The sequence below is a fragment of the Lonchura striata genome, chromosome 7, assembly GCF_050655825.1.
Source record: "Lonchura striata isolate lonStrDom1 chromosome 7, ASM5065582v1, whole genome shotgun sequence".
Lineage (NCBI taxonomy): Eukaryota > Metazoa > Chordata > Aves > Passeriformes > Estrildidae > Lonchura > Lonchura striata.
Genome location: NC_140709.1, coordinates 1 through 240,141, shown reverse-complemented (window position 1 = coordinate 240,141; position 240,141 = coordinate 1). Strand labels below are relative to the sequence as shown.

At 50.6% G+C, this 240,141-nt stretch overlaps 2 protein-coding genes, 12 long non-coding RNA genes and 5 pseudogenes across 24 annotated transcripts; 14 read left to right on the top strand and 5 right to left on the bottom strand.

Moving 5' to 3' along the window:
- Window positions 1–7,662: 7,662 nt before the first annotated feature.
- On the bottom strand, window positions 7,663–11,081 carry LOC146766852 (uncharacterized; annotated as a pseudogene).
- A 6,836-nt stretch (window positions 11,082–17,917) lies between these two features.
- Window positions 17,918–26,684, top strand: LOC146766851 (uncharacterized). Its single transcript, XR_014956659.1, has 2 exons — window positions 17,918–23,891; window positions 24,324–26,684. It is a non-coding gene; the product is annotated as an uncharacterized LOC146766851 (long non-coding RNA).
- Window positions 26,685–28,151: 1,467 nt separating this feature from the next.
- On the top strand, window positions 28,152–36,903 carry LOC146766850 (uncharacterized). Its single transcript, XR_014956658.1, has 2 exons — window positions 28,152–32,865; window positions 33,826–36,903. It is a non-coding gene; the product is annotated as an uncharacterized LOC146766850 (long non-coding RNA).
- A 5,854-nt stretch (window positions 36,904–42,757) lies between these two features.
- Window positions 42,758–45,291, top strand: LOC146766849 (uncharacterized). The gene is made up of 2 exons (XR_014956657.1): window positions 42,758–43,068; window positions 44,029–45,291. It is a non-coding gene; the product is annotated as an uncharacterized LOC146766849 (long non-coding RNA).
- Window positions 45,292–48,536: 3,245 nt separating this feature from the next.
- LOC144246684 (uncharacterized) lies at window positions 48,537–55,516 on the top strand. The gene is made up of 2 exons (XR_014956656.1): window positions 48,537–54,538; window positions 54,971–55,516. It is a non-coding gene; the product is annotated as an uncharacterized LOC144246684 (long non-coding RNA).
- A 7,670-nt stretch (window positions 55,517–63,186) lies between these two features.
- Window positions 63,187–67,535, top strand: LOC146766848 (uncharacterized). The gene is made up of 2 exons (XR_014956655.1): window positions 63,187–63,497; window positions 64,458–67,535. It is a non-coding gene; the product is annotated as an uncharacterized LOC146766848 (long non-coding RNA).
- Window positions 67,536–70,803: 3,268 nt separating this feature from the next.
- Window positions 70,804–75,944, top strand: LOC144246675 (uncharacterized). Its single transcript, XR_014956654.1, has 2 exons — window positions 70,804–74,966; window positions 75,399–75,944. It is a non-coding gene; the product is annotated as an uncharacterized LOC144246675 (long non-coding RNA).
- A 3,180-nt stretch (window positions 75,945–79,124) lies between these two features.
- On the top strand, window positions 79,125–87,967 carry LOC144246673 (uncharacterized). Its single transcript, XR_014956653.1, has 2 exons — window positions 79,125–85,174; window positions 85,607–87,967. It is a non-coding gene; the product is annotated as an uncharacterized LOC144246673 (long non-coding RNA).
- Window positions 87,968–93,775: 5,808 nt separating this feature from the next.
- On the top strand, window positions 93,776–98,171 carry LOC144246682 (uncharacterized). Its single transcript, XR_014956652.1, has 2 exons — window positions 93,776–95,378; window positions 95,811–98,171. It is a non-coding gene; the product is annotated as an uncharacterized LOC144246682 (long non-coding RNA).
- A 1,415-nt stretch (window positions 98,172–99,586) lies between these two features.
- On the bottom strand, window positions 99,587–103,006 carry LOC146766847 (uncharacterized; annotated as a pseudogene).
- Window positions 103,007–104,007: 1,001 nt separating this feature from the next.
- On the top strand, window positions 104,008–108,374 carry LOC146766846 (uncharacterized). The gene is made up of 2 exons (XR_014956651.1): window positions 104,008–105,581; window positions 106,014–108,374. It is a non-coding gene; the product is annotated as an uncharacterized LOC146766846 (long non-coding RNA).
- Window positions 108,375–109,789: 1,415 nt separating this feature from the next.
- On the bottom strand, window positions 109,790–113,209 carry LOC146766845 (uncharacterized; annotated as a pseudogene).
- An 8,641-nt stretch (window positions 113,210–121,850) lies between these two features.
- Window positions 121,851–123,416, bottom strand: LOC146766844 (uncharacterized; annotated as a pseudogene).
- Window positions 123,417–124,389: 973 nt separating this feature from the next.
- Window positions 124,390–128,785, top strand: LOC146766843 (uncharacterized). Its single transcript, XR_014956650.1, has 2 exons — window positions 124,390–125,992; window positions 126,425–128,785. It is a non-coding gene; the product is annotated as an uncharacterized LOC146766843 (long non-coding RNA).
- Window positions 128,786–130,200: 1,415 nt separating this feature from the next.
- Window positions 130,201–133,620, bottom strand: LOC146766842 (uncharacterized; annotated as a pseudogene).
- Window positions 133,621–134,621: 1,001 nt separating this feature from the next.
- On the top strand, window positions 134,622–138,988 carry LOC144246676 (uncharacterized). The gene is made up of 2 exons (XR_013340339.2): window positions 134,622–136,195; window positions 136,628–138,988. It is a non-coding gene; the product is annotated as an uncharacterized LOC144246676 (long non-coding RNA).
- Window positions 138,989–150,578: 11,590 nt separating this feature from the next.
- LOC144246674 (nucleolar pre-ribosomal-associated protein 1-like) lies at window positions 150,579–156,526 on the top strand. Its single transcript, XM_085584747.1, has 4 exons — window positions 150,579–150,762; window positions 154,098–154,268; window positions 155,216–155,518; window positions 155,953–156,526. The coding sequence occupies exons 2-3, from the start codon at window positions 154,109–154,111 to the stop codon at window positions 155,425–155,427; spliced, it is 372 nt and encodes a 123-aa protein (XP_085440873.1). The 5' UTR covers window positions 150,579–150,762; window positions 154,098–154,108; the 3' UTR covers window positions 155,428–155,518; window positions 155,953–156,526.
- Window positions 156,527–159,850: 3,324 nt separating this feature from the next.
- LOC146766841 (uncharacterized) lies at window positions 159,851–164,312 on the top strand. Its single transcript, XR_014956649.1, has 6 exons — window positions 159,851–163,008; window positions 163,535–163,598; window positions 163,677–163,718; window positions 163,805–163,971; window positions 164,055–164,127; window positions 164,205–164,312. It is a non-coding gene; the product is annotated as an uncharacterized LOC146766841 (long non-coding RNA).
- A 39-nt stretch (window positions 164,313–164,351) lies between these two features.
- LOC146766840 (uncharacterized) lies at window positions 164,352–231,022 on the top strand. 11 transcript variants are annotated; one of them, XM_085584746.1, is made up of 31 exons: window positions 164,352–164,378; window positions 164,837–164,900; window positions 164,979–165,020; window positions 165,107–165,273; window positions 165,357–165,429; window positions 165,507–165,612; window positions 166,139–166,202; window positions 166,281–166,322; window positions 166,409–166,575; window positions 166,659–166,731; window positions 166,809–166,914; window positions 167,441–167,536; window positions 167,615–167,656; window positions 167,743–167,909; window positions 167,993–168,065; window positions 168,143–168,248; window positions 168,773–168,836; window positions 168,915–168,956; window positions 169,043–169,209; window positions 171,897–171,969; window positions 221,325–221,938; window positions 222,017–222,058; window positions 222,165–222,330; window positions 222,414–223,564; window positions 223,650–224,811; window positions 224,895–224,967; window positions 225,045–225,669; window positions 225,748–225,789; window positions 225,877–226,043; window positions 226,129–226,957; window positions 229,883–231,022. In XM_085584746.1, the coding sequence occupies exons 27-30, from the start codon at window positions 225,662–225,664 to the stop codon at window positions 226,215–226,217; spliced, it is 306 nt and encodes a 101-aa protein (XP_085440872.1). In that variant the 5' UTR covers window positions 164,352–164,378; window positions 164,837–164,900; window positions 164,979–165,020; window positions 165,107–165,273; window positions 165,357–165,429; window positions 165,507–165,612; window positions 166,139–166,202; window positions 166,281–166,322; window positions 166,409–166,575; window positions 166,659–166,731; window positions 166,809–166,914; window positions 167,441–167,536; window positions 167,615–167,656; window positions 167,743–167,909; window positions 167,993–168,065; window positions 168,143–168,248; window positions 168,773–168,836; window positions 168,915–168,956; window positions 169,043–169,209; window positions 171,897–171,969; window positions 221,325–221,938; window positions 222,017–222,058; window positions 222,165–222,330; window positions 222,414–223,564; window positions 223,650–224,811; window positions 224,895–224,967; window positions 225,045–225,661; the 3' UTR covers window positions 226,218–226,957; window positions 229,883–231,022. The 11 variants fall into 11 exon arrangements, 1 of the variants encoding a protein (XP_085440872.1); XR_014956640.1 differs by having other exon boundaries at window positions 165,361–165,429; window positions 225,045–226,043; XR_014956639.1 differs by having other exon boundaries at window positions 166,663–166,731; window positions 225,045–226,043.
- The last annotated feature ends 9,119 nt before the right edge of the window (window positions 231,023–240,141 follow it).

Here is a 240,141-nt window from a genome sequence, read left to right as displayed (position 1 = left end):
CGTTCTTTTCCGCGCGGGATATTTTGGGGCATTTGCTACCGAGGATGTTCCGGAGGGGACGGCGCCCGTTCTTTTTGCCGCCTGCCCCGCCCGCGGCCCCGAGGCGAGCGGCGGCCCCCGGCGGTGGCGGGCGGCAGTGCTGCCGCCTTGTGGACAGAGGTGGGTACTACAGACACAGCCCGCGGGCGCCATCTTGGGAGTGGCTTGGCGCGGACTCGGCTTGACCTTCTCAAGAGGGTGCAAAAACGAGGACAAGAAAGTCGAGGACCCGTGTCTGTTTTCCACACTGCCTGAATTGCCCGCACCGCCGGCGCCCCCTAGGGGATTTTCCGCGGCAGTTCTGGTGCCGTGCACACGGGCTGTGGGGTCAGCAGCACCGCGAGCCTGCGGGATTTTGGCACGAGCCGACAGGCATCGGCAAAACGCCTGTCTCCGTCAAGGTCCTCACGGGCCGCCATCTTGCGAGTGCTTGTCGCGCACTCTCTTGACAAGTGCTGCCGCCTTGTGGACAGAGGGTGGTACTGCAGCCCCCCAGCCAGCGCCCGGCAAAACCACCGAGACGGGGCGGGAGCGAGCGGCGAGTGGGGCGGTGTCTGTGAGTGAGGGGAGGGCTGAAGGCGGCTCAGCGGCGGCGAGGATGGCGGCGAGGGCAGCCCGGTGGGGCCGGTGCCGGCGGGCGGCGGAGGCGCGGTCGCAGCGCTCCCGGGCCGCGGCCGAGCGGCATCGGAGCAGGGCTGCGCCGCCTTTCCCGGCCCCGCGCCCCTCTCCAGACGCCGGGAGCGGCCGCGTGCCGGAAAATGCCGCCGGGGCGGCGGAGCGGGGCCCTGGCTCTGCCCGCCCCTCCTGCCGCCCTCCTTGGAATGGTTCGAGGCGTTATGGGTTTATTGAGGTAGGAATAATTATTTTGTTGTTGTTAATTTAATGTGGGGTTTTTTTTATTTGTTTGTTTTTGTCGTTTGATGTATTTGGTTTGTAGAGCAGGAACTGCAGACAGAATCCTGCAGAAGTAATATGGAATTTGTCCTCCCAAAACCCACCCGGCTTCAAACCACTTTCAGCACGTGGTCTTCCTTAGCAGCACATGGTTCCCCCATGCTTGAGAGGCGCTGCACTCTACTTTTCTCTCCACCTTTGCTGACAGATCCTGCTGAAGGCTGAGGACAAAGCCCTACCGCTACACGGACAAAGCAGCAGACCTGGTTCGGGAAGCCAGCGTGCTCCAGGTTGCTACAGGACTCTGATCAAACATCAGCATCCCCGTCTCTCACATTGATGGTATGTGGTAACCCCTTAAGAACAGAACTCCACGGCTTGGGGCTACCTTTTCTAACCCTAAGCAACAAACTGGGGATGGATAACTCTAGAGATCCTGTTATGTAAGGATCTCCAGGATTCAGCCCTCCATGTGTCCTTGGAATCAGCAGAGTTTCCACTTTACTCCCAGACGTAATTTTTGATGTGGTTGTGCCACTTTAACAGTATTTGAAATCTCTCTTCGTGTTCTTGCAGCAGCATTATTGAACTACAATGGAAATGTAGTCCTGCCTGAAGCTGTTCACAGAATCGTGGAATCCCAGAAGGGTTTGGATGGGAAGGCACCTTTTTTTAAAGCTCATCCCGTTCCACCCCCTGCCATGGGCAGGGACACCTTCCACCATGCCAGGGTGCTCTAAGCCCTGTCCAGCCTGGCCTTGGACACTTCCATGGATCCGGGGGCAGCCACAGCTTCTCTGGGCAACCTGTGCTGGACAGCAGCTTTGAAAGGCAGAATGAAGTACAGCTGTGATTTTTGTGCTGCCCCCAACATTGTATTGCCTGGCAAATGTGCCTTTGAATTTTTTTTTTTTTTTTTTTTTAAGGTTTTCTTGTTTGTTTTGTTTGCTTTCGTTTTTTTTTTTTTTGTTGTTGTTGTTGTTTTGTTTTTGGGTTTTTTTGGGAACTAAAAAGATACCTTGTGTTCCTGGAATGTTGCATTCTACCTCTGTTGTTTTCCCAGTTAGTCTGGATCCTCTGCTTACATTTTTTCCTTCACTTATTAGATGTCGTGGATATGCTGGCTGTTCTGATGGAGGGCAGTGATGGCTTAGATGAGGAAATTGTGTTCTCTTTAAATGAAGGCGTGATTATCCAGACATTTCCCTTCAGTGCTGTTGTCCCTGCTGCATTAGCAGCCAGGAATATGCTGTTGCTTCAGTCTGAAAACGGAACAGGTACAGTTTTTTTTTTTTATGTTTTATGTGTCGTTTCTAGCAGTGGAGTGAAAGTGGCATCATTTCTACTCTCTTGTAATAATTTTTTACCGTTTATAATTTTTTACCTTGAGGCATGTTATTACCTTCCCTGCAAGCAGAAGGAGGTGCAGATTGATGGTGTTTTGTGCTCAAGAGGGGCATTGAAGCTCTGTAGGTGCTTCTGCCCTAATTCCCTGACCCTGAAGAGAAGGGACACTGTCCCTGCATGGACAGTCTTGGTCTGGAAGTAGTTGGCCTCAGTAACACAGCGTTTTAAGGGCAGAGCATGGCGATCAGGAGAGGAAGGTGTTTCCCGTGCCTGTGGGCAGCTCTTCCCGAGATCAGGGAGAGGGGACTGCCTTGTTAAGTAGGAAATGGATGCGTTTCCCAAGGAAAACTTCAGAAATTAAGCTCCAGGGGCAAATACTGCGAGGTTCTACTACCTCCTTGAGGACAGCGTTAAAACCACAGGGGCATCAGCAGGGCTTGGAACAGGACTGGCCAACCGCAGAGCACCTCACGAAGCCCTCTCTGTGTATGTGGCAGTCGAGTAGCACCTGGGGGGTGCTGAAAGTCCCAGTTCTGACAGAAAATTCTGTTTAACTTGTACACGTTGGCTGGGTGTATCCCCCCAGTACAGCTCGGTTCTTCTCTGAGGCGGTGCCTGGCAGGGTGTCTCCCTGTAAAGAGACGGGCGTGTTTTTGGCACAAGACAGCGAAGGTGGATTGTTTGCTTCAGCAGGAGCTGATGATGTCTGGAGGGTTTTTCAGGTACCTCTGCAGTCAGGAGCACGTGTCTAGGTCACTGCGAACACTTTTTGATCTCGTTCAGTTCTTTTCTGCGTGAGGCTCTGTGGGCTGCTGGCAAGGCCCAAAGTAAGGAAGGTTGCCCCAGTGTCCGTGCTCATGTCAATAGTTTAATTTATTTGGCTTTTCTAGGAGCAGATGTCGTGGAGGACTTTGTTGCTGTTTTCACTGGCCTCCTGCACTCTCCGAGAGAGCCCCTTTCTCCCTGCTTGACGTTCCAGCTCTGTGACAAAGCTGCTAAGTATCCTCAGCTCTACCAGTTTAACCGATACTATAGACTCTGGATGCCCAAGTAGTCCCAGGAACCTGTGGTATGGAATACCTGAAGTCACTGAATTCTTGAGCCAGTATTCCTATAAAATCCTCACAGTTGACAGAGGTTACATTTCCATCAGGAACAGCGTTTTTATTGAGGAGGTAATTCTGCATCCTTGTTGATCGTGCTGGGGACACACGTTTGCTCCAGGGCTTTTCTCTGATGACACAAGAGGTCTCTGTGGTGTTTGGGAGGCGATACCAGGCCTCAGGGCTCATACAGAGACTCCTCAGCAGGCACAGCAGAGCCTGGTGTGCGCTGTGGCCTCTGTTTACAGTGCCCGGAGTTCCCCCGGGTGGGTGGAGGATCACAGGCCCCTGGGCTGGGTTTGGTGAGTTTTTCTCAGTTCAGCAGTGTGAACACTCCAGATACCCCTGGGGACACTACTGGACAGCTCTGTTCTAGCAGGACTGCACGCCTGTGCTCCCAGAGCTTCAGTTCAGAGCTCATCTCAAACCAAAGGTGGCTGAAGAGACTTTTGTTTCATACTCATCACTGTTTTTCTCTTACGCTTTTTGTTTCGCTTTAAACAGTTTGAAAACCACAAGGAGGTCAGGCAAGAGCCTTCTGTGGCACCGGATTCTGTATTTGCTACTTTGCTGAAGGGAGCCTGGGAGAGAGGAAGCAGTACCTTCCTGGAAGATGGTGTTCAGACAAAGTGGAGAGACTTGGCTTCCCGGCTCCCCCCACCTGAGCAGCTTTTGTTGGGAGTAAAGCACGTGCTGCTGTACCTTAAACCTACAGTGGAGAACTTCAGCAGATAATACTGTAGTGATGCTTGGTTTACTTTATGGCACAAGTTACAAATTACTCAGCTGCTAAAACTTAGGTTCCAGTGCTGTAGCTCTTTTTCCTCGACTCGCCTCCGAGGGTACGCAGCACCATACAAAACTGCACCTAATTTGTAAACAAATGTCAGTTGTTCTGATTATTGAAGCTGGGCTTTATTCAGTTGTGTGTGCTGTGGCCAGGTCCTTTGTACAAATAGTATACGGAGGGTGGGGAAACCAGAACTGCACATTCCTTGTGATATGTATGGGATTTTGGGGGGGGTTAAATGAAAAGGAGATGCAAAATGAGGGAATTGCTTTTAGATGTAACTATTCTTGTCCTAAAGGAGCCATCAGCTCTGTCCCGAGAGTTGAGTTACAAGTGTGTGTTGAAAGAGCCGCAAGCCTTTAGGGGCTGCAATTTGTGTGCCCTGGAATGAGGTGCCCTGAGGAAATGTGTGAGCCGGAGGGAGCCGAGCTGTGGGAGTGGGCGAATGGAGGCGGGTGCGGGCGGGAATAGCCGAGCGTGGCCGAAAGTGGCCGGGAGGGCCCGTGGAGGCGAGTGGAGCCGAGCTGCGCCGAAGAGGCGAGTGGGGCCGAATGCGGTCGGAAATAGCCGAGCTTAGCCGAAAGTAACCGAAGCTGGCCGAGGAGCCGAGCGTAGCCGAGCGGCTCCGAGTACAGCCGAGGCGAGCCGAGCTTTGCCGAAGAGGCTAATCGAGCCGAATGCGGCTGGTAATAGCCGAGCGTGGCCCAAAGTAGCCGAAGCTGGCCGAGGAGCCGAGTCCAGCCGAACCGAGCCGAGCTCGGCCGAGCGCAGCAGCCCGGGCAGGGCGGGGCGCCGGGGCGGAGCCGGGGCGCTGGGAGGATCCCCTCCTGTCCCTCTCTCTACCGCTCCATCCTCCTCCCCGTATTCCCCTCAGTTACCTCTCTTTCCCCCGTTTCCGTGTCCCCCCCCAAACTCGGCTCCTTCCTGTCCTGTCCCTGCCCTGCTCCTCCGTTCCATTCCCCCTCTCTCCCTCCTCTGTTCACCGTCCCTCTTCCTCCCCTGCCGGCCTTTCCCTTCCCCGCCCGCTTTCCTCCGCAGCCCGTCCTCCCTCCCCGACCTTTCGCATGCCCCGCTCTCCCTCCTCTCTTCCCGTCGCCCCTTCGCTTCTTTCCCCCGCAGCCGCGGGGCTCGGGGCGCCGGAGAATAAAGCCCCGAGGGCCGGAGCCCGGCGCCCCCCGGGCCTTGCGGGAGTCCCCGCACGGGGCCGGAGCTCTCGGCGGATCCCCCGCGCCGCTCGGACCCCGCCCCGGCGCTGCCGGACCTGCGGCTCCGCCGGCATCGCGCTGCGAGCGGCCCCCGCTCTGTGCCGTGCCGGCCGTGCCGCGTCCCCGCCGCCTCTGCCGCTCCCTCTTTCTGCCCCTGGCCCGCGACAGCGAGGCGGGGCAGGAGCTTCGAGCCTTCTGGGGGCTGCCCCCCCTTCCTTGTTGCGGCGGAGTCCCTTTCTGGGGGGATGGACGCGTGGGAAGGGCTGGAAGGGAGTGCTGGGCTGCTGTCCGGGGCAGTTGGACTCGTCCTGTGCCTTCTTCGGGAGTCAGGGTTAGGGGCTGAAGACTCGGGGCTCTGATGTCATTTGGGGCACCCCAAGGTCGCTAGGAGAGGGACGCACACTGCGGTGGGGGAGCGGGTGGGTGGCAGATGAGAGGGGGGGTCACGCTGGGTGCCGTCCCGCAGAGGGACCCAAAGCTACCCCAAAATTCCCAGGGAGGGGTGTGTGTAGAATACTAAAACCTGGCAAGTGTTTCGTTTTCACAGGTATTGGTAAAGAATAGGAAGCTATGGCTAAACTAATTTGAAAAGAAGCCCTCTCTCGATCCACTCATTTGTACCCAGGAATGTAGGAAACTCTGACTGTGGATGGGCAGTAGTTTTGAAAATCATGCCGTAGCCTTTTTCTCTAGGAACGAACCAAGCGAGTGCCCTGAAACCAGCGGAGCAGCTGCAGGGGCTAAATGGAACAGAAAGGGCTCCCCGGCACCTTTTGCCTCCGTTCTCTGCCATTCCTCAAAACGTGTCGCAGCCCCGGAAGAGGCGTTTGTCATTCCAGCCTGCCAAAATAAAGACCTGTAAAATCCTAGCTCTGCCTTTTGTTTAACGTGTTCTTACTTTCTATTTATGTCATCACAGAAAGCAAGGAAAGAAGAAATGTGACTGGTTCCCACTATTGCTCCATGCAGGCATTTTTAAAGGCTTCTGTACTTCTATCCTCTTTTTCCACTCCAAGCTTCATTTTTCCCCTCCTTTTTCGAGGTCTGCTGCTTTGGGTGTCCCAAGGAGGGCTGGGTTCCTCAGCAGGGGTCTTAGGAGTTGGTGCTGATTCTGCTTTTCCACAGATATATCAAAGTGTGCTACCAAAGTGACTATTTTCTCCAGGGGAAAGCTTTCTCTCAATGACCATCAATGCATGTATGTGTTTTAATCGTGTAACCAGATGGATTAAGAAAAGCTGACACCCGTAGCAGATTTCTGTTGGATCTGTGTCTGTGAGAAGTGCGCTGTGTGCTGGAGAGGGAGAGACGCTGTTGGAGAGTGGCAACAGCGGCAGGTGTGAGCTGTTAGGATGATGGGGGCTCAGAGCAGCCCCAGGTGTGAGCTGTGAGGATGATGAGGAGGGGGCGGCTCCTCCGGGGGCTGATTTAGGGGGTTTTCCTCACATCGCTTTTGCACGGAGCTGCTGGAGGAGAGGAGTTTATGGGGGGCTCCCGGGGCTGTCTCCTGGAAGGACGGTGAGTGCTTCGGACGGGGTCTGGGGGATCACCTGGATATGCACTTGGAGACGTGGAGCATTGCTCAAAGGAGGAGCCGAGGGACAAACCCTTGTGCCGAGAAGCAGTAGCCAAACAGGTGAGCCGGTGCGCCTTTGTAGTGGGGGCTTTTGTCCTTTCCCTTTGAAATTTCGTCATCCTGAGGTTGAAATGGAGGGGTCAGTCCTGTGGTCCCGCCTTTTAAGAGGTTTGGATTGAGGTAAAATTCTCCCTTTTACCATTATTTGAGGCAGGCCCCTTGTTTTCTGCTCTTCTAGGGGACGCAATTGAAGGGGGGGAGCGCACGTTTCTGTGCCCTCGTTGGGGTGAGGTGAGCGCCGGAGCGTGGCGTCACTGTCGGGCCTTCAGAGGAAGGGAGCTGCAGCCGTGGCAGCGCTGGCAGGGCGGGGATCGCGCTGTGCCGCTGCATTCGGGGCGCTTCTTCTGCCCCCGGCCCGGCAGCGAAGGGTCCGGCGCGGAGCCCTGGCGGCAGTGCCGGGGCTGGCCGGGGCGGAAGGGGAGCTGGGCGCGGCTGGGCTGCCGCGGGCCCGCCGGAGCCGCGCCGGTGCGAGCCGTGCGGAGCCGAGCGGAGCTTTGGCCGGGCCGGCGGGCGGGGGAGGCGGCGCGGGCGGCGCGCCGGTGCCGGCCGGTGCCGCCGCTCCGGGCGCGGGGCTCGGGCGCCGCCGGGGCCCCCCGGGCCCGGTGCCGGCCCCGCCGGGCCGGGGGCAGCGGGCGGGGGTCTGCCGGCGCGGCGCCGCCTCTGCCTGCCGGAGGATCCGCTTTCCTGCCGGAGCCGCGCTGCGCCCGGGGCCGGGAGCGCGGCTCCGCATCTTCCAGCCTCCCTCGCTGCGGTGGTTTTGAGGAATTTATGGGATCCTTTTCTTTTGTTCGTAGTTGCTGTAGGAGAAGGGCCATGGTGTTACTTTTTGGTTGTTACGGTTCTTGCTTCAGGTGCGCATGACAAGGGGGTTTTTTTTGATTGAGTGTTGTTGGATTTCTTTTTGATCCGTTCTTATGTTTCTAAAGAATGTGTTCTTAAAGGTTTACAATGGTTTTTATGGGTCGTAGCATGAAGTAGACGTTAGGTTTTTAATTCGTTTGTGAAGGCTTTTATTAGCATGAGCATATGTAGTGTTTGTTTTGGTGGGTTTGAGGTAGTGTCCTGTAGTTAATCAGTGAGGTTTTTTTTAATATTGATTATTGCATTCTTGTTTATTATGTTATAGGGGTTTTATGCATTTGGCATATTTGATTGCCGTGTATGTTTTATTGTTGCAGAGAGTTCGGGAGTTATTAAAATTGTTACATTTCTCTTTTGGCGACGTGTTTATTTCTAGGTGGTATTTGTGTTTTGATGGTTTGAGGCATAATGGGTTTATTGAGTTAGGAATAATTATTTTGTTGTTGTTAATATATATATATTTTTTTTTTTAGTTTGATGTATTTGGTTGTTGTTTTTTTATTAGTTTTATTTTTGGGAACATGGGTATATCTATGGTGGGTCTTTATGCGCAGTTATTTTATCTGGGTGGTGAATTTTTTTTCCTTCGTGGTTTCGATTTTTTAATATCTGTAATTATTTGGTGGGTTTTTTTAGTTCATTTTATAGAGCATTGGGTTCTCTTTATGAGTTAGTGTAGTGGTAGAGTTTTGGTTATTTTTTTTAGAAACGTTCGGGGTCTGTTGTATGATTTGCAGTATAGTAAGTTAGTTGGGTTTTTTTTTTTTTCATTTTAGTGGTTTTTGTGATTTGCTGTGTGGATTTCTATAGGTTGTTTTAAATGTTTGTTTCATTTTTGTGATGTGATAAGAACTGTTAGTGAAAGGAGTGTAGTGTGGGTTTTTCTGCTGGTAGTTGGTTGGCTGGTGGAGCCTTTCTGAATTTTTTGGATGGTATTGGTGGGAATTTGATGCTGTTTGTTTTGGCATTTTATTTTTAGGAATTGGATTATAACTGCAAAGTTTTAACTATAACTCTAATGAAACAAAAGAAATGCATAAATATGAAAATGGAATATAAACCTTCAATTTTAAATATAAACGGAATACATATAAATAAAACATGTAACATAAATAATGTTATCCATTACTATTAGGTATTATATTGTTTGATATAGAGTATTTTATATGTATATATAAATACATATAAATAGAGATTATAAATACAAGCAAAATAACCATATAGAGTTGTATAATTAATTCGTGTGGATATATAAATATAAAAATTACAAAATAATAGAAATCAATGCAGTACATAATGCATATTTTACAGTATATGTGTTATTATAACACATTATATGTCATAAATATTATATATCAAAATATAGTACCTCAATATATTGTGATAGAAGATATAAGTACTATTAAAAATAAAATATAGAAATATTTAAATATCGTTTAAAATAAAGGGGATTTTTATTTTCTATTTGGTAGTAGGTAGGGGTTTTATTACAAAAATTATAAATATAAATAAAATAAAATTAGAAATCTATGTGTAGAAATATATCCTAAATACATTAAGATCTATATAAAAATTCAGTGGTAAGTAAATATAAGTATTAGCAGTATGTACGAAATAGAGTTTAAATAATAATTTATCTATCTTGCTACCTTATAATATATATAATATATATTTATAAATACATCAGTGTAAAGTAGAAATACAAATGTGACTATAATGATGAAAAATTATATGAATAATCAAGTATTGCTTATAGACAGAGCTTTTTTTTTTAAATTTGGTTAGAGACAGGGCTTTAATAGAAAAAATATGAATATACATTTTATTTTGATATCGTTCTAAATATGGAAATATATATTCAATGTATACAGATATATATAAAAATATAAAAAAATAAAAATAAGTATTAGGAAGAGATAGGCTATAAATAACATCATACATCAATCTACATTTAAAATGTAAATTTGAATATAAATGCAAAAAATAGAGATAAATGTAAACGGAGCTTAAATAATGGGATTTTTTTAAAGATTTTGACTTGGATGGAGGCAGGGGTTTATTTTAAGCAATATAAACCTTCTAGAAATCTAAATCTAACTATAGAAATATATAAGCAATATATTAAGATATGTACTAAAATAGAATAAAATATAATAGAAATAAATGTAAGAAATTATAAAAATTCAGTTATACATCAATATACATTATAAATCCGAATGTGAATATAAATATGAAAAATATAAAAATAAAATACATTGAAATGCAGTTTAAAAGAAAAGGTTTTTTCTTTTGGTTCTTGTTGGGTTAGAGGCAAGGGGGTTTTTTTTGTTGGCGTTCTTTTCCGCGCGGGATATTTTGGGGCATTTGCTACCGAGGATGTTCCGGAGGGGACGGCGCCCGTTCTTTTTGCCGCCTGCCCCGCCCGCGGCCCCGAGGCGAGCGGCGGCCCCCGGCGGTGGCGGGCGGCAGTGCTGCCGCCTTGTGGACAGAGGTGGGTACTACAGACACAGCCCGCGGGCGCCATCTTGGGAGTGGCTTGGCGCGGACTCGGCTTGACCTTCTCAAGAGGGTGCAAAAACGAGGACAAGAAAGTCGAGGACCCGTGTCTGTTTTCCACACTGCCTGAATTGCCCGCACCGCCGGCGCCCCCCTAGGGGATTTTCCGCGGCAGTTCTGGTGCCGTGCACACGGGCTGTGGGGTCAGCAGCACCGCGAGCCTGCGGGATTTTGGCACGAGCCGACAGGCATCGGCAAAACGCCTGTCTCCGTCAAGGTCCTCACGGGCCGCCATCTTGCGAGTGCTTGTCGCGCACTCTCTTGACAAGTGCTGCCGCCTTGTGGACAGAGGGTGGTACTGCAGCCCCCCAGCCAGCGCCCGGCAAAACCACCGAGACGGGGCGGGAGCGAGCGGCGAGTGGGGCGGTGTCTGTGAGTGAGGGGAGGGCTGAAGGCGGCTCAGCGGCGGCGAGGATGGCGGCGAGGGCAGCCCGGTGGGGCCGGTGCCGGCGGGCGGCGGAGGCGCGGTCGCAGCGCTCCCGGGCCGCGGCCGAGCGGCATCGGAGCAGGGCTGCGCCGCCTTTCCCGGCCCCGCGCCCCTCTCCAGACGCCGGGAGCGGCCGCGTGCCGGAAAATGCCGCCGGGGCGGCGGAGCGGGGCCCTGGCTCTGCCCGCCCCTCCTGCCGCCCTCCTTGGAATGGTTCGAGGCGTTATGGGTTTATTGAGGTAGGAATAATTATTTTGTTGTTGTTAATTTAATGTGGGGTTTTTTTTATTTGTTTGTTTTTGTCGTTTGATGTATTTGGTTTGTAGAGCAGGAACTGCAGACAGAATCCTGCAGAAGTAATATGGAATTTGTCCTCCCAAAACCCACCCGGCTTCAAACCACTTTCAGCACGTGGTCTTCCTTAGCAGCACATGGTTCCCCCATGCTTGAGAGGCGCTGCACTCTACTTTTCTCTCCACCTTTGCTGACAGATCCTGCTGAAGGCTGAGGACAAAGCCCTACCGCTACACGGACAAAGCAGCAGACCTGGTTCGGGAAGCCAGCGTGCTCCAGGTTGCTACAGGACTCTGATCAAACATCAGCATCCCCGTCTCTCACATTGATGGTATGTGGTAACCCCTTAAGAACAGAACTCCACGACTTGGGGCTACCTTTTCTAACCCTAAGCAACAAACTGGGGATGGATAACTCTAGAGATCCTGTTATGTAAGGATCTCCAGGATTCAGCCCTCCATGTGTCCTTGGAATCAGCAGAGTTTCCACTTTACTCCCAGACGTAATTTTTGATGTGGTTGTGCCACTTTAACAGTATTTGAAATCTCTCTTCGTGTTCTTGCAGCAGCATTATTGAACTACAATGGAAATGTAGTCCTGCCTGAAGCTGTTCACAGAATCGTGGAATCCCAGAAGGGTTTGGATGGGAAGGCACCTTTTTTTAAAGCTCATCCCGTTCCACCCCCTGCCATGGGCAGGGACACCTTCCACCATGCCAGGGTGCTCTAAGCCCTGTCCAGCCTGGCCTTGGACACTTCCATGGATCCGGGGGCAGCCACAGCTTCTCTGGGCAACCTGTGCTGGACAGCAGCTTTGAAAGGCAGAATGAAGTACAGCTGTGATTTTTGTGCTGCCCCCAACATTGTATTGCCTGGCAAATGTGCCTTTGAATTTTTTTTTTTTTTTTTTTTTAAGGTTTTCTTGTTTGTTTTGTTTGCTTTCGGTTTTTTTTTTGTTGTTGTTGTTTTGTTTTTGGGTTTTTTTGGGAACTAAAAAGATACCTTGTGTTCCTGGAATGTTGCATTCTACCTCTGTTGTTTTCCCAGTTAGTCTGGATCCTCTGCTTACATTTTTTCCTTCACTTATTAGATGTCGTGGATATGCTGGCTGTTCTGATGGAGGGCAGTGATGGCTTAGATGAGGAAATTGTGTTCTCTTTAAATGAAGGCGTGATTATCCAGACATTTCCCTTCAGTGCTGTTGTTGTCCCTGCTGCATTAGCAGCCAGGAATATGCTGTTGCTTCAGTCTGAAAACGGAACAGGTACAGTTTTTTTTTTTTATGTTTTATGTGTCGTTTCTAGCAGTGGAGTGAAAGTGGCATCATTTCTACTCTCTTGTAATAATTTTTTACCGTTTATAATTTTTTACCTTGAGGCATGTTATTACCTTCCCTGCAAGCAGAAGGAGGTGCAGATTGATGGTGTTTTGTGCTCAAGAGGGGCATTGAAGCTCTGTAGGTGCTTCTGCCCTAATTCCCTGACCCTGAAGAGAAGGGACACTGTCCCTGCATGGACAGTCTTGGTCTGGAAGTAGTTGGCCTCAGTAACACAGCGTTTTAAGGGCAGAGCATGGCGATCAGGAGAGGAAGGTGTTTCCCGTGCCTGTGGGCAGCTCTTCCCGAGATCAGGGAGAGGGGACTGCCTTGTTAAGTAGGAAATGGATGCGTTTCCCAAGGAAAACTTCAGAAATTAAGCTCCAGGGGCAAATACTGCGAGGTTCTACTACCTCCTTGAGGACAGCGTTAAAACCACAGGGGCATCAGCAGGGCTTGGAACAGGACTGGCCAACCGCAGAGCACCTCACGAAGCCCTCTCTGTGTATGTGGCAGTCGAGTAGCACCTGGGGGGTGCTGAAAGTCCCAGTTCTGACAGAAAATTCTGTTTAACTTGTACACGTTGGCTGGGTGTATCCCCCCAGTACAGCTCGGTTCTTCTCTGAGGCGGTGCCTGGCAGGGTGTCTCCCTGTAAAGAGACGGGCGTGTTTTTGGCACAAGACAGCGAAGGTGGATTGTTTGCTTCAGCAGGAGCTGATGATGTCTGGAGGGTTTTTCAGGTACCTCTGCAGTCAGGAGCACGTGTCTAGGTCACTGCGAACACTTTTTGATCTCGTTCAGTTCTTTTCTGCGTGAGGCTCTGTGGGCTGCTGGCAAGGCCCAAAGTAAGGAAGGTTGCCCCAGTGTCCGTGCTCATGTCAATAGTTTAATTTATTTGGCTTTTCTAGGAGCAGATGTCGTGGAGGACTTTGTTGCTGTTTTCACTGGCCTCCTGCACTCTCCGAGAGAGCCCCTTTCTCCCTGCTTGACGTTCCAGCTCTGTGACAAAGCTGCTAAGTATCCTCAGCTCTACCAGTTTAACCGATACTATAGACTCTGGATGCCCAAGTAGTCCCAGGAACCTGTGGTATGGAATACCTGAAGTCACTGAATTCTTGAGCCAGTATTCCTATAAAATCCTCACAGTTGACAGAGGTTACATTTCCATCAGGAACAGCGTTTTTATTGAGGAGGTAATTCTGCATCCTTGTTGATCGTGCTGGGGACACACGTTTGCTCCAGGGCTTTTCTCTGATGACACAAGAGGTCTCTGTGGTGTTTGGGAGGCGATACCAGGCCTCAGGGCTCATACAGAGACTCCTCAGCAGGCACAGCAGAGCCTGGTGTGCGCTGTGGCCTCTGTTTACAGCGCCCGGAGTTCCCCCGGGTGGGTGGAGGATCACAGGCCCCTGGGCTGGGTTTGGTGAGTTTTTCTCAGTTCAGCAGTGTGAACACTCCAGATACCCCTGGGGACACTACTGGACAGCTCTGTTCTAGCAGGACTGCACGCCTGTGCTCCCAGAGCTTCAGTTCAGAGCTCATCTCAAACCAAAGGTGGCTGAAGAGACTTTTGTTTCATACTCATCACTGTTTTTCTCTTACGCTTTTTGTTTCGCTTTAAACAGTTTGAAAACCACAAGGAGGTCAGGCAAGAGCCTTCTGTGGCACCGGATTCTGTATTTGCTACTTTGCTGAAGGGAGCCCGGGAGAGAGGAAGCAGTACCTTCCTGGAAGATGGTGTTCAGACAAAGTGGAGAGACTTGGCTTCCCGGCTCCCCCCACCTGAGCAGCTTTTGTTGGGAGTAAAGCACGTGCTGCTGTACCTTAAACCTACAGTGGAGAAACCTACAGTGGAGAACTTCAGCAGATAATACTGTAGTGATGCTTGGTTTACTTTATGGCACAAGTTACAAATGACTCAGCTGCTAAAACTTAGGTTCCAGTGCTGTAGCTCTTTTTCCCCGACTCGCCTCCGAGGGTACGCAGCACCATACAAAACTGCACCTAATTTGTAAACAAATGTCAGTTGTTCTGATTATTGAAGCTGGGCTTTATTCAGTTGTGTGTGCTGTGGCCAGGTCCTTTGTACAAATAGTATACGGAGGGTGGGGAAACCAGAACTGCACATTCCTTGTGATATGTATGGGATTTTGGGGGGGGTTAAATGAAAAGGAGATGCAAAATGAGGGAATTGCTTTTAGATGTAACTATTCTTGTCCTAAAGGAGCCATCAGCTCTGTCCCGAGAGTTGAGTTACAAGTGTGTGTTGAAAGAGCCGCAAGCCTTTAGGGGCTGCAATTTGTGTGCCCTGGAATGAGGTGCCCTGAGGAAATGTGTGAGCCGGAGGGAGCCGAGCTGTGGGAGTGGGCGAATGGAGGCGGGTGCGGGCGGGAATAGCCGAGCGTGGCCGAAAGTGGCCGGGAGGGCCCGTGGAGGCGAGTGGAGCCGAGCTGCGCCGAAGAGGCGAGTGGGGCCGAATGCGGTCGGAAATAGCCGAGCTTAGCCGAAAGTAACCGAAGCTGGCCGAGGAGCCGAGCGTAGCCGAGCGGCTCCGAGTACAGCCGAGGCGAGCCGAGCTTTGCCGAAGAGGCTAATCGAGCCGAATGCGGCTGGTAATAGCCGAGCGTGGCCCAAAGTAGCCGAAGCTGGCCGAGGAGCCGAGTCCAGCCGAACCGAGCCGAGCTCGGCCGAGCGCAGCAGCCCGGGCAGGGCGGGGCGCCGGGGCGGAGCCGGGGCGCTGGGAGGATCCCCTCCTGTCCCTCTCTCTACCGCTCCATCCTCCTCCCCGTATTCCCCTCAGTTACCTCTCTTTCCCCCGTTTCCGTGTCCCCCCCCAAACTCGGCTCCTTCCTGTCCTGTCCCTGCCCTGCTCCTCCGTTCCATTCCCCCTCTCTCCCTCCTCTGTTCACCGTCCCTCTTCCTCCCCTGCCGGCCTTTCCCTTCCCCGCCCGCTTTCCTCCGCAGCCCGTCCTCCCTCCCCGACCTTTCGCATGCCCCGCTCTCCCTCCTCTCTTCCCGTCGCCCCTTCGCTTCTTTCCCCCGCAGCCGCGGGGCTCGGGGCGCCGGAGAATAAAGCCCCGAGGGCCGGAGCCCGGCGCCCCCCGGGCCTTGCGGGAGTCCCCGCACGGGGCCGGAGGCTCTCGGCGGATCCCCCGCGCCGCTCGGACCCCGCCCCGGCGCTGCCGGACCTGCGGCTCCGCCGGCATCGCGCTGCGAGCGGCCCCCGCTCTGTGCCGTGCCGGCCGTGCCGCGTCCCCGCCGCCTCTGCCGCTCCCTCTTTCTGCCCCTGGCCCGCGACAGCGAGGCGGGGCAGGAGCTTCGAGCCTTCTGGGGGCTGCCCCCCCTTCCTTGTTGCGGCGGAGTCCCTTTCTGGGGGGATGGACGCGTGGGAAGGGCTGGAAGGGAGTGCTGGGCTGCTGTCCGGGGCAGTTGGACTCGTCCTGTGCCTTCTTCGGGAGTCAGGGTTAGGGGCTGAAGACTCGGGGCTCTGATGTCATTTGGGGCACCCCAAGGTCGCTAGGAGAGGGACGCACACTGCGGTGGGGGAGCGGGTGGGTGGCAGATGAGAGGGGGGGTCACGCTGGGTGCCGTCCCGCAGAGGGACCCAAAGCTACCCCAAAATTCCCAGGGAGGGGTGTGTGTAGAATACTAAAACCTGGCAAGTGTTTCGTTTTCACAGGTATTGGTAAAGAATAGGAAGCTATGGCTAAACTAATTTGAAAAGAAGCCCTCTCTCGATCCACTCATTTGTACCCAGGAATGTAGGAAACTCTGACTGTGGATGGGCAGTAGTTTTGAAAATCATGCCGTAGCCTTTTTCTCTAGGAACGAACCAAGCGAGTGCCCTGAAACCAGCGGAGCAGCTGCAGGGGCTAAATGGAACAGAAAGGGCTCCCCGGCACCTTTTGCCTCCGTTCTCTGCCATTCCTCAAAACGTGTCGCAGCCCCGGAAGAGGCGTTTGTCATTCCAGCCTGCCAAAATAAAGACCTGTAAAATCCTAGCTCTGCCTTTTGTTTAACGTGTTCTTACTTTCTATTTATGTCATCACAGAAAGCAAGGAAAGAAGAAATGTGACTGGTTCCCACTATTGCTCCATGCAGGCATTTTTAAAGGCTTCTGTACTTCTATCCTCTTTTTCCACTCCAAGCTTCATTTTTCCCCTCCTTTTTCGAGGTCTGCTGCTTTGGGTGTCCCAAGGAGGGCTGGGTTCCTCAGCAGGGGTCTTAGGAGTTGGTGCTGATTCTGCTTTTCCACAGATATATCAAAGTGTGCTACCAAAGTGACTATTTTCTCCAGGGGAAAGCTTTCTCTCAATGACCATCAATGCATGTATGTGTTTTAATCGTGTAACCAGATGGATTAAGAAAAGCTGACACCCGTAGCAGATTTCTGTTGGATCTGTGTCTGTGAGAAGTGCGCTGTGTGCTGGAGAGGGAGAGACGCTGTTGGAGAGTGGCAACAGCGGCAGGTGTGAGCTGTTAGGATGATGGGGGCTCAGAGCAGCCCCAGGTGTGAGCTGTGAGGATGATGAGGAGGGGGCGGCTCCTCCGGGGGCTGATTTAGGGGGTTTTCCTCACATCGCTTTTGCACGGAGCTGCTGGAGGAGAGGAGTTTATGGGGGGCTCCCGGGGCTGTCTCCTGGAAGGACGGTGAGTGCTTCGGACGGGGTCTGGGGGATCACCTGGATATGCACTTGGAGACGTGGAGCATTGCTCAAAGGAGGAGCCGAGGGACAAACCCTTGTGCCGAGAAGCAGTAGCCAAACAGGTGAGCCGGTGCGCCTTTGTAGTGGGGGCTTTTGTCCTTTCCCTTTGAAATTTCGTCATCCTGAGGTTGAAATGGAGGGGTCAGTCCTGTGGTCCCGCCTTTTAAGAGGTTTGGATTGAGGTAAAATTCTCCCTTTTACCATTATTTGAGGCAGGCCCCTTGTTTTCTGCTCTTCTAGGGGACGCAATTGAAGGGGGGGAGCGCACGTTTCTGTGCCCTCGTTGGGGTGAGGTGAGCGCCGGAGCGTGGCGTCACTGTCGGGCCTTCAGAGGAAGGGAGCTGCAGCCGTGGCAGCGCTGGCAGGGCGGGGATCGCGCTGTGCCGCTGCATTCGGGGCGCTTCTTCTGCCCCCGGCCCGGCAGCGAAGGGTCCGGCGCGGAGCCCTGGCGGCAGTGCCGGGGCTGGCCGGGGCGGAAGGGGAGCTGGGCGCGGCTGGGCTGCCGCGGGCCCGCCGGAGCCGCGCCGGTGCGAGCCGTGCGGAGCCGAGCGGAGCTTTGGCCGGGCCGGCGGGCGGGGGAGGCGGCGCGGGCGGCGCGCCGGTGCCGGCCGGTGCCGCCGCTCCGGGCGCGGGGCTCGGGCGCCGCCGGGGCCCCCCGGGCCCGGTGCCGGCCCCGCCGGGCCGGGGGCAGCGGGCGGGGGTCTGCCGGCGCGGCGCCGCCTCTGCCTGCCTGAGGATCCGCTTTCCTGCCGGAGCCGCGCTGCGCCCGGGGCCGGGAGCGCGGCTCCGCATCTTCCAGCCTCCCTCGCTGCGGTGGTTTTGAGGAATTTATGGGATCCTTTTCTTTTGTTCGTAGTTGCTGTAGGAGAAGGGCCATGGTGTTACTTTTTGGTTGTTACGGTTCTTGCTTCAGGTGCGCATGACAAGGGGGTTTTTTTTGATTGAGTGTTGTTGGATTTCTTTTTGATCCGTTCTTATGTTTCTAAAGAATGTGTTCTTAAAGGTTTACAATGGTTTTTATGGGTCGTAGCATGAAGTAGACGTTAGGTTTTTAATTCGTTTGTGAAGGCTTTTATTAGCATGAGCATATGTAGTGTTTGTTTTGGTGGGTTTGAGGTAGTGTCCTGTAGTTAATCAGTGAGGTTTTTTTTAATATTGATTATTGCATTCTTGTTTATTATGTTATAGGGGTTTTATGCATTTGGCATATTTGATTGCCGTGTATGTTTTATTGTTGCAGAGAGTTCGGGAGTTATTAAAATTGTTACATTTCTCTTTTGGCGACGTGTTTATTTCTAGGTGGTATTTGTGTTTTGATGGTTTGAGGCATAATGGGTTTATTGAGTTAGGAATAATTATTTTGTTGTTGTTAATATATATATATATTTTTTTTTTAGTTTGATGTATTTGGTTGTTGTTTTTTTATTAGTTTTATTTTTGGGAACATGGGTATATCTATGGTGGGTCTTTATGCGCAGTTATTTTATCTGGGTGGTGAATTTTTTTTCCTTCGTGGTTTCGATTTTTTAATATCTGTAATTATTTGGTGGGTTTTTTTAGTTCATTTTATAGAGCATTGGGTTCTCTTTATGAGTTAGTGTAGTGGTAGAGTTTTGGTTATTTTTTTTAGAAACGTTCGGGGTCTGTTGTATGATTTGCAGTATAGTAAGTTAGTTGGGTTTTTTTTTTTTTCATTTTAGTGGTTTTTGTGATTTGCTGTGTGGATTTCTATAGGTTATTTTAAATGTTTGTTTCATTTTTGTGATGTGATAAGAACTGTTAGTGAAAGGAGTGTAGTGTGGGTTTTTCTGCTGGTAGTTGGTTGGCTGGTGGAGCCTTTCTGAATTTTTTGGATGGTATTGGTGGGAATTTGATGCTGTTTGTTTTGGCATTTTATTTTTAGGAATTGGATTATAACTGCAAAGTTTTAACTATAACTCTAATGAAACAAAAGAAATGTATAAATATGAAAATGGAATATAAACCTTCAATTTTAAATATAAACGGAATACATATAAATAAAACATGTAACATAAATAATGTTATCCATTACTATTAGGTATTATATTGTTTGATATAGAGTATTTTATATGTATATATAAATACATATAAATAGAGATTATAAATACAAGCAAAATAACCATATAGAGTTGTATAATTAATTCGTGTGGATATATAAATATAAAAATTACAAAATAATAGAAATCAATGCAGTACATAATGCATATTTTACAGTATATGTGTTATTATAACACATTATATGTCATAAATATTATATATCAAAATATAGTACCTCAATATATTGTGATAGAAGATATAAGTACTATTAAAAATAAAATATAGAAATATTTAAATATCGTTTAAAATAAAGGGGATTTTTATTTTCTATTTGGTAGTAGGTAGGGGTTTTATTACAAAAATTATAAATATAAATAAAATAAAATTAGAAATCTATGTGTAGAAATATATCCTAAATACATTAAGATCTATATAAAAATTCAGTGGTAAGTAAATATAAGTATTAGCAGTATGTACGAAATAGAGTTTAAATAATATTTTATCTATCTTGCTACCTTATAATATATATAATATATATTTATAAATACATCAGTGTAAAGTAGAAATACAAATGTGACTATAATGATGAAAAATTATATGAATAATCAAGTATTGCTTATAGACAGAGCTTTTTTTTTTAAATTTGGTTAGAGACAGGGCTTTAATAGAAAAAATATGAATATACATTTTATTTTGATATCGTTCTAAATATGGAAATATATATTCAATGTATACAGATATATATAAAAATATAAAAAAATAAAAATAAGTATTAGGAAGAGATAGGCTATAAATAACATCATACATCAATCTACATTTAAAATGTAAATTTGAATATAAATGCAAAAAATAGAGATAAATGTAAACGGAGCTTAAATAATGGGATTTTTTTAAAGATTTTGACTTGGATGGAGGCAGGGGTTTATTTTAAGCAATATAAACCTTCTAGAAATCTAAATCTAACTATAGAAATATATAAGCAATACATTAAGATATGTACTAAAATAGAATAAAATATAATAGAAATAAATGTAAGAAATTATAAAAATTCAGTTATACATCAATATACATTATAAATCCGAATGTGAATATAAATATGAAAAATATAAAAATAAAATACATTGAAATGCAGTTTAAAAGAAAAGGTTTTTTCTTTTGGTTCTTGTTGGGTTAGAGGCAAGGGGTTTTTTTTTGTTGGCGTTCTTTTCCGCGCGGGATATTTTGGGGCATTTGCTACCGAGGATGTTCCGGAGGGGACGGCGCCCGTTCTTTTTGCCGCCTGCCCCGCCCGCGGCCCCGAGGCGAGCGGCGGCCCCCGGCGGTGGCGGGCGGCAGTGCTGCCGCCTTGTGGACAGAGGTGGGTACTACAGACACAGCCCGCGGGCGCCATCTTGGGAGTGGCTTGGCGCGGACTCGGCTTGACCTTCTCAAGAGGGTGCAAAAACGAGGACAAGAAAGTCGAGGACCCGTGTCTGTTTTCCACACTGCCTGAATTGCCCGCACCGCCGGCGCCCCCCTAGGGGATTTTCCGCGGCAGTTCTGGTGCCGTGCACACGGGCTGTGGGGTCAGCAGCACCGCGAGCCTGCGGGATTTTGGCACGAGCCGACAGGCATCGGCAAAACGCCTGTCTCCGTCAAGGTCCTCACGGGCCGCCATCTTGCGAGTGCTTGTCGCGCACTCTCTTGACAAGTGCTGCCGCCTTGTGGACAGAGGGTGGTACTGCAGCCCCCCAGCCAGCGCCCGGCAAAACCACCGAGACGGGGCGGGAGCGAGCGGCGAGTGGGGCGGTGTCTGTGAGTGAGGGGAGGGCTGAAGGCGGCTCAGCGGCGGCGAGGATGGCGGCGAGGGCAGCCCGGTGGGGCCGGTGCCGGCGGGCGGCGGAGGCGCGGTCGCAGCGCTCCCGGGCCGCGGCCGAGCGGCATCGGAGCAGGGCTGCGCCGCCTTTCCCGGCCCCGCGCCCCTCTCCAGACGCCGGGAGCGGCCGCGTGCCGGAAAATGCCGCCGGGGCGGCGGAGCGGGGCCCTGGCTCTGCCCGCCCCTCCTGCCGCCCTCCTTGGAATGGTTCGAGGCGTTATGGGTTTATTGAGGTAGGAATAATTATTTTGTTGTTGTTAATTTAATGTGGGTTTTTTTTTATTTGTTTGTTTTTGTCGTTTGATGTATTTGGTTTGTAGAGCAGGAACTGCAGACAGAATCCTGCAGAAGTAATATGGAATTTGTCCTCCCAAAACCCACCCGGCTTCAAACCACTTTCAGCACGTGGTCTTCCTTAGCAGCACATGGTTCCCCCATGCTTGAGAGGCGCTGCACTCTACTTTTCTCTCCACCTTTGCTGACAGATCCTGCTGAAGGCTGAGGACAAAGCCCTACCGCTACACGGACAAAGCAGCAGACCTGGTTCGGGAAGCCAGCGTGCTCCAGGTTGCTACAGGACTCTGATCAAACATCAGCATCCCCGTCTCTCACATTGATGGTATGTGGTAACCCCTTAAGAACAGAACTCCACGACTTGGGGCTACCTTTTCTAACCCTAAGCAACAAACTGGGGATGGATAACTCTAGAGATCCTGTTATGTAAGGATCTCCAGGATTCAGCCCTCCATGTGTCCTTGGAATCAGCAGAGTTTCCACTTTACTCCCAGACGTAATTTTTGATGTGGTTGTGCCACTTTAACAGTATTTGAAATCTCTCTTCGTGTTCTTGCAGCAGCATTATTGAACTACAATGGAAATGTAGTCCTGCCTGAAGCTGTTCACAGAATCGTGGAATCCCAGAAGGGTTTGGATGGGAAGGCACCTTTTTTTAAAGCTCATCCCGTTCCACCCCCTGCCATGGGCAGGGACACCTTCCACCATGCCAGGGTGCTCTAAGCCCTGTCCAGCCTGGCCTTGGACACTTCCATGGATCCGGGGGCAGCCACAGCTTCTCTGGGCAACCTGTGCTGGACAGCAGCTTTGAAAGGCAGAATGAAGTACAGCTGTGATTTTTGTGCTGCCCCCAACATTGTATTGCCTGGCAAATGTGCCTTTGAATTTTTTTTTTTTTTTTTTTTTAAGGTTTTCTTGTTTGTTTTGTTTGCTTTCGTTTTTTTTTTTTTTTTTTTTTTTGTTGTTGTTGTTTTGTTTTTGGGTTTTTTTGGGAACTAAAAAGATACCTTGTGTTCCTGGAATGTTGCATTCTACCTCTGTTGTTTTCCCAGTTAGTCTGGATCCTCTGCTTACATTTTTTCCTTCACTTATTAGATGTCGTGGATATGCTGGCTGTTCTGATGGAGGGCAGTGATGGCTTAGATGAGGAAATTGTGTTCTCTTTAAATGAAGGCGTGATTATCCAGACATTTCCCTTCAGTGCTGTTGTCCCTGCTGCATTAGCAGCCAGGAATATGCTGTTGCTTCAGTCTGAAAACGGAACAGGTACAGTTTTTTTTTTTTATGTTTTATGTGTCGTTTCTAGCAGTGGAGTGAAAGTGGCATCATTTCTACTCTCTTGTAATAATTTTTTACCGTTTATAATTTTTTACCTTGAGGCATGTTATTACCTTCCCTGCAAGCAGAAGGAGGTGCAGATTGATGGTGTTTTGTGCTCAAGAGGGGCATTGAAGCTCTGTAGGTGCTTCTGCCCTAATTCCCTGACCCTGAAGAGAAGGGACACTGTCCCTGCATGGACAGTCTTGGTCTGGAAGTAGTTGGCCTCAGTAACACAGCGTTTTAAGGGCAGAGCATGGCGATCAGGAGAGGAAGGTGTTTCCCGTGCCTGTGGGCAGCTCTTCCCGAGATCAGGGAGAGGGGACTGCCTTGTTAAGTAGGAAATGGATGCGTTTCCCAAGGAAAACTTCAGAAATTAAGCTCCAGGGGCAAATACTGCGAGGTTCTACTACCTCCTTGAGGACAGCGTTAAAACCACAGGGGCATCAGCAGGGCTTGGAACAGGACTGGCCAACCGCAGAGCACCTCACGAAGCCCTCTCTGTGTATGTGGCAGTCGAGTAGCACCTGGGGGGTGCTGAAAGTCCCAGTTCTGACAGAAAATTCTGTTTAACTTGTACACGTTGGCTGGGTGTATCCCCCCAGTACAGCTCGGTTCTTCTCTGAGGCGGTGCCTGGCAGGGTGTCTCCCTGTAAAGAGACGGGCGTGTTTTTGGCACAAGACAGCGAAGGTGGACTGTTTGCTTCAGCAGGAGCTGATGATGTCTGGAGGGTTTTTCAGGTACCTCTGCAGTCAGGAGCACGTGTCTAGGTCACTGCGAACACTTTTTGATCTCGTTCAGTTCTTTTCTGCGTGAGGCTCTGTGGGCTGCTGGCAAGGCCCAAAGTAAGGAAGGTTGCCCCAGTGTCCGTGCTCATGTCAATAGTTTAATTTATTTGGCTTTTCTAGGAGCAGATGTCGTGGAGGACTTTGTTGCTGTTTTCACTGGCCTCCTGCACTCTCCGAGAGAGCCCCTTTCTCCCTGCTTGACGTTCCAGCTCTGTGACAAAGCTGCTAAGTATCCTCAGCTCTACCAGTTTAACCGATACTATAGACTCTGGATGCCCAAGTAGTCCCAGGAACCTGTGGTATGGAATACCTGAAGTCACTGAATTCTTGAGCCAGTATTCCTATAAAATCCTCACAGTTGACAGAGGTTACATTTCCATCAGGAACAGCGTTTTTATTGAGGAGGTAATTCTGCATCCTTGTTGATCGTGCTGGGGACACACGTTTGCTCCAGGGCTTTTCTCTGATGACACAAGAGGTCTCGGTGGTGTTTGGGAGGCGATACCAGGCCTCAGGGCTCATACAGAGACTCCTCAGCAGGCACAGCAGAGCCTGGTGTGCGCTGTGGCCTCTGTTTACAGTGCCCGGAGTTCCCCCGGGTGGGTGGAGGATCACAGGCCCCTGGGCTGGGTTTGGTGAGTTTTTCTCAGTTCAGCAGTGTGAACACTCCAGATACCCCTGGGGACACTACTGGACAGCTCTGTTCTAGCAGGACTGCACGCCTGTGCTCCCAGAGCTTCAGTTCAGAGCTCATCTCAAACCAAAGGTGGCTGAAGAGACTTTTGTTTCATACTCATCACTGTTTTTCTCTTACGCTTTTTGTTTCGCTTTAAACAGTTTGAAAACCACAAGGAGGTCAGGCAAGAGCCTTCTGTGGCACCGGATTCTGTATTTGCTACTTTGCTGAAGGGAGCCTGGGAGAGAGGAAGCAGTACCTTCCTGGAAGATGGTGTTCAGACAAAGTGGAGAGACTTGGCTTCCCGGCTCCCCCCACCTGAGCAGCTTTTGTTGGGAGTAAAGCACGTGCTGCTGTACCTTAAACCTACAGTGGAGAACTTCAGCAGATAATACTGTAGTGATGCTTGGTTTACTTTATGGCACAAGTTACAAATGACTCAGCTGCTAAAACTTAGGTTCCAGTGCTGTAGCTCTTTTTCCTCGACTCGCCTCCGAGGGTACGCAGCACCATACAAAACTGCACCTAATTTGTAAACAAATGTCAGTTGTTCTGATTATTGAAGCTGGGCTTTATTCAGTTGTGTGTGCTGTGGCCAGGTCCTTTGTACAAATAGTATACGGAGGGTGGGGAAACCAGAACTGCACATTCCTTGTGATATGTATGGGATTTTGGGGGGGGTTAAATGAAAAGGAGATGCAAAATGAGGGAATTGCTTTTAGATGTAACTATTCTTGTCCTAAAGGAGCCATCAGCTCTGTCCCGAGAGTTGAGTTACAAGTGTGTGTTGAAAGAGCCGCAAGCCTTTAGGGGCTGCAATTTGTGTGCCCTGGAATGAGGTGCCCTGAGGAAATGTGTGAGCCGGAGGGAGCCGAGCTGTGGGAGTGGGCGAATGGAGGCGGGTGCGGGCGGGAATAGCCGAGCGTGGCCGAAAGTGGCCGGGAGGGCCCGTGGAGGCGAGTGGAGCCGAGCTGCGCCGAAGAGGCGAGTGGGGCCGAATGCGGTCGGAAATAGCCGAGCTTAGCCGAAAGTAACCGAAGCTGGCCGAGGAGCCGAGCGTAGCCGAGCGGCTCCGAGTACAGCCGAGGCGAGCCGAGCTTTGCCGAAGAGGCTAATCGAGCCGAATGCGGCTGGTAATAGCCGAGCGTGGCCCAAAGTAGCCGAAGCTGGCCGAGGAGCCGAGTCCAGCCGAACCGAGCCGAGCTCGGCCGAGCGCAGCAGCCCGGGCAGGGCGGGGCGCCGGGGCGGAGCCGGGGCGCTGGGAGGATCCCCTCCTGTCCCTCTCTCTACCGCTCCATCCTCCTCCCCGTATTCCCCTCAGTTACCTCTCTTTCCCCCGTTTCCGTGTCCCCCCCCCAACTCGGCTCCTTCCTGTCCTGTCCCTGCCCTGCTCCTCCGTTCCATTCCCCCTCTCTCCCTCCTCTGTTCACCGTCCCTCTTCCTCCCCTGCCGGCCTTTCCCTTCCCCGCCCGCTTTCCTCCGCAGCCCGTCCTCCCTCCCCGACCTTTCGCATGCCCCGCTCTCCCTCCTCTCTTCCCGTCGCCCCTTCGCTTCTTTCCCCCGCAGCCGCGGGGCTCGGGGCGCCGGAGAATAAAGCCCCGAGGGCCGGAGCCCGGCGCCCCCCGGGCCTTGCGGGAGTCCCCGCACGGGGCCGGAGGCTCTCGGCGGATCCCCCGCGCCGCTCGGACCCCGCCCCGGCGCTGCCGGACCTGCGGCTCCGCCGGCATCGCGCTGCGAGCGGCCCCCGCTCTGTGCCGTGCCGGCCGTGCCGCGTCCCCGCCGCCTCTGCCGCTCCCTCTTTCTGGCCCTGGCCCGCGACAGCGAGGCGGGGCAGGAGCTTCGAGCCTTCTGGGGGCTGCCCCCCCTTCCTTGTTGCGGCGGAGTCCCTTTCTGGGGGGATGGACGCGTGGGAAGGGCTGGAAGGGAGTGCTGGGCTGCTGTCCGGGGCAGTTGGACTCGTCCTGTGCCTTCTTCGGGAGTCAGGGTTAGGGGCTGAAGACTCGGGGCTCTGATGTCATTTGGGGCACCCCAAGGTCGCTAGGAGAGGGACGCACACTGCGGTGGGGGAGCGGGTGGGTGGCAGATGAGAGGGGGGGTCACGCTGGGTGCCGTCCCGCAGAGGGACCCAAAGCTACCCCAAAATTCCCAGGGAGGGGTGTGTGTAGAATACTAAAACCTGGCAAGTGTTTCGTTTTCACAGGTATTGGTAAAGAATAGGAAGCTATGGCTAAACTAATTTGAAAAGAAGCCCTCTCTCGATCCACTCATTTGTACCCAGGAATGTAGGAAACTCTGACTGTGGATGGGCAGTAGTTTTGAAAATCATGCCGTAGCCTTTTTCTCTAGGAACGAACCAAGCGAGTGCCCTGAAACCAGCGGAGCAGCTGCAGGGGCTAAATGGAACAGAAAGGGCTCCCCGGCACCTTTTGCCTCCGTTCTCTGCCATTCCTCAAAACGTGTCGCAGCCCCGGAAGAGGCGTTTGTCATTCCAGCCTGCCAAAATAAAGACCTGTAAAATCCTAGCTCTGCCTTTTGTTTAACGTGTTCTTACTTTCTATTTATGTCATCACAGAAAGCAAGGAAAGAAGAAATGTGACTGGTTCCCACTATTGCTCCATGCAGGCATTTTTAAAGGCTTCTGTACTTCTATCCTCTTTTTCCACTCCAAGCTTCATTTTTCCCCTCCTTTTTCGAGGTCTGCTGCTTTGGGTGTCCCAAGGAGGGCTGGGTTCCTCAGCAGGGGTCTTAGGAGTTGGTGCTGATTCTGCTTTTCCACAGATATATCAAAGTGTGCTACCAAAGTGACTATTTTCTCCAGGGGAAAGCTTTCTCTCAATGACCATCAATGCATGTATGTGTTTTAATCGTGTAACCAGATGGATTAAGAAAAGCTGACACCCGTAGCAGATTTCTGTTGGATCTGTGTCTGTGAGAAGTGCGCTGTGTGCTGGAGAGGGAGAGACGCTGTTGGAGAGTGGCAACAGCGGCAGGTGTGAGCTGTTAGGATGATGGGGGCTCAGAGCAGCCCCAGGTGTGAGCTGTGAGGATGATGAGGAGGGGGCGGCTCCTCCGGGGGCTGATTTAGGGGGTTTTCCTCACATCGCTTTTGCACGGAGCTGCTGGAGAAGAGGAGTTTATGGGGGGCTCCCGGGGCTGTCTCCTGGAAGGACGGTGAGTGCTTCGGACGGGGTCTGGGGGATCACCTGGATATGCACTTGGAGACGTGGAGCATTGCTCAAAGGAGGAGCCGAGGGACAAACCCTTGTGCCGAGAAGCAGTAGCCAAACAGGTGAGCCGGTGCGCCTTTGTAGTGGGGGCTTTTGTCCTTTCCCTTTGAAATTTCGTCATCCTGAGGTTGAAATGGAGGGGTCAGTCCTGTGGTCCCGCCTTTTAAGAGGTTTGGATTGAGGTAAAATTCTCCCTTTTACCATTATTTGAGGCAGGCCCCTTGTTTTCTGCTCTTCTAGGGGACGCAATTGAAGGGGGGGAGCGCACGTTTCTGTGCCCTCGTTGGGGTGAGGTGAGCGCCGGAGCGTGGCGTCACTGTCGGGCCTTCAGAGGAAGGGAGCTGCAGCCGTGGCAGCGCTGGCAGGGCGGGGATCGCGCTGTGCCGCTGCATTCGGGGCGCTTCTTCTGCCCCCGGCCCGGCAGCGAAGGGTCCGGCGCGGAGCCCTGGCGGCAGTGCCGGGGCTGGCCGGGGCGGAAGGGGAGCTGGGCGCGGCTGGGCTGCCGCGGGCCCGCCGGAGCCGCGCCGGTGCGAGCCGTGCGGAGCCGAGCGGAGCTTTGGCCGGGCCGGCGGGCGGGGGAGGCGGCGCGGGCGGCGCGCCGGTGCCGGCCGGTGCCGCCGCTCCGGGCGCGGGGCTCGGGCGCCGCCGGGGCCCCCCGGGCCCGGTGCCGGCCCCGCCGGGCCGGGGGCAGCGGGCGGGGGTCTGCCGGCGCGGCGCCGCCTCTGCCTGCCGGAGGATCCGCTTTCCTGCCGGAGCCGCGCTGCGCCCGGGGCCGGGAGCGCGGCTCCGCATCTTCCAGCCTCCCTCGCTGCGCTGCTTTTGAGGAATTTATGGGATCCTTTTCTTTTGTTCGTAGTTGCTGTAGGAGAAGGGCCATGGTGTTACTTTTTGGTTGTTACGGTTCTTGCTTCAGGTGCGCATGACAAGGGGGTTTTTTTTGATTGAGTGTTGTTGGATTTCTTTTTGATCCGTTCTTATGTTTCTAAAGAATGTGTTCTTAAAGGTTTACAATGGTTTTTATGGGTCGTAGCATGAAGTAGACGTTAGGTTTTTAATTCGTTTGTGAAGGCTTTTATTAGCATGAGCATATGTAGTGTTTGTTTTGGTGGGTTTGAGGTAGTGTCCTGTAGTTAATCAGTGAGGTTTTTTTTATATTGATTATTGCATTCTTGTTTATTATGTTATAGGGGTTTTATGCATTTGGCATATTTGATTGCCGTGTATGTTTTATTGTTGCAGAGAGTTCGGGAGTTATTAAAATTGTTACATTTCTCTTTTGGCGACGTGTTTATTTCTAGGTGGTATTTGTGTTTTGATGGTTTGAGGCATAATGGGTTTATTGAGTTAGGAATAATTATTTTGTTGTTGTTAATATATATATATATTTTTTTTTTAGTTTGATGTATTTGGTTGTTGTTTTTTTATTAGTTTTATTTTTGGGAACATGGGTATATCTATGGTGGGTCTTTATGCGCAGTTATTTTATCTGGGTGGTGAATTTTTTTTCCTTCGTGGTTTCGATTTTTTAATATCTGTAATTATTTGGTGGGTTTTTTTAGTTCATTTTATAGAGCATTGGGTTCTCTTTATGAGTTAGTGTAGTGGTAGAGTTTTGGTTATTTTTTTTAGAAACGTTCGGGGTCTGTTGTATGATTTGCAGTATAGTAAGTTAGTTGGGTTTTTTTTTTTTTCATTTTAGTGGTTTTTGTGATTTGCTGTGTGGATTTCTATAGGTTGTTTTAAATGTTTGTTTCATTTTTGTGATGTGATAAGAACTGTTAGTGAAAGGAGTGTAGTGTGGGTTTTTCTGCTGGTAGTTGGTTGGCTGGTGGAGCCTTTCTGAATTTTTTGGATGGTATTGGTGGGAATTTGATGCTGTTTGTTTTGGCATTTTATTTTTAGGAATTGGATTATAACTGCAAAGTTTTAACTATAACTCTAATGAAACAAAAGAAATGCATAAATATGAAAATGGAATATAAACCTTCAATTTTAAATATAAACGGAATACATATAAATAAAACATGTAACATAAATAATGTTATCCATTACTATTAGGTATTATATTGTTTGATATAGAGTATTTTATATGTATATATAAATACATATAAATAGAGATTATAAATACAAGCAAAATAACCATATAGAGTTGTATAATTAATTCGTGTGGATATATAAATATAAAAATTACAAAATAATAGAAATCAATGCAGTACATAATGCATATTTTACAGTATATGTGTTATTATAACACATTATATGTCATAAATATTATATATCAAAATATAGTACCTCAATATATTGTGATAGAAGATATAAGTACTATTAAAAATAAAATATAGAAATATTTAAATATCGTTTAAAATAAAGGGGATTTTTATTTTCTATTTGGTAGTAGGTAGGGGTTTTATTACAAAAATTATAAATATAAATAAAATAAAATTAGAAATCTATGTGTAGAAATATATCCTAAATACATTAAGATCTATATAAAAATTCAGTGGTAAGTAAATATAAGTATTAGCAGTATGTACGAAATAGAGTTTAAATAATATTTTATCTATCTTGCTACCTTATAATATATATAATATATATTTATAAATACATCAGTGTAAAGTAGAAATACAAATGTGACTATAATGATGAAAAATTATATGAATAATCAAGTATTGCTTATAGACAGAGCTTTTTTTTTTAAATTTGGTTAGAGACAGGGCTTTAATAGAAAAAATATGAATATACATTTTATTTTGATATCGTTCTAAATATGGAAATATATATTCAATGTATACAGATATATATAAAAATATAAAAAAATAAAAATAAGTATTAGGAAGAGATAGGCTATAAATAACATCATACATCAATCTACATTTAAAATGTAAATTTGAATATAAATGCAAAAAATAGAGATAAATGTAAACGGAGCTTAAATAATGGGATTTTTTTAAAGATTTTGACTTGGATGGAGGCAGGGGTTTATTTTAAGCAATATAAACCTTCTAGAAATCTAAATCCAACTATAGAAATATATAAGCAATACATTAAGATATGTACTAAAATAGAATAAAATATAATAGAAATAAATGTAAGAAATTATAAAAATTCAGTTATACATCAATATACATTATAAATCCGAATGTGAATATAAATATGAAAAATATAAAAATAAAATACATTGAAATGCAGTTTAAAAGAAAAGGTTTTTTCTTTTGGTTCTTGTTGGGTTAGAGGCAAGGGGTTTTTTTTTGTTGGCGTTCTTTTCCGCGCGGGATATTTTGGGGCATTTGCTACCGAGGATGTTCCGGAGGGGACGGCGCCCGTTCTTTTTGCCGCCTGCCCCGCCCGCGGCCCCGAGGCGAGCGGCGGCCCCCGGCGGTGGCGGGCGGCAGTGCTGCCGCCTTGTGGACAGAGGTGGGTACTACAGACACAGCCCGCGGGCGCCATCTTGGGAGTGGCTTGGCGCGGACTCGGCTTGACCTTCTCAAGAGGGTGCAAAAACGAGGACAAGAAAGTCGAGGACCCGTGTCTGTTTTCCACACTGCCTGAATTGCCCGCACCGCCGGCGCCCCCCTAGGGGATTTTCCGCGGCAGTTCTGGTGCCGTGCACACGGGCTGTGGGGTCAGCAGCACCGCGAGCCTGCGGGATTTTGGCACGAGCCGACAGGCATCGGCAAAACGCCTGTCTCCGTCAAGGTCCTCACGGGCCGCCATCTTGCGAGTGCTTGTCGCGCACTCTCTTGACAAGTGCTGCCGCCTTGTGGACAGAGGGTGGTACTGCAGCCCCCCAGCCAGCGCCCGGCAAAACCACCGAGACGGGGCGGGAGCGAGCGGCGAGTGGGGCGGTGTCTGTGAGTGAGGGGAGGGCTGAAGGCGGCTCAGCGGCGGCGAGGATGGCGGCGAGGGCAGCCCGGTGGGGCCGGTGCCGGCGGGCGGCGGAGGCGCGGTCGCAGCGCTCCCGGGCCGCGGCCGAGCGGCATCGGAGCAGGGCTGCGCCGCCTTTCCCGGCCCCGCGCCCCTCTCCAGACGCCGGGAGCGGCCGCGTGCCGGAAAATGCCGCCGGGGCGGCGGAGCGGGGCCCTGGCTCTGCCCGCCCCTCCTGCCGCCCTCCTTGGAATGGTTCGAGGCGTTATGGGTTTATTGAGGTAGGAATAATTATTTTGTTGTTGTTAATTTAATGTGGGTTTTTTTTTATTTGTTTGTTTTTGTCGTTTGATGTATTTGGTTTGTAGAGCAGGAACTGCAGACAGAATCCTGCAGAAGTAATATGGAATTTGTCCTCCCAAAACCCACCCGGCTTCAAACCACTTTCAGCACGTGGTCTTCCTTAGCAGCACATGGTTCCCCCATGCTTGAGAGGCGCTGCACTCTACTTTTCTCTCCACCTTTGCTGACAGATCCTGCTGAAGGCTGAGGACAAAGCCCTACCGCTACACGGACAAAGCAGCAGACCTGGTTCGGGAAGCCAGCGTGCTCCAGGTTGCTACAGGACTCTGATCAAACATCAGCATCCCCGTCTCTCACATTGATGGTATGTGGTAACCCCTTAAGAACAGAACTCCACGGCTTGGGGCTACCTTTTCTAACCCTAAGCAACAAACTGGGGATGGATAACTCTAGAGATCCTGTTATGTAAGGATCTCCAGGATTCAGCCCTCCATGTGTCCTTGGAATCAGCAGAGTTTCCACTTTACTCCCAGACGTAATTTTTGATGTGGTTGTGCCACTTTAACAGTATTTGAAATCTCTCTTCGTGTTCTTGCAGCAGCATTATTGAACTACAATGGAAATGTAGTCCTGCCTGAAGCTGTTCACAGAATCGTGGAATCCCAGAAGGGTTTGGATGGGAAGGCACCTTTTTTTAAAGCTCATCCCGTTCCACCCCCTGCCATGGGCAGGGACACCTTCCACCATGCCAGGGTGCTCTAAGCCCTGTCCAGCCTGGCCTTGGACACTTCCATGGATCCGGGGGCAGCCACAGCTTCTCTGGGCAACCTGTGCTGGACAGCAGCTTTGAAAGGCAGAATGAAGTACAGCTGTGATTTTTGTGCTGCCCCCAACATTGTATTGCCTGGCAAATGTGCCTTTGAATTTTTTTTTTTTTTTTTTTTTTTAAGGTTTTCTTGTTTGTTTTGTTTGCTTTCGTTTTTTTTTTTTTTTTTTTTTTTTTTTTTTTGTTGTTTTGTTTTTGGGTTTTTTTGGGAACTAAAAAGATACCTTGTGTTCCTGGAATGTTGCATTCTACCTCTGTTGTTTTCCCAGTTAGTCTGGATCCTCTGCTTACATTTTTTCCTTCACTTATTAGATGTCGTGGATATGCTGGCTGTTCTGATGGAGGGCAGTGATGGCTTAGATGAGGAAATTGTGTTCTCTTTAAATGAAGGCGTGATTATCCAGACATTTCCCTTCAGTGCTGTTGTCCCTGCTGCATTAGCAGCCAGGAATATGCTGTTGCTTCAGTCTGAAAACGGAACAGGTACAGTTTTTTTTTTTTATGTTTTATGTGTCGTTTCTAGCAGTGGAGTGAAAGTGGCATCATTTCTACTCTCTTGTAATAATTTTTTACCGTTTATAATTTTTTACCTTGAGGCATGTTATTACCTTCCCTGCAAGCAGAAGGAGGTGCAGATTGATGGTGTTTTGTGCTCAAGAGGGGCATTGAAGCTCTGTAGGTGCTTCTGCCCTAATTCCCTGACCCTGAAGAGAAGGGACACTGTCCCTGCATGGACAGTCTTGGTCTGGAAGTAGTTGGCCTCAGTAACACAGCGTTTTAAGGGCAGAGCATGGCGATCAGGAGAGGAAGGTGTTTCCCGTGCCTGTGGGCAGCTCTTCCCGAGATCAGGGAGAGGGGACTGCCTTGTTAAGTAGGAAATGGATGCGTTTCCCAAGGAAAACTTCAGAAATTAAGCTCCAGGGGCAAATACTGCGAGGTTCTACTACCTCCTTGAGGACAGCGTTAAAACCACAGGGGCATCAGCAGGGCTTGGAACAGGACTGGCCAACCGCAGAGCACCTCACGAAGCCCTCTCTGTGTATGTGGCAGTCGAGTAGCACCTGGGGGGTGCTGAAAGTCCCAGTTCTGACAGAAAATTCTGTTTAACTTGTACACGTTGGCTGGGTGTATCCCCCCAGTACAGCTCGGTTCTTCTCTGAGGCGGTGCCTGGCAGGGTGTCTCCCTGTAAAGAGACGGGCGTGTTTTTGGCACAAGACAGCGAAGGTGGATTGTTTGCTTCAGCAGGAGCTGATGATGTCTGGAGGGTTTTTCAGGTACCTCTGCAGTCAGGAGCACGTGTCTAGGTCACTGCGAACACTTTTTGATCTCGTTCAGTTCTTTTCTGCGTGAGGCTCTGTGGGCTGCTGGCAAGGCCCAAAGTAAGGAAGGTTGCCCCAGTGTCCGTGCTCATGTCAATAGTTTAATTTATTTGGCTTTTCTAGGAGCAGATGTCGTGGAGGACTTTGTTGCTGTTTTCACTGGCCTCCTGCACTCTCCGAGAGAGCCCCTTTCTCCCTGCTTGACGTTCCAGCTCTGTGACAAAGCTGCTAAGTATCCTCAGCTCTACCAGTTTAACCGATACTATAGACTCTGGATGCCCAAGTAGTCCCAGGAACCTGTGGTATGGAATACCTGAAGTCACTGAATTCTTGAGCCAGTATTCCTATAAAATCCTCACAGTTGACAGAGGTTACATTTCCATCAGGAACAGCGTTTTTATTGAGGAGGTAATTCTGCATCCTTGTTGATCGTGCTGGGGACACACGTTTGCTCCAGGGCTTTTCTCTGATGACACAAGAGGTCTCTGTGGTGTTTGGGAGGCGATACCAGGCCTCAGGGCTCATACAGAGACTCCTCAGCAGGCACAGCAGAGCCTGGTGTGCGCTGTGGCCTCTGTTTACAGTGCCCGGAGTTCCCCCGGGTGGGTGGAGGATCACAGGCCCCTGGGCTGGGTTTGGTGAGTTTTTCTCAGTTCAGCAGTGTGAACACTCCAGATACCCCTGGGGACACTACTGGACAGCTCTGTTCTAGCAGGACTGCACGCCTGTGCTCCCAGAGCTTCAGTTCAGAGCTCATCTCAAACCAAAGGTGGCTGAAGAGACTTTTGTTTCATACTCATCACTGTTTTTCTCTTACGCTTTTTGTTTCGCTTTAAACAGTTTGAAAACCACAAGGAGGTCAGGCAAGAGCCTTCTGTGGCACCGGATTCTGTATTTGCTACTTTGCTGAAGGGAGCCTGGGAGAGAGGAAGCAGTACCTTCCTGGAAGATGGTGTTCAGACAAAGTGGAGAGACTTGGCTTCCCGGCTCCCCCCACCTGAGCAGCTTTTGTTGGGAGTAAAGCACGTGCTGCTGTACCTTAAACCTACAGTGGAGAACTTCAGCAGATAATACTGTAGTGATGCTTGGTTTACTTTATGGCACAAGTTACAAATGACTCAGCTGCTAAAACTTAGGTTCCAGTGCTGTAGCTCTTTTTCCTCGACTCGCCTCCGAGGGTACGCAGCACCATACAAAACTGCACCTAATTTGTAAACAAATGTCAGTTGTTCTGATTATTGAAGCTGGGCTTTATTCAGTTGTGTGTGCTGTGGCCAGGTCCTTTGTACAAATAGTATACGGAGGGTGGGGAAACCAGAACTGCACATTCCTTGTGATATGTATGGGATTTTGGGGGGGGTTAAATGAAAAGGAGATGCAAAATGAGGGAATTGCTTTTAGATGTAACTATTCTTGTCCTAAAGGAGCCATCAGCTCTGTCCCGAGAGTTGAGTTACAAGTGTGTGTTGAAAGAGCCGCAAGCCTTTAGGGGCTGCAATTTGTGTGCCCTGGAATGAGGTGCCCTGAGGAAATGTGTGAGCCGGAGGGAGCCGAGCTGTGGGAGTGGGCGAATGGAGGCGGGTGCGGGCGGGAATAGCCGAGCGTGGCCGAAAGTGGCCGGGAGGGCCCGTGGAGGCGAGTGGAGCCGAGCTGCGCCGAAGAGGCGAGTGGGGCCGAATGCGGTCGGAAATAGCCGAGCTTAGCCGAAAGTAACCGAAGCTGGCCGAGGAGCCGAGCGTAGCCGAGCGGCTCCGAGTACAGCCGAGGCGAGCCGAGCTTTGCCGAAGAGGCTAATCGAGCCGAATGCGGCTGGTAATAGCCGAGCGTGGCCCAAAGTAGCCGAAGCTGGCCGAGGAGCCGAGTCCAGCCGAACCGAGCCGAGCTCGGCCGAGCGCAGCAGCCCGGGCAGGGCGGGGCGCCGGGGCGGAGCCGGGGCGCTGGGAGGATCCCCTCCTGTCCCTCTCTCTACCGCTCCATCCTCCTCCCCGTATTTCCCTCAGTTACCTCTCTTTCCCCCGTTTCCGTGTCCCCCCCCAAACTCGGCTCCTTCCTGTCCTGTCCCTGCCCTGCTCCTCCGTTCCATTCCCCCTCTCTCCCTCCTCTGTTCACCGTCCCTCTTCCTCCCCTGCCGGCCTTTCCCTTCCCCGCCCGCTTTCCTCCGCAGCCCGTCCTCCCTCCCCGACCTTTCGCATGCCCCGCTCTCCCTCCTCTCTTCCCGTCGCCCCTTCGCTTCTTTCCCCCGCAGCCGCGGGGCTCGGGGCGCCGGAGAATAAAGCCCCGAGGGCCGGAGCCCGGCGCCCCCCGGGCCTTGCGGGAGTCCCCGCACGGGGCCGGAGGCTCTCGGCGGATCCCCCGCGCCGCTCGGACCCCGCCCCGGCGCTGCCGGACCTGCGGCTCCGCCGGCATCGCGCTGCGAGCGGCCCCCGCTCTGTGCCGTGCCGGCCGTGCCGCGTCCCCGCCGCCTCTGCCGCTCCCTCTTTCTGGCCCTGGCCCGCGACAGCGAGGCGGGGCAGGAGCTTCGAGCCTTCTGGGGGCTGCCCCCCCTTCCTTGTTGCGGCGGAGTCCCTTTCTGGGGGGATGGACGCGTGGGAAGGGCTGGAAGGGAGTGCTGGGCTGCTGTCCGGGGCAGTTGGACTCGTCCTGTGCCTTCTTCGGGAGTCAGGGTTAGGGGCTGAAGACTCGGGGCTCTGATGTCATTTGGGGCACCCCAAGGTCGCTAGGAGAGGGACGCACACTGCGGTGGGGGAGCGGGTGGGTGGCAGATGAGAGGGGGGGTCACGCTGGGTGCCGTCCCGCAGAGGGACCCAAAGCTACCCCAAAATTCCCAGGGAGGGGTGTGTGTAGAATACTAAAACCTGGCAAGTGTTTCGTTTTCACAGGTATTGGTAAAGAATAGGAAGCTATGGCTAAACTAATTTGAAAAGAAGCCCTCTCTCGATCCACTCATTTGTACCCAGGAATGTAGGAAACTCTGACTGTGGATGGGCAGTAGTTTTGAAAATCATGCCGTAGCCTTTTTCTCTAGGAACGAACCAAGCGAGTGCCCTGAAACCAGCGGAGCAGCTGCAGGGGCTAAATGGAACAGAAAGGGCTCCCCGGCACCTTTTGCCTCCGTTCTCTGCCATTCCTCAAAACGTGTCGCAGCCCCGGAAGAGGCGTTTGTCATTCCAGCCTGCCAAAATAAAGACCTGTAAAATCCTAGCTCTGCCTTTTGTTTAACGTGTTCTTACTTTCTATTTATGTCATCACAGAAAGCAAGGAAAGAAGAAATGTGACTGGTTCCCACTATTGCTCCATGCAGGCATTTTTAAAGGCTTCTGTACTTCTATCCTCTTTTTCCACTCCAAGCTTCATTTTTCCCCTCCTTTTTCGAGGTCTGCTGCTTTGGGTGTCCCAAGGAGGGCTGGGTTCCTCAGCAGGGGTCTTAGGAGTTGGTGCTGATTCTGCTTTTCCACAGATATATCAAAGTGTGCTACCAAAGTGACTATTTTCTCCAGGGGAAAGCTTTCTCTCAATGACCATCAATGCATGTATGTGTTTTAATCGTGTAACCAGATGGATTAAGAAAAGCTGACACCCGTAGCAGATTTCTGTTGGATCTGTGTCTGTGAGAAGTGCGCTGTGTGCTGGAGAGGGAGAGACGCTGTTGGAGAGTGGCAACAGCGGCAGGTGTGAGCTGTTAGGATGATGGGGGCTCAGAGCAGCCCCAGGTGTGAGCTGTGAGGATGATGAGGAGGGGGCGGCTCCTCCGGGGGCTGATTTAGGGGGTTTTCCTCACATCGCTTTTGCACGGAGCTGCTGGAGAAGAGGAGTTTATGGGGGGCTCCCGGGGCTGTCTCCTGGAAGGACGGTGAGTGCTTCGGACGGGGTCTGGGGGATCACCTGGATATGCACTTGGAGACGTGGAGCATTGCTCAAAGGAGGAGCCGAGGGACAAACCCTTGTGCCGAGAAGCAGTAGCCAAACAGGTGAGCCGGTGCGCCTTTGTAGTGGGGGCTTTTGTCCTTTCCCTTTGAAATTTCGTCATCCTGAGGTTGAAATGGAGGGGTCAGTCCTGTGGTCCCGCCTTTTAAGAGGTTTGGATTGAGGTAAAATTCTCCCTTTTACCATTATTTGAGGCAGGCCCCTTGTTTTCTGCTCTTCTAGGGGACGCAATTGAAGGGGGGGAGCGCACGTTTCTGTGCCCTCGTTGGGGTGAGGTGAGCGCCGGAGCGTGGCGTCACTGTCGGGCCTTCAGAGGAAGGGAGCTGCAGCCGTGGCAGCGCTGGCAGGGCGGGGATCGCGCTGTGCCGCTGCATTCGGGGCGCTTCTTCTGCCCCCGGCCCGGCAGCGAAGGGTCCGGCGCGGAGCCCTGGCGGCAGTGCCGGGGCTGGCCGGGGCGGAAGGGGAGCTGGGCGCGGCTGGGCTGCCGCGGGCCCGCCGGAGCCGCGCCGGTGCGAGCCGTGCGGAGCCGAGCGGAGCTTTGGCCGGGCCGGCGGGCGGGGGAGGCGGCGCGGGCGGCGCGCCGGTGCCGGCCGGTGCCGCCGCTCCGGGCGCGGGGCTCGGGCGCCGCCGGGGCCCCCCGGGCCCGGTGCCGGCCCCGCCGGGCCGGGGGCAGCGGGCGGGGGTCTGCCGGCGCGGCGCCGCCTCTGCCTGCCGGAGGATCCGCTTTCCTGCCGGAGCCGCGCTGCGCCCGGGGCCGGGAGCGCGGCTCCGCATCTTCCAGCCTCCCTCGCTGCGGTGGTTTTGAGGAATTTATGGGATCCTTTTCTTTTGTTCGTAGTTGCTGTAGGAGAAGGGCCATGGTGTTACTTTTTGGTTGTTACGGTTCTTGCTTCAGGTGCGCATGACAAGGGGGTTTTTTTTGATTGAGTGTTGTTGGATTTCTTTTTGATCCGTTCTTATGTTTCTAAAGAATGTGTTCTTAAAGGTTTACAATGGTTTTTATGGGTCGTAGCATGAAGTAGACGTTAGGTTTTTAATTCGTTTGTGAAGGCTTTTATTAGCATGAGCATATGTAGTGTTTGTTTTGGTGGGTTTGAGGTAGTGTCCTGTAGTTAATCAGTGAGGTTTTTTTTAATATTGATTATTGCATTCTTGTTTATTATGTTATAGGGGTTTTATGCATTTGGCATATTTGATTGCCGTGTATGTTTTATTGTTGCAGAGAGTTCGGGAGTTATTAAAATTGTTACATTTCTCTTTTGGCGACGTGTTTATTTCTAGGTGGTATTTGTGTTTTGATGGTTTGAGGCATAATGGGTTTATTGAGTTAGGAATAATTATTTTGTTGTTGTTAATATATATATATATTTTTTTTTTAGTTTGATGTATTTGGCTGTTGTTTTTTTATTAGTTTTATTTTTGGGAACATGGGTATATCTATGGTGGGTCTTTATGCGCAGTTATTTTATCTGGGTGGTGAATTTTTTTTCCTTCGTGGTTTCGATTTTTTAATATCTGTAATTATTTGGTGGGTTTTTTTAGTTCATTTTATAGAGCATTGGGTTCTCTTTATGAGTTAGTGTAGTGGTAGAGTTTTGGTTATTTTTTTTAGAAACGTTCGGGGTCTGTTGTATGATTTGCAGTATAGTAAGTTAGTTGGGTTTTTTTTTTTTCATTTTAGTGGTTTTTGTGATTTGCTGTGTGGATTTCTATAGGTTGTTTTAAATGTTTGTTTCATTTTTGTGATGTGATAAGAACTGTTAGTGAAAGGAGTGTAGTGTGGGTTTTTTTGCTGGTAGTTGGTTGGCTGGTGGAGCCTTTCTGAATTTTTTGGATGGTATTGGTGGGAATTTGATGCTGTTTGTTTTGGCATTTTATTTTTAGGAATTGGATTATAACTGCAAAGTTTTAACTATAACTCTAATGAAACAAAAGAAATGCATAAATATGAAAATGGAATATAAACCTTCAATTTTAAATATAAACGGAATACATATAAATAAAACATGTAACATAAATAATGTTATCCATTACTATTAGGTATTATATTGTTTGATATAGAGTATTTTATATGTATATATAAATACATATAAATAGAGATTATAAATACAAGCAAAATAACCATATAGAGTTGTATAATTAATTCGTGTGGATATATAAATATAAAAATTACAAAATAATAGAAATCAATGCAGTACATAATGCATATTTTACAGTATATGTGTTATTATAACACATTATATGTCATAAATATTATATATCAAAATATAGTACCTCAATATATTGTGATAGAAGATATAAGTACTATTAAAAATAAAATATAGAAATATTTAAATATCGTTTAAAATAAAGGGGATTTTTATTTTCTATTTGGTAGTAGGTAGGGGTTTTATTACAAAAATTATAAATATAAATAAAATAAAATTAGAAATCTATGTGTAGAAATATATCCTAAATACATTAAGATCTATATAAAAATTCAGTGGTAAGTAAATATAAGTATTAGCAGTATGTACGAAATAGAGTTTAAATAATAATTTATCTATCTTGCTACCTTATAATATATATAATATATATTTATAAATACATCAGTGTAAAGTAGAAATACAAATGTGACTATAATGATGAAAAATTATATGAATAATCAAGTATTGCTTATAGACAGAGCTTTTTTTTTTAAATTTGGTTAGAGACAGGGCTTTAATAGAAAAAATATGAATATACATTTTATTTTGATATCGTTCTAAATATGGAAATATATATTCGATGTATACAGATATATATAAAAATATAAAAAAATAAAAATAAGTATTAGGAAGAGATAGGCTATAAATAACATCATACATCAATCTACATTTAAAATGTAAATTTGAATATAAATGCAAAAAATAGAGATAAATGTAAACGGAGCTTAAATAATGGGATTTTTTTAAAGATTTTGACTTGGATGGAGGCAGGGGTTTATTTTAAGCAATATAAACCTTCTAGAAATCTAAATCTAACTATAGAAATATATAAGCAATACATTAAGATATGTACTAAAATAGAATAAAATATAATAGAAATAAATGTAAGAAATTATAAAAATTCAGTTATACATCAATATACATTATAAATCCGAATGTGAATATAAATATGAAAAATATAAAAATAAAATACATTGAAATGCAGTTTAAAAGAAAAGGTTTTTTCTTTTGGTTCTTGTTGGGTTAGAGGCAAGGGTTTTTTTTTTGTTGGCGTTCTTTTCCGCGCGGGATATTTTGGGGCATTTGCTACCGAGGATGTTCCGGAGGGGACGGCGCCCGTTCTTTTTGCCGCCTGCCCCGCCCGCGGCCCCGAGGCGAGCGGCGGCCCCCGGCGGTGGCGGGCGGCAGTGCTGCCGCCTTGTGGACAGAGGTGGGTACTACAGACACAGCCCGCGGGCGCCATCTTGGGAGTGGCTTGGCGCGGACTCGGCTTGACCTTCTCAAGAGGGTGCAAAAACGAGGACAAGAAAGTCGAGGACCCGTGTCTGTTTTCCACACTGCCTGAATTGCCCGCACCGCCGGCGCCCCCCTAGGGGATTTTCCGCGGCAGTTCTGGTGCCGTGCACACGGGCTGTGGGGTCAGCAGCACCGCGAGCCTGCGGGATTTTGGCACGAGCCGACAGGCATCGGCAAAACGCCTGTCTCCGTCAAGGTCCTCACGGGCCGCCATCTTGCGAGTGCTTGTCGCGCACTCTCTTGACAAGTGCTGCCGCCTTGTGGACAGAGGGTGGTACTGCAGCCCCCCAGCCAGCGCCCGGCAAAACCACCGAGACGGGGCGGGAGCGAGCGGCGAGTGGGGCGGTGTCTGTGAGTGAGGGGAGGGCTGAAGGCGGCTCAGCGGCGGCGAGGATGGCGGCGAGGGCAGCCCGGTGGGGCCGGTGCCGGCGGGCGGCGGAGGCGCGGTCGCAGCGCTCCCGGGCCGCGGCCGAGCGGCATCGGAGCAGGGCTGCGCCGCCTTTCCCGGCCCCGCGCCCCTCTCCAGACGCCGGGAGCGGCCGCGTGCCGGAAAATGCCGCCGGGGCGGCGGAGCGGGGCCCTGGCTCTGCCCGCCCCTCCTGCCGCCCTCCTTGGAATGGTTCGAGGCGTTATGGGTTTATTGAGGTAGGAATAATTATTTTGTTGTTGTTAATTTAATGTGGGTTTTTTTTTATTTGTTTGTTTTTGTCGTTTGATGTATTTGGTTTGTAGAGCAGGAACTGCAGACAGAATCCTGCAGAAGTAATATGGAATTTGTCCTCCCAAAACCCACCCGGCTTCAAACCACTTTCAGCACGTGGTCTTCCTTAGCAGCACATGGTTCCCCCATGCTTGAGAGGCGCTGCACTCTACTTTTCTCTCCACCTTTGCTGACAGATCCTGCTGAAGGCTGAGGACAAAGCCCTACCGCTACACGGACAAAGCAGCAGACCTGGTTCGGGAAGCCAGCGTGCTCCAGGTTGCTACAGGACTCTGATCAAACATCAGCATCCCCGTCTCTCACATTGATGGTATGTGGTAACCCCTTAAGAACAGAACTCCACGGCTTGGGGCTACCTTTTCTAACCCTAAGCAACAAACTGGGGATGGATAACTCTAGAGATCCTGTTATGTAAGGATCTCCAGGATTCAGCCCTCCATGTGTCCTTGGAATCAGCAGAGTTTCCACTTTACTCCCAGACGTAATTTTTGATGTGGTTGTGCCACTTTAACAGTATTTGAAATCTCTCTTCGTGTTCTTGCAGCAGCATTATTGAACTACAATGGAAATGTAGTCCTGCCTGAAGCTGTTCACAGAATCGTGGAATCCCAGAAGGGTTTGGATGGGAAGGCACCTTTTTTTAAAGCTCATCCCGTTCCACCCCCTGCCATGGGCAGGGACACCTTCCACCATGCCAGGGTGCTCTAAGCCCTGTCCAGCCTGGCCTTGGACACTTCCATGGATCCGGGGGCAGCCACAGCTTCTCTGGGCAACCTGTGCTGGACAGCAGCTTTGAAAGGCAGAATGAAGTACAGCTGTGATTTTTGTGCTGCCCCCAACATTGTATTGCCTGGCAAATGTGCCTTTGAATTTTTTTTTTTTTTTTAAGGTTTTCTTGTTTGTTTTGTTTGTTTTCGGTTTGTTTTTTTTTTTGTTGTTGTTGTTTTGTTTTTGGGTTTTTTTGGGAACTAAAAAGATACCTTGTGTTCCTGGAATGTTGCATTCTACCTCTGTTGTTTTCCCAGTTAGTCTGGATCCTCTGCTTACATTTTTTCCTTCACTTATTAGATGTCGTGGATATGCTGGCTGTTCTGATGGAGGGCAGTGATGGCTTAGATGAGGAAATTGTGTTCTCTTTAAATGAAGGCGTGATTATCCAGACATTTCCCTTCAGTGCTGTTGTCCCTGCTGCATTAGCAGCCAGGAATATGCTGTTGCTTCAGTCTGAAAACGGAACAGGTACAGTTTTTTTTTTTTATGTTTTATGTGTCGTTTCTAGCAGTGGAGTGAAAGTGGCATCATTTCTACTCTCTTGTAATAATTTTTTACCGTTTATAATTTTTTACCTTGAGGCATGTTATTACCTTCCCTGCAAGCAGAAGGAGGTGCAGATTGATGGTGTTTTGTGCTCAAGAGGGGCATTGAAGCTCTGTAGGTGCTTCTGCCCTAATTCCCTGACCCTGAAGAGAAGGGACACTGTCCCTGCATGGACAGTCTTGGTCTGGAAGTAGTTGGCCTCAGTAACACAGCGTTTTAAGGGCAGAGCATGGCGATCAGGAGAGGAAGGTGTTTCCCGTGCCTGTGGGCAGCTCTTCCCGAGATCAGGGAGAGGGGACTGCCTTGTTAAGTAGGAAATGGATGCGTTTCCCAAGGAAAACTTCAGAAATTAAGCTCCAGGGGCAAATACTGCGAGGTTCTACTACCTCCTTGAGGACAGCGTTAAAACCACAGGGGCATCAGCAGGGCTTGGAACAGGACTGGCCAACCGCAGAGCACCTCACGAAGCCCTCTCTGTGTATGTGGCAGTCGAGTAGCACCTGGGGGGTGCTGAAAGTCCCAGTTCTGACAGAAAATTCTGTTTAACTTGTACACGTTGGCTGGGTGTATCCCCCCAGTACAGCTCGGTTCTTCTCTGAGGCGGTGCCTGGCAGGGTGTCTCCCTGTAAAGAGACGGGCGTGTTTTTGGCACAAGACAGCGAAGGTGGATTGTTTGCTTCAGCAGGAGCTGATGATGTCTGGAGGGTTTTTCAGGTACCTCTGCAGTCAGGAGCACGTGTCTAGGTCACTGCGAACACTTTTTGATCTCGTTCAGTTCTTTTCTGCGTGAGGCTCTGTGGGCTGCTGGCAAGGCCCAAAGTAAGGAAGGTTGCCCCAGTGTCCGTGCTCATGTCAATAGTTTAATTTATTTGGCTTTTCTAGGAGCAGATGTCGTGGAGGACTTTGTTGCTGTTTTCACTGGCCTCCTGCACTCTCCGAGAGAGCCCCTTTCTCCCTGCTTGACGTTCCAGCTCTGTGACAAAGCTGCTAAGTATCCTCAGCTCTACCAGTTTAACCGATACTATAGACTCTGGATGCCCAAGTAGTCCCAGGAACCTGTGGTATGGAATACCTGAAGTCACTGAATTCTTGAGCCAGTATTCCTATAAAATCCTCACAGTTGACAGAGGTTACATTTCCATCAGGAACAGCGTTTTTATTGAGGAGGTAATTCTGCATCCTTGTTGATCGTGCTGGGGACACACGTTTGCTCCAGGGCTTTTCTCTGATGACACAAGAGGTCTCTGTGGTGTTTGGGAGGCGATACCAGGCCTCAGGGCTCATACAGAGACTCCTCAGCAGGCACAGCAGAGCCTGGTGTGCGCTGTGGCCTCTGTTTACAGTGCCCGGAGTTCCCCCGGGTGGGTGGAGGATCACAGGCCCCTGGGCTGGGTTTGGTGAGTTTTTCTCAGTTCAGCAGTGTGAACACTCCAGATACCCCTGGGGACACTACTGGACAGCTCTGTTCTAGCAGGACTGCACGCCTGTGCTCCCAGAGCTTCAGTTCAGAGCTCATCTCAAACCAAAGGTGGCTGAAGAGACTTTTGTTTCATACTCATCACTGTTTTTCTCTTACGCTTTTTGTTTCGCTTTAAACAGTTTGAAAACCACAAGGAGGTCAGGCAAGAGCCTTCTGTGGCACCGGATTCTGTATTTGCTACTTTGCTGAAGGGAGCCTGGGAGAGAGGAAGCAGTACCTTCCTGGAAGATGGTGTTCAGACAAAGTGGAGAGACTTGGCTTCCCGGCTCCCCCCACCTGAGCAGCTTTTGTTGGGAGTAAAGCACGTGCTGCTGTACCTTAAACCTACAGTGGAGAACTTCAGCAGATAATACTGTAGTGATGCTTGGTTTACTTTATGGCACAAGTTACAAATGACTCAGCTGCTAAAACTTAGGTTCCAGTGCTGTAGCTCTTTTTCCTCGACTCGCCTCCGAGGGTACGCAGCACCATACAAAACTGCACCTAATTTGTAAACAAATGTCAGTTGTTCTGATTATTGAAGCTGGGCTTTATTCAGTTGTGTGTGCTGTGGCCAGGTCCTTTGTACAAATAGTATACGGAGGGTGGGGAAACCAGAACTGCACATTCCTTGTGATATGTATGGGATTTTGGGGGGGGTTAAATGAAAAGGAGATGCAAAATGAGGGAATTGCTTTTAGATGTAACTATTCTTGTCCTAAAGGAGCCATCAGCTCTGTCCCGAGAGTTGAGTTACAAGTGTGTGTTGAAAGAGCCGCAAGCCTTTAGGGGCTGCAATTTGTGTGCCCTGGAATGAGGTGCCCTGAGGAAATGTGTGAGCCGGAGGGAGCCGAGCTGTGGGAGTGGGCGAATGGAGGCGGGTGCGGGCGGGAATAGCCGAGCGTGGCCGAAAGTGGCCGGGAGGGCCCGTGGAGGCGAGTGGAGCCGAGCTGCGCCGAAGAGGCGAGTGGGGCCGAATGCGGTCGGAAATAGCCGAGCTTAGCCGAAAGTAACCGAAGCTGGCCGAGGAGCCGAGCGTAGCCGAGCGGCTCCGAGTACAGCCGAGGCGAGCCGAGCTTTGCCGAAGAGGCTAATCGAGCCGAATGCGGCTGGTAATAGCCGAGCGTGGCCCAAAGTAGCCGAAGCTGGCCGAGGAGCCGAGTCCAGCCGAACCGAGCCGAGCTCGGCCGAGCGCAGCAGCCCGGGCAGGGCGGGGCGCCGGGGCGGAGCCGGGGCGCTGGGAGGATCCCCTCCTGTCCCTCTCTCTACCGCTCCATCCTCCTCCCCGTATTCCCCTCAGTTACCTCTCTTTCCCCCGTTTCCGTGTCCCCCCCCAAACTCGGCTCCTTCCTGTCCTGTCCCTGCCCTGCTCCTCCGTTCCATTCCCCCTCTCTCCCTCCTCTGTTCACCGTCCCTCTTCCTCCCCTGCCGGCCTTTCCCTTCCCCGCCCGCTTTCCTCCGCAGCCCGTCCTCCCTCCCCGACCTTTCGCATGCCCCGCTCTCCCTCCTCTCTTCCCGTCGCCCCTTCGCTTCTTTCCCCCGCAGCCGCGGGGCTCGGGGCGCCGGAGAATAAAGCCCCGAGGGCCGGAGCCCGGCGCCCCCCGGGCCTTGCGGGAGTCCCCGCACGGGGCCGGAGGCTCTCGGCGGATCCCCCGCGCCGCTCGGACCCCGCCCCGGCGCTGCCGGACCTGCGGCTCCGCCGGCATCGCGCTGCGAGCGGCCCCCGCTCTGTGCCGTGCCGGCCGTGCCGCGTCCCCGCCGCCTCTGCCGCTCCCTCTTTCTGGCCCTGGCCCGCGACAGCGAGGCGGGGCAGGAGCTTCGAGCCTTCTGGGGGCTGTCCCCCCTTCCTTGTTGCGGCGGAGTCCCTTTCTGGGGGGATGGACGCGTGGGAAGGGCTGGAAGGGAGTGCTGGGCTGCTGTCCGGGGCAGTTGGACTCGTCCTGTGCCTTCTTCGGGAGTCAGGGTTAGGGGCTGAAGACTCGGGGCTCTGATGTCATTTGGGGCACCCCAAGGTCGCTAGGAGAGGGACGCACACTGCGGTGGGGGAGCGGGTGGGTGGCAGATGAGAGGGGGGGTCACGCTGGGTGCCGTCCCGCAGAGGGACCCAAAGCTACCCCAAAATTCCCAGGGAGGGGTGTGTGTAGAATACTAAAACCTGGCAAGTGTTTCGTTTTCACAGGTATTGGTAAAGAATAGGAAGCTATGGCTAAACTAATTTGAAAAGAAGCCCTCTCTCGATCCACTCATTTGTACCCAGGAATGTAGGAAACTCTGACTGTGGATGGGCAGTAGTTTTGAAAATCATGCCGTAGCCTTTTTCTCTAGGAACGAACCAAGCGAGTGCCCTGAAACCAGCGGAGCAGCTGCAGGGGCTAAATGGAACAGAAAGGGCTCCCCGGCACCTTTTGCCTCCGTTCTCTGCCATTCCTCAAAACGTGTCGCAGCCCCGGAAGAGGCGTTTGTCATTCCAGCCTGCCAAAATAAAGACCTGTAAAATCCTAGCTCTGCCTTTTGTTTAACGTGTTCTTACTTTCTATTTATGTCATCACAGAAAGCAAGGAAAGAAGAAATGTGACTGGTTCCCACTATTGCTCCATGCAGGCATTTTTAAAGGCTTCTGTACTTCTATCCTCTTTTCCCACTCCAAGCTTCATTTTTCCCCTCCTTTTTCGAGGTCTGCTGCTTTGGGTGTCCCAAGGAGGGCTGGGTTCCTCAGCAGGGGTCTTAGGAGTTGGTGCTGATTCTGCTTTTCCACAGATATATCAAAGTGTGCTACCAAAGTGACTATTTTCTCCAGGGGAAAGCTTTCTCTCAATGACCATCAATGCATGTATGTGTTTTAATCGTGTAACCAGATGGATTAAGAAAAGCTGACACCCGTAGCAGATTTCTGTTGGATCTGTGTCTGTGAGAAGTGCACTGTGTGCTGGAGAGGGAGAGACGCTGTTGGAGAGTGGCAACAGCGGCAGGTGTAAGCTGTTAGGATGATGGGGGCTCAGAGCAGCCCCAGGTGTGAGCTGTGAGGATGATGAGGAGGGGGCGGCTCCTCCGGGGGCTGATTTAGGGGGTTTTCCTCACATCGCTTTTGCACGGAGCTGCTGGAGAAGAGGAGTTTATGGGGGGCTCCCGGGGCTGTCTCCTGGAAGGACGGTGAGTGCTTCGGACGGGGTCTGGGGGATCACCTGGATATGCACTTGGAGACGTGGAGCATTGCTCAAAGGAGGAGCCGAGGGACAAACCCTTGTGCCGAGAAGCAGTAGCCAAACAGGTGAGCCGGTGCGCCTTTGTAGTGGGGGCTTTTGTCCTTTCCCTTTGAAATTTCGTCATCCTGAGGTTGAAATGGAGGGGTCAGTCCTGTGGTCCCGCCTTTTAAGAGGTTTGGATTGAGGTAAAATTCTCCCTTTTACCATTATTTGAGGCAGGCCCCTTGTTTTCTGCTCTTCTAGGGGACGCAATTGAAGGGGGGGAGCGCACGTTTCTGTGCCCTCGTTGGGGTGAGGTGAGCGCCGGAGCGTGGCGTCACTGTCGGGCCTTCAGAGGAAGGGAGCTGCAGCCGTGGCAGCGCTGGCAGGGCGGGGATCGCGCTGTGCCGCTGCATTCGGGGCGCTTCTTCTGCCCCCGGCCCGGCAGCGAAGGGTCCGGCGCGGAGCCCTGGCGGCAGTGCCGGGGCTGGCCGGGGCGGAAGGGGAGCTGGGCGCGGCTGGGCTGCCGCGGGCCCGCCGGAGCCGCGCCGGTGCGAGCCGTGCGGAGCCGAGCGGAGCTTTGGCCGGGCCGGCGGGCGGGGGAGGCGGCGCGGGCGGCGCGCCGGTGCCGGCCGGTGCCGCCGCTCCGGGCGCGGGGCTCGGGCGCCGCCGGGGCCCCCCGGGCCCGGTGCCGGCCCCGCCGGGCCGGGGGCAGCGGGCGGGGGTCTGCTGGCGCGGCGCCGCCTCTGCCTGCCGGAGGATCCGCTTTCCTGCCGGAGCCGCGCTGCGCCCGGGGCCGGGAGCGCGGCTCCGCATCTTCCAGCCTCCCTCGCTGCGGTGGTTTTGAGGAATTTATGGGATCCTTTTCTTTTGTTCGTAGTTGCTGTAGGAGAAGGGCCATGGTGTTACTTTTTGGTTGTTACGGTTCTTGCTTCAGGTGCGCATGACAAGGGGGTTTTTTTTGATTGAGTGTTGTTGGATTTCTTTTTGATCCGTTCTTATGTTTCTAAAGAATGTGTTCTTAAAGGTTTACAATGGTTTTTATGGGTCGTAGCATGAAGTAGACGTTAGGTTTTTAATTCGTTTGTGAAGGCTTTTATTAGCATGAGCATATGTAGTGTTTGTTTTGGTGGGTTTGAGGTAGTGTCCTGTAGTTAATCAGTGAGGTTTTTTTTAATATTGATTATTGCATTCTTGTTTATTATGTTATAGGGGTTTTATGCATTTGGCATATTTGATTGCCGTGTATGTTTTATTGTTGCAGAGAGTTCGGGAGTTATTAAAATTGTTACATTTCTCTTTTGGCGACGTGTTTATTTCTAGGTGGTATTTGTGTTTTGATGGTTTGAGGCATAATGGGTTTATTGAGTTAGGAATAATTATTTTGTTGTTGTTAATATATATATATTTTTTTTTTTAGTTTGATGTATTTGGCTGTTGTTTTTTTATTAGTTTTATTTTTGGGAACATGGGTATATCTATGGTGGGTCTTTATGCGCAGTTATTTTATCTGGGTGGTGAATTTTTTTTCCTTCGTGGTTTCGATTTTTTAATATCTGTAATTATTTGGTGGGTTTTTTTAGTTCATTTTATAGAGCATTGGGTTCTCTTTATGAGTTAGTGTAGTGGTAGAGTTTTGGTTATTTTTTTTAGAAACGTTCGGGGTCTGTTGTATGATTTGCAGTATAGTAAGTTAGTTGGGTTTTTTTTTTTTTCATTTTAGTGGTTTTTGTGATTTGCTGTGTGGATTTCTATAGGTTGTTTTAAATGTTTGTTTCATTTTTGTGATGTGATAAGAACTGTTAGTGAAAGGAGTGTAGTGTGGGTTTTTTTGCTGGTAGTTGGTTGGCTGGTGGAGCCTTTCTGAATTTTTTGGATGGTATTGGTGGGAATTTGATGCTGTTTGTTTTGGCATTTTATTTTTAGGAATTGGATTATAACTGCAAAGTTTTAACTATAACTCTAATGAAACAAAAGAAATGCATAAATATGAAAATGGAATATAAACCTTCAATTTTAAATATAAACGGAATACATATAAATAAAACATGTAACATAAATAATGTTATCCATTACTATTAGGTATTATATTGTTTGATATAGAGTATTTTATATGTATATATAAATACATATAAATAGAGATTATAAATACAAGCAAAATAACCATATAGAGTTGTATAATTAATTCGTGTGGATATATAAATATAAAAATTACAAAATAATAGAAATCAATGCAGTACATAATGCATATTTTACAGTATATGTGTTATTATAACACATTATATGTCATAAATATTATATATCAAAATATAGTACCTCAATATATTGTGATAGAAGATATAAGTACTATTAAAAATAAAATATAGAAATATTTAAATATCGTTTAAAATAAAGGGGATTTTTATTTTCTATTTGGTAGTAGGTAGGGGTTTTATTACAAAAATTATAAATATAAATAAAATAAAATTAGAAATCTATGTGTAGAAATATATCCTAAATACATTAAGATCTATATAAAAATTCAGTGGTAAGTAAATATAAGTATTAGCAGTATGTACGAAATAGAGTTTAAATAATAATTTATCTATCTTGCTACCTTATAATATATATAATATATATTTATAAATACATCAGTGTAAAGTAGAAATACAAATGTGACTATAATGATGAAAAATTATATGAATAATCAAGTATTGCTTATAGACAGAGCTTTTTTTTTTAAAATTTGGTTAGAGACAGGGCTTTAATAGAAAAAATATGAATATACATTTTATTTTGATATCGTTCTAAATATGGAAATATATATTCGATGTATACAGATATATATAAAAATATAAAAAAATAAAAATAAGTATTAGGAAGAGATAGGCTATAAATAACATCATACATCAATCTACATTTAAAATGTAAATTTGAATATAAATGCAAAAAATAGAGATAAATGTAAACGGAGCTTAAATAATGGGATTTTTTTAAAGATTTTGACTTGGATGGAGGCAGGGGTTTATTTTAAGCAATATAAACCTTCTAGAAATCTAAATCTAACTATAGAAATATATAAGCAATACATTAAGATATGTACTAAAATAGAATAAAATATAATAGAAATAAATGTAAGAAATTATAAAAATTCAGTTATACATCAATATACATTATAAATCCGAATGTGAATATAAATATGAAAAATATAAAAATAAAATACATTGAAATGCAGTTTAAAAGAAAAGGTTTTTTCTTTTGGTTCTTGTTGGGTTAGAGGCAAGGGGTTTTTTTTTGTTGGCGTTCTTTTCCGCGCGGGATATTTTGGGGCATTTGCTACCGAGGATGTTCCGGAGGGGACGGCGCCCGTTCTTTTTGCCGCCTGCCCCGCCCGCGGCCCCGAGGCGAGCGGCGGCCCCCGGCGGTGGCGGGCGGCAGTGCTGCCGCCTTGTGGACAGAGGTGGGTACTACAGACACAGCCCGCGGGCGCCATCTTGGGAGTGGCTTGGCGCGGACTCGGCTTGACCTTCTCAAGAGGGTGCAAAAACGAGGACAAGAAAGTCGAGGACCCGTGTCTGTTTTCCACACTGCCTGAATTGCCCGCACCGCCGGCGCCCCCCTAGGGGATTTTCCGCGGCAGTTCTGGTGCCGTGCACACGGGCTGTGGGGTCAGCAGCACCGCGAGCCTGCGGGATTTTGGCACGAGCCGACAGGCATCGGCAAAACGCCTGTCTCCGTCAAGGTCCTCACGGGCCGCCATCTTGCGAGTGCTTGTCGCGCACTCTCTTGACAAGTGCTGCCGCCTTGTGGACAGAGGGTGGTACTGCAGCCCCCCAGCCAGCGCCCGGCAAAACCACCGAGACGGGGCGGGAGCGAGCGGCGAGTGGGGCGGTGTCTGTGAGTGAGGGGAGGGCTGAAGGCGGCTCAGCGGCGGCGAGGATGGCGGCGAGGGCAGCCCGGTGGGGCCGGTGCCGGCGGGCGGCGGAGGCGCGGTCGCAGCGCTCCCGGGCCGCGGCCGAGCGGCATCGGAGCAGGGCTGCGCCGCCTTTCCCGGCCCCGCGCCCCTCTCCAGACGCCGGGAGCGGCCGCGTGCCGGAAAATGCCGCCGGGGCGGCGGAGCGGGGCCCTGGCTCTGCCCGCCCCTCCTGCCGCCCTCCTTGGAATGGTTCGAGGCGTTATGGGTTTATTGAGGTAGGAATAATTATTTTGTTGTTGTTAATTTAATGTGGGTTTTTTTTTATTTGTTTGTTTTTGTCGTTTGATGTATTTGGTTTGTAGAGCAGGAACTGCAGACAGAATCCTGCAGAAGTAATATGGAATTTGTCCTCCCAAAACCCACCCGGCTTCAAACCACTTTCAGCACGTGGTCTTCCTTAGCAGCACATGGTTCCCCCATGCTTGAGAGGCGCTGCACTCTACTTTTCTCTCCACCTTTGCTGACAGATCCTGCTGAAGGCTGAGGACAAAGCCCTACCGCTACACGGACAAAGCAGCAGACCTGGTTCGGGAAGCCAGCGTGCTCCAGGTTGCTACAGGACTCTGATCAAACATCAGCATCCCCGTCTCTCACATTGATGGTATGTGGTAACCCCTTAAGAACAGAACTCCACGGCTTGGGGCTACCTTTTCTAACCCTAAGCAACAAACTGGGGATGGATAACTCTAGAGATCCTGTTATGTAAGGATCTCCAGGATTCAGCCCTCCATGTGTCCTTGGAATCAGCAGAGTTTCCACTTTACTCCCAGACGTAATTTTTGATGTGGTTGTGCCACTTTAACAGTATTTGAAATCTCTCTTCGTGTTCTTGCAGCAGCATTATTGAACTACAATGGAAATGTAGTCCTGCCTGAAGCTGTTCACAGAATCGTGGAATCCCAGAAGGGTTTGGATGGGAAGGCACCTTTTTTTAAAGCTCATCCCGTTCCACCCCCTGCCATGGGCAGGGACACCTTCCACCATGCCAGGGTGCTCTAAGCCCTGTCCAGCCTGGCCTTGGACACTTCCATGGATCCGGGGGCAGCCACAGCTTCTCTGGGCAACCTGTGCTGGACAGCAGCTTTGAAAGGCAGAATGAAGTACAGCTGTGATTTTTGTGCTGCCCCCAACATTGTATTGCCTGGCAAATGTGCCTTTGAATTTTTTTTTTTTTTTTTTTTTTTTAAGGTTTTCTTGTTTGTTTTGTTTGCTTTCGGTTTTTGTTTTTTTTTTTTTTTTTTTTTTTTTGTTGTTGTTTTGTTTTTGGGTTTTTTTGGGAACTAAAAAGATACCTTGTGTTCCTGGAATGTTGCATTCTACCTCTGTTGTTTTCCCAGTTAGTCTGGATCCTCTGCTTACATTTTTTCCTTCACTTATTAGATGTCGTGGATATGCTGGCTGTTCTGATGGAGGGCAGTGATGGCTTAGATGAGGAAATTGTGTTCTCTTTAAATGAAGGCGTGATTATCCAGACATTTCCCTTCAGTGCTGTTGTCCCTGCTGCATTAGCAGCCAGGAATATGCTGTTGCTTCAGTCTGAAAACGGAACAGGTACAGTTTTTTTTTTTTATGTTTTATGTGTCGTTTCTAGCAGTGGAGTGAAAGTGGCATCATTTCTACTCTCTTGTAATAATTTTTTACCGTTTATAATTTTTTACCTTGAGGCATGTTATTACCTTCCCTGCAAGCAGAAGGAGGTGCAGATTGATGGTGTTTTGTGCTCAAGAGGGGCATTGAAGCTCTGTAGGTGCTTCTGCCCTAATTCCCTGACCCTGAAGAGAAGGGACACTGTCCCTGCATGGACAGTCTTGGTCTGGAAGTAGTTGGCCTCAGTAACACAGCGTTTTAAGGGCAGAGCATGGCGATCAGGAGAGGAAGGTGTTTCCCGTGCCTGTGGGCAGCTCTTCCCGAGATCAGGGAGAGGGGACTGCCTTGTTAAGTAGGAAATGGATGCGTTTCCCAAGGAAAACTTCAGAAATTAAGCTCCAGGGGCAAATACTGCGAGGTTCTACTACCTCCTTGAGGACAGCGTTAAAACCACAGGGGCATCAGCAGGGCTTGGAACAGGACTGGCCAACCGCAGAGCACCTCACGAAGCCCTCTCTGTGTATGTGGCAGTCGAGTAGCACCTGGGGGGTGCTGAAAGTCCCAGTTCTGACAGAAAATTCTGTTTAACTTGTACACGTTGGCTGGGTGTATCCCCCCAGTACAGCTCGGTTCTTCTCTGAGGCGGTGCCTGGCAGGGTGTCTCCCTGTAAAGAGACGGGCGTGTTTTTGGCACAAGACAGCGAAGGTGGATTGTTTGCTTCAGCAGGAGCTGATGATGTCTGGAGGGTTTTTCAGGTACCTCTGCAGTCAGGAGCACGTGTCTAGGTCACTGCGAACACTTTTTGATCTCGTTCAGTTCTTTTCTGCGTGAGGCTCTGTGGGCTGCTGGCAAGGCCCAAAGTAAGGAAGGTTGCCCCAGTGTCCGTGCTCATGTCAATAGTTTAATTTATTTGGCTTTTCTAGGAGCAGATGTCGTGGAGGACTTTGTTGCTGTTTTCACTGGCCTCCTGCACTCTCCGAGAGAGCCCCTTTCTCCCTGCTTGACGTTCCAGCTCTGTGACAAAGCTGCTAAGTATCCTCAGCTCTACCAGTTTAACCGATACTATAGACTCTGGATGCCCAAGTAGTCCCAGGAACCTGTGGTATGGAATACCTGAAGTCACTGAATTCTTGAGCCAGTATTCCTATAAAATCCTCACAGTTGACAGAGGTTACATTTCCATCAGGAACAGCGTTTTTATTGAGGAGGTAATTCTGCATCCTTGTTGATCGTGCTGGGGACACACGTTTGCTCCAGGGCTTTTCTCTGATGACACAAGAGGTCTCTGTGGTGTTTGGGAGGCGATACCAGGCCTCAGGGCTCATACAGAGACTCCTCAGCAGGCACAGCAGAGCCTGGTGTGCGCTGTGGCCTCTGTTTACAGTGCCCGGAGTTCCCCCGGGTGGGTGGAGGATCACAGGCCCCTGGGCTGGGTTTGGTGAGTTTTTCTCAGTTCAGCAGTGTGAACACTCCAGATACCCCTGGGGACACTACTGGACAGCTCTGTTCTAGCAGGACTGCACGCCTGTGCTCCCAGAGCTTCAGTTCAGAGCTCATCTCAAACCAAAGGTGGCTGAAGAGACTTTTGTTTCATACTCATCACTGTTTTTCTCTTACGCTTTTTGTTTCGCTTTGAACAGTTTGAAAACCACAAGGAGGTCAGGCAAGAGCCTTCTGTGGCACCGGATTCTGTATTTGCTACTTTGCTGAAGGGAGCCTGGGAGAGAGGAAGCAGTACCTTCCTGGAAGATGGTGTTCAGACAAAGTGGAGAGACTTGGCTTCCCGGCTCCCCCCACCTGAGCAGCTTTTGTTGGGAGTAAAGCACGTGCTGCTGTACCTTAAACCTACAGTGGAGAACTTCAGCAGATAATACTGTAGTGATGCTTGGTTTACTTTATGGCACAAGTTACAAATGACTCAGCTGCTAAAACTTAGGTTCCAGTGCTGTAGCTCTTTTTCCTCGACTCGCCTCCGAGGGTACGCAGCACCATACAAAACTGCACCTAATTTGTAAACAAATGTCAGTTGTTCTGATTATTGAAGCTGGGCTTTATTCAGTTGTGTGTGCTGTGGCCAGGTCCTTTGTACAAATAGTATACGGAGGGTGGGGAAACCAGAACTGCACATTCCTTGTGATATGTATGGGATTTTGGGGGGGGTTAAATGAAAAGGAGATGCAAAATGAGGGAATTGCTTTTAGATGTAACTATTCTTGTCCTAAAGGAGCCATCAGCTCTGTCCCGAGAGTTGAGTTACAAGTGTGTGTTGAAAGAGCCGCAAGCCTTTAGGGGCTGCAATTTGTGTGCCCTGGAATGAGGTGCCCTGAGGAAATGTGTGAGCCGGAGGGAGCCGAGCTGTGGGAGTGGGCGAATGGAGGCGGGTGCGGGCGGGAATAGCCGAGCGTGGCCGAAAGTGGCCGGGAGGGCCCGTGGAGGCGAGTGGAGCCGAGCTGCGCCGAAGAGGCGAGTGGGGCCGAATGCGGTCGGAAATAGCCGAGCTTAGCCGAAAGTAACCGAAGCTGGCCGAGGAGCCGAGCGTAGCCGAGCGGCTCCGAGTACAGCCGAGGCGAGCCGAGCTTTGCCGAAGAGGCTAATCGAGCCGAATGCGGCTGGTAATAGCCGAGCGTGGCCCAAAGTAGCCGAAGCTGGCCGAGGAGCCGAGTCCAGCCGAACCGAGCCGAGCTCGGCCGAGCGCAGCAGCCCGGGCAGGGCGGGGCGCCGGGGCGGAGCCGGGGCGCTGGGAGGATCCCCTCCTGTCCCTCTCTCTACCGCTCCATCCTCCTCCCCGTATTCCCCTCAGTTACCTCTCTTTCCCCCGTTTCCGTGTCCCCCCCCAAACTCGGCTCCTTCCTGTCCTGTCCCTGCCCTGCTCCTCCGTTCCATTCCCCCTCTCTCCCTCCTCTGTTCACCGTCCCTCTTCCTCCCCTGCCGGCCTTTCCCTTCCCCGCCCGCTTTCCTCCGCAGCCCGTCCTCCCTCCCCGACCTTTCGCATGCCCCGCTCTCCCTCCTCTCTTCCCGTCGCCCCTTCGCTTCTTTCCCCCGCAGCCGCGGGGCTCGGGGCGCCGGAGAATAAAGCCCCGAGGGCCGGAGCCCGGCGCCCCCCGGGCCTTGCGGGAGTCCCCGCACGGGGCCGGAGGCTCTCGGCGGATCCCCCGCGCCGCTCGGACCCCGCCCCGGCGCTGCCGGACCTGCGGCTCCGCCGGCATCGCGCTGCGAGCGGCCCCCGCTCTGTGCCGTGCCGGCCGTGCCGCGTCCCCGCCGCCTCTGCCGCTCCCTCTTTCTGGCCCTGGCCCGCGACAGCGAGGCGGGGCAGGAGCTTCGAGCCTTCTGGGGGCTGTCCCCCCTTCCTTGTTGCGGCGGAGTCCCTTTCTGGGGGGATGGACGCGTGGGAAGGGCTGGAAGGGAGTGCTGGGCTGCTGTCCGGGGCAGTTGGACTCGTCCTGTGCCTTCTTCGGGAGTCAGGGTTAGGGGCTGAAGACTCGGGGCTCTGATGTCATTTGGGGCACCCCAAGGTCGCTAGGAGAGGGACGCACACTGCGGTGGGGGAGCGGGTGGGTGGCAGATGAGAGGGGGGGTCACGCTGGGTGCCGTCCCGCAGAGGGACCCAAAGCTACCCCAAAATTCCCAGGGAGGGGTGTGTGTAGAATACTAAAACCTGGCAAGTGTTTCGTTTTCACAGGTATTGGTAAAGAATAGGAAGCTATGGCTAAACTAATTTGAAAAGAAGCCCTCTCTCGATCCACTCATTTGTACCCAGGAATGTAGGAAACTCTGACTGTGGATGGGCAGTAGTTTTGAAAATCATGCCGTAGCCTTTTTCTCTAGGAACGAACCAAGCGAGTGCCCTGAAACCAGCGGAGCAGCTGCAGGGGCTAAATGGAACAGAAAGGGCTCCCCGGCACCTTTTGCCTCCGTTCTCTGCCATTCCTCAAAACGTGTCGCAGCCCCGGAAGAGGCGTTTGTCATTCCAGCCTGCCAAAATAAAGACCTGTAAAATCCTAGCTCTGCCTTTTGTTTAACGTGTTCTTACTTTCTATTTATGTCATCACAGAAAGCAAGGAAAGAAGAAATGTGACTGGTTCCCACTATTGCTCCATGCAGGCATTTTTAAAGGCTTCTGTACTTCTATCCTCTTTTCCCACTCCAAGCTTCATTTTTCCCCTCCTTTTTCGAGGTCTGCTGCTTTGGGTGTCCCAAGGAGGGCTGGGTTCCTCAGCAGGGGTCTTAGGAGTTGGTGCTGATTCTGCTTTTCCACAGATATATCAAAGTGTGCTACCAAAGTGACTATTTTCTCCAGGGGAAAGCTTTCTCTCAATGACCATCAATGCATGTATGTGTTTTAATCGTGTAACCAGATGGATTAAGAAAAGCTGACACCCGTAGCAGATTTCTGTTGGATCTGTGTCTGTGAGAAGTGCACTGTGTGCTGGAGAGGGAGAGACGCTGTTGGAGAGTGGCAACAGCGGCAGGTGTAAGCTGTTAGGATGATGGGGGCTCAGAGCAGCCCCAGGTGTGAGCTGTGAGGATGATGAGGAGGGGGCGGCTCCTCCGGGGGCTGATTTAGGGGGTTTTCCTCACATCGCTTTTGCACGGAGCTGCTGGAGAAGAGGAGTTTATGGGGGGCTCCCGGGGCTGTCTCCTGGAAGGACGGTGAGTGCTTCGGACGGGGTCTGGGGGATCACCTGGATATGCACTTGGAGACGTGGAGCATTGCTCAAAGGAGGAGCCGAGGGACAAACCCTTGTGCCGAGAAGCAGTAGCCAAACAGGTGAGCCGGTGCGCCTTTGTAGTGGGGGCTTTTGTCCTTTCCCTTTGAAATTTCGTCATCCTGAGGTTGAAATGGAGGGGTCAGTCCTGTGGTCCCGCCTTTTAAGAGGTTTGGATTGAGGTAAAATTCTCCCTTTTACCATTATTTGAGGCAGGCCCCTTGTTTTCTGCTCTTCTAGGGGACGCAATTGAAGGGGGGGAGCGCACGTTTCTGTGCCCTCGTTGGGGTGAGGTGAGCGCCGGAGCGTGGCGTCACTGTCGGGCCTTCAGAGGAAGGGAGCTGCAGCCGTGGCAGCGCTGGCAGGGCGGGGATCGCGCTGTGCCGCTGCATTCGGGGCGCTTCTTCTGCCCCCGGCCCGGCAGCGAAGGGTCCGGCGCGGAGCCCTGGCGGCAGTGCCGGGGCTGGCCGGGGCGGAAGGGGAGCTGGGCGCGGCTGGGCTGCCGCGGGCCCGCCGGAGCCGCGCCGGTGCGAGCCGTGCGGAGCCGAGCGGAGCTTTGGCCGGGCCGGCGGGCGGGGGAGGCGGCGCGGGCGGCGCGCCGGTGCCGGCCGGTGCCGCCGCTCCGGGCGCGGGGCTCGGGCGCCGCCGGGGCCCCCCGGGCCCGGTGCCGGCCCCGCCGGGCCGGGGGCAGCGGGCGGGGGTCTGCCGGCGCGGCGCCGCCTCTGCCTGCCGGAGGAGCCGCTTTCCTGCCGGAGCCGCGCTGCGCCCGGGGCCGGGAGCGCGGCTCCGCATCTTCCAGCCTCCCTCGCTGCGGTGGTTTTGAGGAATTTATGGGATCCTTTTCTTTTGTTCGTAGTTGCTGTAGGAGAAGGGCCATGGTGTTACTTTTTGGTTGTTACGGTTCTTGCTTCAGGTGCGCATGACAAGGGGGTTTTTTTTGATTGAGTGTTGTTGGATTTCTTTTTGATCCGTTCTTATGTTTCTAAAGAATGTGTTCTTAAAGGTTTACAATGGTTTTTATGGGTCGTAGCATGAAGTAGACGTTAGGTTTTTAATTCGTTTGTGAAGGCTTTTATTAGCATGAGCATATGTAGTGTTTGTTTTGGTGGGTTTGAGGTAGTGTCCTGTAGTTAATCAGTGAGGTTTTTTTTAATATTGATTATTGCATTCTTGTTTATTATGTTATAGGGGTTTTATGCATTTGGCATATTTGATTGCCGTGTATGTTTTATTGTTGCAGAGAGTTCGGGAGTTATTAAAATTGTTACATTTCTCTTTTGGCGACGTGTTTATTTCTAGGTGGTATTTGTGTTTTGATGGTTTGAGGCATAATGGGTTTATTGAGTTAGGAATAATTATTTTGTTGTTGTTAATATATATATATTTTTTTTTTTAGTTTGATGTATTTGGCTGTTGTTTTTTTATTAGTTTTATTTTTGGGAACATGGGTATATCTATGGTGGGTCTTTATGCGCAGTTATTTTATCTGGGTGGTGAATTTTTTTTCCTTCGTGGTTTCGATTTTTTAATATCTGTAATTATTTGGTGGGTTTTTTTAGTTCATTTTATAGAGCATTGGGTTCTCTTTATGAGTTAGTGTAGTGGTAGAGTTTTGGTTATTTTTTTTAGAAACGTTCGGGGTCTGTTGTATGATTTGCAGTATAGTAAGTTAGTTGGGTTTTTTTTTTTTTCATTTTAGTGGTTTTTGTGATTTGCTGTGTGGATTTCTATAGGTTGTTTTAAATGTTTGTTTCATTTTTGTGATGTGATAAGAACTGTTAGTGAAAGGAGTGTAGTGTGGGTTTTTTTGCTGGTAGTTGGTTGGCTGGTGGAGCCTTTCTGAATTTTTTGGATGGTATTGGTGGGAATTTGATGCTGTTTGTTTTGGCATTTTATTTTTAGGAATTGGATTATAACTGCAAAGTTTTAACTATAACTCTAATGAAACAAAAGAAATGCATAAATATGAAAATGGAATATAAACCTTCAATTTTAAATATAAACGGAATACATATAAATAAAACATGTAACATAAATAATGTTATCCATTACTATTAGGTATTATATTGTTTGATATAGAGTATTTTATATGTATATATAAATACATATAAATAGAGATTATAAATACAAGCAAAATAACCATATAGAGTTGTATAATTAATTCGTGTGGATATATAAATATAAAAATTACAAAATAATAGAAATCAATGCAGTACATAATGCATATTTTACAGTATATGTGTTATTATAACACATTATATGTCATAAATATTATATATCAAAATATAGTACCTCAATATATTGTGATAGAAGATATAAGTACTATTAAAAATAAAATATAGAAATATTTAAATATCGTTTAAAATAAAGGGGATTTTTATTTTCTATTTGGTAGTAGGTAGGGGTTTTATTACAAAAATTATAAATATAAATAAAATAAAATTAGAAATCTATGTGTAGAAATATATCCTAAATACATTAAGATCTATATAAAAATTCAGTGGTAAGTAAATATAAGTATTAGCAGTATGTACGAAATAGAGTTTAAATAATAATTTATCTATCTTGCTACCTTATAATATATATAATATATATTTATAAATACATCAGTGTAAAGTAGAAATACAAATGTGACTATAATGATGAAAAATTATATGAATAATCAAGTATTGCTTATAGACAGAGCTTTTTTTTTTAAAATTTGGTTAGAGACAGGGCTTTAATAGAAAAAATATGAATATACATTTTATTTTGATATCGTTCTAAATATGGAAATATATATTCGATGTATACAGATATATATAAAAATATAAAAAAATAAAAATAAGTATTAGGAAGAGATAGGCTATAAATAACATCATACATCAATCTACATTTAAAATGTAAATTTGAATATAAATGCAAAAAATAGAGATAAATGTAAACGGAGCTTAAATAATGGGATTTTTTTAAAGATTTTGACTTGGATGGAGGCAGGGGTTTATTTTAAGCAATATAAACCTTCTAGAAATCTAAATCTAACTATAGAAATATATAAGCAATACATTAAGATATGTACTAAAATAGAATAAAATATAATAGAAATAAATGTAAGAAATTATAAAAATTCAGTTATACATCAATATACATTATAAATCCGAATGTGAATATAAATATGAAAAATATAAAAATAAAATACATTGAAATGCAGTTTAAAAGAAAAGGTTTTTTCTTTTGGTTCTTGTTGGGTTAGAGGCAAGGGGTTTTTTTTTGTTGGCGTTCTTTTCCGCGCGGGATATTTTGGGGCATTTGCTACCGAGGATGTTCCGGAGGGGACGGCGCCCGTTCTTTTTGCCGCCTGCCCCGCCCGCGGCCCCGAGGCGAGCGGCGGCCCCCGGCGGTGGCGGGCGGCAGTGCTGCCGCCTTGTGGACAGAGGTGGGTACTACAGACACAGCCCGCGGGCGCCATCTTGGGAGTGGCTTGGCGCGGACTCGGCTTGACCTTCTCAAGAGGGTGCAAAAACGAGGACAAGAAAGTCGAGGACCCGTGTCTGTTTTCCACACTGCCTGAATTGCCCGCACCGCCGGCGCCCCCCTAGGGGATTTTCCGCGGCAGTTCTGGTGCCGTGCACACGGGCTGTGGGGTCAGCAGCACCGCGAGCCTGCGGGATTTTGGCACGAGCCGACAGGCATCGGCAAAACGCCTGTCTCCGTCAAGGTCCTCACGGGCCGCCATCTTGCGAGTGCTTGTCGCGCACTCTCTTGACAAGTGCTGCCGCCTTGTGGACAGAGGGTGGTACTGCAGCCCCCCAGCCAGCGCCCGGCAAAACCACCGAGACGGGGCGGGAGCGAGCGGCGAGTGGGGCGGTGTCTGTGAGTGAGGGGAGGGCTGAAGGCGGCTCAGCGGCGGCGAGGATGGCGGCGAGGGCAGCCCGGTGGGGCCGGTGCCGGCGGGCGGCGGAGGCGCGGTCGCAGCGCTCCCGGGCCGCGGCCGAGCGGCATCGGAGCAGGGCTGCGCCGCCTTTCCCGGCCCCGCGCCCCTCTCCAGACGCCGGGAGCGGCCGCGTGCCGGAAAATGCCGCCGGGGCGGCGGAGCGGGGCCCTGGCTCTGCCCGCCCCTCCTGCCGCCCTCCTTGGAATGGTTCGAGGCGTTATGGGTTTATTGAGGTAGGAATAATTATTTTGTTGTTGTTAATTTAATGTGGGTTTTTTTTTATTTGTTTGTTTTTGTCGTTTGATGTATTTGGTTTGTAGAGCAGGAACTGCAGACAGAATCCTGCAGAAGTAATATGGAATTTGTCCTCCCAAAACCCACCCGGCTTCAAACCACTTTCAGCACGTGGTCTTCCTTAGCAGCACATGGTTCCCCCATGCTTGAGAGGCGCTGCACTCTACTTTTCTCTCCACCTTTGCTGACAGATCCTGCTGAAGGCTGAGGACAAAGCCCTACCGCTACACGGACAAAGCAGCAGACCTGGTTCGGGAAGCCAGCGTGCTCCAGGTTGCTACAGGACTCTGATCAAACATCAGCATCCCCGTCTCTCACATTGATGGTATGTGGTAACCCCTTAAGAACAGAACTCCACGGCTTGGGGCTACCTTTTCTAACCCTAAGCAACAAACTGGGGATGGATAACTCTAGAGATCCTGTTATGTAAGGATCTCCAGGATTCAGCCCTCCATGTGTCCTTGGAATCAGCAGAGTTTCCACTTTACTCCCAGACGTAATTTTTGATGTGGTTGTGCCACTTTAACGGTATTTGAAATCTCTCTTCGTGTTCTTGCAGCAGCATTATTGAACTACAATGGAAATGTAGTCCTGCCTGAAGCTGTTCACAGAATCGTGGAATCCCAGAAGGGTTTGGATGGGAAGGCACCTTTTTTTAAAGCTCATCCCGTTCCACCCCCTGCCATGGGCAGGGACACCTTCCACCATGCCAGGGTGCTCTAAGCCCTGTCCAGCCTGGCCTTGGACACTTCCATGGATCCGGGGGCAGCCACAGCTTCTCTGGGCAACCTGTGCTGGACAGCAGCTTTGAAAGGCAGAATGAAGTACAGCTGTGATTTTTGTGCTGCCCCCAACATTGTATTGCCTGGCAAATGTGCCTTTGAATTTTTTTTTTTTTTTTAAGGTTTTCTTGTTTGTTTTGTTTGTTTTCGGTTTGTTTTTTTTTTTGTTGTTGTTGTTTTGTTTTTGGGTTTTTTTGGGAACTAAAAAGATACCTTGTGTTCCTGGAATGTTGCATTCTACCTCTGTTGTTTTCCCAGTTAGTCTGGATCCTCTGCTTACATTTTTTCCTTCACTTATTAGATGTCGTGGATATGCTGGCTGTTCTGATGGAGGGCAGTGATGGCTTAGATGAGGAAATTGTGTTCTCTTTAAATGAAGGCGTGATTATCCAGACATTTCCCTTCAGTGCTGTTGTCCCTGCTGCATTAGCAGCCAGGAATATGCTGTTGCTTCAGTCTGAAAACGGAACAGGTACAGTTTTTTTTTTTTATGTTTTATGTGTCGTTTCTAGCAGTGGAGTGAAAGTGGCATCATTTCTACTCTCTTGTAATAATTTTTTACCGTTTATAATTTTTTACCTTGAGGCATGTTATTACCTTCCCTGCAAGCAGAAGGAGGTGCAGATTGATGGTGTTTTGTGCTCAAGAGGGGCATTGAAGCTCTGTAGGTGCTTCTGCCCTAATTCCCTGACCCTGAAGAGAAGGGACACTGTCCCTGCATGGACAGTCTTGGTCTGGAAGTAGTTGGCCTCAGTAACACAGCGTTTTAAGGGCAGAGCATGGCGATCAGGAGAGGAAGGTGTTTCCCGTGCCTGTGGGCAGCTCTTCCCGAGATCAGGGAGAGGGGACTGCCTTGTTAAGTAGGAAATGGATGCGTTTCCCAAGGAAAACTTCAGAAATTAAGCTCCAGGGGCAAATACTGCGAGGTTCTACTACCTCCTTGAGGACAGCGTTAAAACCACAGGGGCATCAGCAGGGCTTGGAACAGGACTGGCCAACCGCAGAGCACCTCACGAAGCCCTCTCTGTGTATGTGGCAGTCGAGTAGCACCTGGGGGGTGCTGAAAGTCCCAGTTCTGACAGAAAATTCTGTTTAACTTGTACACGTTGGCTGGGTGTATCCCCCCAGTACAGCTCGGTTCTTCTCTGAGGCGGTGCCTGGCAGGGTGTCTCCCTGTAAAGAGACGGGCGTGTTTTTGGCACAAGACAGCGAAGGTGGATTGTTTGCTTCAGCAGGAGCTGATGATGTCTGGAGGGTTTTTCAGGTACCTCTGCAGTCAGGAGCACGTGTCTAGGTCACTGCGAACACTTTTTGATCTCGTTCAGTTCTTTTCTGCGTGAGGCTCTGTGGGCTGCTGGCAAGGCCCAAAGTAAGGAAGGTTGCCCCAGTGTCCGTGCTCATGTCAATAGTTTAATTTATTTGGCTTTTCTAGGAGCAGATGTCGTGGAGGACTTTGTTGCTGTTTTCACTGGCCTCCTGCACTCTCCGAGAGAGCCCCTTTCTCCCTGCTTGACGTTCCAGCTCTGTGACAAAGCTGCTAAGTATCCTCAGCTCTACCAGTTTAACCGATACTATAGACTCTGGATGCCCAAGTAGTCCCAGGAACCTGTGGTATGGAATACCTGAAGTCACTGAATTCTTGAGCCAGTATTCCTATAAAATCCTCACAGTTGACAGAGGTTACATTTCCATCAGGAACAGCGTTTTTATTGAGGAGGTAATTCTGCATCCTTGTTGATCGTGCTGGGGACACACGTTTGCTCCAGGGCTTTTCTCTGATGACACAAGAGGTCTCTGTGGTGTTTGGGAGGCGATACCAGGCCTCAGGGCTCATACAGAGACTCCTCAGCAGGCACAGCAGAGCCTGGTGTGCGCTGTGGCCTCTGTTTACAGTGCCCGGAGTTCCCCCGGGTGGGTGGAGGATCACAGGCCCCTGGGCTGGGTTTGGTGAGTTTTTCTCAGTTCAGCAGTGTGAACACTCCAGATACCCCTGGGGACACTACTGGACAGCTCTGTTCTAGCAGGACTGCACGCCTGTGCTCCCAGAGCTTCAGTTCAGAGCTCATCTCAAACCAAAGGTGGCTGAAGAGACTTTTGTTTCATACTCATCACTGTTTTTCTCTTACGCTTTTTGTTTCGCTTTAAACAGTTTGAAAACCACAAGGAGGTCAGGCAAGAGCCTTCTGTGGCACCGGATTCTGTATTTGCTACTTTGCTGAAGGGAGCCTGGGAGAGAGGAAGCAGTACCTTCCTGGAAGATGGTGTTCAGACAAAGTGGAGAGACTTGGCTTCCCGGCTCCCCCCACCTGAGCAGCTTTTGTTGGGAGTAAAGCACGTGCTGCTGTACCTTAAACCTACAGTGGAGAACTTCAGCAGATAATACTGTAGTGATGCTTGGTTTACTTTATGGCACAAGTTACAAATGACTCAGCTGCTAAAACTTAGGTTCCAGTGCTGTAGCTCTTTTTCCTCGACTCGCCTCCGAGGGTACGCAGCACCATACAAAACTGCACCTAATTTGTAAACAAATGTCAGTTGTTCTGATTATTGAAGCTGGGCTTTATTCAGTTGTGTGTGCTGTGGCCAGGTCCTTTGTACAAATAGTATACGGAGGGTGGGGAAACCAGAACTGCACATTCCTTGTGATATGTATGGGATTTTGGGGGGGGTTAAATGAAAAGGAGATGCAAAATGAGGGAATTGCTTTTAGATGTAACTATTCTTGTCCTAAAGGAGCCATCAGCTCTGTCCCGAGAGTTGAGTTACAAGTGTGTGTTGAAAGAGCCGCAAGCCTTTAGGGGCTGCAATTTGTGTGCCCTGGAATGAGGTGCCCTGAGGAAATGTGTGAGCCGGAGGGAGCCGAGCTGTGGGAGTGGGCGAATGGAGGCGGGTGCGGGCGGGAATAGCCGAGCGTGGCCGAAAGTGGCCGGGAGGGCCCGTGGAGGCGAGTGGAGCCGAGCTGCGCCGAAGAGGCGAGTGGGGCCGAATGCGGTCGGAAATAGCCGAGCTTAGCCGAAAGTAACCGAAGCTGGCCGAGGAGCCGAGCGTAGCCGAGCGGCTCCGAGTACAGCCGAGGCGAGCCGAGCTTTGCCGAAGAGGCTAATCGAGCCGAATGCGGCTGGTAATAGCCGAGCGTGGCCCAAAGTAGCCGAAGCTGGCCGAGGAGCCGAGTCCAGCCGAACCGAGCCGAGCTCGGCCGAGCGCAGCAGCCCGGGCAGGGCGGGGCGCCGGGGCGGAGCCGGGGCGCTGGGAGGATCCCCTCCTGTCCCTCTCTCTACCGCTCCATCCTCCTCCCCGTATTCCCCTCAGTTACCTCTCTTTCCCCCGTTTCCGTGTCCCCCCCCAAACTCGGCTCCTTCCTGTCCTGTCCCTGCCCTGCTCCTCCGTTCCATTCCCCCTCTCTCCCTCCTCTGTTCACCGTCCCTCTTCCTCCCCTGCCGGCCTTTCCCTTCCCCGCCCGCTTTCCTCCGCAGCCCGTCCTCCCTCCCCGACCTTTCGCATGCCCCGCTCTCCCTCCTCTCTTCCCGTCGCCCCTTCGCTTCTTTCCCCCGCAGCCGCGGGGCTCGGGGCGCCGGAGAATAAAGCCCCGAGGGCCGGAGCCCGGCGCCCCCCGGGCCTTGCGGGAGTCCCCGCACGGGGCCGGAGGCTCTCGGCGGATCCCCCGCGCCGCTCGGACCCCGCCCCGGCGCTGCCGGACCTGCGGCTCCGCCGGCATCGCGCTGCGAGCGGCCCCCGCTCTGTGCCGTGCCGGCCGTGCCGCGTCCCCGCCGCCTCTGCCGCTCCCTCTTTCTGGCCCTGGCCCGCGACAGCGAGGCGGGGCAGGAGCTTCGAGCCTTCTGGGGGCTGCCCCCCCTTCCTTGTTGCGGCGGAGTCCCTTTCTGGGGGGATGGACGCGTGGGAAGGGCTGGAAGGGAGTGCTGGGCTGCTGTCCGGGGCAGTTGGACTCGTCCTGTGCCTTCTTCGGGAGTCAGGGTTAGGGGCTGAAGACTCGGGGCTCTGATGTCATTTGGGGCACCCCAAGGTCGCTAGGAGAGGGACGCACACTGCGGTGGGGGAGCGGGTGGGTGGCAGATGAGAGGGGGGGTCACGCTGGGTGCCGTCCCGCAGAGGGACCCAAAGCTACCCCAAAATTCCCAGGGAGGGGTGTGTGTAGAATACTAAAACCTGGCAAGTGTTTCGTTTTCACAGGTATTGGTAAAGAATAGGAAGCTATGGCTAAACTAATTTGAAAAGAAGCCCTCTCTCGATCCACTCATTTGTACCCAGGAATGTAGGAAACTCTGACTGTGGATGGGCAGTAGTTTTGAAAATCATGCCGTAGCCTTTTTCTCTAGGAACGAACCAAGCGAGTGCCCTGAAACCAGCGGAGCAGCTGCAGGGGCTAAATGGAACAGAAAGGGCTCCCCGGCACCTTTTGCCTCCGTTCTCTGCCATTCCTCAAAACGTGTCGCAGCCCCGGAAGAGGCGTTTGTCATTCCAGCCTGCCAAAATAAAGACCTGTAAAATCCTAGCTCTGCCTTTTGTTTAACGTGTTCTTACTTTCTATTTATGTCATCACAGAAAGCAAGGAAAGAAGAAATGTGACTGGTTCCCACTATTGCTCCATGCAGGCATTTTTAAAGGCTTCTGTACTTCTATCCTCTTTTTCCACTCCAAGCTTCATTTTTCCCCTCCTTTTTCGAGGTCTGCTGCTTTGGGTGTCCCAAGGAGGGCTGGGTTCCTCAGCAGGGGTCTTAGGAGTTGGTGCTGATTCTGCTTTTCCACAGATATATCAAAGTGTGCTACCAAAGTGACTATTTTCTCCAGGGGAAAGCTTTCTCTCAATGACCATCAATGCATGTATGTGTTTTAATCGTGTAACCAGATGGATTAAGAAAAGCTGACACCCGTAGCAGATTTCTGTTGGATCTGTGTCTGTGAGAAGTGCGCTGTGTGCTGGAGAGGGAGAGACGCTGTTGGAGAGTGGCAACAGCGGCAGGTGTGAGCTGTTAGGATGATGGGGGCTCAGAGCAGCCCCAGGTGTGAGCTGTGAGGATGATGAGGAGGGGGCGGCTCCTCCGGGGGCTGATTTAGGGGGTTTTCCTCACATCGCTTTTGCACGGAGCTGCTGGAGAAGAGGAGTTTATGGGGGGCTCCCGGGGCTGTCTCCTGGAAGGACGGTGAGTGCTTCGGACGGGGTCTGGGGGATCACCTGGATATGCACTTGGAGACGTGGAGCATTGCTCAAAGGAGGAGCCGAGGGACAAACCCTTGTGCCGAGAAGCAGTAGCCAAACAGGTGAGCCGGTGCGCCTTTGTAGTGGGGGCTTTTGTCCTTTCCCTTTGAAATTTCGTCATCCTGAGGTTGAAATGGAGGGGTCAGTCCTGTGGTCCCGCCTTTTAAGAGGTTTGGATTGAGGTAAAATTCTCCCTTTTACCATTATTTGAGGCAGGCCCCTTGTTTTCTGCTCTTCTAGGGGACGCAATTGAAGGGGGGGAGCGCACGTTTCTGTGCCCTCGTTGGGGTGAGGTGAGCGCCGGAGCGTGGCGTCACTGTCGGGCCTTCAGAGGAAGGGAGCTGCAGCCGTGGCAGCGCTGGCAGGGCGGGGATCGCGCTGTGCCGCTGCATTCGGGGCGCTTCTTCTGCCCCCGGCCCGGCAGCGAAGGGTCCGGCGCGGAGCCCTGGCGGCAGTGCCGGGGCTGGCCGGGGCGGAAGGGGAGCTGGGCGCGGCTGGGCTGCCGCGGGCCCGCCGGAGCCGCGCCGGTGCGAGCCGTGCGGAGCCGAGCGGAGCTTTGGCCGGGCCGGCGGGCGGGGGAGGCGGCGCGGGCGGCGCGCCGGTGCCGGCCGGTGCCGCCGCTCCGGGCGCGGGGCTCGGGCGCCGCCGGGGCCCCCCGGGCCCGGTGCCGGCCCCGCCGGGCCGGGGGCAGCGGGCGGGGGTCTGCCGGCGCGGCGCCGCCTCTGCCTGCCGGAGGATCCGCTTTCCTGCCGGAGCCGCGCTGCGCCCGGGGCCGGGAGCGCGGCTCCGCATCTTCCAGCCTCCCTCGCTGCGGTGGTTTTGAGGAATTTATGGGATCCTTTTCTTTTGTTCGTAGTTGCTGTAGGAGAAGGGCCATGGTGTTACTTTTTGGTTGTTACGGTTCTTGCTTCAGGTGCGCATGACAAGGGGGTTTTTTTTGATTGAGTGTTGTTGGATTTCTTTTTGATCCGTTCTTATGTTTCTAAAGAATGTGTTCTTAAAGGTTTACAATGGTTTTTATGGGTCGTAGCATGAAGTAGACGTTAGGTTTTTAATTCGTTTGTGAAGGCTTTTATTAGCATGAGCATATGTAGTGTTTGTTTTGGTGGGTTTGAGGTAGTGTCCTGTAGTTAATCAGTGAGGTTTTTTTTAATATTGATTATTGCATTCTTGTTTATTATGTTATAGGGGTTTTATGCATTTGGCATATTTGATTGCCGTGTATGTTTTATTGTTGCAGAGAGTTCGGGAGTTATTAAAATTGTTACATTTCTCTTTTGGCGACGTGTTTATTTCTAGGTGGTATTTGTGTTTTGATGGTTTGAGGCATAATGGGTTTATTGAGTTAGGAATAATTATTTTGTTGTTGTTAATATATATATATTTTTTTTTTTTAGTTTGATGTATTTGGCTGTTGTTTTTTTATTAGTTTTATTTTTGGGAACATGGGTATATCTATGGTGGGTCTTTATGCGCAGTTATTTTATCTGGGTGGTGAATTTTTTTTCCTTCGTGGTTTCGATTTTTTAATATCTGTAATTATTTGGTGGGTTTTTTTAGTTCATTTTATAGAGCATTGGGTTCTCTTTATGAGTTAGTGTAGTGGTAGAGTTTTGGTTATTTTTTTTAGAAACGTTCGGGGTCTGTTGTATGATTTGCAGTATAGTAAGTTAGTTGGGTTTTTTTTTTTTTCATTTTAGTGGTTTTTGTGATTTGCTGTGTGGATTTCTATAGGTTGTTTTAAATGTTTGTTTCATTTTTGTGATGTGATAAGAACTGTTAGTGAAAGGAGTGTAGTGTGGGTTTTTTTGCTGGTAGTTGGTTGGCTGGTGGAGCCTTTCTGAATTTTTTGGATGGTATTGGTGGGAATTTGATGCTGTTTGTTTTGGCATTTTATTTTTAGGAATTGGATTATAACTGCAAAGTTTTAACTATAACTCTAATGAAACAAAAGAAATGCATAAATATGAAAATGGAATATAAACCTTCAATTTTAAATATAAACGGAATACATATAAATAAAACATGTAACATAAATAATGTTATCCATTACTATTAGGTATTATATTGTTTGATATAGAGTATTTTATATGTATATATAAATACATATAAATAGAGATTATAAATACAAGCAAAATAACCATATAGAGTTGTATAATTAATTCGTGTGGATATATAAATATAAAAATTACAAAATAATAGAAATCAATGCAGTACATAATGCATATTTTACAGTATATGTGTTATTATAACACATTATATGTCATAAATATTATATATCAAAATATAGTACCTCAATATATTGTGATAGAAGATATAAGTACTATTAAAAATAAAATATAGAAATATTTAAATATCGTTTAAAATAAAGGGGATTTTTATTTTCTATTTGGTAGTAGGTAGGGGTTTTATTACAAAAATTATAAATATAAATAAAATAAAATTAGAAATCTATGTGTAGAAATATATCCTAAATACATTAAGATCTATATAAAAATTCAGTGGTAAGTAAATATAAGTATTAGCAGTATGTACGAAATAGAGTTTAAATAATTATTTATCTATCTTGCTACCTTATAATATATATAATATATATTTATAAATACATCAGTGTAAAGTAGAAATACAAATGTGACTATAATGATGAAAAATTATATGAATAATCAAGTATTGCTTATAGACAGAGCTTTTTTTTTTAAATTTGGTTAGAGACAGGGCTTTAATAGAAAAAATATGAATATACATTTTATTTTGATATCGTTCTAAATATGGAAATATATATTCGATGTATACAGATATATATAAAAATATAAAAAAATAAAAATAAGTATTAGGAAGAGATAGGCTATAAATAACATCATACATCAATCTACATTTAAAATGTAAATTTGAATATAAATGCAAAAAATAGAGATAAATGTAAACGGAGCTTAAATAATGGGATTTTTTTAAAGATTTTGACTTGGATGGAGGCAGGGGTTTATTTTAAGCAATATAAACCTTCTAGAAATCTAAATCTAACTATAGAAATATATAAGCAATACATTAAGATATGTACTAAAATAGAATAAAATATAATAGAAATAAATGTAAGAAATTATAAAAATTCAGTTATACATCAATATACATTATAAATCCGAATGTGAATATAAATATGAAAAATATAAAAATAAAATACATTGAAATGCAGTTTAAAAGAAAAGGTTTTTTCTTTTGGTTCTTGTTGGGTTAGAGGCAAGGGGTTTTTTTTTGTTGGCGTTCTTTTCCGCGCGGGATATTTTGGGGCATTTGCTACCGAGGATGTTCCGGAGGGGACGGCGCCCGTTCTTTTTGCCGCCTGCCCCGCCCGCGGCCCCGAGGCGAGCGGCGGCCCCCGGCGGTGGCGGGCGGCAGTGCTGCCGCCTTGTGGACAGAGGTGGGTACTACAGACACAGCCCGCGGGCGCCATCTTGGGAGTGGCTTGGCGCGGACTCGGCTTGACCTTCTCAAGAGGGTGCAAAAACGAGGACAAGAAAGTCGAGGACCCGTGTCTGTTTTCCACACTGCCTGAATTGCCCGCACCGCCGGCGCCCCCCTAGGGGATTTTCCGCGGCAGTTCTGGTGCCGTGCACACGGGCTGTGGGGTCAGCAGCACCGCGAGCCTGCGGGATTTTGGCACGAGCCGACAGGCATCGGCAAAACGCCTGTCTCCGTCAAGGTCCTCACGGGCCGCCATCTTGCGAGTGCTTGTCGCGCACTCTCTTGACAAGTGCTGCCGCCTTGTGGACAGAGGGTGGTACTGCAGCCCCCCAGCCAGCGCCCGGCAAAACCACCGAGACGGGGCGGGAGCGAGCGGCGAGTGGGGCGGTGTCTGTGAGTGAGGGGAGGGCTGAAGGCGGCTCAGCGGCGGCGAGGATGGCGGCGAGGGCAGCCCGGTGGGGCCGGTGCCGGCGGGCGGCGGAGGCGCGGTCGCAGCGCTCCCGGGCCGCGGCCGAGCGGCATCGGAGCAGGGCTGCGCCGCCTTTCCCGGCCCCGCGCCCCTCTCCAGACGCCGGGAGCGGCCGCGTGCCGGAAAATGCCGCCGGGGCGGCGGAGCGGGGCCCTGGCTCTGCCCGCCCCTCCTGCCGCCCTCCTTGGAATGGTTCGAGGCGTTATGGGTTTATTGAGGTAGGAATAATTATTTTGTTGTTGTTAATTTAATGTGGGTTTTTTTTTATTTGTTTGTTTTTGTCGTTTGATGTATTTGGTTTGTAGAGCAGGAACTGCAGACAGAATCCTGCAGAAGTAATATGGAATTTGTCCTCCCAAAACCCACCCGGCTTCAAACCACTTTCAGCACGTGGTCTTCCTTAGCAGCACATGGTTCCCCCATGCTTGAGAGGCGCTGCACTCTACTTTTCTCTCCACCTTTGCTGACAGATCCTGCTGAAGGCTGAGGACAAAGCCCTACCGCTACACGGACAAAGCAGCAGACCTGGTTCGGGAAGCCAGCGTGCTCCAGGTTGCTACAGGACTCTGATCAAACATCAGCATCCCCGTCTCTCACATTGATGGTATGTGGTAACCCCTTAAGAACAGAACTCCACGGCTTGGGGCTACCTTTTCTAACCCTAAGCAACAAACTGGGGATGGATAACTCTAGAGATCCTGTTATGTAAGGATCTCCAGGATTCAGCCCTCCATGTGTCCTTGGAATCAGCAGAGTTTCCACTTTACTCCCAGACGTAATTTTTGATGTGGTTGTGCCACTTTAACAGTATTTGAAATCTCTCTTCGTGTTCTTGCAGCAGCATTATTGAACTACAATGGAAATGTAGTCCTGCCTGAAGCTGTTCACAGAATCGTGGAATCCCAGAAGGGTTTGGATGGGAAGGCACCTTTTTTTAAAGCTCATCCCGTTCCACCCCCTGCCATGGGCAGGGACACCTTCCACCATGCCAGGGTGCTCTAAGCCCTGTCCAGCCTGGCCTTGGACACTTCCATGGATCCGGGGGCAGCCACAGCTTCTCTGGGCAACCTGTGCTGGACAGCAGCTTTGAAAGGCAGAATGAAGTACAGCTGTGATTTTTGTGCTGCCCCCAACATTGTATTGCCTGGCAAATGTGCCTTTGAATTTTTTTTTTTTTTTTTTTTTTTTAAGGTTTTCTTGTTTGTTTTGTTTGCTTTCGGTTTTTGTTTTTTTTTTTTTTTTTTTTTTTTTTTGTTGTTTTGTTTTTGGGTTTTTTTGGGAACTAAAAAGATACCTTGTGTTCCTGGAATGTTGCATTCTACCTCTGTTGTTTTCCCAGTTAGTCTGGATCCTCTGCTTACATTTTTTCCTTCACTTATTAGATGTCGTGGATATGCTGGCTGTTCTGATGGAGGGCAGTGATGGCTTAGATGAGGAAATTGTGTTCTCTTTAAATGAAGGCGTGATTATCCAGACATTTCCCTTCAGTGCTGTTGTCCCTGCTGCATTAGCAGCCAGGAATATGCTGTTGCTTCAGTCTGAAAACGGAACAGGTACAGTTTTTTTTTTTTATGTTTTATGTGTCGTTTCTAGCAGTGGAGTGAAAGTGGCATCATTTCTACTCTCTTGTAATAATTTTTTACCGTTTATAATTTTTTACCTTGAGGCATGTTATTACCTTCCCTGCAAGCAGAAGGAGGTGCAGATTGATGGTGTTTTGTGCTCAAGAGGGGCATTGAAGCTCTGTAGGTGCTTCTGCCCTAATTCCCTGACCCTGAAGAGAAGGGACACTGTCCCTGCATGGACAGTCTTGGTCTGGAAGTAGTTGGCCTCAGTAACACAGCGTTTTAAGGGCAGAGCATGGCGATCAGGAGAGGAAGGTGTTTCCCGTGCCTGTGGGCAGCTCTTCCCGAGATCAGGGAGAGGGGACTGCCTTGTTAAGTAGGAAATGGATGCGTTTCCCAAGGAAAACTTCAGAAATTAAGCTCCAGGGGCAAATACTGCGAGGTTCTACTACCTCCTTGAGGACAGCGTTAAAACCACAGGGGCATCAGCAGGGCTTGGAACAGGACTGGCCAACCGCAGAGCACCTCACGAAGCCCTCTCTGTGTATGTGGCAGTCGAGTAGCACCTGGGGGGTGCTGAAAGTCCCAGTTCTGACAGAAAATTCTGTTTAACTTGTACACGTTGGCTGGGTGTATCCCCCCAGTACAGCTCGGTTCTTCTCTGAGGCGGTGCCTGGCAGGGTGTCTCCCTGTAAAGAGACGGGCGTGTTTTTGGCACAAGACAGCGAAGGTGGATTGTTTGCTTCAGCAGGAGCTGATGATGTCTGGAGGGTTTTTCAGGTACCTCTGCAGTCAGGAGCACGTGTCTAGGTCACTGCGAACACTTTTTGATCTCGTTCAGTTCTTTTCTGCGTGAGGCTCTGTGGGCTGCTGGCAAGGCCCAAAGTAAGGAAGGTTGCCCCAGTGTCCGTGCTCATGTCAATAGTTTAATTTATTTGGCTTTTCTAGGAGCAGATGTCGTGGAGGACTTTGTTGCTGTTTTCACTGGCCTCCTGCACTCTCCGAGAGAGCCCCTTTCTCCCTGCTTGACGTTCCAGCTCTGTGACAAAGCTGCTAAGTATCCTCAGCTCTACCAGTTTAACCGATACTATAGACTCTGGATGCCCAAGTAGTCCCAGGAACCTGTGGTATGGAATACCTGAAGTCACTGAATTCTTGAGCCAGTATTCCTATAAAATCCTCACAGTTGACAGAGGTTACATTTCCATCAGGAACAGCGTTTTTATTGAGGAGGTAATTCTGCATCCTTGTTGATCGTGCTGGGGACACACGTTTGCTCCAGGGCTTTTCTCTGATGACACAAGAGGTCTCTGTGGTGTTTGGGAGGCGATACCAGGCCTCAGGGCTCATACAGAGACTCCTCAGCAGGCACAGCAGAGCCTGGTGTGCGCTGTGGCCTCTGTTTACAGTGCCCGGAGTTCCCCCGGGTGGGTGGAGGATCACAGGCCCCTGGGCTGGGTTTGGTGAGTTTTTCTCAGTTCAGCAGTGTGAACACTCCAGATACCCCTGGGGACACTACTGGACAGCTCTGTTCTAGCAGGACTGCACGCCTGTGCTCCCAGAGCTTCAGTTCAGAGCTCATCTCAAACCAAAGGTGGCTGAAGAGACTTTTGTTTCATACTCATCACTGTTTTTCTCTTACGCTTTTTGTTTCGCTTTGAACAGTTTGAAAACCACAAGGAGGTCAGGCAAGAGCCTTCTGTGGCACCGGATTCTGTATTTGCTACTTTGCTGAAGGGAGCCTGGGAGAGAGGAAGCAGTACCTTCCTGGAAGATGGTGTTCAGACAAAGTGGAGAGACTTGGCTTCCCGGCTCCCCCCACCTGAGCAGCTTTTGTTGGGAGTAAAGCACGTGCTGCTGTACCTTAAACCTACAGTGGAGAACTTCAGCAGATAATACTGTAGTGATGCTTGGTTTACTTTATGGCACAAGTTACAAATGACTCAGCTGCTAAAACTTAGGTTCCAGTGCTGTAGCTCTTTTTCCTCGACTCGCCTCCGAGGGTACGCAGCACCATACAAAACTGCACCTAATTTGTAAACAAATGTCAGTTGTTCTGATTATTGAAGCTGGGCTTTATTCAGTTGTGTGTGCTGTGGCCAGGTCCTTTGTACAAATAGTATACGGAGGGTGGGGAAACCAGAACTGCACATTCCTTGTGATATGTATGGGATTTTGGGGGGGGTTAAATGAAAAGGAGATGCAAAATGAGGGAATTGCTTTTAGATGTAACTATTCTTGTCCTAAAGGAGCCATCAGCTCTGTCCCGAGAGTTGAGTTACAAGTGTGTGTTGAAAGAGCCGCAAGCCTTTAGGGGCTGCAATTTGTGTGCCCTGGAATGAGGTGCCCTGAGGAAATGTGTGAGCCGGAGGGAGCCGAGCTGTGGGAGTGGGCGAATGGAGGCGGGTGCGGGCGGGAATAGCCGAGCGTGGCCGAAAGTGGCCGGGAGGGCCCGTGGAGGCGAGTGGAGCCGAGCTGCGCCGAAGAGGCGAGTGGGGCCGAATGCGGTCGGAAATAGCCGAGCTTAGCCGAAAGTAACCGAAGCTGGCCGAGGAGCCGAGCGTAGCCGAGCGGCTCCGAGTACAGCCGAGGCGAGCCGAGCTTTGCCGAAGAGGCTAATCGAGCCGAATGCGGCTGGTAATAGCCGAGCGTGGCCCAAAGTAGCCGAAGCTGGCCGAGGAGCCGAGTCCAGCCGAACCGAGCCGAGCTCGGCCGAGCGCAGCAGCCCGGGCAGGGCGGGGCGCCGGGGCGGAGCCGGGGCGCTGGGAGGATCCCCTCCTGTCCCTCTCTCTACCGCTCCATCCTCCTCCCCGTATTCCCCTCAGTTACCTCTCTTTCCCCCGTTTCCGTGTCCCCCCCCAAACTCGGCTCCTTCCTGTCCTGTCCCTGCCCTGCTCCTCCGTTCCATTCCCCCTCTCTCCCTCCTCTGTTCACCGTCCCTCTTCCTCCCCTGCCGGCCTTTCCCTTCCCCGCCCGCTTTCCTCCGCAGCCCGTCCTCCCTCCCCGACCTTTCGCATGCCCCGCTCTCCCTCCTCTCTTCCCGTCGCCCCTTCGCTTCTTTCCCCCGCAGCCGCGGGGCTCGGGGCGCCGGAGAATAAAGCCCCGAGGGCCGGAGCCCGGCGCCCCCCGGGCCTTGCGGGAGTCCCCGCACGGGGCCGGAGGCTCTCGGCGGATCCCCCGCGCCGCTCGGACCCCGCCCCGGCGCTGCCGGACCTGCGGCTCCGCCGGCATCGCGCTGCGAGCGGCCCCCGCTCTGTGCCGTGCCGGCCGTGCCGCGTCCCCGCCGCCTCTGCCGCTCCCTCTTTCTGGCCCTGGCCCGCGACAGCGAGGCGGGGCAGGAGCTTCGAGCCTTCTGGGGGCTGTCCCCCCTTCCTTGTTGCGGCGGAGTCCCTTTCTGGGGGGATGGACGCGTGGGAAGGGCTGGAAGGGAGTGCTGGGCTGCTGTCCGGGGCAGTTGGACTCGTCCTGTGCCTTCTTCGGGAGTCAGGGTTAGGGGCTGAAGACTCGGGGCTCTGATGTCATTTGGGGCACCCCAAGGTCGCTAGGAGAGGGACGCACACTGCGGTGGGGGAGCGGGTGGGTGGCAGATGAGAGGGGGGGTCACGCTGGGTGCCGTCCCGCAGAGGGACCCAAAGCTACCCCAAAATTCCCAGGGAGGGGTGTGTGTAGAATACTAAAACCTGGCAAGTGTTTCGTTTTCACAGGTATTGGTAAAGAATAGGAAGCTATGGCTAAACTAATTTGAAAAGAAGCCCTCTCTCGATCCACTCATTTGTACCCAGGAATGTAGGAAACTCTGACTGTGGATGGGCAGTAGTTTTGAAAATCATGCCGTAGCCTTTTTCTCTAGGAACGAACCAAGCGAGTGCCCTGAAACCAGCGGAGCAGCTGCAGGGGCTAAATGGAACAGAAAGGGCTCCCCGGCACCTTTTGCCTCCGTTCTCTGCCATTCCTCAAAACGTGTCGCAGCCCCGGAAGAGGCGTTTGTCATTCCAGCCTGCCAAAATAAAGACCTGTAAAATCCTAGCTCTGCCTTTTGTTTAACGTGTTCTTACTTTCTATTTATGTCATCACAGAAAGCAAGGAAAGAAGAAATGTGACTGGTTCCCACTATTGCTCCATGCAGGCATTTTTAAAGGCTTCTGTACTTCTATCCTCTTTTCCCACTCCAAGCTTCATTTTTCCCCTCCTTTTTCGAGGTCTGCTGCTTTGGGTGTCCCAAGGAGGGCTGGGTTCCTCAGCAGGGGTCTTAGGAGTTGGTGCTGATTCTGCTTTTCCACAGATATATCAAAGTGTGCTACCAAAGTGACTATTTTCTCCAGGGGAAAGCTTTCTCTCAATGACCATCAATGCATGTATGTGTTTTAATCGTGTAACCAGATGGATTAAGAAAAGCTGACACCCGTAGCAGATTTCTGTTGGATCTGTGTCTGTGAGAAGTGCACTGTGTGCTGGAGAGGGAGAGACGCTGTTGGAGAGTGGCAACAGCGGCAGGTGTAAGCTGTTAGGATGATGGGGGCTCAGAGCAGCCCCAGGTGTGAGCTGTGAGGATGATGAGGAGGGGGCTGATTTAGGGGGTTTTCCTCACATCGCTTTTGCACGGAGCTGCTGGAGAAGAGGAGTTTATGGGGGGCTCCCGGGGCTGTCTCCTGGAAGGACGGTGAGTGCTTCGGACGGGGTCTGGGGGATCACCTGGATATGCACTTGGAGACGTGGAGCATTGCTCAAAGGAGGAGCCGAGGGACAAACCCTTGTGCCGAGAAGCAGTAGCCAAACAGGTGAGCCGGTGCGCCTTTGTAGTGGGGGCTTTTGTCCTTTCCCTTTGAAATTTCGTCATCCTGAGGTTGAAATGGAGGGGTCAGTCCTGTGGTCCCGCCTTTTAAGAGGTTTGGATTGAGGTAAAATTCTCCCTTTTACCATTATTTGAGGCAGGCCCCTTGTTTTCTGCTCTTCTAGGGGACGCAATTGAAGGGGGGGAGCGCACGTTTCTGTGCCCTCGTTGGGGTGAGGTGAGCGCCGGAGCGTGGCGTCACTGTCGGGCCTTCAGAGGAAGGGAGCTGCAGCCGTGGCAGCGCTGGCAGGGCGGGGATCGCGCTGTGCCGCTGCATTCGGGGCGCTTCTTCTGCCCCCGGCCCGGCAGCGAAGGGTCCGGCGCGGAGCCCTGGCGGCAGTGCCGGGGCTGGCCGGGGCGGAAGGGGAGCTGGGCGCGGCTGGGCTGCCGCGGGCCCGCCGGAGCCGCGCCGGTGCGAGCCGTGCGGAGCCGAGCGGAGCTTTGGCCGGGCCGGCGGGCGGGGGAGGCGGCGCGGGCGGCGCGCCGGTGCCGGCCGGTGCCGCCGCTCCGGGCGCGGGGCTCGGGCGCCGCCGGGGCCCCCCGGGCCCGGTGCCGGCCCCGCCGGGCCGGGGGCAGCGGGCGGGGGTCTGCCGGCGCGGCGCCGCCTCTGCCTGCCGGAGGATCCGCTTTCCTGCCGGAGCCGCGCTGCGCCCGGGGCCGGGAGCGCGGCTCCGCATCTTCCAGCCTCCCTCGCTGCGGTGGTTTTGAGGAATTTATGGGATCCTTTTCTTTTGTTCGTAGTTGCTGTAGGAGAAGGGCCATGGTGTTACTTTTTGGTTGTTACGGTTCTTGCTTCAGGTGCGCATGACAAGGGGGTTTTTTTTGATTGAGTGTTGTTGGATTTCTTTTTGATCCGTTCTTATGTTTCTAAAGAATGTGTTCTTAAAGGTTTACAATGGTTTTTATGGGTCGTAGCATGAAGTAGACGTTAGGTTTTTAATTCGTTTGTGAAGGCTTTTATTAGCATGAGCATATGTAGTGTTTGTTTTGGTGGGTTTGAGGTAGTGTCCTGTAGTTAATCAGTGAGGTTTTTTTTAATATTGATTATTGCATTCTTGTTTATTATGTTATAGGGGTTTTATGCATTTGGCATATTTGATTGCCGTGTATGTTTTATTGTTGCAGAGAGTTCGGGAGTTATTAAAATTGTTACATTTCTCTTTTGGCGACGTGTTTATTTCTAGGTGGTATTTGTGTTTTGATGGTTTGAGGCATAATGGGTTTATTGAGTTAGGAATAATTATTTTGTTGTTGTTAATATATATATATTTTTTTTTTAGTTTGATGTATTTGGCTGTTGTTTTTTTATTAGTTTTATTTTTGGGAACATGGGTATATCTATGGTGGGTCTTTATGCGCAGTTATTTTATCTGGGTGGTGAATTTTTTTTCCTTCGTGGTTTCGATTTTTTAATATCTGTAATTATTTGGTGGGTTTTTTTAGTTCATTTTATAGAGCATTGGGTTCTCTTTATGAGTTAGTGTAGTGGTAGAGTTTTGGTTATTTTTTTTAGAAACGTTCGGGGTCTGTTGTATGATTTGCAGTATAGTAAGTTAGTTGGGTTTTTTTTTTTTTCATTTTAGTGGTTTTTGTGATTTGCTGTGTGGATTTCTATAGGTTGTTTTAAATGTTTGTTTCATTTTTGTGATGTGATAAGAACTGTTAGTGAAAGGAGTGTAGTGTGGGTTTTTTTGCTGGTAGTTGGTTGGCTGGTGGAGCCTTTCTGAATTTTTTGGATGGTATTGGTGGGAATTTGATGCTGTTTGTTTTGGCATTTTATTTTTAGGAATTGGATTATAACTGCAAAGTTTTAACTATAACTCTAATGAAACAAAAGAAATGCATAAATATGAAAATGGAATATAAACCTTCAATTTTAAATATAAACGGAATACATATAAATAAAACATGTAACATAAATAATGTTATCCATTACTATTAGGTATTATATTGTTTGATATAGAGTATTTTATATGTATATATAAATACATATAAATAGAGATTATAAATACAAGCAAAATAACCATATAGAGTTGTATAATTAATTCGTGTGGATATATAAATATAAAAATTACAAAATAATAGAAATCAATGCAGTACATAATGCATATTTTACAGTATATGTGTTATTATAACACATTATATGTCATAAATATTATATATCAAAATATAGTACCTCAATATATTGTGATAGAAGATATAAGTACTATTAAAAATAAAATATAGAAATATTTAAATATCGTTTAAAATAAAGGGGATTTTTATTTTCTATTTGGTAGTAGGTAGGGGTTTTATTACAAAAATTATAAATATAAATAAAATAAAATTAGAAATCTATGTGTAGAAATATATCCTAAATACATTAAGATCTATATAAAAATTCAGTGGTAAGTAAATATAAGTATTAGCAGTATGTACGAAATAGAGTTTAAATAATAATTTATCTATCTTGCTACCTTATAATATATATAATATATATTTATAAATACATCAGTGTAAAGTAGAAATACAAATGTGACTATAATGATGAAAAATTATATGAATAATCAAGTATTGCTTATAGACAGAGCTTTTTTTTTTAAAATTTGGTTAGAGACAGGGCTTTAATAGAAAAAATATGAATATACATTTTATTTTGATATCGTTCTAAATATGGAAATATATATTCGATGTATACAGATATATATAAAAATATAAAAAAATAAAAATAAGTATTAGGAAGAGATAGGCTATAAATAACATCATACATCAATCTACATTTAAAATGTAAATTTGAATATAAATGCAAAAAATAGAGATAAATGTAAACGGAGCTTAAATAATGGGATTTTTTTAAAGATTTTGACTTGGATGGAGGCAGGGGTTTATTTTAAGCAATATAAACCTTCTAGAAATCTAAATCTAACTATAGAAATATATAAGCAATACATTAAGATATGTACTAAAATAGAATAAAATATAATAGAAATAAATGTAAGAAATTATAAAAATTCAGTTATACATCAATATACATTATAAATCCGAATGTGAATATAAATATGAAAAATATAAAAATAAAATACATTGAAATGCAGTTTAAAAGAAAAGGTTTTTTCTTTTGGTTCTTGTTGGGTTAGAGGCAAGGGGTTTTTTTTTGTTGGCGTTCTTTTCCGCGCGGGATATTTTGGGGCATTTGCTACCGAGGATGTTCCGGAGGGGACGGCGCCCGTTCTTTTTGCCGCCTGCCCCGCCCGCGGCCCCGAGGCGAGCGGCGGCCCCCGGCGGTGGCGGGCGGCAGTGCTGCCGCCTTGTGGACAGAGGTGGGTACTACAGACACAGCCCGCGGGCGCCATCTTGGGAGTGGCTTGGCGCGGACTCGGCTTGACCTTCTCAAGAGGGTGCAAAAACGAGGACAAGAAAGTCGAGGACCCGTGTCTGTTTTCCACACTGCCTGAATTGCCCGCACCGCCGGCGCCCCCCTAGGGGATTTTCCGCGGCAGTTCTGGTGCCGTGCACACGGGCTGTGGGGTCAGCAGCACCGCGAGCCTGCGGGATTTTGGCACGAGCCGACAGGCATCGGCAAAACGCCTGTCTCCGTCAAGGTCCTCACGGGCCGCCATCTTGCGAGTGCTTGTCGCGCACTCTCTTGACAAGTGCTGCCGCCTTGTGGACAGAGGGTGGTACTGCAGCCCCCCAGCCAGCGCCCGGCAAAACCACCGAGACGGGGCGGGAGCGAGCGGCGAGTGGGGCGGTGTCTGTGAGTGAGGGGAGGGCTGAAGGCGGCTCAGCGGCGGCGAGGATGGCGGCGAGGGCAGCCCGGTGGGGCCGGTGCCGGCGGGCGGCGGAGGCGCGGTCGCAGCGCTCCCGGGCCGCGGCCGAGCGGCATCGGAGCAGGGCTGCGCCGCCTTTCCCGGCCCCGCGCCCCTCTCCAGACGCCGGGAGCGGCCGCGTGCCGGAAAATGCCGCCGGGGCGGCGGAGCGGGGCCCTGGCTCTGCCCGCCCCTCCTGCCGCCCTCCTTGGAATGGTTCGAGGCGTTATGGGTTTATTGAGGTAGGAATAATTATTTTGTTGTTGTTAATTTAATGTGGGTTTTTTTTTATTTGTTTGTTTTTGTCGTTTGATGTATTTGGTTTGTAGAGCAGGAACTGCAGACAGAATCCTGCAGAAGTAATATGGAATTTGTCCTCCCAAAACCCACCCGGCTTCAAACCACTTTCAGCACGTGGTCTTCCTTAGCAGCACATGGTTCCCCCATGCTTGAGAGGCGCTGCACTCTACTTTTCTCTCCACCTTTGCTGACAGATCCTGCTGAAGGCTGAGGACAAAGCCCTACCGCTACACGGACAAAGCAGCAGACCTGGTTCGGGAAGCCAGCGTGCTCCAGGTTGCTACAGGACTCTGATCAAACATCAGCATCCCCGTCTCTCACATTGATGGTATGTGGTAACCCCTTAAGAACAGAACTCCACGGCTTGGGGCTACCTTTTCTAACCCTAAGCAACAAACTGGGGATGGATAACTCTAGAGATCCTGTTATGTAAGGATCTCCAGGATTCAGCCCTCCATGTGTCCTTGGAATCAGCAGAGTTTCCACTTTACTCCCAGACGTAATTTTTGATGTGGTTGTGCCACTTTAACAGTATTTGAAATCTCTCTTCGTGTTCTTGCAGCAGCATTATTGAACTACAATGGAAATGTAGTCCTGCCTGAAGCTGTTCACAGAATCGTGGAATCCCAGAAGGGTTTGGATGGGAAGGCACCTTTTTTTAAAGCTCATCCCGTTCCACCCCCTGCCATGGGCAGGGACACCTTCCACCATGCCAGGGTGCTCTAAGCCCTGTCCAGCCTGGCCTTGGACACTTCCATGGATCCGGGGGCAGCCACAGCTTCTCTGGGCAACCTGTGCTGGACAGCAGCTTTGAAAGGCAGAATGAAGTACAGCTGTGATTTTTGTGCTGCCCCCAACATTGTATTGCCTGGCAAATGTGCCTTTGAATTTTTTTTTTTTTTTTTTTTTTTTAAGGTTTTCTTGTTTGTTTTGTTTGCTTTCGGTTTTTGTTTTTTTTTTTTTTTTTTTTTTTTTTTGTTGTTTTGTTTTTGGGTTTTTTTGGGAACTAAAAAGATACCTTGTGTTCCTGGAATGTTGCATTCTACCTCTGTTGTTTTCCCAGTTAGTCTGGATCCTCTGCTTACATTTTTTCCTTCACTTATTAGATGTCGTGGATATGCTGGCTGTTCTGATGGAGGGCAGTGATGGCTTAGATGAGGAAATTGTGTTCTCTTTAAATGAAGGCGTGATTATCCAGACATTTCCCTTCAGTGCTGTTGTCCCTGCTGCATTAGCAGCCAGGAATATGCTGTTGCTTCAGTCTGAAAACGGAACAGGTACAGTTTTTTTTTTTTATGTTTTATGTGTCGTTTCTAGCAGTGGAGTGAAAGTGGCATCATTTCTACTCTCTTGTAATAATTTTTTACCGTTTATAATTTTTTACCTTGAGGCATGTTATTACCTTCCCTGCAAGCAGAAGGAGGTGCAGATTGATGGTGTTTTGTGCTCAAGAGGGGCATTGAAGCTCTGTAGGTGCTTCTGCCCTAATTCCCTGACCCTGAAGAGAAGGGACACTGTCCCTGCATGGACAGTCTTGGTCTGGAAGTAGTTGGCCTCAGTAACACAGCGTTTTAAGGGCAGAGCATGGCGATCAGGAGAGGAAGGTGTTTCCCGTGCCTGTGGGCAGCTCTTCCCGAGATCAGGGAGAGGGGACTGCCTTGTTAAGTAGGAAATGGATGCGTTTCCCAAGGAAAACTTCAGAAATTAAGCTCCAGGGGCAAATACTGCGAGGTTCTACTACCTCCTTGAGGACAGCGTTAAAACCACAGGGGCATCAGCAGGGCTTGGAACAGGACTGGCCAACCGCAGAGCACCTCACGAAGCCCTCTCTGTGTATGTGGCAGTCGAGTAGCACCTGGGGGGTGCTGAAAGTCCCAGTTCTGACAGAAAATTCTGTTTAACTTGTACACGTTGGCTGGGTGTATCCCCCCAGTACAGCTCGGTTCTTCTCTGAGGCGGTGCCTGGCAGGGTGTCTCCCTGTAAAGAGACGGGCGTGTTTTTGGCACAAGACAGCGAAGGTGGATTGTTTGCTTCAGCAGGAGCTGATGATGTCTGGAGGGTTTTTCAGGTACCTCTGCAGTCAGGAGCACGTGTCTAGGTCACTGCGAACACTTTTTGATCTCGTTCAGTTCTTTTCTGCGTGAGGCTCTGTGGGCTGCTGGCAAGGCCCAAAGTAAGGAAGGTTGCCCCAGTGTCCGTGCTCATGTCAATAGTTTAATTTATTTGGCTTTTCTAGGAGCAGATGTCGTGGAGGACTTTGTTGCTGTTTTCACTGGCCTCCTGCACTCTCCGAGAGAGCCCCTTTCTCCCTGCTTGACGTTCCAGCTCTGTGACAAAGCTGCTAAGTATCCTCAGCTCTACCAGTTTAACCGATACTATAGACTCTGGATGCCCAAGTAGTCCCAGGAACCTGTGGTATGGAATACCTGAAGTCACTGAATTCTTGAGCCAGTATTCCTATAAAATCCTCACAGTTGACAGAGGTTACATTTCCATCAGGAACAGCGTTTTTATTGAGGAGGTAATTCTGCATCCTTGTTGATCGTGCTGGGGACACACGTTTGCTCCAGGGCTTTTCTCTGATGACACAAGAGGTCTCTGTGGTGTTTGGGAGGCGATACCAGGCCTCAGGGCTCATACAGAGACTCCTCAGCAGGCACAGCAGAGCCTGGTGTGCGCTGTGGCCTCTGTTTACAGTGCCCGGAGTTCCCCCGGGTGGGTGGAGGATCACAGGCCCCTGGGCTGGGTTTGGTGAGTTTTTCTCAGTTCAGCAGTGTGAACACTCCAGATACCCCTGGGGACACTACTGGACAGCTCTGTTCTAGCAGGACTGCACGCCTGTGCTCCCAGAGCTTCAGTTCAGAGCTCATCTCAAACCAAAGGTGGCTGAAGAGACTTTTGTTTCATACTCATCACTGTTTTTCTCTTACGCTTTTTGTTTCGCTTTGAACAGTTTGAAAACCACAAGGAGGTCAGGCAAGAGCCTTCTGTGGCACCGGATTCTGTATTTGCTACTTTGCTGAAGGGAGCCTGGGAGAGAGGAAGCAGTACCTTCCTGGAAGATGGTGTTCAGACAAAGTGGAGAGACTTGGCTTCCCGGCTCCCCCCACCTGAGCAGCTTTTGTTGGGAGTAAAGCACGTGCTGCTGTACCTTAAACCTACAGTGGAGAACTTCAGCAGATAATACTGTAGTGATGCTTGGTTTACTTTATGGCACAAGTTACAAATGACTCAGCTGCTAAAACTTAGGTTCCAGTGCTGTAGCTCTTTTTCCTCGACTCGCCTCCGAGGGTACGCAGCACCATACAAAACTGCACCTAATTTGTAAACAAATGTCAGTTGTTCTGATTATTGAAGCTGGGCTTTATTCAGTTGTGTGTGCTGTGGCCAGGTCCTTTGTACAAATAGTATACGGAGGGTGGGGAAACCAGAACTGCACATTCCTTGTGATATGTATGGGATTTTGGGGGGGGTTAAATGAAAAGGAGATGCAAAATGAGGGAATTGCTTTTAGATGTAACTATTCTTGTCCTAAAGGAGCCATCAGCTCTGTCCCGAGAGTTGAGTTACAAGTGTGTGTTGAAAGAGCCGCAAGCCTTTAGGGGCTGCAATTTGTGTGCCCTGGAATGAGGTGCCCTGAGGAAATGTGTGAGCCGGAGGGAGCCGAGCTGTGGGAGTGGGCGAATGGAGGCGGGTGCGGGCGGGAATAGCCGAGCGTGGCCGAAAGTGGCCGGGAGGGCCCGTGGAGGCGAGTGGAGCCGAGCTGCGCCGAAGAGGCGAGTGGGGCCGAATGCGGTCGGAAATAGCCGAGCTTAGCCGAAAGTAACCGAAGCTGGCCGAGGAGCCGAGCGTAGCCGAGCGGCTCCGAGTACAGCCGAGGCGAGCCGAGCTTTGCCGAAGAGGCTAATCGAGCCGAATGCGGCTGGTAATAGCCGAGCGTGGCCCAAAGTAGCCGAAGCTGGCCGAGGAGCCGAGTCCAGCCGAACCGAGCCGAGCTCGGCCGAGCGCAGCAGCCCGGGCAGGGCGGGGCGCCGGGGCGGAGCCGGGGCGCTGGGAGGATCCCCTCCTGTCCCTCTCTCTACCGCTCCATCCTCCTCCCCGTATTCCCCTCAGTTACCTCTCTTTCCCCCGTTTCCGTGTCCCCCCCCAAACTCGGCTCCTTCCTGTCCTGTCCCTGCCCTGCTCCTCCGTTCCATTCCCCCTCTCTCCCTCCTCTGTTCACCGTCCCTCTTCCTCCCCTGCCGGCCTTTCCCTTCCCCGCCCGCTTTCCTCCGCAGCCCGTCCTCCCTCCCCGACCTTTCGCATGCCCCGCTCTCCCTCCTCTCTTCCCGTCGCCCCTTCGCTTCTTTCCCCCGCAGCCGCGGGGCTCGGGGCGCCGGAGAATAAAGCCCCGAGGGCCGGAGCCCGGCGCCCCCCGGGCCTTGCGGGAGTCCCCGCACGGGGCCGGAGGCTCTCGGCGGATCCCCCGCGCCGCTCGGACCCCGCCCCGGCGCTGCCGGACCTGCGGCTCCGCCGGCATCGCGCTGCGAGCGGCCCCCGCTCTGTGCCGTGCCGGCCGTGCCGCGTCCCCGCCGCCTCTGCCGCTCCCTCTTTCTGGCCCTGGCCCGCGACAGCGAGGCGGGGCAGGAGCTTCGAGCCTTCTGGGGGCTGCCCCCCCTTCCTTGTTGCGGCGGAGTCCCTTTCTGGGGGGATGGACGCGTGGGAAGGGCTGGAAGGGAGTGCTGGGCTGCTGTCCGGGGCAGTTGGACTCGTCCTGTGCCTTCTTCGGGAGTCAGGGTTAGGGGCTGAAGACTCGGGGCTCTGATGTCATTTGGGGCACCCCAAGGTCGCTAGGAGAGGGACGCACACTGCGGTGGGGGAGCGGGTGGGTGGCAGATGAGAGGGGGGGTCACGCTGGGTGCCGTCCCGCAGAGGGACCCAAAGCTACCCCAAAATTCCCAGGGAGGGGTGTGTGTAGAATACTAAAACCTGGCAAGTGTTTCGTTTTCACAGGTATTGGTAAAGAATAGGAAGCTATGGCTAAACTAATTTGAAAAGAAGCCCTCTCTCGATCCACTCATTTGTACCCAGGAATGTAGGAAACTCTGACTGTGGATGGGCAGTAGTTTTGAAAATCATGCCGTAGCCTTTTTCTCTAGGAACGAACCAAGCGAGTGCCCTGAAACCAGCGGAGCAGCTGCAGGGGCTAAATGGAACAGAAAGGGCTCCCCGGCACCTTTTGCCTCCGTTCTCTGCCATTCCTCAAAACGTGTCGCAGCCCCGGAAGAGGCGTTTGTCATTCCAGCCTGCCAAAATAAAGACCTGTAAAATCCTAGCTCTGCCTTTTGTTTAACGTGTTCTTACTTTCTATTTATGTCATCACAGAAAGCAAGGAAAGAAGAAATGTGACTGGTTCCCACTATTGCTCCATGCAGGCATTTTTAAAGGCTTCTGTACTTCTATCCTCTTTTTCCACTCCAAGCTTCATTTTTCCCCTCCTTTTTCGAGGTCTGCTGCTTTGGGTGTCCCAAGGAGGGCTGGGTTCCTCAGCAGGGGTCTTAGGAGTTGGTGCTGATTCTGCTTTTCCACAGATATATCAAAGTGTGCTACCAAAGTGACTATTTTCTCCAGGGGAAAGCTTTCTCTCAATGACCATCAATGCATGTATGTGTTTTAATCGTGTAACCAGATGGATTAAGAAAAGCTGACACCCGTAGCAGATTTCTGTTGGATCTGTGTCTGTGAGAAGTGCGCTGTGTGCTGGAGAGGGAGAGACGCTGTTGGAGAGTGGCAACAGCGGCAGGTGTGAGCTGTTAGGATGATGGGGGCTCAGAGCAGCCCCAGGTGTGAGCTGTGAGGATGATGAGGAGGGGGCGGCTCCTCCGGGGGCTGATTTAGGGGGTTTTCCTCACATCGCTTTTGCACGGAGCTGCTGGAGAAGAGGAGTTTATGGGGGGCTCCCGGGGCTGTCTCCTGGAAGGACGGTGAGTGCTTCGGACGGGGTCTGGGGGATCACCTGGATATGCACTTGGAGACGTGGAGCATTGCTCAAAGGAGGAGCCGAGGGACAAACCCTTGTGCCGAGAAGCAGTAGCCAAACAGGTGAGCCGGTGCGCCTTTGTAGTGGGGGCTTTTGTCCTTTCCCTTTGAAATTTCGTCATCCTGAGGTTGAAATGGAGGGGTCAGTCCTGTGGTCCCGCCTTTTAAGAGGTTTGGATTGAGGTAAAATTCTCCCTTTTACCATTATTTGAGGCAGGCCCCTTGTTTTCTGCTCTTCTAGGGGACGCAATTGAAGGGGGGGAGCGCACGTTTCTGTGCCCTCGTTGGGGTGAGGTGAGCGCCGGAGCGTGGCGTCACTGTCGGGCCTTCAGAGGAAGGGAGCTGCAGCCGTGGCAGCGCTGGCAGGGCGGGGATCGCGCTGTGCCGCTGCATTCGGGGCGCTTCTTCTGCCCCCGGCCCGGCAGCGAAGGGTCCGGCGCGGAGCCCTGGCGGCAGTGCCGGGGCTGGCCGGGGCGGAAGGGGAGCTGGGCGCGGCTGGGCTGCCGCGGGCCCGCCGGAGCCGCGCCGGTGCGAGCCGTGCGGAGCCGAGCGGAGCTTTGGCCGGGCCGGCGGGCGGGGGAGGCGGCGCGGGCGGCGCGCCGGTGCCGGCCGGTGCCGCCGCTCCGGGCGCGGGGCTCGGGCGCCGCCGGGGCCCCCCGGGCCCGGTGCCGGCCCCGCCGGGCCGGGGGCAGCGGGCGGGGGTCTGCCGGCGCGGCGCCGCCTCTGCCTGCCGGAGGATCCGCTTTCCTGCCGGAGCCGCGCTGCGCCCGGGGCCGGGAGCGCGGCTCCGCATCTTCCAGCCTCCCTCGCTGCGGTGGTTTTGAGGAATTTATGGGATCCTTTTCTTTTGTTCGTAGTTGCTGTAGGAGAAGGGCCATGGTGTTACTTTTTGGTTGTTACGGTTCTTGCTTCAGGTGCGCATGACAAGGGGGTTTTTTTTGATTGAGTGTTGTTGGATTTCTTTTTGATCCGTTCTTATGTTTCTAAAGAATGTGTTCTTAAAGGTTTACAATGGTTTTTATGGGTCGTAGCATGAAGTAGACGTTAGGTTTTTAATTCGTTTGTGAAGGCTTTTATTAGCATGAGCATATGTAGTGTTTGTTTTGGTGGGTTTGAGGTAGTGTCCTGTAGTTAATCAGTGAGGTTTTTTTTAATATTGATTATTGCATTCTTGTTTATTATGTTATAGGGGTTTTATGCATTTGGCATATTTGATTGCCGTGTATGTTTTATTGTTGCAGAGAGTTCGGGAGTTATTAAAATTGTTACATTTCTCTTTTGGCGACGTGTTTATTTCTAGGTGGTATTTGTGTTTTGATGGTTTGAGGCATAATGGGTTTATTGAGTTAGGAATAATTATTTTGTTGTTGTTAATATATATATATTTTTTTTTTTTAGTTTGATGTATTTGGCTGTTGTTTTTTTATTAGTTTTATTTTTGGGAACATGGGTATATCTATGGTGGGTCTTTATGCGCAGTTATTTTATCTGGGTGGTGAATTTTTTTTCCTTCGTGGTTTCGATTTTTTAATATCTGTAATTATTTGGTGGGTTTTTTTAGTTCATTTTATAGAGCATTGGGTTCTCTTTATGAGTTAGTGTAGTGGTAGAGTTTTGGTTATTTTTTTTAGAAACGTTCGGGGTCTGTTGTATGATTTGCAGTATAGTAAGTTAGTTGGGTTTTTTTTTTTTTCATTTTAGTGGTTTTTGTGATTTGCTGTGTGGATTTCTATAGGTTGTTTTAAATGTTTGTTTCATTTTTGTGATGTGATAAGAACTGTTAGTGAAAGGAGTGTAGTGTGGGTTTTTTTGCTGGTAGTTGGTTGGCTGGTGGAGCCTTTCTGAATTTTTTGGATGGTATTGGTGGGAATTTGATGCTGTTTGTTTTGGCATTTTATTTTTAGGAATTGGATTATAACTGCAAAGTTTTAACTATAACTCTAATGAAACAAAAGAAATGCATAAATATGAAAATGGAATATAAACCTTCAATTTTAAATATAAACGGAATACATATAAATAAAACATGTAACATAAATAATGTTATCCATTACTATTAGGTATTATATTGTTTGATATAGAGTATTTTATATGTATATATAAATACATATAAATAGAGATTATAAATACAAGCAAAATAACCATATAGAGTTGTATAATTAATTCGTGTGGATATATAAATATAAAAATTACAAAATAATAGAAATCAATGCAGTACATAATGCATATTTTACAGTATATGTGTTATTATAACACATTATATGTCATAAATATTATATATCAAAATATAGTACCTCAATATATTGTGATAGAAGATATAAGTACTATTAAAAATAAAATATAGAAATATTTAAATATCGTTTAAAATAAAGGGGATTTTTATTTTCTATTTGGTAGTAGGTAGGGGTTTTATTACAAAAATTATAAATATAAATAAAATAAAATTAGAAATCTATGTGTAGAAATATATCCTAAATACATTAAGATCTATATAAAAATTCAGTGGTAAGTAAATATAAGTATTAGCAGTATGTACGAAATAGAGTTTAAATAATTATTTATCTATCTTGCTACCTTATAATATATATAATATATATTTATAAATACATCAGTGTAAAGTAGAAATACAAATGTGACTATAATGATGAAAAATTATATGAATAATCAAGTATTGCTTATAGACAGAGCTTTTTTTTTTAAATTTGGTTAGAGACAGGGCTTTAATAGAAAAAATATGAATATACATTTTATTTTGATATCGTTCTAAATATGGAAATATATATTCGATGTATACAGATATATATAAAAATATAAAAAAATAAAAATAAGTATTAGGAAGAGATAGGCTATAAATAACATCATACATCAATCTACATTTAAAATGTAAATTTGAATATAAATGCAAAAAATAGAGATAAATGTAAACGGAGCTTAAATAATGGGATTTTTTTAAAGATTTTGACTTGGATGGAGGCAGGGGTTTATTTTAAGCAATATAAACCTTCTAGAAATCTAAATCTAACTATAGAAATATATAAGCAATACATTAAGATATGTACTAAAATAGAATAAAATATAATAGAAATAAATGTAAGAAATTATAAAAATTCAGTTATACATCAATATACATTATAAATCCGAATGTGAATATAAATATGAAAAATATAAAAATAAAATACATTGAAATGCAGTTTAAAAGAAAAGGTTTTTTCTTTTGGTTCTTGTTGGGTTAGAGGCAAGGGGTTTTTTTTTGTTGGCGTTCTTTTCCGCGCGGGATATTTTGGGGCATTTGCTACCGAGGATGTTCCGGAGGGGACGGCGCCCGTTCTTTTTGCCGCCTGCCCCGCCCGCGGCCCCGAGGCGAGCGGCGGCCCCCGGCGGTGGCGGGCGGCAGTGCTGCCGCCTTGTGGACAGAGGTGGGTACTACAGACACAGCCCGCGGGCGCCATCTTGGGAGTGGCTTGGCGCGGACTCGGCTTGACCTTCTCAAGAGGGTGCAAAAACGAGGACAAGAAAGTCGAGGACCCGTGTCTGTTTTCCACACTGCCTGAATTGCCCGCACCGCCGGCGCCCCCCTAGGGGATTTTCCGCGGCAGTTCTGGTGCCGTGCACACGGGCTGTGGGGTCAGCAGCACCGCGAGCCTGCGGGATTTTGGCACGAGCCGACAGGCATCGGCAAAACGCCTGTCTCCGTCAAGGTCCTCACGGGCCGCCATCTTGCGAGTGCTTGTCGCGCACTCTCTTGACAAGTGCTGCCGCCTTGTGGACAGAGGGTGGTACTGCAGCCCCCCAGCCAGCGCCCGGCAAAACCACCGAGACGGGGCGGGAGCGAGCGGCGAGTGGGGCGGTGTCTGTGAGTGAGGGGAGGGCTGAAGGCGGCTCAGCGGCGGCGAGGATGGCGGCGAGGGCAGCCCGGTGGGGCCGGTGCCGGCGGGCGGCGGAGGCGCGGTCGCAGCGCTCCCGGGCCGCGGCCGAGCGGCATCGGAGCAGGGCTGCGCCGCCTTTCCCGGCCCCGCGCCCCTCTCCAGACGCCGGGAGCGGCCGCGTGCCGGAAAATGCCGCCGGGGCGGCGGAGCGGGGCCCTGGCTCTGCCCGCCCCTCCTGCCGCCCTCCTTGGAATGGTTCGAGGCGTTATGGGTTTATTGAGGTAGGAATAATTATTTTGTTGTTGTTAATTTAATGTGGGTTTTTTTTTATTTGTTTGTTTTTGTCGTTTGATGTATTTGGTTTGTAGAGCAGGAACTGCAGACAGAATCCTGCAGAAGTAATATGGAATTTGTCCTCCCAAAACCCACCCGGCTTCAAACCACTTTCAGCACGTGGTCTTCCTTAGCAGCACATGGTTCCCCCATGCTTGAGAGGCGCTGCACTCTACTTTTCTCTCCACCTTTGCTGACAGATCCTGCTGAAGGCTGAGGACAAAGCCCTACCGCTACACGGACAAAGCAGCAGACCTGGTTCGGGAAGCCAGCGTGCTCCAGGTTGCTACAGGACTCTGATCAAACATCAGCATCCCCGTCTCTCACATTGATGGTATGTGGTAACCCCTTAAGAACAGAACTCCACGGCTTGGGGCTACCTTTTCTAACCCTAAGCAACAAACTGGGGATGGATAACTCTAGAGATCCTGTTATGTAAGGATCTCCAGGATTCAGCCCTCCATGTGTCCTTGGAATCAGCAGAGTTTCCACTTTACTCCCAGACGTAATTTTTGATGTGGTTGTGCCACTTTAACAGTATTTGAAATCTCTCTTCGTGTTCTTGCAGCAGCATTATTGAACTACAATGGAAATGTAGTCCTGCCTGAAGCTGTTCACAGAATCGTGGAATCCCAGAAGGGTTTGGATGGGAAGGCACCTTTTTTTAAAGCTCATCCCGTTCCACCCCCTGCCATGGGCAGGGACACCTTCCACCATGCCAGGGTGCTCTAAGCCCTGTCCAGCCTGGCCTTGGACACTTCCATGGATCCGGGGGCAGCCACAGCTTCTCTGGGCAACCTGTGCTGGACAGCAGCTTTGAAAGGCAGAATGAAGTACAGCTGTGATTTTTGTGCTGCCCCCAACATTGTATTGCCTGGCAAATGTGCCTTTGAATTTTTTTTTTTTTTTTAAGGTTTTCTTGTTTGTTTTGTTTGCTTTCGGTTTGTTTTTTTTTTTGTTGTTGTTGTTTTGTTTTTGGGTTTTTTTGGGAACTAAAAAGATACCTTGTGTTCCTGGAATGTTGCATTCTACCTCTGTTGTTTTCCCAGTTAGTCTGGATCCTCTGCTTACATTTTTTCCTTCACTTATTAGATGTCGTGGATATGCTGGCTGTTCTGATGGAGGGCAGTGATGGCTTAGATGAGGAAATTGTGTTCTCTTTAAATGAAGGCGTGATTATCCAGACATTTCCCTTCAGTGCTGTTGTCCCTGCTGCATTAGCAGCCAGGAATATGCTGTTGCTTCAGTCTGAAAACGGAACAGGTACAGTTTTTTTTTTTTATGTTTTATGTGTCGTTTCTAGCAGTGGAGTGAAAGTGGCATCATTTCTACTCTCTTGTAATAATTTTTTACCGTTTATAATTTTTTACCTTGAGGCATGTTATTACCTTCCCTGCAAGCAGAAGGAGGTGCAGATTGATGGTGTTTTGTGCTCAAGAGGGGCATTGAAGCTCTGTAGGTGCTTCTGCCCTAATTCCCTGACCCTGAAGAGAAGGGACACTGTCCCTGCATGGACAGTCTTGGTCTGGAAGTAGTTGGCCTCAGTAACACAGCGTTTTAAGGGCAGAGCATGGCGATCAGGAGAGGAAGGTGTTTCCCGTGCCTGTGGGCAGCTCTTCCCGAGATCAGGGAGAGGGGACTGCCTTGTTAAGTAGGAAATGGATGCGTTTCCCAAGGAAAACTTCAGAAATTAAGCTCCAGGGGCAAATACTGCGAGGTTCTACTACCTCCTTGAGGACAGCGTTAAAACCACAGGGGCATCAGCAGGGCTTGGAACAGGACTGGCCAACCGCAGAGCACCTCACGAAGCCCTCTCTGTGTATGTGGCAGTCGAGTAGCACCTGGGGGGTGCTGAAAGTCCCAGTTCTGACAGAAAATTCTGTTTAACTTGTACACGTTGGCTGGGTGTATCCCCCCAGTACAGCTCGGTTCTTCTCTGAGGCGGTGCCTGGCAGGGTGTCTCCCTGTAAAGAGACGGGCGTGTTTTTGGCACAAGACAGCGAAGGTGGATTGTTTGCTTCAGCAGGAGCTGATGATGTCTGGAGGGTTTTTCAGGTACCTCTGCAGTCAGGAGCACGTGTCTAGGTCACTGCGAACACTTTTTGATCTCGTTCAGTTCTTTTCTGCGTGAGGCTCTGTGGGCTGCTGGCAAGGCCCAAAGTAAGGAAGGTTGCCCCAGTGTCCGTGCTCATGTCAATAGTTTAATTTATTTGGCTTTTCTAGGAGCAGATGTCGTGGAGGACTTTGTTGCTGTTTTCACTGGCCTCCTGCACTCTCCGAGAGAGCCCCTTTCTCCCTGCTTGACGTTCCAGCTCTGTGACAAAGCTGCTAAGTATCCTCAGCTCTACCAGTTTAACCGATACTATAGACTCTGGATGCCCAAGTAGTCCCAGGAACCTGTGGTATGGAATACCTGAAGTCACTGAATTCTTGAGCCAGTATTCCTATAAAATCCTCACAGTTGACAGAGGTTACATTTCCATCAGGAACAGCGTTTTTATTGAGGAGGTAATTCTGCATCCTTGTTGATCGTGCTGGGGACACACGTTTGCTCCAGGGCTTTTCTCTGATGACACAAGAGGTCTCTGTGGTGTTTGGGAGGCGATACCAGGCCTCAGGGCTCATACAGAGACTCCTCAGCAGGCACAGCAGAGCCTGGTGTGCGCTGTGGCCTCTGTTTACAGTGCCCGGAGTTCCCCCGGGTGGGTGGAGGATCACAGGCCCCTGGGCTGGGTTTGGTGAGTTTTTCTCAGTTCAGCAGTGTGAACACTCCAGATACCCCTGGGGACACTACTGGACAGCTCTGTTCTAGCAGGACTGCACGCCTGTGCTCCCAGAGCTTCAGTTCAGAGCTCATCTCAAACCAAAGGTGGCTGAAGAGACTTTTGTTTCATACTCATCACTGTTTTTCTCTTACGCTTTTTGTTTCGCTTTGAACAGTTTGAAAACCACAAGGAGGTCAGGCAAGAGCCTTCTGTGGCACCGGATTCTGTATTTGCTACTTTGCTGAAGGGAGCCTGGGAGAGAGGAAGCAGTACCTTCCTGGAAGATGGTGTTCAGACAAAGTGGAGAGACTTGGCTTCCCGGCTCCCCCCACCTGAGCAGCTTTTGTTGGGAGTAAAGCACGTGCTGCTGTACCTTAAACCTACAGTGGAGAACTTCAGCAGATAATACTGTAGTGATGCTTGGTTTACTTTATGGCACAAGTTACAAATGACTCAGCTGCTAAAACTTAGGTTCCAGTGCTGTAGCTCTTTTTCCTCGACTCGCCTCCGAGGGTACGCAGCACCATACAAAACTGCACCTAATTTGTAAACAAATGTCAGTTGTTCTGATTATTGAAGCTGGGCTTTATTCAGTTGTGTGTGCTGTGGCCAGGTCCTTTGTACAAATAGTATACGGAGGGTGGGGAAACCAGAACTGCACATTCCTTGTGATATGTATGGGATTTTGGGGGGGGTTAAATGAAAAGGAGATGCAAAATGAGGGAATTGCTTTTAGATGTAACTATTCTTGTCCTAAAGGAGCCATCAGCTCTGTCCCGAGAGTTGAGTTACAAGTGTGTGTTGAAAGAGCCGCAAGCCTTTAGGGGCTGCAATTTGTGTGCCCTGGAATGAGGTGCCCTGAGGAAATGTGTGAGCCGGAGGGAGCCGAGCTGTGGGAGTGGGCGAATGGAGGCGGGTGCGGGCGGGAATAGCCGAGCGTGGCCGAAAGTGGCCGGGAGGGCCCGTGGAGGCGAGTGGAGCCGAGCTGCGCCGAAGAGGCGAGTGGGGCCGAATGCGGTCGGAAATAGCCGAGCTTAGCCGAAAGTAACCGAAGCTGGCCGAGGAGCCGAGCGTAGCCGAGCGGCTCCGAGTACAGCCGAGGCGAGCCGAGCTTTGCCGAAGAGGCTAATCGAGCCGAATGCGGCTGGTAATAGCCGAGCGTGGCCCAAAGTAGCCGAAGCTGGCCGAGGAGCCGAGTCCAGCCGAACCGAGCCGAGCTCGGCCGAGCGCAGCAGCCCGGGCAGGGCGGGGCGCCGGGGCGGAGCCGGGGCGCTGGGAGGATCCCCTCCTGTCCCTCTCTCTACCGCTCCATCCTCCTCCCCGTATTCCCCTCAGTTACCTCTCTTTCCCCCGTTTCCGTGTCCCCCCCCAAACTCGGCTCCTTCCTGTCCTGTCCCTGCCCTGCTCCTCCGTTCCATTCCCCCTCTCTCCCTCCTCTGTTCACCGTCCCTCTTCCTCCCCTGCCGGCCTTTCCCTTCCCCGCCCGCTTTCCTCCGCAGCCCGTCCTCCCTCCCCGACCTTTCGCATGCCCCGCTCTCCCTCCTCTCTTCCCGTCGCCCCTTCGCTTCTTTCCCCCGCAGCCGCGGGGCTCGGGGCGCCGGAGAATAAAGCCCCGAGGGCCGGAGCCCGGCGCCCCCCGGGCCTTGCGGGAGTCCCCGCACGGGGCCGGAGGCTCTCGGCGGATCCCCCGCGCCGCTCGGACCCCGCCCCGGCGCTGCCGGACCTGCGGCTCCGCCGGCATCGCGCTGCGAGCGGCCCCCGCTCTGTGCCGTGCCGGCCGTGCCGCGTCCCCGCCGCCTCTGCCGCTCCCTCTTTCTGGCCCTGGCCCGCGACAGCGAGGCGGGGCAGGAGCTTCGAGCCTTCTGGGGGCTGCCCCCCCTTCCTTGTTGCGGCGGAGTCCCTTTCTGGGGGGATGGACGCGTGGGAAGGGCTGGAAGGGAGTGCTGGGCTGCTGTCCGGGGCAGTTGGACTCGTCCTGTGCCTTCTTCGGGAGTCAGGGTTAGGGGCTGAAGACTCGGGGCTCTGATGTCATTTGGGGCACCCCAAGGTCGCTAGGAGAGGGACGCACACTGCGGTGGGGGAGCGGGTGGGTGGCAGATGAGAGGGGGGGTCACGCTGGGTGCCGTCCCGCAGAGGGACCCAAAGCTACCCCAAAATTCCCAGGGAGGGGTGTGTGTAGAATACTAAAACCTGGCAAGTGTTTCGTTTTCACAGGTATTGGTAAAGAATAGGAAGCTATGGCTAAACTAATTTGAAAAGAAGCCCTCTCTCGATCCACTCATTTGTACCCAGGAATGTAGGAAACTCTGACTGTGGATGGGCAGTAGTTTTGAAAATCATGCCCTAGCCTTTTTCTCTAGGAACGAACCAAGCGAGTGCCCTGAAACCAGCGGAGCAGCTGCAGGGGCTAAATGGAACAGAAAGGGCTCCCCGGCACCTTTTGCCTCCGTTCTCTGCCATTCCTCAAAACGTGTCGCAGCCCCGGAAGAGGCGTTTGTCATTCCAGCCTGCCAAAATAAAGACCTGTAAAATCCTAGCTCTGCCTTTTGTTTAACGTGTTCTTACTTTCTATTTATGTCATCACAGAAAGCAAGGAAAGAAGAAATGTGACTGGTTCCCACTATTGCTCCATGCAGGCATTTTTAAAGGCTTCTGTACTTCTATCCTCTTTTTCCACTCCAAGCTTCATTTTTCCCCTCCTTTTTCGAGGTCTGCTGCTTTGGGTGTCCCAAGGAGGGCTGGGTTCCTCAGCAGGGGTCTTAGGAGTTGGTGCTGATTCTGCTTTTCCACAGATATATCAAAGTGTGCTACCAAAGTGACTATTTTCTCCAGGGGAAAGCTTTCTCTCAATGACCATCAATGCATGTATGTGTTTTAATCGTGTAACCAGATGGATTAAGAAAAGCTGACACCCGTAGCAGATTTCTGTTGGATCTGTGTCTGTGAGAAGTGCGCTGTGTGCTGGAGAGGGAGAGACGCTGTTGGAGAGTGGCAACAGCGGCAGGTGTGAGCTGTTAGGATGATGGGGGCTCAGAGCAGCCCCAGGTGTGAGCTGTGAGGATGATGAGGAGGGGGCGGCTCCTCCGGGGGCTGATTTAGGGGGTTTTCCTCACATCGCTTTTGCACGGAGCTGCTGGAGAAGAGGAGTTTATGGGGGGCTCCCGGGGCTGTCTCCTGGAAGGACGGTGAGTGCTTCGGACGGGGTCTGGGGGATCACCTGGATATGCACTTGGAGACGTGGAGCATTGCTCAAAGGAGGAGCCGAGGGACAAACCCTTGTGCCGAGAAGCAGTAGCCAAACAGGTGAGCCGGTGCGCCTTTGTAGTGGGGGCTTTTGTCCTTTCCCTTTGAAATTTCGTCATCCTGAGGTTGAAATGGAGGGGTCAGTCCTGTGGTCCCGCCTTTTAAGAGGTTTGGATTGAGGTAAAATTCTCCCTTTTACCATTATTTGAGGCAGGCCCCTTGTTTTCTGCTCTTCTAGGGGACGCAATTGAAGGGGGGGAGCGCACGTTTCTGTGCCCTCGTTGGGGTGAGGTGAGCGCCGGAGCGTGGCGTCACTGTCGGGCCTTCAGAGGAAGGGAGCTGCAGCCGTGGCAGCGCTGGCAGGGCGGGGATCGCGCTGTGCCGCTGCATTCGGGGCGCTTCTTCTGCCCCCGGCCCGGCAGCGAAGGGTCCGGCGCGGAGCCCTGGCGGCAGTGCCGGGGCTGGCCGGGGCGGAAGGGGAGCTGGGCGCGGCTGGGCTGCCGCGGGCCCGCCGGAGCCGCGCCGGTGCGAGCCGTGCGGAGCCGAGCGGAGCTTTGGCCGGGCCGGCGGGCGGGGGAGGCGGCGCGGGCGGCGCGCCGGTGCCGGCCGGTGCCGCCGCTCCGGGCGCGGGGCTCGGGCGCCGCCGGGGCCCCCCGGGCCCGGTGCCGGCCCCGCCGGGCCGGGGGCAGCGGGCGGGGGTCTGCCGGCGCGGCGCCGCCTCTGCCTGCCGGAGGATCCGCTTTCCTGCCGGAGCCGCGCTGCGCCCGGGGCCGGGAGCGCGGCTCCGCATCTTCCAGCCTCCCTCGCTGCGGTGGTTTTGAGGAATTTATGGGATCCTTTTCTTTTGTTCGTAGTTGCTGTAGGAGAAGGGCCATGGTGTTACTTTTTGGTTGTTACGGTTCTTGCTTCAGGTGCGCATGACAAGGGGGTTTTTTTTGATTGAGTGTTGTTGGATTTCTTTTTGATCCGTTCTTATGTTTCTAAAGAATGTGTTCTTAAAGGTTTACAATGGTTTTTATGGGTCGTAGCATGAAGTAGACGTTAGGTTTTTAATTCGTTTGTGAAGGCTTTTATTAGCATGAGCATATGTAGTGTTTGTTTTGGTGGGTTTGAGGTAGTGTCCTGTAGTTAATCAGTGAGGTTTTTTTTAATATTGATTATTGCATTCTTGTTTATTATGTTATAGGGGTTTTATGCATTTGGCATATTTGATTGCCGTGTATGTTTTATTGTTGCAGAGAGTTCGGGAGTTATTAAAATTGTTACATTTCTCTTTTGGCGACGTGTTTATTTCTAGGTGGTATTTGTGTTTTGATGGTTTGAGGCATAATGGGTTTATTGAGTTAGGAATAATTATTTTGTTGTTGTTAATATATATATATTTTTTTTTTTAGTTTGATGTATTTGGCTGTTGTTTTTTTATTAGTTTTATTTTTGGGAACATGGGTATATCTATGGTGGGTCTTTATGCGCAGTTATTTTATCTGGGTGGTGAATTTTTTTTCCTTCGTGGTTTCGATTTTTTAATATCTGTAATTATTTGGTGGGTTTTTTTAGTTCATTTTATAGAGCATTGGGTTCTCTTTATGAGTTAGTGTAGTGGTAGAGTTTTGGTTATTTTTTTTAGAAACGTTCGGGGTCTGTTGTATGATTTGCAGTATAGTAAGTTAGTTGGGTTTTTTTTTTTTTCATTTTAGTGGTTTTTGTGATTTGCTGTGTGGATTTCTATAGGTTGTTTTAAATGTTTGTTTCATTTTTGTGATGTGATAAGAACTGTTAGTGAAAGGAGTGTAGTGTGGGTTTTTTTGCTGGTAGTTGGTTGGCTGGTGGAGCCTTTCTGAATTTTTTGGATGGTATTGGTGGGAATTTGATGCTGTTTGTTTTGGCATTTTATTTTTAGGAATTGGATTATAACTGCAAAGTTTTAACTATAACTCTAATGAAACAAAAGAAATGCATAAATATGAAAATGGAATATAAACCTTCAATTTTAAATATAAACGGAATACATATAAATAAAACATGTAACATAAATAATGTTATCCATTACTATTAGGTATTATATTGTTTGATATAGAGTATTTTATATGTATATATAAATACATATAAATAGAGATTATAAATACAAGCAAAATAACCATATAGAGTTGTATAATTAATTCGTGTGGATATATAAATATAAAAATTACAAAATAATAGAAATCAATGCAGTACATAATGCATATTTTACAGTATATGTGTTATTATAACACATTATATGTCATAAATATTATATATCAAAATATAGTACCTCAATATATTGTGATAGAAGATATAAGTACTATTAAAAATAAAATATAGAAATATTTAAATATCGTTTAAAATAAAGGGGATTTTTATTTTCTATTTGGTAGTAGGTAGGGGTTTTATTACAAAAATTATAAATATAAATAAAATAAAATTAGAAATCTATGTGTAGAAATATATCCTAAATACATTAAGATCTATATAAAAATTCAGTGGTAAGTAAATATAAGTATTAGCAGTATGTACGAAATAGAGTTTAAATAATAATTTATCTATCTTGCTACCTTATAATATATATAATATATATTTATAAATACATCAGTGTAAAGTAGAAATACAAATGTGACTATAATGATGAAAAATTATATGAATAATCAAGTATTGCTTATAGACAGAGCTTTTTTTTTTAAAATTTGGTTAGAGACAGGGCTTTAATAGAAAAAATATGAATATACATTTTATTTTGATATCGTTCTAAATATGGAAATATATATTCGATGTATACAGATATATATAAAAATATAAAAAAATAAAAATAAGTATTAGGAAGAGATAGGCTATAAATAACATCATACATCAATCTACATTTAAAATGTAAATTTGAATATAAATGCAAAAAATAGAGATAAATGTAAACGGAGCTTAAATAATGGGATTTTTTTAAAGATTTTGACTTGGATGGAGGCAGGGGTTTATTTTAAGCAATATAAACCTTCTAGAAATCTAAATCTAACTATAGAAATATATAAGCAATACATTAAGATATGTACTAAAATAGAATAAAATATAATAGAAATAAATGTAAGAAATTATAAAAATTCAGTTATACATCAATATACATTATAAATCCGAATGTGAATATAAATATGAAAAATATAAAAATAAAATACATTGAAATGCAGTTTAAAAGAAAAGGTTTTTTCTTTTGGTTCTTGTTGGGTTAGAGGCAAGGGGTTTTTTTTTGTTGGCGTTCTTTTCCGCGCGGGATATTTTGGGGCATTTGCTACCGAGGATGTTCCGGAGGGGACGGCGCCCGTTCTTTTTGCCGCCTGCCCCGCCCGCGGCCCCGAGGCGAGCGGCGGCCCCCGGCGGTGGCGGGCGGCAGTGCTGCCGCCTTGTGGACAGAGGTGGGTACTACAGACACAGCCCGCGGGCGCCATCTTGGGAGTGGCTTGGCGCGGACTCGGCTTGACCTTCTCAAGAGGGTGCAAAAACGAGGACAAGAAAGTCGAGGACCCGTGTCTGTTTTCCACACTGCCTGAATTGCCCGCACCGCCGGCGCCCCCCTAGGGGATTTTCCGCGGCAGTTCTGGTGCCGTGCACACGGGCTGTGGGGTCAGCAGCACCGCGAGCCTGCGGGATTTTGGCACGAGCCGACAGGCATCGGCAAAACGCCTGTCTCCGTCAAGGTCCTCACGGGCCGCCATCTTGCGAGTGCTTGTCGCGCACTCTCTTGACAAGTGCTGCCGCCTTGTGGACAGAGGGTGGTACTGCAGCCCCCCAGCCAGCGCCCGGCAAAACCACCGAGACGGGGCGGGAGCGAGCGGCGAGTGGGGCGGTGTCTGTGAGTGAGGGGAGGGCTGAAGGCGGCTCAGCGGCGGCGAGGATGGCGGCGAGGGCAGCCCGGTGGGGCCGGTGCCGGCGGGCGGCGGAGGCGCGGTCGCAGCGCTCCCGGGCCGCGGCCGAGCGGCATCGGAGCAGGGCTGCGCCGCCTTTCCCGGCCCCGCGCCCCTCTCCAGACGCCGGGAGCGGCCGCGTGCCGGAAAATGCCGCCGGGGCGGCGGAGCGGGGCCCTGGCTCTGCCCGCCCCTCCTGCCGCCCTCCTTGGAATGGTTCGAGGCGTTATGGGTTTATTGAGGTAGGAATAATTATTTTGTTGTTGTTAATTTAATGTGGGTTTTTTTTTATTTGTTTGTTTTTGTCGTTTGATGTATTTGGTTTGTAGAGCAGGAACTGCAGACAGAATCCTGCAGAAGTAATATGGAATTTGTCCTCCCAAAACCCACCCGGCTTCAAACCACTTTCAGCACGTGGTCTTCCTTAGCAGCACATGGTTCCCCCATGCTTGAGAGGCGCTGCACTCTACTTTTCTCTCCACCTTTGCTGACAGATCCTGCTGAAGGCTGAGGACAAAGCCCTACCGCTACACGGACAAAGCAGCAGACCTGGTTCGGGAAGCCAGCGTGCTCCAGGTTGCTACAGGACTCTGATCAAACATCAGCATCCCCGTCTCTCACATTGATGGTATGTGGTAACCCCTTAAGAACAGAACTCCACGGCTTGGGGCTACCTTTTCTAACCCTAAGCAACAAACTGGGGATGGATAACTCTAGAGATCCTGTTATGTAAGGATCTCCAGGATTCAGCCCTCCATGTGTCCTTGGAATCAGCAGAGTTTCCACTTTACTCCCAGACGTAATTTTTGATGTGGTTGTGCCACTTTAACAGTATTTGAAATCTCTCTTCGTGTTCTTGCAGCAGCATTATTGAACTACAATGGAAATGTAGTCCTGCCTGAAGCTGTTCACAGAATCGTGGAATCCCAGAAGGGTTTGGATGGGAAGGCACCTTTTTTTAAAGCTCATCCCGTTCCACCCCCTGCCATGGGCAGGGACACCTTCCACCATGCCAGGGTGCTCTAAGCCCTGTCCAGCCTGGCCTTGGACACTTCCATGGATCCGGGGGCAGCCACAGCTTCTCTGGGCAACCTGTGCTGGACAGCAGCTTTGAAAGGCAGAATGAAGTACAGCTGTGATTTTTGTGCTGCCCCCAACATTGTATTGCCTGGCAAATGTGCCTTTGAATTTTTTTTTTTTTTTTAAGGTTTTCTTGTTTGTTTTGTTTGCTTTCGGTTTGTTTTTTTTTTGTTGTTGTTGTTTTGTTTTTGGGTTTTTTTGGGAACTAAAAAGATACCTTGTGTTCCTGGAATGTTGCATTCTACCTCTGTTGTTTTCCCAGTTAGTCTGGATCCTCTGCTTACATTTTTTCCTTCACTTATTAGATGTCGTGGATATGCTGGCTGTTCTGATGGAGGGCAGTGATGGCTTAGATGAGGAAATTGTGTTCTCTTTAAATGAAGGCGTGATTATCCAGACATTTCCCTTCAGTGCTGTTGTCCCTGCTGCATTAGCAGCCAGGAATATGCTGTTGCTTCAGTCTGAAAACGGAACAGGTACAGTTTTTTTTTTTTATGTTTTATGTGTCGTTTCTAGCAGTGGAGTGAAAGTGGCATCATTTCTACTCTCTTGTAATAATTTTTTACCGTTTATAATTTTTTACCTTGAGGCATGTTATTACCTTCCCTGCAAGCAGAAGGAGGTGCAGATTGATGGTGTTTTGTGCTCAAGAGGGGCATTGAAGCTCTGTAGGTGCTTCTGCCCTAATTCCCTGACCCTGAAGAGAAGGGACACTGTCCCTGCATGGACAGTCTTGGTCTGGAAGTAGTTGGCCTCAGTAACACAGCGTTTTAAGGGCAGAGCATGGCGATCAGGAGAGGAAGGTGTTTCCCGTGCCTGTGGGCAGCTCTTCCCGAGATCAGGGAGAGGGGACTGCCTTGTTAAGTAGGAAATGGATGCGTTTCCCAAGGAAAACTTCAGAAATTAAGCTCCAGGGGCAAATACTGCGAGGTTCTACTACCTCCTTGAGGACAGCGTTAAAACCACAGGGGCATCAGCAGGGCTTGGAACAGGACTGGCCAACCGCAGAGCACCTCACGAAGCCCTCTCTGTGTATGTGGCAGTCGAGTAGCACCTGGGGGGTGCTGAAAGTCCCAGTTCTGACAGAAAATTCTGTTTAACTTGTACACGTTGGCTGGGTGTATCCCCCCAGTACAGCTCGGTTCTTCTCTGAGGCGGTGCCTGGCAGGGTGTCTCCCTGTAAAGAGACGGGCGTGTTTTTGGCACAAGACAGCGAAGGTGGATTGTTTGCTTCAGCAGGAGCTGATGATGTCTGGAGGGTTTTTCAGGTACCTCTGCAGTCAGGAGCACGTGTCTAGGTCACTGCGAACACTTTTTGATCTCGTTCAGTTCTTTTCTGCGTGAGGCTCTGTGGGCTGCTGGCAAGGCCCAAAGTAAGGAAGGTTGCCCCAGTGTCCGTGCTCATGTCAATAGTTTAATTTATTTGGCTTTTCTAGGAGCAGATGTCGTGGAGGACTTTGTTGCTGTTTTCACTGGCCTCCTGCACTCTCCGAGAGAGCCCCTTTCTCCCTGCTTGACGTTCCAGCTCTGTGACAAAGCTGCTAAGTATCCTCAGCTCTACCAGTTTAACCGATACTATAGACTCTGGATGCCCAAGTAGTCCCAGGAACCTGTGGTATGGAATACCTGAAGTCACTGAATTCTTGAGCCAGTATTCCTATAAAATCCTCACAGTTGACAGAGGTTACATTTCCATCAGGAACAGCGTTTTTATTGAGGAGGTAATTCTGCATCCTTGTTGATCGTGCTGGGGACACACGTTTGCTCCAGGGCTTTTCTCTGATGACACAAGAGGTCTCTGTGGTGTTTGGGAGGCGATACCAGGCCTCAGGGCTCATACAGAGACTCCTCAGCAGGCACAGCAGAGCCTGGTGTGCGCTGTGGCCTCTGTTTACAGTGCCCGGAGTTCCCCCGGGTGGGTGGAGGATCACAGGCCCCTGGGCTGGGTTTGGTGAGTTTTTCTCAGTTCAGCAGTGTGAACACTCCAGATACCTCTGGGGACACTACTGGACAGCTCTGTTCTAGCAGGACTGCACGCCTGTGCTCCCAGAGCTTCAGTTCAGAGCTCATCTCAAACCAAAGGTGGCTGAAGAGACTTTTGTTTCATACTCATCACTGTTTTTCTCTTACGCTTTTTGTTTCGCTTTAAACAGTTTGAAAACCACAAGGAGGTCAGGCAAGAGCCTTCTGTGGCACCGGATTCTGTATTTGCTACTTTGCTGAAGGGAGCCTGGGAGAGAGGAAGCAGTACCTTCCTGGAAGATGGTGTTCAGACAAAGTGGAGAGACTTGGCTTCCCGGCTCCCCCCACCTGAGCAGCTTTTGTTGGGAGTAAAGCACGTGCTGCTGTACCTTAAACCTACAGTGGAGAACTTCAGCAGATAATACTGTAGTGATGCTTGGTTTACTTTATGGCACAAGTTACAAATGACTCAGCTGCTAAAACTTAGGTTCCAGTGCTGTAGCTCTTTTTCCTCGACTCGCCTCCGAGGGTACGCAGCACCATACAAAACTGCACCTAATTTGTAAACAAATGTCAGTTGTTCTGATTATTGAAGCTGGGCTTTATTCAGTTGTGTGTGCTGTGGCCAGGTCCTTTGTACAAATAGTATACGGAGGGTGGGGAAACCAGAACTGCACATTCCTTGTGATATGTATGGGATTTTGGGGGGGGTTAAATGAAAAGGAGATGCAAAATGAGGGAATTGCTTTTAGATGTAACTATTCTTGTCCTAAAGGAGCCATCAGCTCTGTCCCGAGAGTTGAGTTACAAGTGTGTGTTGAAAGAGCCGCAAGCCTTTAGGGGCTGCAATTTGTGTGCCCTGGAATGAGGTGCCCTGAGGAAATGTGTGAGCCGGAGGGAGCCGAGCTGTGGGAGTGGGCGAATGGAGGCGGGTGCGGGCGGGAATAGCCGAGCGTGGCCGAAAGTGGCCGGGAGGGCCCGTGGAGGCGAGTGGAGCCGAGCTGCGCCGAAGAGGCGAGTGGGGCCGAATGCGGTCGGAAATAGCCGAGCGTGGCCGAAAGTAACCGAAGCTGGCCGAGGAGCCGAGCGTAGCCGAGCGGCTCCGAGTACAGCCGAGGCGAGCCGAGCTTTGCCGAAGAGGCTAATCGAGCCGAATGCGGCTGGTAATAGCCGAGCGTGGCCCAAAGTAGCCGAAGCTGGCCGAGGAGCCGAGTCCAGCCGAACCGAGCCGAGCTCGGCCGAGCGCAGCAGCCCGGGCAGGGCGGGGCGCCGGGGCGGAGCCGGGGCGCTGGGAGGATCCCCTCCTGTCCCTCTCTCTACCGCTCCATCCTCCTCCCCGTATTCCCCTCAGTTACCTCTCTTTCCCCCGTTTCCGTGTCCCCCCCCAAACTCGGCTCCTTCCTGTCCTGTCCCTGCCCTGCTCCTCCGTTCCATTCCCCCTCTCTCCCTCCTCTGTTCACCGTCCCTCTTCCTCCCCTGCCGGCCTTTCCCTTCCCCGCCCGCTTTCCTCCGCAGCCCGTCCTCCCTCCCCGACCTTTCGCATGCCCCGCTCTCCCTCCTCTCTTCCCGTCGCCCCTTCGCTTCTTTCCCCCGCAGCCGCGGGGCTCGGGGCGCCGGAGAATAAAGCCCCGAGGGCCGGAGCCCGGCGCCCCCCGGGCCTTGCGGGAGTCCCCGCACGGGGCCGGAGGCTCTCGGCGGATCCCCCGCGCCGCTCGGACCCCGCCCCGGCGCTGCCGGACCTGCGGCTCCGCCGGCATCGCGCTGCGAGCGGCCCCCGCTCTGTGCCGTGCCGGCCGTGCCGCGTCCCCGCCGCCTCTGCCGCTCCCTCTTTCTGGCCCTGGCCCGCGACAGCGAGGCGGGGCAGGAGCTTCGAGCCTTCTGGGGGCTGCCCCCCCTTCCTTGTTGCGGCGGAGTCCCTTTCTGGGGGGATGGACGCGTGGGAAGGGCTGGAAGGGAGTGCTGGGCTGCTGTCCGGGGCAGTTGGACTCGTCCTGTGCCTTCTTCGGGAGTCAGGGTTAGGGGCTGAAGACTCGGGGCTCTGATGTCATTTGGGGCACCCCAAGGTCGCTAGGAGAGGGACGCACACTGCGGTGGGGGAGCGGGTGGGTGGCAGATGAGAGGGGGGGTCACGCTGGGTGCCGTCCCGCAGAGGGACCCAAAGCTACCCCAAAATTCCCAGGGAGGGGTGTGTGTAGAATACTAAAACCTGGCAAGTGTTTCGTTTTCACAGGTATTGGTAAAGAATAGGAAGCTATGGCTAAACTAATTTGAAAAGAAGCCCTCTCTCGATCCACTCATTTGTACCCAGGAATGTAGGAAACTCTGACTGTGGATGGGCAGTAGTTTTGAAAATCATGCCGTAGCCTTTTTCTCTAGGAACGAACCAAGCGAGTGCCCTGAAACCAGCGGAGCAGCTGCAGGGGCTAAATGGAACAGAAAGGGCTCCCCGGCACCTTTTGCCTCCGTTCTCTGCCATTCCTCAAAACGTGTCGCAGCCCCGGAAGAGGCGTTTGTCATTCCAGCCTGCCAAAATAAAGACCTGTAAAATCCTAGCTCTGCCTTTTGTTTAACGTGTTCTTACTTTCTATTTATGTCATCACAGAAAGCAAGGAAAGAAGAAATGTGACTGGTTCCCACTATTGCTCCATGCAGGCATTTTTAAAGGCTTCTGTACTTCTATCCTCTTTTTCCACTCCAAGCTTCATTTTTCCCCTCCTTTTTCGAGGTCTGCTGCTTTGGGTGTCCCAAGGAGGGCTGGGTTCCTCAGCAGGGGTCTTAGGAGTTGGTGCTGATTCTGCTTTTCCACAGATATATCAAAGTGTGCTACCAAAGTGACTATTTTCTCCAGGGGAAAGCTTTCTCTCAATGACCATCAATGCATGTATGTGTTTTAATCGTGTAACCAGATGGATTAAGAAAAGCTGACACCCGTAGCAGATTTCTGTTGGATCTGTGTCTGTGAGAAGTGCGCTGTGTGCTGGAGAGGGAGAGACGCTGTTGGAGAGTGGCAACAGCGGCAGGTGTGAGCTGTTAGGATGATGGGGGCTCAGAGCAGCCCCAGGTGTGAGCTGTGAGGATGATGAGGAGGGGGCGGCTCCTCCGGGGGCTGATTTAGGGGGTTTTCCTCACATCGCTTTTGCACGGAGCTGCTGGAGAAGAGGAGTTTATGGGGGGCTCCCGGGGCTGTCTCCTGGAAGGACGGTGAGTGCTTCGGACGGGGTCTGGGGGATCACCTGGATATGCACTTGGAGACGTGGAGCATTGCTCAAAGGAGGAGCCGAGGGACAAACCCTTGTGCCGAGAAGCAGTAGCCAAACAGGTGAGCCGGTGCGCCTTTGTAGTGGGGGCTTTTGTCCTTTCCCTTTGAAATTTCGTCATCCTGAGGTTGAAATGGAGGGGTCAGTCCTGTGGTCCCGCCTTTTAAGAGGTTTGGATTGAGGTAAAATTCTCCCTTTTACCATTATTTGAGGCAGGCCCCTTGTTTTCTGCTCTTCTAGGGGACGCAATTGAAGGGGGGGAGCGCACGTTTCTGTGCCCTCGTTGGGGTGAGGTGAGCGCCGGAGCGTGGCGTCACTGTCGGGCCTTCAGAGGAAGGGAGCTGCAGCCGTGGCAGCGCTGGCAGGGCGGGGATCGCGCTGTGCCGCTGCATTCGGGGCGCTTCTTCTGCCCCCGGCCCGGCAGCGAAGGGTCCGGCGCGGAGCCCTGGCGGCAGTGCCGGGGCTGGCCGGGGCGGAAGGGGAGCTGGGCGCGGCTGGGCTGCCGCGGGCCCGCCGGAGCCGCGCCGGTGCGAGCCGTGCGGAGCCGAGCGGAGCTTTGGCCGGGCCGGCGGGCGGGGGAGGCGGCGCGGGCGGCGCGCCGGTGCCGGCCGGTGCCGCCGCTCCGGGCGCGGGGCTCGGGCGCCGCCGGGGCCCCCCGGGCCCGGTGCCGGCCCCGCCGGGCCGGGGGCAGCGGGCGGGGGTCTGCCGGCGCGGCGCCGCCTCTGCCTGCCGGAGGATCCGCTTTCCTGCCGGAGCCGCGCTGCGCCCGGGGCCGGGAGCGCGGCTCCGCATCTTCCAGCCTCCCTCGCTGCGGTGGTTTTGAGGAATTTATGGGATCCTTTTCTTTTGTTCGTAGTTGCTGTAGGAGAAGGGCCATGGTGTTACTTTTTGGTTGTTACGGTTCTTGCTTCAGGTGCGCATGACAAGGGGGTTTTTTTTGATTGAGTGTTGTTGGATTTCTTTTTGATCCGTTCTTATGTTTCTAAAGAATGTGTTCTTAAAGGTTTACAATGGTTTTTATGGGTCGTAGCATGAAGTAGACGTTAGGTTTTTAATTCGTTTGTGAAGGCTTTTATTAGCATGAGCATATGTAGTGTTTGTTTTGGTGGGTTTGAGGTAGTGTCCTGTAGTTAATCAGTGAGGTTTTTTTTAATATTGATTATTGCATTCTTGTTTATTATGTTATAGGGGTTTTATGCATTTGGCATATTTGATTGCCGTGTATGTTTTATTGTTGCAGAGAGTTCGGGAGTTATTAAAATTGTTACATTTCTCTTTTGGCGACGTGTTTATTTCTAGGTGGTATTTGTGTTTTGATGGTTTGAGGCATAATGGGTTTATTGAGTTAGGAATAATTATTTTGTTGTTGTTAATATATATATATTTTTTTTTTTAGTTTGATGTATTTGGCTGTTGTTTTTTTATTAGTTTTATTTTTGGGAACATGGGTATATCTATGGTGGGTCTTTATGCGCAGTTATTTTATCTGGGTGGTGAATTTTTTTTCCTTCGTGGTTTCGATTTTTTAATATCTGTAATTATTTGGTGGGTTTTTTTAGTTCATTTTATAGAGCATTGGGTTCTCTTTATGAGTTAGTGTAGTGGTAGAGTTTTGGTTATTTTTTTTAGAAACGTTCGGGGTCTGTTGTATGATTTGCAGTATAGTAAGTTAGTTGGGTTTTTTTTTTTTTCATTTTAGTGGTTTTTGTGATTTGCTGTGTGGATTTCTATAGGTTGTTTTAAATGTTTGTTTCATTTTTGTGATGTGATAAGAACTGTTAGTGAAAGGAGTGTAGTGTGGGTTTTTTTGCTGGTAGTTGGTTGGCTGGTGGAGCCTTTCTGAATTTTTTGGATGGTATTGGTGGGAATTTGATGCTGTTTGTTTTGGCATTTTATTTTTAGGAATTGGATTATAACTGCAAAGTTTTAACTATAACTCTAATGAAACAAAAGAAATGCATAAATATGAAAATGGAATATAAACCTTCAATTTTAAATATAAACGGAATACATATAAATAAAACATGTAACATAAATAATGTTATCCATTACTATTAGGTATTATATTGTTTGATATAGAGTATTTTATATGTATATATAAATACATATAAATAGAGATTATAAATACAAGCAAAATAACCATATAGAGTTGTATAATTAATTCGTGTGGATATATAAATATAAAAATTACAAAATAATAGAAATCAATGCAGTACATAATGCATATTTTACAGTATATGTGTTATTATAACACATTATATGTCATAAATATTATATATCAAAATATAGTACCTCAATATATTGTGATAGAAGATATAAGTACTATTAAAAATAAAATATAGAAATATTTAAATATCGTTTAAAATAAAGGGGATTTTTATTTTCTATTTGGTAGTAGGTAGGGGTTTTATTACAAAAATTATAAATATAAATAAAATAAAATTAGAAATCTATGTGTAGAAATATATCCTAAATACATTAAGATCTATATAAAAATTCAGTGGTAAGTAAATATAAGTATTAGCAGTATGTACGAAATAGAGTTTAAATAATAATTTATCTATCTTGCTACCTTATAATATATATAATATATATTTATAAATACATCAGTGTAAAGTAGAAATACAAATGTGACTATAATGATGAAAAATTATATGAATAATCAAGTATTGCTTATAGACAGAGCTTTTTTTTTTAAAATTTGGTTAGAGACAGGGCTTTAATAGAAAAAATATGAATATACATTTTATTTTGATATCGTTCTAAATATGGAAATATATATTCGATGTATACAGATATATATAAAAATATAAAAAAATAAAAATAAGTATTAGGAAGAGATAGGCTATAAATAACATCATACATCAATCTACATTTAAAATGTAAATTTGAATATAAATGCAAAAAATAGAGATAAATGTAAACGGAGCTTAAATAATGGGATTTTTTTAAAGATTTTGACTTGGATGGAGGCAGGGGTTTATTTTAAGCAATATAAACCTTCTAGAAATCTAAATCTAACTATAGAAATATATAAGCAATACATTAAGATATGTACTAAAATAGAATAAAATATAATAGAAATAAATGTAAGAAATTATAAAAATTCAGTTATACATCAATATACATTATAAATCCGAATGTGAATATAAATATGAAAAATATAAAAATAAAATACATTGAAATGCAGTTTAAAAGAAAAGGTTTTTTCTTTTGGTTCTTGTTGGGTTAGAGGCAAGGGGTTTTTTTTTGTTGGCGTTCTTTTCCGCGCGGGATATTTTGGGGCATTTGCTACCGAGGATGTTCCGGAGGGGACGGCGCCCGTTCTTTTTGCCGCCTGCCCCGCCCGCGGCCCCGAGGCGAGCGGCGGCCCCCGGCGGTGGCGGGCGGCAGTGCTGCCGCCTTGTGGACAGAGGTGGGTACTACAGACACAGCCCGCGGGCGCCATCTTGGGAGTGGCTTGGCGCGGACTCGGCTTGACCTTCTCAAGAGGGTGCAAAAACGAGGACAAGAAAGTCGAGGACCCGTGTCTGTTTTCCACACTGCCTGAATTGCCCGCACCGCCGGCGCCCCCCTAGGGGATTTTCCGCGGCAGTTCTGGTGCCGTGCACACGGGCTGTGGGGTCAGCAGCACCGCGAGCCTGCGGGATTTTGGCACGAGCCGACAGGCATCGGCAAAACGCCTGTCTCCGTCAAGGTCCTCACGGGCCGCCATCTTGCGAGTGCTTGTCGCGCACTCTCTTGACAAGTGCTGCCGCCTTGTGGACAGAGGGTGGTACTGCAGCCCCCCAGCCAGCGCCCGGCAAAACCACCGAGACGGGGCGGGAGCGAGCGGCGAGTGGGGCGGTGTCTGTGAGTGAGGGGAGGGCTGAAGGCGGCTCAGCGGCGGCGAGGATGGCGGCGAGGGCAGCCCGGTGGGGCCGGTGCCGGCGGGCGGCGGAGGCGCGGTCGCAGCGCTCCCGGGCCGCGGCCGAGCGGCATCGGAGCAGGGCTGCGCCGCCTTTCCCGGCCCCGCGCCCCTCTCCAGACGCCGGGAGCGGCCGCGTGCCGGAAAATGCCGCCGGGGCGGCGGAGCGGGGCCCTGGCTCTGCCCGCCCCTCCTGCCGCCCTCCTTGGAATGGTTCGAGGCGTTATGGGTTTATTGAGGTAGGAATAATTATTTTGTTGTTGTTAATTTAATGTGGGTTTTTTTTTATTTGTTTGTTTTTGTCGTTTGATGTATTTGGTTTGTAGAGCAGGAACTGCAGACAGAATCCTGCAGAAGTAATATGGAATTTGTCCTCCCAAAACCCACCCGGCTTCAAACCACTTTCAGCACGTGGTCTTCCTTAGCAGCACATGGTTCCCCCATGCTTGAGAGGCGCTGCACTCTACTTTTCTCTCCACCTTTGCTGACAGATCCTGCTGAAGGCTGAGGACAAAGCCCTACCGCTACACGGACAAAGCAGCAGACCTGGTTCGGGAAGCCAGCGTGCTCCAGGTTGCTACAGGACTCTGATCAAACATCAGCATCCCCGTCTCTCACATTGATGGTATGTGGTAACCCCTTAAGAACAGAACTCCACGGCTTGGGGCTACCTTTTCTAACCCTAAGCAACAAACTGGGGATGGATAACTCTAGAGATCCTGTTATGTAAGGATCTCCAGGATTCAGCCCTCCATGTGTCCTTGGAATCAGCAGAGTTTCCACTTTACTCCCAGACGTAATTTTTGATGTGGTTGTGCCACTTTAACAGTATTTGAAATCTCTCTTCGTGTTCTTGCAGCAGCATTATTGAACTACAATGGAAATGTAGTCCTGCCTGAAGCTGTTCACAGAATCGTGGAATCCCAGAAGGGTTTGGATGGGAAGGCACCTTTTTTTAAAGCTCATCCCGTTCCACCCCCTGCCATGGGCAGGGACACCTTCCACCATGCCAGGGTGCTCTAAGCCCTGTCCAGCCTGGCCTTGGACACTTCCATGGATCCGGGGGCAGCCACAGCTTCTCTGGGCAACCTGTGCTGGACAGCAGCTTTGAAAGGCAGAATGAAGTACAGCTGTGATTTTTGTGCTGCCCCCAACATTGTATTGCCTGGCAAATGTGCCTTTGAATTTTTTTTTTTTTTTTAAGGTTTTCTTGTTTGTTTTGTTTGCTTTCGGTTTGTTTTTTTTTTTGTTGTTGTTGTTTTGTTTTTGGGTTTTTTTGGGAACTAAAAAGATACCTTGTGTTCCTGGAATGTTGCATTCTACCTCTGTTGTTTTCCCAGTTAGTCTGGATCCTCTGCTTACATTTTTTCCTTCACTTATTAGATGTCGTGGATATGCTGGCTGTTCTGATGGAGGGCAGTGATGGCTTAGATGAGGAAATTGTGTTCTCTTTAAATGAAGGCGTGATTATCCAGACATTTCCCTTCAGTGCTGTTGTCCCTGCTGCATTAGCAGCCAGGAATATGCTGTTGCTTCAGTCTGAAAACGGAACAGGTACAGTTTTTTTTTTTTATGTTTTATGTGTCGTTTCTAGCAGTGGAGTGAAAGTGGCATCATTTCTACTCTCTTGTAATAATTTTTTACCGTTTATAATTTTTTACCTTGAGGCATGTTATTACCTTCCCTGCAAGCAGAAGGAGGTGCAGATTGATGGTGTTTTGTGCTCAAGAGGGGCATTGAAGCTCTGTAGGTGCTTCTGCCCTAATTCCCTGACCCTGAAGAGAAGGGACACTGTCCCTGCATGGACAGTCTTGGTCTGGAAGTAGTTGGCCTCAGTAACACAGCGTTTTAAGGGCAGAGCATGGCGATCAGGAGAGGAAGGTGTTTCCCGTGCCTGTGGGCAGCTCTTCCCGAGATCAGGGAGAGGGGACTGCCTTGTTAAGTAGGAAATGGATGCGTTTCCCAAGGAAAACTTCAGAAATTAAGCTCCAGGGGCAAATACTGCGAGGTTCTACTACCTCCTTGAGGACAGCGTTAAAACCACAGGGGCATCAGCAGGGCTTGGAACAGGACTGGCCAACCGCAGAGCACCTCACGAAGCCCTCTCTGTGTATGTGGCAGTCGAGTAGCACCTGGGGGGTGCTGAAAGTCCCAGTTCTGACAGAAAATTCTGTTTAACTTGTACACGTTGGCTGGGTGTATCCCCCCAGTACAGCTCGGTTCTTCTCTGAGGCGGTGCCTGGCAGGGTGTCTCCCTGTAAAGAGACGGGCGTGTTTTTGGCACAAGACAGCGAAGGTGGATTGTTTGCTTCAGCAGGAGCTGATGATGTCTGGAGGGTTTTTCAGGTACCTCTGCAGTCAGGAGCACGTGTCTAGGTCACTGCGAACACTTTTTGATCTCGTTCAGTTCTTTTCTGCGTGAGGCTCTGTGGGCTGCTGGCAAGGCCCAAAGTAAGGAAGGTTGCCCCAGTGTCCGTGCTCATGTCAATAGTTTAATTTATTTGGCTTTTCTAGGAGCAGATGTCGTGGAGGACTTTGTTGCTGTTTTCACTGGCCTCCTGCACTCTCCGAGAGAGCCCCTTTCTCCCTGCTTGACGTTCCAGCTCTGTGACAAAGCTGCTAAGTATCCTCAGCTCTACCAGTTTAACCGATACTATAGACTCTGGATGCCCAAGTAGTCCCAGGAACCTGTGGTATGGAATACCTGAAGTCACTGAATTCTTGAGCCAGTATTCCTATAAAATCCTCACAGTTGACAGAGGTTACATTTCCATCAGGAACAGCGTTTTTATTGAGGAGGTAATTCTGCATCCTTGTTGATCGTGCTGGGGACACACGTTTGCTCCAGGGCTTTTCTCTGATGACACAAGAGGTCTCTGTGGTGTTTGGGAGGCGATACCAGGCCTCAGGGCTCATACAGAGACTCCTCAGCAGGCACAGCAGAGCCTGGTGTGCGCTGTGGCCTCTGTTTACAGTGCCCGGAGTTCCCCCGGGTGGGTGGAGGATCACAGGCCCCTGGGCTGGGTTTGGTGAGTTTTTCTCAGTTCAGCAGTGTGAACACTCCAGATACCCCTGGGGACACTACTGGACAGCTCTGTTCTAGCAGGACTGCACGCCTGTGCTCCCAGAGCTTCAGTTCAGAGCTCATCTCAAACCAAAGGTGGCTGAAGAGACTTTTGTTTCATACTCATCACTGTTTTTCTCTTACGCTTTTTGTTTCGCTTTAAACAGTTTGAAAACCACAAGGAGGTCAGGCCAAGAGCCTTCTGTGGCACCGGATTCTGTATTTGCTACTTTGCTGAAGGGAGCCTGGGAGAGAGGAAGCAGTACCTTCCTGGAAGATGGTGTTCAGACAAAGTGGAGAGACTTGGCTTCCCGGCTCCCCCCACCTGAGCAGCTTTTGTTGGGAGTAAAGCACGTGCTGCTGTACCTTAAACCTACAGTGGAGAACTTCAGCAGATAATACTGTAGTGATGCTTGGTTTACTTTATGGCACAAGTTACAAATGACTCAGCTGCTAAAACTTAGGTTCCAGTGCTGTAGCTCTTTTTCCTCGACTCGCCTCCGAGGGTACGCAGCACCATACAAAACTGCACCTAATTTGTAAACAAATGTCAGTTGTTCTGATTATTGAAGCTGGGCTTTATTCAGTTGTGTGTGCTGTGGCCAGGTCCTTTGTACAAATAGTATACGGAGGGTGGGGAAACCAGAACTGCACATTCCTTGTGATATGTATGGGATTTTGGGGGGGGTTAAATGAAAAGGAGATGCAAAATGAGGGAATTGCTTTTAGATGTAACTATTCTTGTCCTAAAGGAGCCATCAGCTCTGTCCCGAGAGTTGAGTTACAAGTGTGTGTTGAAAGAGCCGCAAGCCTTTAGGGGCTGCAATTTGTGTGCCCTGGAATGAGGTGCCCTGAGGAAATGTGTGAGCCGGAGGGAGCCGAGCTGTGGGAGTGGGCGAATGGAGGCGGGTGCGGGCGGGAATAGCCGAGCGTGGCCGAAAGTGGCCGGGAGGGCCCGTGGAGGCGAGTGGAGCCGAGCTGCGCCGAAGAGGCGAGTGGGGCCGAATGCGGTCGGAAATAGCCGAGCGTGGCCGAAAGTAACCGAAGCTGGCCGAGGAGCCGAGCGTAGCCGAGCGGCTCCGAGTACAGCCGAGGCGAGCCGAGCTTTGCCGAAGAGGCTAATCGAGCCGAATGCGGCCGGAAATAGCCGAGCGTGGCCCAAAGTAGCCGAAGCTGGCCGAGGAGCCGAGTCCAGCCGAACCGAGCCGAGCTCGGCCGAGCGCAGCAGCCCGGGCAGGGCGGGGCGCCGGGGCGGAGCCGGGGCGCTGGGAGGATCCCCTCCTGTCCCTCTCTCTACCGCTCCATCCTCCTCCCCGTATTCCCCTCAGTTACCTCTCTTTCCCCCGTTTCCGTGTCCCCCCCCCAAACTCGGCTCCTTCCTGTCCTGTCCCTGCCCTGCTCCTCCGTTCCATTCCCCCTCTCTCCCTCCTCTGTTCACCGTCCCTCTTCCTCCCCTGCCGGCCTTTCCCTTCCCCGCCCGCTTTCCTCCGCAGCCCGTCCTCCCTCCCCGACCTTTCGCATGCCCCGCTCTCCCTCCTCTCTTCCCGTCGCCCCTTCGCTTCTTTCCCCCGCAGCCGCGGGGCTCGGGGCGCCGGAGAATAAAGCCCCGAGGGCCGGAGCCCGGCGCCCCCCGGGCCTTGCGGGAGTCCCCGCACGGGGCCGGAGGCTCTCGGCGGATCCCCCGCGCCGCTCGGACCCCGCCCCGGCGCTGCCGGACCTGCGGCTCCGCCGGCATCGCGCTGCGAGCGGCCCCCGCTCCGTGCCGTGCCGGCCGTGCCGCGTCCCCGCCGCCTCTGCCGCTCCCTCTTTCTGCCCCTGGCCCGCGACAGCGAGGCGGGGCAGGAGCTTCGAGCCTTCTGGGGGCTGCCCCCCCCTTCCTTGTTGCGGCGGAGTCCCTTTCTGGGGGGATGGACGCGTGGGAAGGGCTGGAAGGGAGTGCTGGGCTGCTGTCCGGGGCAGTTGGACTCGTCCTGTGCCTTCTTCGGGAGTCAGGGTTAGGGGCTGAAGACTCGGGGCTCTGATGTCATTTGGGGCACCCCAAGGTCGCTAGGAGAGGGACGCACACTGCGGTGGGGGAGCGGGTGGGTGGCAGATGAGAGGGGGGGTCACGCTGGGTGCCGTCCCGCAGAGGGACCCAAAGCTACCCCAAAATTCCCAGGGAGGGGTGTGTGTAGAATACTAAAACCTGGCAAGTGTTTCGTTTTCACAGGTATTGGTAAAGAATAGGAAGCTATGGCTAAACTAATTTGAAAAGAAGCCCTCTCTCGATCCACTCATTTGTACCCAGGAATGTAGGAAACTCTGACTGTGGATGGGCAGTAGTTTTGAAAATCATGCCGTAGCCTTTTTCTCTAGGAACGAACCAAGCGAGTGCCCTGAAACCAGCGGAGCAGCTGCAGGGGCTAAATGGAACAGAAAGGGCTCCCCGGCACCTTTTGCCTCCGTTCTCTGCCATTCCTCAAAACGTGTCGCAGCCCCGGAAGAGGCGTTTGTCATTCCAGCCTGCCAAAATAAAGACCTGTAAAATCCTAGCTCTGCCTTTTGTTTAACGTGTTCTTACTTTCTATTTATGTCATCACAGAAAGCAAGGAAAGAAGAAATGTGACTGGTTCCCACTATTGCTCCATGCAGGCATTTTTAAAGGCTTCTGTACTTCTATCCTCTTTTTCCACTCCAAGCTTCATTTTTCCCCTCCTTTTTCGAGGTCTGCTGCTTTGGGTGTCCCAAGGAGGGCTGGGTTCCTCAGCAGGGGTCTTAGGAGTTGGTGCTGATTCTGCTTTTCCACAGATATATCAAAGTGTGCTACCAAAGTGACTATTTTCTCCAGGGGAAAGCTTTCTCTCAATGACCATCAATGCATGTATGTGTTTTAATCGTGTAACCAGATGGATTAAGAAAAGCTGACACCCGTAGCAGATTTCTGTTGGATCTGTGTCTGTGAGAAGTGCGCTGTGTGCTGGAGAGGGAGAGACGCTGTTGGAGAGTGGCAACAGCGGCAGGTGTGAGCTGTTAGGATGATGGGGGCTCAGAGCAGCCCCAGGTGTGAGCTGTGAGGATGATGAGGAGGGGGCGGCTCCTCCGGGGGCTGATTTAGGGGGTTTTCCTCACATCGCTTTTGCACGGAGCTGCTGGAGAAGAGGAGTTTATGGGGGGCTCCCGGGGCTGTCTCCTGGAAGGACGGTGAGTGCTTCGGACGGGGTCTGGGGGATCACCTGGATATGCACTTGGAGACGTGGAGCATTGCTCAAAGGAGGAGCCGAGGGACAAACCCTTGTGCCGAGAAGCAGTAGCCAAACAGGTGAGCCGGTGCGCCTTTGTAGTGGGGGCTTTTGTCCTTTCCCTTTGAAATTTCGTCATCCTGAGGTTGAAATGGAGGGGTCAGTCCTGTGGTCCCGCCTTTTAAGAGGTTTGGATTGAGGTAAAATTCTCCCTTTTACCATTATTTGAGGCAGGCCCCTTGTTTTCTGCTCTTCTAGGGGACGCAATTGAAGGGGGGGAGCGCACGTTTCTGTGCCCTCGTTGGGGTGAGGTGAGCGCCGGAGCGTGGCGTCACTGTCGGGCCTTCAGAGGAAGGGAGCTGCAGCCGTGGCAGCGCTGGCAGGGCGGGGATCGCGCTGTGCCGCTGCATTCGGGGCGCTTCTTCTGCCCCCGGCCCGGCAGCGAAGGGTCCGGCGCGGAGCCCTGGCGGCAGTGCCGGGGCTGGCCGGGGCGGAAGGGGAGCTGGGCGCGGCTGGGCTGCCGCGGGCCCGCCGGAGCCGCGCCGGTGCGAGCCGTGCGGAGCCGAGCGGAGCTTTGGCCGGGCCGGCGGGCGGGGGAGGCGGCGCGGGCGGCGCGCCGGTGCCGGCCGGTGCCGCCGCTCCGGGCGCGGGGCTCGGGCGCCGCCGGGGCCCCCCGGGCCCGGTGCCGGCCCCGCCGGGCCGGGGGCAGCGGGCGGGGGTCTGCCGGCGCGGCGCCGCCTCTGCCTGCCGGAGGATCCGCTTTCCTGCCGGAGCCGCGCTGCGCCCGGGGCCGGGAGCGCGGCTCCGCATCTTCCAGCCTCCCTCGCTGCGGTGGTTTTGAGGAATTTATGGGATCCTTTTCTTTTGTTCGTAGTTGCTGTAGGAGAAGGGCCATGGTGTTACTTTTTGGTTGTTACGGTTCTTGCTTCAGGTGCGCATGACAAGGGGGTTTTTTTTGATTGAGTGTTGTTGGATTTCTTTTTGATCCGTTCTTATGTTTCTAAAGAATGTGTTCTTAAAGGTTTACAATGGTTTTTATGGGTCGTAGCATGAAGTAGACGTTAGGTTTTTAATTCGTTTGTGAAGGCTTTTATTAGCATGAGCATATGTAGTGTTTGTTTTGGTGGGTTTGAGGTAGTGTCCTGTAGTTAATCAGTGAGGTTTTTTTTAATATTGATTATTGCATTCTTGTTTATTATGTTATAGGGGTTTTATGCATTTGGCATATTTGATTGCCGTGTATGTTTTATTGTTGCAGAGAGTTCGGGAGTTATTAAAATTGTTACATTTCTCTTTTGGCGACGTGTTTATTTCTAGGTGGTATTTGTGTTTTGATGGTTTGAGGCATAATGGGTTTATTGAGTTAGGAATAATTATTTTGTTGTTGTTAATATATATATATTTTTTTTTTTTAGTTTGATGTATTTGGCTGTTGTTTTTTTATTAGTTTTATTTTTGGGAACATGGGTATATCTATGGTGGGTCTTTATGCGCAGTTATTTTATCTGGGTGGTGAATTTTTTTTCCTTCGTGGTTTCGATTTTTTAATATCTGTAATTATTTGGTGGGTTTTTTTAGTTCATTTTATAGAGCATTGGGTTCTCTTTATGAGTTAGTGTAGTGGTAGAGTTTTGGTTATTTTTTTTAGAAACGTTCGGGGTCTGTTGTATGATTTGCAGTATAGTAAGTTAGTTGGGTTTTTTTTTTTTTCATTTTAGTGGTTTTTGTGATTTGCTGTGTGGATTTCTATAGGTTGTTTTAAATGTTTGTTTCATTTTTGTGATGTGATAAGAACTGTTAGTGAAAGGAGTGTAGTGTGGGTTTTTTTGCTGGTAGTTGGTTGGCTGGTGGAGCCTTTCTGAATTTTTTGGATGGTATTGGTGGGAATTTGATGCTGTTTGTTTTGGCATTTTATTTTTAGGAATTGGATTATAACTGCAAAGTTTTAACTATAACTCTAATGAAACAAAAGAAATGCATAAATATGAAAATGGAATATAAACCTTCAATTTTAAATATAAACGGAATACATATAAATAAAACATGTAACATAAATAATGTTATCCATTACTATTAGGTATTATATTGTTTGATATAGAGTATTTTATATGTATATATAAATACATATAAATAGAGATTATAAATACAAGCAAAATAACCATATAGAGTTGTATAATTAATTCGTGTGGATATATAAATATAAAAATTACAAAATAATAGAAATCAATGCAGTACATAATGCATATTTTACAGTATATGTGTTATTATAACACATTATATGTCATAAATATTATATATCAAAATATAGTACCTCAATATATTGTGATAGAAGATATAAGTACTATTAAAAATAAAATATAGAAATATTTAAATATCGTTTAAAATAAAGGGGATTTTTATTTTCTATTTGGTAGTAGGTAGGGGTTTTATTACAAAAATTATAAATATAAATAAAATAAAATTAGAAATCTATGTGTAGAAATATATCCTAAATACATTAAGATCTATATAAAAATTCAGTGGTAAGTAAATATAAGTATTAGCAGTATGTACGAAATAGAGTTTAAATAATTATTTATCTATCTTGCTACCTTATAATATATATAATATATATTTATAAATACATCAGTGTAAAGTAGAAATACAAATGTGACTATAATGATGAAAAATTATATGAATAATCAAGTATTGCTTATAGACAGAGCTTTTTTTTTTAAATTTGGTTAGAGACAGGGCTTTAATAGAAAAAATATGAATATACATTTTATTTTGATATCGTTCTAAATATGGAAATATATATTCGATGTATACAGATATATATAAAAATATAAAAAAATAAAAATAAGTATTAGGAAGAGATAGGCTATAAATAACATCATACATCAATCTACATTTAAAATGTAAATTTGAATATAAATGCAAAAAATAGAGATAAATGTAAACGGAGCTTAAATAATGGGATTTTTTTAAAGATTTTGACTTGGATGGAGGCAGGGGTTTATTTTAAGCAATATAAACCTTCTAGAAATCTAAATCTAACTATAGAAATATATAAGCAATACATTAAGATATGTACTAAAATAGAATAAAATATAATAGAAATAAATGTAAGAAATTATAAAAATTCAGTTATACATCAATATACATTATAAATCCGAATGTGAATATAAATATGAAAAATATAAAAATAAAATACATTGAAATGCAGTTTAAAAGAAAAGGTTTTTTCTTTTGGTTCTTGTTGGGTTAGAGGCAAGGGGTTTTTTTTTGTTGGCGTTCTTTTCCGCGCGGGATATTTTGGGGCATTTGCTACCGAGGATGTTCCGGAGGGGACGGCGCCCGTTCTTTTTGCCGCCTGCCCCGCCCGCGGCCCCGAGGCGAGCGGCGGCCCCCGGCGGTGGCGGGCGGCAGTGCTGCCGCCTTGTGGACAGAGGTGGGTACTACAGACACAGCCCGCGGGCGCCATCTTGGGAGTGGCTTGGCGCGGACTCGGCTTGACCTTCTCAAGAGGGTGCAAAAACGAGGACAAGAAAGTCGAGGACCCGTGTCTGTTTTCCACACTGCCTGAATTGCCCGCACCGCCGGCGCCCCCCTAGGGGATTTTCCGCGGCAGTTCTGGTGCCGTGCACACGGGCTGTGGGGTCAGCAGCACCGCGAGCCTGCGGGATTTTGGCACGAGCCGACAGGCATCGGCAAAACGCCTGTCTCCGTCAAGGTCCTCACGGGCCGCCATCTTGCGAGTGCTTGTCGCGCACTCTCTTGACAAGTGCTGCCGCCTTGTGGACAGAGGGTGGTACTGCAGCCCCCCAGCCAGCGCCCGGCAAAACCACCGAGACGGGGCGGGAGCGAGCGGCGAGTGGGGCGGTGTCTGTGAGTGAGGGGAGGGCTGAAGGCGGCTCAGCGGCGGCGAGGATGGCGGCGAGGGCAGCCCGGTGGGGCCGGTGCCGGCGGGCGGCGGAGGCGCGGTCGCAGCGCTCCCGGGCCGCGGCCGAGCGGCATCGGAGCAGGGCTGCGCCGCCTTTCCCGGCCCCGCGCCCCTCTCCAGACGCCGGGAGCGGCCGCGTGCCGGAAAATGCCGCCGGGGCGGCGGAGCGGGGCCCTGGCTCTGCCCGCCCCTCCTGCCGCCCTCCTTGGAATGGTTCGAGGCGTTATGGGTTTATTGAGGTAGGAATAATTATTTTGTTGTTGTTAATTTAATGTGGGTTTTTTTTTATTTGTTTGTTTTTGTCGTTTGATGTATTTGGTTTGTAGAGCAGGAACTGCAGACAGAATCCTGCAGAAGTAATATGGAATTTGTCCTCCCAAAACCCACCCGGCTTCAAACCACTTTCAGCACGTGGTCTTCCTTAGCAGCACATGGTTCCCCCATGCTTGAGAGGCGCTGCACTCTACTTTTCTCTCCACCTTTGCTGACAGATCCTGCTGAAGGCTGAGGACAAAGCCCTACCGCTACACGGACAAAGCAGCAGACCTGGTTCGGGAAGCCAGCGTGCTCCAGGTTGCTACAGGACTCTGATCAAACATCAGCATCCCCGTCTCTCACATTGATGGTATGTGGTAACCCCTTAAGAACAGAACTCCACGGCTTGGGGCTACCTTTTCTAACCCTAAGCAACAAACTGGGGATGGATAACTCTAGAGATCCTGTTATGTAAGGATCTCCAGGATTCAGCCCTCCATGTGTCCTTGGAATCAGCAGAGTTTCCACTTTACTCCCAGACGTAATTTTTGATGTGGTTGTGCCACTTTAACAGTATTTGAAATCTCTCTTCGTGTTCTTGCAGCAGCATTATTGAACTACAATGGAAATGTAGTCCTGCCTGAAGCTGTTCACAGAATCGTGGAATCCCAGAAGGGTTTGGATGGGAAGGCACCTTTTTTTAAAGCTCATCCCGTTCCACCCCCTGCCATGGGCAGGGACACCTTCCACCATGCCAGGGTGCTCTAAGCCCTGTCCAGCCTGGCCTTGGACACTTCCATGGATCCGGGGGCAGCCACAGCTTCTCTGGGCAACCTGTGCTGGACAGCAGCTTTGAAAGGCAGAATGAAGTACAGCTGTGATTTTTGTGCTGCCCCCAACATTGTATTGCCTGGCAAATGTGCCTTTGAATTTTTTTTTTTTTTTTAAGGTTTTCTTGTTTGTTTTGTTTGCTTTCGGTTTGTTTTTTTTTTTGTTGTTGTTGTTTTGTTTTTGGGTTTTTTTGGGAACTAAAAAGATACCTTGTGTTCCTGGAATGTTGCATTCTACCTCTGTTGTTTTCCCAGTTAGTCTGGATCCTCTGCTTACATTTTTTCCTTCACTTATTAGATGTCGTGGATATGCTGGCTGTTCTGATGGAGGGCAGTGATGGCTTAGATGAGGAAATTGTGTTCTCTTTAAATGAAGGCGTGATTATCCAGACATTTCCCTTCAGTGCTGTTGTCCCTGCTGCATTAGCAGCCAGGAATATGCTGTTGCTTCAGTCTGAAAACGGAACAGGTACAGTTTTTTTTTTTTATGTTTTATGTGTCGTTTCTAGCAGTGGAGTGAAAGTGGCATCATTTCTACTCTCTTGTAATAATTTTTTACCGTTTATAATTTTTTACCTTGAGGCATGTTATTACCTTCCCTGCAAGCAGAAGGAGGTGCAGATTGATGGTGTTTTGTGCTCAAGAGGGGCATTGAAGCTCTGTAGGTGCTTCTGCCCTAATTCCCTGACCCTGAAGAGAAGGGACACTGTCCCTGCATGGACAGTCTTGGTCTGGAAGTAGTTGGCCTCAGTAACACAGCGTTTTAAGGGCAGAGCATGGCGATCAGGAGAGGAAGGTGTTTCCCGTGCCTGTGGGCAGCTCTTCCCGAGATCAGGGAGAGGGGACTGCCTTGTTAAGTAGGAAATGGATGCGTTTCCCAAGGAAAACTTCAGAAATTAAGCTCCAGGGGCAAATACTGCGAGGTTCTACTACCTCCTTGAGGACAGCGTTAAAACCACAGGGGCATCAGCAGGGCTTGGAACAGGACTGGCCAACCGCAGAGCACCTCACGAAGCCCTCTCTGTGTATGTGGCAGTCGAGTAGCACCTGGGGGGTGCTGAAAGTCCCAGTTCTGACAGAAAATTCTGTTTAACTTGTACACGTTGGCTGGGTGTATCCCCCCAGTACAGCTCGGTTCTTCTCTGAGGCGGTGCCTGGCAGGGTGTCTCCCTGTAAAGAGACGGGCGTGTTTTTGGCACAAGACAGCGAAGGTGGATTGTTTGCTTCAGCAGGAGCTGATGATGTCTGGAGGGTTTTTCAGGTACCTCTGCAGTCAGGAGCACGTGTCTAGGTCACTGCGAACACTTTTTGATCTCGTTCAGTTCTTTTCTGCGTGAGGCTCTGTGGGCTGCTGGCAAGGCCCAAAGTAAGGAAGGTTGCCCCAGTGTCCGTGCTCATGTCAATAGTTTAATTTATTTGGCTTTTCTAGGAGCAGATGTCGTGGAGGACTTTGTTGCTGTTTTCACTGGCCTCCTGCACTCTCCGAGAGAGCCCCTTTCTCCCTGCTTGACGTTCCAGCTCTGTGACAAAGCTGCTAAGTATCCTCAGCTCTACCAGTTTAACCGATACTATAGACTCTGGATGCCCAAGTAGTCCCAGGAACCTGTGGTATGGAATACCTGAAGTCACTGAATTCTTGAGCCAGTATTCCTATAAAATCCTCACAGTTGACAGAGGTTACATTTCCATCAGGAACAGCGTTTTTATTGAGGAGGTAATTCTGCATCCTTGTTGATCGTGCTGGGGACACACGTTTGCTCCAGGGCTTTTCTCTGATGACACAAGAGGTCTCTGTGGTGTTTGGGAGGCGATACCAGGCCTCAGGGCTCATACAGAGACTCCTCAGCAGGCACAGCAGAGCCTGGTGTGCGCTGTGGCCTCTGTTTACAGTGCCCGGAGTTCCCCCGGGTGGGTGGAGGATCACAGGCCCCTGGGCTGGGTTTGGTGAGTTTTTCTCAGTTCAGCAGTGTGAACACTCCAGATACCCCTGGGGACACTACTGGACAGCTCTGTTCTAGCAGGACTGCACGCCTGTGCTCCCAGAGCTTCAGTTCAGAGCTCATCTCAAACCAAAGGTGGCTGAAGAGACTTTTGTTTCATACTCATCACTGTTTTTCTCTTACGCTTTTTGTTTCGCTTTGAACAGTTTGAAAACCACAAGGAGGTCAGGCAAGAGCCTTCTGTGGCACCGGATTCTGTATTTGCTACTTTGCTGAAGGGAGCCTGGGAGAGAGGAAGCAGTACCTTCCTGGAAGATGGTGTTCAGACAAAGTGGAGAGACTTGGCTTCCCGGCTCCCCCCACCTGAGCAGCTTTTGTTGGGAGTAAAGCACGTGCTGCTGTACCTTAAACCTACAGTGGAGAACTTCAGCAGATAATACTGTAGTGATGCTTGGTTTACTTTATGGCACAAGTTACAAATGACTCAGCTGCTAAAACTTAGGTTCCAGTGCTGTAGCTCTTTTTCCTCGACTCGCCTCCGAGGGTACGCAGCACCATACAAAACTGCACCTAATTTGTAAACAAATGTCAGTTGTTCTGATTATTGAAGCTGGGCTTTATTCAGTTGTGTGTGCTGTGGCCAGGTCCTTTGTACAAATAGTATACGGAGGGTGGGGAAACCAGAACTGCACATTCCTTGTGATATGTATGGGATTTTGGGGGGGGTTAAATGAAAAGGAGATGCAAAATGAGGGAATTGCTTTTAGATGTAACTATTCTTGTCCTAAAGGAGCCATCAGCTCTGTCCCGAGAGTTGAGTTACAAGTGTGTGTTGAAAGAGCCGCAAGCCTTTAGGGGCTGCAATTTGTGTGCCCTGGAATGAGGTGCCCTGAGGAAATGTGTGAGCCGGAGGGAGCCGAGCTGTGGGAGTGGGCGAATGGAGGCGGGTGCGGGCGGGAATAGCCGAGCGTGGCCGAAAGTGGCCGGGAGGGCCCGTGGAGGCGAGTGGAGCCGAGCTGCGCCGAAGAGGCGAGTGGGGCCGAATGCGGTCGGAAATAGCCGAGCTTAGCCGAAAGTAACCGAAGCTGGCCGAGGAGCCGAGCGTAGCCGAGCGGCTCCGAGTACAGCCGAGGCGAGCCGAGCTTTGCCGAAGAGGCTAATCGAGCCGAATGCGGCTGGTAATAGCCGAGCGTGGCCCAAAGTAGCCGAAGCTGGCCGAGGAGCCGAGTCCAGCCGAACCGAGCCGAGCTCGGCCGAGCGCAGCAGCCCGGGCAGGGCGGGGCGCCGGGGCGGAGCCGGGGCGCTGGGAGGATCCCCTCCTGTCCCTCTCTCTACCGCTCCATCCTCCTCCCCGTATTCCCCTCAGTTACCTCTCTTTCCCCCGTTTCCGTGTCCCCCCCCAAACTCGGCTCCTTCCTGTCCTGTCCCTGCCCTGCTCCTCCGTTCCATTCCCCCTCTCTCCCTCCTCTGTTCACCGTCCCTCTTCCTCCCCTGCCGGCCTTTCCCTTCCCCGCCCGCTTTCCTCCGCAGCCCGTCCTCCCTCCCCGACCTTTCGCATGCCCCGCTCTCCCTCCTCTCTTCCCGTCGCCCCTTCGCTTCTTTCCCCCGCAGCCGCGGGGCTCGGGGCGCCGGAGAATAAAGCCCCGAGGGCCGGAGCCCGGCGCCCCCCGGGCCTTGCGGGAGTCCCCGCACGGGGCCGGAGGCTCTCGGCGGATCCCCCGCGCCGCTCGGACCCCGCCCCGGCGCTGCCGGACCTGCGGCTCCGCCGGCATCGCGCTGCGAGCGGCCCCCGCTCTGTGCCGTGCCGGCCGTGCCGCGTCCCCGCCGCCTCTGCCGCTCCCTCTTTCTGGCCCTGGCCCGCGACAGCGAGGCGGGGCAGGAGCTTCGAGCCTTCTGGGGGCTGCCCCCCCTTCCTTGTTGCGGCGGAGTCCCTTTCTGGGGGGATGGACGCGTGGGAAGGGCTGGAAGGGAGTGCTGGGCTGCTGTCCGGGGCAGTTGGACTCGTCCTGTGCCTTCTTCGGGAGTCAGGGTTAGGGGCTGAAGACTCGGGGCTCTGATGTCATTTGGGGCACCCCAAGGTCGCTAGGAGAGGGACGCACACTGCGGTGGGGGAGCGGGTGGGTGGCAGATGAGAGGGGGGGTCACGCTGGGTGCCGTCCCGCAGAGGGACCCAAAGCTACCCCAAAATTCCCAGGGAGGGGTGTGTGTAGAATACTAAAACCTGGCAAGTGTTTCGTTTTCACAGGTATTGGTAAAGAATAGGAAGCTATGGCTAAACTAATTTGAAAAGAAGCCCTCTCTCGATCCACTCATTTGTACCCAGGAATGTAGGAAACTCTGACTGTGGATGGGCAGTAGTTTTGAAAATCATGCCCTAGCCTTTTTCTCTAGGAACGAACCAAGCGAGTGCCCTGAAACCAGCGGAGCAGCTGCAGGGGCTAAATGGAACAGAAAGGGCTCCCCGGCACCTTTTGCCTCCGTTCTCTGCCATTCCTCAAAACGTGTCGCAGCCCCGGAAGAGGCGTTTGTCATTCCAGCCTGCCAAAATAAAGACCTGTAAAATCCTAGCTCTGCCTTTTGTTTAACGTGTTCTTACTTTCTATTTATGTCATCACAGAAAGCAAGGAAAGAAGAAATGTGACTGGTTCCCACTATTGCTCCATGCAGGCATTTTTAAAGGCTTCTGTACTTCTATCCTCTTTTTCCACTCCAAGCTTCATTTTTCCCCTCCTTTTTCGAGGTCTGCTGCTTTGGGTGTCCCAAGGAGGGCTGGGTTCCTCAGCAGGGGTCTTAGGAGTTGGTGCTGATTCTGCTTTTCCACAGATATATCAAAGTGTGCTACCAAAGTGACTATTTTCTCCAGGGGAAAGCTTTCTCTCAATGACCATCAATGCATGTATGTGTTTTAATCGTGTAACCAGATGGATTAAGAAAAGCTGACACCCGTAGCAGATTTCTGTTGGATCTGTGTCTGTGAGAAGTGCGCTGTGTGCTGGAGAGGGAGAGACGCTGTTGGAGAGTGGCAACAGCGGCAGGTGTGAGCTGTTAGGATGATGGGGGCTCAGAGCAGCCCCAGGTGTGAGCTGTGAGGATGATGAGGAGGGGGCGGCTCCTCCGGGGGCTGATTTAGGGGGTTTTCCTCACATCGCTTTTGCACGGAGCTGCTGGAGAAGAGGAGTTTATGGGGGGCTCCCGGGGCTGTCTCCTGGAAGGACGGTGAGTGCTTCGGACGGGGTCTGGGGGATCACCTGGATATGCACTTGGAGACGTGGAGCATTGCTCAAAGGAGGAGCCGAGGGACAAACCCTTGTGCCGAGAAGCAGTAGCCAAACAGGTGAGCCGGTGCGCCTTTGTAGTGGGGGCTTTTGTCCTTTCCCTTTGAAATTTCGTCATCCTGAGGTTGAAATGGAGGGGTCAGTCCTGTGGTCCCGCCTTTTAAGAGGTTTGGATTGAGGTAAAATTCTCCCTTTTACCATTATTTGAGGCAGGCCCCTTGTTTTCTGCTCTTCTAGGGGACGCAATTGAAGGGGGGGAGCGCACGTTTCTGTGCCCTCGTTGGGGTGAGGTGAGCGCCGGAGCGTGGCGTCACTGTCGGGCCTTCAGAGGAAGGGAGCTGCAGCCGTGGCAGCGCTGGCAGGGCGGGGATCGCGCTGTGCCGCTGCATTCGGGGCGCTTCTTCTGCCCCCGGCCCGGCAGCGAAGGGTCCGGCGCGGAGCCCTGGCGGCAGTGCCGGGGCTGGCCGGGGCGGAAGGGGAGCTGGGCGCGGCTGGGCTGCCGCGGGCCCGCCGGAGCCGCGCCGGTGCGAGCCGTGCGGAGCCGAGCGGAGCTTTGGCCGGGCCGGCGGGCGGGGGAGGCGGCGCGGGCGGCGCGCCGGTGCCGGCCGGTGCCGCCGCTCCGGGCGCGGGGCTCGGGCGCCGCCGGGGCCCCCCGGGCCCGGTGCCGGCCCCGCCGGGCCGGGGGCAGCGGGCGGGGGTCTGCCGGCGCGGCGCCGCCTCTGCCTGCCGGAGGATCCGCTTTCCTGCCGGAGCCGCGCTGCGCCCGGGGCCGGGAGCGCGGCTCCGCATCTTCCAGCCTCCCTCGCTGCGGTGGTTTTGAGGAATTTATGGGATCCTTTTCTTTTGTTCGTAGTTGCTGTAGGAGAAGGGCCATGGTGTTACTTTTTGGTTGTTACGGTTCTTGCTTCAGGTGCGCATGACAAGGGGGTTTTTTTTGATTGAGTGTTGTTGGATTTCTTTTTGATCCGTTCTTATGTTTCTAAAGAATGTGTTCTTAAAGGTTTACAATGGTTTTTATGGGTCGTAGCATGAAGTAGACGTTAGGTTTTTAATTCGTTTGTGAAGGCTTTTATTAGCATGAGCATATGTAGTGTTTGTTTTGGTGGGTTTGAGGTAGTGTCCTGTAGTTAATCAGTGAGGTTTTTTTTAATATTGATTATTGCATTCTTGTTTATTATGTTATAGGGGTTTTATGCATTTGGCATATTTGATTGCCGTGTATGTTTTATTGTTGCAGAGAGTTCGGGAGTTATTAAAATTGTTACATTTCTCTTTTGGCGACGTGTTTATTTCTAGGTGGTATTTGTGTTTTGATGGTTTGAGGCATAATGGGTTTATTGAGTTAGGAATAATTATTTTGTTGTTGTTAATATATATATATTTTTTTTTTTAGTTTGATGTATTTGGCTGTTGTTTTTTTATTAGTTTTATTTTTGGGAACATGGGTATATCTATGGTGGGTCTTTATGCGCAGTTATTTTATCTGGGTGGTGAATTTTTTTTCCTTCGTGGTTTCGATTTTTTAATATCTGTAATTATTTGGTGGGTTTTTTTAGTTCATTTTATAGAGCATTGGGTTCTCTTTATGAGTTAGTGTAGTGGTAGAGTTTTGGTTATTTTTTTTAGAAACGTTCGGGGTCTGTTGTATGATTTGCAGTATAGTAAGTTAGTTGGGTTTTTTTTTTTTTCATTTTAGTGGTTTTTGTGATTTGCTGTGTGGATTTCTATAGGTTGTTTTAAATGTTTGTTTCATTTTTGTGATGTGATAAGAACTGTTAGTGAAAGGAGTGTAGTGTGGGTTTTTTTGCTGGTAGTTGGTTGGCTGGTGGAGCCTTTCTGAATTTTTTGGATGGTATTGGTGGGAATTTGATGCTGTTTGTTTTGGCATTTTATTTTTAGGAATTGGATTATAACTGCAAAGTTTTAACTATAACTCTAATGAAACAAAAGAAATGCATAAATATGAAAATGGAATATAAACCTTCAATTTTAAATATAAACGGAATACATATAAATAAAACATGTAACATAAATAATGTTATCCATTACTATTAGGTATTATATTGTTTGATATAGAGTATTTTATATGTATATATAAATACATATAAATAGAGATTATAAATACAAGCAAAATAACCATATAGAGTTGTATAATTAATTCGTGTGGATATATAAATATAAAAATTACAAAATAATAGAAATCAATGCAGTACATAATGCATATTTTACAGTATATGTGTTATTATAACACATTATATGTCATAAATATTATATATCAAAATATAGTACCTCAATATATTGTGATAGAAGATATAAGTACTATTAAAAATAAAATATAGAAATATTTAAATATCGTTTAAAATAAAGGGGATTTTTATTTTCTATTTGGTAGTAGGTAGGGGTTTTATTACAAAAATTATAAATATAAATAAAATAAAATTAGAAATCTATGTGTAGAAATATATCCTAAATACATTAAGATCTATATAAAAATTCAGTGGTAAGTAAATATAAGTATTAGCAGTATGTACGAAATAGAGTTTAAATAATAATTTATCTATCTTGCTACCTTATAATATATATAATATATATTTATAAATACATCAGTGTAAAGTAGAAATACAAATGTGACTATAATGATGAAAAATTATATGAATAATCAAGTATTGCTTATAGACAGAGCTTTTTTTTTTAAAATTTGGTTAGAGACAGGGCTTTAATAGAAAAAATATGAATATACATTTTATTTTGATATCGTTCTAAATATGGAAATATATATTCGATGTATACAGATATATATAAAAATATAAAAAAATAAAAATAAGTATTAGGAAGAGATAGGCTATAAATAACATCATACATCAATCTACATTTAAAATGTAAATTTGAATATAAATGCAAAAAATAGAGATAAATGTAAACGGAGCTTAAATAATGGGATTTTTTTAAAGATTTTGACTTGGATGGAGGCAGGGGTTTATTTTAAGCAATATAAACCTTCTAGAAATCTAAATCTAACTATAGAAATATATAAGCAATACATTAAGATATGTACTAAAATAGAATAAAATATAATAGAAATAAATGTAAGAAATTATAAAAATTCAGTTATACATCAATATACATTATAAATCCGAATGTGAATATAAATATGAAAAATATAAAAATAAAATACATTGAAATGCAGTTTAAAAGAAAAGGTTTTTTCTTTTGGTTCTTGTTGGGTTAGAGGCAAGGGGTTTTTTTTTGTTGGCGTTCTTTTCCGCGCGGGATATTTTGGGGCATTTGCTACCGAGGATGTTCCGGAGGGGACGGCGCCCGTTCTTTTTGCCGCCTGCCCCGCCCGCGGCCCCGAGGCGAGCGGCGGCCCCCGGCGGTGGCGGGCGGCAGTGCTGCCGCCTTGTGGACAGAGGTGGGTACTACAGACACAGCCCGCGGGCGCCATCTTGGGAGTGGCTTGGCGCGGACTCGGCTTGACCTTCTCAAGAGGGTGCAAAAACGAGGACAAGAAAGTCGAGGACCCGTGTCTGTTTTCCACACTGCCTGAATTGCCCGCACCGCCGGCGCCCCCCTAGGGGATTTTCCGCGGCAGTTCTGGTGCCGTGCACACGGGCTGTGGGGTCAGCAGCACCGCGAGCCTGCGGGATTTTGGCACGAGCCGACAGGCATCGGCAAAACGCCTGTCTCCGTCAAGGTCCTCACGGGCCGCCATCTTGCGAGTGCTTGTCGCGCACTCTCTTGACAAGTGCTGCCGCCTTGTGGACAGAGGGTGGTACTGCAGCCCCCCAGCCAGCGCCCGGCAAAACCACCGAGACGGGGCGGGAGCGAGCGGCGAGTGGGGCGGTGTCTGTGAGTGAGGGGAGGGCTGAAGGCGGCTCAGCGGCGGCGAGGATGGCGGCGAGGGCAGCCCGGTGGGGCCGGTGCCGGCGGGCGGCGGAGGCGCGGTCGCAGCGCTCCCGGGCCGCGGCCGAGCGGCATCGGAGCAGGGCTGCGCCGCCTTTCCCGGCCCCGCGCCCCTCTCCAGACGCCGGGAGCGGCCGCGTGCCGGAAAATGCCGCCGGGGCGGCGGAGCGGGGCCCTGGCTCTGCCCGCCCCTCCTGCCGCCCTCCTTGGAATGGTTCGAGGCGTTATGGGTTTATTGAGGTAGGAATAATTATTTTGTTGTTGTTAATTTAATGTGGGTTTTTTTTTATTTGTTTGTTTTTGTCGTTTGATGTATTTGGTTTGTAGAGCAGGAACTGCAGACAGAATCCTGCAGAAGTAATATGGAATTTGTCCTCCCAAAACCCACCCGGCTTCAAACCACTTTCAGCACGTGGTCTTCCTTAGCAGCACATGGTTCCCCCATGCTTGAGAGGCGCTGCACTCTACTTTTCTCTCCACCTTTGCTGACAGATCCTGCTGAAGGCTGAGGACAAAGCCCTACCGCTACACGGACAAAGCAGCAGACCTGGTTCGGGAAGCCAGCGTGCTCCAGGTTGCTACAGGACTCTGATCAAACATCAGCATCCCCGTCTCTCACATTGATGGTATGTGGTAACCCCTTAAGAACAGAACTCCACGGCTTGGGGCTACCTTTTCTAACCCTAAGCAACAAACTGGGGATGGATAACTCTAGAGATCCTGTTATGTAAGGATCTCCAGGATTCAGCCCTCCATGTGTCCTTGGAATCAGCAGAGTTTCCACTTTACTCCCAGACGTAATTTTTGATGTGGTTGTGCCACTTTAACAGTATTTGAAATCTCTCTTCGTGTTCTTGCAGCAGCATTATTGAACTACAATGGAAATGTAGTCCTGCCTGAAGCTGTTCACAGAATCGTGGAATCCCAGAAGGGTTTGGATGGGAAGGCACCTTTTTTTAAAGCTCATCCCGTTCCACCCCCTGCCATGGGCAGGGACACCTTCCACCATGCCAGGGTGCTCTAAGCCCTGTCCAGCCTGGCCTTGGACACTTCCATGGATCCGGGGGCAGCCACAGCTTCTCTGGGCAACCTGTGCTGGACAGCAGCTTTGAAAGGCAGAATGAAGTACAGCTGTGATTTTTGTGCTGCCCCCAACATTGTATTGCCTGGCAAATGTGCCTTTGAATTTTTTTTTTTTTTTTAAGGTTTTCTTGTTTGTTTTGTTTGCTTTCGGTTTGTTTTTTTTTTGTTGTTGTTGTTTTGTTTTTGGGTTTTTTTGGGAACTAAAAAGATACCTTGTGTTCCTGGAATGTTGCATTCTACCTCTGTTGTTTTCCCAGTTAGTCTGGATCCTCTGCTTACATTTTTTCCTTCACTTATTAGATGTCGTGGATATGCTGGCTGTTCTGATGGAGGGCAGTGATGGCTTAGATGAGGAAATTGTGTTCTCTTTAAATGAAGGCGTGATTATCCAGACATTTCCCTTCAGTGCTGTTGTCCCTGCTGCATTAGCAGCCAGGAATATGCTGTTGCTTCAGTCTGAAAACGGAACAGGTACAGTTTTTTTTTTTTATGTTTTATGTGTCGTTTCTAGCAGTGGAGTGAAAGTGGCATCATTTCTACTCTCTTGTAATAATTTTTTACCGTTTATAATTTTTTACCTTGAGGCATGTTATTACCTTCCCTGCAAGCAGAAGGAGGTGCAGATTGATGGTGTTTTGTGCTCAAGAGGGGCATTGAAGCTCTGTAGGTGCTTCTGCCCTAATTCCCTGACCCTGAAGAGAAGGGACACTGTCCCTGCATGGACAGTCTTGGTCTGGAAGTAGTTGGCCTCAGTAACACAGCGTTTTAAGGGCAGAGCATGGCGATCAGGAGAGGAAGGTGTTTCCCGTGCCTGTGGGCAGCTCTTCCCGAGATCAGGGAGAGGGGACTGCCTTGTTAAGTAGGAAATGGATGCGTTTCCCAAGGAAAACTTCAGAAATTAAGCTCCAGGGGCAAATACTGCGAGGTTCTACTACCTCCTTGAGGACAGCGTTAAAACCACAGGGGCATCAGCAGGGCTTGGAACAGGACTGGCCAACCGCAGAGCACCTCACGAAGCCCTCTCTGTGTATGTGGCAGTCGAGTAGCACCTGGGGGGTGCTGAAAGTCCCAGTTCTGACAGAAAATTCTGTTTAACTTGTACACGTTGGCTGGGTGTATCCCCCCAGTACAGCTCGGTTCTTCTCTGAGGCGGTGCCTGGCAGGGTGTCTCCCTGTAAAGAGACGGGCGTGTTTTTGGCACAAGACAGCGAAGGTGGATTGTTTGCTTCAGCAGGAGCTGATGATGTCTGGAGGGTTTTTCAGGTACCTCTGCAGTCAGGAGCACGTGTCTAGGTCACTGCGAACACTTTTTGATCTCGTTCAGTTCTTTTCTGCGTGAGGCTCTGTGGGCTGCTGGCAAGGCCCAAAGTAAGGAAGGTTGCCCCAGTGTCCGTGCTCATGTCAATAGTTTAATTTATTTGGCTTTTCTAGGAGCAGATGTCGTGGAGGACTTTGTTGCTGTTTTCACTGGCCTCCTGCACTCTCCGAGAGAGCCCCTTTCTCCCTGCTTGACGTTCCAGCTCTGTGACAAAGCTGCTAAGTATCCTCAGCTCTACCAGTTTAACCGATACTATAGACTCTGGATGCCCAAGTAGTCCCAGGAACCTGTGGTATGGAATACCTGAAGTCACTGAATTCTTGAGCCAGTATTCCTATAAAATCCTCACAGTTGACAGAGGTTACATTTCCATCAGGAACAGCGTTTTTATTGAGGAGGTAATTCTGCATCCTTGTTGATCGTGCTGGGGACACACGTTTGCTCCAGGGCTTTTCTCTGATGACACAAGAGGTCTCTGTGGTGTTTGGGAGGCGATACCAGGCCTCAGGGCTCATACAGAGACTCCTCAGCAGGCACAGCAGAGCCTGGTGTGCGCTGTGGCCTCTGTTTACAGTGCCCGGAGTTCCCCCGGGTGGGTGGAGGATCACAGGCCCCTGGGCTGGGTTTGGTGAGTTTTTCTCAGTTCAGCAGTGTGAACACTCCAGATACCTCTGGGGACACTACTGGACAGCTCTGTTCTAGCAGGACTGCACGCCTGTGCTCCCAGAGCTTCAGTTCAGAGCTCATCTCAAACCAAAGGTGGCTGAAGAGACTTTTGTTTCATACTCATCACTGTTTTTCTCTTACGCTTTTTGTTTCACTTTAAACAGTTTGAAAACCACAAGGAGGTCAGGCAAGAGCCTTCTGTGGCACCGGATTCTGTATTTGCTACTTTGCTGAAGGGAGCCTGGGAGAGAGGAAGCAGTACCTTCCTGGAAGATGGTGTTCAGACAAAGTGGAGAGACTTGGCTTCCCGGCTCCCCCCACCTGAGCAGCTTTTGTTGGGAGTAAAGCACGTGCTGCTGTACCTTAAACCTACAGTGGAGAACTTCAGCAGATAATACTGTAGTGATGCTTGGTTTACTTTATGGCACAAGTTACAAATGACTCAGCTGCTAAAACTTAGGTTCCAGTGCTGTAGCTCTTTTTCCTCGACTCGCCTCCGAGGGTACGCAGCACCATACAAAACTGCACCTAATTTGTAAACAAATGTCAGTTGTTCTGATTATTGAAGCTGGGCTTTATTCAGTTGTGTGTGCTGTGGCCAGGTCCTTTGTACAAATAGTATACGGAGGGTGGGGAAACCAGAACTGCACATTCCTTGTGATATGTATGGGATTTTGGGGGGGGTTAAATGAAAAGGAGATGCAAAATGAGGGAATTGCTTTTAGATGTAACTATTCTTGTCCTAAAGGAGCCATCAGCTCTGTCCCGAGAGTTGAGTTACAAGTGTGTGTTGAAAGAGCCGCAAGCCTTTAGGGGCTGCAATTTGTGTGCCCTGGAATGAGGTGCCCTGAGGAAATGTGTGAGCCGGAGGGAGCCGAGCTGTGGGAGTGGGCGAATGGAGGCGGGTGCGGGCGGGAATAGCCGAGCGTGGCCGAAAGTGGCCGGGAGGGCCCGTGGAGGCGAGTGGAGCCGAGCTGCGCCGAAGAGGCGAGTGGGGCCGAATGCGGTCGGAAATAGCCGAGCGTGGCCGAAAGTAACCGAAGCTGGCCGAGGAGCCGAGCGTAGCCGAGCGGCTCCGAGTACAGCCGAGGCGAGCCGAGCTTTGCCGAAGAGGCTAATCGAGCCGAATGCGGCTGGTAATAGCCGAGCGTGGCCCAAAGTAGCCGAAGCTGGCCGAGGAGCCGAGTCCAGCCGAACCGAGCCGAGCTCGGCCGAGCGCAGCAGCCCGGGCAGGGCGGGGCGCCGGGGCGGAGCCGGGGCGCTGGGAGGATCCCCTCCTGTCCCTCTCTCTACCGCTCCATCCTCCTCCCCGTATTCCCCTCAGTTACCTCTCTTTCCCCCGTTTCCGTGTCCCCCCCCAAACTCGGCTCCTTCCTGTCCTGTCCCTGCCCTGCTCCTCCGTTCCATTCCCCCTCTCTCCCTCCTCTGTTCACCGTCCCTCTTCCTCCCCTGCCGGCCTTTCCCTTCCCCGCCCGCTTTCCTCCGCAGCCCGTCCTCCCTCCCCGACCTTTCGCATGCCCCGCTCTCCCTCCTCTCTTCCCGTCGCCCCTTCGCTTCTTTCCCCCGCAGCCGCGGGGCTCGGGGCGCCGGAGAATAAAGCCCCGAGGGCCGGAGCCCGGCGCCCCCCGGGCCTTGCGGGAGTCCCCGCACGGGGCCGGAGGCTCTCGGCGGATCCCCCGCGCCGCTCGGACCCCGCCCCGGCGCTGCCGGACCTGCGGCTCCGCCGGCATCGCGCTGCGAGCGGCCCCCGCTCTGTGCCGTGCCGGCCGTGCCGCGTCCCCGCCGCCTCTGCCGCTCCCTCTTTCTGGCCCTGGCCCGCGACAGCGAGGCGGGGCAGGAGCTTCGAGCCTTCTGGGGGCTGCCCCCCCTTCCTTGTTGCGGCGGAGTCCCTTTCTGGGGGGATGGACGCGTGGGAAGGGCTGGAAGGGAGTGCTGGGCTGCTGTCCGGGGCAGTTGGACTCGTCCTGTGCCTTCTTCGGGAGTCAGGGTTAGGGGCTGAAGACTCGGGGCTCTGATGTCATTTGGGGCACCCCAAGGTCGCTAGGAGAGGGACGCACACTGCGGTGGGGGAGCGGGTGGGTGGCAGATGAGAGGGGGGGTCACGCTGGGTGCCGTCCCGCAGAGGGACCCAAAGCTACCCCAAAATTCCCAGGGAGGGGTGTGTGTAGAATACTAAAACCTGGCAAGTGTTTCGTTTTCACAGGTATTGGTAAAGAATAGGAAGCTATGGCTAAACTAATTTGAAAAGAAGCCCTCTCTCGATCCACTCATTTGTACCCAGGAATGTAGGAAACTCTGACTGTGGATGGGCAGTAGTTTTGAAAATCATGCCGTAGCCTTTTTCTCTAGGAACGAACCAAGCGAGTGCCCTGAAACCAGCGGAGCAGCTGCAGGGGCTAAATGGAACAGAAAGGGCTCCCCGGCACCTTTTGCCTCCGTTCTCTGCCATTCCTCAAAACGTGTCGCAGCCCCGGAAGAGGCGTTTGTCATTCCAGCCTGCCAAAATAAAGACCTGTAAAATCCTAGCTCTGCCTTTTGTTTAACGTGTTCTTACTTTCTATTTATGTCATCACAGAAAGCAAGGAAAGAAGAAATGTGACTGGTTCCCACTATTGCTCCATGCAGGCATTTTTAAAGGCTTCTGTACTTCTATCCTCTTTTTCCACTCCAAGCTTCATTTTTCCCCTCCTTTTTCGAGGTCTGCTGCTTTGGGTGTCCCAAGGAGGGCTGGGTTCCTCAGCAGGGGTCTTAGGAGTTGGTGCTGATTCTGCTTTTCCACAGATATATCAAAGTGTGCTACCAAAGTGACTATTTTCTCCAGGGGAAAGCTTTCTCTCAATGACCATCAATGCATGTATGTGTTTTAATCGTGTAACCAGATGGATTAAGAAAAGCTGACACCCGTAGCAGATTTCTGTTGGATCTGTGTCTGTGAGAAGTGCGCTGTGTGCTGGAGAGGGAGAGACGCTGTTGGAGAGTGGCAACAGCGGCAGGTGTGAGCTGTTAGGATGATGGGGGCTCAGAGCAGCCCCAGGTGTGAGCTGTGAGGATGATGAGGAGGGGGCGGCTCCTCCGGGGGCTGATTTAGGGGGTTTTCCTCACATCGCTTTTGCACGGAGCTGCTGGAGAAGAGGAGTTTATGGGGGGCTCCCGGGGCTGTCTCCTGGAAGGACGGTGAGTGCTTCGGACGGGGTCTGGGGGATCACCTGGATATGCACTTGGAGACGTGGAGCATTGCTCAAAGGAGGAGCCGAGGGACAAACCCTTGTGCCGAGAAGCAGTAGCCAAACAGGTGAGCCGGTGCGCCTTTGTAGTGGGGGCTTTTGTCCTTTCCCTTTGAAATTTCGTCATCCTGAGGTTGAAATGGAGGGGTCAGTCCTGTGGTCCCGCCTTTTAAGAGGTTTGGATTGAGGTAAAATTCTCCCTTTTACCATTATTTGAGGCAGGCCCCTTGTTTTCTGCTCTTCTAGGGGACGCAATTGAAGGGGGGGAGCGCACGTTTCTGTGCCCTCGTTGGGGTGAGGTGAGCGCCGGAGCGTGGCGTCACTGTCGGGCCTTCAGAGGAAGGGAGCTGCAGCCGTGGCAGCGCTGGCAGGGCGGGGATCGCGCTGTGCCGCTGCATTCGGGGCGCTTCTTCTGCCCCCGGCCCGGCAGCGAAGGGTCCGGCGCGGAGCCCTGGCGGCAGTGCCGGGGCTGGCCGGGGCGGAAGGGGAGCTGGGCGCGGCTGGGCTGCCGCGGGCCCGCCGGAGCCGCGCCGGTGCGAGCCGTGCGGAGCCGAGCGGAGCTTTGGCCGGGCCGGCGGGCGGGGGAGGCGGCGCGGGCGGCGCGCCGGTGCCGGCCGGTGCCGCCGCTCCGGGCGCGGGGCTCGGGCGCCGCCGGGGCCCCCCGGGCCCGGTGCCGGCCCCGCCGGGCCGGGGGCAGCGGGCGGGGGTCTGCCGGCGCGGCGCCGCCTCTGCCTGCCGGAGGATCCGCTTTCCTGCCGGAGCCGCGCTGCGCCCGGGGCCGGGAGCGCGGCTCCGCATCTTCCAGCCTCCCTCGCTGCGGTGGTTTTGAGGAATTTATGGGATCCTTTTCTTTTGTTCGTAGTTGCTGTAGGAGAAGGGCCATGGTGTTACTTTTTGGTTGTTACGGTTCTTGCTTCAGGTGCGCATGACAAGGGGGTTTTTTTTGATTGAGTGTTGTTGGATTTCTTTTTGATCCGTTCTTATGTTTCTAAAGAATGTGTTCTTAAAGGTTTACAATGGTTTTTATGGGTCGTAGCATGAAGTAGACGTTAGGTTTTTAATTCGTTTGTGAAGGCTTTTATTAGCATGAGCATATGTAGTGTTTGTTTTGGTGGGTTTGAGGTAGTGTCCTGTAGTTAATCAGTGAGGTTTTTTTTAATATTGATTATTGCATTCTTGTTTATTATGTTATAGGGGTTTTATGCATTTGGCATATTTGATTGCCGTGTATGTTTTATTGTTGCAGAGAGTTCGGGAGTTATTAAAATTGTTACATTTCTCTTTTGGCGACGTGTTTATTTCTAGGTGGTATTTGTGTTTTGATGGTTTGAGGCATAATGGGTTTATTGAGTTAGGAATAATTATTTTGTTGTTGTTAATATATATATATTTTTTTTTTTAGTTTGATGTATTTGGCTGTTGTTTTTTTATTAGTTTTATTTTTGGGAACATGGGTATATCTATGGTGGGTCTTTATGCGCAGTTATTTTATCTGGGTGGTGAATTTTTTTTCCTTCGTGGTTTCGATTTTTTAATATCTGTAATTATTTGGTGGGTTTTTTTAGTTCATTTTATAGAGCATTGGGTTCTCTTTATGAGTTAGTGTAGTGGTAGAGTTTTGGTTATTTTTTTTAGAAACGTTCGGGGTCTGTTGTATGATTTGCAGTATAGTAAGTTAGTTGGGTTTTTTTTTTTTTCATTTTAGTGGTTTTTGTGATTTGCTGTGTGGATTTCTATAGGTTGTTTTAAATGTTTGTTTCATTTTTGTGATGTGATAAGAACTGTTAGTGAAAGGAGTGTAGTGTGGGTTTTTTTGCTGGTAGTTGGTTGGCTGGTGGAGCCTTTCTGAATTTTTTGGATGGTATTGGTGGGAATTTGATGCTGTTTGTTTTGGCATTTTATTTTTAGGAATTGGATTATAACTGCAAAGTTTTAACTATAACTCTAATGAAACAAAAGAAATGCATAAATATGAAAATGGAATATAAACCTTCAATTTTAAATATAAACGGAATACATATAAATAAAACATGTAACATAAATAATGTTATCCATTACTATTAGGTATTATATTGTTTGATATAGAGTATTTTATATGTATATATAAATACATATAAATAGAGATTATAAATACAAGCAAAATAACCATATAGAGTTGTATAATTAATTCGTGTGGATATATAAATATAAAAATTACAAAATAATAGAAATCAATGCAGTACATAATGCATATTTTACAGTATATGTGTTATTATAACACATTATATGTCATAAATATTATATATCAAAATATAGTACCTCAATATATTGTGATAGAAGATATAAGTACTATTAAAAATAAAATATAGAAATATTTAAATATCGTTTAAAATAAAGGGGATTTTTATTTTCTATTTGGTAGTAGGTAGGGGTTTTATTACAAAAATTATAAATATAAATAAAATAAAATTAGAAATCTATGTGTAGAAATATATCCTAAATACATTAAGATCTATATAAAAATTCAGTGGTAAGTAAATATAAGTATTAGCAGTATGTACGAAATAGAGTTTAAATAATAATTTATCTATCTTGCTACCTTATAATATATATAATATATATTTATAAATACATCAGTGTAAAGTAGAAATACAAATGTGACTATAATGATGAAAAATTATATGAATAATCAAGTATTGCTTATAGACAGAGCTTTTTTTTTTAAAATTTGGTTAGAGACAGGGCTTTAATAGAAAAAATATGAATATACATTTTATTTTGATATCGTTCTAAATATGGAAATATATATTCGATGTATACAGATATATATAAAAATATAAAAAAATAAAAATAAGTATTAGGAAGAGATAGGCTATAAATAACATCATACATCAATCTACATTTAAAATGTAAATTTGAATATAAATGCAAAAAATAGAGATAAATGTAAACGGAGCTTAAATAATGGGATTTTTTTAAAGATTTTGACTTGGATGGAGGCAGGGGTTTATTTTAAGCAATATAAACCTTCTAGAAATCTAAATCTAACTATAGAAATATATAAGCAATACATTAAGATATGTACTAAAATAGAATAAAATATAATAGAAATAAATGTAAGAAATTATAAAAATTCAGTTATACATCAATATACATTATAAATCCGAATGTGAATATAAATATGAAAAATATAAAAATAAAATACATTGAAATGCAGTTTAAAAGAAAAGGTTTTTTCTTTTGGTTCTTGTTGGGTTAGAGGCAAGGGGTTTTTTTTTGTTGGCGTTCTTTTCCGCGCGGGATATTTTGGGGCATTTGCTACCGAGGATGTTCCGGAGGGGACGGCGCCCGTTCTTTTTGCCGCCTGCCCCGCCCGCGGCCCCGAGGCGAGCGGCGGCCCCCGGCGGTGGCGGGCGGCAGTGCTGCCGCCTTGTGGACAGAGGTGGGTACTACAGACACAGCCCGCGGGCGCCATCTTGGGAGTGGCTTGGCGCGGACTCGGCTTGACCTTCTCAAGAGGGTGCAAAAACGAGGACAAGAAAGTCGAGGACCCGTGTCTGTTTTCCACACTGCCTGAATTGCCCGCACCGCCGGCGCCCCCCTAGGGGATTTTCCGCGGCAGTTCTGGTGCCGTGCACACGGGCTGTGGGGTCAGCAGCACCGCGAGCCTGCGGGATTTTGGCACGAGCCGACAGGCATCGGCAAAACGCCTGTCTCCGTCAAGGTCCTCACGGGCCGCCATCTTGCGAGTGCTTGTCGCGCACTCTCTTGACAAGTGCTGCCGCCTTGTGGACAGAGGGTGGTACTGCAGCCCCCCAGCCAGCGCCCGGCAAAACCACCGAGACGGGGCGGGAGCGAGCGGCGAGTGGGGCGGTGTCTGTGAGTGAGGGGAGGGCTGAAGGCGGCTCAGCGGCGGCGAGGATGGCGGCGAGGGCAGCCCGGTGGGGCCGGTGCCGGCGGGCGGCGGAGGCGCGGTCGCAGCGCTCCCGGGCCGCGGCCGAGCGGCATCGGAGCAGGGCTGCGCCGCCTTTCCCGGCCCCGCGCCCCTCTCCAGACGCCGGGAGCGGCCGCGTGCCGGAAAATGCCGCCGGGGCGGCGGAGCGGGGCCCTGGCTCTGCCCGCCCCTCCTGCCGCCCTCCTTGGAATGGTTCGAGGCGTTATGGGTTTATTGAGGTAGGAATAATTATTTTGTTGTTGTTAATTTAATGTGGGTTTTTTTTTATTTGTTTGTTTTTGTCGTTTGATGTATTTGGTTTGTAGAGCAGGAACTGCAGACAGAATCCTGCAGAAGTAATATGGAATTTGTCCTCCCAAAACCCACCCGGCTTCAAACCACTTTCAGCACGTGGTCTTCCTTAGCAGCACATGGTTCCCCCATGCTTGAGAGGCGCTGCACTCTACTTTTCTCTCCACCTTTGCTGACAGATCCTGCTGAAGGCTGAGGACAAAGCCCTACCGCTACACGGACAAAGCAGCAGACCTGGTTCGGGAAGCCAGCGTGCTCCAGGTTGCTACAGGACTCTGATCAAACATCAGCATCCCCGTCTCTCACATTGATGGTATGTGGTAACCCCTTAAGAACAGAACTCCACGGCTTGGGGCTACCTTTTCTAACCCTAAGCAACAAACTGGGGATGGATAACTCTAGAGATCCTGTTATGTAAGGATCTCCAGGATTCAGCCCTCCATGTGTCCTTGGAATCAGCAGAGTTTCCACTTTACTCCCAGACGTAATTTTTGATGTGGTTGTGCCACTTTAACAGTATTTGAAATCTCTCTTCGTGTTCTTGCAGCAGCATTATTGAACTACAATGGAAATGTAGTCCTGCCTGAAGCTGTTCACAGAATCGTGGAATCCCAGAAGGGTTTGGATGGGAAGGCACCTTTTTTTAAAGCTCATCCCGTTCCACCCCCTGCCATGGGCAGGGACACCTTCCACCATGCCAGGGTGCTCTAAGCCCTGTCCAGCCTGGCCTTGGACACTTCCATGGATCCGGGGGCAGCCACAGCTTCTCTGGGCAACCTGTGCTGGACAGCAGCTTTGAAAGGCAGAATGAAGTACAGCTGTGATTTTTGTGCTGCCCCCAACATTGTATTGCCTGGCAAATGTGCCTTTGAATTTTTTTTTTTTTTTTAAGGTTTTCTTGTTTGTTTTGTTTGCTTTCGGTTTGTTTTTTTTTTTGTTGTTGTTGTTTTGTTTTTGGGTTTTTTTGGGAACTAAAAAGATACCTTGTGTTCCTGGAATGTTGCATTCTACCTCTGTTGTTTTCCCAGTTAGTCTGGATCCTCTGCTTACATTTTTTCCTTCACTTATTAGATGTCGTGGATATGCTGGCTGTTCTGATGGAGGGCAGTGATGGCTTAGATGAGGAAATTGTGTTCTCTTTAAATGAAGGCGTGATTATCCAGACATTTCCCTTCAGTGCTGTTGTCCCTGCTGCATTAGCAGCCAGGAATATGCTGTTGCTTCAGTCTGAAAACGGAACAGGTACAGTTTTTTTTTTTTATGTTTTATGTGTCGTTTCTAGCAGTGGAGTGAAAGTGGCATCATTTCTACTCTCTTGTAATAATTTTTTACCGTTTATAATTTTTTACCTTGAGGCATGTTATTACCTTCCCTGCAAGCAGAAGGAGGTGCAGATTGATGGTGTTTTGTGCTCAAGAGGGGCATTGAAGCTCTGTAGGTGCTTCTGCCCTAATTCCCTGACCCTGAAGAGAAGGGACACTGTCCCTGCATGGACAGTCTTGGTCTGGAAGTAGTTGGCCTCAGTAACACAGCGTTTTAAGGGCAGAGCATGGCGATCAGGAGAGGAAGGTGTTTCCCGTGCCTGTGGGCAGCTCTTCCCGAGATCAGGGAGAGGGGACTGCCTTGTTAAGTAGGAAATGGATGCGTTTCCCAAGGAAAACTTCAGAAATTAAGCTCCAGGGGCAAATACTGCGAGGTTCTACTACCTCCTTGAGGACAGCGTTAAAACCACAGGGGCATCAGCAGGGCTTGGAACAGGACTGGCCAACCGCAGAGCACCTCACGAAGCCCTCTCTGTGTATGTGGCAGTCGAGTAGCACCTGGGGGGTGCTGAAAGTCCCAGTTCTGACAGAAAATTCTGTTTAACTTGTACACGTTGGCTGGGTGTATCCCCCCAGTACAGCTCGGTTCTTCTCTGAGGCGGTGCCTGGCAGGGTGTCTCCCTGTAAAGAGACGGGCGTGTTTTTGGCACAAGACAGCGAAGGTGGATTGTTTGCTTCAGCAGGAGCTGATGATGTCTGGAGGGTTTTTCAGGTACCTCTGCAGTCAGGAGCACGTGTCTAGGTCACTGCGAACACTTTTTGATCTCGTTCAGTTCTTTTCTGCGTGAGGCTCTGTGGGCTGCTGGCAAGGCCCAAAGTAAGGAAGGTTGCCCCAGTGTCCGTGCTCATGTCAATAGTTTAATTTATTTGGCTTTTCTAGGAGCAGATGTCGTGGAGGACTTTGTTGCTGTTTTCACTGGCCTCCTGCACTCTCCGAGAGAGCCCCTTTCTCCCTGCTTGACGTTCCAGCTCTGTGACAAAGCTGCTAAGTATCCTCAGCTCTACCAGTTTAACCGATACTATAGACTCTGGATGCCCAAGTAGTCCCAGGAACCTGTGGTATGGAATACCTGAAGTCACTGAATTCTTGAGCCAGTATTCCTATAAAATCCTCACAGTTGACAGAGGTTACATTTCCATCAGGAACAGCGTTTTTATTGAGGAGGTAATTCTGCATCCTTGTTGATCGTGCTGGGGACACACGTTTGCTCCAGGGCTTTTCTCTGATGACACAAGAGGTCTCTGTGGTGTTTGGGAGGCGATACCAGGCCTCAGGGCTCATACAGAGACTCCTCAGCAGGCACAGCAGAGCCTGGTGTGCGCTGTGGCCTCTGTTTACAGTGCCCGGAGTTCCCCCGGGTGGGTGGAGGATCACAGGCCCCTGGGCTGGGTTTGGTGAGTTTTTCTCAGTTCAGCAGTGTGAACACTCCAGATACCCCTGGGGACACTACTGGACAGCTCTGTTCTAGCAGGACTGCACGCCTGTGCTCCCAGAGCTTCAGTTCAGAGCTCATCTCAAACCAAAGGTGGCTGAAGAGACTTTTGTTTCATACTCATCACTGTTTTTCTCTTACGCTTTTTGTTTCGCTTTAAACAGTTTGAAAACCACAAGGAGGTCAGGCCAAGAGCCTTCTGTGGCACCGGATTCTGTATTTGCTACTTTGCTGAAGGGAGCCTGGGAGAGAGGAAGCAGTACCTTCCTGGAAGATGGTGTTCAGACAAAGTGGAGAGACTTGGCTTCCCGGCTCCCCCCACCTGAGCAGCTTTTGTTGGGAGTAAAGCACGTGCTGCTGTACCTTAAACCTACAGTGGAGAACTTCAGCAGATAATACTGTAGTGATGCTTGGTTTACTTTATGGCACAAGTTACAAATGACTCAGCTGCTAAAACTTAGGTTCCAGTGCTGTAGCTCTTTTTCCTCGACTCGCCTCCGAGGGTACGCAGCACCATACAAAACTGCACCTAATTTGTAAACAAATGTCAGTTGTTCTGATTATTGAAGCTGGGCTTTATTCAGTTGTGTGTGCTGTGGCCAGGTCCTTTGTACAAATAGTATACGGAGGGTGGGGAAACCAGAACTGCACATTCCTTGTGATATGTATGGGATTTTGGGGGGGGTTAAATGAAAAGGAGATGCAAAATGAGGGAATTGCTTTTAGATGTAACTATTCTTGTCCTAAAGGAGCCATCAGCTCTGTCCCGAGAGTTGAGTTACAAGTGTGTGTTGAAAGAGCCGCAAGCCTTTAGGGGCTGCAATTTGTGTGCCCTGGAATGAGGTGCCCTGAGGAAATGTGTGAGCCGGAGGGAGCCGAGCTGTGGGAGTGGGCGAATGGAGGCGGGTGCGGGCGGGAATAGCCGAGCGTGGCCGAAAGTGGCCGGGAGGGCCCGTGGAGGCGAGTGGAGCCGAGCTGCGCCGAAGAGGCGAGTGGGGCCGAATGCGGTCGGAAATAGCCGAGCGTGGCCGAAAGTAACCGAAGCTGGCCGAGGAGCCGAGCGTAGCCGAGCGGCTCCGAGTACAGCCGAGGCGAGCCGAGCTTTGCCGAAGAGGCTAATCGAGCCGAATGCGGCCGGAAATAGCCGAGCGTGGCCCAAAGTAGCCGAAGCTGGCCGAGGAGCCGAGTCCAGCCGAACCGAGCCGAGCTCGGCCGAGCGCAGCAGCCCGGGCAGGGCGGGGCGCCGGGGCGGAGCCGGGGCGCTGGGAGGATCCCCTCCTGTCCCTCTCTCTACCGCTCCATCCTCCTCCCCGTATTCCCCTCAGTTACCTCTCTTTCCCCCGTTTCCGTGTCCCCCCCCCAAACTCGGCTCCTTCCTGTCCTGTCCCTGCCCTGCTCCTCCGTTCCATTCCCCCTCTCTCCCTCCTCTGTTCACCGTCCCTCTTCCTCCCCTGCCGGCCTTTCCCTTCCCCGCCCGCTTTCCTCCGCAGCCCGTCCTCCCTCCCCGACCTTTCGCATGCCCCGCTCTCCCTCCTCTCTTCCCGTCGCCCCTTCGCTTCTTTCCCCCGCAGCCGCGGGGCTCGGGGCGCCGGAGAATAAAGCCCCGAGGGCCGGAGCCCGGCGCCCCCCGGGCCTTGCGGGAGTCCCCGCACGGGGCCGGAGGCTCTCGGCGGATCCCCCGCGCCGCTCGGACCCCGCCCCGGCGCTGCCGGACCTGCGGCTCCGCCGGCATCGCGCTGCGAGCGGCCCCCGCTCCGTGCCGTGCCGGCCGTGCCGCGTCCCCGCCGCCTCTGCCGCTCCCTCTTTCTGCCCCTGGCCCGCGACAGCGAGGCGGGGCAGGAGCTTCGAGCCTTCTGGGGGCTGCCCCCCCTTCCTTGTTGCGGCGGAGTCCCTTTCTGGGGGGATGGACGTGTGGGAAGGGCTGGAAGGGAGTGCTGGGCTGCTGTCCGGGGCAGTTGGACTCGTCCTGTGCCTTCTTCGGGAGTCAGGGTTAGGGGCTGAAGACTCGGGCCTCTGATGTCATTTGGGGCACCCCAAGGTCGCTAGGAGAGGGACGCACACTGCGGTGGGGGAGCGGGTGGGTGGCATATGAGAGGGGGGGTCACGCTGGGTGCCGTCCCGCAGAGGGACCCAAAGCTACCCCAAAATTCCCAGGGAGGGGTGTGTGTAGAATACTAAAACCTGGCAAGTGTTTCTTTTTCACAGGTATTGGTAAAGAATAGGAAGCTATGGCTAAACTAATTTGAAAAGAAGCCCTCTCTCGATCCACTCATTTGTACCCAGGAATGTAGGAAACTCTGACTGTGGATGGGCAGTAGTTTTGAAAATCATGCCCTAGCCTTTTTCTCTAGGAACGAACCAAGCGAGTGCCCTGAAACCAGCGGAGCAGCTGCAGGGGCTAAATGGAACAGAAAGGGCTCCCCGGCACCTTTTGCCTCCGTTCTCTGCCATTCCTCAAAACGTGTCGCAGCCCCGGAAGAGGCGTTTGTCATTCCAGCCTGCCAAAATAAAGACCTGTAAAATCCTAGCTCTGCCTTTTGTTTAACGTGTTCTTACTTTCTATTTATGTCATCACAGAAAGCAAGGAAAGAAGAAATGTGACTGGTTCCCACTATTGCTCCATGCAGGCATTTTTAAAGGCTTCTGTACTTCTATCCTCTTTTTCCACTCCAAGCTTCATTTTTCCCCTCCTTTTTCGAGGTCTGCTGCTTTGGGTGTCCCAAGGAGGGCTGGGTTCCTCAGCAGGGGTCTTAGGAGTTGGTGCTGATTCTGCTTTTCCACAGATATATCAAAGTGTGCTACCAAAGTGACTATTTTCTCCAGGGGAAAGCTTTCTCTCAATGACCATCAATGCATGTATGTGTTTTAATCGTGTAACCAGATGGATTAAGAAAAGCTGACACCCGTAGCAGATTTCTGTTGGATCTGTGTCTGTGAGAAGTGCGCTGTGTGCTGGAGAGGGAGAGACGCTGTTGGAGAGTGGCAACAGCGGCAGGTGTGAGCTGTTAGGATGATGGGGGCTCAGAGCAGCCCCAGGTGTGAGCTGAGAGGATGATGAGGAGGGGGCGGCTCCTCCGGGGGCTGATTTAGGGGGTTTTCCTCCCATCGGTTTTGCATGAAGCTGCTGGAGGAGAGGAGTTTATAGGGGGCTCCCGGGGCTATCTCCTGGAAGGACGGTGGGTGCTTCGGACAGGGTCCGGGGGATCACCTGGATACGTGGAGCATTGCTCAAAGGAGGAGCCGAGGGACAAACCTTTGTGCCGAGAAGCAGCAGCCGAGCAGGTGAGCTGGTGCGCTTTTTTAGCCGGGACTTTTCTCCTTTCCCTTGAAATTTCGTCATCCTGAGGTTGAATTGGAGGGGGCAGTCCTGTGGTCCCGCCTTTTAAGGGGTTTGGATTGAGGTAAGAAGCCCCCTTTTGCCATCATTTGAGGCAAGCCGCTTCTTTTCTTCTCTTCTAGGGGACGCAGTTGAAGGGTAGCCTACATTTCTGTGCCCTTGTTGGGGTGAGGTGAGCGCCGGAGCATGGCGTCAGTGTCGGGCCTTCAGAGGAAGGGAGCTGCAGCCGTGGCAGCGCTGGCAGGGCGGGGATCGCGCTGTGCCGCTGCATTCGGGGCGCTTCTTCTGCCCCCGGCCCGGCAGCGAAGGGTGCGGCGCGGAGCCCTGGCGGCAGTGCCGGGGCTGGCCGGGGCGGAAGGGGAGCTGGGCGCGGCTGGGCTGCCGCGGGCCCGCCGGAGCCGCGCCGGTGCGAGCCGTGCGGAGCTTTGGCCGGGCCGGCGGGCGGGGCCGGCGCCGGCCGGTGCCGCCGCTCCGTCCGCTCCGGGCGCGGGGCTCGGGCGCCGCCGGGGCCCCCCGGGCCCGGTGCCGGCCCCGCCGGGCCGGGGGCAGCGGGCGGGGGTCTGCCGGCGCGGCGCCGCCTCTGCCTGCCGGAGGAGCCGCTTTCCTGCCGGAGCCGCGCTGCGCCCGGGGCCGGGAGCGCGGCTCCGCATCTTCCAGCCTCCCTCGCTGCGCTGCTTTTGAGGCGCTCCTGAGGAGCTCCTGGGATCGGTGGCTTTTGATCGGCGTCGCTGTAGGAGAAGGGCCCCGGGCACTTCTTGGTTGTTACGGTTCTTGCTTCGGGTGCTCGTGACAAGGTTTTTTTTTGGGTTGAGTGTTGTTGTTTGATTTCTTTTTGATCGGTTCTTATGTTTTTTAAGGTTGCGTTTCTAAAGGTTTACACTGGTTTTTATGGGTCGTAGCATGGAGTAGAGGGTCGTTTTTCAATTCGGTTGTGGAGGCTTTTATTAGCGCGAGTGCGTAGTGGTTTTTTTGGTGGGCTTGAGGGAGTGCCCTGGAGTTAATCGGTGAGGTTTTCTTTAATATTGATGAATGCATTCTTATTTATTATATTATAGGGGTTTCATTCATTTGGCTTATTTGATTGCCGTGTATGTTTCATTGTTGCAGAGAACTTGGGAGATATTGTTTGTAGTTACATTTCTCTTTTGGCGACGTGTTTATTTCTAGGTGGTTTTTTTGTTTTGAGGCGATTTTTGTTTCTTGAGTTAGGAACTTATTTTGTTGTTGTTAATATGTATTTTTTTGTCGTTTGATGTGTTTGGTTGTTGTTTTTTATTGGTTTTATTTTTGTGAACATGGGCATTTCCATTGTGGATCTCTTTAGGTGTTTATTTTATCTGGGGGGTGAATTTTTTGTTTCTTCGTGGTTCCCTTATTTTTATATCTGTAATTATTTGGTGGGTTTTTTTTAGTTAATTTTATAGAGCATTGGGTTCTCTTTATGAGTTAGTGTAGTGGTAGAATTTTGGTTACTATTTTTTTTAGGATCGTTGGGAGTCTCTTGTATGGTTTGAAGTATGGTAAGTTAGTTGGCTTTTTTTTTTTTTTTTCCTTTATAGTGGTTTTTGTGATTTGCTGTGTGGGTTTCTATAGGGTTTTTTTAAATGTTTGTTTCGTTTTTGTGACGTGATAAGAGCTGCTAATGAAAGGAGTGTAGTGCGGGTTTTTTTGCTGGTAGTTGGTTGGCTGGTGGAGCCTTTCTGAATTTTTTGGACGGTATTGGTGGGAATTTGATGCTGTTTGTTTTGGCATTTTATTTTTAGGAATTAGATTATAACTGCAAAGTTTTAACTATAATTCTAATGAAATAGAACACATGCATAAACATGATAATGGGAATATAAAACTTCAATTTTAAATGTAAATGGAAAACATATAAATGAAACATGTAACATAAATAATGCTGTCCATTACTATTAGGTATAACCTTGTTTGATATGGAGTATTTTATATGTTTATATGCATATAAATATCGATTATAAACATAAATGTCCATATAGAAATGTATAATTAATACATGTGGATATATGAATATTACAAAACAATAGGAATCAATACAGTACCTAATGCATATTTTACTGTATGTGTCTTATTACAACGCATTTCATGTCATAAATACTATATATTGAAATATAGTACCTCACTATGTTGTGATAGAATAGATAAGTACTTGTAAAAATCAAAAATAGAAGTATAGAAATATTTAAATATAATTTAGAATAACGGGGATTTTTATTTTCTATTTGGTATTAGGTAGGGGTTTTATTATTAAAATTATGAATAGAAATAAAATTAGAAGTCTTTGTATAGAAATATATCCTAAATACGTTAAGATCTATATGAAAATTCAAAGGTAAGTAAATATAAATATTAGCAGTGTGTACGAAATAGAATTTAAAAAATAATTTATCTATCTCGCTAACTTATTATATATATATATAAAATATATTTATAAATACATCTATATAAAGTAGAAGTTCAAGTGTGACTATAATGATAAAAAAAAATATTCGAAAATCGTTTAAAGAAAGGGCTTTTTTTGTTTTTATTTGGTTGGAGGCAGGGTTTTAATGGAAAAGAGATGAATATACATTTTAGTTTGATATCATTCTAAATATGGAAATATATAATCAATGTATACAGGTGTATATATAAAAATATAAAATAGAAATTAAAATTAGTATTAGGAAGAGATAGACTATAAATAGCATCATACATCAATCTACATTTAAAATATAAATTTGAATATAAATGCGAAAAATAGAGATACATTTAAATGGAGTTTAAATAAAGGGGGTTTTTTAAAAGATTTTTACTTGGATAGAGGCAGGGTTTTATTTTAAGCAATATAAACCTTTTAGAAATCTAAATCTAACTATAGAAATATGTAAGCAATCTAATAAGATATGTATAAAAAAATAGAATAGGAATAAATGTAAGAAATTATAAAAATACAGTTTTCCATCAGTATCCATTACAAATCCGACTGTGAGTATAAATCTGAAAAATATAAAAACAAACCCTGTTGCAATGCAGTTTAAGAGGAAAGCTTTTTTCTTTCGGTTCCTGTCGGGTCGGAGGCAGGCTTTTTGTTCCGTTCTTTCCCGCGCGGACGCTTTGGGGCGTTCGCTGCCGAGGCCGTGCCGGCGGGGACGGCGCGGTGCTGCCGCCGTGTGGGCAGAGAGCGGTACTGCAGCCCGCGGCCGCCATCTTGGGAGTGGCGTGGCGCGGCCTCGCTTGACCTTCTCGAGAGGGCGCGAAAACGAGGACGTTGAAATTCGAGGACCCGTGTCTGTTTTTTACACTGCCTGAATTACCCGCACGGCCGGCGCCCCCCGACGGGATTTTCCGCGGCGGTTCGGGTGCCGTGCACACGGGCTGTGGGGTCAGCAGCACCGCGAGCGTGCGGGTTTTTGGCGGGAGCCGACAGGCATGGGCAAAAACGCCTTTCTCCGTCAAGGTCCCCACGGGCCGCCATCGTGTCGCGGACCCTCTGGACAAGTGCTGCCGCCTTGTGGGCACAGGGCGGTACTGCAGCCCCCCAGCCGGAGCCCGGCCGAAGCGGCGGGAGGGGCGGGAGCGAGGGGCGAGCGGCGAGCGGGGCGGTGTCTGTGAGTGAGGGGTGGGCTGGAGGCGGCCCCGCGGGCCGAGGGCGGCCGGGGCCGGTGCCGGCGGGCGGCGGAGGCGCGGTCGCAGCGCTCCCGGGCCGCGGCCGAGCGGCATCGGAGCAGGGCTGCGCCGCCTTTCCCGGCCCCGCGCCCCTCTCCAGACGCCGGGAGCGGCCGCGTGCCGGAAAATGCCGCCGGGGCGGCGGAGCGGGGCCCTGGCTCTGCCCGCCCCTCCTGCCGCCCTCCCTGGAATGGTTCGAGGCATTATAGGTTTATTGAGGTAGAAATAATTATCTTGTTGTTACTAATTTAAGGGTTTTTTTTTGTTTGTTTGTTTGGTTTTATCTTCGGTTTTGTTTTGTTTTGGGTTTTTTTTGGGGGGGAACTAGAAAGATACCTTGTGTTCCTGGAATGTTGCATTCTACCTCTGTTGTTTTCCCAGTTAGTCTGGATCCTCTGATTACATTTTTTCCTTCACTTATTAGATGTCGTGGATATGCTGGCTGTTCTGATGGAGGGCAGTGATGGCTTAGATGAAGGAATTGGCTTCTCTTTAAATGAAGACATGATTATCCAAACAGTTCCCTTCAGTGCTGTTGTCCCTGCTGCGTTAGGAGCCAGGAATATGCTGTTGCTTCAGTCTGAAAACAGAACAGGTACAGGGGTTTTTTTTATGTTTTATGTGTAATTTCTAGCAGTGGAGTGAAAGTGGAATAATTTCTACCCTCTTGCAATAATTTTTTACCATTTATCATTTTTTACCTTGAGGCAATTTATTACCTTCCCTGCAAGCAGCAGGAGGTGCAGATTCATGGTGCTTTGTGCTCAAGAGGGGCATTGAAGCTCTGTAGGTGCTTCTGCCCTTTTTCCCTGACCCTAAAGAGAAGGGACACTGTCCCTGCATGGACAGTCTTGGCCTGGAAGTAGTTGGCCTCAGTAACACAGTGTTTTAAGGGCAGAGGAGAGGAGAGGTGTTTCCCGTGCCTGTGGGCAGCTCTTCCCGAGAGCAGGAGAGGGGACTGCATTGTTAAGTAGGAAGTGGATGCGTTTCCCAAAGAAAACCTCAGAAATTAAGCTCCAGGGGCAAATATGGCGAGGTTCTACCACCTCCTTGAGGACATCCTTAAAACCACAGGGGCATCAGCAGGGCTTGGAGCAGGACTGGCCAATCCCAGAGCACCTCACGAAGCCCTCTGTGTGTCTGTGGCAGTCGAGTAGCACCTGGGGTGTGCTGAAAGTCCCAGTTCTGAGAGAAAATTCTGTTTAAACTTGTACACGTTGGCTGGGTGTGTCCCCCCAGTACAGCTCGGTTCTTCTCTGAGGCGGTGCCTGGCAGGGTCTCTCCCTGTTAAGGGCCGGGCGTGTTTTTGGCACAACAAGTGAATGTGGATTATTTGCTTCAGCAAGAGCTGATGATGTCTGGAGGGTTTTTCAGGTACCTCAGCGGCCAGGAGCATGTGTCTAGGTCACTAGGAACACTTTTTGATCTCGTTCAGTTCTTTTCTGCATGAGGCTCTGTGGGCTGCTGGCAAGGCCCAAAGTAAGGAAGGTTGCCCCAGTGTCCGTGCTCATGTCAATAGTTTAATTTATTTGGCTTTTCTAGGAGCAGATGTCGTGGAGGACTTTGTTGCTGTTTTCACTGGCCTCCTGCACTCTCCGAGAGAACCCATTGCTCCCTGCGTGACGTTCCAGCTCTGTGACAAAGATCCCGAGTCCCTGAAAGCTGCTAAGTATCCTCAGCTCTACCAGTTTAACCGATACTATAGGCTCTGGATGCCCAAGCAGTCCCAGGAACCTGTGGTATGGAATCCCTGAAGTCACTGAATTCTTGAGCCAGTATTCCTATAAAATCCTCGCTGTCGACAGAGGTTACATTTCCATCAGTAACAGCATTTTTATTGAGGAGGTAATTCTGCATCCTTGTTGATCGTGCTGGGGACACACGTTTGCTCCAGGGCTTTTCTCTGATGACACAAGAGGTCTCTGTGGTGTTTGGGAGGCGATACCAGGCCTCAGGGCTCATACAGAGACTCCTCAGCAGGCACAGCAGAGCCTGGTGTGCGCTGTGGCCTCTGTTTACAGCGCCCGGAGTTCCCCCGGGTGGGTGGAGGATCACAGGCCCCTGGGCTGGGTTTGGTGAGTTTTTCTCAGCTCAGCAGTGTGAACACTCCAGATGCCCCTGGGGACACTGCTGGGCAGCTCTGTTCTAGCAGGACTGCACGCCTGTGCTCCCAGAGCTTCAGTTCAGAGCTCATCTCAAAACAAAGGTGGCTGAAGAGATTTTTGTTTCATACTCATCACTCTTTTTCTCTTATGCTTTTTGTTTGGCTTTTTAAACAGTTTGAAAACCACAAGGACTTAAGCCAAGGGCCTCCTGTGGCACCGGATTCTGAATTTGCCACTTTGCTGAAGGGAGCCTGGGAGAGAAGAAGCAGTACCTTCCTGGAAGATGGTGTTCAGACAAAGTGGAGAGACTTGGCTTCCCGGCTCCCCCCACCTGAGCAGCTTTTGTTGGGAGTAAAGCACGTGCTGCTGTACCCGAAATCCACAGTAGAGAACTTCAGCAGATAATACTGTAGTTATCCTTGGTTTACTTTATGGCACAAGTTACAGATGACTAGGCTGCTAAAACTTAGGTTCCAGTGCTGTAGCTCTTTTTCCTTGACTCGGCTCCGTGGGTACGCAGCACCATACAACATGCAGTTGCACCTAATTTGTAAAAAAATGTCATTTGTTCTGATTATTGAAGCCAGGCTTTATTCCGTGGAATCCCAGCTGTGTGCTGCCCCAGGGCCTTTGTACAAATAGCGTACGGGGGGGGGGGGGTAGGGGAACCAGAACTTCACATTCCTTGTGGTAGGGATGGGATTTCGGGGGGGGGGGTTAAATAAAAAGGAGATGCAAAATAAGGGAATTGCTTTTACGTGTAACTATTCTTGTCCTAGAGGAGCCATCAGCTCTGTCCCCAGAGCTGAGTTACGAGTGTGTGTGTTGAAAGAGCTGCAAGCCTTTAGGGGCTGCAGTTTGTGTGCCCTGTGCTGAGGTGCCCTGAGGAAATGTGTGAGCCGGAGGGAGCCGGGGCCGGGCGGAGGGAGCCGAGGTGTGGGAATGGGCGAATGGAGGCGGGTGCGGGCGGGACTAGGCGAGCGTGGGCGAAAGCGGCCGAAAGGGGCCGAGGAGGCGAGCGGAGCCGAGCTTTGCCGAGTTCAGCCGAGGCGAGCCGAGCTTTGCCGAAGAGGCGAATGGAGGCGAATGCGGCCGGAAATAGCCGAGCGTGGCCGAAAGTAGCCGAAGCTGGCCGAGGAGCCGAGTCCAGCCGAACGGAGCCGAGCTCTGCCGAGCGCAGCAGCCCGGGCCGGGCGGGGCGCCAGGGCGGGGCCGGGGCGCCGGGAGGATCCCCTCCTGTCCCTCTCTCTCCCGCTCCATGCTCCTGCCCGTATTCAGTTACCTCTCTTTCCCCGTTTCCATGTCCCCCCCAAACCCGGCTCCTTCCTGTCCTGTCCCTGCCCCGCTGCTCCGTTCCATTCCCCCTCTCTCCCTCCTCTGTGCCCCGTCCCTCTTGCTGCCCTGCCGGCCTTTCCCTTCCCCGCCCGCTTTCCTCCGCAGCCCGACCTCCCTCCCCGCCCTTTCGCATGCCCCGCTCTCCCTCCTCTCTTCCCGTCGCCCCTTCGCTTCTTTCCCCCGCAGCCGCGGGGCTCGGGGCGCCGGAGAATAAAGCCCCGAGGGCCGGAGCCCGGCGCCCCCCGGGCCTTGCGGGAGTCCCCGCACGGGGCCGGAGCTCTCGGCGGATCCCCCGCGCCGCTCGGACCCCGCCCCGGCGCTGCCGGACCTGCGGCTCCGCCGGCATCGCGCTGCGAGCGGCCCCCGCTCCGTGCCGTGCCGGCCGTGCCGCGTCCCCGCCGCCTCTGCCGCTCCCTCTTTCTGCCCCTGGCCCGCGACAGCGAGGCGGGGCAGGAGCTTCGAGCCTTCTGGGGGCTGCCCCCCCTTCCTTGTTGCGGCGGAGTCCCTTTCTGGGGGGATGGAGGCGTGGGAAGGGCTGGAAGGGAGTGCTGGGCTGCTGTCCGGGGCAGTTGGACTCGTCCTGTGCCTTCTTCGGGGGTCAGGGTTAGGGGCTGAAGCCTCGGGCCTCTGATGGCATTTGGGGCACCCCAAGGTCGCTAGGAGAGGGACACACACTGCGGTGGAGGAGCGGGTGGGTGGCGAATGAGGGGAGGGGGTCACGCTGGGTGCCGTCCCGCAGAGGGACCCAAAGCTGCCCCAAAATTCCCTGGGAGGGGTGTGTGTAGAATACTAAAACCGGGCAAGTGTTTCGTTTTCACAGCTATTGGTAAAGAATAGGAAGCTATGGCTAACCTCATTTGGAAAGAAGCCCTCTCTCGACCACTCATTTGTACCCAGGAATGTAGGAAACTCTGACTGTGGATGGGCAGTAGTTTTGAAAATCATGCCCTAGCCTTTTTCTCTAGGAACGAACCAAGCAAGTGCCCTGAAACCAGCGGTGCAGCTGCAGGGGCTGAAGGGAACAGAAAGGGCTCCCGGCACCTTTTGCCTCCGTTCTCTGCCATTCCCCCAAACGTGTCGCAGTCCCGGAAGAGGCGTTTGTCATGCAGCCTGCCAAAATAAAGACCTGTAAAATCCTAGCTCTGCCTTTTGTTTAACGTGTTTTTACTTTCTATTTATGTCATCACAGAAAGCAAGGAAAGAATAAATATGTCTGGTTCCCACTATTGCTCCGTGCAGGCATTTTTAAAGGCTGCTGTACTTCTGTCCTCTTTTTCCACTCCAAGCTTGACTTTTCCCCTCCTTTTTCGAGGTCTGCTGCTTTGGGTGTCCCAAGCAGGGCTGGGTTCCTCGGCAGGGGTCTTAGGAGTCGGTGCTGATTCTGCTTTTTCCGAAGGTGTAGCAAAGTGTGCCAGCAAAAGGACTGTTTTCTCCAGGGGAAAGCTTTCTTTCAATCACCATCAGTGCATGTATGTGTTTTAATTGTGTAACCAGGTGGATTAAGAAAAGCCGACAGCCGTAGCAGATTTCTGTTGAATCTGTATCTGTGAGAAGTGGGCTGTGTGCTGGAGACGGAGAGACGCTTTTGGAGAGTGGAAACAGCGGCAGGTGTGAGCTGTTAGGATGATGAGGGCTCAGAGCAGGCCCCAAGTGTGAGCTGTGAGGATGATGAGGAGGGCTCAGAGCAGCCCCAGGTGTGAGTTATTAGGATGATGAGGGCTCAGACCAGCCACAGGTGTGAGTTGTTAAGATGATGAGGGCTCAGAGCAGCCACAGGTGTGAGCTGAGAGGATGATGAGGAGGGGGCGGCTCCTCCGGCGGCTGATTTAGGGGGTTTTCCTCCCATCGGTTTTGCACAAAGCTGCTGGAGAAGCGGAGTTTATGAGGGGCTCCCGGGGCTGTCTCCTGGAAGGATGGTGAGTGCTTTGGACAGGGTCCGGGGGATCACCTGGATTCGTGGAGCATTGCTCAAAGGAGGAGCCGAGGGACAAACCTTTGTGCCGAGAAGCAGCAGCCGAGCAGGTGAGCTGGTGCGCTTTTTTAGCCGGGACTTTTCTCCTTTCCCTTGAAATTTCGTCATCCTGAGGTTGAATTGGAGGGGGCAGTCCTGTGGTCCCGCCTTTTAAGGGGTTTGGATTGAGGTAAGAAGCCCCCTTTTGCCATCATTTGAGGCAAGCCGCTTCTTTTCTGCTCTTCTAGGGGACGTAGTTGAAGGGGATCCCACATTTCTTTTCCCTTGTTGGAGGGAGGTGAGCGCCGGAGCGTGGCGTCAGTGTCGGGCCTTCAGAGGAAGGGAGCTGCAGCCGTGGCAGCGCTGGCAGGGCGGGGATCGCGCTGTGCCGCTGCATTCGGGGCGCTTCTTCTGCCCCCGGCCCGGCAGCGAAGGGTCCGGCGCGGAGCCCTGCCGGCAGTGCCGGGGCTGGCCGGGGCGGAAGGGGAGCTGGGTGCGGCTGGGCTGCCGCGGGCCCGCCGGAGCCGCGCCGGTGCGAGCCGTGCGGAGCCGAGCGGAGCTTTGGCCGGGCCGGCGGGCGGGGGAGGCGGCGCGGGCGGGGCCGGTGCCGGCCGGTGCCGCCGCTCCGTCCGCTCCGGGCGCGGGGCTCGGGCGCCGCCGGGGCCCCCCGGGCCCGGTGCCGGCCCCGCCGGGCCGGGGGCAGCGGGCGGGGGTCTGCCGGCGCGGCGCCGCCTCTGCCTGCCGGAGGAGCCGCTTTCCTGCCGGAGCCGCGCTGCGCCCGGGGCCGGGAGCGCGGCTTCGCATCTTCCAGCCTCCCTCGCTGCGCTGGTTTTGAGGCGCTCCTGAGGAGTTTATTGGGTCGTAGTTGGTGTATGAGAAGGGTCACGGTGTACTTGTTGGTTGTTACGGTTCTTGGTTCAGGTGCTGTGACAAGGGTTTTTTTGGATTGAGTTTGTTGTTGGATTTTTTTTTTTTTTGTGCGATATGTTGGATTTTTTTTTTTCGTTGTTTTTATATTATAAAAATATAATTGTTGTTATCTTCTTAAAGGATTTTTTTTTAAGGTTTACAATAGTTTTTATGGGTCGTAGCATGAAGTACAGGGTTGGTTTTTAATTAGGTTGTGGTGGCTTTTATTAGCGCGAGTATGTAGTGTTAGTTTTAGTGGGTTTGAGGTAGTGTCCTGTAGTGAATTAGTGAGGGTTTTTTTTTAAATGTTGAGTATTGCTTTTTTAAAAATTCTCTTATAGAGCTTTTATTCATTTGGTTTCTTTAATTGTCGTGGATGTTATATTGTTACCGGTAATTTGGGAGTTATCGTTTATGGTTACATTTATCTTTTGGTGACGTGTTTATTTCTTGGTGGTATTTGTATTTTGATGGATTGAGGCATTATGGGTTTATTGAGTTAGGAGTAATTTTTTTGGTTGTTAATTTCAGTTTATTTATTTGAGTTTTTGTTTTAGTTTGATGTATTTGTTGGTTGCTTTTTATTAGTGTTTTTTTTTAGGAACTTGTGTATTTATACGGTGGATTTTTTAGGTAGTTTTTTATTTGGGTGCTTTTTATTGTCTAGTGGTTTAGATTTTTTTAATATCGTTTATTACTTTGGTTTTTAAAGATAACTTAGCAGAGTACTGGTTACTCTTTGAGTTAGTGTAGAGATCTGGTTTTCATTTTTAGTAGCTTTCAGGGTCTCTTGTATGGTTTGAAGTTTAGTATGTTGGTTGGACTTCTTTTTCTAGGGGGTTTTGTGATTTGTGGGTTTCTATAGGGCTATTTTTTATTTTTGTTTCATTTTTGTGATGTGCCTCACTAACAACTGGTAGTAAAAAGAGTAGTTTGGGGTTTTTTTTGCTGGTAGTTGGTTCTATGGTGGTGTATTTTTAGTTTCTGTTGTTTGTTTTTGGGTTTCTTTTGTTAGAGATTAAAGTTTTTATTTTGGGGTTAATTTGTAATTATTTTTAAGGTTTTAGGGTGATTGAGATTTTTTATATGGATGTCCTGTATGATAACAGTTAATTTATTTGCTTTATGTGGCATTGATGGCAGGGTAGAGGACATTTTTGTCTGTGTTTTATTGTTTGTTTCTGAGGTGGTTTGGCATTTTCTTATAGGTTGGGGTTCTTTTTGTTGGCTCATGGAGCCATTCTGGCTGTTTTTGATGAAATTGGTGGGAATTTGATGTTTCTTTTGTTATTTTATTTTTAGGAATTGGATCTTTTCAGTAGGCTTTTTGATATTCCTTTTTTTTTTTTTTTTGGTGGTGTAATAGTCTTTTAGAAGAATTTGGATGATTTTAAAAAATATTTTTGTTATACTTTTCATCTAATGTTGTTGGATTATTACAGATGTTTTGGAGTTTTATTTTTTTAAGTTTCATTTGGATGAATTTATGCTAGATGGTAGGATTGTGTTTTTATTTTTGGGGTAGTTGGTTGTAGGTGTATTGTATGTTTTTCAAGTGAAGGTAAATTGAGGTTTGTATTCAGTTGTTAGAGGAATGGAGAAAAATATTGGTAATGTTAACAGTGGTGTGTTATTTTGTGGTTTTTGATTTATAGTAAGTCTGGTACAGTAGTGTTTAATGGTGGCGTTATTTAAGGTATGATAGTTTATAGTTAATTCTTATTTGTTTTAGATTTGTGTGTAGGTTAGAGGAGGTTGTTGAAGGGTGAGTGGGTTTTGTAGATTAATTTTAGTGTTTCAGTTTATAGAGCATTTTTTGGATGGGAGTTACGGTATTTTGGGTTGTTTGGTATTGCTGGTGATGTATTGTTGAAGTCGTAAGGGGTATTTGTTGTTTTTTTTTCAAGAAGGTTTATTGTAGATAGTTTTAGATAGTTGTGGTGGGTTGCTTAATTGTTTTATGTTTTTTGGCTTTTTAGTAGTTGTTTGAAATATGTTAGAGTTTTTTGGGTTTATTGAAATACTTGATTTTGAGGAAGTTCCTGTTTAGAATGTATGATTTTTTTTTTGCTTAAAATAAAAATTTTATATTTTATTTTTAGTGAGGTTTATTTTTTTTTTTCTTTTCTTACTGCTATATTTTGTGATATTTGTGTTAGGTTAGTAATAGGAATAGCTTTACTCTTATACGTTGAAATGAGAGTAGTGTGTAATGCGTACTGGTGTTCATAAAAGTTTAATATTTTTATGGTTCTGATGTGTTAGGTTAATGAATTTATAAAGTTTACAAGACTTTTTTTTTTTTTATTTCGATACAGGCAGGGTTATCTTAGTTTCAAGGATTTTTTGGCATAGATTAAGAGGTCTTATTGAGGGGATAGGACAGGGTGTCTCTGTCAATCTATTTGGATACTGGGTAAATAAAATTAATATTTTGGTAGAATTTTTGGATTTTGTTAGTTTATTTATTTATGAATTTGTGTGCCTGCAGTTGTAGTGTCTCTCAGTATCCATTCATGTTTGTGTGTGTTAGGCAGTCCACATGTGTACCAGCGAGTCCCCCCTGCAAGCGGCCGCAGAGCCGCTCCTTCGCTCTCCTGGGAATTCGGGGAGCGGCACACGGCTCTGCGACGAAGCCTTGATCTTTGTCACTTGAAGGTGGCACCAGGGAGCCTCAGGAGCAGACGAGGAGTTGCTGTAAGTCGGGGAACTACTAGTGAGGGGGACCAGGGTCCACTCGAGTTTTGGGAACGCCACCTCACCTCGCCTGCTCTTCAGCCAGGCAGACCCTGCCAGGAGAGCGTGGGTGAAGCGTGTGGCCCGAGGAGCCCGGCGTTCTCAGGAGAATAATGGTGAGCAGCAGGATTGCTGGGTTTTGTCCATTGTGCAGCTAAGATCATGCAGTGATGCTTGGTGTTCTCGATTGTAGCTGAGCACGGGACCACAGCCCGGTGACCATTGGACATTCCCCGCAGGCGAGGCAGCCTCCATTGGCACGCGATGTGGATTCTCATCCCCAGATGCCTGAGAGATAAGTTGAGTGCTCAGGCCCACAGTGGGGGTGAAAGCGGGGTGCTCTCATCCCCAGATGCCTGAGAGATAACTATAGGGGTCAGGCCCACATTGGGGGTGAAAGTGGGGTGCTGGGAGGGCCTTATGAATGAGCTTTGGGGGCAGGGATGTGCAAGAAGCATCTCCTAAGGCCATCTAAAGGCAAAAAGTGTCTGTTTTGATCACAGTGCTGAGGTGCTCAGGGCAGAGCAGTTGCGGTGTGTGTCCTGTCACTTGTCTCTGGTGCACTGTGTGTTCTTTGGGTCTCTCGGTCCTTTCTTCTCCTCAAAAGCTCTCTCTCCCTTTCCTGTGTCACGGATGTCTGCACGTATTTTTCCTGGAGCTGTTCTGCCCTGCTGCATAGCCTGTAACAACACAAGTCCTGGGGACTTGAAATTGGCAGTGCAGGGTGTAGTTGGGCTCTAGATTGTATGGGGAGATTGGCTTAATATGTTTAGTTGTGTTAAGTTGTCCTGCAGCCGTTTGACACCAGTCCTAACTTTCTTTCAGATGCTGACAGTTCAAATCTGTGGCCAAGGGCCCCAGTCCTGGGTCAGGGTTTTCCCATGAGCAGGTCAGTCATTTTTTGCATTTGCAGGGGATGCTTGAATGGTGTCTTTGTCACAGCGGTGTTCTTTGCCTTTATTTTCAGGAGGTCCAGGCAGATAGCAGCAGTCAAGGCCAAGTGAGCCAGGTGAGCAGTGGGCCAAAGCAGTTGTTTGTGCTCAGGTTTCAGGTTTTGGAGCAATTGTATGTATCTGTTCTTGTTTGTGTGTTTAGGGAATCCACCCAGAGTATGCCAAGCCCCTGTCACCAACAGCTGATGGCCTGGATTTCCTGTGCTTGTGAGCCCTCTGGATGTATTTTAGGACTCTGAGATGAAGCCTTGAAATTTTGTATTTCACGATGGCATCCAGGGAGCCTTTGGCAATGGCTGAGGAGTTGCGGTGAGTTGCCGAGGTAGGGAGGGGGAGCCAAGGTCCACTCGTGTTTCAGCAATGCCGAGTCACTTTGTCTCTTCTTAACCCAGGCAGACCCTGCGATGACGGTGGCAGCCTCCGAGCCTGGCCAAAGTGCGTGGCCCGAGCATTCTTAGGAGAACGGTGAGTAGCAGGATTGCTGGGTTTTGTCCATTGTGCAGCTAAGATCATGCAGTGATGTTTGGTGTTCTCGATTGTAGCTGAGCACGGGACCACAGCCCGGTGACCATTGGACATTCCCCGCAGGCGAGGCAGCCTCCATTGGCACGCGATGTGGATTCTCATCCCCAGATGCCTGAGAGATAAATTGAGTGCTCAGGCCCACAGTGGGGGTGAAAGCGGGGTGCTCTCATCCCCAGATGCCTGAGAGATAAGTTGAGGGCTCAGGCCCAAATTGGGGGTGAAAGTGGGGTGCTGGGAGGGCCTTATGAATGAGCTTTGGGGGCAGGGATGTGCAAGAAGCATCTCCTAAGGCCATCTAAAGGCAAAAAGTGTCTGTTTTGATCACAGTGCTGAGGTGCTCAGGGCAGAGCAGTTGCGGTGTGTGTCCTGTCACTTGTCTCTGGTGCACTGTGTGTTCTTTGGGTCTCTCGGTCCTTTCTTCTCCTCAAAAGCTCCCTCTCCCTTTCCTGTGTCACGGATGTCTGCACGTATTTTTCCTGGAGCTGTTCTGCCCTGCTGCATAGCCTGTAACAACACAAGTCCTGGGGACTTGAAATTGGCAGTGCAGGGTGTAGTTGGGCTCTAGATTGTATGGGGAGATTGGCTTAATATGTTTAGTTGTGTTAAGTTGTCCTGCAGCCGTTTGACACCAGTCCTAACTTTCTTTCAGATGCTGACAGTTCAAATCTGTGGCCAAGGGCCCCAGTCCTGGGTCAGGGTTTTCCCATGAGCAGGTCAGTCATTTTTTGCATTTGCAGGGGATGCTTGAAGGGTGTCTTTGTCACAGCGGTGTTCTTTGCCTTTATTTTCAGGAGGTCCAGGCAGATAGCAGCAGTCAAGGCCAAGTGTGCCAGGTGAGCAGTGGGCCAAAGCAGTTGTTTGTGCTCAGGTTTCAGGTTTTGGAGCAATTGTATGTATCTGTTCTTGTTTGTGTGTTTAGGGAATCCACCCAGAGTATGCCAAGCCCCTGTCACCAACAGCTGATGGCCTGGATTTCCTGTGCTTGTGAGCTCTCTGGATGTATTTTAGGACTCTGAGATGAAGCCTTGAAATTTTGTATTTCACGATGGCATCCAGGGAGCCTTTGGCAATGGCTGAGGAGTTGCGGTGAGTTGCCGAGGTAGGGAGGGGGAGCCAAGGTCCACTCGTGTTTCAGCAATGCCGAGTCACTTTGTCTCTTCTTAACCCAGGCAGACCCTGCGATGACGGTGGCAGCCTCCGAGCCTGGCCAAAGTGCGTGGCCCGAGCATTCTTAGGAGAACGGTGAGTAGCAGGATTGCTGGGTTTTGTCCATTGTGCAGCTAAGATCATGCAGTGATGTTTGGTGTTCTCGATTGTAGCTGAGCGCGGGACCACAGCCCGGTGACCATTGGACATTCCCCGCAGGCGAGGCAGCCTCCATTGGCACGCGATGTGGATTCTCATCCCCAGATGCCTGAGAGATAAGTTGAGGGCTCAGGCCCACAGTGGGGATGAAAGCGGGGTGCTTTCATCCCCAGATGGCTGAGAGATAAGTTGAGGGCTCAGGCCCACATTGGGGGTGAAAGTGGGGTGCTGGGAGGGCCTTATGAATGAGCTTTGGGGGCAGGGATGTGCAAGAAGCATCTCCTAAGGCCATCTAAAGGCAAAAAGTGTCTGTTTTGATCACAGTGCTGAGGTGCTCAGGGCAGAGCAGTTGCGGTGTGTGTCCTGTCACTTGTCTCTGGTGCACTGTGTGTTCTTTGGGTCTCTCGGTCCTTTCTTCTCCTCAAAAGCTCTCTCTCCCTGTCCTGTGTGGTGGATGTCTGTACGTATTTTTCCTGGAGCTGTTCCGCCCTGCTGCATAGCCTGTAACAACACAAGTCCTGGGGACTTGAAATTGGCAGTGCAGGGTGTAGTTGGGCTCTAGATTGTATGGGGAGATTGGCTTAATATGTTTAGTCGTGTTAAGTTGTCCTGCAGCCGTTTGACACTAGTCCTAACTTTCTTTCAGATGCTGACAGTTCAAATCTGTGGCCAAGGGCCCCAGTCCTGGGTGAGGGTTTTCCCATGAGCAGGTCAGTCATTTTTTGCATTTGCAGGGGATGCTTGAATGGTGTCTTTGTCACAGCGGTGTTCTTTGCCTTTATTTTCAGGAGGTCCAGGCAGATAGCAGCAGTCAAGGCCAAGTGTGCCAGGTGAGCAGTGGGCCAAAGCAGTTGTTTGTGCTCAGGTTTCAGGTTTTGGAGCAATTGTATGTATCTGTTCTTGTTTGTGTGTTTAGGGAATCCACCCAGAGTATGCCAAGCCCCTGTCACCAACAGCTGATGGCCTGGATTTCCTGTGCTTGTGAGCCCTCTGGATGTATTTTAGGACTCTGAGATGAAGCCTTGAAATTTTGTATTTCGAGATGGCATCCAGGGAGCCTTTGGCAATGGCTGAGGAGTTGCGGTGAGTTACCGAGGTAGGGAGGGGGAGCCAAGGTCCACTCGTGTTTCAGCAATGCCGAGTCACTTTGTCTCTTCTTAACCCAGGCAGACCCTGCGATGACGGTGGCAGCCTCCGAGCCTGGCCAAAGTGCGTGGCCCGAGCATTCTTAGGAGAACGGTGAGTAGCAGGATTGCTGGGTTTTGTCCATTGTGCAGCTAAGATCATGCAGTGATGTTTGGTGTTCTCGATTGTAGCTGAGCGCGGGACCACAGCCCGGTGACCATTGGACATTCCCCGCAGGCGAGGCAGCCTCCATTGGCACGCGATGTGGATTCTCATCCCCAGATGCCTGAGAGATAAGTTGAGTGCTCAGGCCCACAGTGGGGATGAAAGCGGGGTGCTTTCATCCCCAGATGGCTGAGAGATAAGTTGAGGGCTCAGGCCCACATTGGGGGTGAAAGTGGGGTGCTGGGAGGGCCTTATGAATGAGCTTTGGGGGCAGGGATGTGCAAGAAGCATCTCCTAAGGCCATCTAAAGGCAAAAAGTGTCTGTTTTGATCACAGTGCTGAGGTGCTCAGGGCAGAGCAGTTGCGGTGTGTGTCCTGTCACTTGTCTCTGGTGCACTGTGTGTTCTTTGGGTCTCTCGGTCCTTTCTTCTCCTCAAAAGCTCTCTCTCCCTGTCCTGTGTCGTGGATGTCTGCACGTATTTTTCCTGGAGCTGTTCTGCCCTGCTGCATAGCCTGTAACAACACAAGTCCTGGGGACTTGAAATTGGCAGTGCAGTGTGTAGTTGGGCTCTAGATTGTATGGGGAGATTGGCTTAATATGTTTAGTTGTGTTAAGTTGTCCTGCAGCCGTTTGACACCAGTCCTAACTTTCTTTCAGATGCTGACAGTTCAAATCTGTGGCCAAGGGCCCCAGTCCTGGGTCAGGGTTTTCCCATGAGCCGGTCTGTGGGATGAGTATTCCTCTTCAACACAGGTTAGTCATTTTTTGCATTTGCAGGGGATGCTTGAATGGTGTCTTTGTCACAGCGGTGTTCTTTGCCTTTATTTTCAGGAGGTCCAGGCAGATAGCAGCAGTCAAGGCCAAGTGTGCCAGGTGAGCAGTGGGCCAAAGCAGTTGTTTGTGCTCAGGTTTCAGGTTTTGGAGCAATTGTATGTATCTGTTCTTGTTTGTGTGTTTAGGGAATCCACCCAGAGTATGCCAAGCCCCTGTCACCAACAGCTGATGGCCTGGATTTCCTGTGCTTGTGAGCCCTCTGGATGTATTTTAGGACTCTGAGATGAAGCCTTGAAATTTTGTATTTCACGATGGCATCCAGGGAGCCTTTGGCAATGGCTGAGGAGTTGCGGTGAGTTGCCGAGGTAGGGAGGGGGAGCCAAGGTCCACTCGTGTTTCAGCCATGTCGAATCACTTTGTCTCTTCTTAACCCAGGCAGACCCTGCGATGACGGTGGCAGCCTCCGAGCCTGGCCAAAGTGCGTGGCCCGAGCATTCTTAGGAGAACGGTGAGTAGCAGGATTGCTGGGTTTTGTCCATTGTGCAGCTAAGATCATGCAGTGATGTTTGGTGTTCTCGATTGTAGCTGAGCACGGGACCACAGCCCGGTGACCATTGGACATTCCCCGCAGGCGAGGCAGCCTCCATTGGCACGCGATGTGGATTCTCATCCCCAGATGCCTGAGAGATAAGTTGAGTGCTCAGGCCCACAGTGGGGATGAAAGCGGGGTGCTTTCATCCCCAGATGGCTGAGAGATAAGTTGAGGGCTCAGGCCCACATTGGGGGTGAAAGTGGGGTGCTGGGAGGGCCTTATGAATGAGCTTTGGGGGCAGGGATGTGCAAGAAGCATCTCCTAAGGCCATCTAAAGGCAAAAAGTGTCTGTTTTGATCACAGTGCTGAGGTGCTCAGGGCAGAGCAGTTGCGGTGTGTGTCCTGTCACTTGTCTCTGGTGCACTGTGTGTTCTTTGGGTCTCTCGGTCCTTTCTTCTCCTCAAAAGCTCTCTCCCTGTCCTGTGTTGTGGATGTCTGCACGTATTTTTCCTGGAGCTGTTCCGCCCTGCTGCATAGCCTGTAACAACACAAGTCCTGGGGACTTGAAATTGGCAGTGCAGGGTGTAGTTGGGCTCTAGATTGTATGGGGAGATTGGCTTAATATGTTTAGTCATGTTAAGTTGTCCTGCAGCCGTTTGACACCAGTCCTAACTTTCTTTCAGATGCTGACAGTTCAAATCTGTGGCCAAGGGCCCCAGTCCTGGGTCAGGGTTTTCCCATGAGCAGGTCAGTCATTTTTTGCATTTGCAGGGGATGCTTGAAGGGTGTCTTTGTCACAGCAGTGTTCTTTGCCTTTATTTTCAGGAGGTCCAGGCAGATAGCAGCAGTCAAGGCCAAGTGTGCCAGGTGAGCAGTGGGCCAAAGCAGTTGTTTGTGCTCAGGTTTCAGGTTTTGGAGCAATTGTATGTATCTGTTCTTGTTTGTGTGTTTAGGGAATCCACCCAGAGTATGCCAAGCCCCTGTCACCAACAGCTGATGGCCTGGATTTCCTGTGCTTGTGGGCTCTCTGGATGTATTTTAGGACTCTGAGATGAAGCCTTGAAATTTTGTATTTCACGATGGCATCCAGGGAGCCTTTGGCAATGGCTGAGGAGTTGCGGTGAGTTGCCGAGGTAGGGAGGGGGAGCCAAGGTCCACTCGTGTTTCAGCAATGCCGAGTCACTTTGTCTCTTCTTAACCCAGGCAGACCCTGCGATGATGGTGGCAGCCTCCGAGCCTGGCAAAAGTGAGCGGCCCGAGCATTCTTAGGAGAACGGTGAGTAGCAGGATTGCTGGGTTTTGTCCATTGTGCAGCTAAGATCATGCAGTGATGTTTGGTGTTCTCGATTGTAGCTGAGCGCGGGACCACAGCCCGGTGACCATTGGACATTCCCCGCAGGCGAGGCAGCCTCCATTGGCACGCGATGTGGATTCTCATCCCCAGATGCCTGAGAGATAAGTTGAGTGCTCAGGCCCACAGTGGGGATGAAAGCGGGGTGCTTTCATCCCCAGATGGCTGAGAGATAAGTTGAGGGCTCAGGCCCACATTGGGGGTGAAAGTGGGGTGCTGGGAGGGCCTTATGAATGAGCTTTGGGGGCAGGGATGTGCAAGAAGCATCTCCTAAGGCCATCTAAAGGCAAAAACTGTCTGTTTTGATCACAGTGCTGAGGTGCACAGGGCAGAGCAGTTGCGGTGTGTGTCCTGTCACTTGTCTCTGGTCCACTGTGTGTTCTTTGGGTCTCTCGGTCCTTTCTTCTCCTCAAAAGCTCTCTCTCCCTGTCCTGTGTCGTGGATGTCTGCACGTATTTTTCCTGGAGCTGTTCTGCCCTGCTGCATAGCCTGTAACAACACAAGTCCTGGGGACTTGAAATTGGCAGTGCAGGGTGTAGTTGGGCTCTAGATTGTATGGGGAGATTGGCTTAATATGTTTAGTCGTGTTAAGTTGTCCTGCAGCCGTTTGACACCAGTCCTAACTTTCTTTCAGATGCTGACAGTTCAAATCTGTGGCCAAGGGCCCCAGTCCTGGGTGAGGGTTTTCCCATGAGCAGGTCAGTCATTTTTTGCATTTGCAGGGGATGCTTGAATGGTGTCTTTGTCACAGCGGTGTTCTTTGCCTTTATTTTCAGGAGGTCCAGGCAGATAGCAGCAGTCAAGGCCAAGTGTGCCAGGTGAGCAGTGGGCCAAAGCAGTTGTTTGTGCTCAGGTTTCAGGTTTTGGAGCAATTGTATGTATCTGTTCTTGTTTGTGTGTTTAGGGAATCCACCCAGAGTATGCCAAGCCCCTGTCACCAACAGCTGATGGCCTGGATTTCCTGTGCTTGTGAGCCCTCTGGATGTATTTTAGGACTCTGAGATGAAGCCTTGAAATTTTGTATTTCGAGATGGCATCCAGGGAGCCTTTGGCAATGGCTGAGGAGTTGCGGTGAGTTGCCGAGGTAGGGAGGGGGAGCCAAGGTCCACTCGTGTTTCAGCCATGACGAGTCACTTTGTCTCTTCTTAACCCAGGCAGACCCTGCGATGACGGTGGCAGCCTCCGAGCCTGGCCAAAGTGCGTGGCCCGAGCATTCTTAGGAGAACGGTGAGTAGCAGGATTGCTGGGTTTTGTCCATTGTGCAGCTAAGATCATGCAGTGATGTTTGGTGTTCTCGATTGTAGCTGAGCACGGGACCACAGCCCAGTGACCATTGGACATTCCCCGCAGGCGTGGCAGCCTCCATTGGCACGCGATGTGGATTCTCATCCCCAGATGCCTGAGAGATAAGTTGAGTGCTCAGGCCCACAGTGGGGATGAAAGCGGGGTGCTTTCATCCCCAGATGGCTGAGAGATAAGTTGAGGGCTCAGGCCCACATTGGGGGTGAAAGTGGGGTGCTGGGAGGGCCTTATGAATGAGCTTTGGGGGCAGGGATGTGCAAGAAGCATCTCCTAAGGCCATCTAAAGGCAAAAAGTGTCTGTTTTGATCACAGTGCTGAGGTGCTCAGGGCAGAGCAGTTGCGGTGTGTGTCCTGTCACTTGTCTCTGGTACACTGTGTGTTCTTTGGGTCTCTCGGTCCTTTCTTCTCCTCAAAAGCTCTCTCTCCCTTTCCTGTGTCACGGATGTCTGCACGTATTTTTCCTGGAGCTGTTCCGCCCTGCTGCATAGCCTGTAACAACACAAGTCCTGGGGACTTGAAATTGGCAGTGCAGGGTGTAGTTGGGCTCTAGATTGTATGGGGAGATTGGCTTAATATGTTTAGTCGTGTTAAGTTGTCCTGCAGCCGTTTGACACCAGTCCTAACTTTCTTTCAGATGCTGACAGTTCAAATCTGTGGCCAAGGGCCCCAGTCCTGGGTCAGGGTTTTCCCATGAGCAGGTCAGTCATTTTTTGCATTTGCAGGGGATGCTTGAATGGTGTCTTTGTCACAGCGGTGTTCTTTGCCTTTATTTTCAGGAGGTCCAGGCAGATAGCAGCAGTCAAGGCCAAGTGTGCCAGGTGAGCAGTGGGCCAAAGCAGTTGTTTGTGCTCAGGTTTCAGGTTTTGGAGCAATTGTATGTATCTGTTCTTGTTTGTGTGTTTAGGGAATCCACCCAGAGTATGCCAAGCCCCTGTCACCAACAGCTGATGGCCTGGATTTCCTGTGCTTGTGAGCCCTCTGGATGTATTTTAGGACTCTGAGATGAAGCCTTGAAATTTTGTATTTCGAGATGGCATCCAGGGAGCCTTTGGCAATGGCTGAGGAGTTGCGGTGAGTTGCCGAGGTAGGGAGGGGGAGCCAAGGTCCACTCGTGTTTCAGCAATGCCGAGTCACTCTGTCTCTTCTTAACCCAGGCAGACCCTGCGAAGACGGTGGCAGCCTCCGAGCCTGGCCAAAGTGCGTGGCCCGAGCATTCTTAGGAGAGCGGTGAGTAGCAGGATTGCTGGGTTTTGTCCATTGTGCAGCTAAGATCATGCAGTGATGTTTGGTGTTCTCGATTGTAGCTGAGCACGGGACCACAGCCCAGTGACCATTGGACATTCCCCGCAGGCGAGGCAGCCTCCATTGGCACGCGATGTGGATTCTCATCCCCAGATGCCTGAGAGATAAGTTGAGTGCTCAGGCCCACAGTGGGGGTGAAAGCGGGGTGCTCTCATCCCCAGATGGCTGAGAGATAAGTTGAGGGCTCAGGCCCACATTGGGGGTGAAAGTGGGGTGCTGGGAGGGCCTTATGAATGAGCTTTGGGGGCAGGGATGTGCAAGAAGCATCTCCTAAGGCCATCTAAAGGCAAAAAGTGTCTGTTTTGATCACAGTGCTGAGGTGCTCAGGGCAGAGCAGTTGCGGTGTGTGTCCTGTCACTTGTCTCTGGTGCACTGTGTGTTCTTTGGGTCTCTCGGTCCTTTCTTCTCCTCAAAAGCTCTCTCTCCATTTCCTGTGTCACGGATGTCTGCACGTATTTTTCCTGGAGCTGTTCTGCCCTGCTGCATAGCCTGTAACAACACAAGTCCTGGGGACTTGAAATTGGCAGTGCAGGGTGTAGTTGGGCTCTAGATTGTATGGGGAGATTGCCAGAACATGTTTGGTGATGCTAAGTTGTTCTCCCCCCTGCCAGTCCCTCTGGGACTCCCCCTTCCTCCCCATATCTCAATTGGGAGATCTGACACCTGGGACCCTACAAAACTCTCTCGGTACCCCTAAAAAGATCCCCCAGGGACCTACCTTGATCTTTCTGGGACCCTCTGAATGATCCCCAGTAACCCTAAGGGATCCCTGGTACCCCCCAGTGGTCCCCAGGACACCCTGGGATGCCCTTGGGACCCCTCCCCATATGACCATTGAGAGACCCCCTTGAACACTCCATGCCCCCCTCCCGAAATCCATCTGGATTTCCAACCCCCAGAGTGACATCGCTGGGACCCCTGCATTCCTCCCCACCATCCCCAAGAACCCGCAGAGCCTTCCTGTGGTGTCAGTAAGGGCTACAAGCAGTGATAAAACTGCTTCTACTGCGTCCTGTACCTGCTATGGGAGCACTGGGAGGGACACTGGGAAAATCAGGAGGGAAGTGGGAATGTTGGGTGGCACACTGGGAGGGAACTGGGGCAGCTGAGACGACTTGGGGACACCTGGGAGAGATCTCCTGTGGAAAAGGAGACAAAGGGAGCCGAAGTCATCCCAGTGCCATGGGATATTCCAGATGGAGATCCCGGGGCCACCCAGGACCACGGCAAGAGCAGTCAGGCCATGAGCTGGGGGCAGCTTTGGTGTGGAAGGCATCTGGCATCCCATTTGGAATTTCAGGAGGCCCAGTGGTGTCCACAAGGCCGTGAGCACAAACAGTGCTTCTTTTCCCTGGGAAAGAAAACTCACCAGTCCAGGTTCCTGATGTCAGTTTGTGGGGCTCCCTTGGGTCTATCAGGGCAGCACAAGTTATAAGTTGGGGCAGATGAAGTCTCGGAGATCTCCTTTGATGTTTGTACTTGTTGCTGTCAGGGCCCAGCCCAGGGCCACAGGATCTTGTGCGCAAATTCCAGACTTTTTGAATGGGAAAGAAAACTCACAAATCCAGGATCCTGATGTCAGTTTGTAGGTCTCCCTTGGCACTGTAGTGGCAGCACAAATTTGAGGTGGGGACAGCTTTGTTCTGGGAGATATTCTTTGATGTTCCTATTTGTTGCAGTCAGGTGCCCACCCAGAGTCAGGGGGTCCTGTGCGGTAATTCCAGCCTTTTTGCCTGGGAAAGAAAACTCACCAGTCCAAGTTCCTGATTTCAGTTTGTAGGGCTCCCTTGGGACTCTCAGGGCAGCGCAAGTTTGAGGTGGGGGCAGATGAAGTCTCGGAGATATCCTTTGATGTTCTTATGAGTTGCAGCCAGGCGCCTGCCCAAGGCCAGGGGGGCCTTTTCTCTAATTCCAGCCCTTTTCCCTGAAAGGACACTCACCAGGCCAGGTTCCTGATGTCAGTTTCTAGGGAACCATTGGAACTGTCACGGCAGCACAAGTTCGAGGCGGGGACAGCTTTGTTCTGGGATGCATCCTTCGATGTTTGGAGTTTTTGGAGTGAGGCGCCAGCTCAGGGCCAGGGGCACCTGGGCACATTTCCCAGCCTTTTCCCTGGAAAGAAAACTCACCAGTCCAGGTTCCTAATGTCAGTTTGTAGGGCTCCCTTGGGACTCTCAGGGCAGCGCAAGTTTGAGGTGGGGGCAGATGAAGACTCGGAGATATACTTTGATGTTCTTATGAGTTGCAGCCAGGCGCCTGCCCAAGGCCAGGGGGACCTTTTCTCTAATTCCAGCCCTTTTCCCTGGAAAGGAAACTCACCAGGCCAGGTTCCTGATGTCAGTTTCTAGGGAACCATTGGAACTGTCACAGCAGCGCAATTTCGAGGCGGGGACAGCTTTGTTCTGGGATGCATCCTTCGAAGTTTTGATTTTTTGCATTCAGGTGCCCACCCAGGGCCGGGGGCCCCTGGGCACATTTCCCAGACTTTTCCCTGGAAAGAAAACTCACCAGTCCAGGTTCCTGATGTCAGTTTGTAGGGCTCCCTTGGCACTGTACCGGCAGCACAAGTTAGAGGTGGGGACAGCTTTGTTCTGGGATGCATCCTTTGATGTTTGGAGTTTTTGGAGTGAGGTGCCAGCTCAGGGCCTGGGGCACCTGGGCACATTTCCCAGCCTTTTCCCTGGAAAGAAAACTCACCAGTCCAGGTTCCTAATGTCAGTTTGTAGGGCTCCCTTGGGACTCTCAGGGCAGCGCAAGTTTGAGGTGGGGGCAGATGAAGTCTCGGAGATATCCTTTGATGTTCTTATGTGTTGCAGTCAGGTGCCTTCCCAAGTCCAGGGCGACCTTTGTTCTAATTCCAGCCTTTTTCCCTGGAAAGAAAACTCACCAGTCGAGGTTCCTGATGTCAGTTTGTAGGTCTCCTTTGGCACTGTACTGGCAGCACAAATTTGAGGTGGGGACAGCTTTGTTCTGGGATGAATCCTTCGATGTTTGTAGTTTCTGCAGTCACGCACAAGCTCAGGGTCAGGGGCCCCTGGGCACATACTTTGGCCATTTTCCCTGGGAAAGAAATCTCACGAGTCCAGGTTCCTGATGTCAGTTTGTAGGTCTCCCTTGGCACTGTAGTGGCAGCACAAATTTTCTGGTGGGGACAGCTTTGTTCTGGGAGATATTCTTTGATGTTCCTATTTGTTGCAGTCAGGTGCCCACCCGGGGTCAGGGGGTCCTGTGCGGTAATTCCAGCCTTTTTGCCTGGGAAAGAAAACTCACCAGTCCAAGTTCCTGATGTCAGTTTGTAGGGCTCCCTTGGGACTCTCAGGGCAGCGCAAGTTTGAGGTGGGGGCAGATGAAGTCTCAGAGATATCCTTTGATGTTCTTATGAGTTGCAGCCAGACGCCTGCCCAAGGCCAGGGGGACCTTTGCTCTAATTCCAGCCCTTTTCCCTGGAAAGGAAACTCACCAGGCCAGGTTCCTGATGTCAGTTTCTAGGGAACCATTGGAACTGTCACAGCAGCGCAATTTCGAGGCGGGGACAGCTTTGTTCTGGGATGCATCCTTTGATGTTTGGAGTTTTTGGAGTGAGACGCCAGCTCAGGGCCAGGGGCCCCTGGTCACATTTCCCAGCCTTTTCCCTGAAAAGGAAACTCACCAGTCCAGGTTCCTGATGTCAGTTTGTAGGGCTCCCTTGGGACTCTCAGGGCAGCACAAGTTTCATGTTGGGGCAGATGAAGTCTCGGAGATATCCTTTGATGTTCTTATGAGTTGCAGTCAGGCGCCTGCCCAAGGCCAGGGGGACCTTTGTTCTAATTCCAGCCTTTTTCCGTGGAAAGGAAACTCACCAGGCCAGGTTCCTGATGTCAGTTTGTAGGGAACCATTGGAACTGTCTCGGCAGCGCAAGTTTGAGGCCGGGGCAGCTTTGTTCTGGGATGCATCTTTTGATGTTTGGAGTTTTTGGAGTGAGGTGCCAGCTCAGGGCCTGGGGCACCTGGGCACATTTCCCAGCCTTTTCCCTGGAAAGAAAACTCACCAGTCCAGGTTCCTAATGTCAGTTTGTAGGGCTCCCTTGGGACTCTCAGGGCAGCGCAAGTTTGAGGTGGGGGCAGATGAAGTCTCGGAGATATCCTTTGATGTTCTTATGTGTTGCAGTCAGGTGCCTTCCCAAGTCCAGGGCGACCTTTGTTCTAATTCCAGCCTTTTTCCCTGGAAAGAAAACTCACCAGTCCAGGTTCCTGATGTCAGTTTGTAGGGCTCCTTTGGGACTCTCAGGGCAGCGCAAGTTTGAGGTGGGGGCAGATGAAGTCTCGGATATATCCTTTGATGTTCTTATTTTTGCAGTCAGGCGCCCACCCGGGGTCAGGGGACCTGTGCGCCAATTCCAGACTTTTTCCCTGGGAAAGAAAACTCACCAGTCCAAGTTCCTGATGTCAGTTTGTAGGTCTGCCTTGGCACTGTAGTGGCAGCACAAATTTTCTGGTGGGGACAGCTTTGTTCTGGGAGATATTCTTTGATGTTCCTATTTGTTGCAGTCAGCCTCCCACCCGGGGTCAGGGGGTCCTGTGCGCTAATTCCAGCCCTTTTCCCCGAAAAGGAAACTCACCAGTCCAGGTTCCTGATGTCAGTTTGTAGGTCTCCCTTGGGACTCTCAGGGTAGTGCAAGTTTGAGGTGGGGACAGCTTTGTTCTGGGATGCATCCTTCAAAGTTTTGATCTTTTCCATTCAGGTGCCCACCCAGGGCCGGGGGCCCCTGGGCACATTTCCCAGACTTTTCCCTGGAAAGAAAACTCACCAGTCGAGGTTCCTGATGTCAGTTTGTAGGTCTCCTTTGGCACTGTACTGGCAGCACAAATTTGAGGTGGGGACAGCTTTGTTCTGGGATGAATCCTTCGATGTTTGTAGTTTCTGCAGTCACGCACTAGCTCAGGGTCAGGGGCCCCTGGGCACATACTTTGGCCATTTTCCCTGGGAAAGAAATCTCACGAGTCCAGGTTCCTGATGTCAGTTTGTAGGTCTCCCTTGGCACTGTAGTGGCAGCACAAATTTTCTGGTGGGGACAGCTTTGTTCTGGGAGATATTCTTTGATGTTCCTATTTGTTGCAGTCAGGTGCCCACCCGGGGTCAGGGGGTCCTGTGCGCTAATTCCAGCCTTTTTGCCTGGGAAAGAAAACTCACCAGTCCAAGTTCCTGATTTCAGTTTGTAGGGCTCCCTTGGGACTCTCAGGGCAGCGCAAGTTTGAGGTGGGGGCAGATGAAGTCTCGGAGACATCCTTTGATGTTCCTATGAGTTGCAGTCAGGCGCCTGCCCAAGGCCAGGGGGACCTTTGCTCTAATTCCAGCCTTTTTCCCTGAAAAGGAAACTCACCAGTCCAGGTTCCTGATGTCAGTCTGTAGGGCTCCCTTGGGACTCTCAGGGCAGCGCAAGTTTGAGGTGGGGACAGCTGTGTTCTGGGATGCATCCTTTGATGTTTGGAGTTTTTGGAGTGAGGCGCCAGCTCAGGGCCTGGGGCACCTGGGCACATTTCCCAGACTTTTCCCTGGAAAGAAAACTCACCAGTCCAGGTTCCTGATGTCAGTTTGTAGGGCTCCTTTGGGACTCTCAGGGCAGCGCAAGTTTGAGGTGGGGGTAGATGAAGTCTCGGAGATATCCTTTGATGTTCTTATGAGTTGCAGTCGGGCGCCCACCCGGGGTCAGGGGACCTGTGCGCCAATTCCAGACTTTTTCCCTGGGAAAGAAACCTCACCAGTCCAGCTTCCTGATGTCAGTTTGTAGGTCTCCCTTGGCACTGTACTGGCAACACAAGTTAGAGGTGGGGACAGCTGTGTTCTGGGATGCATCCTTTGATGTTTGGAGTTTTTGGAGTGAGGCGCCAGCTCAGGGCCTGGGGCACCTGGGCACATTTCCCAGACTTTTCCCTGGAAAGAAAACTCACCAGTCCAGGTTCCTGATGTCAGTTTGTAGGGCTCCTTTGGGACTCTCAGGGCAGCGCAAGTTTGAGGTGGGGGCAGATGAAGTCTCGGAGATATCCTTTGATGTTCTTATGAGTTGCAGTCAGGCGCCTGCCCAAGGCCAGGGGGACCTTTGCTCTAATTCCAGCCCTTTTCCCTGAAAAGGAAACTCACCAGTCCAGGTTCCTGATGTCAGTTTGTAGGGCTCCCTTGGGACTCTCAGGGCAGTGCAAGTTTGAGGTGGGGGCAGATGAAGTCTCGGAGATATCCTTTGATGTTCTTATGAGTTGCAGCCAGGTGCCTGCCCAAGGCCACGGGGACCTTTGCTCTAATTCCAGCCCTTTTCCCCAAAAAGGAAACTCACCAGTCCAGGTTCCTGATGTCAGTTTGTAGGTCTCCCTTGGGACTCTCAGGGCAGTGCAAGTTTGAGGTGGGGACAGCTTTGTTCTGGGATGCATCCTTCGAAGTTTTGATTTTTGGCATTCAGGTGCCCACCCAGGGCCGGGGGCCCCTGGGCACATTTCCCAGACTTTTCCCTGGAAAGAAAACTCACCAGTCCAGGTTCCTGATGTCAGTTTGTAGGTCTCCCTTGGCACTGTACTGGCAGCACAAATTTGAGGTGGGGACAGCTTTGTTCTGGGATGAATCCTTCGATGTTTGTAGTTTCTGCAGTCACGCACTAGCTCAGGGTCAGGGGCCCCTGGGCACATACTTTGGCCATTTTCCCTGGGAAAGAAAACTCACCAGTCCAGGTTCCTGATGTCAGTTTGTAGGTCTCCCTTGGCACTGTAGTGGCAGCACAAATTTTCTGGTGGGGACAGCTTTGCTCTGGGAGATATTCTTTGATGTTCCTATTTGTTGCAGTCAGGTGCCCACCCGGGGTCAGGGGGTCCTGTGCGGTAATTCCAGCCTTTTTGCCTGGGAAAGAAAACTCACCAGTCCAAGTTCCTGATTTCAGTTTGTAGGGCTCCCTTGGGACTCTCAGGGCAGCGCAAGTTTGAGGTGGGGGCAGATGAAGTCTCGGAGATATCCTTTCATGTTCTTATGAGTTGCAGCCAGGCACCTGCCCAAGGCCAGGGGGACCTTTTCTCTAATTCCAGCCCTTTTCCCTGGAAAGGAAACTCACCAGGCCAGGTTCCTGATGTCAGTTTCTAGGGAACCATTGGAACTGTCACGGCAGCAGAAGTTCGAGGCGGGGACAGCTTTGTTCTGGGATGCATCCTTCGATGTTTGGAGTTTTTGGAGTGAGGCGCCAGCTCAGGGCCAGGGGCACCTGGGCACATTTCCCAGCCTTTTCCCTGGAAAGAAAACTCACCAGTCCAGGTTCCTAATGTCAGTTTGTAGAGCTCCCTTGGGACTCTCAGGGCAGCGCAAGTTTGAGGTGGGGGCAGATGAAGTCTCGGAGATATCCTTTGATGTTCTTATGAGTTGCAGTGAGGCGCCTCCCCAAGGCCAGGGGGACCTTTGCTCTAATTCCAGCCCTTTTCCCTGAAAAGGAAACTCACCAGTCCAGGTTCCTGATGTCAGTTTGTAGGGCTCCCTTGGGACTCTCAGGGCAGCGCAAGTTTGAGGTGGGGGCAGATGAAGTCTCGGAGATATCCTTTGATGTTCTTATTTTTGCAGTCAGGCGCCCACCCGGGGTCAGGGGACCTGTGCGCCAATTCCAGACTTTTTCCCTGGGAAAGAAAGCTCACCAGTCCAGGTTCCTGATGTCAGTTTGTAGGTCTGCCTTGGCACTGTAGTGGCAGCACAAATTTTCTGGTGGGGACAGCTTTGTTCTGGGAGATATTCTTTGATGTTCCTATTTGTTGCAGTCAGGTGCCCACCCGGGGTCAGGGGGTCCTGTGCGGTAATTCCAGCCTTTTTGCCTGGGAAAGAAAACTCACCAGTCCAAGTTCCTGATTTCAGTTTGTAGGGCTCCCTTGGGACTCTCAGGGCAGCGCAAGTTTGAGGTGGGGGCAGATGAAGTCTCGGAGATATCCTTTGATGTTCTTATGAGTTGCAGCCAGGCGCCTGCCCAAGGCCAGGGGGACCTTTGCTCTAATTCCAGCCCTTTTCCCTGAAAAGGAAACTCACCAGGCCAGGTTCCTGATGTCAGTTTCTAGGGAACCATTGGAACTGTCACAGCAGCGCAATTTTGAGTTGGGGACAGCTTTGTTCTGGGATGCATCCTTCGATGTTTGGAGTTTTTGGAGTGAGGCGCCAGCTCAGGGCCAGGGGCACCTGGGCACATTTCCCAGCCTTTTCCCTGGAAAGAAAACTCACCAGTCCAGGTTCCTAATGTCAGTTTGTAGGGCTCCCTTGGGACTCTCAGGGCAGCGCAAGTTTGAGGTGGGGGCAGATGAAGTCTTGGAGATATCCTTTGATGTTCTTATGAGTTGCAGTCAGGCGACCACCCGGGGTCAGGGGACCTGTGCGCCAATTCCAGACTTTTTCCCTGGGAAAGAAACCTCACCAGTCCAGCTTCCTGATGTCAGTTTGTAGGTCTCCCTTGGCACTGTACTGGCAGCGCAAGTTTGAGGTGGGGGCAGCTTTGTTCTGGGATGCATCCTTCGATGTTTGGAGTTTTTGGAGTGAGGCGCCAGCTCAGGGCCAGGGGCCCCTGAGCACATTTCCCAGCCTTTTCCCTGGAAAGAAAACTCACCAGTCGAGGTTCCTGATGTCAGTTTGTAGGTCTCCCTTGGCACTGTACTGGCAGTACAAGTTTGAGGTGGGGATAACTTCGGTTTGGGGTCCATCCTTAGATATAAGGATTTTTTGCGGTCAGGGTCCAGAACAGGGCTGGGGGCCCCTGGGCACATACTTTGGCCATTTTCCCTGGAAAGAAAACTCAGCAGTCCAGATTCCTGATGTCAGTTTGTAGGGCTCCCTTGGCACTGTACTGGCAGCACAAGTTAGAGGTGGGGACAGCTGTGTTCTGGGATGCATCCTTTGATGTTTGGAGTTTTTGGAGTGAGGCGCCAGCTCAGGGCCTGGGGCACCTGGGCACATTTCCCAGACTTTTCCCTGGAAAGAAAACTCACCAGTCCAGGTTCCTGATTTCAGTTTGTAGGGCTCCCTTGGGACTCTCAGGGCAGCGCAAGTTTGAGGTGGGGGCAGATGAAGTCTCGGAGATATCCTTTCATGTTCTTATGAGTTGCAGTCAGGCGCCTGCCCAAGGCCAGGGGGACCTCTGCTCTAATTCCAGCCCTTTTCCCTGGAAAGGAAACTCACCAGGCCAGGTTCCTGATGTCAGTTTCTAGGGAACCATTGGAACTGTCACGGCAGCACAAGTTCGAGGCCGGGACAGCTTTGTTCTGGGATGCATCCTTCGATGTTTGGAGTTTTTGGAGTGAGGCGACAGCTCAGGGCCAGGGGCACCAGGGCACATTTCCCAGCCTTTCCCCTGGAAAGAAAACTCACCAGTCCAGGTTCCTGATGTCAGTTTGTAGGGCTCCTTTGGGACTCTCAGGGCAGCGCAAGTTTGAGGTGGGGGTAGATGAAGTCTCGGAGATATCCTTTGATGTTCTTATGAGTTGCAGTCGGGCGCCCACCCGGGGTCAGGGGACCTGTGCGCCAATTCCAGACTTTTTCCCTGGGAAAGAAACCTCACCAGTCCAGCTTCCTGATGTCAGTTTGTAGGTCTCCCTTGGCACTGTACTGGCAACACAAGTTAGAGGTGGGGACAGCTGTGTTCTGGGATGCATCCTTTGATGTTTGGAGTTTTTGGAGTGAGGCGCCAGCTCAGGGCCTGGGGCACCTCGGCACATTTCCCAGACTTTTCCCTGGAAAGAAAACTCACCAGTCCAGGTTCCTGATGTCAGTTTGTAGGGCTCCTTTGGGACTCTCAGGGCAGCGCAAGTTTGAGGTGGGGGCAGATGAAGTCTCGGAGATATCCTTTGATGTTCTTATGAGTTGCAGTCAGGCGCCTGCCCAAGGCCAGGGGGACCTTTGCTCTAATTCCAGCCCTTTTCCCTGAAAAGGAAACTCACCCGTCCAGGTTCCTGATGTCAGTTTGTAGGGCTCCCTTGGGACTCTCAGGGCAGTGCAAGTTTGAGGTGGGGGCAGATGAAGTCTCGGAGATATGCTTTGATATTCTTAAGAGTTGCAGTCAGGCGCCTGCCCAAGGCCTGGGGGACCTTTGCTCTAATTCCAGCCCTTTTCCCTGAAAAGGAAACTCATCAGTCCAGGTTCCTGATGTCAGTTTGTAGGGCTCGCTTGGCACTCTCAGGGCAGCACAAGTTACATGTTGGGGCAGATGAAGTCTCGGAGATATCCTTTGATGTTCTTATGTGTTGCAGTCAGGCGCCTGCCCAAGGACAGGGGGACCTTTGTTCTAATTCCAGCCTTTTTCCCTGGAAAGAAAACTCACCAGTCCAGGTTCCTGATGTCAGTTTGTAGGGCTCCTTTGGGACTCTCAGGGCAGCGCAAGTTTGAGGTGGGGGCAGATGAAGTCTCGGAGATATCCTTTGATGTTCTTATGAGTTGCAGTCAGGCGCCTGCCCAAGGCCAGGGGGACCTGTGCGCCAATTCCAGACTTTTTTCCTGGGAAAGAAAGCTCACCAGTCCAGGTTCCTGATGTCAGTTTGTAGGTCTGCCTTGGCACTGTAGTGGCAGCAAAAATTTTCTGGTGGGGACAGCTTTGTTCTGGGAGATATTCTTTGATGTTCCTATTTGTTGCAGTCAGGTGCCCACCCGGGGTCAGGGGGTCCTGTGCGCTAATTCCAGCCTTTTTGCCTGGGAAAGAAAACTCACCAGTCCAAGTTCCTGATGTCAGTCTGTAGGGCTCCCTTGGGACTCTCAGGGCAGCGCAAGTTTGAGGTGGGGGCAGATGAAGTCTCGGAGATATCCTTTGATGTTCTTATGAGTTGCAGCCAGGTGCCTGCCCAAGGCCAGGGGGACCTTTGCTCTAATTCCAGCCCTTTTCCCTGAAAAGGAAACTCACCAGGCCAGGTTCCTGATGTCAGTTTCTAGGGAACCATTGGAACTGTCACGGCAGCACAAGTTTGAGGTGGGGACAGCTTGGTTCTGGGATGCATCCTTCGATGTTTGGAGTTTTTGGAGTGAGGCGCCAGCTCAGGGCCTGGGGCACCTGGGCACATTTCCCAGACTTTTCCCTGGAAAGAAAACTCACCAGTCCAGGTTCCTGATGTCAGTTTGTAGGGCTCCTTTGGGACTCTCAGGGCAGTGCAAGTTTGAGGTGGGGGCAGATGAAGTCTCGGAGATATATGTTCTTCTTTTTGTATTCAGGCGCCCACCCTGGGTCAGGGGACCTGTGCACCAATTCCAGCCTTTTTCCCTGCGAAAGAAAACTCACCAGTCAAGGATCCTGATGTCAGTTTGTAGGTCTCCCTTTGCACTGTACAAGCAGCACAAGTTTTAGGTGGGGATAACTTCGGTTTGGGGTCCATCCTTAGATATAAGGATTTTTTGCGGTCAGGGTCCAGAACAGGGCTGGGGGCCCCTGGGCACATACTTTGGCCATTTTCCCTGGAAAGAAAACTCAGCAGTCCAGATTCCTGATGTCAGTTTCTAGGGCTCCCTTGGCACTGTAGTGGCAGCACAAATTTTCTGGTGGGGACAGCTTTGTTCTGGGATGCATCCTTTGATGTTTGGAGTTTTTGGAGTGAGGTGCCAGCTCAGGGCCTGGGGCACTTGGGCATATTTCCCAGCCTTTTCCCTGGAAAGAAAACTCACCAGTCCAGGTTCCTGATGTCAGTTTGTAGGTCTCCCTTGGGACTCTCAGGGCAGTGCAAGTTTGAGGTGGGGACAGCTTTGTTCTGGGATGAATCCTTCGATGTTTGTAGTTTCTGCAGTCACGCACTAGCTCAGGGTCAGGGGCCCCTGGGCACATACTTTGGCCATTTTCCCTGGGAAAGAAATCTCACGAGTCCAGGTTCCTGATGTCAGTTTGTAGGTCTCCCTTGGCACTGTAGTGGCAGCACAAATTTTCTGGTGGGGACAGCTTTGTTCTGGGAGATATTCTTTGATGTTCCTATTTGTTGCAGTCAGCCTCCCACCCGGGGTCAGGGGGTCCTGTGCGCTAATTCCAGCCTTTTTGCCTGGGAAAGAAAACTCACCAGTCCAAGTTCCTGATGTCAGTTTGTAGGGCTCCCTTGGGACTCTCAGGGCAGCGCAAGTTTGAGGTGGGGACAGATGAAGTCTCGGAGATATCCTTTGATGTTCTTATGAGTTGCAGCCAGGCACCTGCCCAAGGCCAGGGGGACCTTTTCTCTAATTCCAGCCCTTTTCCCTGGAAAGGAAACTCACCAGGCCAGGTTCCTGATGTCAGTTTCTAGGGAACCATTGGAACTGTCACAGCAGCGCAATTTCGAGGCGGGGACAGCTTTGTTCTGGGATGCATCCTTCGATGTTTGGAGTTTTTGGAGTGAGACGCCAGCTCAGGGCCAGGGGCCCCTGGTCACATTTCCCAGCCTTTTCCCTGGAAAGGAAACTCACCAGTCCAGGTTCCTGATGTCAGTTTGTAGGGCTCCCTTGGCACTGTACTGGCAGCGCAAGTTTGAGGTGGGGGCAGATGAAGTCTCGGAGATATCCTTTGATGTTCTTATGAGTTGCAGTCAGGCGCCTGCCCAAGGCCAGGGGTACCTTTGTTCTAATTCCAGCCTTTTTCCCTAGAAAGGAAACTCACCAGGCCAGGTTCCTGATGTCAGTTTGTAGGGAACCATTGGAACTGTCACGGCAGCGCAAGTTTGAGGCCGGGACAGCTTTGTTCTGGGATGCATCTTTTGATGTTTGGAGTTTTTGGAGTGAGGTGCCAGCTCAGGGCCTGGGGCACCTGGGCACATTTCCCAGCCTTTTCCCTGGAAAGAAAACTCACCAGTCCAGGTTCCTAATGTCAGTTTGTAGGGCTCCCTTGGGACTCTGAGGGCAGCGCAAGTTTGAGGTGGGGACAGCTTTGTTCTGGGATGCAGCCTTCGATGTTTTGATTTTTTGCATTCAGGTGCCCACCCAGGGCCGGGGGCCCCTGGTCTCATTTCCCAGCTTTTTCCCTGGAAAGAAAACTCACCAGTCCAGGTTCCTGATGTCAGTTTGTAGGGCTCCTTTGGGACTCTCAGGGCAGCGCAAGTTTTAGGTGGGGGCAGATGAAGTCTCGGAGATATCCTTTGATGTTCTTATGAGTTGCAGCCAGGCGCCTGCCCAAGGCCAGGGGGACCTTTGCTCTAATTCCAGCCCTTTTCCCTGAAAAGGAAACTCACCAGTCCAGGTTCCTGATGTCAGTTTGTAGGTCTCCCTTGGGACTCTCAGGGCAGCGCAAGTTTGAGGTGGGGACAGCTTTGTTCTGGGATGCATCCTTCGAAGTTTTGATTTTTTGCATTCAGGTGCCCACCCAGGGCCGGGGGCCCCTGGGCACATTTCCCAGCCTTTTCCCTGAAAAGGAAACTCACCAGTCCAGGTTCCTGATGTCAGTTTGTAGGGCTCCCTTGGGACTCTCAGGCCAGCGCAAGTTTCATGTTGGGGCAGATGAAGTCTCGGAGATATCCTTTGATGTTCTTATGAGTTGCAGTCAGGCGCCTGCCCAAGGCTAGGGGGACCTTTGCTCTAATTGCAGCCTTTTTCCCTGGAAAGAAAACTCACCAGTCCAGGTTCCTGATGTCAGTTTGTAGGAAACCATTGGAACTGTTACGGCAGCGCAAGTTTGAGGCCGGGACAGCTTTGTTCTGGGATGCATCTTTTGATGTTTGGAGTTTTTGGAGTGAGGTGCCAGCTCAGGGCCTGGGGCACCTGGGCACATTTCCCAGCCTTTTCCCTGGAAAGAAAACTCACCAGTCCAGGTTCCTGATGTCAGTTTGTAGGGCTCCTTTGGGACTCTCAGGGCAGCGCAAGTTTGAGGTGGGGGCAGATGAAGTCTCGGAGATATCCTTTGATGTTCTTATGAGTTGCAGTGAGGCGCCTCCCCAAGGCCAGGGGGACCTTTGCTCTAATTCCAGCCCTTTTCCCTGAAAAGGAAACTCACCAGTCCAGGTTCCTGATGTCAGTTTGTAGGGCTCGCTTGGGACTCTCAGGGCAGCGCAAGTTTGAGGTGGGGGCAGATGAAGTCTCGGAGATATCCTTTGATGTTCTTATTTTTGCAGTCAGGCGCCCACCCGGGGTCAGGGGACCTGTGCGCCAATTCCAGACTTTTTCCCTGGGAAAGAAAACTCACCAGTCCAGGTTCCTGATGTCAGTTTGTAGGTCTCCCTTGGCACTGTAGTGGCAGCACAAATTTTCTGGTGGGGACAGCTTTGTTCTGGGAGATATTCTTTGATGTTCCTATTTGTTGCAGTCAGGTGCCCACCCGGGGTCAGGGGGTCCTGTGCGGTAATTCCAGCCTTTTTGCCTGGGAAAGAAAACTCACCAGTCCAAGTTCCTGATTTCAGTTTGTAGGGCTCCCTTGGGACTCTCAGGGCAGCGCAAGTTTGAGGTGGGGGCAGATGAAGTCTCGGAGATATCCTTTGATGTTCTTATGAGTTGCAGCCAGACGCCTGCCCAAGGCCAGGGGGACCATTTCTCTAATTCCAGCCCTTTTCCCTGGAAAGGAAACTCACCAGGCCAGGTTCCTGATGTCAGTTTCTAGGGAACCATTGGAACTGTCACGGCAGCACAAGTTCGAGGCGGGGACAGCTTTGTACTGGGATGCATCCTTCGATGTTTGGAGTTTTTGGAGTGAGGCGCCAGCTCAGGGCCAGGGGCACCTGGGCACATTTCCCAGCCTTTTCCCTGGAAAGAAAACTCACCAGTCCAGGTTCCTGATGTCAGTTTGTAGGGCTCCCTTGGGACTCTCAGGGCAGCGCAAGTTTGAGGTGGGGGCAGATGAAGTCTCGGAGATATCCTTTGATGTTCTTATGAGTTGCAGTCAGGCACCTGCCCAAGGCCAGGGGGACCTTTGCTCTAATTCCAGCCTTTTTCCCTGAAAAGGAAACTCACCAGTCCAGGTTCCTGATGTCAGTTTGTAGGGCTCCCTTGGGACTCTCAGGGCAGCGCAAGTTTGAGGCCGGGACAGCTGTGTTCTGGGATGCATCCTTTGATGTTTGGAGTTTTTGGAGTGAGGCGCCAGCTCAGGGCCTGGGGCACCTGGGCACATTTCCCAGACTTTTCCCTGGAAAGAAAACTCACCAGTCCAGGTTCCTGATGTCAGTTTGTAGGGCTCCCTCGGGACTCTCAGGGCAGTGCAAGTTTGAGGTGGGGGCAGACGAAGTCTCGGACATATGCTTTGATATTCTTAAGAGTTGCAGTCAGGCGCCTGCTCAAGGCGTGGGGGACCTTTGCTCTAATTCCAGCCCTTTTCCCTGAAAAGGAAACTCATCAGTCCAGGTTCCTGATGTCAGTTTGTAGGGCTCCCTTGGGACTCTCAGGGCAGCGCAAGTTTGAGGTGGGGACAGATGAAGTCTCGGAGATATCCTTTGATGTTCTTATTTTTGCAGTCAGGCGCCCACCCGGGGTCAGGGGACCTGTGCGCCAATTCCAGACTTTTTCCCTGGGAAAGAAAGCTCACCAGTCCAGGTTCCTGATGTCAGTTTGTAGGTCTGCCTTGGCACTGTAGTGGCAGCACAAATTTTCTGGTGGGGACAGCTTTGTTCTGGGAGATATTCTTTGATGTTCCTATTTGTTGCAGTCAGCCTCCCACCCGGGGTCAGGGGGTCCTGTGCGCTAATTCCAGCCTTTTTGCCTGGGAAAGAAAACTCACCAGTCCAAGTTCCTGATGTCAGTTTGTAGGGCTCCCTTGGGACTCTCAGGGCAGCGCAAGTTTGAGGTGGGGGCAGATGAAGTCTCGGAGATATCCTTTGATGTTCTTATGAGTTGCAGTCAGGCGCCTGCCCAAGGCCAGGGGGACCTTTGCTCTAATTCCAGCCCTTTTCCCTGAAAAGGAAACTCACCTGTCCAGGATCCTGATGTCAGTTTGTAGGGCTCCCTTGGGACTCTCAGGGCAGTGTAAGTTTGAGGTGGGGACAGCTTTGTTCTGGGATGCATCCTTCGAAGTTTTGATTTTTTGCATTCTGGTGCCCACCCAGGGCCGCGGGCCCCTGGGCACATTTCCCAGACTTTTCCCTGGAAAGAAAACTCACCAGTCCAGGTTCCTGATGTCAGTTTGTAGGGCTCCCTTGGCACTGTACTGGCAGCACAAATTTGAGGTGGGGACAGCTTTGTTCTGGGATGAATCCTTCGATGTTTGTAGTTTCTGCAGTCACGCACTAGCTCAGGGTCAGGGGCCCCTGGGCACATACTTTGGCCATTTTCCCTGGGAAAGAAATCTCACGAGTCCAGGTTCCTGATGTCAGTTTGTAGGTCTCCCTTGGCACTGTAGTGGCAGCACAAATTTTCTGGTGGGGACAGCTTTGTTCTGGGAGATATTCTTTGATGTTCCTATTTGTTGCAGTCAGGTGCCCACCCGGGGTCAGGGGGTCCTGTGCGCTAATTCCAGCCTTTTTGCCTGGGAAAGAAAACTCACCAGTCCAAGTTCCTGATGTCAGTTTGTAGGGCTCCCTTGGGACTCTCAGGGCAGCGCAAGTTTGAGGTGGGGACAGATGAAGTCTCGGAGATATCCTTTGATGTTCTTATGAGTTGCAGCCAGGCACCTGCCCAAGGCCAGGGGGACCTTTTCTCTAATTCCAACCCTTTTCCCTGGAAAGGAAACTCACCAGGCCAGGTTCCTGATGTCAGTTTCTAGGGAACCATTGGAACTGTCACAGCAGCGCAATTTCGAGGCGGGGACAGCTTTGTTCTGGGCTGCATCCTTCGATGTTTGGAGTTTTTGGAGTGAGACGCCAGCTCAGGGCCAGGGGCCCCTGGTCACATTTCCCAGCCTTTTCCCTGGAAAGGAAACTCACCAGTCCAGGTTCCTGATGTCAGTTTGTAGGGCTCCCTTGGCACTGTACTGGCAGCGCAAGTTTGAGGTGGGGGCAGATGAAGTCTCGGAGATATCCTTTGATGTTCTTATGAGTTGCAGTCAGGCGCCTGCCCAAGGCCAGGGGTACCTTTGTTCTAATTCCAGCCTTTTTCCCTAGAAAGGAAACTCACCAGGCCAGGTTCCTGATGTCAGTTTGTAGGGAACCATTGGAACTGTCACGGCAGCGCAAGTTTGAGGCCGGGACAGCTTTGTTCTGGGATGCATCTTTTGATGTTTGGAGTTTTTGGAGTGAGGTGCCAGCTCAGGGCCTGGGGCACCTGGGCACATTTCCCAGCCTTTTCCCTGGAAAGAAAACTCACCAGTCCAGGTTCCTAATGTCAGTTTGTAGGGCTCCCTTGGGACTCTGAGGGCAGCGCAAGTTTGAGGTGGGGACAGCTTTGTTCTGGGATGCAGCCTTCGATGTTTTGATTTTTTGCATTCAGGTGCCCACCCAGGGCCGGGGGCCCCTGGTCTCATTTCCCAGCTTTTTCCCTGGAAAGAAAACTCACCAGTCCAGGTTCCTGATGTCAGTTTGTAGGGCTCCTTTGGGACTCTCAGGGCAGCGCAAGTTTTAGGTGGGGGCAGATGAAGTCTCGGAGATATCCTTTGATGTTCTTATGAGTTGCAGCCAGGCGCCTGCCCAAGGCCAGGGGGACCTTTGCTCTAATTCCAGCCCTTTTCCCTGAAAAGGAAACTCACCAGTCCAGGTTCCTGATGTCAGTTTGTAGGTCTCCCTTGGGACTCTCAGGGCAGCGCAAGTTTGAGGTGGGGACAGCTTTGTTCTGGGATGCATCCTTCGAAGTTTTGATTTTTTGCATTCAGGTGCCCACCCAGGGCCGGGGGCCCCTGGGCACATTTCCCAGCCTTTTCCCTGAAAAGGAAACTCACCAGTCCAGGTTCCTGATGTCAGTTTGTAGGGCTCCCTTGGGACTCTCAGGCCAGCGCAAGTTTCATGTTGGGGCAGATGAAGTCTCGGAGATATCCTTTGATGTTCTTATGAGTTGCAGTCAGGCGCCTGCCCAAGGCTAGGGGGACCTTTGCTCTAATTGCAGCCTTTTTCCCTGGAAAGAAAACTCACCAGTCCAGGTTCCTGATGTCAGTTTGTAGGAAACCATTGGAACTGTTACGGCAGCGCAAGTTTGAGGCCGGGACAGCTTTGTTCTGGGATGCATCTTTTGATGTTTGGAGTTTTTGGAGTGAGGTGCCAGCTCAGGGCCTGGGGCACCTGGGCACATTTCCCAGCCTTTTCCCTGGAAAGAAAACTCACCAGTCCAGGTTCCTGATGTCAGTTTGTAGGGCTCCTTTGGGACTCTCAGGGCAGCGCAAGTTTGAGGTGGGGGCAGATGAAGTCTCGGAGATATCCTTTGATGTTCTTATGAGTTGCAGTGAGGCGCCTCCCCAAGGCCAGGGGGACCTTTGCTCTAATTCCAGCCCTTTTCCCTGAAAAGGAAACTCACCAGTCCAGGTTCCTGATGTCAGTTTGTAGGGCTCGCTTGGGACTCTCAGGGCAGCGCAAGTTTGAGGCGGGGGCAGATGAAGTCTCGGAGATATCCTTTGATGTTCTTATTTTTGCAGTCAGGCGCCCACCCGGGGTCAGGGGACCTGTGCGCCAATTCCAGACTTTTTCCCTGGGAAAGAAAGCTCACCAGTCCAGGTTCCTGATGTCAGTTTGTAGGTCTGCCTTGGCACTGTAGTGGCAGCACAAATTTTCTGGTGGGGACAGCTTTGTTCTGGGAGATATTCTTTGATGTTCCTATTTGTTGCAGTCAGCCTCCCACCCGGGGTCAGGGGGTCCTGTGCGCTAATTCCAGCCTTTTTGCCTGGGAAAGAAAACTCACCAGTCCAAGTTCCTGATGTCAGTTTGTAGGGCTCCCTTGGGACTCTCAGGGCAGCGCAAGTTTGAGGTGGGGGCAGATGAAGTCTCGGAGATATCCTTTGATGTTCTTATGAGTTGCAGTCAGGCGCCTGCCCAAGGCCAGGGGGACCTTTGCTCTAATTCCAGCCCTTTTCCCTGAAAAGGAAACTCACCTGTCCAGGATCCTGATGTCAGTTTGTAGGGCTCCCTTGGGACTCTCAGGGCAGTGTAAGTTTGAGGTGGGGACAGCTTTGTTCTGGGATGCATCCTTCGAAGTTTTGATTTTTTGCATTCAGGTGCCCACCCAGGGCCGCGGGCCCCTGGGCACATTTCCCAGACTTTTCCCTGGAAAGAAAACTCACCAGTCCAGGTTCCTGATGTCAGTTTGTAGGGCTCCCTTGGCACTGTACTGGCAGCACAAATTTGAGGTGGGGACAGCTTTGTTCTGGGATGAATCCTTCGATGTTTGTAGTTTCTGCAGTCACGCACTAGCTCAGGGTCAGGGGCCCCTGGGCACATACTTTGGCCATTTTCCCTGGGAAAGAAATCTCACGAGTCCAGGTTCCTGATGTCAGTTTGTAGGTCTCCCTTGGCACTGTAGTGGCAGCACAAATTTTCTGGTGGGGACAGCTTTGTTCTGGGAGATATTCTTTGATGTTCCTATTTGTTGCAGTCAGGTGCCCACCCGGGGTCAGGGGGTCCTGTGCGGTAATTCCAGCCTTTTTGCCTGGGAAAGAAAACTCACCAGTCCAAGTTCCTGATTTCAGTTTGTAGGGCTCCCTTGGGACTCTCAGGGCAGCGCAAGTTTGAGGTGGGGGCAGATGAAGTCTCGGAGATATCCTTTGATGTTCTTATGAGTTGCAGCCAGACGCCTGCCCAAGGCCAGGGGGACCTTTGCTCTAATTCCAGCCCTTTTCCCTGAAAAGGAAACTCACCAGTCCAGGTTCCTGATGTCAGTTTCTAGGGAACCATTGGAACTGTCACGGCAGCACAAGTTCGAGGCGGGGACAGCTTTTTTCTGGGATGCATCCTTCGATGTTTGGAGTTTTTGGAGTGAGGCGCCAGCTCAGGGCCAGGGGCACCTGGGCACATTTCCCAGCCTTTTCCCTGGAAAGAAAACTCACCAGTCCAGGTTCCTGATGTCAGTTTGTAGGGCTCCCTTGGGACTCTCAGGGCAGCGCAAGTTTGAGGTGGGGGCAGATGAAGTCTTGGAGATATCCTTTGATGTTCTTATGAGTTGCAGTCAGGCGACCACCCGGGGTCAGGGGACCTGTGCGCCAATTCCAGACTTTTTCCCTGGGAAAGAAACCTCACCAGTCCAGCTTCCTGATGTCAGTTTGTAGGTCTCCCTTGGCACTGTACTGGCAGCGCAAGTTTGAGGTGGGGGCAGCTTTGTTCTGGGATGCATCCTTCGATGTTTGGAGTTTTTGGAGTGAGGCGCCAGCTCAGGGCCAGGGGCCCCTGAGCACATTTCCCAGCCTTTTCCCTGGAAAGAAAACTCACCAGTCGAGGTTCCTGATGTCAGTTTGTAGGTCTCCCTTGGCACTGTACTGGCAGTACAAGTTTGAGGTGGGGATAACTTCGGTTTGGGGTCCATCCTTAGATATAAGGATTTTTTGCGGTCAGGGTCCAGAACAGGGCTGGGGGCCCCTGGGCACATACTTTGGCCATTTTCCCTGGAAAGAAAACTCAGCAGTCCAGATTCCTGATGTCAGTTTGTAGGGCTCCCTTGGCACTGTACTGGCAGCACAAGTTAGAGGTGGGGACAGCTGTGTTCTGGGATGCATCCTTTGATGTTTGGAGTTTTTGGAGTGAGGCGCCAGCTCAGGGCCTGGGGCACCTGGGCACATTTCCCAGACTTTTCCCTGGAAAGAAAACTCACCAGTCCAGGTTCCTGATTTCAGTTTGTAGGGCTCCCTTGGGACTCTCAGGGCAGCGCAAGTTTGAGGTGGGGGCAGATGAAGTCTCGGAGATATCCTTTCATGTTCTTATGAGTTGCAGTCAGGCGCCTGCCCAAGGCCAGGGGGACCTCTGCTCTAATTCCAGCCCTTTTCCCTGGAAAGGAAACTCACCAGGCCAGGTTCCTGATGTCAGTTTCTAGGGAACCATTGGAACTGTCACGGCAGCACAAGTTCGAGGCCGGGACAGCTTTGTTCTGGGATGCATCCTTCGATGTTTGGAGTTTTTGGAGTGAGGCGACAGCTCAGGGCCAGGGGCACCAGGGCACATTTCCCAGCCTTTCCCCTGGAAAGAAAACTCACCAGTCCAGGTTCCTGATGTCAGTTTGTAGGGCTCCTTTGGGACTCTCAGGGCAGCGCAAGTTTGAGGTGGGGGTAGATGAAGTCTCGGAGATATCCTTTGATGTTCTTATGAGTTGCAGTCGGGCGCCCACCCGGGGTCAGGGGACCTGTGCGCCAATTCCAGACTTTTTCCCTGGGAAAGAAACCTCACCAGTCCAGCTTCCTGATGTCAGTTTGTAGGTCTCCCTTGGCACTGTACTGGCAACACAAGTTAGAGGTGGGGACAGCTGTGTTCTGGGATGCATCCTTTGATGTTTGGAGTTTTTGGAGTGAGGCGCCAGCTCAGGGCCTGGGGCACCTCGGCACATTTCCCAGACTTTTCCCTGGAAAGAAAACTCACCAGTCCAGGTTCCTGATGTCAGTTTGTAGGGCTCCTTTGGGACTCTCAGGGCAGCGCAAGTTTGAGGTGGGGGCAGATGAAGTCTCGGAGATATCCTTTGATGTTCTTATGAGTTGCAGTCAGGCGCCTGCCCAAGGCCAGGGGGACCTTTGCTCTAATTCCAGCCCTTTTCCCTGAAAAGGAAACTCACCCGTCCAGGTTCCTGATGTCAGTTTGTAGGGCTCCCTTGGGACTCTCAGGGCAGTGCAAGTTTGAGGTGGGGGCAGATGAAGTCTCGGAGATATGCTTTGATATTCTTAAGAGTTGCAGTCAGGCGCCTGCCCAAGGCCTGGGGGACCTTTGCTCTAATTCCAGCCCTTTTCCCTGAAAAGGAAACTCATCAGTCCAGGTTCCTGATGTCAGTTTGTAGGGCTCGCTTGGCACTCTCAGGGCAGCACAAGTTACATGTTGGGGCAGATGAAGTCTCGGAGATATCCTTTGATGTTCTTATGTGTTGCAGTCAGGCGCCTGCCCAAGGACAGGGGGACCTTTGTTCTAATTCCAGCCTTTTTCCCTGGAAAGAAAACTCACCAGTCCAGGTTCCTGATGTCAGTTTGTAGGGCTCCTTTGGGACTCTCAGGGCAGCGCAAGTTTGAGGTGGGGGCAGATGAAGTCTCGGAGATATCCTTTGATGTTCTTATGAGTTGCAGTCAGGCGCCTGCCCAAGGCCAGGGGGACCTGTGCGCCAATTCCAGACTTTTTTCCTGGGAAAGAAAGCTCACCAGTCCAGGTTCCTGATGTCAGTTTGTAGGTCTGCCTTGGCACTGTAGTGGCAGCAAAAATTTTCTGGTGGGGACAGCTTTGTTCTGGGAGATATTCTTTGATGTTCCTATTTGTTGCAGTCAGGTGCCCACCCGGGGTCAGGGGGTCCTGTGCGCTAATTCCAGCCTTTTTGCCTGGGAAAGAAAACTCACCAGTCCAAGTTCCTGATGTCAGTCTGTAGGGCTCCCTTGGGACTCTCAGGGCAGCGCAAGTTTGAGGTGGGGGCAGATGAAGTCTCGGAGATATCCTTTGATGTTCTTATGAGTTGCAGCCAGGTGCCTGCCCAAGGCCAGGGGGACCTTTGCTCTAATTCCAGCCCTTTTCCCTGAAAAGGAAACTCACCAGGCCAGGTTCCTGATGTCAGTTTCTAGGGAACCATTGGAACTGTCACGGCAGCACAAGTTTGAGGTGGGGACAGCTTGGTTCTGGGATGCATCCTTCGATGTTTGGAGTTTTTGGAGTGAGGCGCCAGCTCAGGGCCTGGGGCACCTGGGCACATTTCCCAGACTTTTCCCTGGAAAGAAAACTCACCAGTCCAGGTTCCTGATGTCAGTTTGTAGGGCTCCTTTGGGACTCTCAGGGCAGTGCAAGTTTGAGGTGGGGGCAGATGAAGTCTCGGAGATATATGTTCTTCTTTTTGTATTCAGGCGCCCACCCTGGGTCAGGGGACCTGTGCACCAATTCCAGCCTTTTTCCCTGCGAAAGAAAACTCACCAGTCAAGGATCCTGATGTCAGTTTGTAGGTCTCCCTTTGCACTGTACAAGCAGCACAAGTTTTAGGTGGGGATAACTTCGGTTTGGGGTCCATCCTTAGATATAAGGATTTTTTGCGGTCAGGGTCCAGAACAGGGCTGGGGGCCCCTGGGCACATACTTTGGCCATTTTCCCTGGAAAGAAAACTCAGCAGTCCAGATTCCTGATGTCAGTTTCTAGGGCTCCCTTGGCACTGTAGTGGCAGCACAAATTTTCTGGTGGGGACAGCTTTGTTCTGGGATGCATCCTTTGATGTTTGGAGTTTTTGGAGTGAGGTGCCAGCTCAGGGCCTGGGGCACTTGGGCATATTTCCCAGCCTTTTCCCTGGAAAGAAAACTCACCAGTCCAGGTTCCTGATGTCAGTTTGTAGGTCTCCCTTGGGACTCTCAGGGCAGTGCAAGTTTGAGGTGGGGACAGCTTTGTTCTGGGATGAATCCTTCGATGTTTGTAGTTTCTGCAGTCACGCACTAGCTCAGGGTCAGGGGCCCCTGGGCACATACTTTGGCCATTTTCCCTGGGAAAGAAATCTCACGAGTCCAGGTTCCTGATGTCAGTTTGTAGGTCTCCCTTGGCACTGTAGTGGCAGCACAAATTTTCTGGTGGGGACAGCTTTGTTCTGGGAGATATTCTTTGATGTTCCTATTTGTTGCAGTCAGCCTCCCACCCGGGGTCAGGGGGTCCTGTGCGCTAATTCCAGCCTTTTTGCCTGGGAAAGAAAACTCACCAGTCCAAGTTCCTGATGTCAGTTTGTAGGGCTCCCTTGGGACTCTCAGGGCAGCGCAAGTTTGAGGTGGGGACAGATGAAGTCTCGGAGATATCCTTTGATGTTCTTATGAGTTGCAGCCAGGCACCTGCCCAAGGCCAGGGGGACCTTTTCTCTAATTCCAGCCCTTTTCCCTGGAAAGGAAACTCACCAGGCCAGGTTCCTGATGTCAGTTTCTAGGGAACCATTGGAACTGTCACAGCAGCGCAATTTCGAGGCGGGGACAGCTTTGTTCTGGGATGCATCCTTCGATGTTTGGAGTTTTTGGAGTGAGACGCCAGCTCAGGGCCAGGGGCCCCTGGTCACATTTCCCAGCCTTTTCCCTGGAAAGGAAAACTCACCAGTCCAGGTTCCTGATGTCAGTTTGTAGGGCTCCCTTGGCACTGTACTGGCAGCGCAAGTTTGAGGTGGGGGCAGATGAAGTCTCGGAGATATCCTTTGATGTTCTTATGAGTTGCAGTCAGGCGCCTGCCCAAGGCCAGGGGTACCTTTGTTCTAATTCCAGCCTTTTTCCCTAGAAAGGAAACTCACCAGGCCAGGTTCCTGATGTCAGTTTGTAGGGAACCATTGGAACTGTCACGGCAGCGCAAGTTTGAGGCCGGGACAGCTTTGTTCTGGGATGCATCTTTTGATGTTTGGAGTTTTTGGAGTGAGGTGCCAGCTCAGGGCCTGGGGCACCTGGGCACATTTCCCAGCCTTTTCCCTGGAAAGAAAACTCACCAGTCCAGGTTCCTAATGTCAGTTTGTAGGGCTCCCTTGGGACTCTGAGGGCAGCGCAAGTTTGAGGTGGGGACAGCTTTGTTCTGGGATGCAGCCTTCGATGTTTTGATTTTTTGCATTCAGGTGCCCACCCAGGGCCGGGGGCCCCTGGTCTCATTTCCCAGCTTTTTCCCTGGAAAGAAAACTCACCAGTCCAGGTTCCTGATGTCAGTTTGTAGGGCTCCTTTGGGACTCTCAGGGCAGCGCAAGTTTTAGGTGGGGGCAGATGAAGTCTCGGAGATATCCTTTGATGTTCTTATGAGTTGCAGCCAGGCGCCTGCCCAAGGCCAGGGGGACCTTTGCTCTAATTCCAGCCCTTTTCCCTGAAAAGGAAACTCACCAGTCCAGGTTCCTGATGTCAGTTTGTAGGTCTCCCTTGGGACTCTCAGGGCAGCGCAAGTTTGAGGTGGGGACAGCTTTGTTCTGGGATGCATCCTTCGAAGTTTTGATTTTTTGCATTCAGGTGCCCACCCAGGGCCGGGGGCCCCTGGGCACATTTCCCAGCCTTTTCCCTGAAAAGGAAACTCACCAGTCCAGGTTCCTGATGTCAGTTTGTAGGGCTCCCTTGGGACTCTCAGGCCAGCGCAAGTTTCATGTTGGGGCAGATGAAGTCTCGGAGATATCCTTTGATGTTCTTATGAGTTGCAGTCAGGCGCCTGCCCAAGGCTAGGGGGACCTTTGCTCTAATTGCAGCCTTTTTCCCTGGAAAGAAAACTCACCAGTCCAGGTTCCTGATGTCAGTTTGTAGGAAACCATTGGAACTGTTACGGCAGCGCAAGTTTGAGGCCGGGACAGCTTTGTTCTGGGATGCATCTTTTGATGTTTGGAGTTTTTGGAGTGAGGTGCCAGCTCAGGGCCTGGGGCACCTGGGCACATTTCCCAGCCTTTTCCCTGGAAAGAAAACTCACCAGTCCAGGTTCCTGATGTCAGTTTGTAGGGCTCCTTTGGGACTCTCAGGGCAGCGCAAGTTTGAGGTGGGGGCAGATGAAGTCTCGGAGATATCCTTTGATGTTCTTATGAGTTGCAGTGAGGCGCCTCCCCAAGGCCAGGGGGACCTTTGCTCTAATTCCAGCCCTTTTCCCTGAAAAGGAAACTCACCAGTCCAGGTTCCTGATGTCAGTTTGTAGGGCTCGCTTGGGACTCTCAGGGCAGCGCAAGTTTGAGGTGGGGGCAGATGAAGTCTCGGAGATATCCTTTGATGTTCTTATTTTTGCAGTCAGGCGCCCACCCGGGGTCAGGGGACCTGTGCGCCAATTCCAGACTTTTTCCCTGGAAAGAAAACTCACCAGTCCAGGTTCCTGATGTCAGTTTGTAGGTCTCCCTTGGCACTGTAGTGGCAGCACAAATTTTCTGGTGGGGACAGCTTTGTTCTGGGAGATATTCTTTGATGTTCCTATTTGTTGCAGTCAGGTGCCCACCCGGGGTCAGGGGGTCCTGTGCGGTAATTCCAGCCTTTTTGCCTGGGAAAGAAAACTCACCAGTCCAAGTTCCTGATTTCAGTTTGTAGGGCTCCCTTGGGACTCTCAGGGCAGCGCAAGTTTGAGGTGGGGGCAGATGAAGTCTCGGAGATATCCTTTGATGTTCTTATGAGTTGCAGCCAGACGCCTGCCCAAGGCCAGGGGGACCATTTCTCTAATTCCAGCCCTTTTCCCTGGAAAGGAAACTCACCAGGCCAGGTTCCTGATGTCAGTTTCTAGGGAACCATTGGAACTGTCACGGCAGCACAAGTTCGAGGCGGGGACAGCTTTGTACTGGGATGCATCCTTCGATGTTTGGAGTTTTTGGAGTGAGGCGCCAGCTCAGGGCCAGGGGCACCTGGGCACATTTCCCAGCCTTTTCCCTGGAAAGAAAACTCACCAGTCCAGGTTCCTGATGTCAGTTTGTAGGGCTCCCTTGGGACTCTCAGGGCAGCGCAAGTTTGAGGTGGGGGCAGATGAAGTCTCGGAGATATCCTTTGATGTTCTTATGAGTTGCAGTCAGGCACCTGCCCAAGGCCAGGGGGACCTTTGCTCTAATTCCAGCCTTTTTCCCTGAAAAGGAAACTCACCAGTCCAGGTTCCTGATGTCAGTTTGTAGGGCTCCCTTGGGACTCTCAGGGCAGCGCAAGTTTGAGGCCGGGACAGCTGTGTTCTGGGATGCATCCTTTGATGTTTGGAGTTTTTGGAGTGAGGCGCCAGCTCAGGGCCTGGGGCACCTGGGCACATTTCCCAGACTTTTCCCTGGAAAGAAAACTCACCAGTCCAGGTTCCTGATGTCAGTTTGTAGGGCTCCCTCGGGACTCTCAGGGCAGTGCAAGTTTGAGGTGGGGGCAGACGAAGTCTCGGACATATGCTTTGATATTCTTAAGAGTTGCAGTCAGGCGCCTGCTCAAGGCGTGGGGGACCTTTGCTCTAATTCCAGCCCTTTTCCCTGAAAAGGAAACTCATCAGTCCAGGTTCCTGATGTCAGTTTGTAGGGCTCCCTTGGGACTCTCAGGGCAGCGCAAGTTTGAGGTGGGGACAGATGAAGTCTCGGAGATATCCTTTGATGTTCTTATTTTTGCAGTCAGGCGCCCACCCGGGGTCAGGGGACCTGTGCGCCAATTCCAGACTTTTTCCCTGGGAAAGAAAGCTCACCAGTCCAGGTTCCTGATGTCAGTTTGTAGGTCTGCCTTGGCACTGTAGTGGCAGCACAAATTTTCTGGTGGGGACAGCTTTGTTCTGGGAGATATTCTTTGATGTTCCTATTTGTTGCAGTCAGCCTCCCACCCGGGGTCAGGGGGTCCTGTGCGCTAATTCCAGCCTTTTTGCCTGGGAAAGAAAACTCACCAGTCCAAGTTCCTGATGTCAGTTTGTAGGGCTCCCTTGGGACTCTCAGGGCAGCGCAAGTTTGAGGTGGGGGCAGATGAAGTCTCGGAGATATCCTTTGATGTTCTTATGAGTTGCAGTCAGGCGCCTGCCCAAGGCCAGGGGGACCTTTGCTCTAATTCCAGCCCTTTTCCCTGAAAAGGAAACTCACCTGTCCAGGATCCTGATGTCAGTTTGTAGGGCTCCCTTGGGACTCTCAGGGCAGTGTAAGTTTGAGGTGGGGACAGCTTTGTTCTGGGATGCATCCTTCGAAGTTTTGATTTTTTGCATTCTGGTGCCCACCCAGGGCCGCGGGCCCCTGGGCACATTTCCCAGACTTTTCCCTGGAAAGAAAACTCACCAGTCCAGGTTCCTGATGTCAGTTTGTAGGGCTCCCTTGGCACTGTACTGGCAGCACAAATTTGAGGTGGGGACAGCTTTGTTCTGGGATGAATCCTTCGATGTTTGTAGTTTCTGCAGTCACGCACTAGCTCAGGGTCAGGGGCCCCTGGGCACATACTTTGGCCATTTTCCCTGGGAAAGAAATCTCACGAGTCCAGGTTCCTGATGTCAGTTTGTAGGTCTCCCTTGGCACTGTAGTGGCAGCACAAATTTTCTGGTGGGGACAGCTTTGTTCTGGGAGATATTCTTTGATGTTCCTATTTGTTGCAGTCAGCCTCCCACCCGGGGTCAGGGGGTCCTGTGCGCTAATTCCAGCCTTTTTGCCTGGGAAAGAAAACTCACCAGTCCAAGTTCCTGATGTCAGTTTGTAGGGCTCCCTTGGGACTCTCAGGGCAGCGCAAGTTTGAGGTGGGGACAGATGAAGTCTCGGAGATATCCTTTGATGTTCTTATGAGTTGCAGCCAGGCACCTGCCCAAGGCCAGGGGGACCTTTTCTCTAATTCCAACCCTTTTCCCTGGAAAGGAAACTCACCAGGCCAGGTTCCTGATGTCAGTTTCTAGGGAACCATTGGAACTGTCACAGCAGCGCAATTTCGAGGCGGGGACAGCTTTGTTCTGGGATGCATCCTTCGATGTTTGGAGTTTTTGGAGTGAGACGCCAGCTCAGGGCCAGGGGCCCCTGGTCACATTTCCCAGCCTTTTCCCTGGAAAGGAAACTCACCAGTCCAGGTTCCTGATGTCAGTTTGTAGGGCTCCCTTGGCACTGTACTGGCAGCGCAAGTTTGAGGTGGGGGCAGATGAAGTCTCGGAGATATCCTTTGATGTTCTTATGAGTTGCAGTCAGGCGCCTGCCCAAGGCCAGGGGTACCTTTGTTCTAATTCCAGCCTTTTTCCCTAGAAAGGAAACTCACCAGGCCAGGTTCCTGATGTCAGTTTGTAGGGAACCATTGGAACTGTCACGGCAGCGCAAGTTTGAGGCCGGGACAGCTTTGTTCTGGGATGCATCTTTTGATGTTTGGAGTTTTTGGAGTGAGGTGCCAGCTCAGGGCCTGGGGCACCTGGGCACATTTCCCAGCCTTTTCCCTGGAAAGAAAACTCACCAGTCCAGGTTCCTAATGTCAGTTTGTAGGGCTCCCTTGGGACTCTGAGGGCAGCGCAAGTTTGAGGTGGGGACAGCTTTGTTCTGGGATGCAGCCTTCGATGTTTTGATTTTTTGCATTCAGGTGCCCACCCAGGGCCGGGGGCCCCTGGTCTCATTTCCCAGCTTTTTCCCTGGAAAGAAAACTCACCAGTCCAGGTTCCTGATGTCAGTTTGTAGGGCTCCTTTGGGACTCTCAGGGCAGCGCAAGTTTTAGGTGGGGGCAGATGAAGTCTCGGAGATATCCTTTGATGTTCTTATGAGTTGCAGCCAGGCGCCTGCCCAAGGCCAGGGGGACCTTTGCTCTAATTCCAGCCCTTTTCCCTGAAAAGGAAACTCACCAGTCCAGGTTCCTGATGTCAGTTTGTAGGTCTCCCTTGGGACTCTCAGGGCAGCGCAAGTTTGAGGTGGGGACAGCTTTGTTCTGGGATGCATCCTTCGAAGTTTTGATTTTTTGCATTCAGGTGCCCACCCAGGGCCGGGGGCCCCTGGGCACATTTCCCAGCCTTTTCCCTGAAAAGGAAACTCACCAGTCCAGGTTCCTGATGTCAGTTTGTAGGGCTCCCTTGGGACTCTCAGGCCAGCGCAAGTTTCATGTTGGGGCAGATGAAGTCTCGGAGATATCCTTTGATGTTCTTATGAGTTGCAGTCAGGCGCCTGCCCAAGGCTAGGGGGACCTTTGCTCTAATTGCAGCCTTTTTCCCTGGAAAGAAAACTCACCAGTCCAGGTTCCTGATGTCAGTTTGTAGGAAACCATTGGAACTGTTACGGCAGCGCAAGTTTGAGGCCGGGACAGCTTTGTTCTGGGATGCATCTTTTGATGTTTGGAGTTTTTGGAGTGAGGTGCCAGCTCAGGGCCTGGGGCACCTGGGCACATTTCCCAGCCTTTTCCCTGGAAAGAAAACTCACCAGTCCAGGTTCCTGATGTCAGTTTGTAGGGCTCCTTTGGGACTCTCAGGGCAGCGCAAGTTTGAGGTGGGGGCAGATGAAGTCTCGGAGATATCCTTTGATGTTCTTATGAGTTGCAGTGAGGCGCCTCCCCAAGGCCAGGGGGACCTTTGCTCTAATTCCAGCCCTTTTCCCTGAAAAGGAAACTCACCAGTCCAGGTTCCTGATGTCAGTTTGTAGGGCTCGCTTGGGACTCTCAGGGCAGCGCAAGTTTGAGGCGGGGGCAGATGAAGTCTCGGAGATATCCTTTGATGTTCTTATTTTTGCAGTCAGGCGCCCACCCGGGGTCAGGGGACCTGTGCGCCAACTCCAGACTTTTTCCCTGGGAAAGAAAGCTCACCAGTCCAGGTTCCTGATGTCAGTTTGTAGGTCTGCCTTGGCACTGTAGTGGCAGCACAAATTTTCTGGTGGGCACAGCTTTGTTCTGGGAGATATTCTTTGATGTTCCTATTTGTTGCAGTCAGGTGCCCACCCGGGGTCAGGGGGTCCTGTGCGCTAATTCCAGCCTTTTTGCCTGGGAAAGAAAACTCACCAGTCCAAGTTCCTGATGTCAGTCTGTAGGGCTCCCTTGGGACTCTCAGGGCAGCGCAAGTTTGAGGTGGGGGCAGATGAAGTCTCGGAGATATCCTTTGATGTTCTTATGTGTTGCAGCCAGGCGCCTGCCCAAGGCCAGGGCGACCTTTGCTCTAATTCCAGCCCTTTTCCCTGAAAAGGAAACTCACCAGTCCAGGTTCCTGATGTCAGTTTGTAGGTCTCCCTTGGGACTCTCAGGGCAGTGTAAGTTTGAGGTGGGGACAGCTTTGTTCTGGGATGCATCCTTCGAAGTTTTGATTTTTTGCATTCAGGTGCCCACCCAGGGCCGCGGGCCCCTGGGCACATTTCCCAGACTTTTCCCTGGAAAGAAAACTCACCAGTCCAGGTTCCTGATGTCAGTTTGTAGGGCTCCCTTGGCACTGTACTGGCAGCACAAATTTGAGGTGGGGACAGCTTTGTTCTGGGATGAATCCTTCGATGTTTGTAGTTTCTGCAGTCACGCACTAGCTCAGGGTCAGGGGCCCCTGGGCACATACTTTGGCCATTTTCCCTGGGAAAGAAATCTCACGAGTCCAGGTTCCTGATGTCAGTTTGTAGGTCTCCCTTGGCACTGTAGTGGCAGCACAAATTTTCTGGTGGGGACAGCTTTGTTCTGGGAGATATTCTTTGATGTTCCTATTTGTTGCAGTCAGGTGCCCACCCGGGGTCAGGGGGTCCTGTGCGGTAATTCCAGCCTTTTTGCCTGGGAAAGAAAACTCACCAGTCCAAGTTCCTGATTTCAGTTTGTAGGGCTCCCTTGGGACTCTCAGGGCAGCGCAAGTTTGAGGTGGGGGCAGATGAAGTCTAGGAGATATCCTTTGATGTTCTTATGAGTTGCAGCCAGGCGCCTGCCCAAGGCCAGGGGGACCTTTTCTCTAATTCCAGCCCTTTTCCCTGGAAAGGAAACTCACCAGGCCAGGTTCCTGATGTCAGTTTCTAGGGAACCATTGGAACTGTCACGGCAGCACAAGTTCGAGGCGGGGACAGCTTTTTTCTGGGATGCATCCTTCGATGTTTGGAGTTTTTGGAGTGAGGCGCCAGCTCAGGGCAAGGGGCACCTGGGCACATTTCCCAGCCTTTTCCCTGGAAAGAAAACTCACCAGTCCAGGTTCCTGATGTCAGTTTGTAGGGCTCCCTTGGGACTCTCAGGGCAGCGCAAGTTTGAGGTGGGGGCAGATGAAGTCTCGGAGATATCCTTTGATGTTCTTATGAGTTGCAGTCAGGCGCCTGCCCAAGGCCAGGGGGACCTTTGCTCTAATTCCAGCCTTTTTCCCTGGAAAGAAAACTCACCAGTCCAGGTTCCTGATGTCAGTTTGTAGGGCTCCCTTGGCACTGTACTGGCAGCACAAGTTAGAGGTGGGGACAGCTGTGTTCTGGGATGCATCCTTTGATGTTTGGAGTTTTTGGAGTGAGGCGCCAGCTCAGGGCCTGGGACCCCTGGGCACATTTCCCAGCCTTTTCCCTGGAAAGAAAACTCACCAGTCCAGGTTCCTGATGTCAGTTTGTAGGGCTCCCTCGGGACTCTCAGGGCAGTGCAAGTTTGAGGTGGGGGCAGACGAAGTCTCGGAGATATGCTTTGATATTCTTAAGAGTTGCAGTCAGGCGCCTGCCCAAGGCCTGGGGGACCTTTGCTCTAATTCCAGCCCTTTTCCCTGAAAAGGAAACTCATCAGTCCAGGTTCCTGATGTCAGTTTGTAGGGCTCGCTTGGCACTCTCAGGGCAGCACAAGTTACATGTTGGGGCAGATGAAGTCTCGGAGATATCCTTTGATGTTCTTATGTGTTGCAGTCAGGCGCCTGCCCAAGGCCAGGGGGACCTTTGTTCTAATTCCAGCCTTTTTCCCTGGAAAGAAAACTCACCAGTCCAGGTTCCTGATGTCAGTTTGTAGGGCTCCCTTGGGACTCTCAGGGCAGCGCAAGTTTGAGGTGGGGACAGATGAAGTCTCGGAGATATCCTTTGATGTTCTTATTTTTGCAGTCAGGCGCCCACCCGGGGTCAGGGGACCTGTGCGCCAATTCCAGACTTTTTCCCTGGGAAAGAAAGCTCACCAGTCCAGGTTCCTGATGTCAGTTTGTAGGTCTGCCTTGGCACTGTAGTGGCAGCACAAATTTTCTGGTGGGGACAGCTTTGTTCTGGGAGATATTCTTTGATGTTCCTATTTGTTGCAGTCAGCCTCCCACCCGGGGTCAGGGGGTCCTGTGCGCTAATTCCAGCCTTTTTGCCTGGGAAAGAAAACTCACCAGTCCAAGTTCCTGATGTCAGTTTGTAGGGCTCCCTTGGGACTCTCAGGGCAGCGCAAGTTTGAGGTGGGGGCAGATGAAGTCTCGGAGATATCCTTTGATGTTCTTATGAGTTGCAGTCAGGCGCCTGCCCAAGGCCAGGGGGACCTTTGCTCTAATTCCAGCCCTTTTCCCTGAAAAGGAAACTCACCAGTCCAGGATCCTGATGTCAGTTTGTAGGGCTCCCTTGGGACTCTCAGGGCAGTGTAAGTTTGAGGTGGGGACAGCTTTGTTCTGGGATGCATCCTTCGAAGTTTTGATTTTTTGCATTCAGGTGCCCACCCAGGGCCGCGGGCCCCTGGGCACATTTCCCAGACTTTTCCCTGGAAAGAAAACTCACCAGTCCAGGTTCCTGATGTCAGTTTGTAGGGCTCCCTTGGCACTGTACTGGCAGCACAAATTTGAGGTGGGGACAGCTTTGTTCTGGGATGAATCCTTCGATGTTTGTAGTTTCTGCAGTCACGCACTAGCTCAGGGTCAGGGGCCCCTGGGCACATACTTTGGCCATTTTCCCTGGGAAAGAAAACTCACCAGTCCAGGTTCCTGATGTCAGTTTGTAGGTCTCCCTTGGCACTGTAGTGGCAGCACAAATTTTCTGGTGGGGACAGCTTTGTTCTGGGAGATATTCTTTGATGTTCCTATTTGTTGCAGTCAGGTGCCCACCCGGGGTCAGGGGGTCCTGTGCGGTAATTCCAGCATTTTTGCCTGGGAAAGAAAACTCACCAGTCCAAGTTCCTGATTTCAGTTTGTAGGGCTCCCTTGGGACTCTCAGGGCAGCGCAAGTTTGAGGTGGGGGCAGATGAATTCTCGGAGATATCCTTTGATGTTCTTATGAGTTGCAGCCAGACGCCTGCCCAAGGCCAGGGGGACCTTTTCTCTAATTCCAGCCCTTTTCCCTGGAAAGGAAACTCACCAGTCCAGGTTCCTGATGTCAGTTTCTAGGGAACCATTGGAACTGTCACGGCAGCACAAGTTCGAGGCGGGGACAGCTTTTTTCTGGGATGCATCCTTCGATGTTTGGAGTTTTTGGAGTGAGGCGCCAGCTCAGGGCCAGGGGCACCTGGGCACATTTCCCAGCCTTTTCCCTGGAAAGAAAACTCACCAGTCCAGGTTCCTGATGTCAGTTTGTAGGGCTCCCTTGGGACTCTCAGGGCAGCGCAAGTTTGAGGTGGGGGCAGATGAAGTCTCGGAGATATCCTTTGATGTTCTTATGAGTTGCAGCCAGGCGCCTGCCCAAAGCCAGGGGGACCTTTGCTCTAATTCCAGCCCTTTTCCCTGAAAAGGAAACTCACCAGGCCAGGTTCCTGATGTCAGTTTCTAGGGAACCATTGGAACTGTCACGGCAGCACAAGTTCGAGGCGGGGACAACTTTGTTCTGGGATGCAGCCTTCGATGTTTTGATGTTTTGCATTCAGGTGCCCACCCAGGGCCGGGGGCCCCTGGGCTCATTTCCCAGCCTTTTCCCTGGAAAGAAAACTCACCAGTCCAGGATCCTGATGTCAGTATGTAGGGCTCCTTTGGGACTCTCAGGGCAGCACAAGTTACATGTTGGGGCAGATGAAGTCTCGGAGATATCCTTTGATGTTCTTATGTGTTGCAGTCAGGCGCCTGCCCAAGGCCAGGGGGACCTTTGTTCTAATTCCAGCCTTTTTCCCTGGAAAGAAAACTCACCAGTCCAGGTTCCTGATGTCAGTTTGTAGGGCTCCTTTGGGACTCTCAGGGCAGCGCAAGTTTGAGGTGGGGGCAGATGAAGTCTCGGAGATATCCTTTGATGTTCTTATTTTTGCAGTCAGGCGCCCACCCGGGGTCAGGGGACCTGGGCGCCAACTCCAGACTTTTTCCCTGGGAAAGAAAGCTCACCAGTCCAGGTTCCTGATGTCAGTTTGTAGGTCTGCCTTGGCACTGTAGTGGCAGCACAAATTTTCTGGTGGGCACAGCTTTGTTCTGGGAGATATTCTTTGATGTTCCTATTTGTTGCAGTCAGGTGCCCACCCGGGGTCAGGGGGTCCTGTGCGGTAATTCCAGCCTTTTTGCCTGGGAAAGAAAACTCACCAGTCCAAGTTCCTGATGTCAGTCTGTAGGGCTCCCTTGGGACTCTCAGGGCAGCGCAAGTTTGAGGTGGGGGCAGATGAAGTCTCGGAGATATCCTTTGATGTTCTTATGTGTTGCAGCCAGGCGCCTGCCCAAGGCCAGGGCGACCTTTGCTCTAATTCCAGCCCTTTTCCCTGAAAAGGAAACTCACCAGTCCAGGTTCCTGATGTCAGTTTGTAGGTCTCCCTTGGGACTCTCAGGGCAGTGTAAGTTTGAGGTGGGGACAGCTTTGTTCTGGGATGCATCCTTCGAAGTTTTGATTTTTTGCATTCAGGTGCCCACCCAGGGCCGCGGGCCCCTGGGCACATTTCCCAGCCTTTTCCCTGGAAAGAAAACTCACCAGTCCAGGTTCCTGATGTCAGTTTGTAGGTCTCCCTTGGCACTGTACTGGCAGCACAAATTTGAGGTGGGGACAGCTTTGTTCTGGGATGAATCCTTCGATGTTTGTAGTTTCTGCAGTCACGCACTAGCTCAGGGTCAGGGGCCCCTGGGCACATACTTTGGCCATTTTCCCTGGGAAAGAAATCTCACGAGTCCAGGTTCCTGATGTCAGTTTGTAGGTCTCCCTTGGCACTGTAGTGGCAGCACAAATTTTCTGGTGGGGACAGCTTTGTTCTGGGAGATATTCTTTGATGTTCCTATTTGTTGCAGTCAGGTGCCCACCCGGGGTCAGGGGGTCCTGTGCGGTAATTCCAGCCTTTTTGCCTGGGAAAGAAAACTCACCAGTCCAAGTTCCTGATTTCAGTTTGTAGGGCTCCCTTGGGACTCTCAGGGCAGCGCAAGTTTGAGGTGGGGGCAGATGAAGTCTAGGAGATATCCTTTGATGTTCTTATGAGTTGCAGCCAGACGCCTGCCCAAGGCCAGGGGGACCTTTTCTCTAATTCCAGCCCTTTTCCCTGGAAAGGAAATTCACCAGGCCAGGTTCCTGATGTCAGTTTCTAGGGAACCATTGGAACTGTCACGGCAGCACAAGTTCGAGGCGGGGACAGCTTTTTTCTGGGATGCATCCTTCGATGTTTGGAGTTTTTGGAGTGAGGCGCCAGCTCAGGGCGAGGGGCACCTGGGCACATTTCCCAGCCTTTTCCCTGGAAAGAAAACTCACCAGTCCAGGTTCCTGATGTCAGTTTGTAGGGCTCCCTTGGGACTCTCAGGGCAGCGCAAGTTTGAGGTGGGGGCAGATGAAGTCTCGGAGATATCCTTTGATGTTCTTATGAGTTGCAGTCAGGCGCCTGCCCAAGGCCAGGGGGACCTTTGCTCTAATTCCAGCCTTTTTCCCTGGAAAGAAAACTCACCAGTCCAGGTTCCTGATGTCAGTTTGTAGGGCTCCCTTGGGACTCTCAGGGCAGCGCAAGTTTGAGGTGGGGACAGCTGTGTTCTGGGATGCATCCTTTGATGTTTGGAGTTTTTGGAGTGAGGCGCCAGCTCAGGGCCTGGGGCACCTGGGCACATTTCCCAGACTTTTCCCTGGAAAGAAAACTCACCAGTCCAGGTTCCTGATGTCAGTTTGTAGGGCTCCCTCGGGACTCTCAGGGCAGTGCAAGTTTGAGGTGGGGGCAGACGAAGTCTCGGAGATATGCTTTGATATTCTTAAGAGTTGCAGTCAGGCGCCTGCCCAAGGCCTGGGGGACCTTTGCTCTAATTCCAGCCCTTTTCCCTGAAAAGGAAACTCATCAGTCCAGGTTCCTGATGTCAGTTTGTAGGGCTCGCTTGGCACTCTCAGGGCAGCACAAGTTACCTGTTGGGGCAGATGAAGTCTCGGAGATATCCTTTGATGTTGTTATGTGTTGCAGTCAGGCGCCTGCCCAAGGCCAGGGGGACCTTTGTTCTAATTCCAGCCTTTTTCCCTGGAAAGAAAACTCACCAGTCCAGGTTCCTAATGTCAGTTTGTAGGGCTCCCTTGGGACTCTCAGGGCAGCGCAAGTTTGAGGCGGGGGCAGATGAAGTCTCGGAGATATCCTTTGATGTTCTTATTTTTGCAGTCAGGCGCCCACCCGGGGTCAGGGGACCTGTGCGCCAATTCCAGACTTTTTCCCTGGGAAAGAAAGCTCACCAGTCCAGGTTCCTGATGTCAGTTTGTAGGTCTGCCTTGGCACTGTAGTGGCAGCACAGATTTTCTGGTGGGGACAGCTTTGTTCTGGGAGATATTCTTTGATGTTCCTATTTGTTGCAGTCAGACTCCCACCCGGGGTCAGGGGGTCCTGTGCGCTAATTCCAGCCTTTTTGCCTGGGAAAGAAAACTCACCAGTCCAAGTTCCTGATGTCAGTCTGTAGGGCTCCCTTGGGACTCTCAGGGCAGCGCAAGTTTGAGGTGGGGGCAGATGAAGTCTCGGAGATATCCTTTGATGTTCTTATGAGTTGCAGTCAGGCGCCTGCCCAAGGCCAGGGGGACCTTTGCTCTAATTCCAGCCCTTTTCACTCGAAAGAAAACTCACTAGTCCAGGTTCCTGATGTCAGTTTGTAGGTCTCCCTTGGGACTCTCAGGGCAGCGCAAGTTTGAGGTGGGGACAGCTTTGTTCTGGGATGCATCCTTCGAAGTTTTGATTTTTTGCATTCAGGTGCCCACCCAGGGCCGCGGGCCCCTGGGCACATTTCCCAGACTTTTCCCTGGAAAGAAAACTCACCACTCTAGGTTCCTGATGTCAGTTTGTAGGGCTCCCTTGGCACTGTACTGGCAGCACAAGTTAGAGGTGGGGACAGCTTTGTTCTGGGATGCATCCTTTGATGTTTGGAGTTTTTGGAGTGAGGTGCCAGCTCAGGGCCTGGGGCACCTGGGCATATTTCCCAGCCTTTTCCCTGGAAAGAAAACTCACCAGTCGAGGTTCCTGATGTCAGTCTGTAGGGCTCCCTTGGGACTCTCAGGGCAGCGCAAGTTTGAGGTGGGGGCAGATGAAGTCTCGGAGATATCCTTTGATGTTCTTATGCGTTGCAGTCAGGCGCCTGCCCAAGGCCATGGGGACCTTTGTTCTAATTCCAGCCTTTTCCCTGGGAAAGGAAACATAGCAGTCCAGGTTCCTGATGTCAGTTTCTAGGGATCCCATGGGTCTATCAGGTCAACACAAGTTTGAGGTAGGGACAGCTTTGTTCTGGGATGCATCCTTCAATGTTTGGAGTTTTTGGAGTGAGGCGCCTGCTCAGGGCCAGGGGCCCCTGGCATATTTTCCAGTCTTTTCCCTGAAAAGAAAACTCACCAGTCCACGATCCTGATGTCAGTTTGTAGGGCTCGCTTGGGACTCTCAGGGCAGCACAAGTTACATGTTGGGGCAGATGAAGTCTCGGAGATGTCCTTTGATGTTCATATGTGTTGCAGTCAGGCGCCTGCCCAAGGCCAGGGGGACCTTTGTTCTAATTCCAGCCTTTTTCCATAAAAAGGAAACTCACCAGTCCAGGTTCCTGATGTCAGTTTGTAGGTCTCCCTTGGCAAGGTATGGGCAGCACAAGTTTGAGGTGGGGACAACTTCGTTCTGGGAGATATTCTTTGATGTTCCTATTTGTTGCAGTCAGACTCCACCCCGGGGTCAGGAGACCTGAGCGCAAATTCCAGCCTTTTCCCTGGGAAAGGAAACATAGCAGTCCAGGTTCCTGATGTCAGTTTCTAGGGAACCATTGGGACTGTCAGGGCAGCGCAAGTTTGAGGTGGGGACAGCTGTGTTCTGGGATGCAGCCTTCGATGTTTTGATTTTTTGCATTCAGGTGCCCACCCAGGGCTGGGGGCCCCTGGGCTCATTTCCCAGACTTTTCCCTGGAAAGAAAACTCACCAGTCCAGGTTCCTGATGTCAGTTTGTAGGGCTCCTTTGGGACTCTCAGGGCAGCGCAAGTTTGTGGTGGGGGCAGATGAAGTCTCGGAGATATCCTTTGATGTTCTTACTTTTGCAGTCAGGCGCCCACCCGGGGTCAGGGGACCTGTGCGCCAATTCCAGACTTTTTCCCTGGGAAAGAAAGCTCACCAGTCCAGCTTCCTGATGTCAGTTTGTAGGGCTCCCTTGGCACTGTAGTGGCAGCACAAATTTTCTGGTGGGGACAGCTTTGTTCTGGGAGATATTCTTTGATGTTCCTATTTGTTGCAGTCAGCCTCCCACCCGGGGTCAGGGGGTCCTGTGCGCTAATTCCAGCCTTTTTGCCTGGGAAAGAAAACTCACCAGTCCAAGTTCCTGATGTCAGTCTGTAGGGCTCCCTTGGGACTCTCAGGGCAGCGCAAGTTTGAGGTGGGGGCAGATGAAGTCTCGGAGATATCCTTTGATGTTCTTATGAGTTGCAGTCAGGCGCCTGCCCAAGGCCAGGGGGACCTTTGCTCTAATTCCAGCCTTTTTCCCTGGAAAGAAAACTCACCAGTCCAGGTTCCTGATGTCAGTTTGTAGGGCTCCCTTGGGACTCTCAGGGCAGCGCAAGTTTGAGGTGGGGACAGCTGTGTTCTGGGATGCATCCTTTGATGTTTGGAGTTTTTGGAGTGAGGCGCCAGCTCAGGGCCTGGGGCACCTGGGCACATTTCCCAGACTTTTCCCTGGAAAGAAAACTCACCAGTCCAGGTTCCTGATGTCAGTTTGTAGGGCTCCCTTGAGACTCTCAGGGCAGTGCAAGTTTGAGGTGGGGGAGACGAAGTCTCGGAGATATACTTTGATGTTCTTACTTTTGCAGTCAGGCGCCCACCCGGGGTCAGGGGACCTGTGCGCCAATTCCAGACTTTTTCCCTGGGAAAGAAACCTCACCAGTCCAGCTTCCTGATGTCAGTTTGTAGGTCTCCCTTGGCACTGTACTGGCAGCGCAAGTTTGAGGTGGGGACAGCTTTGTTCTGGGATGCATCCTTTGATGTTTGGAGTTTTTGGAGTGAGGCGCCAGCTCAGGGCCAGGGGCCCCTGCGCACATTTCCCAGCCTTTTCCCTGGAAAGAAAACTCGCGAGTCCAGGTTCCTGATGTCAGTTTGTAGGTCTCCCATGGCACTGTACTGGCAGCACAAGTTTGAGGTGGGGACAGCTTTGTTCTGGGATGCATCCTTCGATGTTTTGATTTTTTGCATTCAGGTGCCCACCCAGGGCCGGGGGCCCCTGGGCACATTTCCCAGCCTTTTCCCTGGAAAGAAAACTCACCAGTCCAGGTTCCTAATGTCAGTTTGTAGGGCTCCCTTGGGACTCTCAGGGCAGCGCAAGTTTGAGGTGGGGGCAGATGAAGTCTCGGAGATATATGTTCTTGTTTTTGTATTCAGGCGCCCACCCTGGGTCAGGGGACCTGTGCACCAATTCCAGCCTTTTTCCCTGGGAAAGAAAACTCACCAGTCAAGGATCCTGATGTCAGTTTGTAGGTCTCCCTTTGCACTGTACAAGCAGCACAAGTTTGAGGTGGGGATAACTTCGGTTTGGGGTCCATCCTTAGATATAAGGATTTTTTGCGGTCAGGGTCCAGAACAGGGCTGGGGGCCCCTGGGCACATACTTTGGCCATTTTCCCTGGAAAGAAAACTCAGCAGTCCAGATTCCTGATGTCAGTTTGTAGGTCTCCCTTGGCACTGTACTGGCAGCACAAGTTAGAGGTGGGGACAGCTTTGTTCTGGGATGCATCCTTTGATGTTTGGAGTTTTTGGAGTGAGGTGCCAGCTCAGGGCCTGGGGCACCTGGGCATATTTCCCAGACTTTTCCCTGGAAAGAAAACTCACCAGTCGAGGTTCCTGATGTCAGTTTGTAGGTCTGCCTTGGTACTGTACTGGCAGCACAAATTTGAGGTGGGGACAGCTTTGTTCTGGGATGAATCCTTCGATGTTTGTAGTTTCTGCAGTCACGCACTAGCTCAGCGTCAGAGGCCCCTGGGCACATACTTTGGCCATTTTTCCCTGGGAAAGAAAACTCACCAGTCCAGGTTCCTGATGTCAGTTTGTAGGTCTCCCTTGGCACTGTAGTGGCAGCACAAATTTTCTGGTGGGGACAGCTTTGTTCTGGGAGATATTCTTTGATGTTCCTATTTGTTGCAGTCAGGTGCCCACCCGGGGTCAGGGGGTCCTGTGCGCTAATTCCAGCCTTTTTGCCTGGGAAAGAAAACTCACCAGTCCAAGTTCCTGATGTCAGTCTGTAGGGCTCCCTTGGGACTCTCAGGGCAGCGCAAGTTTGAGGTGGGGGCAGATGAAGTCTCGGAGATATCCTTTGATGTTCTTATGAGTTGCAGCCAGGCGCCTGCCCAAGGCCAGGGGGACCTTTGCTCTAATTCCAGCCCTTTTCCCTCGAAGGAAAACTCACTAGCCCAGGTTCCTGATGTCAGTTTGTAGGTCTCCCTTGGGACTCTCAGGGCAGCGCAAGTTTGAGGTGGGGACAGCTTTGTTCTGGGATGCATCCTTCGATGTTGTGATTTTTTGCATTCAGGTGCCCACCCAGGGCCGGGGGGCCCTGGGCACATTTCCCAGCCTTTTCCCTGGAAAGAAAACTCACCAGTCCAGGTTCCTGATGTCAGTTTGTAGGGCTCCCTTGGCACTGTACTGGCAGCACAAGTTAGAGGTGGGGACAGCTTTGTTCTCGGATGCATCCTTTGACGTTTGGAGTTTTTGGAGTGAGGTGCCAGCTCAGGGCCTGGGGCACCTGGGCATATTTCCCAGCCTTTTCCCTGGAAAGAAAACTCACCAGTCGAGGTTCCTGATGTCAGTTTGTAGGGCTCCCTTGGGACTCTCAGGGCAGCGCAAGTTTGAGGTGGGGGCAGATGAAGTCTCGGAGATATCCTTTGATGTTCTTATGCGTTGCAGTCAGGCGCCTGCCCAAGGCCATGGGGACCTTTGTTCTAATTCCAGTCTTTTCCCTGGGAAAGGAAACATAGCAGTCCAGGTTCCTGATGTCAGTTTCTAGGGATCCCTTGGGTCTATCAGGTCAACACAAGTTTGAGGTAGGGACAGCTTTGTTCTGGGATGCATCCTTCAATGTTTGGAGTTTTTGGAGTGAGGCGCCTGCTCAGGGCCAGGGGCCCCTGGCATATTTTCCAGTCTTTTCCCTGAAAAGAAAACTCACCAGTCCAAGTTCCTGATGTCAGTTTGTAGGGCTCGCTTGGGACTCTCAGGGCAGCACAAGTTACATGTTGGGGCAGATGAAGTCTCGGAGATGTCCTTTGATGTTCTTATGTGTTGCAGTCAGGCGCCTGCCCAAGGCCAGGGGGACCTTTGTTCTAATTCCAGCCTTTTTCCATGAAAAGGAAACTCACCAGTCCAGGTTCCTGATGTCAGTTTGTAGGTCTCCCTTGGCAAGGTATGGGTAGCACAAGTTTGAGGTGGGGACAACTTCGTTCTGGGAGATATTCTTTGATGTTCCTATTTGTTGCAGTCAGACTCCACCCCGGGGTCAGGGGACCTGAGCGCAAATTCCAGCCTTTTCCCTGGGAAAGGAAACATAGCAGTCCAGGTTCCTGATGTCAGTTTCTAGGGAACCATTGGGACTGTCAGGGCAGCGCAAGTTTGAGATGGGGACAGCTTTGTTCTGGGATGCATCCTTCGATATTTGGAGTTTTTGGAGTGAGGCGCCAGCTCAGGGCCAGGGGCCCCTGGGCACATTTCCCAGCCTTTTCCCTGGAAAGGAAACTCACCAGTCCAGGTTCCGGATGTCAGTTTGTAGGGCTCCCTTGGGACTCTCAGGGCAGCACAAGTTTCATGTTGGGGCAGATGAAGTCTCGGAGATATCCTTTGATGTTCTTATGAGTTGCAGTCAGGTGCCTGCCCAAGGCCAGGGGGACCTTTGTTCTAATTCCAGCCTTTTTCCCTGAAAAGGAAACTCACCAGTGCAGGTTCCTGATGTCAGTTTGTAGGGCTCCCTTGGGACTCTCAGGGCAGCGCAAGTTTGAGGTGGGGACAGCTGTGTTTTGGGATGCAGCCTTCGATGTTTTGATTTTTTGCATTCAGGTGCCCACCCAGGGCCGGGGGCCCCTGGGCTCATGTCCCAGCCTTTTCCCTGGAAAGAAAACTCACCAGTCCCGGTTCCTGATGTCAGTTTGTAGGGCTCCTTTGGGACTCTCAGGGCAGCGCAAGTTTGAGGTGGGGGCAGATGAAGTCTCGGAGATATATGTTCTTCTTTTTGTATTCAGGCGCCCACCCTGGGTCAGGGGACCTGTGCACCAATTCCAGCCTTTTTCCCTGGGAAAGAAAACTCACCAGTCCAGGTTCCTGATGTCAGTTTGTAGGTCTCCCTTTGCACTGTACAAGCAGCACAAGTTTGAGGTGGGGATAACTTCGGTTTGGGGTCCATCCTTAGATATAAGGATTTTTTGCGGTCAGGGTCCAGAACAGGGCTGGGGGCCCCTGGGCACATACTTTGGCCATTTTCCCTGGAAAGAAAACTCAGCAGACCAGATTCCTGATGTCAGTTTGTAGGTCTCCCTTGGCACTGTTTGGGCAGCACAAGTTAGAGGTGGGGACAGTTTTGTTCTGGGATGCATCCTTTGATGTTTGTAGTTTTTGCATTCAGGTGCCTACCCAGGGCCGGGGGCCCCTGGGCACATTTCCCAGACTTTTCCCTGGAAAGAAAACTCACCAGTCCAGGTTCCTGATGTCAGTTTGTAGGGCTCCCTTGGCACTGTAATGGTAGCACAAGTTTGAGGTGGGGGCAGATGAAGTCTCGGAGATATCCTTTGATGTTCTTATGAGTTGCAGTCAGGCGCCTGCCCAAGGCCAGGCGGACCTTTGTTCTAATTCCAGCCCTTTTCCCTGAAAAGGAAACTCACCAGTCCAGGTTCCTGATGTCAGTTTCTAGGGAACCATTGGAACTGTCAGGGCAGCGCAAGTTTGAGGTGGGGACAGCTTTGTTCTGGGATGCATCCTTCGATGTTTTGATTTTTTTGCATTCAGGTGCCGACCCAGGGCCTGGGGCCCCTGGGCACATTTCCCAGACTTTTCCCTGGAAAGAAAACTCACCAGTCCAGGTTCCTGATGTCAGTTTGTAGGTCTCCCTTGGCACTGTAGTGGCAGCACAAGTTTGAGGTGGGGACAGCTTTGTTCTGGGATGCATCCTTCGATGTTTGGAGTATTTGGAGTGAGGCGCCAGCTCAGGGCCAGGGGCCCCTGGGCACATTTCCCAGCCTTTTCCCTGGAAAGAAAACTCACCAGTCCAGGTTCCTGATGTCAGTTTGTAGGGCTCCCTTGGGACTCTCAGGGCAGCGCAAGTTTGAGGGGGGGGAAAAGAAGTCTCGGAGATATCCTTTGATGTTCTTATGTGTTGCAGTCAGGTGCCTGCCCAAGGGCAGGGGGACCTTTGCTCTAATTCCAGTCCTTTTCCCTGAAAAGGAAACTCACCAGTGCAGGTTCCTGATGTCAGTTTGTAGGGCTCCCTTGGGACTCTCAGGGCAGCGCAAGTTTGAGGTGGGGACAGCTTTGTTCTGGGATGCATCCTTCGATATTTGTAGTTTTTGCATTCAGGTTCTAGCTCAGGGCCAGGGGCCACTGGGCACATTTCCCAGCCTTTTCCCTGGAAAGAAAACTCACCAGTCCAGGTTCCTGATGTCAGTTTGTAGGTCTCCCTTGGCACTGTACTGGCAGCACAAATTTGAGGTGGGGACAGCTTTGTTCCGGGAGATATTCTTTGATGTTCCTATTTGTTGCAGTCAGCCTTCCACCCGGGGTCAGGGGGTCCTGTGCCCTAATTCCAGCCTTTTTGCCTGGGAAAGGAAACATAGCAGTCCAGGTTCCTGATGTCAGTTTCTAGGGCTCCCTTGGGACTCTCAGGGCAGCGCAAGTTTGAGGTGGGGACAGCTTTGTCCTGGGATGCATCCTTCAGTGTTTCGATGTTTTGAAGTCAGGTGCCAGCTCAGGGGCAGGGACCTCTGGGCACATACTCTGGCCCTTTACCCTGGGAAAGAATACTCAAAGTCCAGTTTCTTGATGTCGGTTTGTAGTGCTCCCATGGGACTATCAGGGCAGTGCAAGTCTGAGATGGGGACAACTTTGTTCTGGGATGCATCCTTCTATGATTGGAGTTTTTGTAGTTCTGTGCCAGCTCATGCCCAGGGATCCCTGAGCACATACTCCGGCCCTTTTCCCTGGAAAGAAAACTCACCAGTCCAGGTTCCTAATGTCAGTTTGCAGGGCTCCCTTGGGACTGTCAGGGCAGCGCAAGTTTGAGGTTGGAGGAGATGGTGTCTGGGTGATATCCTTCCATATTCGTATTTGTTGCAGTCAGGCACCTGCCCAAGGCCAGGGGGTCCAGTGCTGTAATTCCAGCTCTTTTTCCTGGGAAAGAAAGCTCACCAGTTCCGGTTCTTGATGTCAGTTTGTAGTGCTCCCATGGGACTGTCAGGGCAGTGCAAGTTTGAGGTAGGGACAGCTGTGTTCTGGGATACATCCTTTGATGATTGGAGTTTTTGAAGTCAGGTTCCTGCTCAGGGCCAGGAGCCCCTGGGCCCATACTCCTGCCCTTTTCCCTTGGAAAGAAAACTCACCAGTCCAGGTTCCTGATGTCAGTTTTTAGGGCTCCATTGGGAACATCAGGGCAGTAGAAGTTTGAGGTGGGGGCAGATGGGGTCTGGGAGATATTCTTCGATGGTCATATTTGTTGCAGTCAGCTGCCCACCCAGGGCCAGGGGGTCCTGAGTGCCAATTCCAGACTTTTAGCCTGGGAAAGAAAACTCACCAGTCCAGCTTCCTGATGTCAGTTTGCGAGTTGTGCTTAGGATGTTTAAGATAACCCCTGATTAACATCAGGGCAGCTTGGGTCCACAACACATCCTTCTGCATTCAGATTTTCAGTGGGCGGCCCTTCTTTCATGGCCCCTGGGTCTTGGACTCTGTCACTGGCCCTATTCTCTGTGAAACATGGCTCACCCTCTACACTTCCTGGTTTCAATTTTAAGGAGGTGCTTGTCTCTTCCGGGGCAGGCAGAATTCTTGGTGGGAGCAGTTTTGCTCCAGGATAAATCCTGTGCCATTCAGAACAAAATGATGTAGAATGTCACTTGCAGCCACAGACCTCGTGATCCAACCTCTGCCCTTTTTCCCTATAAAACCAACCTCACCCTCTCTGTGTGTTGATGTCTCTTCACTGGATGTGTGCTGCTCTCTAAGGGCAGCGAGAATTCCTGGTGTTGGCAGCTGTGGTCTGTGAGAAATCATTCACTGTTTGCAATTTTGGTAGCACCATTCCTGTTTGGCCAGGGGAAAGATTGTTAATTATCTTGGCAATGAAAATCTGGCACCCCATTGTTTAAGGGTCTGGCAAAGGGCTGTGTAGGGGAGGGAACACCCCACAGGACCTTTCTTCACCTTATCCCCCACTCTTAGGTGTAGCAGCTCCCCATGCGAGCAGCTGCTTTTAGTGCAGCTACCTGCGCACACCTGCACAGGGAGCTGCTAATCCAGAGGGGCTAACAGGGGTATCCCAAGCGTCCCTCCAGGAGCTACAGTCGGAACATCCAGCTGGGACCGGGGAGCAGCCGGACCCACCCGGGCACGGAGCATCCCTTTGAGAAAATGCAGAGGGCAGAGCCCTCTTGCCAAGGGGCAGCACCTGAGCAGGCCGGGCAGCATGTGGGGTTCCATAGGAGAGCTTTCAACTTTCCCCTTTTATTGTGTCAGTCCCTCCCTAGAACCCCAAGACCTTCCACAGCACTCCCAGAAAAAAGAGGGGTTATGGAGAGACAAGGGGTTTAAAGTATGGGAAAAAACTTCCTTTTCCATTATTTCTTGCTTTCAAATAATGAGGAAATGCACTTCCCCTGCAATTTTAATGGTCTCATTTGAAAGAGTCCCTGCCTTTTCTATGCTGTTAGGGGTGGTAATTGACAGGGAATCCCCATATTCCATTATTTTCCAGTTTAAATAGAGGGGGAAAACCTTGACAATGTTGTTTATGGGTTTGAATTAAGAGTAACCCTTTTTGTTGTCCTAAGGCTTAAATTGAGGGGGAAGCCCAGCTATCTCTCTTTCTTAAGGGTTTGGATTGAGGGGAAAATCCCTCTGTCTTCATAACTGGAGAGATTTAAATTGAGGAAAGCCTCTCTTTTCCCAGTATTCGAGGGGATTAAGTTAAAGGGCGGAAGCCATTTATTTGCCATGGTATCAGTGGAGGCAACTTCCCCATTTCTTCATTTTAAGGGATTAATTTGAAGGAGGCTCTTCTAAGATGCTTTTTCAGCATTTAAAACTACTTTTCAGGGCACTTCTTTCTGTGCCCTAGGACTAAGTACCTCAGAGAAAGGCAAGCCTAGCACGTACTTAACCTTTATGCTGCCCAGGAGCCTATTGTTTTTCTTATTGTTATTTATAATGTAGTTAGTCCTAATTAGCAGCCCCAAGGAGACTTAAACTGTTCATATAATTAGTGTTTTTCTCCACCCTTAGTCTCAGGTTGAGTACTACTTAGTAGTCACTGAGGAATAATTATATAAGTTAACAGCAAATTACCCAACTTATCTAGATATGCTGCCTAAAAACAAAGTTTTATTTCTTACCAGATTTTTTGCCCTTTTGCTCCAAGCAGTTGTAGAAAAAAGAAAGAGCTGTCATTTCCCTGAAGAGTTTTCTTCTATATCCAGCCCTTTCTTCTCCTTGAATTCAAGCCAGAGGAGCCAAATAGCCACAGCTCCTCTGATGGCTTTTATACACTGTGGGGTTTGCCCCCTCCCTTTTCCCAGGTGCCACGGGAACGAGAGGCGGGCCCAATCAGGGGTATATTAACCCCAGCCTTTCCCAAGGGGCTTCATTCCCTCAGTGGGATCAGCTGGGGTAAGAGCTCTCCTCTCATTCAGATGAAGAGGCTCCTTTAGCTTAGCTTGTTCTCTGCAGCTGCTTTTGGGCTTCTAATGCAACAGAGACTTTGAAGATACTGCAAAGAAAACAACGTTGAACACAGGGAGTATTTAAATTCACAGTTTGGGGTTGAGTATTCAGGGCTGGTAAGGTGCTTTTGTAATTTCTGATTTTTTTCTTCTTTTTTTAGGAGGAGGGCAACTTCCAGTAATTGCAGTTTGTGTCGAGCGCAACATTTTTCCAGCAGATTCATCACGACGCAGACGGCGGCTTCAGGTGAGTTGAGGATTGTGACTAGGAGAGGGAGATTAAGCAGGGTACCGAGTTAGGAGTTATCCCGGTGGGGGTTTGCAGGCAGTAGGGTGAGAAACGGTGCGTATCTGCAAGGCTTTTCACAAGCATAGCAGAGGCATCCACGTGTCATACGGCACACAAGCTCCTCCACCGAACTCACACAAATGCCATGTAGCTTTGCCTCTCTAACCCCCGTGCCACTCATCATAACAGCCATACCTTAGACTGAGGATGAGGCCGGAGACTTGAACACCCAGGCACACTCAGGAGAGGATAAGTAACTGACTTGCTGAGATTCGGCCCACATAGCACTAAACACAACCATTGATTTTCCCATTCTTTATTTTAGAAGACTAAGAGGCTAACAGGCTATCTCCTCTGAGCCAGACTCATTTCAGGTCCAACGTGGATTCACATCACCAGTCATCCAAAAGATAAGTTAGGGCCAGGGCCTGGAGATGGGAGCAGCGTCTTCCTTCTGCACCCGATGGGGATTTTCATCCCCTGATACGTGCAAGATAAGTGCAGGGCTACAACCCACAGAGGGAATGGAAGAGAGGTGCCGGGTGGGACTCCCCAGGAGGGGTTTTTGAGACAATTTTGGAGATGGGGATGCCCAAGAAGCGTCTCCTAAGGCCACCTAAAGGGAAAGCGTCTGTTTTGATCTCAGTGCTGAGCTGCTCAGGGCAGAGCAGCGATGGCGTGTGTCCTGTCACTCGTCTCTGGTGCACCCTATTATCTTTGCATCTCTCAGTCCTTTTTTATCCTCCAAAGCTCTCTCTCCCTGTCCTGTGTCATGGGTGTCTGCACATATTTTTCCTGGAGCTGCTCTGCCCTGCTGCATAGCCTGTATTAGCACAAGTCCTGGGGACTTGAAATTTGTAATGCCGGGTGTAGTTGGGCTCTAGATTGTATCAGGAGTTTGCCATAACATGTTTGGTGATGCTAAGTTGTCCTGCAGCCGTTTGACACTAGTCCTAACTTCCTTTCAGATGCAGACAATTCAAATCTGTGGCAGAGGGCCCCAGTCCTGGGGGAGGGTGTTTCCATGAGCAGGTCAGTCATTGTTTGCATTTGTAGGGGAAGCCTAAATGGTGACTGTATTACAGCAGTGTTCTTTGCCTTTATTTTCAGGAGGTCCAGGCAGATAGCAGCAGTCAAGGCCAAGTGTGCCAGGTGAGCAGTGGACCAAAGCAGTTGTTTTTGCTCAGCTTTTACTTTTTGATTCAACTGTAAGCATCCATTCTTGTTTGTGTGCTTTAGGGAATCCACTCAGAGTATGCCAAGCCCCTGTCCCCAACAGCTGATGGCCTGGATTTCTTGTGCTTGTGAGCCTTCAGGAAGTATTGCTGGACTCTGAGATGAAGCCTTGAAATTTTGTATTTCACGATGGCAGCCAGGTAGCCTTTGGCAATGGCTGAGGAGTTGCGGTGAGTCGCCGAGGTAGGGAGGGGGAGCCAAGGTCCTCTTAGGTTTCAGCAATGCCGAATCACTTTGTCTCTTCTTAACCCAGGCAGATCCTGCGATGACGGTGGCAGCCTCCGAGCCTGGCAAAAGTGAGCGGCCTGAGCATTCTTAGGAGAACGGTGAGTAGCGGGATTGCTGGGTTTTGTCCATTGTGCAGCTAAGAACATGCAGTGATGTTTGGTGTTCTCGATTGTAGCTGAGCACGGGACCACAGCCCGGTGACCATAGGACATTCCCTGCAGGCGAGGCAGCCTCCATTGGATTCTCATCCCCAGATGCCTGAGAGATAAGTATAGGGCTAAGGTCCACAGAGGGGATTAAAGTAGGGTGCTGGGAGGGCCTTTAGGATCAGCTTTGGGGGCAGGGATGTGCAAGAAGCGTCCCCTTAGGCCAGCTAAAGGAAAAGTGTCTGTTTTGACCACAGTGCTGAGGTGCTCAGGGCAGAACAGTTCCGGTGTGTGTCCTGTCAATTGTCTCTGGTGCACTGTGTGTTCTTTGGGTCTCTCGGTCCTTTCTTCTCCTCAAAAGCTTTCTGTCCCTGTCCTGTGTCACGGGTGTCTGCATGTATTTGTCCCGCAGCTGCTCTGCCCTGCTGCGTAGCCTGTAATAGCACAAGTCCTAGGGACTTGAAATTTTTAATGCAGGATGTAGTTGGGCTCTAGATTTTATGGGGAGATAGACATAACATGTTTGGTGATGCTATGTTGTCCTGCAGCCATTTGACACTAGTCCTAACTTCCTTTCAGATGCTGACAACTGAAATCAGTGGCAGAGAGCCCCAGTCCTGGGTGTGGTTTTTCCTATGTGCAGGTCAGTCATTGTTTGCATTTGCAGGGGCAGCCTCAATGGTGACCGTGTTACAGCAGTGTTCTTTGCCTTTACTTTCAGGAGGTCCAGGCAGACAGCAGCAGTCAAGGCCAAGTGTGCCAGGTGAGCAGTGGACCAAAGCAGTTGTTTTTGCTCAGCTTTTACTTCTTGCTCAGCTTTTAGTTTTTGATTCAACTGTAAGCATCCATTCTTGTTTGTGTGCTTTAAGGAATCGACTCAGAGTATGCCAAGCCTTTTTGACCGACAGCCGATGGCCTGGATTTCCTGTGCTTGTGAGCCTTCTGGAAGTATTGCTGGACTCTGAGATGAAGCCTTGAAATTTTGTATTTCACGATGGCTGCCAGGTAGCCCTTGGCACTGGCTGAGGAGTTGCGGTGAGTCGCCGAGGTAGGGAGGGGGAGCCAAGGTCCTCTTAGGTTTCAGCAATGCCGAGTCACTTTGTCTCTTCTTAACCCAGGCAGACCCTGCGATGACGGTGGCAGACTCCGAGCCTGGCCAAAGTGAGCGGCCGGAGCATTCTTAGGAGAATGGTGAGTAGCGGGATTGCTGGGTTTTGTCCATTGTGCAGCTAAAGATCTTGCAGTGATGTTTGGTGTTCTCGATTGTAGCTGAGCACGGGACCACAGCCCGGTGACCATAGGACATTCCCTGCAGGCGAGGCAGCCTCCATTCACATGCGACATGGATCGTCATCCCCAGATGCCCAAGAGATAAGTATAGGGCTCAGACCCATAGAGGGATGAAAGAGGGTGTGCTGGGAGGATCTTTTGAATCAGCTTTGGGAGCGGGGATGTGCAAGAAGCGTCCCCTTAGGCCAGCTAAAGGAAAAGTGTCTGTTTTGACCACAGTGCTGAGGTGCTCAGGGCAGAGCAGTTCCGGTGTGTGTCCTGTCACTTGCCTCTGGTGCACTCTGTGATCTTTGGGTCTCTCAGTCCTTTCTTCTCCACAAAAGCTCTCTCTCCCTGTCCTGTGTCACGGGTGTCTGCACGTATTTTTCCCGGAGCTGATCTGCCCTGCTGCATAGCCTGTAATAGCGCAAGTCCTGGGGACTTGAAATTTGTAATGCTGGGTGCAGTTGGGCTCTAGATTGTATTAGGATATTGACATAACATGTTTGGTTCTGCTAAGTTGTCTTGCAGCCATTTGACACTAGTGCTAACTTCCTTTCAGATGCAGACAGTCCAAATCAGTGGCAGAGGGCCCCAGTCTTGTGTGGAGATTTTCCCATGAGCAGGTCAGTCATTGTCTGCATTTGCAGGGGCAGCTTAAATGGTGACCGTGTTACAGCTGTGTTCTTTGCCTTTATTTTTAGGAAGTCCAGGCAGATAGCAGCAGTCAAGGCCAAGTGTGCCAGGTGAGCAGTGGACCAAAGCAGTTGTTCTTGCTAAGCTTTCCGTTTTTGGTGTGACTCTAAGCATCCATTCTTGTTTGTGTGCTTTAGGGAATCGACTCGGAGTATGCATAACTCTGTCACCAACCAGCTGATGGATCAGGTTTCATGCACTTTGGATCTCTCTGGAAGCATTACAGGACCCTGTGACGGAGCCTTCCAATCCTGCATTTCAAGGTCCCATCTGAGCAGCCCTGAGGAATGGCTGCGGAGTTGCGGTTAGTCCGGGAGGTAGGGAGGGGGGGTGTGAGAGTACAGTCATGTTTCAGCAATGTCATGTCGCCTTGTCTCCACTTAACCTAGGCGTACCCTGCAATGACGGCGTCGGAATCCAAGCACGTCTGAAGCGTGCAGGCCAAGAACCCGGGCATTCTGAGGAGAACGGTGAGTAGCAGAATTACAAGTTTTTGGCCGATGTGCTGTTCAGACCGTGCACTGATGTTTAGTTTTCTTTGTCTTGGCAGACCCAGAGGTGACAGCTGGAACTTAGCAGACAGGCAGATGGCCACCTTCTACACTCAAGAGGGATTTGCATCCGCAGCTACGTACAAGATAAGTGGAGGGTTATGACCCACAGAGGGGATGAAAGAGGGGTGCTGGGTTGGGACTTTCTAGAAGGGGTTTTTGTGTCAGTTTTGGAGACACGGATGTGCAAGAAGCATCTCCTTAGGCCATCTAAAGGGAAAGTGTCTGTTTTGACCACAGTGCTGAGGTGCTCAGGGCAGAGCAGTTCCGGTGTGTGTCCTGTCACTTGCCTCTGGTGCACTCTGTGTTCTTTTGATCTCTCAGTCCTTTCTTCTCCACAAAAGCTCTCTCTCCCTGTCCTGTGTCACGGGTGTCTGCACATATTTTTCCCGGAGCTGATCTGCCCTGCTGCATAGCCTGTAATAGCGCAAGTCCTGGGGACTTGAAATTTGTAATGCTGGGTGCAGTTGGGCTCTAGATTGTATTAGGATATTGACATAACATGTTTGGTTCTGCTAAGTTGTCTTGCAGCCGTTTGACTTTAGTCCTAACTTCCTTTCAGATGCAGACAATTCAAATCTGTGGAAGAGGGCCCCAGTCCTGGGGGAGGGTGTTTCCATGAGCAGGTCAGTCATTGTTTGCATTTGCAGGGGATGCTTAAATGGTGACTGTATTACAGCGGTGCTCTTTACCTTTATTTTTAGGAGGTCCAGGCAGACAGCAGCAGTCAAGGCCAAGTGTGCCAGGTGAGCAGTGGACCAAAGCAGTTGTTCTTGCTCAGCTTTTACTTTTTGATTCAACTGTAAGCATCCATTCTTGTTTGTGTGCTTTAGGGAATCCACTCAGAGTATGCCAAGCCTTTGTGACCGACAGCCGATGGCCTGGATTTCCTGTGCTTGTGAGCCCTCTGGAAGTATTTCAGGACTCTGAGATGAAGCCTTGAAATTTTGTATTTCACGATGGCATCCAGGGAGCCATTGGCAATGGCTGAGGAGTTGCGGTGAGTCGCCGAGGTAGGGAGGGGGAGCCAAGGTCCTCTTAGGTTTCAGCAATGCTGAGTCACTATGTCTCTTCTTAACCCAGGCAGACCCTGCGATGACGGTGGCAGCCTCCGAGCCTGGCCAAAGTGCACGGCCCGAGCATTCTTAGGAGAACGGTGAGTAGCAGGATTGCTGGGTTTTGTCCATTGTGCAGCTAAGATCATGCAGTGATGTTTGGTGTTCTCGATTGTAGCTGAGCACGGGACCACAGCCCGGTGACCATAGGACATTCCCTGCAGGCGAGGCAGCCTCCATTCACATGCGACATGGATCGTCATCCCCAGATGCCCAAGAGATAAGTATAGGGCTCAGACCCATAGAGGGATGAAAGAGGGTGTGCTGGGAGGATCTTTTGAATCAGCTTTGGGAGCGGGGATGTGCAAGAAGCGTCCCCTTAGGCCAGTAAAGGAAAAGTGTCTGTTTTGACCACAGTGCTGAGGTGCTCAGGGCAGAGCAGTTCCGGTGTGTGTCCTGTCACTTGCCTCTGGTGCACTCTGTGATCTTTGGGTCTCTCAGTCCTTTCTTCTCCACAAAAGCTCTCTCTCCCTGTCCTGTGTCACGGGTGTCTGCACGTATTTTTCCCGGAGCTGATCTGCCCTGCTGCATAGCCTGTAATAGCGCAAGTCCTGGGGACTTGAAATTTGTAATGCTGGGTGCAGTTGGGCTCTAGATTGTATTAGGATATTGACATAACATGTTTGGTTCTGCTAAGTTGTCTTGCAGCCATTTGACACTAGTGCTAACTTCCTTTCAGATGCAGACAGTCCAAATCAGTGGCAGAGGGCCCCAGTCTTGTGTGGAGATTTTCCCATGAGCAGGTCAGTCATTGTCTGCATTTGCAGGGGCAGCTTAAATGGTGACCGTGTTACAGCTGTGTTCTTTGCCTTTATTTTTAGGAGGTCCAGGCAGATAGCAGCAGTCAAGGCCAAGTGTGCCAGGTGAGCAGTGGACCAAAGCAGTTGTTCTTGCTAAGCTTTCCGTTTTTGGTGTGACTCTAAGCATCCATTCTTGTTTGTGTGCTTTAGGGAATCGACTCGGAGTATGCATAACTCTGTCACCAACCAGCTGATGGATCAGGTTTCATGCACTTTGGATCTCTCTGGAAGCATTACAGGACCCTGTGACGGAGCCTTCCAATCCTGCATTTCAAGGTCCCATCTGAGCAGCCCTGAGGAATGGCTGCGGAGTTGCGGTTAGTCCGGGAGGTAGGGAGGGGGGGTGTGAGAGTACAGTCATGTTTCAGCAATGTCATGTCGCCTTGTCTCCACTTAACCTAGGCGTACCCTGCAATGACGGCGTCGGAATCCAAGCACGTCTGAAGCGTGCAGGCCAAGAACCCGGGCATTCTGAGGAGAACGGTGAGTAGCAGAATTACAAGTTTTTGGCCGATGTGCTGTTCAGACCGTGCACTGATGTTTAGTTTTCTTTGTCTTGGCAGACCCAGAGGTGACAGCTGGAACTTAGCAGACAGGCAGATGGCCACCTTCTACACTCAAGAGGGATTTGCATCCGCAGCTGCGTACAAGATAAGTGGAGGGTTATGACCCACAGAGGGGATGAAAGAGGGGTGCTGGGTTGGGACTTTCTAGAAGGGGTTTTTGTGTCAATTTTGGAGACAGGGATGTGCAAGAAGCATCTCCTTAGGCCACCTAAAGGGAAAGTGTCTGTTTTGACCACAGTGCTGAGGTGCTCAGGGCAGAGCAGTTCCGGTGTGTGTCCTGTCACTTGTCTCTGGTGCACTCTGTGTTCTTTTGATCTCTCAGTCCTTTCTTCTCTTCAAAAGCTCTCTGTCCCTGTCCTGTGTCACGGGTGTCTGCACATATTTTTCCCGGAGCTGCTCTGCCCTGCTGCATAGCCTGTAATAGCACAAGTCCTGGGGACTTGAAATTGGTAATGCCGGGTGTAGTTGGGCTCTAGATTGTATCAGGAGTTTGCCATAACATGTTTGTAATTTGAGCAAAGGACCACAGCCCAGTACTCTCATGTTTCAGCAATGCCATGTTGTCTTGTCTCCACTTAACCTAGGTGTACCCTGCGATGATGGCATCAGAGTCCAAGCACGCTTGAAGTGTGCAGGCCAGGAACCCAGGCATTCTGAGGAGGATGGTGAGTAACAGATTTACCAGGTTTTAGCCGATGTGCTGCTAAGACCGTGCACTGATGTTTAGTTTTCTCTCTCTCGGCAGACCAAGAGGTGACAGCTGGAACTTAGCAGACCGGCCCATGGCCGTCTTCTGGACCCAACAGGCATTTGCTGCGTGCAAGATAAGTTGAGGGTTATGACCCACAGAGGGGATGGAAGTGGGTGCTGAGTTAGGACTTCCTAGAAGGGGTTTTTGCGTCAGTTTTGGATAAGAGGATGTCCAAGAAGTGTCTCCTTCAGCCACCTAAAGGGAAAGTGTCTGTTTTGACCACAATGCTGAGGTGCTCAGGGCAGAGCAGTTCCTGTGTGTGTCCTGTCACTTGTCTCTGGTGCACCCTATTATCTTTGCATCTCTCAGTCCTTTTTTCTCCTCAAAAGCTCTCCCTGTCCTGTGTCACGGGTGTCTGCACGTATTTTTCCTGGAGCTGCTCTGCCCTGTTGCATAGCCTGTAATAGCACAAGTCCTGGGGACTTGAAATTTGTAATGCAGGGTGTAGTTGGGCTCTAGATTGTATGGGGATATTCATATAACTTTTTGCTGCAGCTAAATTTTCCTGCAGCTGTTTGACACTAGTCTTAAGTTCCTTTCAGATGCTGACAGTTCAAATCTGCGGCAGAGGGCCCCAGTCCTGGGGGAGGGTGTTGCCATGAGCGGGTCAGTCATTGTTTGCAGGGGAAGCCTAAATGGTGAATGTGTTACCACAGTGTTCTTTGCCTTTATTTTTAGGAGGTCCAGGCAGACGGCAGCAGTCAAGGCCAAGTGTGCCAGGTGAGCAGTGGACAGAAGGAGTTGTTCTGAATCAGGTCTCAATTTCTGGTGCAATTCTAAGCATCCATTCTTGGTTCCTTTGTTTTATTTTAGGCAGTCGTCTTGCAAGATGTCTTCGGTCCGGATGTCGAAGGCCAGGTGGGTTCAAGTGTAAGGTCTGGGTGTGCGTATTTTTCAGGTCAGGGGGATGTTGTTTTCACAGTTTCTCAGTGTGGGTTTTTTTTGCTTTGTGTTTTTGCAGGTGCTGTCGCTGCCCGAGCTGTGTGAAGGAACAGAGGCGAGCGGGTGAGTTGGCATTTAGGCACGGTGACTCACAGGTGACCGTTATGCAGCAGCATGTTTAAGCGTGTACCTTTTTGTTTTCCAGGTATCCTCCAGGCAGCCGGTGGAGTCAAACTGAGATTTCAGGTGAGCCGGGGCAGCGGTGTGTCAGAGTTTCGGGGATTTCTCTTTTTGTGTGCACTAGTTGAATTTTCCGTTTTGTCTTAGGTACCCTGAGGAGGAGCGTAGCTGAAGTTTGGAAACGGGAGCACCGAAGCTGATGCACAGAACGTCTTGCCGTCCACATCCAACTGACATGGGATTCCATCCGGTCATCTTGCAAAAGCTAAGTGCTGGGGCCAGTAGGTGGGAGCTGGGGGGGAAAACCTTTACTAGCACAGGAGGCTATTTGATGTTAGCTCAGAGAAGAGGCCCATAGTGGGACGGGCCCCTCGGGAGCAAAGGGAGAGGGTTTCTCCTCAGCCCCCCCAGAGTCGTCACCGGGCAGGGCAGTTCCGATCCCTATCCGCGTTCTCGTGACGTTCGCATCGGCGGCCTTCTTCGACTCTCGACGTCGTCGTGGATCTCTTCACCATAGGAGCACGCCTTCACGTCCGCAGCTATAGCCACGGTCACCCCGTAGTCATTTCTTCCTTCTCTAGGCCTACTGAGCTTCTTAGGCTTCCTCTTAAGTGCTTTGGCACTAACATCTTGAAAGGAGTTACACATCATCATCAAGTGCTATTGCCCTAGGGCTCTCTTTCCTTTGGCATCATCAGCCCATGGCTCATCTTGGCTTAGGAATCTTGGGTCCATAAAATGAAATTGCCAGGCAGTTTCCACTTGTGTCCGTGTCCCGTTGTCTGTGTCCGTGTCCCGTTGTCTGTGTCCGTGTCCCGTTGTCTGTGTCCGTGTCCCGTTGTCTGTGTCATAGGTCTTTGTTACATCTCCATGCTTTAGCAGCATCATTTTTTTGCCGTATCGGCCATATTTTGCTCACATACCTTTCCGGATATCAATTATTCCGGCATCTTTACATATTTACTTTTTTGGGACCGAAAGATGTACACGAGATGTTCTCATTCATCTTCATTCTCAGTTTTGGTAGCCTTTCTCTTGGACTTCCGTACAGAGCTTATTAGCCCCTCATCACCTGACCACAGTAGTTCTGTAGCATCTGCCTTCTCAAAGGATATAGAGCTTAAAAATTAGTCTTCTGGAGAATTGTATCAAGTCCTCACTTATCTCTTATCTCCGTCAGCTTATGTCGCGCCTACCTACATCGGCTTATATCGTACACGCGCATGTTACACCTACCTAGGTTGGCTTATGTTGTTTGCGCTTATACTGTATGTACCTAATGTTGGCTTATGTTGTTTGCGCTTATACTGTATGTACCTAATGTTGGCTTGTGTTGTTTGCGCTTATACTGTATGTACCTACCTTGGCTTATGTTGTTTGCGCTTATACTGTATGTACCTAACGTTGGCTTATGTTGTTTGAGCTTATACTGTATGTACCTACCTTGGCTTATGTTGTTTGCGCTTATACTGTATGTACCTAACGTTGGCTTATGTTGTTTGCGCTTATACTGTATGTACCTAACGTTGGCTTATGTTGTTTGCGCTTATACTGTATGTACCTAAGGTTGGCTTATGTTGTATGCACCTCTGTTGTGCCAATTAGGATCGGAGCTGCCTTGCCCGGCCACGTAGTTACGCTTAGGTAGAGCAGTTATAAAACTTTGCCATTCATCTGTCCTCTGCGGGGTTTCGGGTACAACAGCGATGGGCCCAGAGTCTGTGTAGCTCCTAGCTCTCAGATAGTCAGTCATTGACCGCCTCCCCTTGTCTCATAGGTCGCCGGGTGCCTACAGGATTTCCTGGAATCTACCATTCGACATCGAGGAGCTGCGGTCAGAAGATGCGTTTAAAGCATATTCTTCAGCGTATTCTTTCACGTAAGGGTGGCAGCTAGCCTGTCAGCAGAAGAACGTGTGAGAGTGCGATTGTCTGTGTCTGTCTGTAAGGGTTTGTGTGTACTTGTGTCTGCAGCTGTGTGTCTGCAGCAGTTATAACCTTGTGTGTATTGCCTTTCAGGTTTTTCCACTCATTTTTAAATTTAGAATAAAAAATCCCCAGCCGGGGGGTTTTTTTTTTTTTCCCCCCGGCTGGGTTTTTTTTTTCCTCGGTCCCGGCCGGTCAGCGAGGCGACGTTCATCGCCAAAGTTGGGGCGCCTACCGCCCCGGGACCGAGGTTTTCGTCAGGCAGGAGGAATTTTTGGGAGTCTCCCGGGAGCCACGTTCCCGAGGAGCGTCACCACCGAGCGTCGGCGGCCAGGGCTTAGCGGAGCGGTTGAGATGAGAGCGAGGGTGGTTTTGCGTGTAAGCCGAAGGAGTGCTGTGTGTGTGAAGCAGTCATAACCTTGTGCATATTGCCTTTCAGGTTTTTCCACTCATTTTTAAATTTAGAATAAAAAATCCCCAGCCGGGGGTTTTTTTTTTTTTTCCCCCCGGCTGGGTTTTTTTTTCCTCGGTCCCGGCCGGTCAGCGAGGCGACGTTCATCGCCAAAGTTAGGGCGCCGACCGCCCCGGGACCGAGGTTTTCGTCAGGCAGGAGGATTTTTTGGGAGTCTCCCGGGAGCCACGTTCCCGAGGAGCGTCACCACCGAGCGTCGGCGGCCAGGGCTTAGCGGAGCGGTTGAGATGAGAGCGAGGGTGGGTTTGCGTGTAAGCCGAAGGAGTGCTGTGTGTGTGAAGCAGTCATAACCTTGTGCATATTGCCTTTCAGGTTTTGCCACTCATTTTTAAATTTAGAATAAAAAATCCCCAGCCGGGGGGTTTTTTTTTTTTTCCCCCCGGCTGGGTTTTTTTTTCCTCGGTCCCGGCCGGTCAGCGAGGCGACGTTCATCGCCAAAGTTAGGGCGCCGACCGCCCCGGGACCGAGGTTTTCGTCAGGCAGGAGGATTTTTTGGGAGTCTCCCGGGAGCCACGTTCCCGAGGAGTGTCACCACCGAGCATCGGCGGCCAGGGCTTAGCGGAGCGGTTGAGATGAGAGCGAGGGTGGGTTTGCGTGTAAGCCGAAGGAGTGCTGTGTGTGTGAAGCAGTCATAACCTTGTGCATATTGCCTTTCAGGTTTTGCCACTCATTTTTAAATTTAGAATAAAAAATCCCCAGCCGGGGGGTTTTTTTTTTTTCCCCCCGGCTGGGTTTTTTTTTCCTCGGTCCCGGCCGGTCAGCGAGGCGACGTTCATCGCCAAAGTTAGGGCGCCGACCGCCCCGGGACCGAGGTTTTCGTCAGGCAGGAGGATTTTTTGGGAGTCTCCCGGGAACCACGTTCCCGAGGAGAGACGACGCCTCAGGGGTCAGAATGCAGTTGCAGCGAATGTGAGTTTGTGTGCAACAGGAAGGGGGCGTGCAGGTCGGCCGAGAGTTTTGTGCCATTTTTGTTCCGGGCGTGTCATAACAATAAAAGCGTAAAGGGCTCGTCTGAAACGGTTATATTGTGTCAATATGTATTTGGCTTGTAGTACATTATATTGTTCTGTATCTGCAGTTGTTCCTGTCTTTTGATGTATTTTGCTGTATGTAAATTGGACTTGTACTTGTGTACCCAGGTACGATGTATTTTTAATTGTATTTGTATCTGTACTCACATTTGTATACTTTATTTCCCTGTGTATTGCTGAAGTTTAAATTAAAGGAATAAAGATTAATCAGCCCCAATAACAATTCCCCTTACCCTCTGCCCCGCCCACCATTCGTGTCCTGTCTTTCTTTGGTGTGGTCGTGTCATCATTTTAACCCTATTTCTCCCTCTGCCTCTTACTTTCCTCTTTAGTCTATTCCTCACTTTATCCTTCCACGTCTAACTCTTTCTCTGTCTCTGGCTGTGTTTCCATTTCTAACACATCTCTATGTTTCTCTAACCCTGTCTATTTTTTTCTAGTCCTCTACATGTATTTCTCCATGTCTCTTTGTATGTCTCTTTCAATCTAGGTTTCACTGCATTTTCTTCTTCTTTTTTTTTTCTCTTTGTCACCCTTTGTCTTTCTTACACTTGCTATCCTTTTCTTTGTCTCTAACACTTTTTTGTTTTCTGTCTAACTTTAACTCTTTTGTCTTTCTAACTCTCTATTTCTTTCCCTCTCGAACCCTACCTTTTGTTCCGTCTCTATTTCTTCTTTTCCTCGCCCATTTCCTTTTCTCTTTCATTTCAAGCGCTTCCTTTTCTGTTTGCGTTTCACTCTTTTTCTCTTTTACTCTTTCTGATCTGACTTTTTTGGTTTTTCTTTTCTCTCTAAGTCTTTCATTTTTCTTGCTCTGTCTCCTCCTCACTCTCTATCCTCTTGTTCTCACTGTCTCTTCTTCTTATTCTTCTGAGTCTGACTCTCTCATCCCCGCCCTCTCCTCTTGTTCTCACTATCTCTTTTGTTCTCACTGTCTCTTCTTCTTATTCTTCTGACTCTCTCCTCCTCACTCTCTCCTCTTGTTCTCACTGTCTCTTCTTCTTCTTCTACTCACTCTCTCCTCCTCACTCTCTCTCTTCTTATTCTTCTCACTCTGACTCTCTCCTCCTCACTCTCTCTTCTTATTCTTCTCACTCTGACTCTCTCCTCCTCACTCTCTCTTCTTATTCTTCTCACTCTGACTCTCTCCTCCTCACTCTCTCCTCTTGTTCTGTCTCCTCTTGTTCTTCTCACTCTCTCCTCCTCACTCTCTCCTCTTCTTCTCCTCACTCTCTCCTCTTCTTCTTCTTCTCACTCTCTCCTCTTCTTCTTCTCACTCTCTCCTCTTTTTCCTCTCTTTCTCTTTCTTTCTGAACTTAGAATAAAAAAGCAGCAGTAGAAATTTTGATGCTCCCAGGGAGTAAAAATAAAAAAAAAAAACATTTAAAAGAGAAATTTTTACTCCCTGGGAGCATCAAAATTTCTACTGCTGCACCAGACTTTATATTTTTCTTCTTTTTATATATATAGTATATAGTGTATATATACTATATATAGTATATATAGTGTATATATATATACTATATATACACTATATATATACTATATACATAATAGGGGTTCTAGTAGGTAGCCCTGACCCCTCCTCCTCTTCCCGCCCCTTGCCACTCCCCCGACGCTCACCCCGCCCCCAGCCCCTCCCCCGACGCTCACCCCGCCCCTTGCCACTCCCCCGACGCTCACCCCGCCCCCTGCCACTCCCCCGACGCTCACCCCGCCCCTAGCCACTCCCCCGACGCTCACCCCGCCCCTTGCCACTCCCCCGACGCTCACCCCGCCCCCTGCCACTCCCCCGACGCTCACCCCGCCCCTAGCCACTCCCCCGACGCTCACCCCGCCCCCAGCCCCTCCCCTAACCCTAACCCCGCCCCTAACCACTCCCCCGACCCCGCCCCCAGCCCCTCCCCTAACCCTAACCCCGCCCCCAGCCCCTCCCCTAACCCTAACCCCGCCCAGGCAGGGGGGCGTGTCGGGGGGCGGAGCCGGGGGGCGTGTCGGGGGGCGGAGCCGGGGGGCGTGTCGGGGGGCGTGTCGGGGGGCGGAGCCGGGGGGCGTGTCGGGGGGCGGAGCCGGGGGGCGTGTCGGGGGGCGGAGCCGGGGGGCGTGTCGGGGGGCGGAGCCGGGGGGCGTGTCGGGGGGCGGAGCCGGGGGGCGTGTCGGGGGGCGGAGCCGGGGGGCGTGTCGGGGGGCGGAGCCGGGGGGCGTGTCGGGGGGCGGAGCCGGGGGGCGTGTCGGGGGGCGGAGCCGGGGGGCGTGTCGGGGGGCGGAGCCGGGGGGCGTGTCGGGGGGCGGAGCCGGGGGGCGTGTCGGGGGGCGGAGCCGGGGGGCGTGTCGGGGGGCGGAGCGGGGGGCGTGTCGGGGGGCGGAGCCGGGGGGCGTGTCGGGGGGCGGAGCGGGGGGCGTGTCGGGGGGCGGAGCCGGGGGGCGTGTCGGGGGCGGAGCGGGGGGCGTGTCGGGGGGCGGAGCCGGGGGGCGTGTCGGGGGGCGGAGCGGGGGGCGTGTCGGGGGGCGGAGCCGGGGGGCGTGTCGGGGGCGGAGCGGGGGGCGTGTCGGGGGGGCGGAGCCGGGGGGCGTGTCGGGGGGGCGGAGCCGGGGGGCGTGTCGGGGGGGCGGAGCGGGGGGCGGGTCGGGGGGCGTGTCGGGGGGCGGAGCGGGGGCGTGTCGGGGGCGGAGCGGGGGCGTGTCGGGGGGCGGAGCCGGGGGGCGTGTCGGGGGGCGGAGCCGGGGGGCGTGTCGGGGGGCGGAGCCGGGGGGCGTGTCGGGGGGCGGAGCCGGGGGGCGTGTCGGGGGGCGGAGCCGGGGGGCGTGTCGGGGGGCGGAGCCGGGGGGCGTGTCGGGGGGCGGAGCCGGGGGGCGTGTCGGGGGGCGGAGCCGGGGGGCGTGTCGGGGGGCGGAGCGGGGGGCGTGTCGGGGGGCGGAGCCGGGGGGCGTGTCGGGGGGCGGAGCGGGGGGCGTGTCGGGGGGCGGAGCCGGGGGGCGTGTCGGGGGCGGAGCGGGGGGCGTGTCGGGGGGCGGAGCCGGGGGGCGTGTCGGGGGGCGGAGCGGGGGGCGTGTCGGGGGGCGGAGCCGGGGGGCGTGTCGGGGGCGGAGCGGGGGGCGTGTCGGGGGGGCGGAGCCGGGGGGCGTGTCGGGGGGGCGGAGCCGGGGGGCGTGTCGTGGGGGCGGAGCGGGGGGCGGGTCGGGGGGCGTGTCGGGGGGCGGAGCGGGGGCGTGTCGGGGGGCGGAGCGGGGGCGTGTCGGGGGGCGGAGCCGGGGGGCGTGTCGGGGGGCGGAGCCGGGGGGCGTGTCGGGGGGCGGAGCCGGGGGGCGTGTCGGGGGGCGGAGCCGGGGGGCGTGTCGGGGGGCGGAGCCGGGGGGCGTGTCGGGGGGCGGAGCCGGGGGGCGTGTCGGGGGGCGTGTCGGGGGGCGTGTCGGGGGCGGAGCGGGGGGCGGAGCGGGGGGCGTGTCGGGGGGGCGGAGCCGGGGGGCGTGTCGGGGGGGGCGGAGCCGGGGGGCGTGTCGGGGGGGCGGAGCGGGGGGCGTGTCGGGGGCGGAGCCGGGGGGCGTGTCGGGGGCGGAGCCGGGGGGCGGGTCGGGGGGCGTGTCGGGGGGCGTGTCGGGGGGCGTGTCGGGGGGCGGAGCCGGGGGGCGTGTCGGGGGGCGGAGCCGGGGGGCGGAGCCGGGGGGCGTGTCGGGGGGCGGAGCCGGGGGGCGGAGCCGGGGGGCGTGTCGGGGGGCGGAGCCGGGGGGCGTGTCGGGGGGCGGAGCCGGGGGGCGTGTCGGGGGGCGGAGCCGGGGGGCGTGTCGGGGGGCGGAGCCGGGGGGCGGAGCCGGGGGGCGTGTCGGGGGGCGGAGCCGGGGGGCGTGTCGGGGGGCGGAGCGGGGGGCGGAGCCGGGGGGCGTGTCGGGGGGCGGAGCGGGGGGCGTGTCGGGGGGCGGAGCCGGGGGGCGTGTCGGGGGCGGAGCGGGGGGCGTGTCGGGGGGCGGAGCGGGGGCGTGTCGGGGGGCGGAGCGGGGGCGTGTCGGGGGCGTGTCGGGGGCGTGTCGGGGGCGTGTCGGGGGCGTGTCGGGGGCGGAGCAGAGGGTTAGGGTTAGGGTTAGGGTTAGGGTTAGGGTTAGGGTTAGGGTTAGGGTTAGGGTTAGGGTTAGGGTTAGGGTTAGGGGTTAGGGTTAGGGTTAGGGTTAGGGTTAGGGTTAGGGTTAGGGTTAGGGTTAGGGTTAGGGTTAGGGTTAGGGTTAGGGTTAGGGTTAGGGTTAGGGTTAGGGTTAGGGTTAGGGTTAGGGTTAGGGTTAGGGTTAGGGTTAGGGTTAGGGTTAGGGTTAGGGTTAGGGTTAGGGTTAGGGTTAGGGTTAGGGTTAGGGTTAGGGTTAGGGTTAGGGTTAGGGTTAGGGTTAGGGTTAGGGTTAGGGTTAGGGTTAGGGTTAGGGTTAGGGTTAGGGTTAGGGTTAGGGTTAGGGTTAGGGTTAGGGTTAGGGTTAGGGTTAGGGTTAGGGTTAGGGTTAGGGTTAGGGTTAGGGTTAGGGTTAGGGTTAGGGTTAGGGTTAGGGTTAGGGTTAGGGTTAGGGTTAGGGTTAGGGTTAGGGTTAGGGTTAGGGTTAGGGTTAGGGTTAGGGTTAGGGTTAGGGTTAGGGTTAGGGTTAGGGTTAGGGTTAGGGTTAGGGTTAGGGTTAGGGTTAGGGTTAGGGTTAGGGTTAGGGTTAGGGTTAGGGTTAGGGTTAGGGTTAGGGTTAGGGTTAGGGTTAGGGTTAGGGTTAGGGTTAGGGTTAGGGTTAGGGTTAGGGTTAGGGTTAGGGTTAGGGTTAGGGTTAGGGTTAGGGTTAGGGTTAGGGTTAGGGTTAGGGTTAGGGTTAGGGTTAGGGTTAGGGTTAGGGTTAGGGTTAGGGTTAGGGTTAGGGTTAGGGTTAGGGTTAGGGTTAGGGTTAGGGTTAGGGTTAGGGTTAGGGTTAGGGTTAGGGTTAGGGTTAGGGTTAGGGTTAGGGTTAGGGTTAGGGTTAGGGTTAGGGTTAGGGTTAGGGTTAGGGTTAGGGTTAGGGTTAGGGTTAGGGTTAGGGTTAGGGTTAGGGTTAGGGTTAGGGTTAGGGTTAGGGTTAGGGTTAGGGTTAGGGTTAGGGTTAGGGTTAGGGTTAGGGTTAGGGTTAGGGTTAGGGTTAGGGTTAGGGTTAGGGTTAGGGTTAGGGTTAGGGTTAGGGTTAGGGTTAGGGTTAGGGTTAGGGTTAGGGTTAGGGTTAGGGTTAGGGTTAGGGTTAGGGTTAGGGTTAGGGTTAGGGTTAGGGTTAGGGTTAGGGTTAGGGTTAGGGTTAGGGTTAGGGTTAGGGTTAGGGTTAGGGTTAGGGTTAGGGTTAGGGTTAGGGTTAGGGTTAGGGTTAGGGTTAGGGTTAGGGTTAGGGTTAGGGTTAGGGTTAGGGTTAGGGTTAGGGTTAGGGTTAGGGTTAGGGTTAGGGTTAGGGTTAGGGTTAGGGTTAGGGTTAGGGTTAGGGTTAGGGTTAGGGTTAGGGTTAGGGTTAGGGTTAGGGTTAGGGTTAGGGTTAGGGTTAGGGTTAGGGTTAGGGTTAGGGTTAGGGTTAGGGTTAGGGTTAGGGTTAGGGTTAGGGTTAGGGTTAGGGTTAGGGTTAGGGTTAGGGTTAGGGTTAGGGTTAGGGTTAGGGTTAGGGTTAGGGTTAGGGTTAGGGTTAGGGTTAGGGTTAGGGTTAGGGTTAGGGTTAGGGTTAGGGTTAGGGTTAGGGTTAGGGTTAGGGTTAGGGTTAGGGTTAGGGTTAGGGTTAGGGTTAGGGTTAGGGTTAGGGTTAGGGTTAGGGTTAGGGTTAGGGTTAGGGTTAGGGTTAGGGTTAGGGTTAGGGTTAGGGTTAGGGTTAGGGTTAGGGTTAGGGTTAGGGTTAGGGTTAGGGTTAGGGTTAGGGTTAGGGTTAGGGTTAGGGTTAGGGTTAGGGTTAGGGTTAGGGTTAGGGTTAGGGTTAGGGTTAGGGTTAGGGTTAGGGTTAGGGTTAGGGTTAGGGTTAGGGTTAGGGTTAGGGTTAGGGTTAGGGTTAGGGTTAGGGTTAGGGTTAGGGTTAGGGTTAGGGTTAGGGTTAGGGTTAGGGTTAGGGTTAGGGTTAGGGTTAGGGTTAGGGTTAGGGTTAGGGTTAGGGTTAGGGTTAGGGTTAGGGTTAGGGTTAGGGTTAGGGTTAGGGTTAGGGTTAGGGTTAGGGTTAGGGTTAGGGTTAGGGTTAGGGTTAGGGTTAGGGTTAGGGTTAGGGTTAGGGTTAGGGTTAGGGTTAGGGTTAGGGTTAGGGTTAGGGTTAGGGTTAGGGTTAGGGTTAGGGTTAGGGTTAGGGTTAGGGTTAGGGTTAGGGTTAGGGTTAGGGTTAGGGTTAGGGTTAGGGTTAGGGTTAGGGTTAGGGTTAGGGTTAGGGTTAGGGTTAGGGTTAGGGTTAGGGTTAGGGTTAGGGTTAGGGTTAGGGTTAGGGTTAGGGTTAGGGTTAGGGTTAGGGTTAGGGTTAGGGTTAGGGTTAGGGTTAGGGTTAGGGTTAGGGTTAGGGTTAGGGTTAGGGTTAGGGTTAGGGTTAGGGTTAGGGTTAGGGTTAGGGTTAGGGTTAGGGTTAGGGTTAGGGTTAGGGTTAGGGTTAGGGTTAGGGTTAGGGTTAGGGTTAGGGTTAGGGTTAGGGTTAGGGTTAGGGTTAGGGTTAGGGTTAGGGTTAGGGTTAGGGTTAGGGTTAGGGTTAGGGTTAGGGTTAGGGTTAGGGTTAGGGTTAGGGTTAGGGTTAGGGTTAGGGTTAGGGTTAGGGTTAGGGTTAGGGTTAGGGTTAGGGTTAGGGTTAGGGTTAGGGTTAGGGTTAGGGTTAGGGTTAGGGTTAGGGTTAGGGTTAGGGTTAGGGTTAGGGTTAGGGTTAGGGTTAGGGTTAGGGTTAGGGTTAGGGTTAGGGTTAGGGTTAGGGTTAGGGTTAGGGTTAGGGTTAGGGTTAGGGTTAGGGTTAGGGTTAGGGTTAGGGTTAGGGTTAGGGTTAGGGTTAGGGTTAGGGTTAGGGTTAGGGTTAGGGTTAGGGTTAGGGTTAGGGTTAGGGTTAGGGTTAGGGTTAGGGTTAGGGTTAGGGTTAGGGTTAGGGTTAGGGTTAGGGTTAGGGTTAGGGTTAGGGTTAGGGTTAGGGTTAGGGTTAGGGTTAGGGTTAGGGTTAGGGTTAGGGTTAGGGTTAGGGTTAGGGTTAGGGTTAGGGTTAGGGTTAGGGTTAGGGTTAGGGTTAGGGTTAGGGTTAGGGTTAGGGTTAGGGTTAGGGTTAGGGTTAGGGTTAGGGTTAGGGTTAGGGTTAGGGTTAGGGTTAGGGTTAGGGTTAGGGTTAGGGTTAGGGTTAGGGTTAGGGTTAGGGTTAGGGTTAGGGTTAGGGTTAGGGTTAGGGTTAGGGTTAGGGTTAGGGTTAGGGTTAGGGTTAGGGTTAGGGTTAGGGTTAGGGTTAGGGTTAGGGTTAGGGTTAGGGTTAGGGTTAGGGTTAGGGTTAGGGTTAGGGTTAGGGTTAGGGTTAGGGTTAGGGTTAGGGTTAGGGTTAGGGTTAGGGTTAGGGTTAGGGTTAGGGTTAGGGTTAGGGTTAGGGTTAGGGTTAGGGTTAGGGTTAGGGTTAGGGTTAGGGTTAGGGTTAGGGTTAGGGTTAGGGTTAGGGTTAGGGTTAGGGTTAGGGTTAGGGTTAGGGTTAGGGTTAGGGTTAGGGTTAGGGTTAGGGTTAGGGTTAGGGTTAGGGTTAGGGTTAGGGTTAGGGTTAGGGTTAGGGTTAGGGTTAGGGTTAGGGTTAGGGTTAGGGTTAGGGTTAGGGTTAGGGTTAGGGTTAGGGTTAGGGTTAGGGTTAGGGTTAGGGTTAGGGTTAGGGTTAGGGTTAGGGTTAGGGTTAGGGTTAGGGTTAGGGTTAGGGTTAGGGTTAGGGTTAGGGTTAGGGTTAGGGTTAGGGTTAGGGTTAGGGTTAGGGTTAGGGTTAGGGTTAGGGTTAGGGTTAGGGTTAGGGTTAGGGTTAGGGTTAGGGTTAGGGTTAGGGTTAGGGTTAGGGTTAGGGTTAGGGTTAGGGTTAGGGTTAGGGTTAGGGTTAGGGTTAGGGTTAGGGTTAGGGTTAGGGTTAGGGTTAGGGTTAGGGTTAGGGTTAGGGTTAGGGTTAGGGTTAGGGTTAGGGTTAGGGTTAGGGTTAGGGTTAGGGTTAGGGTTAGGGTTAGGGTTAGGGTTAGGGTTAGGGTTAGGGTTAGGGTTAGGGTTAGGGTTAGGGTTAGGGTTAGGGTTAGGGTTAGGGTTAGGGTTAGGGTTAGGGTTAGGGTTAGGGTTAGGGTTAGGGTTAGGGTTAGGGTTAGGGTTAGGGTTAGGGTTAGGGTTAGGGTTAGGGTTAGGGTTAGGGTTAGGGTTAGGGTTAGGGTTAGGGTTAGGGTTAGGGTTAGGGTTAGGGTTAGGGTTAGGGTTAGGGTTAGGGTTAGGGTTAGGGTTAGGGTTAGGGTTAGGGTTAGGGTTAGGGTTAGGGTTAGGGTTAGGGTTAGGGTTAGGGTTAGGGTTAGGGTTAGGGTTAGGGTTAGGGTTAGGGTTAGGGTTAGGGTTAGGGTTAGGGTTAGGGTTAGGGTTAGGGTTAGGGTTAGGGTTAGGGTTAGGGTTAGGGTTAGGGTTAGGGTTAGGGTTAGGGTTAGGGTTAGGGT

Bases quoted from the DNA above. Each gene is read 5' to 3' on its own strand.
- LOC144246674 (XM_085584747.1), top strand. From the start codon at position 154,109: ATGCTGGCTGTTCTGATGGAGGGCAGTGATGGCTTAGATGAAGGAATT. The intron at 154,269-155,215 runs GTACAGGGGTTT...TGGCTTTTCTAG, and splicing joins TCAGTCTGAAAACAGAACAG to GAGCAGATGTCGTGGAGGAC.
- LOC146766840 (XM_085584746.1), top strand. The intron at 225,790-225,876 runs GTGAGCAGTGGA...TGTGTGCTTTAG, and splicing joins GTCAAGGCCAAGTGTGCCAG to GGAATCGACTCGGAGTATGC. The intron at 226,044-226,128 runs GTTAGTCCGGGA...CACTTAACCTAG, and splicing joins GGAATGGCTGCGGAGTTGCG to GCGTACCCTGCAATGACGGC.